This window comes from Oncorhynchus mykiss, chromosome 9 (genome assembly GCF_057628025.1).
Source record: "Oncorhynchus mykiss isolate SJ-2025 chromosome 9, ASM5762802v1, whole genome shotgun sequence".
Lineage (NCBI taxonomy): Eukaryota > Metazoa > Chordata > Actinopteri > Salmoniformes > Salmonidae > Oncorhynchus > Oncorhynchus mykiss.
In genome coordinates, this window is record NC_143030.1 from 64,277,767 (window position 1) to 64,566,124 (window position 288,358).

General features: G+C 41.9%; 15 protein-coding genes and 1 long non-coding RNA gene across 51 annotated transcripts in view; 5 read left to right on the forward strand and 11 right to left on the reverse strand.

Annotated features, from left to right (window-relative positions):
• Positions 1–14,918: 14,918 nt before the first annotated feature.
• Positions 14,919–18,822, reverse strand: LOC110532517 (uncharacterized). The gene is made up of 2 exons (XM_090185007.1): positions 18,553–18,822; positions 14,919–16,417 (listed from the first exon to the last, which is right to left on the reverse strand). The coding sequence occupies exons 1-2, from the start codon at positions 18,681–18,683 to the stop codon at positions 16,075–16,077; spliced, it is 474 nt and encodes a 157-aa protein (XP_090041133.1). The 5' UTR covers positions 18,684–18,822; the 3' UTR covers positions 14,919–16,074.
• Positions 18,823–21,027: 2,205 nt separating this feature from the next.
• On the reverse strand, positions 21,028–31,247 carry LOC110532518 (uncharacterized). Its single transcript, XM_021616491.3, has 9 exons — positions 30,288–31,247; positions 29,506–29,730; positions 28,264–28,422; positions 25,903–25,968; positions 24,603–25,808; positions 24,323–24,463; positions 24,030–24,116; positions 21,897–23,171; positions 21,028–21,624 (listed from the first exon to the last, which is right to left on the reverse strand). Exons 1-9 carry the CDS (start codon positions 31,026–31,028, stop codon positions 21,535–21,537), a joined length of 3,990 nt encoding a protein of 1,329 aa, XP_021472166.3. The 5' UTR covers positions 31,029–31,247; the 3' UTR covers positions 21,028–21,534.
• A 12,350-nt stretch (positions 31,248–43,597) lies between these two features.
• Positions 43,598–61,004, reverse strand: LOC110532520 (CDK5 and ABL1 enzyme substrate 2). 8 transcript variants are annotated; one of them, XR_016483381.1, is made up of 9 exons: positions 58,787–61,004; positions 56,480–56,575; positions 50,612–50,689; positions 50,243–50,348; positions 49,970–50,167; positions 49,798–49,895; positions 49,427–49,533; positions 49,060–49,264; positions 43,598–45,809 (listed from the first exon to the last, which is right to left on the reverse strand). XR_016483381.1 is itself a non-coding variant. In XM_021616492.3 (9 exons), exons 1-9 carry the CDS (start codon positions 59,425–59,427, stop codon positions 45,669–45,671), a joined length of 1,644 nt encoding a protein of 547 aa, XP_021472167.3. In that variant the 5' UTR covers positions 59,428–61,004; the 3' UTR covers positions 43,598–45,668. The 8 variants fall into 8 exon arrangements, 6 of the variants coding, with proteins under 6 accessions (XP_021472167.3, XP_036844426.2, XP_021472168.2 ...); XM_021616492.3 differs by having other exon boundaries at positions 49,996–50,167; XM_036988531.2 differs by lacking the exon at positions 58,787–61,004 and adding an exon at positions 57,786–57,907 and having other exon boundaries at positions 49,996–50,167.
• Positions 57,947–68,285, forward strand: LOC149981294 (uncharacterized). Of its 3 annotated transcripts, none has more exons than XR_016483383.1 (3): positions 57,947–58,072; positions 61,075–61,190; positions 65,033–68,285. It is a non-coding gene; the product is annotated as an uncharacterized LOC149981294 (long non-coding RNA). The 3 variants fall into 3 exon arrangements; XR_016483385.1 differs by lacking the exon at positions 57,947–58,072 and adding an exon at positions 59,020–59,259; XR_016483384.1 differs by lacking the exons at positions 57,947–58,072; positions 65,033–68,285 and adding an exon at positions 59,133–59,259 and having other exon boundaries at positions 61,075–61,287.
• LOC110532521 (XK-related protein 7) lies at positions 61,004–75,768 on the reverse strand. Of its 2 annotated transcripts, XM_090184995.1 has the most exons (4): positions 73,393–73,947; positions 66,660–66,780; positions 64,022–64,221; positions 61,004–63,439 (listed from the first exon to the last, which is right to left on the reverse strand). In XM_090184995.1, the coding sequence occupies exons 3-4, from the start codon at positions 64,143–64,145 to the stop codon at positions 62,481–62,483; spliced, it is 1,083 nt and encodes a 360-aa protein (XP_090041121.1). In that variant the 5' UTR covers positions 64,146–64,221; positions 66,660–66,780; positions 73,393–73,947; the 3' UTR covers positions 61,004–62,480. The 2 variants fall into 2 exon arrangements, with proteins under 2 accessions (XP_090041121.1, XP_021472169.3); XM_021616494.3 differs by lacking the exon at positions 66,660–66,780 and having other exon boundaries at positions 73,393–75,768.
• An 8,826-nt stretch (positions 75,769–84,594) lies between these two features.
• On the reverse strand, positions 84,595–102,906 carry LOC110532523 (ras-related protein Rap-1A). 4 transcript variants are annotated; one of them, XM_090185004.1, is made up of 10 exons: positions 102,429–102,906; positions 96,872–97,030; positions 93,169–93,277; positions 91,387–91,475; positions 91,197–91,265; positions 91,056–91,112; positions 90,669–90,809; positions 86,643–86,786; positions 86,337–86,455; positions 84,595–85,346 (listed from the first exon to the last, which is right to left on the reverse strand). In XM_090185004.1, exons 4-9 carry the CDS (start codon positions 91,441–91,443, stop codon positions 86,366–86,368), a joined length of 558 nt encoding a protein of 185 aa, XP_090041130.1. In that variant the 5' UTR covers positions 91,444–91,475; positions 93,169–93,277; positions 96,872–97,030; positions 102,429–102,906; the 3' UTR covers positions 84,595–85,346; positions 86,337–86,365. The 4 variants fall into 4 exon arrangements, with proteins under 4 accessions (XP_090041130.1, XP_090041129.1, XP_090041132.1 ...); XM_090185003.1 differs by lacking the exon at positions 96,872–97,030 and having other exon boundaries at positions 102,429–102,589; XM_090185006.1 differs by lacking the exon at positions 93,169–93,277 and having other exon boundaries at positions 102,429–102,566.
• Positions 102,907–106,015: 3,109 nt separating this feature from the next.
• lmod1a (leiomodin 1a (smooth muscle)) lies at positions 106,016–108,075 on the reverse strand. Of its 2 annotated transcripts, XM_090185001.1 has the most exons (7): positions 107,951–108,075; positions 107,367–107,699; positions 107,166–107,269; positions 106,972–107,050; positions 106,716–106,826; positions 106,564–106,604; positions 106,016–106,408 (listed from the first exon to the last, which is right to left on the reverse strand). In XM_090185001.1, exons 1-7 carry the CDS (start codon positions 107,985–107,987, stop codon positions 106,253–106,255), a joined length of 861 nt encoding a protein of 286 aa, XP_090041127.1. In that variant the 5' UTR covers positions 107,988–108,075; the 3' UTR covers positions 106,016–106,252. The 2 variants fall into 2 exon arrangements, with proteins under 2 accessions (XP_090041127.1, XP_090041128.1); XM_090185002.1 differs by lacking the exon at positions 106,716–106,826.
• On the reverse strand, positions 107,785–114,579 carry LOC149981295 (leiomodin-1-like). Of its 2 annotated transcripts, XM_090184994.1 has the most exons (4): positions 114,058–114,579; positions 109,719–111,620; positions 109,442–109,470; positions 107,785–108,130 (listed from the first exon to the last, which is right to left on the reverse strand). In XM_090184994.1, exons 1-3 carry the CDS (start codon positions 114,325–114,327, stop codon positions 109,444–109,446), a joined length of 2,199 nt encoding a protein of 732 aa, XP_090041120.1. In that variant the 5' UTR covers positions 114,328–114,579; the 3' UTR covers positions 107,785–108,130; positions 109,442–109,443. The 2 variants fall into 2 exon arrangements, with proteins under 2 accessions (XP_090041120.1, XP_021472183.3); XM_021616508.3 differs by having other exon boundaries at positions 107,785–109,470.
• Positions 114,580–114,891: 312 nt separating this feature from the next.
• Positions 114,892–143,977, reverse strand: LOC110532524 (lysine-specific demethylase 5B-B). Of its 12 annotated transcripts, none has more exons than XR_016483374.1 (29): positions 143,610–143,977; positions 141,422–141,499; positions 140,893–141,015; positions 140,616–140,786; positions 140,260–140,316; positions 139,814–139,954; positions 139,437–139,533; positions 139,068–139,189; positions 138,611–138,769; positions 138,297–138,416; positions 137,789–137,947; positions 137,423–137,604; positions 137,053–137,215; positions 136,844–136,963; positions 136,510–136,704; positions 134,530–134,711; positions 125,574–125,698; positions 125,234–125,384; positions 124,916–125,030; positions 124,404–124,759; positions 123,196–123,242; positions 120,466–120,604; positions 120,142–120,321; positions 119,862–120,020; positions 119,231–119,680; positions 119,026–119,110; positions 118,609–118,814; positions 116,412–116,666; positions 114,892–116,156 (listed from the first exon to the last, which is right to left on the reverse strand). XR_016483374.1 is itself a non-coding variant. In XM_090184992.1 (29 exons), exons 1-29 carry the CDS (start codon positions 143,760–143,762, stop codon positions 116,028–116,030), a joined length of 4,746 nt encoding a protein of 1,581 aa, XP_090041118.1. In that variant the 5' UTR covers positions 143,763–143,977; the 3' UTR covers positions 114,892–116,027. The 12 variants fall into 12 exon arrangements, 7 of the variants coding, with proteins under 7 accessions (XP_090041118.1, XP_021472180.3, XP_021472178.3 ...); XR_016483372.1 differs by having other exon boundaries at positions 139,077–139,189; positions 139,754–139,954; XR_016483371.1 differs by having other exon boundaries at positions 139,754–139,954.
• A 4,379-nt stretch (positions 143,978–148,356) lies between these two features.
• Positions 148,357–153,749, reverse strand: LOC110532526 (tubulin alpha chain). The gene is made up of 5 exons (XM_021616509.3): positions 153,389–153,749; positions 151,667–151,892; positions 149,858–150,006; positions 149,030–149,710; positions 148,357–148,917 (listed from the first exon to the last, which is right to left on the reverse strand). The coding sequence occupies exons 1-5, from the start codon at positions 153,389–153,391 to the stop codon at positions 148,618–148,620; spliced, it is 1,359 nt and encodes a 452-aa protein (XP_021472184.1). The 5' UTR covers positions 153,392–153,749; the 3' UTR covers positions 148,357–148,617.
• Positions 153,750–155,189: 1,440 nt separating this feature from the next.
• Positions 155,190–168,095, reverse strand: LOC110532527 (kelch-like protein 12). Of its 8 annotated transcripts, none has more exons than XR_002474846.3 (14): positions 167,598–167,882; positions 166,786–167,021; positions 166,243–166,260; positions 165,896–166,049; positions 165,350–165,567; positions 161,556–161,705; positions 159,068–159,182; positions 158,835–158,941; positions 158,564–158,759; positions 158,224–158,382; positions 157,218–157,316; positions 156,738–156,924; positions 156,440–156,629; positions 155,190–156,266 (listed from the first exon to the last, which is right to left on the reverse strand). XR_002474846.3 is itself a non-coding variant. In XM_021616510.3 (13 exons), the coding sequence occupies exons 2-13, from the start codon at positions 166,966–166,968 to the stop codon at positions 156,140–156,142; spliced, it is 1,713 nt and encodes a 570-aa protein (XP_021472185.1). In that variant the 5' UTR covers positions 166,969–167,021; positions 167,598–168,073; the 3' UTR covers positions 155,190–156,139. The 8 variants fall into 8 exon arrangements, 2 of the variants coding, with proteins under 2 accessions (XP_021472185.1, XP_021472186.1); XR_016483378.1 differs by having other exon boundaries at positions 158,498–158,759; XR_016483376.1 differs by lacking the exon at positions 166,243–166,260 and having other exon boundaries at positions 167,598–168,073.
• Positions 168,096–175,489: 7,394 nt separating this feature from the next.
• LOC110532529 (tyrosine-protein phosphatase non-receptor type 1) lies at positions 175,490–188,300 on the forward strand. 2 transcript variants are annotated; one of them, XM_021616512.3, is made up of 9 exons: positions 175,490–175,782; positions 176,712–176,802; positions 179,644–179,744; positions 181,594–181,692; positions 182,217–182,354; positions 184,854–185,063; positions 185,251–185,412; positions 185,716–185,876; positions 185,984–188,300. In XM_021616512.3, exons 1-9 carry the CDS (start codon positions 175,726–175,728, stop codon positions 186,303–186,305), a joined length of 1,341 nt encoding a protein of 446 aa, XP_021472187.2. In that variant the 5' UTR covers positions 175,490–175,725; the 3' UTR covers positions 186,306–188,300. The 2 variants fall into 2 exon arrangements, with proteins under 2 accessions (XP_021472187.2, XP_090041126.1); XM_090185000.1 differs by lacking the exon at positions 176,712–176,802 and having other exon boundaries at positions 175,517–175,782.
• A 28,436-nt stretch (positions 188,301–216,736) lies between these two features.
• On the reverse strand, positions 216,737–217,636 carry LOC100379112 (CCAAT/enhancer binding protein beta2). Its single transcript, NM_001172498.1, has one exon. The coding sequence runs from the start codon at positions 217,634–217,636 to the stop codon at positions 216,752–216,754; it is 885 nt and encodes a 294-aa protein (NP_001165969.1). The 3' UTR covers positions 216,737–216,751.
• An 11,533-nt stretch (positions 217,637–229,169) lies between these two features.
• Positions 229,170–234,538, forward strand: LOC110532530 (ubiquitin-conjugating enzyme E2 variant 1). 2 transcript variants are annotated; one of them, XM_021616513.3, is made up of 4 exons: positions 229,171–229,278; positions 231,640–231,788; positions 232,256–232,381; positions 232,929–234,538. In XM_021616513.3, the coding sequence occupies exons 1-4, from the start codon at positions 229,206–229,208 to the stop codon at positions 233,073–233,075; spliced, it is 495 nt and encodes a 164-aa protein (XP_021472188.1). In that variant the 5' UTR covers positions 229,171–229,205; the 3' UTR covers positions 233,076–234,538. The 2 variants fall into 2 exon arrangements, with proteins under 2 accessions (XP_021472191.1, XP_021472188.1); XM_021616516.3 differs by lacking the exon at positions 232,256–232,381 and having other exon boundaries at positions 229,170–229,278.
• Positions 234,539–239,401: 4,863 nt separating this feature from the next.
• On the forward strand, positions 239,402–246,396 carry LOC110532531 (solute carrier family 52, riboflavin transporter, member 3-A). Its single transcript, XM_021616517.3, has 4 exons — positions 239,402–239,755; positions 242,950–244,092; positions 244,410–244,533; positions 244,805–246,396. Exons 2-4 carry the CDS (start codon positions 243,074–243,076, stop codon positions 245,015–245,017), a joined length of 1,356 nt encoding a protein of 451 aa, XP_021472192.1. The 5' UTR covers positions 239,402–239,755; positions 242,950–243,073; the 3' UTR covers positions 245,018–246,396.
• A 34,214-nt stretch (positions 246,397–280,610) lies between these two features.
• LOC110532532 (transcriptional repressor scratch 2-like) overlaps positions 280,611–288,358 on the forward strand; it is an 8,614-nt gene continuing 866 nt past the window's right edge. The window contains exons 1-2 of the mRNA XM_021616518.3: positions 280,611–281,287; positions 284,762–288,358. The exon at positions 284,762–288,358 is cut by the window's right edge and continues 866 nt beyond it. Coding sequence (XP_021472193.1) covers positions 281,146–281,287; positions 284,762–285,579 — 960 coding nt within the window. The 5' untranslated portion in view covers positions 280,611–281,145 and the 3' untranslated portion in view covers positions 285,580–288,358. The remainder of the gene's footprint in view (positions 281,288–284,761) is intronic.

Sequence of the window (288,358 nt, forward strand, 5' to 3'; positions counted from 1 at the left end):
ATTGACCAAATACTTATTTTCCACCATAATTTGCAAATAAATTCATTAAAAATCCTACAATGTGATTTTCTGGATTTTTTCCCCTCATTTTGTCTGTCATAAGTGTACCTATGATGAAAATTACAGGCCTCTCTCATCTTTTTAAGTGGGAGAACTTGCACAATTGGTGGCTGACTAAATACTTTTTTGCCCCACTGTATACAGTGCCTTGCGAAAGTATTCGGCCCCCTTGAACTTTGCGACCTTTTGCCACATTTCAGGCTTCAAACATAAAGATCTAAAACTATATTTTTTAAACATCCCAAGGAGCACTGTGCAAGCGATAATATTGAAATGGAAGGAGTATCAGACCACTGCAAATGTACCAAGACCTGGCCGTCCCTCTAAACTTTCAGCTCATACAAGGAGAAGACTGATCAGAGATGCAGCCAAGAGGCCCATGATCACTCTGGATGAACTGCAGAGATCTACAGCTGAGGTGGGAGACTCTGTCCATAGGACAACAATCAGTCGTATATTGCACAAATCTGGCCTTTATGGAAGAGTGGCAAGAAGAAAGCCATTTCTTAAAGATATCCATAAAAAGTGTCATCCACAAACATGTGGAAGAAGGTGCTCTGGTCAGATGAAACCAAAATGGAACTTTTTGGCAACAATGCGAAACGTTATGTTTGGCGTAAAAGCAACACAGCTGAACACACCATCCCCACTGTCAAACATGGTGGTGGCAGCATCATGGTTTGGGCCTGCTTTTCTTCAGCAGGGACAGGGAAGATGGTTAAAATTGATGGGAAGATGGATGGAGCCAAATACAGGACCATTCTGGAAGAAAACCTGATGGAGTCTGCAAAAGACCTGAGACTGGGACGGAGATTTGTCTTCCAACAAGACAATGATCCAAAACATAAAGCAAAATCTACAATGGAATGGTTCAAAAATAAACATATCCAGGTGTTAGAATGGCCAAGTCAAAGTCCAGACCTGAATCCAATCGAGAATCTGTGGAAAGAACTGAAAACTGCTGTTCACAAATGCTTTCCATCCAACCTCACTGAGCTCGAGCTGTTTTGCAAGGAGGAATGGGAAAAAATTTCAGTCTCTCGATGTGCAAAACTGATAGAGACATACCCCAAGCGACTTACAGCTGTAATCGCAGCAAAAGGTGGCGCTACAAAGTATTAACTTAAGGGGGCTGAATAATTTTGAACGCCCAATTTTTCAGTTTTTGATTTGTTAAAAAAGTTTGAAATATCCAATAAATGTCGTTCCACTTCATGATTGTGTCCCACTTGTTGTTGATTCTTCACGAAAAAATACAGTTTTATATCTTTATGTTTGAAGCCTGAAATGTGGCAAAAGGTCGCAAAGTTCAAGGGGGCCGAATACTTTCGCAAGGCACTGTATATATCCTTAAAAATAAAGAAAAAAACGATTATCTATATATCTCTACACACACCCTCTCACGTCCTCACCCCATTCTCTCCTACCCACAATCATATCTACACCTGGTTTCGGAAAGGGAGGAATGTTCTCCAATGCAATTGAAGGCCCCATCTTTCTCTCCCCCAGTCCATATTCTACCACTTTCTGCCTGATTGTCCACCCTGCTTACCCACTCCTCCCTCCCAGCATTCCCCAGTTGCTGTGACCGCAGGATGTCCTTCTGAACTCCCTTTCAACCTTGCCCAGTACGCTAATGCAAGTTTGGCCCGCTTTATCCTCAGTGGCAGTTCCCCACTATCCACCTACAATGCCTCAACAGGTGTTGTTCTGAAGGCACCCACACACAATCTCAGGGCCTTGACTGTATCGTATCCATGCACTGGAGTACCGTTTTGGCCACCAATCCATATACAAAGCACCCATAATCCACAGATGACCTGATCAATGCCTGATACATATATAACAGTGTTTGTCTATCCGATCCCCAATCATATCCTGCCACTGCTCTTATGAGGTTCAGCACCTTCATATCTGTTATGGGTGTAAGATGGCACAGTGATGCCATCTGTTGGTAAATGTTCATTACTGCAACTCATGTGTTTTACCGGTGTGTTTGAGATACCCGGATGTATTGTGATGTACTGAACAAGACTGGTTACTCGCATCAATGCCTCTGTCTCATCATTTAACATTCAAACAATATCCTTAATTTCAATATACTCAATATGTCGCTTCCATGTAAGCTTTTCATCAAACCACCTTCCTAAATACTTCAACTCACACACCCTACCTTATATTTGCAGCCTAACATCTTTAACCTTCCTCCTAGAAAACACCATAAAGCAGGACTTGGCCACAGACATCCTAAACCCCCATGTTAGAAACCAATCTTCCACAACTCCCACAGCTTCTTGTGTCTTCCTCATCACATATTTCACATTCCCACCTCTCTTCCATACTCTTCCACACCAGACTAACCACTTCCCAGAGGAGTACCATTGTCCACTTCAAACCACATGGACAATTCTGACCCCACCCTCACCCGTATGACTCGATCGAACAGGAAGTCCATAATCCAGTTATACAGACGTCCCCCAATGCACTCAACATGCTCAACAACCCTTCCATCCACATGGTATCGTAAGCTTTCTCAATGTCAAAATACACAACACTCATCACCTCTTTTATTGGCTATCTTGGCTATCTCTTTACTAACTGTCACCAGGACATCTATGGTAGACCTCCCTCTTCTGAACCCACTCTGTGCTACGCTCATCAAACCCATAACTTCCAAGAAATACATCATCCTACTCACTATCATCTTTTCCATCAACTTACACGTGTTGGATGTCAGCGTGATAGGCCTATGACTGCCTGCCCTAGAGGGATATTTACCTGATTTTACACTTGGCAACAGCACATTTCCACCCAGCAGGTATCACCCCAGTCCTCCACTACTTATTATACAACCCTAACACTGCTTCCAACACACTGTTTGGTGCATGATTAACATCACATAACACACCCTATCTTCTCCAGGAGCAGTCCTCACGCAGCCCTCCAACGCCCTTGTCATCTCAAACATAGAAAACTCTGCATCCATAGCTCATCCTGACTACGCTTTGTTCTTTAAGACATCTATGTCCATGCTCCTTTAACTTTTCCCTTTGTCTCATCTTAGTCTCATCATACAGGTGATCACATCTGTGAACCGCTGCAAACGCACCACCTAGGACATTTACATTCTTTACTTGATGCTGGACACTGGAATTCCAGCATTTTACCCTTCGCCATCATATTTTCCAAACCTCACCAATTTCGGTCCCTTTACCAATAGTGGAGCACAATTCCCACCATGCCTCCCTTTTCACTGTCTTAATCGTTCTTCTCGCAATCGCTCTCTTCCTTTGATACTCCTTGAGATTCCTTTCTGTCAAGACATTCTTAAGTACCTGTAGAGCTATATCCGTTTCCTGAGCACTCATCTGTCCAACATGACAACACCCGCCATCTTCCTCACCCCGAACACACTGGAACGGTCACATCTGCAGCTGATATAACTAAATACTTTACTGCCTCAGCGCGCTCATCCACAGACCCCTCCATTGATAACTTTTGTCCCACAGGTACTTGAACATCTTCCAGTTAGCTTTCTCAAAGCACCACCTCATATTATTGCCTTTACTCTGCATACACACACCCATATTGACCTTCCATTGAACCGGTTTCTATCATCACTTCCCATTCATATCTCCCTGTCATCGCCGCCCATACCAATGTCAAGTCCAAGCATGACTGTACCCCTCGCCACATTGATTCTCATCCCCCTCCCATCGTTAACACACACTAATCCTCTGTTATCCATAAATTCTTCAACTGTTCGGTGCATCCATAAATACTCCCATTGTTGTTTTTAATGCATACTTACTCAGATGTAATGGGCATTAAAATCACCACACCATATTACCTTCCTACCCTTACACGTCTTATCAATCTGTTCTAACTGTAAAGGAGTGTTGTTAGTGTCCGCCTCCCTTTAAAAAAACAATGCCTGCCTTAGGGGAGTGACGGGGCCAGAGCACGAAGCAACGCCCCACACGATTTGTAGTCTTTCAGAGACTGGAAAAAATGCCAGCTTGTATATTTAGCAAGCAATCCACTGGTAGGAACATTGTTGAACAATGTCCAATGGCTCTATCGAACAAGGACAACCATATCTACACACACAAAAACATATAGTGTGATGAGTATCACATAGAGCCTTCACAAAGCAGGACTACATTATTAAAGATCTATAGCAACAAATGGGACCTAAAAGACACACACCATTCTCATGACCGGTACTTTGGTATACCTAACGTTCTTGATCCTTTTTTGGGGGAAAATAAACACAAGATGTCAATGTAATTTCACAAATTTTACACACCGGTTTTTTATTAGCCCTTATTGTATGTGCAACAGAGAAGTAAAGCGTTTACTCTGCAACGCTGCCCACCCTCGAGCGTTTGCTTTACACAGAAAAGTTCAGATTGATCCGTCTTCCCTCATGCCCCTTCAGTCACCCTCCTCCAAACTTGAGCAATGATTCTACACAGTTTCCAGACAGATGTAAGTTATAAGCTATAAATGTTCATATCTGGTGCTAAATAAAATAATAATATATCTGTCAGTGAGAAGTTTGATTTTTCAGGTTTGGTTAGCAGTCCTACGTTTACTGATGCTTCTAACTTGAGTGTGGATGGCTGCTTGATTTAACAGTGGGCTGTATAAACCATTTAGCTTGACAAGACCTTGGTTGACAAGTTTCATTATTATTTTCATGAATAGACATTTACACAGCAAATAAAATGAAGAACTACAGATCTCTGTGGATGGGAGCAGGTGATTTACCGTGTAAAATCTGAAGCTTCTGACAGCACTAACCATCCTCGAGGGTTACTGACAAGCCTCACAACACCTGGCTGGCTGTTAAAAATGATGGGAAGATAAAAGCTGCTCACTGTGACAGCATGGCAGGGTAAGCAAAAAACAGTAACTATATACCTTTTAACGTGCACTTAAATTCAGAAAATATTAAAAGTTGACTTCATGTTGGGGGTCAATGCCATTTAAATTCCAAAAATGTACTTCCTGCATTGGAATCTGGATTGGTGGAAATGAAATGGAATTGGTAGCATAACTGACTGCCTTCATTTATTCTTTAGACTAGGTGAAAGCTGTTCAAAAGTTGCTGCTGTCCTGTTGCAAGTTGGAAGCCTCTGTCTGCCTGGGTTACACAAGCATGGCATGTACTAGCATCGCTTGTGCCTGGTATCCACCTAAACAGTAGAAGAAAAAAAATAACTAAGAAGTATGGTGGAAAATTTCAAGACTATGTTATAATACTTTTATTGCATCAAATGGTTGTTTTATTTAACAGAATAGAGTATTCTCTTAACTATTGTGTGTGTGTTCAACTGAGGATGGGCCTCTGGGAGATAACACTGACAGATGAGATTTACAATGTCTTTTGGGTGATAAAACCTAAAGAGCATTCCAGAGCATGAGTTAATGTTTCTGTTCTATACTATACCAGGAAGAGATGTTTCCAGTTTGGAGTCGGAGGGCCAGACACTGGTCTCTACACAATGAAACTATTCACACAGCAGATACTGTCTGCTATGTATTATAGGTATCTTTCATACAAATCTTAACCTTGTGACCCATTCTATATATCTGTTGTTTGTCATGTAGGTTGAAAGGGGTGTATCTTGGCTATAAAAGACCTTTGTACTTTTGTCTCAGGGATCTCAACAAATCATCTGAGCGTGAATTGTCGACCAGCTATGACCAGCCATCAAAATCGTAGAGCACTAAATCGATTCACTTTATATGTTTGCGTTGTATTGACCGGCTCCCTTATTAATAAGTGATTAAAGATTTAGTTCAAGTATAACTCTGACTTGTGTGATAAGTTTGTCTCTCCTCATTTGATAGTAAAGAAATTAACCAACACAGAAGAAGTAGGGAAAGGAGACCCATCCCCAAAGCTTTAACTTCACAGGAAAAGCAGCTGCTCCAGATGCTCTCATTGATAAGGGACCATTCAAGGACCATGCTGATGTTTTCACAACCAAACCCTGGTTCAATACTGTCATGTCTTTACTATGGATTAAATGATATGACATGCTATTTTATAAAATCAATTCTCTGTAATTAATATTACCTGATTAAACTAATCATGTAAATATAATTAACTAGGAAGTCAGGGCACCACGGAATAATGTTTATAGAGCTGTTGTCTTCCGAATAAACCCTTAAAGACCTGGTAATATTTTATATCAATAGCAGTCAATTTATTCATCGTCACCTTATTCAGTCTCATCTAAATGTCGTAAAATTCTTCACGAACCCTGGCTAACAAGTTGAATCAGCAATACATTTGGTTTAAATATTTATTTACTAAATACCTAAATAGTCATACAGAATTACATATACACAGGATGGATCATACATTGATTATTAATTATGTCATGAAATAAAACGTCTCTAGTGGACGAAAATCGATATGACGGCTGGTTACACAAAGAAAGGGGGTTGGGTTTGAATGAAAGGGGGAAGACTGAGGAACAAAAGCATTGGGTCTCTATCGGACCTTATGAAGCTATGCTTTCGTAAATACAGATTTTTATGCATTCTACATAACCTGCCATTTGGAAAAGTAAAATGCAAGAAATACATTTACTCTGAGCTGCGCTTCGATAGATTAGTCGAAGATGGAAGGCTGGGTTGCCCAGCAGAGATCTCCCTTGTCTTTTGAAGAATATTTCTGGGTGGATACGTTGTGGTCTGTCGTCATGTGGTAGAACGGATACTTTGTAGTAAGTACCCTGTCGTTCTGAAGAGATTGTCCGTCCTTTCCTAGGCCACGCACATTTACAGCTGCTCCTGATAACTCGATATCTAGGATGTATCACTTCTTTAGTGAATAAGAGTTCAATGTTCATACCAAGTTGCCATACTATAATCTCATGGTATATTCTGGCTAGTATAGTCCAAATTCATCCTTCCAGCGTGGCGATTGTCAACTCCACGTTGAAATTCACCCTTTAAAATGTATGGACATCAGTCCTCACATCATCGAGAACACAATGTTAATTTCGTTAGGTTATAGTCGTTCAACCATTCGCAACCAGAGCTCACGCTGAGGTTGGCTTAGTCAGGCATGAATTGGGTCACGGGGGCTCTTATAGAAATGTAGAAAATAAGTTGGTTGACTTTCCAAGATACAATTTATGTCGTCCTATCATCAGTAATAATGTCTCAGACGACAACTGATCTGACATCATATTCTTCAACCTCTTAGAGCTACCCCCCTACTTTTTTCAATCTCCGCCTGAAGACATACCCAAATCTAACTGCCTGTAGCTCAGGCACAGAACCAAGGATATGCATATTATTGGTACCATTTGAAAGAAAACACTCTGAAGTTTGTGTAAATGTGAATTGAATGTAGGATAATATAACACAATAGATCTGGTTTAGATAATACAATGAATAAAAACATATGTTTTTTTATTTTTATTGTTGTATCATAATCTTTAAAATGAACAAGATAAAAACAAACATTCAGATAGGATGATGGGGACAATTTCAGTGAAAAACATAAGAGGGCAACAGTACTTGTCAAAGTTTCAGAATGATAACTTCCAAAATGATTGTTCTACATGACATTTATCATGTAGTCACCCAGGTGTCCCACACAAGTAGCCCAAATGTATCCAAGTGGCCAAATTGGTGAAGTTATACATTTTGAATGGAATCAAAAATCAAATCAAATTTATTTATATAGCCCTTCGTACATCAGCTGATATCTCAAAGTGCAGTACAGAAACCCAGCCTAAAACCCCAAACAGCAAGCAATGCAGGTGTAGAAGCACGGTGGCTAGGAAAAACTCCCTAGAAAGGCCAAAACCTAGGAAGAAACCTAGAGAGGAACCAGGCTATGTGGGGTGGCCAGTCCTCTTCTGGCTGTGCCGGGTGGAGATTATAACAGAACATGGCCAAGATGTTTAAATGTTCATAAATGACCAGCATGGTCGAATAATAATAAGGCAGAACAGTTGAAACTGGAGCAGCAGCACGGCAAGGTGGACTGGGGACAGCAAGGAGTCATCATGTCAGGTAGTCGTGAGGCATGGTCCTAGGGCTCAGGTCCTCAGCAAGAGAGAGAGAAAGAAAGAGAGAATTAGAGAGAGCACACTTAAATTAACACAGGACACCGAATAGGACAGGAGAAGTACTCCAGATATAACAAACTGACCTTAGCCCCCCGACACATAAACTACTGCAGCATAAATACTGGAGGCTGAGACAGGAGGGGTCAGGAGACACATGCTTTGCTCCTTCCGGTATGAATCATCAATGGCGAATGAACCTCTTTACGCCGGAGTTTACTACATGGGTTGGTCTTCCAACACATAAACATTACATATTGCCATTTACCTCAGCTCATTGGATATCTACCCAGCTAGATTTCAAGACGATCAGTGGTCATTGGGTTAAAATACAGTCAATCAACGAAACAGCGGGCAAATCATTGGTGCACAATGATGTCATTACTTGTTGTCTTCAAATCGGTTTCTTTCAGTCAATACGTCCAGCGAAATTACCCATCAGGTTTGGTTGTGTTACAAACAAACCAGTTGATTGCAATGAAACCAAACATGACTGGAAAAGTCACGTTTTGTGTGTGTATTTACCTCAAATGTGTCGTCGAAAATGGAATGAGACAGAATTCACGACACAAGCGGTTCACAAAATGTTTCGTGTTAGGCTATAAAAATTGATTTTGTCAAACAAAAGACCATTCATTGTGTAACAATGATCATTGGGATTGCAAACAGAGGAAGATCGTCAAAGGTAAACTATTTATTTTATTGCAGTTTGTGATTTTGTTACGCCTGTGCTGGTTGAAATAGTTGTTTTTTTATGGCGCTCTATCCTCAGATAATCGCATCGTATTCTTTCGCATTAAATCATTTTTTAAATCTGACAACGCAGTTGGATTAGCAAGATTCTAGGCTTTCTAAACATGTGAGACACTTGTATTTTCATGAATGTTTAATATGACTATTTATGTAGCGATCACCGTATGTTGTCGAATTTCATCCCGCTACCGGGTTCCGTGCGCAGAGGTTAAGTACCAACGGATACCTTAAACTGGTTGGATTATCGAAATATTATTCCGTTCCCAACCTTTTGATGTTACCATACTCTCTCTATGTTAACAAAGGGCTTTCCAAGAGTTTATTCTGTAGAGTAGAGAGAGAAAAGGGGGAAAGGTATTTATGTGGGTCATAAACCCCTTTATGTGGGTCATAAACCTCACAGACAGGGCAACGTCATGACAATAGTCTACAAGGTTTTACAGATGAGCAAGTTTCTCAGGTGGAGGAAGAAACAAAAGATCAGGCTGCCTGTAAGGCTTGGCACCAACATAGAGCAGGACGGATCACAGGCTCCTCTGCACACATGGTTATTCACACATCACCGGAAGAACCATTCCAAGAACTTATTAAAGACCTCTGCAAAAGTCAATCAGTTGACAACCAACTCAAAACACCATGCATTCTATGGGGCAAGGACCATGAGGTGGACATACAAATAAGGTCTGAGCACTGCAATATAACAAACCTCTACAAAGATAGTATCAGAGCAGGTATACAAGATGCATTTTAACTTGAAAGCGGAAAAGGCAGGCTGTAGAATTTTAAAGACATTTTAAAATTAAATTTTAAAGACATGCCATATATAGACTTTTCTTGTGATGGATACATATCATGTGTGTGCTGTGGCGAAGGAGTACTTGAGTCAAAGTATCCCTTTAAATGGGCAAATGACCACTCAACTGACCACTGGACAGAAGACAACAGGGGACATCTCAATACTTTATTTTCCTCCTTCTACACTCAGGTATGGTCACTGTGCAATTTTAATCTTATTACCATTATACGTCAGTGTGAAAGCATCATATAAAATTAAGTGGAATTACACCAGCATGAAGGTCAGCCCCATGATAGAGCCTATACTGTTAGACTGTCATGGGGCTGAGGTGCATGATACTTTTCCCCATTTGTTTTCACAGGTGCAGCTGCAGATGTTTGTCTGTCAAGCTGATTTTATCACCTGGACTCCCCAGCAAAGTTTCATTTTCCATGTCCCACGATATGAGGATTTTATCATTAAGGCAGTGGACACCATCAGCAGATTCTGTGCAAGGCACATTTACCCGTGGCTGGTTGGAACTTCAGCACAAGAGATGGACAAGGAGGTTCAGGTAAAACACATTGTGGTTCATTAAAAGACTATTCTGTATAAATAGAAAAAGTATAACTAAGGTAAAACGTGATCAGGTTTTAATTGAAAATCATTGTTTTGTCTGAATCACATGACAAATAACATAATAAATGATGTCACAATTCATGTTTTGCATTCTCAGGAGATAGAAGCAGAGTCTACAAAAATCTATTCAAATGTTATTATCACATGCGCCTAATACAACAGGTTCACCTTACCGTGAAATGCTTACTTACAAGCCCTTAACAATGCAGTTCAAGAAATAGAGTTAAGAAAATATTTACAAAATAAACTTAAGTAATAAATCAAATAAAAAGTAAACCAATAAAATAACAATAACGAGGTTATATACAGTTGAAGTCAGAAGTTTACATACACCTTAGCCAAATACATTTAAACTCAGTTTTACACCATTCACAAACATGTAATCCTAGTAAAAAATCCCTGTCTTAGGTCAGTTAGGATCACCACTTTATTTTAAGAATGTGAAATGTCAGAATAATAGTAGAGAGAAGGATTTATTTAAGCTTTTTCTTTCATCACATTCCCAGTGGGTCAGAAGTTTACATACACTCAATTAGTATTTGGTAGCATTGCCTTCAAATTGTTTAACTTGGGTCAAACGTTTTGGGTAGCCTTCCACAAGCTTCCCACAATCATTTGGGTGAATTTTGGCCCATATCTCCTGACAGAGCTGCTGTAACTGAGTCAGGTTTGTAGGCCTTCTTGCTCGCATACGCTTTTTCATTTCCGCCCACAAATGTTCTATAGGATTGAGGTCAGGGCTTTGTGATGGCCACTCCAATACTTTAACTTTGTTGTCCTTAAGCCATTTTGCCAAAACTTTGGAAGTATGCTTGGGGTCATTGTCCATTTGGAAGACCCATTTGCGACCAAGCTTGAACTTCCTGACGGATGTCTTGAGATGTTGCTTCAATATATCCACGTAATTTTCCTACCTCATGATGTCATCTATTTTGTGAAGTGCACCAATCCCTCCTGCTGCAAAGCATCCCCACAACATGATACTGCCACCCCCGTGGTTCACAGTTGGGATGGTGTTCTTCGGCTTGCAAGCCTCCCCCTTTTTCCTCCAAACATAACGATGGTCATTATGGCCAAACAGTTCTATTTTTGTTTCATCAGACCAGAGGACATTTCTCCAAAAAGTACCATCTTTGTCCCCATGTGCAGTTGAAAACCGTAGTCTGGCTTTTTTATGGCGGTTTTTGAGCAGTTGCTTCTTCCTTGCTGAGTGGCCATTCCTCCTTGTGGAGGTCTACAATTTTTTTCTGAGGTCTTGGCTGATTTCTTTTGATTTTCCCATGATGTCAAGCAAAGAGCCACTGAGTTTGAAGGTAGGCCTTGAAATACATTTACAGGTACACGTCCAATTGACTCAAATGATGACAATTAGCCTATCAGAAGCTTCTTAAGCTTAATCATTTTCTGGAATTGTCCAAGCTGTTTAAAGGCACAGTCAACTTAGTGTATTTAAACTTCTGACCCACTGGAATTGTGATACAGTGAGTTATAAGTGAAATAATCTGTCTGTAAACAATTGTTGGCAAAATTACTTGTGTCATGCACAAAGTAAATGTCCTAAATGACTTGCCAAACCTATGCTTGTTAACAAGAAGTGTGTGGAGTACTCCAAGCTAAGTGTATGTAAACTTCCGACTACACCTGTACACGGTACCGAGTCAATGTGCGGGGGTACAGATTAGGCGAGGTAATTTGTACATGTACAGTAGGTAGGTGTGAAGGGGGGGGGGGGGGGGGGGTAAATGTAAATAGTCCAGGTGGCTATTTGATTAATTGTTCAGCAGTCTTATGGCTTGGGGGAAGAAGCTGTTAAGGGGCCTTTTGGACCTAGACTTGGCGCTCCAGTACCGCTTGCCGGGCGGTGGCAGAGAGAACAGTCTATAACTTGGGTGACTGGAGTCTTTGACAATTTTTTGGGCCTTCCTCTGACACCGCCTACTATATAGGTCCTGGATGGTAGGAAGCTTGGCTCCAGTGAAGTACTGGGCCGTATGCACTACCCTCTGTAGCGCTTTACGGTTGGATGCCGAGCAGTTGCCATACCAGGTGGTGATGCAACTGGTCAGGATGCTCTCGATGGTGCAGCTGTTGATTTTTTTGAGGATCTGGGGACCCATGCCAAATATTTTCGGTCTGAGGGGGAAAAGGCTTTGTTGTGCCCTCTTCACGACTTTCTTGGTGTGTTTGGACAATTACAGTTTGTTGGTGATGTGGACACCAAGGAACTTTAAACTCTTGACCCGCTCCACTACAGCCCCGCCAACTTGAATGGGGCCGTGTTTGGCCCTCCTTTTCCTGTAGACAACGATCATCTCCTTTGTCTTGCTCACGTTGAGGGAGAGCATTGTTGCATTGCCTTTTCACACACAGTGCAGGGTGGAGAGCAGTTCAGTAAGGTAGATGCTGGGACATGTATTAAGTCAATCATATCAACACTAAGGAATGTGTCTAATGAGCTAACAATAACAGATGATTTGGCTTAATTGACTAAGTTGACCAGGTATACTGCTTTGATTTTCATGTTAATATTTTTCTTTAATTTGAGCTCTTGAATTAGGAGTCTGGACACTACCCACCCCCCAGCATGTTATTGTTGAATACCACACTTCCTGACATATTTATCAAAGTTGAAAAAAACTCCCTATTTTCACAAACTGAAAAGGAAGTAGCCCATCAAGAATATGGAACCTCCCCTTCAAGATGCTTATCACCCGCGCTATAACAAAATGCACATTAATATTGTTTTGGTTCATGAAATATGTCTTATATCCTTTCAACATAGTTTTGTATTTCGGAACCCCGACAGCCAATGTTTCATCCCTGTTCATCCTATAACATCCTGACTATTCTCCTCCACGCTGCCGTTCTCAGGCGCGTTCAGCAGGAGACAACGTTTTAAAACATTTGGTGTGGCTATGGTCAGTCATTATGGTCTGGGCCTTTGGAACCAACCTGGTCTCAGAGCATTTCGTACTATTCTGTACATACTGTAAATCTGAGACACTTAGTATGATACACTATATCAGGGTTCCCCGGTTTTGGCCTTCAGCTGGTTTTATTTAGCTGATTTAATATATATATATTGCTTTTTCATTGTTGGACATAAAAAAAACATGTGAAAACACCAGGAAATCAGCTCCAAGTGTTTTTCATTTGGGAAATCTGTTCCTAAGTATTTCCACGCAAAACAGAAAGACACCTGATCAAATACAAATGTAAGCAAGGTTTGAAATTATTATGCTTTAGTCAAATATTGTATCTGTTTGGGTTTCTTGTGGGAAATTTGCTGTCTACAAATCATTTGTAATTATGTTCCAGTCCCCCAACCATCCACTCAAGAAAAAAATGGCACGCATGAATCTAGTTGATGATCCCTGCACTATATATATGAAAGTATGTCGACACCCCTTCAAATTTGTGGATTCGGCTACTTCAGCCACACCGTTGCTGACAGGTGTAAAGCTCGCCACCATTGGACTCTGCAGCAGTGGAAAAGCGTTCTCTGGAGTGATGAATCACGCTTCACCATCTGGCAGTCCAACGGACAACTCTGGGTTTTGCAGATTCTAGGAGAATGCTACCTGCCCCAATGCATAGTGCCAACTGCAAAGTTTGGTGGAGAAGGAAGAATGGTCTTTGGGCTGTTCTTCATTGTTCGGATTAGGCCCCTTAGTTCCAGTGAAGGGAATCTTAACACTACAGCATACAATGTGGCAACAGTTTGGGGAAGGCCCTTTCCTGTTTCAGAAATAGTTTGTTGAGATCGGTGTGGAAGAACCTGACTGGCTTGCACAGAGCCCTGACCCCAACCCCATCGACCACCTTTGGGATGAATTGGAACGCTGACTGCGAGCCAGGCCTAATCACCCAACATCAGTGCCTGACCTCACTAAATGTTTTTTTTCTTCTATTTAACCAGGCAAGTCAGTTAAGATCAAATTCATATTTACAATGACAGCCTTTTGTGACTGAATGGAAGCAAGTCCCCGCAGCAACGTGCCAACATCTAGTGGAAAGCCTTCCCAGAAGAGTGGAGGCTGTTATAGCAGCAAAGGTGGAACCAACTCCATATTAATGCCCATGATTTTGGTATGAGATGTTGACTAGCAGGTGTCCGCATACTTTTGGTCATATAGTGTATGTTCCGTTTTGTATGATATGACTCTCCTACCTTGGCCTACTGTAACAATATATGTGAATGAGTGAGATGTTAATAAAATTCCTGAACTAAGTGTTTTCATCATTCTAGATTACAGCCGGTAGCAACAAGAAGAAGAGCTACAATGTGCGTGGACCCAAGAAAGACAGGAAGACACAGTACACATGCATCAAGTGCAAGAAATACATTTGCAACACACACGCAGTAAAACTCTGTTCCTCGTGTGGTGTGTAGACAGGCCTTAATTTGTTTTCAATGGGTCTCATTTATAATTTCCATAAAATACTGTATGTAAAATTTGTCCAATTTGTTCAGTTCAAAGCAATAAACATCAATAGTGATAAAAACCTTGTTTAATTTGTATGTGTTCAAGATAAACATGATTATTCCACCCATTTCTTGATTATAAATTATTTTTAACAAAAACATCTAATTTTATAAAACGAATAGCGCTTTTATTGACAAATGTGATCTAGCAGAGGTAAATGGCAAATATTAACCATGTATGCTGTCTATACTGCCTGTAATTGATATAAGTCAACATCTAAGTATTCATTAAGTATTTTTATGTCAATTGAAATGGCTGTATTTTTTTTTAAACAATAATGTTGTGGGTCCATCAGACCCGCAAACATTGGGTGAATAACAAAAACATGAACACCACACAAGGGTTAAGTATATTTTAACAATTACATTTCCTTCCGATACTAAAGTATATTTAAAACCAAATACTTTTACTCAAGTAGTATTTTACTGGGTGACTCACTTTTACTACACACATCACATTAAAGTACTGACTGCAACTCACATTTTCTTGTGTGGTTACTTTGCCTAACGATTGAATGTTGCCTTAACTCTCCTTCCCTCAGACCAGCAGCATTTCAGGACAGGCATACAAACAGAAAGTGAGACGTCACCTTCCGTTCCTTGCCTCTGACCTCCAACCTTCAGCAGTCAAGAGCAGGTAAGAAGACATATAGTAAAGACCCTACATCTGACTCTATGGGACCGTTTCCTGGCCTCAGATGTGTAGTGCTCTGTCATTTTTTTAGAGAGTATTAGTCACTATCTCTGTTGTTCAAAATCAAAAGGGATAAGGATGTGCCTGTTTATTTATTTTGTGTCTTTGTCTCTCTGTAGTTGACAGTTTACAAGGCCATGTCCTACAGCATTCTGCTCCCCATCACCCAGCCCCCCCATCCCAGAGCTTCTGAAGGACCATCAGCACTGGTCACAAGGGCAGACACTACCACCAAGCAGAAGATGAACAATAAGCGCTGGCCCCACTCACACTACATGGCTGCTCCTTCACAACCAGCAACTACAAGGTGCTAATATCACCCTCGCTGAATACACTATCCTCAGAAATAAAAGGAGTCAAACTGGAACTATTTAACATGTTTGGTGTAGTTGTTTTAGACAGATCAGATTGAGAAAGTTCTACAGGAACAATGCAATGACGATTTTTATCTTATTTGATCAAATGGTGAAAAGCAAAAAAGAAAATGTTTTTATTGCAAGTTTAGAGGATATTAAAAATGAACTTTTCTTCAAAGGTGGACAGTAGGGGAAAAAGTCATGTGTACAAGTCACATGTGTGTCTTAGAGTTCTCCCAGGGTTTTGGCCTCCTCTCCATCTGCGAGGGAGTTGGAGTTTGGTTATTAGGTTTTATGTCCAGCTTTGAAAGGCCTGGGACCTCCTCTCCTGCTTGGACTAGCCGGAACACTTCCTCGAATGAAAGGGCTGCATCTGTCTTCGCTGAGGTCCCACCAGTGGTACTTTCACAAATATCAGAATTTGAATCTGCAATAGTCAAGTGGTCGAACTTCTCCAACTGTTCAATGTTGTCACCCATGGAGGATGTCGAGGACAGGGCAGTAGAACTTACACGCCATTGTTTGTACCCATCCAAGTCAATGGGCTCGACAAATCTAGCAAGGATAAATACAATGAAGAATGTGAAAAACAAACAAATAGTCACAATCTTTAAGATGTGTTCATTTCAATACCTCATGGTTTTCGAAGAAAATGGCTTACAGAGGAGAGTACAACTGTTTTACTTTTGTCAACAGAAAAACTTAGGACCTACTATTGGGAGACTTGTAAACAAATGATCCTCTTGAAAATAAAAAGTACATTTGCTCTAATGAAATATCCCATTACAGGGTTCAAACAGACAGTGGCAAGTCAAATTCAAGGACTTTCAAGTACTTTTTCAAGCACTAATATTTATTTTAAAGGACCATCGCTTTGTAATAGTTCCTATATGCAATTGTTTAGTCACCACAAGATGTCAGTATATCGCAAAAACCTCATGAAAAAAAGTGTTATTGATCGCTAGCTTACATTCTGACGACACTGCTCACGTCACGTGCATGAGCATTACAAAATACATTTACACATACACGTTATTCAATCATTGCACCCACACTGCTCACGCGCACCAATGAGTGTCTGCCTTGCCAAGCGCTAAAATATTAGTCAGTTCTATTTGTGATGCTGAACGCGGTGCAAGTCCTGCCTCTCCATCTCCTCTTTGGATTATAGAAGCAGATACCCGTGCCATCTCCTCCTTGGTTATACCCACGTGGGTATTTTGAAAGATGAACTGAGGTCGGACGGTTGTCGTGGTAAAACTATGAAAGTTAGATGCCAATCCCCATATAAAGTCCAAAGGAAAAGTCGAAGGAGGAGAATTGACTAGAAACGATTCGGTTGACCGTTTTATGTATGGATTCATTGTCGTAGTAGAGGACCTTGTGCATTTCAAATAACAACTCAACATTTAGAGCCCAGGACAAATTAGCTAACAACAGCAAGCTAGCTAAATAGGACAAATTAGCTAGCGTGCTAAATTGTTATCAATGTTTAATGCTTTTCGACCTGTTCCCAAATTAATATAATTGGTTCAGTTTGTTTTGATATTTCAACCTGCGTGTCGTGATCGCGTTTTGTGTGGAGGGACAAAATCAATTTGCACACAATGGCGCACGTTCGGTCTGGGAATGGTGTTAGATGTTCTACTCAATAATACATTACACTACTTATTTACTACATATATGAGTGGTAAGTCAACACTGAAAATTGTTGCTTTTATATTTTTGTTTCCGAGTACATAATAGAGTCTTTATATTTCACTAACTTTTAGCTCACACAGGCTGTCCCAACACATCATGACATGAAAGGAAGTTCTGACAGTGTGAAAGGCCCTTAGTTCATTCTAAAATGTTGTATTCCTTACCCATTTGAAGAGAAACAAATTATTAATGTGTTTTATTAAGATTAAAGATTCTCTCAGGGGACACTATTTACATTTTAGGGGACCTCACATGGGTCCTGGAGCCCAAATTTGAGAAGCACTGTACTACTAACCTCTCTCCCTACTATGCTACCTCTTGCTGTGTATCTCCTTTGCCTCCTTCATTGCAGCCTGACCACTGTCTGTCTCACCACTATTTTGTTATGAGAATTTATAGTAGTCCATCTTTACAGCCAAAGAGCCCTTGAGCTACATAGCTAGCTAGACATCTGACTGAAATATCAACGACTTGTTGTACACTCATTCTCCGAGTCAGGAAGAATGGCGATGTCTATAGACACCCCAGGAGTCGATGGATGTTGAAAAAAAATCCCACTGTCAGCGACCTCTCACCCACTTGTCACACGATAGGTCTGGCCCAAGGTAGTTCGCTTGACAGAGAGATGAGTGACGCTATAATACGCGGTTAAAATTTAATCAACTAAATAAAAAGGCGAGTAAAAGCTATTTCACAAATAAAAAAAGGTGCGTAAGCGGCGTTTATCCTCTACTACATCCCTGGACGGGTCTGGCAAAACCATTAATAAACATAAATATTCTGCAGGTGGGCTTTTATTTACTGTTGCCGGCATTTTAGCTATCGATGTGACATTTGGCGGCGCCGAATCAGTCAGTTTTATGCCCCACGAACAAAAATGTAAACAATTGAGTTGAGCGTACTCTTTGATAATAAACAAATAAAGTACTATGTATTCAGAATTTAGTGTTCATGTATATGATTGGTAAAATGATGTCAGCAGCACGTACCGATTGTAAAATAATAATTTAATCGCCAAAACAGTTTCCTCGCTGGAAGCCTGAAGATTTTTCAAACCACTCTGGAAATTCAAATCCACCTCGAAGTCATATGAATCGAACCGAGTGTAAGCAGACTCCATTTCACGCGTAGAATGTTATTGTCGCTCATGAAGTTGATACATGTATTGAAATGTGCAAATATACACTTTAATCTACTACACCGTATGTGTCTGTACGATGTTTTCTTGTCCAACTGAAAGAAAATACGTCTTCTTCTGTGGGGTTCATCGGCAGTTGGCCGTCAACGTTATGGTGCATTACCGCCACCTACTATACTGGAGTGTGGGCCAGCGACAGGGAGAAACGTGCTTGTTTAGCCAGTACATCAGTTGCCTCATTCCCCTCCACCCCACATGGGCTGGGACTCAAGTAAATCTTGTCTGTATACCACAGGAGGTTGGTGGCACCTTAATTGGGGAGGACGGGCTTGTGGTAATGGCTGGAGCGGATTCAGTGGAATGGTATCAAATACATCGTTTTAAATAGTCCTACACTCAGCATACGGGGGATGATCTTTCTATGATGACACTCTTGTTTACTGCACTATGCAATTGGATAAGATCTGGGAAAACTGTTGTTGACATCAGGAGGGGTGAAAGTCAGAGAGGAATGTAGAGCGGGAGGGAGGAACCGTAAGTCTTCCATGACTACACAGTGACAGGACATCTGATCTCATTAACTGCTTAGTGTGATTTCCGCTTTGTTTGAGTGCATGTGACACACAATGAACAGCTGGCCATATACCCTGTCCTTCTCACCCCTTCTAAGACCCACATTTCTGTGGCTGAGGTAGGTCTCAAAGTGAGCTGTCAACTTTGCTCTTATATCCTGCTCAGGCCACTGATCAGAACCAGGGCCAGCAGGTTATGACTTTGTAACACTGGTCAGACATGCTCAACCAACACAGAGTACTAACAGACAGCCACATGGCTATGGTACATATACAGTACCTTCGGAAACTATTCAGACCCCTTGACTTTTTCCACATTTTGTTAGGTTACAGCCTTATTCTAAAATGTATTAAATAGTTTTTTCTTCCCCCTCATCAATTTACACACAATACCCCATAATGACAAAGCAAAAACAGTTTTTCAGAATATTTTTGCTATTTTATTAAAAATAAAAAACGGATATCACATTTACATGAGTATTCAGACCCTTTACTCAGTACTTTGTTGAAGCACATTTGGCAGCGATTACAGCCTCAAGTCTTTTTTGGGTATGATGCGACAAGCTTGACACCTGTATTTGGGGAGTTCCTCCCATTTTTCACTGCAGATCTTCTCAAGCTCTGTCAGGTTGGATGGGGAGCTATTTTCAGGTCTCTCCAGAGATGTTCGATTGGGTTCAAGTCAAGGTTCTGGATCGGCCACTCAATGACATTCAGAGACTTTTCCTGAAACCACTCCTGCGTTGTCTTGGCAGTGTGTTTAGGGTAGTTGTCCTGTTGGAAGGTGAACCTTCACCTGAGGTCCTGAGCGCTCTGGAGCAGGTTTTCATCAAGGATCTCTCTGTACTTTGCTCCATTCATTGTTGTCTCGATCCCGACTAGTCTCCCAGTCCCTGCCACTGAAAAACATCCCCAGAGCAGGATGCTGCCACCAATATGCTTCACCATAGGGATGGTGTCAGGTTTCCTCCAGACATGACACTTGGCATTTAGGCCAAAGAGTTCAATCTTGTTTTTATCAGACCAGAGAATCTTGTTTCTGATGGTCTGAGAGTCTTTAGTTGCCTTTTGGCAAACTCCAAGCAGGCTGTCATGTGCCTTTTACTAAGGAGTGGCTTCCATCTGGCCGATCTCTACCATCAAGGCCTAATTGGTAGAGTGCTGCAGAGATGGTTGTCCTTCTGGAAGGTTCTCCCATCTCCACAGAGAAACTCTGTCAGAGTGACCATCGGGTTTTTGGTCACCTCCACCTCCCACCTCCCTCCCGGGTGGCCAGCTCTAGGAAGAGTGGTTCCCAACTTCTTCCATTTAAGAATGATGGAGGCCACTGTGTTCTTGGGGACCTTCAATGCTGCAGACATTTTTTGGTACCCTTCCCCAGATCTGTGCCTTGACACAATCCTGTCTCGGAGCTGTACGGACAATTCCTTCGACCTCATGGCTTGGCTTTTGCTCTGACATGCACAGTCAGCTGTGGGACCTTATATAGACAGGTGTGTGCCTTTCCAAATCATGCCCAATCAATTAAATTTACCACAGGTGGACTCCAATCAAGTTGTAGAAACATCTCAAGGATGCTCAATGGAAACAGGATGCACCTGAGCTCAATTTCAAATCTCATATCAAAGGGTCTGAATACTTATATAAATAAGATATTTATTTCTGGTTTTTGACTTTAATATAATACATTTGTAAAAAAAAAAAAAAGAAGTACAAGAAGTACAAGTATGGACAGAATTAATTACAGTACAGAATTGCATAGTATTGTAGTTTATTCATTCCGACAATATTCTTACAGATGTAGAAAATATTATTTAGTTCTATAAGATAATACAAAATCAATGAGTACTGATAATTGTAAGTGACTTGGTGTGTCCAAAAAGGTTGTTGCATATTGTAAAAAGGTGAAGTGCCATGGGCTGAACTGAAAGAAGAAAAAAAAGATTTTCTAGCACAGAATTTCTTACATAACTCCTTCTCTTTCAAAAAGGACATGCTACAGGCAGATAATAGGCATGTATGTATCTCAAATAACTATACCCCCTATCATAATGGGTTCTAAAGTACTAAATTTACTAAAGTAATCCATTCATCCTGATGACTGAAAACAGAATTCCAGAACACAGGCCTTGGATTCTCCATGTCCCTTGTAATCTTTATCAGCTGTCCAGTGGTGTCAATGTGACACTGCTCCACCCCCTTACTCACAGTTGGAGTTGGGCTCTCCTGACCCACAACCGTTTACAGCGGAGGAATATCTATTATGCTGTAGCTTGGTCAGGGCCAAGGCGAGATGATCGGGCAAAGCAGAAGGACAAGGACTTGGAACTGATACAGTCATAGTTCCCATCCTGAGAGAGAGATGGATGGAGGGAGAGAGAGAGAGAGAGGGGGGAGGGAGAGACAGAGGAATAACATACATTAGCCAGTAAGTTGAATATGAGAGTGAGGCTCAGTACAGTGAGTACAGTATTTGTTAAGTTTTTGGATCCTTCTCAAAACCAAGCAAGTGAACTAGTATGTGTGGACAGACATGAGCCACTAGCCAGTAAGTTGAATATACGTGAGGTACAGTATGTGTTCAGTGTGTGGATCCTGTGTTGGGTAGGCTTACAGTACTCACCTCCAGTGTCAATTTACTCTCCAGGCTCAGGTCTCTTTTGAGAGCGTGGTTCTGACTGTGGGCCTGATTATCCTTATCCTCCTTCTGGCCGCGGCACGCTTCCTCTCTCTGCTTCATGAAACTCTGGTTCCCAATCCTGGCGACACTGTCGTTCCTGTGTACTGGTGCAGCAGGGCGGCGAGTGGGCACAACCACCAGGGTTTTATGAGTTGGACTGCATTTCCCCTTCTGCCCCCCGCCCGGTGCTGTTGCTTGTGCTGGCTTGTCTGCTCGACCACTCATTTTGCGCAAGAACTCTGTGACTAGGCCATACCGGTTGGCACCACCAGGTTTTCTGGTGGGTTTAGTGTTGTTCAAACCACTGCTCAATTCACTGTTTATTGTGCTATGGTGAATAAGCCTTGGACCAGCTCTGGGATTGATGGGGCGGGCCCAGGTTGGCCCAGCAGGACCCCGATGGGAAAGGCTCCACAAAACACCCTCCCTGCCAGGAGTGGCAGAGGAGGAGGTGGATGAGTTGGAGGTGGTGGTGAAACCAGTTGGGGAGGAAGGGGAGATGGACGATGAAGATGAAGCAGAGGCAGAGTATCTGCGGTACATTTTTGGGGAGGTGGAGCCTGACTTGGACCTCTCGGTCCTCCCTGGGAGCCTCTCAAGGGAAGTCGAGATCTGTTGAGTGCGGGCAGAGAGGCATAAAGGGTTGCCTCTCACTGCACTTACACTGTAGGGCCCATCCGTCTGTAGACCCACACTCACCATCTGTGGGTGCATCTGAGTCTGAGTCCCTGTGGTGGCCACGTCCACTGTCCATCCCCCACTCACAATCACCCTCCCCTTCCTCCTCTCCGGCGAACTGGAGTGAACTGCCTGTTGTAAGCTAGCTGTCATCTCTTTCATGTCGTCGCTCAAGTTAGCGGAGACCCTCAGACATAAGGGAGTGAGAGAGCTTTGGGACGTACTAAGCCTGGCAGAGATTACACTAGTAGTAGAATTTATATCAGTGTTGGTAATGTGCCTCAGATGAGCTAGATGGACTCTCCGTGCAGACAGGGGACTGTAGTAGATGCGGAGGACAGTCTTCTCTGGGGCAGTGCAGCTACTGTCCAGGATCAACTGGTCCAAGTTTAGATTAGGGAAGCTAGGGGGCATGATGGGGTGGTCCCAGGTCTTAAAGGGGTCTTCTCGGTCTAGCTGGGCAGCCTCTTGGCTGAGGTAACACCAGTTCTTCTTCTTGGAACCTAATGTAGAGCGGTCTGGTTTGGTCTTATTTCTTGTCTGTGGGGAAATAAGAGTATCTTCATATTATGGTGAAAAGAGCACAGAAACCCAGGGGAAGCAGCCATGTAAAGAAATAAATCTGCTCTTCCCAATTCAAAGGCTCACTGGGCCTTGCAACACCACGGGCTAGTAGCTAGCTAGTCGTCTCGTATATCTGTCTGTCTCCTATCGACAGCTGAAATATTTGCAATTGATCTTTTTGATTTAAATTGCTATTCTGTTTGCCAGAAAAATGATCTTATTTACATTAAAATGTAATCATGGTAACCACAAACCTGTTTTAAGTTATTGTTCAACATGTGGAGGAAAACCACTTCCCTGTTTTGAAACAACGGGATGTGATGAAGAGACGTAGATGGACTATAAAAAAAAGTGAATGTTTTACTCATTGTTTTTGGACAATGACACACCGACCACGAGCGAGTGAGTCATGAGTTCAGTGCGCTTTCTTTTCTATCCACACACACCCAGACTTCATTCCACCTTTCTCTCTCCCCTTTCTCTCTCTCTGGCTCTTTCTTTTTCTCTTTTTCTCTTCCTTGCTCACTTTCTCCCTCTCACATATTCCCTCTCTGGGTCTGTCTGGGTGTTGTAATGCAGTGGATGCACATGTTAGTTCTGCTTTTGGCAGTAGCCCCCACAAGAGCTTAGCCTAAATACCATGGCACCGTTGATCTCATGATGTCTGTACTGTATGCAGGCAGGCCAGGGATAAACCCTGCCAGATAGAAGACATCAGCTGGGCTTACTGCTGAATCACATCCAATCACATGCTCCCAAACACAACACAACACAGGACATATAAACATGGGAGCCTGGTGGCTGGAGGAAACAGAAAATAAAATACTTCCTTACCTCAGTTATCTCACTCTGTATGCCTCTAGGATGGCCTGGCTGGTCTGGATACTCCTGTGCCTCAGTCTTACCAGTGCTGCACTCCATCTGAGTTATTCAAAGAAAGAGTGAGGTATTACATTACAGTCTGTGATGATTTCTCAGAATCAGGATATCTGTCTGATCCACTTGCCTTAGAACATAATAGTGGTGTATCCGTCATTGTAAGGGATAATGATCTTAAGTATCAACCTATGTAATTGGACAATGACTTCATAGGCTGAGCCCACAGCGGGACAGTGGCATTAGCTCACCTTGGAGACTAAGCCTTTCCAGTCTGATGCCCATGTGGCCTTCGCATCCTGTCCTGCCATGCTGTCCTCTGAGTCCTGCAGCTCTGTGCCCAAGTACTGCAACAACCCGTGTAGTATAGACATAGTCGTAAGATCTCTGCTCTGTAAAAAAAAAAAATACAAGTTTAACATACTTGAAATCTTGGCTTTCATTGTTACTTACTAAAATAAAGTGATTTATGAACATTTCAGTTACAGTATGTTGCAATTCATGTTCCCCTACATTCCCTTTCCCTCATACCTCTTTGCCCTCCAGGCCAGATCTCTTCCCCACACCGCGCTGGTGGAGGACCCAGAGCACCTTCAAAGTGAGCTTCATCATGGGGTCCCTGCAGCTGTCGAGGTGGTCTGACTGAGTTGCTCGTCTTACTCTCTCCTTCACCACTACTGTGTGCAGGCCTTCACCTGTTTCCTTCTTGGCTGAGACCTCTGTGTTGTTTTGTGTGTCCTGATCAGCCAGGGATGGGATTGCGGTGGGATCCCAATTTCCTTCAACCCTCAACTCTCCTCCTTGTGTCACCAATAACTCCACCCTCCCCATTAAGGCTAACAGCATTGCCTGCAGAAGCTCCAGAGCCTCATGAAGGTGTCCTTGCATGAGTGGGTCCAGAGCCAGAGGCTGGGCTTTACCCTGAGGGTAAGACTTTGCCCGAGAGATGTGGGGAGATAAGGGAGGGGAGCTGTGGCCATTCTTGGCCGGTGAGACAAAAAGCTGGATAGCTGAGGTCACAAGGCAGGCATGATCTCGCAAGGCAAGGAGGGCCTCATGGTCTTTCACATTCAAGGCATGGGCAACACTGCCTCTGCGTGTATAACTCTGCTGGTTGTCCAGGGGCTCCCATTCCCCACCTACAGACCCCTTTCGAGGGATCTGACTGAGGGGACTCAACCTCTCCGTCTGAGGTAGGTCTCTACTCTGTATTTCCATCACCTCCTCCTGAAAACACTCAATCACACTCCTTCTCTGCTCTTCCCTCTTCTCCTGCTCAAACTGCATACACTCCCTCCTCAAGCTCTGTTCACAATCCTCTACATCCCTCACATAAAGCGGTGGTAGATCCCCATTGTCCCTGGCCCCCTTCTGTGGCTGCTCCTCTTTCTCTTCTCCTCCTCCTCCTAATACGCTCTCCCTCATGTCGCTCATCTCTGCCCGGAGGCCATGGTTCTCCACCTCCAGCTCTACAATACGGCGGCTCAGCAGCGTCGCTTCCTCCTCCACCAGCCGCAGGTGAACCTTGACCTCTGCCTCCCTGGTGTGGGGGGACTTGGCAGTACCACCCTCAGAGGAGTGGGCAGCAGCATCTACGTCTCCATAGGCCGAGCGGTACTTTGACAGAACCTCACGCATGCACTCACTTTCCGACACCATCTTGCTCAGCTTCTTGCACATGAGAGCTGATTCCTCCTTGGCAAAGTGAAGCTGGCACTTCAGATCAGCACTGTCATCCTGAGGAGTCAAATGGCACAACAATGTGATTAAAGATGACATAAATGTACTCTAATGAAGTCACTCATATGAAAATATAATATTAGATCTTTACCTGGGGAGACAGCATCTTCTCAGTCTTGCTGTTTGGTGATCTGACATTTTTCCTCTTCAGAGAACTCTGAGAAGTAAAGTAAAACAAATATCAAAGAATTCTGATGATTCAACAGTATCATAAACGGTATAGTTACCACCCTATGAAAACATGACAGAGGAGGAGAGGATATAGATGTCATCCTAATAAACCAACTTTCTTTCAGCTTTCCTCACCTGTCTCCTTCCTGTCTGTCACTCCTGTCTGTATCTTAGAATATTCTTAGAGATTCTTACAGGATATCAATGTTTACACACAGCATTTAATGTCCAAGAGAAACAAACCAAGAGAGTCAAAGTACATGTGTACACAAATTCATTTGTTCCATTACAAACACAGTGTTTGTCTATGTCTTATAACGTCCCAACATTAACATCCTGTATGAGTTGTGAATGTTTGCATTGCAGAGTATGAGAGGAATGTAGGTTGGTGTCACCGTGTCAGTCTCTGTCTTTCTCATGTCTCAAGCAGGGATCACTGGGGTTAAAGTACTCAAAAGAATCATCTTGCTGAGGTATTGCAGTGGGAATAGCCCATCAAAACTAATAATAACTAGTAATAAATAGACCCCGAGGCAGTGAACAGTGGATGATTCTGGTGTAAAAGACCAACAATAAACGGCACTGTGACAACCAATATGATATTACTATCACCACCCTTAAGGTCTCAGTCTCAACGCAAGGCAGCAACCAAGACAGGCAAACTGCAGTAACGGTGGTGGTCGTTAAAATGTTCATCTTCCTTTACACTGATCATGACTAGGTTCCCTGGTAATAGTCTACCCAGATTAGGTCATCTAAGTGGATTTCCTAGTCAGAATCAAAAGGAGTACCAGCTGTCTCAGATGAGCAGACTAGGCTGAGCTGACGACAAAGCACCGAATCCTGGATTAAACTTAAACACGGGTAGCTGGACTGCACTGCACTGTCATTAAGAAAGACCTGCATGGGTGACTCCATGGCCACCAGTTGATGACATGGAATTCAGTGATAGTATGGCACTAAGCCAGTACCTAAGCCACAGCCTTTTTGATGCTGTAATTCATCCTCCTGACCCAGATTTACCCATGCTTAATAGGACCAGAGGGGAGAGAGAGAGATAACTATTTACCTATTTTGGTCCCTCTTTCTCTCTCTCTGTAGTCCCTAGTGAGAAAAATGTAAACTGTGTCCCCCAAGTTCAGCCTCTACATCTAATCAAATGGCTACCCAGACTATTTGCATTGCCCCCCCCCCCCTTATTTTACGCTGCTTCTACACTCTGTTATTATTATCTGCATAGTCACTTTAATAACTCTACCTACATGTACATATTACCTCAATTACCTCGACTAACCGGTGCCCCCGCACATTGACTCTGTACCGGTACCCCCTGTATATAGCCTCGCTATTGTTATTTTACTGCTGCTCTTTAATTATTTCTTACCTTTATTTTGTACTTTTCTTTTCTTCTTTAAACTGGGTTTTTGGTTAAGGGCTTGTATGTAAGCATTTCAATGTAAGGTCTACCTACACCTGTTGTATTCAGCGCATGTGACAAATAAAATGTTATTTGATTTACATGCAGTACCACTCTACCTCCCTCAGTGCCCACCGCCCAGCAGTCAGATACTAGCCATGCCCTGAGCCTTAGGCCCAGCAAAGTCCTAGGATCCAGTCAGGGTCATGTGTCACCTCACTTCCGAGTGACAGTAGGATGCATGAGGAGTAACTGGTTGACATGGGATAACTGAAGTGTATAGAGTACTACATGAAGGAATAGGACTCTTATACATGAAAAAATTATGTAGTATGCTATAGTATAGATATTATAGTATTCACTGTAATGTTTTTGTGGACTTTACTGTAGTATTCACTGTAGTGAATAATGTAGTATTTACTGTACTATACTATAACATTTTACAGGTAACTATAGTATAAATACTGTAGTAAAAGAAAACTGTAGGATATACTAAAGTAATTAATGCATGTCGTTATGGACTGTAGTGTTTTTGCAGACATTACTGTAGTATTTACTATAGTTTTTTTGTTTTATTATCTTTGACATAGAGTGCAGGTTTTCTCCTTGAGGAAACCCATTGGAGTAATACTAAAATAACACATTTTCAATAACCTGTAGGTGGGACTGGGACCTGTAGGTGGGAATGGATAGTTCAGAGCTTCTCCTCTTTCCTATCATCTGTAGGGAACACAATATATGGTCTATACTTGGCGTGTAGGTTTCTCAATTATGGGTGGCACAAATTGGTATTTGGGGAGGGAAATGGGCAGGGTATATGCTAATTAAACTAATACAGTTGGTGGTGGTGTGTAAAAGCAGTACTTCTCTGGCTTTCTCCATCTCGCCCTGTTGAACTTGCTTTGCCACCTCCAGCTCCTGTTGCCTCTCCCGAAGCGCATCGTTCTCCCACTCCAGCCGGGAGTTCCTCTGTTGCACAGACTCCAACTCATTGTGCAGGCGGAGGGATACACTCTTTGCTACCTGTGAACAGAAGTCAACCACAACAAACTTTAAATACTATAAAACACTAACAGACAACTGTCTTTGTTGGAGGGAATTAGAGGTTGTTTTTGATGTAATAGTGCATTAGATAACAATCATTTTGTGCCTTTGTCATAGAAAATTACAAGACAATTTTCCAGATATCAGCCTTCAAAACAACAACCCTGTGTTTTCTGCATTGTAATACGGTGAATGAAACATCCCTTGAGGAGCAACCTAGGGCAGGTCCAGAAGATGCATGCGATTGTAAGTTGGTGTTCAGCACATTATTATATTGTGCTATTTACTCTCCAAGAGAAACTATACTGTATCAGTATTTGTAAATTTTTGGGCAGTAATACAAAAAGACAGATCTCCGTGTTAGAATGTGAAGAGGGGGTGAGGGGGAAGCCAAAAGTGCCAGATTCTCTGCCATGCTACTGGTGGGCATTCTATCACCACATACAGCTGAGCAAAGAAACTGAGCATTGCAGCCTCTAACAGAGGAATCAGCCAACATGCCAGTAAACTTTCCACAGTGATCTACCCACTCACCCCTTGAGGCTGGTCGGTCGGAGTAATTGTATTTGTCATAATGTCTCGTTAATGTCTTTAATTGGGCAGTTCACAGCAAGTGGCAACCACAAAAATGCCACTCCACCACAACAAAACCCAAACAAAAGCACACACACTCACAGATACATTAAACGGACATACTTCACATTTCTTGAAGCACATCTGACAGGATGTAACAGTAACCTGAGCCATAAAACATTGTTAAATACTGTAAAGTTAAGTGTGCACTTAAAAAGCTGAGTCATATGATGTGAGCAGTGCAGTTTATGTAAAACACCCTGAACTCATGAAACAGTAGAGTGGAATGTACAGCCATTCAAAGGGATTTTTTCGGGGTTTGGTACATTGACTGGAATCATAATGAATCACTCAACCCTGTTGATAACACTATGCAACAGAGCAAGAGGAGGAAGGATTACAGTACAGTCCCTACAGGACAAAGATGCCTGAAAATGAAAAGTTGCTTTGAGTGAGCACTCCACACACATAAACACGCAGACCCCTCACCTTGACGTCATGCTCCAGGGAGCGGACCAGTTCCCCTTCCACCTGGCCAGTCTGGGCCACCCTGAGGCTACGGCGCTCGGCCTTGCGGAGGCGGTACTGCAGGATGCAACACAACTTGTTGGCCTGCTCCAGCTGCAGCCGCAGCTCCTGAAGCTGACACACCTCATCCTCCAGGAACAGATCCCGCATCTCCAGCATCTCACAGCGCATCTCCTCCATCTCATCCTGGACAGGACAACCAACAATCATCATCAACAGCATCATCGTGTGTGTGTGTGTGTGTGTGTGTGTGTGTGTGTGTGTGTGTGTGTGTGTGTGTGTGTGTGTGTGCGTGTGCGTGTACTATGTAAGGGAGGAATGGGACCAAAAATCGACTCTGGCATTTCTAACACATGGACCATTTTTTTTTGAGGGCCCAATTAATTAGCCAGATAATGATCATTTTGCCCACTGTGAGTGAAGACTTTTGATGGTCCTTGTGCATGCTGCGGCTCCTGCAGTCGCATGCTAGTAATTCAGGTTGACAAGACCAATTACAGAAAGTATCTAAGCTGCTCTGCTAAGGAATGTCTGTCTGTCTAACCTTGACAACAACTGATGTCATGTGCGTGCCTGCGTTCTGGTTTCAATCCTTCAGTATTCATCTATATTCAAATCAGTCGATATTCAACGTATTTTCTTTATGATAAGAGGGACCAAGCCCCTAGAGGCAATGTGTGAAATAATAAAAATAAAAAAACATTTTACGCGTAATGACATGTACATTTAATGAATTATCTTACTTTCAAATACTGATTTTCCGATCTTAAATCGTCGTTTTCTCTGACAAGATCCTCGTGCGTCTCGTCCACGAGCTCCCGGGTCAGTTCTGAATTAACCATGGACGCTCCGCTGACATTCAGCGAGGGAAGGAAAGCAAGAACAGTAGAATGGTTTCCATCCCAGACAGAATGCATAACATAATTTTCCTGTGATAGGCCTCTGAATGCGCTGCCTCCAGTGCTCATATCGCGTTCACTGATTTGTGCATTCCCACTCAACCTGTCTATATTTGCCTTTCTTTCTCCGCCACTTGGTCCTGCCTCGCAGCTTGGAGACGGAGTGTCCGCAAAAAGTTGGTTTCCCTCCGATGCAGTCAGAAATCCCTCCGTCCAGTCAGAAATGTCAGAACTTCTGTCCGAGTAGGATAGCTTCCCCGACACACAACCTGAATCATTGCTCAAATCCTCCGAAGCATTGCTAGCTTCATATCGTTTTCTCGGTGTGCTTAGATTTTTTTGGCACTCCGTAACGGATGGTGCGCCCCTTCCTGTGCGCTTCCCTTTCTCCAGTTTAATCTCTTTCCCTTTGCCCATGATGCGCCGGACAGTCCCTGTTGACCTGGATGAGACTGGGGCATGTTTTGGCGGAGGATTCGATGGGGTTCGCTTTTTCTTCATGCTGACACCCTGTTGTGCCTCGGGCTGTCTTTCTCCCCTGTGCGCCTGTCTTGGCACCGGACTGTCAACATCTCTGCTGTTCATTTATTTTCCGTTTTTCTTAATATATAGCCTAGTGCATAAAATGAAGAATTGCCCTTAATTAATTCATACAGTCTATTATTCTTTGTTGAGTCCAACAAAATAAACGGAATGAGTTATAATAGAACTTCCACGGCTATTTTCTGTAGAAGCGAATGACAGAAGAAAGGAGAGACCAGCGCACTTCAGTTCATCCTTCGGCCAGTCGGTCAAGTGTGTGCTGTCACATTGCTTGATTTAAACCTGACCAGAAATGTAAGCATACCCCGCCCATCTTTTACGCGCGCACTGTGGCAAATTACGGGGTTCGCCAATGAAATTGCCAGCTTTGCACATCATGCATTCTGCACTGAGCATAACACAACATCATAGGCTATGTTAATTGGTCATATGTTAATACCATGGGCTCAACTTTGGTTTTAGAAGTGGGGGGACATTTTTTAATTTTTTTATGTATCAAGTCGTTGCCTCGTTTTGTATCACATTCCAATGATAAAACTGGGGGGATAAAAAGTACATTTCAGAATGTGAAGGGGACATGTCCCCCCCGCCCACAGTGAAAGTTACACCCCGGTTCATACTGTTTATTTTATTTAACCTTTTTTTTAAAAGGCAAGTCAGTTAAGAACAAATTCTTATTTACAATTACGGCCTACCAAAAGGAAAAAATGCCTCCTGCGGGGACAGGGGTAAAAATAAATTAAAATATAGGACAAAACACACATCACGACAAGAAAGTCATGGAGTAATAGCCTAATGTCTGGAGTAATAGCCTAATTAACTGTGAGGCTACCCACTGGACACACACTTGTTGAATCAACGTTTGTTGATGTTGAACCAACATGGAATAGACGTTGAATTGCTATAAAGGCGGTTCCAGTTATTCCTCAATTTCATTCCAAAATAGAATATAATGGAATGTTATATTGAAATCCCAATTTTCATTTATTCTATTGCTGTGATGGGCTACATTTTGTCATGCTAACATCTTATTTTTTCTAGACAAATGTATGGAAAAATGAAACCCAATTCAGTTCTGGGCGGCTGAGGTTCCGGGTGTCCCCAGTGAGTCCGGTGCGCCCATGTTCTTTTTTGATAAATTACTCCCTCAAGTGGCCAGAAAATAGAAATTACAACTCTTGCAACGCTGCCACTGAGACTATCAGATGAGGTGATGTATCATAGCACCCGTTATTCTGGTCGTCACTAGTTACCACGTCCACAAAGTCGTAATTATGTACAATTTCTCTTCTTAAACTCTGATTTTAAACCTAACCTTAGCCACACTGCTAACGTTATTCCAAACCCTAACCTTAAATTAAAACCAAAAAGCACATTTTTTATGTCATTAAAGTTTACGATATAGACCATGTTGACTTTGTGGCTGTGGTAACTAGTGACAACTAGTTTCCTGGCCTTTATTAGTGCTGTGTCCTCGGAGCGACACCGTAGTCCATCATTTTTACAATTCTGAATAAAACAAATTCAAAACAGAAATATACAAACAAGAGTACATAAACACAACAGACAGCGGTATTACATATCGAGAATATTACATTTGTCAAAAAGTTTTATGGTACGTATTGCTTTTTTGTTTTTACACTTACTGATCATTACAAAATAATATTTCACCCCTATCTTAAACAATGTGAAAAGGGGTTTGTTCTCCGCCCACTGATAAATAAAATGTATTACATTCCTTAAAATATTTAAATTGTATTTAGGCACTTTCAGTCGTTAGCTGACGTATGCTATCCGTTTGAATCTGTGATTCAGCACCCGTTTAGCATCCGGCTGTCGAAAAATATTTTTTTAAACATTGGAGTGTAGTAACACAGAACAATGAGACAGATATTTCGCCGGGTGTATAAATGTGAAACATCCGTTTTGCGTTTCCTCTCACTGCCTAGTGAGAGGCCGGGTCACCCACAATACCACCCCCAAACAAGATGATCCAATTCCTGCTTATTAAGTCTCCTCAGGTTCCCGTGGTATCTGGATTCTCTTGGCTCCAGCGACACAACCCCCTTATTGACTAGTCTGCTGGAGAACGTTCTGCCACACTCATTGCCTGACGTCAGCGCAGCCTGCCCCGGGACGTGTTCCTGGGGGTTCGGAAGTTTCCCCGGACCTCTCCGCCATTCCCACAGAGTACCAGGACCTCCGGGAGGTGTTCAGTAAGGCCTAGGCCACTTAACTTCCGCCGCACCGACCCTTCTCCTGGCGACCAAGGCTATGGAGACCTACATTGAGGACTCCCTAGCTGCAGGGTTTATCTGTCCTTCTGCCTCCCTCGCCGCCGGCGCAGGGTTTTGTCCTTCTCCACAAAGAAGAACCCTGCGCCAGCGGGGGAGGCAGGACGTGCATCGACTACCGTGGTCTCAACGACATCACGGTGAAGAACCGCTACCACTCCTCCAAACTTGTCCCCAACCCGTGCTCGTGGACCCTAGCCTTTGTGCAACAACGCTTTTGGTGGGCTACCATGGTTACAAGCTGGACGAAGGGCACCCAATCAGGATGGTACAAAAACTGACGGACAAACACATTCATCTGCCACCCTTCACAAACATGCGAGTGAAGCTGGCAACACAACACTACATTCAAGACTCTACACTAACCTGTTATTGCTTGAAAGTACTGTACTACCACATAACTATACCAATATTAATACATGTTGGCATGAAAAGATGGAACATCATAAAACATGATGTAGTAATAATAAGGAATGCTTCATTTATTTGAGGAATGCAAACTATGTGGCAGCTAGGAAACTGCCTAAGGAGGTGGAATGCACAGCCCTGTTCCTGGAAAAAATGAACAAGTTGTTTAATGTTCTGAACTCAAGGTATGTTCAATCAAATGTAAATGCAATCAGTAGGGCTCCCGAGTGGCACAGCGGTTTAAGGCACTGCATATCAGAGGTGTCACTACAGACTGGTTCGATTCCAGGCTGTATCACAACAGGCCGTGATTGGGAGTCCCATAGGGCGGCGCACAATTGGCCCAGTGTTGTTAGGGTTTGGCCGGGGTAGGCCGTCATTGTAAATAAGAATCTGTTCTTAACTGACTTGCCTAGTTAAATGAAGGTTAAATACATAAAAGGTTTATTACACAGTTGAAAACCTTTGCACATAGAAATCACTATCAAACTAACGCAAACATTTTTCTTCTAGATCTTGCTGGGATAGAAATCCATGGAAGAGGGCTCTCAGACAAGAGAACAGCTTCAAGCTGGATTTCCGTCGGAAGCAATTTACATAAGTTGATTTAAAACGAATACATTAAATATGCCCAAGCTTCTTCCAACTCAAACTAGACTAGGACCCACTCACTGTCATGCTTTGCAGAAACCAAGATTGTATTACTCCTGTGATGCAGGACTATTTGGACTCCCATTCTGACCACTAGAAACACTATTTCATCGGTGGAGGACGGCTCATAATAACGTCTGGAACGGTGCAAATGGCATTGAACATATAGAAACCACGTGTTTAATGTATCTGATACCATTTCACTTATTTCACTCCAACCATTATCACGAGTCCGTCCTCCCCAACTAAGGTACCGCCAACCTCCTGTGTATTTGACAAAGTATAATACATCCAAAACAGGATCATAAAAAATATTCACCAATTTCTTTTTAGGTCAGGAACTACTCCACCATGCCAGCGAGGCTTTAAACTAACCCTACGGAGTGTCCTAAAAATAATGAAATAACAAACTTAATCAGGACAGCTTAGAGGTAAGTTGTTAGTTGTAATGTAATATCATGTCTGTTTATGTAGGGTAATCATGAGTCTTACATTGAATTAGAGGTCCCAAACTCAGCCGCGGTCCAATATATGTAAGCCTAGGCTAACGCATACAAAGCAGAAAGATGATTGTTTCCAAATAATCTATGGGACAATTAAAAAAATGTAAACCCAAGGTAGTCTGTCTGACCGCTCGCTCCCACCCGCAGCATGAAAGATGCTGACCACGCTGCAATGATTTCTGTCGGGACCCGCAGCCCTCTACATTGAATCACTCGCCCATTGTGCTAGTTGTTGTAGGTGCTCATTCTCCAATGTTCCCTGCCATGTTTTCTTGGGCCTTCCTCTTCTGCCTTCATCTCCTGCATTCACCTTCAGATGACATCATAAAAGGAAATAAGGAGATGAAAAATCAGAGGGTATTTCAAACATTTATTCTAATGTTTCAGTTGTATTTTTTTTCTAAAATCTGTTCTCAGTTATTATGGAGAAAGGTGGGCACAGATTCAACCCCACTGCCTGTACTAGTAACACAAACTGCCAGATAGATCCAGATGACAACCTACTGGGCTCCCGAGTGGTGCAGCAGTCTAAGACACTGCATCTCAGTGCTAGAGGTGTCACTACAGACACCCTGGTTTGTATCCAGGCAGTATCACAACTGGCTTTGATTGGGAGTCCCATAGGGCGGTTCCCAATTGGCCCAGCGTCATCCAGGTTTGGCAGGTGTAGGCCGTCATTGTAAATAAGAATTTGTTCTTAACCGACTTGCTTGGTTAAATAAATAAAAAACTACTCCACGGCAAAGACACCACTTTTCCTACCCCTCTTGCTTCCGGCTCTAGTCCCGACGAAGCAGGCCAACTCAGATAATCTTCCCACTGCTTCAGACAGCGACCTTACAGCAATTACAATGGTAAACAATTTCAATAAGACACAAACAACATTAAAAATAGGTGTTTGTATTACTCACAAATATGATTTCCCCAATACACAGATCAACACAAGGGGGATTTAGATGGTGATTGTTTGATGGATGAGATCCTGAGCTATATAAGCGGATGGCGTGCACCTGAGGTGCAGAAAGAGCAAATCCTCCATGACTGCAAGGCATGTGAGAGGCTGCTGGTCCACACGGGTTCTGAGCATAACTATGCTAAAGGATCTTCTGATGCAACATCCTTTATCAACAGGAAGTGCTACACTGAGAACACTAGACTGGTGGAGCCATCTCATCTGCTGAGGGTGATGGTAACAAAAATGGAGGACATAATTGACAAAAACTTTGCCCGTTTTTGCCTAGAGACTTCTATTGTGTCAGGACTAAGAGTCCTCTTACTTAGATCTAGTCTAGTGCCTTTGATTGCATCCTGGAAGGCCGTGTCGATGCATGCCTACCCCCTCCATAGGAAAAAATATAAAGAAATACACCATGTGTAGAATGTGAGCACAGCTTAGAAAAATAAATTGTGAAGTTAACGAACCAAAAACCACAGCACAGCGTAAACTGAATCATTTCACTGAATAATACGTTTTTGGGGGTGTTTTATAATATCAGACATCAGTAACTGTATGGCGCCGTGTGCTGTATGGGAAGTGGACAGAGTGTATATACAGTGTGGAGCCTAAAGTGTATGAAGCCAACAAGAAGTCAGAGAAGGGGGATACTAAGAAAAATAAACAGGCGAGCACACAGACCTGTGATTTGTCCAACTGTTTTTAAACAATGGCAAAAAAAAATCTTAAACAGTGTTTCTTCCTTTTACATAAACATGCAGTGGTTTTAGGTGAAGGTAAGGTATAAGTGTATTTGTAAGTACTGTTGGCTTAGTGTGCTACAGCAGTCCTAGTTATTATGGCTATATAGGTTGCTTTAAAGTTTGTGTGAATGCAACTGTCTGTAGATTGTAGTAGGCTAATGTGTATAGTATTGTATGTAGGAGCAAGTGCTGGAGAAAAGGAGACTGAGGATATGCCTGAGGTTTAAGAGACCGTCTCTGTGATACCAGGAAGTGTCTAACTGTGGAGAATAAATCCATGACCTGCACATTCAGAAGAGGAAACACACACACACACATTAGGGATATGATTTATATCTGTGTTTCTAATTAACCCTGACTCTGATCCTTGCTAACGCTCTCTGTGGTATAGATGTATCATTTCACCATGACTCTGAATGAACTGGAGCCTGGTATGGTGAGGCTATTGGCAGCGTAAGAATGCCATCTAAGACCTGACATCAGAGCCATGGAGAATGGAGACCTGGGTATTAACTCACATTGGAACACAGATACTTACACACGATTCCATAACAACATTCAAGATTCATCGATAAACACACAAAATGGAGCACATGGGTTTGTTTTATAAGGTGGTTTTATATATTGCAGATGCAGCAAGTGTAGAAAAGGACAGACTAGAGGAAAAACAGAGAGCTGCATGCAAATAACCTTCTAAGGATGGAGAAGAGTGGTCAACCAGGTGTGTTCGCTATGCAACAATAATAAGTATGCCCAGAAATGTAAATGTATTGTCGTGTTAATATATTCCAATTTGAATTCAATTCTTTCTCTAAGACATATTTCTGTACCATTTTATTTTTTACTTTACAGGTGGTTTCGGGTTGGGAACAAACCCCCAGGAATGACTGTACACGGGGGATACTTTGATAGGAATTACACTGTCCCAACATTTACTGATTGGTTAGGAGGGACTAGAAGGGTTTCCATTACTACCCATAGTGGATGTAGGCCTGATTATCCTGTTCATTCTCAGTATTACAATGTGAGGCAGCTGAGGACACAATTATGACAGTTTTCCAAACTTAGCCAAACCTCTCCCCCAACAGAATCTCTGAAATCAAGAAATTATGTATGTGACTAAAATGATTTATTTTAATTTTGCAAGTGAAAAATGGAACATTTGAGCAATCTGAATGTGAAAGACAGAAAATTGAGGATAAGACAGTTAGTTACATGAGGGAAGCAGAATGTTCTGATTTCTATGTTAGTTTTCACAGGTGTCAGTCATCCTAAATGGACTGGCTAATTTAACTGAAAGAATCCCACTCATCTCTGATCGTGTTATTTATTGTACCCATGGTTTTAAAAAACTAGGGATTAGTAAGAACAGTGGTTAAAAACAAATGGCAAGAGTTGTGGAACAGGGAGGGAAAGGGAAGACACCTGTATAAGATCCAGGAAGAGGTGGAGGCAGGGAGGTCCCCTGGTCAAGAGAAGGGAGGAAAGTTTAATCACAAGGCTGAGACTGGGACACACAGGGTGTTACGGATACAAGTATCCTGTGTGTGTATCCTCTGTGTGTGTTTTCTTTTCTCTCCTTCCCTCACAGGTGAAAATCATCACTCCCCAATCAGTCACCAATCATCAATCAGAAGACACACCTCCTCCTGTTTCCTACCCAATCACTGTTCCTTTGCCTTTGTTTAAAAACCCTGTCAGTTGTTTGCTGTGGAGATCAATCTCTCTGTAAATGCCATGTCTGTAGGTCGCTCTGTTTCACGCGCTCTTTATGTATTGACCTCTCTTTTGTTTGAGCACCTCCATATCACTTTGTCCTCACCTGGGAGTATTGTTTTTGGTTATGGTGTTTGTTTGCTGGTGGGAAAAGGGGGAACCAAGACAAGTCGCCCATGGGCATACACTACCCGTAGGTGAACTTTGTTAAATACATTAGTTAGAACTGAGCGGACCACCCACTGTATTTTTGGTTAGTTAGCTGTTGTTGAAATAGGCTAGTCTAGTTTAGGGGTGTTTTTGAATACTTATTATTTCTTTCCTTGGGTCCAGCTCAGCCCCTTTTCCTGCTCCCCCCATTACCATGTGTTTTCCAATAAACCCTGAGTTTGACGGTAGATTTCAGTTGTCGTGGTTATTTCGTTCTCACTTTTACTTTTTCACTATTATAATTTGCATGAGTTATGTTACGGGTCTCGTTACCATCTCCCCTAGACTGTCGGGCCAAAAGGGATTCGTAACACAGGGCTCAGCAGTTCATTGAAATTGGTAGGAAAACATCTCACTGGGAGGTGTAATCACTGTCAGGAGGAGATTGAGAGAGTGGAACGTATGCTAGTTCTTCAAGATGAGAATAACAGGTAGGATTTAGATTTTTCCCCTCTCTGGTACACACTCCAGTCCGGTTGGTGGACCTTAAAGGTGGTTGCCCACTGTCACATAAAATCCACAGAAGAAGAACAACACCAACAGTCATACCAACAGTACAGACACAGAACAATGAGCCAGATGTTTCACCGAATGTATAAATCTGAAGCGTCGATTTGGCATTTCCACTCACCACCAAATGCAGTGCATTCGGGAAAGTTTTCAGACCCCTTGACTTTTTCCACATTTTGTTACATTACAACCTTATTCTAAAATAGATTATTTACATAAGTATTCAGACCCTTTGCTACGAGACTCGAAATTGAGCTCAGGTGCATCCTGTTTCCGTTGATCATCTTTGAGATGTTTCTACAGCTTGATTGGTGTCCACCTGTGCTAAATTAATTGGACGTGATTGGAATTGATTGGACGTGATTTGGAAAGGCACACACCTGTCTATATAAGGTCCCACAGTTGACAGTGCATGTCAGAGCAAAAACCAAGACATGAGGTCGAAGGAATTACAAGACAGGATTGTGTCGAAGCACGGTCTGTGGAAAGGTTACCAAACATTTCTGCAGCATTGAAGGTCCCCAAGAACACAGTGGCCTCCATCATTCTTAAATGGAAGAAGTTTGGAACCACAAAGACTCTTCCTAGAGCTGGCCGCCCCACCAAACTGACCAATCGGGGGAGAAGGGCCTTGGTCAGGGAGGTGACCAAGAACTCCATGGAGGACACTGTGAGAATCTTCCAGAAGGACAACAATCTCTGCAGAACGGCCAGACGGAAGCCACTCCTCAGTAAAAGGCACATGACAGCCCACTTGGAGTTTGCCAAAAGGTACCTAAAGGACTCGGACTAGAAGAAAAAGAAACGCACACCTATTTAGGCAAGGTGCTGGCTAGCGGAGTAGAAAACTTGAAAATAAAGGAGAGCCGCACACTCTAGGAGCTCAGATGCAAAAATGTAATATCCAACGTTTCAACAGCCAAGCTGTCTTCATCAGGGTATATGAAGGACTCAGACCATGAAAAACAAAATTCTCTGGTCTGGTGAAACCAAGATTGAACTCTTTGGCCTGAATGCCAAGTGTCACGTCTGGAGGGAACCTGACACCATCCCTACTGTGAAGCATGGTGGTGGCAGCGTTATGCTGTGGTCATGTTTTTCAGCAGCAGGGACTGGGAGACTAGTCAGGATCGAGGGAAAGATGAACAGAGCAAAGTACAGAGATCCTTGATGAAAACCTGCTCCAGAGCACTCAGGACCTCAGACTGGGGCGAAGGTTCACCTTCCAACAGGACAAGGATCTGCAGAATAGAATGAGAGAAACTCACCAAATGCAGGTGTGCCATGCTTGTAGCATCATACCCAAAAAGAATCAAGGCTGTAATCACTGTCTAAGGTGCTTCAACAAAGTACTGAGTAAAGGATCTGAATACTTATGTAAATGTGATTTTTTTTTTTTATTATTATTTTTTTTTTTAAATATATACATTTGCAAAAATGTCAAACTGGGATAAAAAAAAAAATCAAATTTAGAATAAGGCTGTAACATAACAAAATGTGGAAAGTCAAGGGGTCCGAATACTTTCTGAATGCACTGTATGGTGATGAGGAATTCCAATGGACGGCAGTGGGAGAAGATGGAGCGAGATGGATTTTGGCCGACATTCTTCAAATTTCCTCATCGATGAAACATTTGATCTCAATACAGTTTTCTGTTCCCAAAACTACAATCTGTTACGAATAGAATTGACAAAGTTTTGTAGACTTTACCCTTTGCCAAAGTTTCAAAAAATGACATTGTTTAGAAGGAATGCAAGAGCAAATTTAGTTATTGCACTCACACATCCCAGAGTATGTGTTCCTAACGGAAATATGGAAATATATGCTAGCTCGTGCTTGGCTCTACTCCTTGATTGTTCTGCCCACTATGATTAATATGCTCCCATTGGGCGACAGGCTGTGGTCTGTTTTAGGTTAGCTATAAAAAAATATATATATATATGGTACCTATTAGTGATGGGCATTCCGAGTCTTTTCGGTGAGCCGGATCATCTGGCTAGTAAACGGCTCTTCGTTCAAAATGCTTAACATTTTACTAAGAAACAAGAATCGTCGAACTGGTAGGGTGTTTGTGCTGAAGTTCAAGGCTGGCTCCAAGAGACTGTTCTTCTGGATGCTGGTGTGTATGGCATGATGATCCTATGGCTGTGTTTACACAGGCAGCCCAATTCTGATATTTTTACCCACAAATTGGTCAAATTGGTCTGGAGAGGAAGGTAATGTTATCAGCTGCCAATTGTATGAGAAAAATAAGTTTCTGGTGTAATAAAGTGTTATTGTTATTTCTATTTCCCTGTTATAGGAGTCCAAGACTGATAAGGATGAGGAGTACTGCCGTAAAGAGAATGAGTATCTTAACAACCCTAATATGCCTGGATTAAAGAAGGGTACAGTGCACACACTCATAAACAGAGTGCAAAGGTACTGTGGCATGTTGACACAGGAAGCAATGCATTCTCGGAGACGATAGTTCCTTCCCCACTCAGCCTCTCCTTTGTGCATGATGTGTTGATCCATTCGGGAACATTTAGCATTCTTCTGTCCTAGGCGAGGGTGGACTGCAGAGTCTCCTCAGTAACATGAGTCACAACCAGCTCATGCAGCTCATTGGACCTACTGGACTGGGAGGTCTTGATAAGTAGCTATTGTTTAGTATAGTCTTTTTTTTTTACCACTCGTAGCAATGTGCTTTAAACAGCCGATAGCTGGATTGACGTGCCTGACTATTGAGTTATTAATTGCAACAATGTCTATCATAACAGGATTCTTTGGGAGACCAATGAATAATCCGCTCCCTATTTCTGTCATGTGTCTGTCTGTAGGTGGTTTTGGGGCTCTGGCTGGACCGGGCCTGGCCAGCCTGCTAAGTAGTGGAGGTCCTGCAGCCGGCAACTCTTCTTCAAGGTACCACAAGCCAACAGACTCACTTCACTACTAAATGAATTAATTTAGTACATTTATACACTTGTCTCTCTTCAGCTTAGACTACACACTCAATACTTAGCCAACTTTTACAGATAGCTTATTCTACATTTATTACAACCCCTGTGAATTTAGTTAGTCTCTCGGTCTCTCTCCCGCTCAGTCTGTCTCCTGCGGTCACCCCCACCTCTGCTGCCACCTAGCTAGGCTCCTCCCAGGTGCCAACCACACCTATCACCCCATCTGCCACCAGTGCAGTGTCACCCATGGCCTCACCCGCCACCCCTGTTTCCCCCTCCCTCACAGCCGGAGCAGCCAGCCCCACCCAGTCAATCCAGCTGAGTGACCTGCAGAGTATCCTAGCAACCATGAATGTACCTGCAGCCGGGCAGGGAGGTGAGGGACTAAACTAAATTATAGAGCAGCTCAACAGTTTAGAACAGTTGACAGAGCAATAAGGAGTCTCTTGAAGACATTTACAATGAAATAAGGGACTGTAATCATGCTGTTACCAGGGAAATAAAGCCTTGCAGCAGTAGATACATGACTGAAGTTGAGAATGGCCCTCTGTATTTATCACCTGTCTGATGTCTGTATGAAATATGACTGTTCTCTCTACAGTGAACCTGGCCAGTGTTGTGACCCCTGAGATCATGGCTCCTATCCTGGCCAATGCGGAGGTTCAGGAGAGGCTTCTGCCTTTCCTGCCGTCAGGAGAGGCCCTGCCTCAGAGCACCAACAACTCCACCACATACTCACCTCCCCACAGTTTCAGCAGGTATACCACACACAAAAACTGCTGTTGAGCACACTTGAGTATCAGTGTTTTCTCAGAACTATATCATACTATATTACTATAGTATGATAAAGTGATCCTGGTCTTTCTTTTAGTTACCACTTGAGTGCTAAATTTCATATAGCAGTGATTATTCTCTTTGTAGGCCATGTTAGTAGTTTAGTAGTGCCCTGGCTTCAGGGCAGTTGGAGCCTCTAATGAACCAGTTTGGGCTGCCAACAGAAGCTGTGGATGCAGCTAACAAAGGAGGTCAGTGTCCTGTATCGGCCCACAAAACATGAACCCAGGGACCTTGTTTGTATGTCATTTCATTGTTTAGGGAACACATAACATGCAGGTCTGCCTGTGCAGATATTCCTACATAACATTAGTGTCTACCGTTTTGAATAAGATTTCCATAAGAGGTTATGACCTGCTGTTTTCATGAGTGTAATTCTAAGTGAGCTTTCCTCCATTCCAGACATTGAGGCTTTTGCTAAAGCCATGGAGACAGACAGCAAGTCTGACCATGAGGACGATGATTCCAAAGACAAGGATGATGAAAGATGAGTTTGGATTAGTACCGGTTAGTCCAGTTTCATTAAATATTTTAACTATTTACTAGCTGATTTGTTATTTAGAGCACTGAAGCAGTCTACCATTTCCTATCAGAATATATATTTAATGGAATGCAAGACACCTACCCTCAATTGGGTGTTAAAATTATAACAAATTGATGCACACATGCTCAAATCAGAGCTTGAATCAACATAACATTAAAATGTGTTCCCTGATATATTGCAAACCAGAATATTGTGACTGTTTAGGATTTGGGCCTTGATAGACTAGTGACAGCTACATGTGCCAATGTGACCTGTAGCTTCCTGGCCTAAAAAAAAGAGACTCCAGTCATGTGGTCTTAAATGGTTAGAAAATGTTTAAATATATTTTCTGATTTAAGAATAAAAATATACTTTTACAAAATTGACACCATCCATGATCACAACATTGTCAAAAGTTCTACCATTTCACATTCTAAACCAATTAGGTGATTTAAGCATACATTTGCAAAACAAAGACATCCAGTCACACCACAGCAGGAATCTGCACATTACCGTACCAAACGTTTTTTCCAAGATCACTCAAAGAACAATGAGCTTCACATTATGCAGTCCAATTTTCCATGATATTCACAGGTACGGTGAAACACCAACAGCAATAAGAGTGAAATACAAGAGGGAATAATATCTGGATAGGACTAATACGTCATTCAACTCATGGTGGTTTTAGGCACTTCTTACTGTTTTGTCAAGTGGCATAATACAATGCAAATGAAGAGAAATACACAAATACTGTAAATAAATACACTTTTTAGGACACAACTGGTTTCTACCTGCTGTCATTCCAGAGTTTGATAAATCCCATGATCTCAGAATGATCAGTGGAAAATAAAGCATTCAAAGATATTTCCTGAGCTAAAAAATGACAACTGGCTTGTGGATGATCCAGTACTTTGAACAATATGGTAAGAATACTTATTGCAAATCCTATACCTGGGTGTTGATATACAATACCAACCAAGTACTGATATGAAGTTTGATTGAACATTAACCATGCAACTTAACAAAACCATTCACAGCAGAAAAGTAATTTGTGTAATAGAACAGAGGCAGTTGATTGCACAGTGGTGATTTAAAGTCTACACAATTAGACTGATTGCTAGCTACAGAACTGACATGATCAAAACTGTTGATTCCAACCCAAGAAAAGGGTAATAAATACCATCCAAGCCAAGTTCTAAACAAATGATACAACTGAGGATGAAAGTTCTGGGCTGGCCAGAGTGTCATTTCAATCACATTTGAGGCCTTTTAAGTCCAATGACTGATGTGTCATTTTCAAAATGAGTGAATAAATAGTAAGATCAACACAAGCTACAATGAGCAAAGATACAATACCAGGCACCATTTACACACACAAAAAAAAAAACATTTCTCTACCTTTGGACAGGGAATTACTTCAGGGCATCTAAATTATTTCAAACTGATATGGCAACCATCAACATCACATAATGCGGACCTTAGACACATACTTTAAATAGAGTTTAAGTTAAGACTTCTTCCCACAGTTAGAAATGAAAGTACAGAGGATTAGAAGGAACAATCACCACCTTTAACGTGATCTGTGACATCATCTATAACAAAGCACTGTCATGCGTTTTGAATGCACTGCATGTCTTAATCTGGTTTGATTTTATTTTTATTTTTAAAACTTTGAACAAGTAAACCCTCGGGAGATCTGTGCTCTCACCTTCAGTCATTAGCCCTCTTCTCACAAGCAACCAAACCAGTACTATGGACAAACAGATGCGTGTGCTGACAACTAAAACCATCTACATCTGTCATCTGATCACGTAACCCATCATTGCCACTCATCCGAGCACCAATGCCTTTAAGACCGAAAGAGCTAAACTAGAGAATAGTAAAAGTACTCTGTGTTCTTACAGACACCCCCATCGGGTTGCCATCCTACACTCAGTTGAGCTAATTTTTAGCAAATATTTAAGGTGTACTGTTTGTACAAAATAAACATGGTTTTGAACCCTTCTATGAAAAAAAATCTTCACATCAGAATGCCATATACCACCCAGAAAGAAGTTCAGAACAAGCTGACCAAACAAGAATCAAAACATAGAAAGAAAAAAAAAGTCCAACAGCTTTGCAGAAAATATTTTTAAAAATCCTTCTTTCTTTCCAAGATATTATCATATCAAGTTATCAAGATATTGGATGGCATTCAATCAAATAAATAGAGTACCTAAACTTTATTTTTATAAGGAGCATTGTAGGCTGGGCTGGCCTGCTACACCTGAACAGATTCTAGGGCAGAAGGTGCATCTCTCAAGGTGCTGATTCAGGATCAGCATTTCCAATCAATATCATCAGGACTTAAATATCAAAACTGTCACAGGCCAGTTCTCCGGGCCACCTCCAGTCTAGCCCTGCTGCACCAGCCTGCGGTAGTGCGGCATAACCTTGCTGTCAGGGAGGTAGAGCCCCATTTCCAAGGCAACCAGGACAGGGAACTCCAATGGAATCAACTCCCGGCGGTTTATACGAAAACGCTCCTCCAGCTTCTGCTCAACCATGGAGAAAGAGAAGGGGGGCTAAGAACGAGAAGACAACCTCCTACGATACTGCCCAATGCTTTGATTACCGTAATAATTCAATTATTTCAAGTGATCCTGACGTGAGCAAAATTATCCATACATTTTAAAACACACAAGGTACTGTATTTCCAATTCTTAAATTTATACAATGCTCAAATGGGTAGGTTGAATAATACAATTGCATGTTAGGAGTGCTACTTGATTGTAAGTTGCTCTGGAGAAGAGCGTCTGCTAAATGACCAATATGTACAGTTGAAGTCGGAAGTTTACATACACCTTAGCCAAATACATTTAAACTCAGTTTTTCACAATTCCTGACATTTAATCCTAGTCAAAATTCCCTGTCTTAGGTCACTTCAGATCACCACTTTATTTTAAGAATGTGAAATGTCAGAATAGTAGAGATAATTATTATTTTTTTCCTCCTGACAGAGCTGGTGTAACAGAGTTAGGTTTGTAGGCCTCTTTGCGCGCAAATGCTTTTTCAGTTCTGCCCACAAATATTCTATAGGATTGAGGTCAGGGATTGGTGATGGCCACTCCAATATCTTGACTTTGTTGTCCTTAAGCCATTCTGCCACAACTTTGGAAATATGCTTGTGGTCATTGTCCTTTTGGAAGACCCATTTGCGACCAAGCTTTAACTTATGTCTTGAGATGTTGCTTCAATATATCCACAGTTTCCTCCCTCGAAGCCATCTATTTTGTGAAGTGCACCAGTCCCACCTGCAGCAAAGCACCCCCACAACATGATGCTGGCACCCCCGTGCTTCACAGTTGGGATGCTGTTCTTCGGCATGCAAGCCTCCCCCTTTTTCATCCAAACATAACAATGGTCATTATGGCCAAACAGTTCTATTTTTGTTTCATCAGACCAGAGGACATTTATCCAAAAAGTACAATCTTTGTCCCCATGTGCAGTTGCAAACCGTAGTCTGGCTTTTTTATGGCGGTTTTGGAGCAGTGGCTTCTTCCTTGCTGAGCGGCCTTTCAGGTTATGTCGATATAGGACTCGTTTTACTGTGGATATAGATATTTTTGTACCCGTTTCCTCCAGAATCTTCACAAGGTCTTTTGCTGTTGTTCTGGGATTGATTTGCACTTTTAGCACCAAAGTACGTTCTGAGTGGTGCATTTTGAGTGGTATGACGACTGCGTGGTCCCATGGTGTTTATACAGATGAACGTGGTACCTTCAGGAGTTTGGAAATTGCTCCCAAGGATGAACCAGACAATTTTTTTCTGAGGTCTTGGCTGATTTCTTTTGATTTTCCCATGATGTCAAGCAAAGAGGTACTGAGTTTGAAGGTAGGCCTTGAAATACATCCACAGGTACACCTCCAATTGACTCAAATGATGTCAATTAACCTATAAGAAGCTTCTAAAGCCATGACGTCAATTTCTGGAATTTTCAAAGTTGTTTAAACTTAGTCAACTTAGTGTACAGTGTACAGCCACCAATTGTGCAAGTTCTCCCACTTAAAAAGATGAGGCCTGTAATTTTCATCATAGGTACACTTCAACTATGACAGACAAAATGAGAAAATAAAAATCCAGAAAATCACATTGTAGGATTTTTAATTTATTTATTTGCAAATTATGGTAGAAAATAAGTATTTGGTCAATAACAAAAGTTTATCTCAATACTTTGTTATATACCCTTTGTTGGCAATGACAGAGGTCAAACGTTTTCTGTAAGTCTTCACAAGGTTTTCACACACTGTTGCTGGTATTTTGGCCCATTCCTCCTTGCAGATCTCCTCTAGAGCAGTGATGTTTTGGGGCTGTTGCTGGGCAACACGGACTTTCAACTCCCTCCAAAGATTTTCTATGGGGTTGAGATCTGGAGACTGGCTAGGCCACTCCAGGACCTTGAAATGCTTCTTACGAAGCCACTCCTTCGTTGCCCGGGCGGTGTGTTTGGGATCATTGTCTAATTGTCATTGTCTATTGTTTAATCTTCAATGCCCTTGCTGATGGAAGGAGGTTTTCACTCAAAATCTCACAATACATGGCCCCATTCATTCTTTCCTTCACACGGATCAGTCGTCCTGGTCCCTTTGCAGAATAACAGCCCCAAAGCATGTTGTTTCCACCCCCATGCTTCACAGTAGGTATGGTGTTCTTTGGATGCAACTCAGCATTCTTTGTCCTCCAAACACAACGAGTTCAGTTTTTAACCAAAAAGTTATATTTTGGTTTCATCTGACCATATGACATTCTCCCAATCCTCTTCTGGGTCCTCCAAATGCTCTCTAGCAAACTTCAGACGGGCCTGGACATGTACTGGCTTAAGCAGGGGGACAGTCTGGCACTGCAGGATTTGAGTCCCTGGTGTAAGTGTGTTACTGATGGTAGGCTTTGTTACTTTGGTCCCAGCTCTCTGCAGGTCATTCACTAGGTCCCCCCGTGTGGTTATGGGATTTTTGCTCACCGTTCTTGTGATAATTTTGACCCCACGGGGTGAGATCTTGCGTGGAGCCCCAGATCGAGGGAGATTATCAGTGGTCTTGTATGTCTTCCATTTCCTAATAATTGCTCCCACAGTTGATTTCTTCAAACCAAGCTGCTTACCTATTGCAGATTCAGTCTCCCCAGCCTGGTGCAGGTCTACAAAAAAATGCTGGTGTCCTTTGAGAGCTCTTTAATCTTGGCCATAGTGGAGTTTGGAGTGTGACTGTTTGAGGTTGTGGACAGGTGTCTTTTATACTGATAACAAGTTCAAACAGGTGCCATTAATACAGGTAACGAGTAGAGGACAGAGGAGCCTCTTAAAGAAGAAGTTACAGGTATGTGAGAGCCAGACATCTTGCTTGTTTGTTGGTGACCAAATACTTATTTTCCAAATACATTTTCTAATTTTGTCTGTCATAGTTGAAGTGTACCTATAATGAAAATTACAGGCCTCTCATCTTTTTAAGTGGGAGAACTTGCACAATTGGTGGCTGACTAAATACTTTTTTGCCCCCACTGTATGTAAACTTCTGACCTACTGGAATTGTGATACAGTGAATTATGTGAAATAATCTGTCTGTAAACAATTGTTGGAAAAATGACTTGTGTCATGCACAAAGTAGATGTCCTAACCGACTTGCCAAAACTATAGTTTGTTAACAAGACATTTGTAGAGTGGTTGAAAAACGAGTTAATGACTCCAACCTAAGTGTATGTAAACTTCCGACTTCAACTGTACGTGTAAAAAAAACGACTTCACTCACGTCAATCAGCTGTCGGACCTCCTGCTTCTTCAGGTCACTGCTGATCTTGGCTGCCAGTAGGACGCAGGCTGCAGACACCAACTTCCTATTCTGCTTGTTCAGGCGGCCCTGCAGCACCAGTTTCTCAAAGTACACAAATGCCATGGCCACTGTGACCGGCTGCAAACTGCACTCCTCTCCCACCGCACGCATCTCCCACTTCAGGCTGTCAAACAGGAGGGAGGTTACACATGGGTGTGTATGGTAGGCAGATATGCAGGATTTGCATATGTAAATGCATGGTTTGAAGACAAAGATACAAATGTGATTTTCAGAGATTGAAACAGACAGTAGACAAAAATGCACAACATGTTCATGCACCGTGCACCTTCTTATCTTGCTGAGGGTCAGTTTAATATAGGGGAACTTCTCCTTAAACGTCTCATTCATGTCTTTCTTCAGGTCCGACGGCTTTACATACTCAATAACAGTCGTCTGGAAGACAGGGAACAAGATAAATATGAGAACTTTGCTTTCATCCTATTCATAGAGATTGCATTATGATGGTGTTTACTATGTGCAGTAAAGTTTACTTGTCAATAAAATCCCTTACGATATGGATTGTTTTAAGTTGATAATGGTGCTACTGAACAAAATCAGAGCATTCTGGGTTGTCAGTGTGTCATGTGATGTATTGTCTAGTCACAAAGTAATGTGGTGAGGTGTATGTAACATGTATAATGTTATAGGAACGCTTACCACATATGATGAGAATATAAGAACTCTCTTGTGTCTCCCGCAAGGCCACTGAGGGTCACTGAGTAGGTAGGGATCATAGTCTGCCAGGTCTTCTATATCTGTAAAAATGATATTAAATGAGAAGACAGTAATAATTGCAAAAACTATTTGCCAAAGAGAGAGTGCATGTAACCTGTATTCTAGTGAAGTGGAGCGTACTCAGGTCCTGTCCTATGGTGCTGTTGAGGCGAGACGGGGTGGTGTAGTTCTTCTGGCCGTTGCATTGGTAACGTGACAGGGGGGTCTGTGTTGTGCTGGGCTCTAGTGCTCCACTGCTCTTCGGTCTCACCAGGGCATTAGTGGGGAAAAGGAACTGGGCGTACGATACCGTCTGATGAGGAAAGAGACGTTTACGAACACAAAGCACAAACAGACAGTGTGCAATTACTCTCCAGTTCAACCTTACCTTTCCATATGCACCTAGCTCCACCCCCAGGCCCTCCAGGCCAGGGAACAGGTCAGATGCCACCCCAGAGGACAGCTGTAGTTTGTGCGCCTCCAACTTTGGGTCACTGGGTGTGCAGAAAGAGAATCTACTCATGTCACCATCATGCCTCGTAAAATGTATGAATGCATGACTAAGTCACTTGGATAAAAGTCTGCTAAATGGTATACATTATATAATTATTATGCAGCTCCACATTAAAACCTGTGATCATCATGACACAATTCCTTTCCTGATGGCGATTCAGGACACACGAGAGGATGGCTGGGTCATATAGTGAGACAGAGGGATAGAGGTGGGCTGTAGTTGGTTAGGGCTATGTGTCTGTACCTGAGGTGAACATGCTCTCCATAGGGCAGCACTGAGAAAGCAGCACATAGAGACCGCTTGGCACAAATCATCATGATCCTGCAAGATACAGATAGCAAGTACAAGCACACAGAACATCCACAGTGTCAGTCTACACAAACAACAGCTAGTCACATACTACTAAACGGGTCGGGTCGCCTACAAAGGTACATACTGTATTGCAGCCCTAACCATATCACTGAAATACATTTTTAAAGGGTTAATGACCTTGGATTTGAGTATCTGGGCTACAGTTTTTTTAAATCCTGAATAACCAAAAATGTCTCATTGGTGTTACTACTCCTACTGGTGGCATGTTATCCTAATGTAAAAATAAAAAGCATATTAGTTGATTTAGAATGGAAAGCCTTTTTAAATGTAAATGTATGTAGTGCCCAAATGCCACCGCAATTCAAAAATGCCCCAAACTACAGTTAACTACAGCATTAGTAATGCACTTATTAGTACAATATGTATGGTGCCTTCAGAAAGCATTCAGACCCCTACTTTTCAAAACATTGTTACATTACAGCCTTATTATTAAATGGGTTAAATAAAACAATTTCCTCAGCAATCTACACACAATACCCCATAATGACAAAGTGAAAACAGGTTAAGACATTTTTGCAAATGTATTAAAACCAAAAAACAGAAATACCTTACATAAGTATTCAGACCCTACATAAGTATTCAGACCCTACATAAGTATTCAGACCCTGCTATGAGACTCGAAAATAAGCTCAGGTGCCTCCCGTTTCCATTGAACATCGTTGAGATGTTTCTCATGGTCTGAGAGTCCTTTAGGTGCCTTTTGGCAAACTCCAAGTGAACGGTCATGTGTTTTTTACTGAGGAGTGGCTTTTGTCTGGTAACTCTACCATAAAGACCTGATTGGTGGAGTGCTGCTGAGATGATTGCCCTTCTGGAAGATTCGCCCTTCTCCACAGAGGAACTCTGGAGCTCTGTCAGAGTGACCATGGGGTTCTTGGTCACCTCCCTGACCAAGGCCCTTCTCCCCCGATTGCTTAGTTTGGCCAGGCGGTCAGGTCTAGGAAGAGTCTTGGTGGTTCTAAACTTCTTCCATTTAAGAATGATGGAGGCCACGGTTCTTGGGGCCATTCAATGCTGTAAAAAAAAAAAAAAATGGTACCCTTCCCCAGATCTGTTCCCTGACAAAATCCTGTCTCTGAGTTCTACGGACAATTCCTTTGATCTCATGGCATGTTTTTTTGCTCTGACATGCACTGTCAACTGTGGGACCTTATATTGACAGCTTTTCCAAATCATGTCCATCAATTGAATTTACCACAGGTGGACTCCAATCAAGTTGTAGAAACATCTCAAGGATGATCAATGGAGACAATGCACCTGATCTCAATATCAAGTCTCATGGTAAAAATAATTTATAGCGACCCCAGGTGTAAAATAGTAAATAACGGCTACTTCTCAGAGAGTTTTGAATTGTCAAGAGGAGTTAAACAAGGGTGTCCGCTGTCACCATATCTATTCATTATGGCCATCGAAATGCTAGCTATTAAAATCAGATCCAACAACAACATTAGAGGATTATAAATCCAAGGCTTAAAAACAAAGGTGTCCATGTATGCCGATGACTCAAGTTTTATGTTAAGTCCGCAAGCTAGATCCCTGCAACGTCTCATTAAAAGATAACTTTTCTGTACTCTCTGGACTAAAACCTAATCATGATAAGTGTACAATATTACGTATTGGATCCTTAAAAAAATACTACTTTTACATTACCTTGCAGTTTACCTATAAAATGGGCTGATGGTGAATTAGACATACTCGGTATTCATGTCACAAAATATATAAATAAGCTCTCCACTATGAATTTCAATAGAAAACTTGTAAAAATAGACAAGATCCTGCAACCTGTGGTGGATGAATCAGAATTAGTTGGGTAACATAAGTAATTAAGATGTCATATCTGCATAATATTCTTATGTGATATACTTTTTATTAGAATGTATTTCTAATAGACTCTAGTATTGGCAGTTGCATTTCTTCCCTCAGCTGTGGCTCAGTCACTTGGGGCCCAGAGAGGGGAGAGGTCAGGCTTGTCTTTTACATGTCTCTGGTGCTATGCAGAATATCAGAAAGGGAAGAGGACAGGATGGAACATTGTCTTCATATGTGAATGTATCTGTTAAACCATGTGAAGGGATGGTGTGATTAAGGGGGAACCAATTACTTGTCTCCACAATGTCTGTGCAAGTCACTCCCTCCTTTTGCATTGGAGGGGGGGCAGTGTCTGGAACTATTTTATGTCCTCTCTGAAGTTGTACTTATTCTGGGATAGTGTATGACCTAGAGGCTCACTCTCCTCAGTGAGCTTGTCCAGGAGTGGGGTCAAGAGGGGGTTTACTTGAGATGAGAGTATCTAGAGTTGACAATTGATTTATGCCATTGGATGAGATGGTGTTTTTGTGCTATGAAGTACCAGGAACAAGATTAGAACCTCGTCTTATGGACCAAACTGAACGATAATTCATAGTGAATGTTATCTGGCTAAGGAATACTCCTTTCTCAATTATAAAGTCCCTTTGTAACTGTTCCTAAGATATGTGGTTCATCATGTAGGTTGAGAGGGGTGTATCTTGTCTGTAAAAGATCTTAGGATCTGTACTTTTCTGTTGGTACTTTCAAATGGTTCATTAGAGATGGCGCATCATTGAAAGTCAAAATGTTATTGCAAAGCTCTTATTATTAAATATGTAGTTTAAATAGAACTCTGACTGGTGTGTGAAGTTTGTAACTCTCCTCATTTGGTAAAGCAGAAATAAGCCACCACAAACCATGGCGAGGTAAATACCTGTCTATTTATGGAAAATTGCCCTGATTAACTCCTTAGTCATATTTCAGTTTACTCACTTAATTATGGCGCTGCCTACTCCTGATGATTCATTTTTCAAATCATATGACCCAAAAATATTTTGCTTTATCTGGGACGCTAAACCAGACAAAATAAAACGAGCCTATCTATATAATGAATAGGGTGGGTTGAGATTATTAAATATAAAAGCACTAAACCTCTCTAAAAGCTTCACTCATTCAAAAGTTTAACCCTAAATGGTTCTCAGATTAATAAGAAAAGCTCATCCATTGTTAAAAAATTGCCTTTTTGCCTTTGTGCAGATTGCCATGTCTCTTTTTAGATTAATTGAAAGTTAGATACTTTTTTTAAAGTATGTCTTTTTCAAACAAGCATTGCAGAGCTGGCTACAATTTCATCCCCCTGGAAAGATAGAACAAATATTATGGCTGAACTCAAATGTGCTGGTTGATAAAATACCTGTATTTATGGGAAATGTTTAAAAAGGGTATTTTGTTCTTAATGATATTGTAATGGTATGTCCTTCATGGAGTTATCAGAATTGTACGGGAAGGTCTGCTCAATCCAAGAGTACAACCAATTTATTACTGCATTGCCCCAAAAATGGATGAGGCGGGTGGCAGCGGGAGGAGGTAGGGAACTGGTCTGTCTGCCCAATATAAAGGATCAAAACTGGCGGAGGAATAAAAATAGCATAAATAGGAATGTATACCAGTTTCATTTGAGGACCAGGATGTTGACAACTGTGCCATACAGATTGCAAAATAGTTGGGAAGAGATTTTTGATGTACCGATTCCATGGTACAGGGTGTATGAGTTGATATATAAAACGCAAGATTCAAGACTTCGTTTTGAATGCCGGTTTGCCTGAGGCTGATGCCGTGCAGGTGTTTGTACACATGCATATACACACACTTATTCAAATAAACACATACAAGAACACACACATACATGTAATAGTGCCAGACATTGCACACAAACATATAAAGTAGGCATTGATGTTATGATTTCAGTTGTCCTTGATGTCCTTTGTTTTAAATGTATTATTATTATTTTTTTGCATTGTTGTTTGCTGTTTTCTTCGGTCTTTCCCTTCATTCATTGTTAATTCTCTTGGTTGTTGATGCATTGGGGGGTTCTTGGGGGTGGGGAATGAAATTAATTGTATTTTTTTTTATTCCGGGGGGGGGGGGGGTTGGCGGACGGACTGTGAGAGGGGTCTCGAATGGTTGAGGGGCAGCTATTGGGGAACTGTGGGGGGGGGGGGGGGGGGGGGATCTTGGAGGGTTCGGGTTTCACAAGATTGTGATCATGAAAAAGGAAACTGACATTTCATATCACTATCATGCACACGCACCCTCACGCATAAGGATGGCTCTGTTGCGGAAAGACTGATACATGTTTGATAGTGTCTTGATGCTGTATTGTTTGTCCTTCATGTTCTAATACTTTAAATGTTACCCCTTGTGTTTTTTGTAATCAATTATTATAAAAAAATGTAAGTCTCATAGCAAAGGGTCTGAAAACTTATGTAAATAGGGTATCTGTTTTTTTTTTAATACATTTGCTAAAACCTGTTTTTTCTTTGTCATTATGGGGTATTGTGTGTAGATTGCTGAGGGAAAATTATTTAATCAATTTTAGAATAAGGCTGTAACGTATCAAAATGTAGAAAAATTCAAGGGGTCTGAATACTTTCTGAATGCACTGTATATTAAGAGAGTTGGGCCAACTTTTAGCATTTTGAATATTGTTCTAATTCTAGACATTCAGTACATCACATTATTAATATAACACACGTAACGTTAAAGCTGGAATCCTTAATAGTGAAAGTGACACGTCCGTTTGCAATATTACAACTGCAAACAAAGGACACATTTGTTTCCACCTCGGACATCATTGCACACGCAATAGAACAACAGCATATGCAATTCACTTTTTAACTTCTTTTTTTTTACCAAATCCGCGCCGCTCCCAGTTCTGCTTCGTTAACAAAACAGAAACAATAACTACGGCTGTTGGGTGGTCAGTGGCGCAGTTTCCCCTACTGCGGATACCATCTTTACTGGAGGTCTAACAGGACTGCCATTTCATATTTAAGTGTCATGTAAATGCACCATAATGCTCTTTCTAGGCATTATATTCCGCATGTAATGTCAATTGTGCGCCAACATGGCTGCAGTGCCACGTAAATGCATTATGATACAGAAACCGCAATGTCCCATTTCTCTAAATACATGGCTCTGGTTATTGCAAAACATCTTATAACATGCCAGCAATGTGCGATACTGTATTTGCATTTTGCACTAAGTTCAGGAAAACATGCAAAAACGACTATTGATGTGATATTGTCTATGATTAAGTAATTTTCAGGTAGGGAGAAATGAGAGGGCTTCTAAAATGGTTTGCCTTGTTGAAACAGATAAGTTTAGAAAAATGTGTGTCTTATCTTTGTGTCTCCAGGGAAACCTTTCTTTCGAAGACAACCTGACTAGGCTATAGCCCTATAAGCCTCACCCAGGTTCCTCATTCATAAAAAACACATTGAATAAGAGACTCATTTATACAGAGTGAGAATAGGTTGAGTGCAGCTTGAGTGTGATAGTTCAGTCCCATCTTACATAAGGGATATTTTACTGTTAATGCCAGGGAGCGTTATATTTCCACAGGACACCTTTTTGGTGTTTTGATTTGATTAAATGCACTGTTGCAATCCACACAGTCGTTCTGTTACTCATTTAAGAGCGTTATCCAAGTTCCAGCAGGTCTCTTTGCAATCTTCTTCCCTCTTCTCTATAAAGCCTATGCTTATGAATGCAATTCATTTCCTGTATGTCATGGGTGACTACAATGCCATTTAGAATTACTTTTTTGATACCACTTGTTGAGCCTATAGAAGAATGCTTTATACATTTTGTTTTGGTTGTTCACTTCATTAGAATACACAGTTTACGCCACACATCTCCTGCACCCCCTGATCTACTACTTAAACTCACCTGCTGCCTCTTGTGTCGTACTGCCTCATATTCTTGATAAAGTGGACCTTCTTGGCCACCCTTGCAGGTTTTGGAGAGCCTGAATGATTCCGTGATCTAAGACAAAATGGAGAACACAAACATAATTGTCAATTAAACGTCAACATTAGTAACGTCTAATATCTGGACCAACAGGTAGCAACAGTACCATATAATTTGTCAGTGAGTTTTAGAATATGGAGGTAGACAAATATGGACGAAGAATTAACCATTTTCTTGAAATAATAAACTAAGGAAGACCTTAAAGATTAATTTACATGACATGTCTGAATAATAATGCCAAAATCACAATGTTGTGTGAGAGGGAGTTGAAGTAATATGTTTGTTTTTCTAAACATGTTCAGAGAGAATGATGGAGAGGTAAGATGCAGAGCAAGACAGATGCGGTGGCAGGAGAAGGTGAGATGATAACACAAGCCTGACAGCAATTAATGTAATGTTTACACAAAGCACAGCATTACAGAGAATGTTAAAATAAACAAACCAATACCAACTAAATATGTTTAATTTAGTGATGAGTTGTGCAGCACTTGTAGCTGAGGAAGGCTTAGCTGTTTTTAGAAACATCTGCTAAATGTGTGTGTGACCAATACAATTTGATTGCTAGTATCTTACACATTAGCATTGCTAGGAATTAGCTTGTAAAAAATTAATAGTCCTCAGAAGCGAGAAGTTAAATAAAATTCAATTTCAACTTACTCCGAGTCTGTCCTGCCGATTGCCCATAGGGTTGGTCCTTATGCAGGGGAGAAATTGAGAAGAAAAAAAATCTAATAGAACATAAATTAAACAGATTTCTCAAACATGGGTATTTTTTAGACCTACTTCCTCTCTGATAACCTCATGTCAAAATAAAAGTCCAGCACGTGCGCCAAACTTGCACAAAAAATTGTAGGGGACTTTTACTTTGACACGAGTAAGGAGAGGAACTTCATAGGTCTACAACAGACCCACGTGTGGAAATTCTGTTTCATTTGAAGTTCCATTGTGTGTTATCTCAAATGTCCCTCTGCACAAGGACCAACTATACAGACAATGGACAGAATATTTTAACTTTGTCGGACGATTCCGTTTTTTTGCAAGCCAATTTCCAGCAACCCTAGTGTGTAAATACTAGCGTTGCTATAAGCAGCTAAGCGATCGTCCAACTGTTCTCTTATATCAAGGCATGGTTGAATGTTGATAACTGGGCGCCGATTTGCTCGTAACAACATTGAGTTAACCAGCAGTCAGTACTTGAAAAGGGTTCAATTCTGAAAACGCTTACCTGTAGGCCTACAGTACGTATGTTTGTCCTGTACAGTCGCGGTCCTTCCGCGCTGTGCTAAAATTCCTATTTATTTTATAAAAACCTAAACACCTACTTTTTCTCACATTTGTGTTGCTCACGTAGCGTCCTCGATGTAAGCGGAGATACAATTGGCACATGAGCATTCGCGCTGAGTTGAGCAACCCAAATTAGGAAAAGGTCGGTGGTTGTATTCGATAAGGGTTTATTAAACGTGTGAATTTCGGGTCCCGCGGAAGGAACGCGGTTGTATATAACGGGTACAGGTAAGCGTTTTCAGAATTGATATTTGTACATGTATCGACTGATGATAAAGGTTGTTGCTAGTAAATCGCGCGACCAATTTCCCCCTGCATAAGGACCAATCCTATGGACAATCTGCAGGGCAGACTCGCAGTAAATTGAAATGGAATTGTATTTAACCTCTCGCCTTTGACGGGCTATTTCGTTTTTTATACACGCTAATTCCTAGCAATACTAGTGCGTAAGATACTAGCTTTGCTAAAAGGAGCTAAGCATTCCTCAGCTACAAGTGCTGCACAACTTATTGAATCAAAACTCAACTCCGCCTTTATACTAGAACAGAGTTGAGCGTTCCTCAGCTACATTTGTCGCTGCAGTTTTTTTTAAAGGACTTTGACAGGGAAATATTTTTTTTCCAATGTGGCAGCTGGCAATTAAGACGTTCTAATGATTGCTTTGAGAAATAGATTTAAATAACTAAAATTGACGTAAGGTCTAGTCTGTGGCCATTTGCGTTGCCGTAGATTTCCATATTGAAATGAAATATGCGGAAGTAAATAGACCACATTTATAAATCAGGCCTATTCTGTCAAACTTTGAAACAGCCAATGTTGGTTGGTACAACAGCAGAGTGAGTAACACCTAACGTTAGTCGTGATTGATGGTTATGACAGATTAATCCATTATTTTTTTACCACCCTATAATATAAACGTAGTATCTAGATACTATTTCCCACCTTTGTGTATCCCCCGGAACGGAATTCTGAGTCTGGGGCACAAATGATGATTTGGCACTTGGATTGAATGTCTGAGGTCCAGAGGTGGGGGACAGAGGGGTATCTGGTGGGACCATGGGGTCAACTCCCTCAAAAAACACCTCACTACACCGCACAGCAGTACTTGAGCCCGTGTCTGTAGACATGACCAAATTAGGAGGGACTGGGCTCAGTCCACTGATCCCCGCCACAGTAGGAGCAGCGCCACCGGCCAAGGAGGGTGCCACAAGGGAGACGGTTCCGTAGATACTCGATGAGAAAAGAGGGTGTCCAGTCGCCTGTGCCCCGGTGGCGTCTCGACTTCGGAGCTCGGCGGACTCCCTTTGACCGTGGTTTCCATTGCTGAGATGATACAAAGGCCTTCCGTCTAAAGATATGTTGTTGAGGAACAAAAGAGCCGCCTGTCTCCGTCGTGAATCCTTACCTTTTCGCAGGTGTTCTTTGTGTGATTTTGCAGTATTACTGCCTGTTGTACATTGACGACCGAAAACAGCAGTCGCCATTCTAGTATAATAGAACGATTGTGCTCGTTGAGGAATTAATTTAGCCGGCGAGAGGACCTCTCCACGCCCACCATAAGCTGATTGGTTCAAACGTATCATTATTGAAATAAGTACGGTTTGGTTTTAGGGGATTGGCTGTGAGTTGATGGCGATGCATTGTAACAACTGATTGAGACATTATTCGGTTCGTTTTGCGTGGCCTGGTGCCCCGGGTTAGCGGAGTTGTTAATTTAGGACCATTCCATTGGTCCTTAAGTGAAATAGCCATCCACCCTGGGCACCGGGCCATGCAAAACGAACTCCACCAATGTAACAACAGATAATAATAGATTGTAACGGATAGATGCATAATAGTCAAGGTATTGTAATACATTCGACCCTATGTATTTAATCAGCAAAACATTGGACATATTTTAATAGATTTTTCTATTAACTATGGTCCTACTCATTTAATCCTAATCACCAATTTATTGTAGGGATCTGTTACTTAATAGCCTGCTTTACCCAGAAGGTTGGTGATGATTTATATTGAATAACATTGTGCTGCAGAGAAGCAAAAATGTGTACATTTGGCCCTATTCTCCAGAATTTTGGATATGAGATTAAATGTTTCATATATCTGTTTTACTGTTTAGATATCACTTTGTGTATCTAGTCCCCCCATTTTGAATACGTTTTATTTGGAACAATGAAATTATAGTATCTTAAAGTAGTCAAGAGTATTTGGTCCCATATTCCTAGCACGCAATGACTATGTCAAGCTTGTGACTCTACACACTGTTGTTGGAAGCATTTGCAGTTTGTTTTGGTTGTGTTTCGGATAATGTCTTGCCCAGTAGGAACTGAATGGTAAATAATGTATTTAGTCATTTTGGAGTCACTTTTATTTGAAATAAGAATAGAAGATGTTTCTGAACACTTCTACATTAATGTGGATGCTCCCATGATTATGGATAATCATGAATGAATCCTGAATAATGATGAGTGAGAAATGCTAACCTCCCCCGTTATTGGTAATGGTGAGAGGTTAGCATTTTTTGAGGGGGACTAGAGACATAAAGTGCTTTAATTTCTAAACAGTAAAACCGGTGTGTATGAAAATACCCTCACATAAAAGGTGACATTCCGTACTGTCACTTCATATGAAACATTTTATTTATTTCAAATACAAAATGCTGGAGTATAGAGCCAAATGTACACATTTTTGCTTCACTGTCCAAATTAATACAGATGGGAGTGAATATGATATGGGAATGGCTGTTAAGTGAACCACTTTCAGTTGAAAATTATGATGATAAAAAATGTCATAATTTTGTGTAGACAGCCTCACCTGACCCAATGACCTCTGCCTGGGCTCAGGTGCCAGCAGCCAGCAGGGTATTGTTTCATAATCCACTGATCTACTTCTATATGAGACATGATTTAGCTTTTTACCACTGGACAGTCTAATCAGAATAATCTGTCACTTTAGCAGAATGATTAGATGGATCTGTCTGTTTCTCCCTATCTGTTTGATTGTCTGCTTCACATTTTAAACTATTCTATTGTATTTGGATAACTGCATTTACCTGACCTGAAATCTGGATTTATGTTTAGGATAATTGGCCATATTTTGGATAACTGGTTGCATTTGGTTTCTAAAAACCACACATTGAAAGAATGAATTGGTCATGGAGAAGGTAAACACATTGCTCTTTATTTTCCCAACAACAACATAATGAAAGTCTCTGTTCTTTTTTTCTGCAGTCACCAGCAACAGTCTGGCTTGACCAGTTTAAGGCTTTCATTCTGGTATGTGTATTTGAGGTACAGCCCACCCAAACCAGTATGGTTTGATGGATGAATCCAGACCACTGTATAAGGTAAGTTGTGGTGTTTATAAACAGACTCAACAGTTAGCACCAACGTGGAGCCGTGGCTTCATAGTTCTGTGGCTGTGTTGATGGTTCTGTGTGGAGATATTGTATTCATCTTAGTACTAGCGGGATAATTGAGTTACCTGGACAGCATTTAAGAACTAAAGCTTCATCTTTCTACAACACAATATCATATGAACCCCAATGTACAACATACAAATGTGCACGAACACGCGCACGCATACACCTCATATACAAATGCTCCCAGTTTCAACCTTGTTTCCACTTCTCAGCCACATAAGGTTTCTGTCTTGTTCTGGATTTAAAGTTGATACAATGCACTCCATTTTTAGTGTTAGACAGATAGAACATTTCTTTATAGAGCAATGACCACCTAGATACACACGAAGCACACACTGTATCATCATCATGAAGATTGAAAGATATCTAAACTATTTTCTACAGGGCAACCAGAGTCCAGACAAGTTAGACATAATACAGCAATCCTGCACATTCAGTATCCAGCCTCATGTTTGTTATACTACACGGATCTTGTCATAATACCAAACTAACTGTATGACAACAAAGTGTATTGAACATTCATCCCAATACATCTTCTCAATTTCTCTCTCTTTAGAAATTGTCCTATGGATTTTAGACCACTTATTAAGGCTTTGAGATTACTTAAACATGCATAAATAGCTATGACAAATCACACACAGCAGTCAAAATGTCCTGTTCCAGTAGCTCAATTAGACGGGTATGTATTAACCATGTGACTTATCTACTGTTATGGTGTATAATCATAATAAATTAACAGAGGTATTGTCATAGGTATTCATAAATGTTTAGGTATTGTCTCTGATGGTTTTTGCCTTGGCTTGAGAGGACATTATTTTGGAGCAAGTTCATTGAGGATGGTTTCCCTCTGATTGACAGCTATCCAGCTCCTCTTTCTGTGTCCCTCTGCACTTTCACTGATCTCTGACCCCTGGCCCATAACTCTCCCTGTACCGTCCCCCTAACCGGAGAAATTATACTGACACGGCACCAAAATACAAACCTCACGTAGTCACCTACTTAGGCCACATCAGACATCGTCTTTCTATCCCAGACATTTGATGTGAAACCCTTTCCACGCACTCCCCCTCTCCCAGCCAGTGTATTCTTGATGCTTTACAGCACAGAGCGGGACTAGAGCAGAACTGATCCTCAGAGCGAGTTAGTCAGCTGTGTGCCACTGTGGGGCTATGCCGGCTGGATGATAGCCAGTTGAGTAACTGTACTCTAAGCGGTTCACACTGTGGTCTCATACTCCATCACCTCTGTGGCTGAGCCCAGACAGCGGTACTGGATCCTTGGTGTGACCGGAGCAGCAGCCTCGAGCACCATAATGGTTTTGCGCAGACGGCGGTCGATGAAGTGGGCATCCCAGGCAGGGTACTTCTTCCTTGGCAAGTCTATACGGATGACTGGCCCTTCTGTCCTAGGGATGAGGGGTGGGAGATTTGGCTTGGCTCCTCTTTTAAGTGTTCGCACCAGAAACACGTCTGCATTAGCCCCTCCCATCTGCTCACGGTCTCCCCCTTTAGTCCTCTGCAGAGTCCTGGGGGGGCTGGCCACTACATCTGGAGGGAGAGAGGAAGCTGGGGAAAGGCAGGACTCCACTGATACCTCCTCTGGTACCCCCCATAACCACCCTGAGATATGACCGTCAGGGTGCAGCAGGCAGTAGTAGACTAACATAAAGAAGGTGCCCAGAGCGTAGCTACTGGCCACCATACACACTATGATCAGGGCACTGAAGTCAGAGGTATGTGGGCCACGGTACACATACCAGAATGTGGTGAGTGCCACATTCTCAATTAATACAACCACACTGTAGATGAACATACGGCAGCGTGTGCGCCCCTCCCTCACGCTGAACCAACAGAAAACATACACTATGCCGACCATCATGTTATAGATGACCTCCTCCCATTTGGACATGCAGAAGTCTGTTTCGCCTTGAATGATCCAGAATGTCATGATGCACCAATGGGCCACGATGAAAATACCGAAGTAGAGCTGGAATACGGAGGCGAACAGGGCGAAGGCCATCGTACGGGCTCCGATGGTAAACAGGTGCCACAGGATTTGCACACTGACGGCCTTGTAGGACATGGGCAGCTTATCGTCCCGGGAGTCCCTTAGAACCTTCTGGTAGGAGGCGATCATCCAGGACAGGGACACCAGCGAGGCAGAGGCTGAGAGGCCTGGAGAAAGAGGGAGAGACAGGGAGAAAGAATAATTAAGATTGAGCAGGGTAAAATGTGCTGACTATCATGAGAACGCTGCTGAGTCTGTGTGAATCAGAAGGCTCTATTGTAGATTAAGGAATTCTTTAGAGCAGGTATGGGCAACTTTGATGGGGGTGGGGGCAACAAAAAATATGAACTCATCCTTAGTGGCTCTGTGTGAAGGGATTTTTTTGTTGTTGTAAAATTAAGAATGGTGACTAACTGCATGGATTGAAAAACTGGCAGTTGTGACTATGTGAGGTCATTATATATGGGGGAGTTTGAGAGGGTGATTATCATTAGTAGGTGATAAGGTAAATGACTTACAGGAGCAATTAGAGTTAAGTGCCTTGCTCAATGGCACATCAGATTTTTCACCTAGTCAGCTCAGGGATTCAAACCTTCAACCTTTTGGTTAATGGCCCAATGCTCTTAACCGCTAGGATGCCGGCCATCAATGTGAAGGTCACAGTGGATTGTATGGGGTAGTTTGAGATGGTGATGTCACTGGTAATTATTAAGGTTCAGGTCAGTATTTGTGTTCAGACCGTGACTCACCCTGCAACGGGAGGACCTGGCTGGCCTGGACCATGATGCTTAGCTGCAGGACCAGCTGGGGGGCGCTCTTCAGGAACGACTCCAACAGACGCAGCATGCTGATGTCAGCACTCTCAAACATCATGCGCCAGTAGAAGTGACGTCTCTCATGGTCCCCACGCCAGCGACTCTGCACCCCCAAGTACAGGGCATGGACATACCTGTGGAACATCAGAGAGGAGGTGGGGGGATAGGGACAGAGAGGGAAAGGCATGAGTATGATATTAGAATTATGTCATAATTTGTGCGAGAGAAGAATCTCCAGCTATCGAGAGACGCTCCATATCAATCTGTTTCATCCACATGCCAGCACCATCCCAAGACAGATGGCTCATTGCAGCCTCAGTCCAGCCTCATTCTAGTAACTGAACATCAAACTCTCCAGACAGCCTGGGAACTGTCACTCCATCCAGACAGAATAACTGGTATGTCATCTCTTGGTGCCACTGAGCGGGTCTGGTCACTTCATCCTTTCCTCTCCAGGCTACAGAAGTGATTGCTTTGACAATATAAAATTATACTTTCTCATTTGACCTCTCTAAATGTAGTGAAATGCAGGGACTGTTTTTGTTACTTTATTAACTCCGTCTGATTTTGTGAAAGAGAGGTGTTTCTCTGTGATGGCTAGAGGGATGATGGGATCATGGGACACTACAGTATCTCAATGAGCCCAGTGAACAAGGAGTTAGTATAACAGTTTTTGTTCTGGTTTCCTCTGTCATATACACATGTCATATACACATAGTACACACATAATTGTATGCTATAGTTGCCCACTAATGATTATGCTCATTCAAAGTAATCCAAAAACATCCTGTTCTTGGATTCCTAACCAACTGTGCTATTTATTTATTTATTTTGACTTATTTTGTACATAATGTTGCTGCTACCATCTCTTATGACCAAAAATAGCTTATTTTCCATTTAAAAAATATATATATTTAACTTTTACCCCTTTTTCTCCCCAATCAGGGTATCCAATTGGTAGTTACAGTCTTGTCTCATCGCTGCAACTCCCGTACGAACTCAGGAGAGGTGAAGGTCGAGAGCTGTGCGTTCTTCCAGCCAAGCTGCACTGCTTCTTGACACAACGCCCGCTTAACCGGGAAGCCAGCCGCACCAATGTATCGGAGGAAACACTGTACACCTGGCGACCGTGTCAGCGTGCATTGTGCCCAGCCCGCCACAGGAGTCGCTAATGGGAAAAAAGCATAACCTGCCGGCCAAACCCTCCACTAACCCAGAAGACCCTGGGCCAATTGTGCGCCGCCCCATGGGTCTCCCGGTCGTGGCCGGCTGTGACAGAGCCTGGACTCAAACCAGGAGCTCTAGTGGCACAGCTAGCACTGTGATGCAGTGCCTTAGACCACTGCACCACTCGGGAGGCCACCCAAACAGAGCTTCTGGACATCAGAACAGCGATTACTCACCTCGAACTGGATGAAGATTATTTGTTTAATGAGTCTGACGCGAAGGTTATACTGCTTTCCCGAGACCAGGCCCAAATCCCTGTCATTTGCGTGAAGAAAAGACTGAGATACCGGGGGCGGAGGTCGGGGTGCCTTTTGAGAATTAATTGGCAAGTGGGTAAACCACCACTACCTTTCGTCCTATTGGCCAACGTTTTCACTGGAAAATAAACTGGATGATATATGATCAAGACTATCCTACCAACGGGACATTAAAAACTATAATATCTTATGTTTTACGAGTCGTGGCTGAGCGACGACATGGATAAAATAGAACTGGCTGGGTTTTCCGTGCATTGGCAGGACAGAGCAGCTACGTCTGGTAAGACGAGGGGCGGGGGTGTACAAGACTAAGACTAAGATTGAATCCTATTACACCGGCTCTGACATACGTCGGATGTGGCAGGGCTTGCAAACTATTACGGACTACAAAGGGAAACCCAGCCGCGAGCTGCCCAGTGACGCGAGCCTACCAGACGAGCTAAATGCCTTGCTTCGAGGCAAGCAACACTGAAGCATGCATGAGAGCACCAGCTGTTCGGGAGGACTGTGTGGTCCCACTCTCCATTGCCATTGTGAGCAAGACCTTTAAACATCACAGGGCCAGATACATTTCCAGGATGTGTACTCGGAGCATGCTTAGACCAACTGGCAAGTGTCTTCACTGACATTTTCAATAATAATTCCACCACATTTACAGTTGAAGTCGGAAGTAGGAAGCTCTCCACAAAAGGTTTGTGAACATATATGCTATCAAGTACATTTAATTCAATTATACAGATGAAGAAGGAAGTTTAAATAAAATTAGGTTGGAGTCATTAAAACTCATTTTTCAACCACTCCACAAATTTCTTGTTAACAAACTATAGTTTTGGCAAGTCGGTTAGGACATCTACTTTGTGTATGACACAAGTAATTTTTCCAACAATTGTTTACAGACAGATTATTTCACTTCTAATTCACTGTATCACAATTCCAGTGGGTCAGAAGTGTACAAATACTAAGTTGACAGTGCCTTTAAAAAGCTTGGAAAATTCCAGAAAATTATGTAATGACTTTAGAAGCTTCAGATAGGTTAATTGACATCATTTGAGTTGGAGGTGTACCCGTGGATGTATTTCAAGTCCTACCTTCAAACTCCGTGCCTCTTTGCTTGATATCAGCCAAGACCTCAGAAAAAAATTGTAGACCTCCACAAGTCTGGTTCATCCTTCGAAGCAATTTCCAAACGCCTGAAGGTACCACGTTCATCTGTATAAACAATAGTACGCAAGTATAAACACCATGGGACCGTCATACTCCCCAGGAAGGAGACGCATTCTGTCTCCTAGAGATGAAGGTACTTTGGTGCGTAAAGTGCAAATCAATCCCAGAACAGCAGCAAAGGACCTTGTGAAGATGCTGGAGGAAACATGTACAAAAGTATCTATATCCACAGTAAAACAAGTCCTATATCGACATAACCTAAAAGGCCGCTCAGCAAGGAAGAAGCCATTGCTCCAAAACCGCCATAAAAAGCTAGACTGCGGTTTGCAACTGCACATGGAGAGAAAGATCGTACTTTTTGGAGAAATGTCCTCTGGTCTGATGAAACAAAAATAGAACTGCTTGGCCATAATGACCACCTTTATGTTTGGAGGAAAAAGGGGGAGCAAGCCAAAGAACACCATCCCATCCGTGAAGCACGGGGGTGGAAGCATCATGTTGTGGGGGTGCTTTGCTGCAGGAGGGACTGGTGCACTTCACAAAATAGATGGCATCATGAGGGAGGAAATTATGTGGATATATTGAAGCAACATTTCAAGATGTCAGTCAGGAAGTTAAAGCTTGGTCGCAAATGGGTCTTCCAAATGGACAATGACCCCAAGCATACTTCCAAAGTTGTGGCAAAATGGCTTAAGGACAACAAAGTCCAGGTATTAAATGTCAGGAATTGTGAAAAACTGAATTTAAATGTATTTGGCTAAGGTGTATGTAAACTTCCGACTTCAACTGTATCAACCATGAATAAGGTCTAGAGCCGTGCCATTATTCCGAATTTTAATTGTGTGCCCTCTTAAAACCTCTTAGATTTAGGGTCCCTTTTTAGCGGACCTGTGTGGTTCTGGTACCGGTTCTGTCTGACATTTTTGCTTATAAATTGATATGTGGATACCATAGTGGATATCGAAATGGCTTGCATTGAGCGATAGCCCTGGTTCCCACATACACAGTAATATTTTTTCTGACCCCGTGTGACGTATGATGTGAAATCTGAAACCACTTGAACTGGGATGTCCCTCCTACCATTTCATTCGCTCTTCCGACTGTCCATCAACTCCTGGCTGAACCCTACATCACAGCCACTGACAAAGCACATGCCTGCAAGCATTAGGTCGTAGCGCAGCAGGAGGGAGTGGTTTCAGCATGATAGCACATTCAGAGATCGATTTATATCCATTAATCAAAAATAAATAATCGATTTGAAACAAACATTTTCTGTTTGCCACAGACGGACAATATTAACATGAGATGAAAGGTGAGTTCCTAGAGCTCTGTGATATGTTCACAAAGATGGGGGCAGAAGTTTTGATCAAGAGAGACCTTTAGAAAATATGCACATTTTGTCTAACACTAAACATACAAATATGTATTTACAGTTATAAGGCAGGTGCAATCTTATAGTTAGTTGTTTTATCATTTCATTATGCTATATTTAGAAAGTATATGTAATTTCAAGCCTTTTGTTGAATAGGAAATACATCATATCAAATATTTCATATTTTTCTAATATTTGTACTGTGTACTTGAGCTTCTGTCCTCAATAGTGACTAAACCTTAGCAATTTATAACTATTTTTACCAGAAAGGTGAGATTTTAACCTTTTCTTTGAGTGTACAGCATTACTAGTTATTGTTTATGATAAATAATTACTTTTGGGGATTACATAGATGACATTTTCGATTACATTTAACTGGATAATATGCATGGATGAAATTTTGACATCCAAGCTAAGTAATACCCATATATATACAGTGCCTTGCGAAAGTATTCGGCCCCCTTGAACTTTGCGACCTTTTGCCACATTTCAGGCTTCAAACATAAAGATATAAAACTGTATTTTTTTGTGAAGAATCAACAACAAGTTGGACACAATCATGAAGTGGAACAACATTTATTAGATATTTCAAACTTTTTTAACAAATCAAAAACTGAAAAATTGGGCGTGCAAAATTATTCAGCCCCTTTACTTTCAGTGCAGCAAGCTCTCTCCAGAAGTTCAGTGAGGATCTCTGAATGATCCAATGTTGACCTAAATGACTAGTGATGATAAATACAATCCACCTGTGTGTAATCAAGTCTCCGTATAAATGCACCTGCACTGTGATAGTCTCAGAGGTCCGTTAAAAGGGCAAAGAGCATCATGAAGAACAAGGAACACACCAGGCAGGTCCGAGATACTGTTGTGAAGAAGTTTAAAGCTGGATTTGGATACAAAAAGATTTCCCAAGCTTTAAACATCCCAAGGAGCACTGTGCAAGCGATAATATTGAAATGGAAGGAGTATCAGACCACTGCAAATCTACCAAGACCTGGCCGTCCCTCTAAACTTTCAGCTCATACAAGGAGAAGACTGATCAGAGATGCAGCCAAGAGGCCCGTGATCACTCTGGATGAACTGCAGAGATCTACAGCTGAGGTGGGAGACTCTGTCCATAGGACAACAATCAGTCGTATATTGCACAAATCTGGCCTTTATGGAAGAGTGGCAAGAAGAAAGCCATTTCTTAAAGATTTCCATAAAAAGTGTTGTTTAAAGTTTGCCACAAGCCACCTGGGAGACACACCAAACATGTGGAAGAAGGTGCTCTGGTCAGATGAAAGCAAAATTGAACTTTTTGGCAACAATGCAAAACGTTATGTTTGGCGTAAAAGCAACACAGCGCATCACCCTGAACACACCATCCCCACTGTCAAACATGGTGGTGGCAGCATCATGGTTTGGGCCTGCTTTTCTTCAGCAGGGACAGGGAAGATGGTTAAAATTGATGGGAAGATGGATGGAGCCAAATACAGGACCATTCTGGAAGAAAACCTGATGGAGTCTGCAAAAGACCTGAGACTGGGACGGAGATTTGTCTTCCAACAAGACAATGATCCAAAACATAAAGCAAAATCTACAATGGAATGGTTCAAAAATAAACATATCCAGGTGTAAGAATGGCCAAGTCAAAGTCCAGACCTGAATCCAATCGAGAATCTGTGGAAAGAACTGAAAACTGCTGTTCACAAATGCTCTCCATCCAACCTCACTGAGCTCGAGCTGTTTTGCAAGGAGGAATGGGAAAAAATGTCAGTCTCTCGATGTGCAAAACTGATAGAGACATACCCCAAGCGACTTACAGCTGTAATCGCAGCAAAAGGTGGCGCTACAAAGTATTAACTTAAGGGGGCTGAATAATTTTGCACGCCCAATTTTTCCGTTTTTTATTTGTTAAAAAAGTTTGAAATATCCAATAAATGTCGTTCCACTTCATGATTGTGTCCCACTTGTTGTTGATTCTTCACAAAAAAATACAGTTTTATATCTTTGTTTGAAGCCTGAAATGTGGCAAAAGGTCTCAAAGTTCAAGGGGGCCGAATACTTTCGCAAGGCACTTTATTTATTACTGCCACTTTGGTGTTAGTTTTCTTCAATGAGTTGCTTACATTTTGCATCCTTCTATTCCATTTACATGTATTTCCTCTGCCAAGACCGTTTAAACAGTTCCTGAGGGTCTGAGTATTAGTGGATCATATTAGGCTAACGTTGTGCTATAATTTGGGACATGCAGTGGTGTATATTCATGGATGCCAAGGGAAGCCAGGCTTCCCTCTGTATGTGTACAGAGACACGACTTTGGTCCTGCGGTTTTACGTCCCTCACCCATGCTTGCATCGTCCAATGGTCCCCCGCCCACTTCGCTTCCTTCATAAAAAATGTATGGGCTTCCAATGACCACGTTCACATGCGCACAGTATTCTGGATAGTGGCTCATATCCCACTTAAGGTCTTATTCGGGATAAGCTGTTTCAAATCAAAGTTTATTTGTCACGTGCTCCAAATACAACAGGTGTAGGTAGACCTTACAGTGAAATGCTTGCTCTAACCAATAGTGCAAACAATAATATTAGGTGAACAATAGGTAAGTAAAGAAATAAAACAACAGTAAAAAAACAGGCTATATACAGTAGCGAGGCTACATACAGACACCGGTTAGGCTGATTGAGATAGTATGTACATGTAGATATGGTTAAAGTGACTATGCATATATGATGAACAGAGAATAGCAGTAGCATAAAAGAGGGGTTGGCGGGACACAATGCAGATAGCCTGGTAAACCAATGTGCGGGAGCACTTGTTGGTCGGCCCAATTGAGGTAGTATGTACATGAATGTATCGTTAAAGTGACTATGCATATATGATAAACAGAGTAGCAGCAGCGTAAAAAGAGGGGTAGGGGGGCACACAATGCAAATAGTCCGGGTAGCCATTTGATTACCTGTTCAGGAGTCTTGGGGGTAAAAACTGTTGAACCTGTGAAGGAGTCTTATGGCTTGGGGGTAAAAACTGTTGAGAAGCCTTTTTGTCCTAGACTTGGCTCTGGTACCGCTTGCCATGCGGTAGCAGAGAGAACAGTCTATGACTGGGGTCTTTGACAATTTTTAGGGGCTTACTCTGACACCACCTAGTGTAGAGGTCCTGGATGGCAGGCAGCTTAGCCCCAGTGATGTACCCTCTGTAGTGTAGTGCCTTGCGTTCAGAGGCTGAGCAATTGCTGTACCAGGCAGTGATGCAACCAGTGCGCTCAATGTTGCAGCTTTACAACCTTTTGAGGATCTCAGGACCCATTTATTTTTTTATTTTACCTTTATTTAACTAGGCTAGTCAGTTAAGAACACATTCTTATTTTCAATGACGGCCTAGGAACAGTGGGTTAACTGCCTTGTTCAGGGGCAGAACGACAGATTTTTACCTAGTCAGCTCGGGGATTCGATATTGCAACCTATTGGTTACTAGTCAAATGCTCTAACCACTAGGCTACCTGCCGCCCCTGTATCAATGAATGAACTGAATATTCCTCAATTAAATTCATATGGGTTAAATGGAATAGTAACTGAAATGTGGATTCACTGTAGGCCTATAACCTCACATGTAGCATAATATCATATTAACTCCTGCAGAATGATGCATTTTTTGCAGTGAAATGATACAATAAATGTTAATTTTTTCTTGGGAACAGGAGTGGAGAAATATTTATTTATTTCAGCATCTCTTGAGAAAATGCAAGTGTAATGTGTTATCTTTGACACTGTTATGCAAGCAGACACTATTTCAACCCCAAATATGCACCTAAAACAAACTGATGTCTTACCAGAAACATGTTTAATAGTTTTCTCAGATTTTCATTTCCCTAAAACCATTCAAACTGATGACATTTTGCACAGGACCAATCTTTCCACTGTTTTGGAGTTAGTGAGTTTTCTTCCCGGTCCCTAAAAGAAATATACAACTTTACTGGTGTTAATTTTATTACTAATGTATTAATTATATCAATGTAAAACATTATTCAGGTGAGAACTACTTTATTTAGTCGTCTGGTGCAAGAAGTTAGGACAAAAGAGAAGCTGCATGTAACTATAGTTAACAAACAAATGGTCTACCAGATGTCGGAAATTATAATTTGGTCTACCAAATGTCGGAAATTATAATTTGGTCTACCAAATGTCGGAAATTATAATTTGCCCTACCAAATGTCGGAAATTATAATTTGGTCTACCAAATGTCGGAAATTATAATTTGGTCTACCAAATGTCGGAAATTATAATTTCGCCTACCAAATGTCGGAAATTATAATTTGGCCTACCAAATGTCGGAAATTGTAATTTGGCCTACCAAATGTCGGAAATTGTAATTTGGCCTACCAAATGTCGGAAAAAATAATAATTTGGCCTACCAAATGTTGGAAATTATAATTTGGCCTACCAAATGTCGGAAATTATCATTTGGTCTACCAAATGTCGGAAATTATCATTTGGCCTACCAAATGTCGGAAATTATAATTTGGTCTACCAAATGTCGGAAATTATAATTTGGCCTACCAAATGTTGGAAATTATAAGCAGAAAGTTGTCTAAATTAAGGGTGAAAGTAGCAAGTAGGCTATACTGTCCAGTACGGAGTATCAGCAAAATACATTATTATGGTGGATCCAACTGTGCAGGTAGCCTACTTTTTGAAGTGATTTGTTTGACAATCAGATTAAAATATAATCACACAACACCAATGATATGCGAAACAGAGCTTGTGCAGACCCAGAAAAAAAACAGTAAAGGAGATAAGATTTTTACATGCCAGTTTCCCGTCTAAAATCAGCATATCCCAGGCATTTTATACGGGTTTCTCAAAACTGAGATACGAGCCTTTTTCGGGTTATTGTAAACGGGATATGATGTTTATGTGTGAACTCCAAAACAGAATACTTGAGTATCCCTAATAATAACGGGATATTGGTGTGCATGTGAACGTTGTCATTGTTTCATCGACCCCAATGTGCTATGTGGACCTCTTGTGTAAATCTGAATACGAATTACTGAGAAGTGTGTAGGATAGGCGTAAATTCCTAAATCGGAATCGGCCCTATTGTGAATGAGGATGTGGATGAGTTTATATTAGTTTAACAATTAGGTCAAGATTGAGCTGTTAAGACGAACCCAGACATCGTAGTCTAGTAGGGCTACTAGGGCTTTTAGAATGCTTTGATCACCATCTTCGCAGAACCCTGTCACACACACGCTCAAGCCAGTACAGTATCCGTATATGAGAGAACATGGGTGATCTTACCTCCAGACCTGTGCTAGCTGAAATATATGGATGAAGCATTGAAAGAGCCACATACAGGCTCTGCAGCAACCCCGGGCTCCTCCCATAGTGCCCGTCGTAGGCAATTTCCCGAACTCAGCATCGCGGCCAGCGCCCGTTTGATCGCTGTCCTTGGTGGTGAAATGGCTCTCGGCGCCCGATGCTGCGACCGCTGCTGCGGCTGTGCTACTGTCGTTGCTATCCGAATAATCATAGGCGAACCACCTAAAACTCAGCACCTGAACCACCACAGATGGGACGATCACGAAGACCAGTGTCAATGCAAACCACCAGTAGTTCCGGCTGAGGTAGTAATCCGCTGCCAGCCACAGGTCTGAGGCCCCGTCCGAAAAGAACACCAAAAGAGCACATAGCGTCCAACTGCAATCGTGGAGTGAGTAGCGCTTCCTATCAGGGTGGCACTGAGGCGAACGTTGATCTGAACCGGGCAGACCCTCGGGCAGGATGTCATTTCGCAACGAGACGGGTGCACCATCAGATTTAGCGGCCATGTTTGTTGTAGAGAAGAGAGTGGGTAAGGGAGATGGGGAAATTATGGAAGGGAGGAGGGGGTCGCGTATGTGTGTGAATGCATGCATGTGTGGGGGAGAAAGGAAGGGAGGAATAAAAGGCGAAGGGAGGTGAGAAAGCGAAAACGATATTTCATTTTAAAAAATCTTGACAAAAATTTGATTGATTTAGCTCTACCATATAACGGAAATTAAGTGTGAAATTTTAGCAAGCTAGATCATAAGATTAATGATTGGGCGGTTTTATTAAATACTGCATTTGCACTGGCAGGGGGGCCATGACGAAACAGTTGGACGTTCCATCAGTGCCGAACCTAACAATACTGAGATGGCCGTTATGAGAACACATAACAGATGTTAAAATGTCAATTTACTATTATTTATTATGAAATGAATTATATGGAGGCTGTGTTGTTGCTGTGTGTATATATGTAGTACGTGTATGTGTGGGTTTTTATTTTTTTGTTTGAACATTTCCCGTGGGAAAAATAAATACAAATATGACTGGGATATGTATATGAAATGTAATATCTTTCCTGCTAAAATATATTATATTAAGTACATTTACAAGTATATTCAGTCCTTTGTTTCCTACGAGTAATTTGCTATAAAGAAGCTGGTTCCTCCTCGGTGTAATTTAGGCCTACATGATCCATGTGCCACAAAGATACTGTACTTTTAAAATGTCTTCATATGATGATGTGACAGACATAGGGCTATCAAAAAGCAGGCGCCTATGGATCCTGGTACAGTCTCTTATTATACTGACACCTACTGGTGAAAATGTGAAGCAGAGTTGTAAAAAATCTACAAAGTTAATCAGTAGGGCTAAGATTGTTGTATAAAAAAAATGCAGAGAGGATGTATGAGACAAAGCAAGACAGAACAATAAAGTTGATTAGCTTGGACAGGCTCAGTGTGGGTATTTTTTATTAAGAGAGCATGTTCATCTCCGATTGTCATCCCATCACCACCTTCTTTCCAGAGTTCCCCAGCTCTTATCCAGTAGCTGCTCAACCCTCTTCCTCTAAAAATATACAGAAAGAACTGAATGAATAGGTGAGTGTTTTATTTGTTGCCATTTCCACGATTCACATACTCGTTATATTTTTACTCTGACAGTCATATCCACAGTATCTTGCCTGGTTCTTGCAGAAGAGTCGTGTTAGTATGAGGTCAGGCTTTAGCTCAGTATGCTAACGTTGTCTTTAGATATGGCTTTGCTAACCTGGAGTTTGTCAAAAGGATCCTGAGCATTGAGTCCTGTCTCTTCTTGTGGCAGTAAAAGCTCCAACCGTACAGCCCTCTGAGCAGTGGGCTGACAGGCGATCATCAGACTTATATCTTGGGTCTTGAGAGCAATAATGAAACAAGCAGGTAGAGGTAAAGAGAAGACTGAAAGATACTGTATAGGCCTATATTTTCACATTCAATGTAAACAGTGGAACATACACTGTAGCAAAGAAAACAAAAAGTTATATGGATGCTATGGAGATATATGTTGGTGGCTTGTTGTAAGTTGAAAAAACGTCTATACAACTGTTATGGTCTTACCCTGATGTTCTGGTGACGCAGCCTCATAAGGCGAACCCTGTTGCGCGCCTCTGCAGCCTTCAGTTGGCCGATTATTGTGTCTCTCCTAGCTCTTTCTGACTGTTGCGCAGCATTCACAGTGGCCTGTCTGCCTTTCCACTCTGTCAGCCTGGCACACACCCTCTGCCGCGCTACAGCCATCACACCCTGCGCCTCCTTAGGTGGTTCCTCATAAGCCAAATAACGGGCCTTTTGCTGTGGGCACATCTCACGAAGTTCCGCTGCTGTCGCATTTCTCCAATTCCTGCAGACGACGGTATGGGGCTTGGCTGGTGCGTCGGTCATTTCCTAAGATAATCTTTTGGCTTTTAAGCCATTTGAAGTTTAATTAAAAGGAACGTCTAATCATCATGAATAATAGGCCTGAATTAGATGGAGGGTGAACTGGGGACAGCAGTTAGCGCATTACTAACGTTACACACGTTGTATTTCAGACACGCGGGAAGTTGATAAATGTTAGGCTGAGGGCCGATTCCATGGAAGTAGAACGAATTGTCTCATTCTAATTCTATGAGATTCGTTCTGTTTTCTCTCGTCACCACAGAGACGTTACCGTGACATATTGCATTTGCAACGGGTAAAGATGAGGACAGATAGCCTGTCCGTTAGAGCATTAGTCCAGTAACCCAAAGGTTGTTAGTTCGAATCCCCGAGCCGACTAGGTGAAACTTCTGCATTGAGCAAGGCACTTAACCCTAAACGTTCCAGAGGCTGGGGGAGTGGGATAGGGGGGAAAAACACCCGTGTTGTGATCGAGACCTGGACGGGGCAGTTAAGTTAAGAGTGGAACAATGCGAGTCCAATTTAATTTTTCCGATCGGCGCCGTAATAAGAGCTCAAAATAGTAATTCTTTGTCAATATTTCAGAAGAAATCTTTAGTCATCCAGAATGGGGAAAAAAAGAATATTCTGAGGACAAATAGAGAGCCACTCTGTAAATTATCACTAACCATGGTCTCTCTAAATACAAAATAGGTTATAATTTCCCACGGTCTCCCCTAAGCGAGTGCACGACTCAAACAATTTGAGGTTTGAGGATATGTTTCAACAAAAATATAGGACAGTAATGTTATGACTAAAGTAGAGAGCCCAGGTTTTAGTAGGCTATAAGATGTGGATCTCACACTCAAAAGTATTTCAGCAGATTTGTGCGTTTTTATGTGTTACTTAATTCGTAGGAAAAGACACATTTTTGTGCAACCTCATTCATAGGAATTCTGAAGTTTGCACTAACTTCAGAACAATCTTTTGAAAGTCATTAGAGAAATGCATTTTGAGCAAACAATCCAATATTGTTAATCAACCAGGTTGTCACCAAAATATTTCTAATATAATAGTAGCCATATGTTTTTATTAATGCCAATGCTGTTTTCTATGCAGCCGGGTTCGCGGCAGGCTGCGACAGAGCCTGGACTCGAACCAGGATCTCTAATGGCACAGCTAGCTTTGTGATGCAGTGCCTTAGTGCCTGCGCTTCCCGGGAGGCCCTGCTATGTTGGATTTTATGAGGGTTGCCAGATTGGAGTAAAAAGCTGTATTTTTATGTTTTATTTGTGGTATCGATGAAGGTATTTGATTGGGGAATGGGGATACATTTTCATGATGGGAATAATGAATCAGTTAATGTGGGGAAACAGAAGACCTGAAAGAAAATCTGTTTGGTTTAGATTCCCAAGGTGCAACTGCATGGTATTTGCAACTATAATGAGTCTGGTCTATGATTAATTAAGCCATATCAATGCAGTTAAACAGGTTAATGTAAAATCATTTATTTTGTTGGGTTACACTTAGCCATTTCATGATGATTATTACAGTTGTGTCAAACATGTTATATACTTAGGCTATTGTAACAAGGCCTACTGCCTCTGCCCAGAGGACTACTAGGCTTTCATGGCAATGGCCGCTCACTTTGCCACGCATGAGCTCTGGTTAGAGTCCCTGTTGCAGCTTTCACTTTCTTCTGCTACATTGGTGGCAGTGTTGGGATCACATCCAGCTCACGTCTAGTTATTTGATCTAGTGGTGGGAAGCGTTCTGTTTTTCAACATTGTATTGGGCTTAATAACCCTTGAATGAGTAGGTGTGTCCAAACTTTTGACTGGTACTGTATATATGTTTTGTGTGGCCTGTTTTGCATTTTATTTAGGCATTAATACGTGTCACATATCAGTTTGCAAACAATGTAAAAAAAAATTAAAAAATATCAGTTAATAAAGTTGCATACAAACATGGTTTCTTCTTTGCTTTCTTGAGTAAAGCAACTCCAAAATGCAGGTGTTTCAGCCTAGCTCAGTGCTTTCTGTTGTGGTGGGGTAGCCAGCGGAAAATACACAGAGTGGGGGTTGGTAATGTTCTCTAGTTGCGCCGTGATTGGCTCAGTGTTCTGTCACTCTTTGGGGCTCTACGTCACTGCAAAATCTACGGGGAGAGCTCGAAAATTCAAGCCCCTTGGGTGCTGCCATAGATGTACATTAGAAGTGCCCATCCCATTTCCTCCCAAATATGTTCTCACTCGCCTATAGTATGCAACCCAGACTTGCCAAAAGCCCTGAGTGATGCCAACTTAAATCTTTGGCATACTCTAGGAATCAGGACCTTTTCAGGCAAATTTCATTAGAAACCCACTACACTGAAATCCTTTCAAGAGCTCTGCAGTGAATTCAATGTGCCAAGATCCCCATTTTTTTTATTTTTATATATCTTCAAATTAGACATGTCATTTCCTAATTTACTTCCAAGAGGAGGTTTAGAGCTCAGCTGAATGAAGTTGAACCCCTTCTTGCTACAGCACAATCCATTAAAGGCAAAATCTCGTATATCTCCTATAGACTCCTTTCTGAGAAAGGAGGCTCCTCCTTTACTCCTTTGAAAATAAAATGGGGAAAGGACCTTTGACTGACTATCAGTGATGAGTTATGGGCGGAGGTTTGCGACAGGGTACACTGCTCCTCTACTTATGAAAAAATGAAAGAATTGAATTAAAAAATTTTGTACACATTTTAGTACACCCCACTGAGACTCCATAGAATGAAAACAGACATTTCTCCTAACTGTAAAAGATGTACCTCTGAAAGTGGAACCTATATGCATGTATTTTGGAGTTGTAGAGAGATTGCCAGATTTTGGCAATCTATACATACTGCTGCACAGAAAATACTAGATGTTCAGTTTAACATGACCCCGTGTCTCGATCTTCTTAATGCCCAGCAGGACTTTGTTCTTGATCCTGACAGAGAAAATGTGTTTATGACTATCACATACTTTGCTAAAAAATGTATTATTCTATTGTGGGCTTCTAATACTTCTCCTACATTTATAATGTGGATTGACCAGATTGTTGACTTTCTTCCTCTTGAAAATCTCACTTATGACCTCTGCAAGAGACAGCCCAAGTTTGATAGACTCTGGTCTCCACTACTCAACTATATTTGAAATTGGACAGAGTGAAGGGGGTGATTAGGGAAATGAGCAGATACATGTTGTGTAAGGTGCTGTAAAAACTAATTATTTGCTTGTCATCTCAGCTAAGGCTGTAAATAGCTAATAAGAACCTTGATAGTGCTGTTGCAAGGTTTTTTTGTTTATTATTATAATTATTTTTTATTATTGTTAGTTATTATTCTTTTTTAAAGTCTGTCACATCTGTGAATGTGTTTTGTTGGTTGATTGAAAAATAAGAAAACTTAATAAAACTTTAAATAAAGAAGTGCCCATCCAAGAAGACTCAAGGTCATTGGTCCCAGATAAAATGACGTCAAATCACGTTTTCCCTACGTTAGCTTTGATTGGACTGATCATGTCAACATCATACTCTCAAAAATATTAACTAGCAAGCTAGACAAGCATTCATCATCATGAATCAAGTTGACAATCTACTTGGGCAAATCGTTTTCAATGATTTTCATATGAAGAGAAATTCTAGATAAAATGTATCGGTGCTCATCCGCCATTGGACATAAACATTACACAACAAGTTGGAAATCGCAAATTCAACAATGAGTGGTTTGGAAGGAATCAGTGGCTAACTGCAAGCGTTGCAAAGCAATCACTAGCCTGCTATTCAGTGGAGAGGATGTGTGGTCCAAGTCTGGGTTTAAGGGTTTATTTTCCAAGTTTAAAAGCATAAATATTCACATGCAACACCATGGGCCAGAAAAGGTCAAATACATTGGCCATGCTGTCAATCCAGCATGACTTCTGACGCATTCAAAACAACTCGGAACTGGGAAATCTCAGACTGGGAGGAAAAAAGAGCTCAGACTGGGAGGAAAAAAGAGCTCAGACTGGGAAAATACATTTTAAACGGTCATCCAACTCAGAATTCCAAGTCGGGAACTCAGTGCTCTTTCTAGAGCTCCGACATGAAGATCACTGATGTCTTGATTCAGCCTTGTTTTTTCTGAGTTTCCAGTTGTCTTAAAAGCACCATAAATCCAGAGAACGCCAGACTTTGATGACAAAATTTGCCCACTAGAAGGACAGCACAACAAGGCGAGTCCAAAAATGTATTGTATGCTGCTGCATGAATTATGTAATATGCCAGGGAGACATGTATACTGTAGCTGAGAAAGTAATACTAAGTGTATGTTGTGTAGTAAACTGCTAGAAGCCCATGTGCCTCACCCTAATAATTTGGTCAATTTCCCCCACATAACATAGTCTACTGTTCTGAGTCGGTGGTGGTGCACATGTAACCTATAGTCTGTTTTAGAGAAATGTCATAATCAAATATTGTAAGAGCTTTCATTGTCTGCTTATATGCCCCCTTTATTTATCCTACGGTTCTGACTTGGTGTACAGGGAGAATATGGTAAGAATGGTCCATGTTCTGAATTCTATTACTGTACATTTTAAAAGTTCTGAACAAATAGTTATATTGACTACGTTCATCTTAGCTTGCTCATTGCATCTTATCTGCTCATCGTTCCCTTATGCCATAGTTTGTACATCTCGGTAGTCAGTAGAAGCCACATTTGTTTAAGCAAGTCAGCCATATCAGCTATGTTTTTAGAAAAGGCAGTAAATGAGGCATAATAACTGTTTAGCTGCCAGACAAGGCTCTCCTGATAGCCAGGTGTAGCGGTGTGGTAAGGATTCACGCAATGGTGCTGAAAAGAAAGCTCTGCTAATGGAACAGCGTTATGTACAGTCATGGCCAAAAGTTGAGGATGACACAAATATTAATTTTCACAAAGTCTGCTGCCTCAGTTTGTATGATGGCAATTTGCATATACTCCAGGATATTATGAAGAGTGATCAGATGAATTGCAATTAATTGCAAAGTCCCTCTTTGCCATGCAAATGAACTGAATCCCCCAAAATAATTTCCACTGCATTTCAGCCCTGCCACAAAAGGACTAGCTGACATCATGTCAATGATTCTCTCGTTAACACAGGTATGAGTGTTGACGAGGACAAGGCTGGAGATCACTCTGTCATGCTGATTGAGTTCGAATAACAGACTGGAAGCTTCAAATGAGGGTGGTGCTTGGAATCATTGATTTTCCTCTGTCAACCATGGTTACCTGCAAGGAAACACGTGCCGTCATCATTGCTTTGCACAAAAAGGGCTTCACAGGCAAGGATATTGCTGCCAGTAAGATTGCATCCAAATCAACCATTTATCGGATCATCAAAAACTTCAAGGAGAGCGGTTCAATTGTTATGAAGAAGACTTCAGGGCGCCCAAGATAGTCCAGCAAGCGCCAGGACCATCTCCTAAAGTTGATTCAGCTGCGGGATCGGGGCACCACCAGTACAGAGTTTGCTCAGGAATGGCAGCAGGTAGGTGTGAGTGCATCTGCATGCACAGTGAGGCGAAGACTTTTGGAGTATGGCCTGGTGTCAAGAACGGCAGCAAAGAAGCCACTTCTCTCCAGGAAAAAGATCAGGGACAGACTGATATTCTGCAAAAGTTACAGGGATTGGACTGCTGAGGACTGGGGTAAAGTCATTTTCTCTGATGAATCCCCTTTACGATTGTTTGGGGCATCCGGAAAAAATATTGTCTGGAGAAGACAAGGTGAGCGCTACCATCAGTCCTGTGTCATGCCAACAGTAAAGCATCCTGAGGCAATTCATGTGTGGAGTTGTTTCTCAGCTAAGGGAGTGGGCTCACTCACAATTTTGCCTAAGAACACAGCCATGAATAAAGAATGGTACCAACACATCAGCCGAGAGCAACTTCTCCCAACCATCCAGGAACAGTTTGGTGATGATGAACAATGCCTTTTCCAGCATGATGGAGCACCTTGCCATAAGGCAAAAGTGATAATTAAGTGGCTCGGGGAACAAAACATCGATATTTTGAGTCCATGGCCAAGAAACTCCCCAGACCTTAATCCCATTGAGAACTTGTGGTCAATCCTCAAGAGGCGGGTGGACAAACAAAAACCCACAAATTCTGACAAACTCCAAGCATTGATTATGCAAGAATGGGCTGCCATCAGTCAGGATGTGGCCCAGAAGTTAATTGACAGCATGCCAGGGCGGATTGCAGAGGTCTTGAATCCAAAGGGTCAACACTGCAAATATTGACTCTTTGCATCAACTTCATGTAATTGTCAATAAAAGCCTTTGACACTTGTAATTATGGCTTGTAATTATACTTCAGTATTCCATAGTAACATCTGACAAAAATAACTAAAGACACTGAAGCAGCAAACTTTGTGGAAATTAATATTTGTGTCATTCTCAAAACTTTTGGCCAATACTGTAGGCACGTGACATTTTGTGGGCACCGTTTGTCACCGTTATAGTGCAATTATTGTATTGTTTAGTGCTGTGTTGTCGTGGCATTGCTGGCTTGGATAACATTTTTTTTTTGCCCCACCAAGATTTACTGTTATTCATAACAAAAAAACAGGTAGCTAAATATAATAATATGCAAACATTTCCTGTTGATGAGAAGAGCAAAATTCTAGGCCTATTTATTTTATCTTTGGACTCTAAAATAATTAGAAATAGGCAAAATAGTTTCAATGCCTCGCAAAATAGTTTCAATGCCTATAAAACAAGTTAGGATAGGCGACCATTCCTCCTATCTCTCATTTAATAGATAAGCTATTTCAAGTATTTTGCTCAATGCGATCTGATGTGCAGTTTAACGATTGAAAAAAGTGAACCGTCTGTTCTTTGTAGGCCTCTTGAATACTGTCATGTCACATTTCTCGAGTACACAGTATTTCATTTATAAACAAAATACATAATAAATATACATAACCATTGCAGAATAAATTCCTCACCTTTTCTGGCTATGATGAGTTCACATTCACGAAGTAGCATACAACAAATTACTATCCGCATCTCATTTAATTGGACCTATTATATAAACTATTATAATTTGTTTTTGCTCTATGCAGCCGATAATTTGACAGGTGAACAGACAGTTGATCTTTCACAACGAAGTGTGTAGGCTGCCACTGCAAGTAGTAGTTTACATTTTTCCCAGTAGAAAATGTTTTAGAATTCGCGGGCAGTGCAGTATATTTAGGTTTGGGAAAAAGTAAATGCAAAACATTTTTGAATGCAAACGATCTGTTTACAGGTCCAAAACTGTGTGTGTTTTTCAGAGATAGATACAGCAAATGTATCTGCAACGCAAACATTCTGCAACCTCCAAAGACATTTGATCAAGTTTGCCATTACTATTTCCTTTAAGATGTCTCAGCCTAATTCCAATACTTCCAAAGTATACAGCAAAGAAGGGCGTTATAGAGTACCACAGTATGAGTCAAAATACCTGTAAAACCTAGCGGTCAAACAGGGAAATGGTTCCAATCGTTTTTCCACAACTCATTTTTCCCATAGGGGATTTTAGAAACACTTCAAATAAGGGCTGTGTTTCATGTAGTTTTGATAGCCGTGTAAATATCTCTAGGACAAGGTGCCTTTTTATCAATATATAATGGCCTGGATTTACCCCCACCCAAAAAGAAATGCTAATTAGCTGCGTATGTGGCCATCATAAAGAACCACAAACGCCATGAATATCTGGAAGAGACTGCCAGACAAAAGGTAAGAATCTCCGGATTAACTGTTAGCTAAATTTATTAATTAATACATTGGCAACATTTCTTTCAATTGACAATTCTGTGGACTGTTTTGTGCACGTTTTAAATTGACAATAGCTGTTAGCAAAGGTGTCAGTTAGAGATGAGGTGCAGGAGCTTGTAGTTTTGCATGTCTATGTTGAAGCTAATTAGCATTTTCTAATCAGAGTAAATAGAGCAGAATATATGGATAAAAGTCACCTTGTTTGAGAGAGATTTACATGGTTATCAAAACATCACGCCAGGGTAAGATATCACATAACACAGCCCTTATTTCAAGTGTTTCTAAAATCCCCTATGGGAAAAATGTATGGTGGAAAAACGATTGCAACCATTTCGTTTTGACTGCTAGGTTATGGGTATTATGACACCTGCATTGTGGGGCTCCATAATCACCATAAAAAGGTGAATGATGGGTGTTTTTCAGGTGGTTATAATGCTCATTCACACAGTTTTAGAACAGGGCTGATCTTGCGCCAAGTTTATGAATCTCAATATTTGTGCGTGCGCAGGTCTTCCAGAAATGACCCATGCATACATTTATAACTTATAAATGAGGTCCCTGGTCTCGTCTGCTCTCAAAATAAATTACATGTCCTCATTGTCCAAGACCGTGTTTAAATGGATCCGAGACCAAGACACTGTAGTCCCGAGACCAGACTCTACAAACACTGAAAAACAATCCATTTCACACCACACACCTGTTTAAACCAGTGTTTCCCAAACTCAGTCCTGGGGACCCAAACATGTGCACGTTTAGTTTTTTGCCATAGCATTGCACAGCTAGCTGATTCAAATAATCAAAGCTTAATAATGAGTTGATTATTTGAATCAGCTGTATAGTGCTAGGGCAAAAAACAAAACATGCACACCTTGGGGTCCCCAGGACTGAGTTTGGGTAACACACTTGCACTTGTATTTTTTTATTGAGAGAGAGCATGTTCATTTCAGATTGACCTTTTGACTTAATTACTATTATGTAGAGGAATAAAAAAGGCATTGACAAATTATAATGAAAATGTACTAAAATTTAATCATTCATAAAAGCTGGAAAATCTTTTGTGACAGGGTAACAAGAAGCAATATTAGAGTTGGTTTTTAGTACAATATATTTTCAGCCTCAAGACAAATAAATCAAGTCTCTTCATTTCCCCCATTCTATAAAATATACATTTTCCACAGCTTCATTATGCAAAAAAGTAATCAGAATATATTATGGGAAATATGAAAGCCTTACAGCTTCCCATAAAACAAAGTCACTTAGGAAATATGTTATTTGATGAATAAAAGTACTTAAAAGTAGGAGAAAGAAAACATATGGACATTGATGCATTACTGTAGACACAATTAGTGCAGAAGGGTATGGTAATGAAAAAGGCCAACATTTCCCATGATGTATTTTGCAAAAGTTTTGTCATTTGAAATGTGCCGAATATCTGACAATATTTGCAATCAAAACAACCTAATTCCCCAAATCCGCATGGTGGTCTCTTCTTTTAAATTGTAATTTCCAAAACAGGGGAAAGGCAAAACTCTTCATCACAAGGCTGACTCATTGACAAAAAAAAAGACTAAAAAAAGAGAAAAAGGTCTGTAACCATTAAGAAGCAGAGAAGAGTATCCAAGAAGAATAATCCTCCATTATTAGAGTGGTGAGGAAGAGAATTACTTGTCTGCCTTTGTCAAACTTCTCCAAATGTTGTTGAAAGGTCTTGGAATGCTGGCACCTTCCAAATGGGCAACAGTTGTGTAATTCAGTTTCCTACAGGTAATAGAGACACAGAGGAATGGTAGTCCAGAGGTGCTTTGATTTACACACCCATTCGTATTTATTTGGACAGTGAAGCTAAAACTTAGAATTTCTGCTCCATACGCCAGTATTTTGGATTTGAGAGAATGTTTTATGTGGCGACAATACAGAATGCCACCTTTAATTTGCAGGTTAGCATTTTGTGTCATGAAATTCACTTATAGTGTATTAAATATAGTCAAAAGTTTAGTATTTGGTCCCATATTGCTAACAACGCAATGACTAAATCAAGCTTGTGACTTTACAAACGTGTTGGATGCATTTGCAGTTTGTTTTGGTTGTGTTTCAGATTATGTTGTGCCCAATAGAAATGAATGGTAAATAATGTATTGTCATCTTGAGTCAATGTAAATAAGAATGTTTCTGAACACTTCTACATTAATGTGGCTGCATTGCTAACGTGACTACAGATAATCATGAATGACGAGTGAGAAAATTAGAGACATAAATATCATACCCCCCAAAAAAATGAGTCACAAGCTTGATGTAGTCATTGCGTGCTAGAAATATGGGCCCAAATACTAAACTTTTTACTAAATGTAATACACTAAGTGACTTTGTCCAAATACTTATGACACTTTCAAATGGGGGGGGGGGGCACACTAGAAACAAAGTGCATTAATTTCATAACTGCAAAACAGATGAAAATACCCTCAAATAAACAGGTGACATTCTTTAATGTCGCCTAATAAAACATTTGACCTCAAATCCGAAATTCTGGAGTATAGAGCCATATTAAAAGGTTTTAGCTTCACTGTCCAAATGAATACGTAGGGGAGAGTACACTCCATGTGAGAGCAATTGCACATGGAATGCGTAACTATGAAGAACTTGGGTTATTCTGCTAGAAAGCAAAAATAATAATGCAAGTACATACGCATGGGATTATGATCAAATTAGACTCAGTAAAAAAACATAATACATACAGGTTCAGGATCTCACCTGGCTCAGAGCTGCTGCAAGTAAGAACTTTAGAGCAGTGTGCAATTTGACTTCTTCTTTGCTTTCTTCTTTTCTATCGGCGTTTTCCTATTGATCTGTCTGACCAGGTCATAGAAAATCTAAATAGGAGCAAAGGAGCTGGTAGTTAGAGATGCATTAACTAACTCTGTCATAGGCTCCAGATAATCACACTTGTTAACTTGACAATAATTACTTTTTTGTTGTTGTTGCAATTCCTTTCAACTAAGAGATATAAAACACTTTAATTCAGTCCAGGTGACTGGAAGTGAAAGCAGTGGGACTTACCTCATTAACGTTGATCTTTGATTTAGCGGAGGACTCTAGAAAGGCACAGTTGTTCCACTGTCTGGCCAGGTTCTGTCCCTGCTCTTTGCCCACCACACGCTCATCCTCCAGGTCACACTTGTTGCCTACCAGGATCATGGGGACCTGATACAAAATAGGGAGAAATAGAGGGAAGATGTTGACAGTTCTTTACTCATTATTTTCAAAACAAAAATATAAGCCATATCAGTCTCCATAATGTGACAATGAATCAAATCATGTACAAACTCTGCATGAGCCACCATCTTCTCTGACATGCTCCCCCAATATCTGTACAGGATTGCTTCTCACTGTCATTTAGGATAGCAACACTGAAACATGCATGAGAGCATCAGCTGTTCCGGACGAGTGTGTGATCACGCTCTCCGTAGCCGACGTGAGTAAGACCTTTAAACAGGTCAACATACACAAGGTGTCGGGGCCAGATGGATTACCAGGACGTGTGCTCCAGGCATGTGCTGACCAACTGGCAGATGTCTTTACTGACATTTTTAACATATCCCTGATTGAGTCTAATAACAACATGTTGTTTCAAGCAGACCACCATAGTCCCTGTGCCCAAGAACACAAAGGCAACCTGCCTAAATAACTACAGACCCGTAGCACTCATGTCCGTAGCCATGCAGTGCTTTGAAAGGCTGGTAATGGCTCACATCAACACCATTATCCCAGAAACACTAGACCCACTCCAATTTGCATACCGCCCAAACAGATCCACAGATGATGCAATCTCTGTTGCACTCCACACTGCCCTTTCCCACCTGGACAAAAGGAACACATATGTGAGAATGCTATTCATTGACTACAGCTCAGCATTCAACACCATAGTACCCTCAAAGCTCATCACTAAGCTAAGGATCCTGGGACTAAACACCTCCCTCTGCAAGGGTAGGTAGCAACACATCAGCCACGCTGATCCTCAACACTGGAGCCCCCCAGTGGTGCGTGCTCAGTCCCCTCCTGTACTCCTTGTTCACCCACGACTGCACGGCCAGGCACGACTCCAACACCATCATTAAGTTTGCAGATCACACAACAGTGGTAGGCCTGATCACCGACAGCGATGAGACAGCCTATAGGGAGGTCAGAGACCTGGCCAGGTGGTGCCAAAATAACAACCTATCCCTCAACATAAGCAAGACTAAGGAGGTGATTGTGGACTACAGGAAAAGGAGAACCGAGCACTCCCCCATTCTCATCGACGGGGCTGTAGTGGAGCAGGTTGAGAACTTCAAGGTCCTTGGTGTCCACTCAAACAGCAAACTAGAATGGTCCAAGCACACAAAGCCAAGCACGACAAAGCCTATTCCCCCTCAGGAAACTAAAAAGATTTAGTTTCTACAGCTGCAACATTGAGAGAATCTTGACTGGTTGCATCACTGCCTGGTATGGCAATTGCTCGGCCTCCGACCGCAAGGCACAACAGAGGGTAGGTTTTATTTATTTATTTAACCTTTATTTAACCAGGTAGGCAAGTTGAGAACAAGTTCTCATTTACAATTGCGACCTGGCCAAGATAAAGCAAAGCAGTTCGACACATACAACGACACAGAGTTACACATGGATTAAAACAAACATACCATCAATAATTCAGTATAAATAAGTCTATATACGATGTGAGCAAATGAGGTGAGATAAGGGAGGTAAAGGCAAAAAAAGGCCATGGTGGCAAAGTAAATACAATATAGCAAGTACAACATTGGAATGGTAGATTTGCAGTGGAGGTGTCAGAGGAAGGCCCTAAAAATTGTCAAAGACCCCAGCCACCCCAGTCATAGACTGTTCGCTCTACTCCCGCATGACAAGCTGTACCAGAGTGCCAAGTCTAGGACAAAAAGGCTTCTCAACAGTTTTTACCCCCAAGCCATGAGACTCCTGAACAGGTAATCAAATGGCTACCCGGACTATTTGCACTGTGTGCCCCCCCCCGAACCCATCTTTTATGCTGCTACTCTCTGTTTATCATATATGCATAGTCCCTTTAACTATACATTCATGTACATACTACCTCAATTGGGCCGACCAACCATTGCTCCCGCACATTGGCTAACCGGGTTGAATTGTGTCCTGCCACCCCCTCTTTTACGCTACTGCTACTCTCTGTTCATCATATATGCATAGTCACTTTAACCATATCTACATGTAAATACTGCCTCAAATCAGCCTGACTAACCGGTGTCTGTATGTAGCCTCGCTACTGTATATAGGCTCGCTACTGTTATTTTTCACTGTCTTTTTACGGTTGTTTTTATTTCTTTACTTACCCATTGTTCACCTAATACCTTTTTTGCACTATTGGTTAGAGCCTGTAAGTAAGCATTTCACTGTAAGATCTACACCTATTGTATTCCGCGCACGTGACAAATAAACTTTGATTTGATTGTGGGGTAACTACAATGTTGATCCATCCTCAGTTCTCTCCTATCTCAGCAATTAAACTCTAACTGTTTTAAAGTCCCCATTGACCTCAGTGAAATCCCTAAGCAGTTTCCTTCCTCTCCGGCAACTGAGTGAGGAAGGTCGCCTGTAACTTTATAGTGACTTGGTGAATTGATACACCATCCAAAGTGTAATTAATAACGTCAACACGCTCAAAGGGATATTCAATGTCTGCTTTCTTTACTTGTACCCATCTACCAATAGGCGCCCTTCTTTGCGAGGCATTGGAAAACATCCCATGTCTTTGTGGTTGAATCTGTCATTTGAAATGCACTGCTCGAATGAGGGACCTTACACATAATTATGTGTGGGATACAGAGATGAGATAGTCATTCAAAAATCATGTTAAACACTTATTGCACACATAATCCATGCAAATTTATTTTAATGTTTAGGCTTGCCATAACAAAGAGCTTGAATACTTATTGACTTAAGACATTTCAGATTTTACATTAATTTGTAAACATTTCTAAAAACATAATTCCACTTTGACATTATGGGGTATTGTGTGTAGGCCAGTGACACAAACTAAATTTTTTTCATTTTAAATTCAGGCTGTAACAACAAAATGTGTGGAAAAAGTAAATGTGTGAATAATTTATGAAGGCACTTTAGAACATAACTGCATACAAATCATAGTGATCGTAACAGCTGTAATAAATGCATTGACAACAAGGCCTAAGTGTTGGAAGCACATCAACGACAGTGACGGAGCCCTGAATAGCTACAATACTCACATCCTCCCAGGCTGACTACACCAAGGAGGAGAAGGGAGAGGCAGGACTTGCAGTGCTATCTGCGTCACAAATAGAACTGACTTCTATTACGTGGTTATACCCACATTGCAAAATAAATGTAGAAGTCTATATTATTAAATTATTGCACCCACACTGCTTGCGCGCGCCAACGAGCATCTGCGTTGCCAAGGGCTAAAATCGAAATCAGTTCTATTTGTGACACAGATCGCGCTGCAAGTCCTGCCCCTCCCATCTCCTCATTGGTTTATAGAAGCAGGTACCCACATGCCATCTCCTCATTGGTTATACCCACGTGGGTGACTGAAAGACGAACGAGGTCAGTGGCGGTAATGCAGCTAATTTATGAAAGTTGCCAATCACAATATAAAGTCAAGAGAAGAAAAAGGCTGGAAGGAGGAGAGATGACTAGAAACAATTCAGTTGACTGTTTTATGTGTGGATTAATTGTCGGAGTAGAGGACCTTGTGCATTTCAGGTAAAATAACAACTCAATGTTTATATCCCAGGACAAATTAGCTAGCAACAGCAAGCTCACTAAATAGGACAAATTAGCTAGCAAGTGCAAGCCAGCTAGCTAAATTGCCATAAATGTTTAATGCTTTTCGACCTGTCGCCAAATTAATGTAATTGGTTCAGAGCTTGTTTTGATATTTTAACCTGCGTGTCGTGATCGCGTTTAGTGTGGGGGGACAATATAAATTTATGCACAATGGAGCACGCGTGCAGCCGGTTTGGGTCACGTGTCAGTGTCAACGACAGTGACTGAGCCCTGAATAGTTACAATACTCACATCCTCAGTGTCCTTTACTCTCAGGATCTGTTCCCTCAGGTCCTGTAGGTCGTTAAACGTGGACTGTGCAGTGATGGAGTATACAAGAGCGAAGCCTTGACCGTTCTTCATATACAGGTCCCTCATTGCTGTGAACTGCTCCTGTAAAACAGCAGACGAAAGACTCCATGACATACTGGTCATATTTACTGCCGTCATACAATCTGTTACCACGGCTAACGTTTACTGCCGTCATACAATCTGTTACCACGGCTAACGTTTACTGCCGTCATACAATCTGTTACCACGGCTAACGTTTACTGCCGTCATACAATCTGTTACCACGGCTAACGTTTACTGCCGTCATACAATCTGTTACCACGGCTAACGTGGACATGTTCTACTTACTGTTCCAGCTGTGTCAAGGATTTCAAGCATGCATTGCTGCCCGTCCACTTCAACTTGCTGTGGGAGAGGGAGTAAAGTTTAGTACCATTTTGACACTTGAGTGGTGGCAATGGAGCTCTTAGTAACTTTAGGGCAGCATACCTTTCTGTAGGAGTCTTCTATTGTGGGGTCATATTTTTCCACAAAAATACCTTGTACAAATTGGACTGTCTGGAAGAGAATAAGCAAGGAAAGAAGAACATAAGTGATATCAATTCTCAAAAGCAAATGCCCACTCAAATCACTTACGCCCAGAATGCCTTAATTGAAACTTAGGCAAGGCACTACTCACCAGTGCAGATTTGCCGACACCTCCGGAGCCTAACACCACTAGCTTGTATTCACGCATGGTGGGGTTACTTTACTAGACAGCAGAAAGGTCTGCAAGAGGAGAGACAAGAGAGAGAGCATTGGTTAGGCCTACTTACGTCACTATTTATATAAATTAAACACATTGCCAGCCACAGATGAGAACCCAATAATGTCTTTCAGCTTTCATCAGATCTAGAAGTAACATTTGGCAGTTGTTCATTCCCCTCAGCTTGCCCATTATCTAACTACTCATACATAGCTCAGCCGGAACATAACGCTCTGCTTGTGGTATCCCTTTGACAACACATATTCAGGAACTGAAACTCCTCTCCCTCTGCCAAAAAAAGAATCCCTCCATCCTACCCACTACCCAAGGACATCAGCTGACATGACGAGGCCATGTTCCCTTTTCAAAAGAAGGAAACAAATAGACAAGAGCAAAAATAACCCAGAGATTTGTTCCACCCTCGGGATTATGCACTACATCTTTAACACTTGAGTAAGTGACAGTGAGCTGATGCTAATTGTCACACAGCTCAGTCTCTATGGAGTTGGTGGGTAATAGCCGCAGTACCACAAATAGCTTAATCTCATTAGCATGCTTAGGAGCAGGCTGTGTGGGGCGAGGAGTCGCCACCATCAGCTTGGCACAGTGATAAGTAGCGCTTGTAAAATTAGCACAACATTATAAAACTCTTAAAACAGTCAGGCATTTATGACTTGATATTCTTGGAGCCAGCCATGTAAATGTGAGGCACCTGCCAAGAGAGACACACTCCCCCCCCCCCCCCCCCCCCAGAATATTATCGCCACGAAACCTATTTTGGTTTTGTCTGCATCGTGCTTATTCCATTGGGGACCATATTGGAAACAACGTGTTTAACGTGCATCTTTTCCACCAATAAATCAACATGTCTTATGTCAAATAGGGATAACCACCAAGCAAAGGCAAAAGCTACTCCATGAGAAAATGTTGATTTTATGTGCAGAGAAACAATCCTAACCCACTACGCAAATCTAACAAATTGCAAAGGACAGCAGCACCACAAGCCTACAATGGACAGATGGGCAGTATGAGGGATGTTAAAGGTCCATTCAATCCTCAGGCCATTGCAATACACCCCACTCTGTGAAAATGTTGTGCATATAGAAAACAGGACAGAGATTAGAGTAAGAGAATGACCACTGATGTAAAATAATGACCAGATCAAGAAAGGCAGTGTGTGTTTGATTCCGATATCAGCTCCAATCTAGAAGCACACTTAGAACCCACAGACGCAGTAAGAATGCTAAACAAAGTGCCAGCAAAAAAACGCTTCAAAATGTCATTTCATTTATATCTGACGTGGCCACAGCCTTTAGTAGCCTCTTTCAGATTAGAGATAACACATCTGGAGTAGCACTTAAGCAAATAAATGCTTGTAGAACTTCACATGGTCAATCCCAATCTTAGAATTCCTGCAAAGCACAGCTGATATGGAGAGTGTTTCCATGTTGACAGGATGTTGGCACATCCACCATGCCCACTGGCAGTGAGAACACTAGCCTCTTGAAATATTGCAAGTCATTGAGGGTTCAGATCCAGTTAACACAGTAGACAGCAGTTAACTGGACTGAAAACCTGTAGCTAGACAACTTTTTTTTGTTCTTTTTACTAACGCTATGCGAGTTGATCATTCCCAAGCAGCATATAGCCTAATAGCATAGTATCTGCACAAACTCATTTTCCAGCAAAAACACCCACTTTCAGGACATAACCTACCGTGTACAAGGCTGGAAACGACAACTCCCCACTACATCTGGTGAGGGAAGGCTAGCAGTTCCCAGGACACACAGGTGTGGAGGCTGTGGTGGGAGCCAAAGGATTTAGGCTATGCCAGAGAATCCCCACAAAGATAGGAAAAAGACAGAAGAAATATATAAGTTGCAGTTCACTTTTTGAAAATAATCTTAGGCCTGCACTTTGAGGGAGTGGAAAACATTGTCAAACGGTAGGCGTACATTACTCATCACCATCAATATGGTCTCAAAATCCTCACTTAACTTGAAAAAGGCCTAAATGATAAGAAAACCAGACCATTGTTAGGACTACAAAAGAAACCCATGCAGAATGTGCCAATGAAAGGGCAACATAAGGTTATCTGTGTTTACTCAGATTTCTGTTCAAAATTGAGCTGCAATTTACTGCATAAAAGCTGACTTTGCTTATCAGTCAGAGAGCCAAATCATTCCTGTCTTCTTTCAGACTTCTGAGTGAGAGAGTTTCTGGCAGATTATAAAACATTTGCCACTTTAAACATGTTAGAGTTCTCTAAATTGAGAGACAATTATTTTTTTATCTATGGATAACATCTTTTCGACAATCTTAACTGCATACAAAGGGGCACCTGATGGGAATGTGGTTAATTATTTGCTTTTATTGCACATGGGTGTTCTCCTGAATGGCATGTCATGCATCAAATCATAATTCTCAAAAGACAACACTAGCCACCCTTGCTATTTACATACACTACTTTGCCAGAAAGTATGTGGACAAATGCTCGTCGAACATCTCATTCCAAAATCATGGGCATTAACATGGTGTTTATCCCTCCCTTTGCTGCTCTAACAGCTTCCACTCTTCTGGGAAGGCTTTCCACTAGATGTTGGAACATTGCTGCAGGGACTTTCTTCCATTCAGCCAAGAGCATTAGGGAGGTCGGGCACTGATGTTGGGCCTGGCTCACAGTCAGCATTTCAATTCACCCCAAAGGTGTTCAATGGGGTTGAGGTCAGCGCTCGGTGCAGGCCAGTCAAGTTCTTCCAGAACAATCTCTTCAAACCATTTCTGTTGGACCTCACTTTGTGCACAGGGGCATGGTCATGCTGAAACAGGAAAGGGCCTTCCCCAAACTGTTGCAATAAAGTTGGAAGCACAGAATCATCTATAATGCCATTGTATGCTGTAGCATTGAGATTCCCCTTCACTGGAACTAAGAGGCCTAGCCCAAACCATGAAAAACAGCCCCAGGCCATTATTCCTCCTCCACCAAACTTTACAGTTGGCACTAGGCATTGTGGCAGCGAGCGTTCTCCCAGATTTGTCCGTTGGACAACCAGAGGGTGAATCATCACTCCAGAGAACACGTTTCCACTGCTCCAGAGTCAAATGGCGGCGAGGTTCACACCATTCCAGCCGACGGTTGGCATTGCGCATGGTGATCTTTCCACTTGACAATAAACAGCACATACAGTTAACCAGGGCAGCTCTAGCAGGCAGAAATTTGACGAACTGACTTGTTGGAAAGGTGGCATCCTATGACGGTGCCACGTTGAAAGTCACTGAGCTTAAGTTGTCCTTATGTTAGGCTATGATCTGGATATACAATAAGGCTGTGGTCTACACTAGTTAATTTAGCAGACAAGATTTGCTTCGAATTCCATGGCATTATTTTATAGTATGAAGAATAGAATTGAACAACTGAATAAAATAAAAATGATATTTTCTTCAAACGATTTGCGGGAGTGCGCACATGTGGCTATACTGTGTTGAGCGGTTAACAAAGAAACAGGTATTCCTATATGCTTAATTTAGAGTTATGTAACTTTAGTTGTGATACAAATGATGGGTTATATGTTTTGATTTTCAATACATTCTATCGCTGCATGATGCGACTATTGATTTGAATAAAGTCGCATGAAAAGGCAGGAGCTCAGCTTTGTTTTTTGCACAGGCTGTACACATTTCATCAGTCTCTCATTCACAATTTGACAAGCACATGATAAAGCCTCGAATTTCCCGGCTGCACCCCCTTTGTGTGGCCATAATGCCCCCTAAGAGAATCCATGCCTTTTGCGGCCAGTGTGCCCTTGGGCTAAATATAATAAATTATAATTCCCTTCTTCGGGCTGCGTGGCGAAGCACCTCTCACTCACATGGCTCTTCTTCACGTGATCAGATCTTTATCTAAGGCTATAAGTGAAGACAGACATCGGGGACGCAACCGCGTGCGTCCTTATCCAAAATCAAATCAAACTTTGTCACAAGCGCCGAATACAACAAGTGTATACCTTATCATGAAATGCTTACTTACAAGCCCTTAACCAACAGTGCAGTTCAAGAAAGAGTTAAGAAAATATTTACCAAATAAACTAAAGTAAAAAATGATAAAATAACAATAATGAGGCTATATACAGGGGGAACTGGTACCGAGTCAATGTGCGGGGGTACAGGTTAGTCGATGTAATAACGGTCCATATTTACTTGGTCAGCCAACAATATGAGTAGGCCTAAAATACAGCAAAAGCCTAAGTCAATCTACTACCCCCCATAGTTCAAAAGTTGACCTATTCGAGAAAGAAATATTCCAAACAGACCACTAGCATCAAAAAAACTGTTTTAATGCAATGAGCCTGACGCAACTAATCAGAACGTCTAGCTTAAAATGTTGATAAACTATTAGGCTATTTCTTCACATTAAGAGGGCAGCAATGCGCACATAGCAGTAGGCTATAAGCGCAAATGTACCATTAGCATGAACACACCATTAGCAAAAGTGACCGCAATTGCAATTATGCATGTAGTGCTTTTATTATAAAGGTACATTTATATGGTGAAAAGGATCTTCTCCAAACTTGAAACTCAGGCACTGCGCATGTATGCCAGTTAGGGTCTACACCCGTTGTAAAGCAGATTATGTGCTACATTTTAAGAAGTTATTTGGCAACTTTAGTTGTGATACAAACCTTAACAAAACATATAAGCCTATGGGCTAGGCTACATGAGGTGTGCGACTATGATTATTTTTAAAGTCACAAAAACACCAAAAAAAGGCATGTGCTATTTCTTGCCTTAAACTAGCCATCATTCACAAGTGAAAGGCTAATATTGTCACCCATCAGACTATTCTTGACTTAATCTCATCTTTACATATATTAATAATATGTGTGAAATTTGTTTGGATTTAGAATGGACCATTATCATGCAATTGTCTAAACAGGGACAATAGAGTGCTGAGTACCAGGCAGTTAGCAGGTTTGGTAGGCTACTAATGACCATCAGCAGCATCAGAGTTGGAGAAGCCTAATTACCTTGACTAAACGGACACGTGGAATTTGATTGTCATCATTACCCGTGACCACCGGTGTGGCGGTAATACGGTCACCGTAACAGCCCTATCCATTAGTGGGAGTTACAGGTTAGGTACTGTTTGGTGTAGCCCAACATTTTTACCAACCTTTACTTGGCAATACTAGCTTTGTTCTCGATTCTGCCAAAGATGCATCTTCTAAAATGTCAGTGTCCAGTTGCAGGTGGTGCATTTGAATTTAAAAAAGGCTTTGTTACTAAAACAAAGAAATGTTTTGCTCCATTAAGTAATCAAACAATGTGTACGTCGCCATCTTCTCCATTGAAATTTTTCCCCGCTCATTGATTGAGACAGGTGGTTCCACCCCAAAGTGCACCATGTCATGATGACACTCACCTGTCTCGATCAATGCACTCTCCACGGAATCGGAAGAAAGCGGATGTTTCTGGTTTTCAGGGATACAGTATTTTCAACCCAACTTCAGTTTCCCATAAAAAAACAGAAGTAGGGACTCCGCTCAGGGATCCTTCTATGCCTGCTACGTTTGATCATAACCTATGAGAGAAGATTCGAAATAGACAAGATGGCGGCATACACATTGTTGGATTACTTTCATGTTGCAAAACAATTATTGTATACTGAACAAAAATATAAACAAGTCATGTTTCATGAGTTGAAATAAAATATCACAGAAATGTTCCATATGTAAAAAATGTATTTCTCAACTTTTTCACATCCCTGTTAGCGAGTATTTCTCCTTTGCCAAGATAATCCATCCACCTGACAGATGTGCCATATCAAGAAGCTGATTAAACAACATAATCATTGTACAGCTGCACATTGTGCTGGGGACAATAAAAGGCCACTCAAATGTGCAGTTGTCATAAAAAAAAAGTGAAACTTCTCAAGTTGAGGGAGTGCACAATTGGCATGCTGTCTGCAGGAATGTCCACCAGAGCAGTTGCAAAATAATTGAATGTTAATTTCTCTACCATAACCCACCTCTGTCATTTTAGAGAATCTGGCAGTACGTTGAACCGGCCTCACAACCGCAGACCACATTTAACCATGCCAGCCCAGGACCTCAACATCCGGCTTCTTCACCTGCGGAATGGTCTGACACCAGCCACCCAGACAGCTGATAAAACGGTGGGTTTGCACAACCAAAGAATTTCTGCACAAACTGCCAGTCTCAGGGAAGCTCATCTGCGTGCTTGTCATCCTCACCAGGGTCTTGACCTGACTGCAGTTCAGCATCATAACAGACTTCAGTGGGCAAATGCTAACCGTCGATGGCCACTGGCATGCTGGAGAAATGTGCTCGTCACAGATTAATCCCAGTTTCAACTGTGGTGGGCAGAAGACAGTATGTGTTGGCGAGCGGTTTGCTGATGTCAATGTTGTGAACAGAGTACCCCACGGTGGCGTTGGGGTTATGGTATGGGCAGGCATAAGCTATGGGCGACGAACACAATTGCATTTTATCAGTGTCAGTTTGAATGCACAGAGATACCGTGACTAGATCCTGAGGCTCATTATCATACACATTAATCCGCCACAATCACATCATGTTTCAGCACGACAATGCACAGCCCCATGATCTGAACAATTCCTGGGAGCTGAAAATGTCCCAGTTCTAACCAGACAGGTCACCCATTGAGCAGGTTTGGGATGCTCTGGATCGACATGTACGACTGCGTGTTCCAGTTCCCGCCAATATCCAGCAACTTCGCACAGCCATTGAAGAGGAGTGGGACAACATTCCACAGGCCAAAATCAGCCTGATCAACTCTATGCGAAGGAGATGTGTCGTGCTGCATGAGGAATATGGTGGTCACACCAGATACTGACTGGTTTTCTGATCCACACCCCTATCTTTTTTTCTACAGGTCTCTGTGACTAACAGATGCATATCTGTATTCCCAGCCATGTGAAAGCCATAGATTAGAGCCTAATGAATTCATTTCAATTGACTGATTTACTAATGATGCACAGATATGACATTTTTGGCCGATACTGATATCCAATATTTTCCTTGCAAAAAACCCTGATACCGATATAAAAAAATGTTGCAGCCTTAAGCATTCTAGTACAGTTAAATAGTTACACGGGAGCAGCGGTCTAAGCCACTGCATCTCAGTGCAAGAGGTGTCACTACAGTCACTGGTTCAAATCCAGGCTGTATCATATCCGGCAGTGATTGGGACTCCCATAGGGCGGCGCACAATACGCCCAGCGTTGTCCTTGTTTGGCCGGGGTAGGCCGTCATTGTAAATAAGTATTTGTTCTTAACTGACTTGCCTAGTTAAATAAACGGTTATACACACACACAGACCATAAAGTTATTTTGTTCGCATTTACGTATGTCCCCATTACCAGTAAAACATCATCAAAACCTATTTCTTTCACTTACTTGCTGTGCTGTTTTGTTGTTCATTTGTTCAGTGGTTTCATTCTCAACCAGGATTTCTATGGAACACCGCCTGGGTCTTTGCGTGTCAATTAAGCTTGTTGACCAATCAGGACCTGAATATGACTGCACGTTGCATAATAATTTAACGCGTTCATACATTTCTTTACGTAGTTATTACACATTGATTACGCTATCACTCGTATTTCATACGTCACAACGATTCGCCAATACGTATGCTATGATGCTCGTAAAGTGCTACAGCGCTTGTGCTACAGTGCTGGTCATAAAAAAAAGCTAGCTAGCTCATGGATTTAAACAATGTCGTTTTGCTATGTTTTTGGGGAAGAACAATCTGTTTCAGTAGCTATATATTTAGCTAGCTAACTATATAGCTAGGTGTCATCTAAAATAACCCTAATTTATAAAATACTATTCTTATTTTATTAATGGTGGTTGGATCATCTATGTGAAGCTAGCTACAATAAGGATTAGCCACAATAGTGGATTTGCGGTTAGTCTTCAAAATAAAAGTCTGGCATAATTCTATTCGTATTCATTTGCATCACTGTCAATGACATACTTTTATTTTGAAGGCAAACCGCAAATTCCACTATTGTGCCTAATCCTTATTGTGGCTAGCTTCACAACACATAACCCGGTCCGGTCGAGCCTCACTAGCCAGATGAAGCTAGCTGGCTGCTTATAACATTAGCTTTGGCCAACAGGGTTAGCTGGCTAGCTATTTATTTTTATGAACTGAAGTTCAAGTTCAATAGGCGAACAACAAGTGGCAAACAAGCTAATACTTTCTCACAAGGATTCCTAAATCATTGCTAAGAATAATGAAAATGACTGCATTTTTGTATTGGTCATTGTTTTCAGGCTGGTTGTATTGGTACTAGGTACCAAGCTAAAACTAGATAACCCAGAAGTTACGGTCGAACAAATTATGCGTTATTACCAACGCGGTATTGTAAACATCATTCGTGGCTGGTGTTTGCTAACTTTTTTGTTCAGCTTTGACATGGCTACTGTATAATTTTTGAGACACGCAAAGACCCAAACGGAGTTCCATAGTATGTGTCGTGAAGCTAATAGCAGTGACGCTATTACTGTGTAACTCCGTTAGGGCAACATCGGAAAAATAGCGCACTTGGTAGTGTTAACCGGTGCTCGAATTGTCGGCGAAAGCCAACATCACCCACGACAGAGAACGGTTGATTGCCAAGGGCAATAAATTCCATTATCTTGGTTTTAATGGATTTCGCATTTGAGTTGTCTCGGTGAAATTGTGTTAACTCTTTCAAATGACTGCTTGACGGCTCGATCCACACAGCGGACACTGTGAGCTAATTTAGGAATGCTGTGTTGCACGTATAGCGCAAAATTTTACGTATTTTTTGTGAACAAATGTTAAGTTTAGTAGCAGCATGTGAAAATTGTGGAAATCTGTTGCAGCTCAAGTCAACTACTAAATCCACAATGCAATGCTCTCTCTGGGCTGGCTGGCTAGCTAAGTAGCAAACTTAACTACACACAATAATACCAGTTAATATCCGCATATGAAGTAGCTGGCTAGCTGTAAAATCGCCTAAACAAACTGCACTATCAATTTAGGAGTCTCTCTCACCCAGAGTGCAAGAGTACGTTGTTATGGCAACAACGGTCCGTTCCCACAGATACACACTGTTTAGATTGAGCACATCTAAGCGAAATATATACATTGTCATGACGATAGAGGTGGATGGATGTGTTCTAGACAAGTATGCCAATACCATTTATTAGCTGATTTGGTGTTCTGAAAAGCAGGTAATTGTTTAAAAAGCGTTATTAAAATGTGATAGTGTGTTATCCCCTATCTCCAGTGACGAGAACTAGCCTAAAGGCCGGCAGATAGTAATATTGATGGTTCGTACCTAAAATAATTCTCCATTCAGGCTGCTAAGGCGTCAATTTCGTCCTTAAGTAGATTTAATGGCGAGAAGGAGAGGAAATAGGAAAATATGCATACTTTCTTTTTGAAACAATTTTCCATTGCCATGCTAGTGGCTAATGTTAGGGGTAAACAGACTGCTGCAACCTGATTGGCTGAACGCAATATCCAGGACTAGCATTCCTAGGTATTAGCCACTTTTGCATGGTGGTGGAAAGTGGTGTTTCATAAAGAGCACAAATTGTTCCTGTTTTTTTTCACCTTCTCACCATTAACTACAGTTAAGGAGGAAATTGAGAACCATGTATTCTGAATAAAATATAAAACAACAATTTTACTGAGTTAGTTTATAGAAGGAAATCAGTTAATTTAAATAATTCATTAGGTCCTATTCTATGGATTTCACATGATTGGGCAGGGGCGCAGCCATGGGTGGGCCTGGGAGGGCAGGGGCCCACCCACTGGAGAGCCAGGCCCTGCCAATCAGAATTAGTTTACACTGGGTCTGCAGTTGTGAGGCCGGTTGGTCGTACTGCCAAATTATCTAAAATGACGTTGGAGGCGGCTTATGGCAAGAGCTCTGGTGGACATTCCTGCAATCAGCATTCCAATTGCACGTTCCCTCAAAACTTGAGACATCATTGGAATTGTGTTGTGTGACAAAACTGCACATTTTAGAGTGGCCTTTTATTGTCCCCAGCACAAGGTGCAACTGTGTAAAGATCATGCTGTTTGATATGCCACACCTGTCAGATGGATGGATTATCTTGGAAAAGGAGAAATCCTCACTAATAAATTTGGGCACAACATTTGAGAGAAAGCTTTTTGTGCATATGAAACATCTCTGGGATATTTTATTTCAGCTCAAAAAACATGGATCAAACACTTTACATGTTGTGTTTATATTTTTGTTAAGAATATATATGACAAGTTCCTACAAGATTTCAAACAGACCACTTACAAGTTAAATCATGGAGATCATTTTTTTACCCACTGAACATAGGCTTTCATCAAATTGATTGTATTTCTAGGGTGGATTATTCCTTTACTTGGTAGGAAATTCTATGTATCACACCAAACAGTACCTAACCTGTAACTCCCAGTATTGGATACCAAAAATCGTTGGTTAAATCGCATTATCTGGTGTAACAATCTGTATCTAACTTAGCCAGCCAAGTTACTATTTAGTTAGCTTTCGAAGTTGCCTTCTTAGCTATTTAGCTAAGCTAACCCCTACGTTTGCCACCCTGGACCGATTTAAAGTTACAGCTAGCTAACAGTCCACGATCTGGGTGAGCCAACCATGTAGTGGCTAACTTGTTAAATGGTATGTCCATCAATTGCCAAATAGCTAGTAAACTAAGACGAATTAGCTACAGCCAACTCCCTTCGGCTTGTTATGCTAGCTGTTGTAACTAGCTGCTTTAGCTCGCTAACGTTAGCCTCCCTTCCATCCGGCCTAGACTTTTGCTGTAACTAGCGAGCAACTACCATAGTTAGCTGTCCTGCTTTGCCATCTGACATCTGATCTAACATTTTCACCGATCTATATTGGCGTATTGATTAGCCCAAAACGTTTGTTATGGCCAGATATAATCGTTACTCACCGTGTTTTGGTCTCCCCGCCGCCTCACTGGAGTTGCTGACTTCAATGAATCTAGGTCGAAAATATACTTCAACCAAGACTTCAATGAACCTCGTTCGGCACTGTGAACGTCACTCCCTAACAAACGTCACTCCCTAGCTAACCTCTCAAACCATAAATGGCAACGGACGGTGCACACTACTGTAGTTTCAAGGCGACCTGGGTATTCACAATGTTGTAGTCCAGGCATAAAACCAAATGGATCATCTGAGTATTTTGGCGACCATGCACACACTGAGTGCAAATACTATTAAATAAGAGATTACAAGTTTGTTGCCATGGTCTCCACATTATAAACTGAGGACTGTGACAAAAACTATACAACAAAGTAATAAATAGCCTATAGTTATCAAGTAGGCCTACTGCCATACGAAATGTGTTTGGATAATGTGGGCAAGCAGAATGCTGTAGCGTGCAATTAGATAGCATACTTTCCCACTGGAGTTCTCAGAAATAAACCATCTCTACTTGTTCAAACAGACATTCAGTCCCAAGTACACAGCCCTTTCACAGCACCCCTCATTTCCTTTGTTTGCTGAAGCGCAAAGGCCCACCTGAACTCTCACGGGCTTCACATTTTTCTACCTTAAAATTAAATCTCAAAAGGGAATACATTGTATTCTTTTCCTACCTACAGTTGAAGTCGGAAGTTTACATACACCTTAGCAAATTACATTTAAACTCAGTATTTTACAATTCCTGACATTTATTCCTAATCAAAATTCATTGCCTTAGGACAGTTAGGATCACCACTTCATTTTAAGAATGTGAAATGTCCGAATAATTGTAGAGAGAAATATTTATTTCCACTTTCATCACATCCCAGTGGGTCAGAAGTTTACATACACTCAATTAGCATTTGGTAGCATTGCCTTTAAATGGTTCAACTTGGTAGCCTTCCACAAGCTTCCCACAATAAGCTGGGTGAATTTTGTTCTCATTCCTCCTGACAGAGCTGGTGTAACTGAGTCAGGTTTGTAGGCCTCCTTGCTCGCACACACTTTTTCAGTTCTGCCCACAGATTTTCTATAGGATTGAGGTCAGGGCTTTGTGATGGCCCCTCCAATACCTTGACTTTGTTGTCCTTAAGCCATTTTGCCACAACGTTGGAAGTATGCTTTGGGGTCACTGTCCATTTGGAAAACCCATTTGCAACCAAGCTTTAACTTCCTGGCTGATGTCTTGAGATGTTGCTTCAATATATCCACATAATTTAGCTTCCTTGTGATGCCATATATTTTGTAAAGTGCACCAGTCCCCCCTGCAGCAAAGCACCCCACAACATGATGCTGCCACCCCCGTGCTTCACGGATGGGATGGTGTTCTTCAGCTTGCAAGCATCCCCCTTTTTCCTTCTAACATAACGATAGTCATTATGGCAAAACAATTCTATTTTTGTTTCATCAGACCAGAGGACATTTCTCCAAAAAGTACAATCTTTGTCCCCATGTGCAGTTGCAAACCATAATCTGGCTTTTTTATGGCGGGTTTGGAGCAGTGGCTTCTTCCTTGCTGATATAGGACTTGTTTTACTGTGGATATAGATACTTTTGTACATGTTTCCTCCAGCATCTTCACAAGGTCCTTTGCTGTTGTTCTGGTATTGATTTGCACTTTTCACACCAAAGTACATTCATCTCTAGGAGACAGAACGTGTCTCCTTCTTGAGTGGTATGACGGCTGCGTGATCCCATGGTGTTTATACTTGCATACTATTGTTTGTACAGATGATCAGGCGTTTGGAAATTGCTTGCAAGGATGAACCAGACTTGTGGAGGTCTACACATTTTTTTTCTGAGGTCTTGGCTGATTTCATATTTCTTTTGATTTTCCCATGATGTCAAGCAAAGAGGCACTGAGTTTGAAGGTAGGCCTTGAAATACATCCACAGGTACACCTCCAATTGACTCAAATGATGTCAATAAGCCTATCAGAAGCATCCATGACATCATTTTCTGGACTTTTCCTGTTTAAAGGCACAGTCAACTTAGTGTACCTCTGACCCACTGGAATTGTGATACAGTGAATTATAAGTGAAATAATCTGTCTGTAAACAATTCTTGGAATAATTACTTGTGTCACACACAAAGTAGATGTCCTAACCGACATTCCAAAACTATAGTTTGTTAGCAAGAAATTTGTGGAGTGGTTGAAAAACTCCAGACTTCAACTGTATCTTCACAAACTACTCCACATTTTAAAAGTTAAAGAAAAATTATAGAAAATATTCAGATGTCTTTATAAAATATAAATATATATAAAATACATATAAATATATAAAATTGCTCAAGCTCAGTAGATTACGTTGGGAGTCATTGATGGAGAGCAATATTCAAACCTTGTCTCTGATTTTCAACTAATTTAAGTCAGGACTAAGGCTCGACCACTCAGGAACATTCAACCTCTTGGAAAGCCATTCGGTGTGTCTTTGACATAAAAAATTGTGTAATTGTCCCTCTGAAAATTAAAACTCTAGGAGCAAGGAGCAAAGCTCAGATAAAAAGTTAGACGAAACCCTGCATCAGTCTTCTGAATACCTAAACCTGGGATAGAGTTTTATTTTTCAGCGGGGACATAATAAAAAATGTAATGCCAAAGACACATCAGAATGGCTTTCCAATAGGTGGAGTCTTCCTGAATGGTCCAGTCTCAGTCCTGACTTAAATCAGCTTGAAAATCAGAGACAAGGTTTGAATATTGCTGTCCATCAATGACTCCCAAACAAATTTACTGAGCTTGAGCAATTTTGACAAAAACAAAGGAAAGTATTCAGACCCCTTGACTTTTTACAGAATTTGTTACGTTACAGCCTTATTCTAAAATGTATTAAATAGTTTCCCCCCCTCATCAATCTACACACAATGCCCCATAATGACAATGCAAAAACAGGTTTGTAGAAATGTTTGCTAATTTATATTTGATTTATTTTTTCTCTGCAGATCCTCTCAAGCTCTGTCAGGTTGGATGGGGAGCATCGCTGCACAGCTATTTTCAGGTCTTTTCAGAGATGTTCGATTGGGTTCAAGTCCGGGCTCTGGCTGGGCCACTCAAGGACATTCAGAGACTTGTCCCGAAGCCACTCTTGCATTGCCTTGGCTGTGTGCTTAGGGTCCTGTTGGAAGGTGAACCTTCACACCAGTCTGAGGTCCTGAGTGCTCTGGAGCAGGTTTTCATCAAAGATCTCTCTGTACTTTGCTCCGTTAATCTTTTCCTCGATCCTGACTAGTCTCCCAGTCCCTGCATCTGAAAAACATGCATCACCGTAGAGATGGTGCCAGGTTTCCTCCAGACGTGATGCTTGGCATTCAGGCCAAAGAGTTCAATCTTGGTTTCATCAGAACAGATAATCTTGTTTCTCATGTTCTAAGAGACCTTTAGGTGTGGAAAAAGTCAAGGGGTCTGAATACTTTCCGAATGCACTGTACTGAATGTTGCTCTAAGAGTTGTGCAAAGTTGGTAGAATCTCATTCAAAATGTTTCACAGCTGTAATGGTGTGAAGACATATGCAATCAAGACATCTTCGTTTAAAAAATATAATACAATATTTTGGAAAATATTCCATATTTTTTATTTTCACTAGGCACTGTATCAGAGGAAACAGATGCAGGGTATCAGTGCAAACATCTGACAATTTTCAATTTCCCCCCCCCCCCCCCCCCACACACACACACACACACACACACACACACACACACACATAATATCAATAATGATACTGCACATCCACCATCAATGTGTTGGCAGTGTTGTGCGAATGCCCTCTGTTGATTAGAGACTTGTGACCCTCACTGAGGTCTTTGTTCATTTAGTGTCAGGAGGGAGTAGAGAGCATTTTCTTCTATTTCCGGTGGTGTTTCACAAAACCTTATGGTGCAGTACAAGTCACTGTTGGAGCTGTTCATAATTATCTCATCATACACATGACAAGTGTCCTCTTCATCCTGAGAGAGAGAGGGAGGGAGGGGGGGGCATTGGGTAGAGTTTATTTGTTGAGTGAGTTGGTGCATATAGCCTAATGTCTGCTGTCTGATGAGGGCATGCAACATTTTATTTAAAATATGATAAAGCTTCAACTTAAAACAAATATCCAATTCACCTGTGCAATATCTACAGGATCGGATTCAGATGATGGAAATGCTAAGGGACACAAATTATAGGCTTCAACATATCATAAACAAAATAACAGTATTTTCATAAGTACAATATGATATGTAGGTAGGCTATCAAAGAGAGAATACTTGGTCTTACTCAGTGAGCGTGACATTGATTGTTTTCTGAGGAGTAGACCAAGTGCAACCACAGTGCAACACATCAATAGTCCAAGGACAGCTCCCACAACAACGTGGACACATACAAAGCCTAAATTACAGTGAGAATAATTCAACAAAATCTCAATCAAACCCATGTTTTCCATTGTGTATTTGGAACAAAACAGAGTAGCCTAAAGTTCAGGAAGAGGGGTCCAGAGAAGTCGGATCCACAGACATTCCGAATGTTCAATTACCTGGGCTACCAATCCGAATAGTTGAGGTTGTTGGAGGTGTGACATCCCAATCTGCAACAGGTAACTTTTTGTATTGCACCTTTAAAACGAGCAAAAACAAAAGTATACAGAAAATATATAGAAGATATGTTAGAATATAACAAAAATGTACAATAGGAGCTTCTTTTTTTTAAGCTATTCAAAGTTATATCAACCTGTGTAAAGGTGGGGATCTCTGAGGAAACATATTTGTTAGTTTCAGTGGTGCCCTTCCTGTCAATCACAGGGGCAGGTGTAGACAGTGAAGTGACCAATGGAGCTGTGGGTACACATAGTAAGTAGAGGGTAGACCAGGTAAAATGTTTGTGCATTCAAAGATAATCAAAAGGGAGATCAAAGCAAAATAATATGCATACCTTTACTCACAGAGATCTCTACTTTTGTTAAAACATCTCTTCCCCACTTATCAAGTCCACAATAATAATGTCCAGAGTCCTGTAATTCCAGGTTTTGGATGCTGACAATGAAAGTACATCCATGGACATTGTCATACACTGAAAATCTTCCTACTGGGACAAATGCTTCACCCTTCACACTTCTGATGAGAATGTCACTGTTGGAACAGGGATGGCGACACAAGTATTTGGGTTTATATTGATATCCATCTGGATATGAACACTCAATGTCTAAAGCTCCACCTTCATATCCGTGCGCTCCAAATTTGCTCAATTTTGCATCACAGCATAGAACTTGAAAAAATAGAAAAACAATGTTATTTTTTATCGGTAGAAAAACAAATAGTTGAAACATGAAATAAATAATAAAAACATAAAATTGTTTGGTAGAGTTTTATTCTATAAAATTTGCAGTATGCAGTGGTCTCTTTCACAAATAAAATAATCAACAACAACAAAAGATTTCTGCAATTGTAATCAACAACAACAGAACATCTACAATAACAAAAAGTGTCTGCAATTGTATCTGAGTGTTAAAATCTCACCTGGCAAGTAAAGGAGAAACTTCAGATACATTTTCATGTTTTCAGTTGTAAAATAATTTCACCACAGATACTCTACATGTGAGGACAGACCCACTTTTCTCCCGAATGCCCTTACTGTCACCGTATCAGTCTCCATTGACCAGCATCATTTGCAGTGGCTCAGGGCTGTTTTTGTCTTACCTAAGGAAGTGAAAAATATAAACGGATTGCAACATTTCAGGAAGGAAGTGCTACAGACAGGATCTACTTTTGTTGAATCAAAAGCCTCTCTCTATAAGGCGGATGTAGACATCTAAAACAGACGGAATATTCCACAATTGTTCATCTGGAGGAATTTAATGACCTGGCTATTAGCTATCGGATGCATTCTCGAAACCAGACATATTAATATGTTTTGTTTGGTTCTGTAAATACATTTCAGAATGGTCTTGGTATATTGTCATGACTTAAAACATCTGTATGGTACACCCCATGAGTGAATTCAAAACACAACATTCTCAAAACCTTCTCAAAAGGTCCTTGCTATCTGGGAGTTTTGCTATTTCAACTACCACATTGAAGATGAAATGTAAAATGCTTAAAGTAAGAGTTAAGGTTGGGGTTAGGATTTAGGGTAGGGACTGGATGTCCCACGGATCCCAGATAGCACTAACTATTCCCAAAATATATTCCCTTCCCTCTCAGGACACAATCCATCATAGTTAAATGCTTGCAAAGTTCAAGAGGTCTCCTGCCAGCTCTAGGGAAGTGCCTCATACATGCAAGTTGTAAGCAGTTGGTATCCCTATGGACAACTAACAGAGAGATTGGCTGCTGTTATATTACACATTGACCAGATTATGAACCCACACGCACTTCATATACAAGTTGTGAGTTCAATACTAGCTACAGTATGTGTTTGGTTAAATGTTTAATTACATCTTTTGACAGTGACAGTGGAAAATGGTCTTTAAACATCAAACAAATGCCCTCGTTCATTGCGCTTATGGCCACATAACTGTTGAAAATAGGAAAATACGGTGACTTGCAATGTGTAAGCATTTCCTTCCAGTTGCTCGTCCCCTTTGAACTATTCCCTTTCCACCGTGCACCTCCCCCATTCTCCCCACCTCTTCACCAGACAGACTCACATGAAAGAGCAGGACATCCAACTGGCCATCATCCAGTAATTAAAAAGAACAGAGGAGTTATTCTTACGTCATACTGTATCTTCAATGCAATGACCAAATATGGTTATCTCGGGAGAACAGGAGGGAGAGATTCAACTGAGGGAGACTGAAGTCAGCAGGCAATGTAGCCTAAGATGTTTTCACTTTGTATGATTACAAACCACCATAACCACCTTCTGGCTCGAAGTACCAACTGGATCAGATATCTCTCCATATCTCAGCAGCACCAACAGAGGCAGGGCTTCACCCCGGTCTACTACTGTAAAACAAATGCTGTTCTGTTTTTGTACCAAGTCCAACCTCTTCTTGCTGTCATCCCCACCTTTATTGAAGCAGCTTTGGAACATCAACCTGCCAGAGAGTAAAATATTTACATGTAATTTATTTACCAATACACTACATTCTTCCTGACTGTAATTTCAAGGGAAATGCTGGATTCATATAGATGTTACAGTAATTTACAGTCTACAGATGTAATCAAAATTCCTGTCATTCCTCATACTGTTGGCTGCTCACCACATTAATAACATTGTATTATTACATTGATATTATTAGGATGCTGCTTTCAAAAACAACTTCCACTCCACTCCTGTTCCAACCTTTTTTAGAGCTTTCATTGTGCTGTTGCGAATGGAGTCCAGCAACTGGTCCCTAGTGTTCCTCTCTCCGTGGCGTGAAGTCTGCCCGTTGAGTTTTCTCTGTGAGGCAGGCATGAGGGCTTTCCTTAGGCCCTCCAACACTGGGGCAGGGGGAGGAGGTGGAGCTGGTCCAGATCGGCCAGCCTTAAGAGCCTGAGGTGGAGGTGGTGTAGACCCAGGACCAGATACACCATCCCCAGCCTGAGGTGGAGGGGTTGTAGACCCTGGTCCAGACCTACTACCCCAAGCCTTAGGGTTTAGCTTACCCACAGCTTTGGAGCTCCCCTTGTGGAAGGGTTCAGGTGAGGGGTTATGGGGGGACAAAAAGGGAGATGTTTTCAGGAGGTTTCCTGTCCTCTTAGTCTCACCAACAGACTTGGATTGGGGTTGAGTTGAAGGTTCGCAAGAAAACTTCCCCAAAGGCAATATGTTCTTTTTTGTGTTGGTCTGTGGTTGTGGTGTCTGACGCGTTGGCTGGTATGGCTGTGGCTGCTGGGATGGCTGGGCTTGTGCTTGTTTCTTCTCCTCCAGTCGACGTTGCCTCTGCAGGTCCATGTTCCGACTCAGGATGTTGGTCATGGTCATCCTTGGGCCGGCCAGTTCAAAGCCGTAGCCCAGCTTCAGCAACCTGGTGTTGTTTCTCAATACATTGGCCATCTCCATCTCTGTCTTGCCTCCACAGATGTGTCGCTGGTTGTGGAAGCGCAGTTCAGTGATGGTTACATTTTTCTCTAAGGCGTGTACCACGGCCAAAATTCCCTTGCCAGTGAGGTGGTTGGAGTCAAGGATGACGTTGGTCAGAGACGTGTTGTTCCGCAGAGTGCCAGCAATGGCATAAGCCACATGGTCGTCAGCTCGGGTGTTGGCTAAAGCAAACGTCTTGACATGTGTGTTGTGTTGTAGTGCCTCTGCAAACTGGATGAGGGTGTGGGTCTTGATGACGTCTGAGTTGTTGACATTGAGCTCGGTCATTAAAGGGTCGTCTTTTCTGACATGCTCAAGGAGCTCATCAAACATGCTGGCCTCCTCGTCCTCCTCGCCTCCCTCCATGACTTCACCAGCTGAGCGTTCTTCCCTACTACTGTTCTCTAGGTTTACATTGCTGGCTTTACTGTTTTTATTAGGAGTCCTTTCTGTCTTCTTTTCACTGTCTATCTGTGTCTCATCCTGGACTCTACTTGGTTTCCTGTGTGATTTGGTGTTTTCGCTATCTTTGTCCTTCTCATTATTCCTCTTTTCATTCACCTCAGTACCCCTGAGTTCTTTCTGCTTTTCCTCTACTTTAGAGAAAATTCCTCTTGCGATCTTGCTGTCCTTCATTTTTTTAGGTTTTTCTTTCTTCTCTTTCTCCTTAGTATCGTCTTTATCAGCATGCCCTTGAAGCTTTGAAATCAGATCCTTGGTTTTAGAGACGGTCTTTTTTCTGATATCTTTTTGCTCCCTTTCTTTTGTATCTTCTTTTTTTGTTTGTAATTTTGAGATAAGATCAAGTGTTTTGTTACTACCCTTCTCCTTTTTTATGCACTCCTCCTTTTTCTCATTTTCTTCAACCTGTACTTCATTGCTTTTTTCAACAATCTTATCTTCCTTTTTTTCATGGTCTTTGTCCTCATTTCCCCCTAACCTACTATGTGGCCTTTCCTCATTTCCCTCTCCACTCCCTCCCTCACCCTTCAAGTTCTTGCTCTGGGGTTTTTCCTCTTCGTCCTTGGATATGTCCTCCTTAGGGGTCTCCACAGCAGAGAAGTTTAGGTCCATGACATCCTGATCATCCTGGTCATCTGACTTGAAGTAGAAGAAACTATCACAGCTCTTCCCCATCTTCTTCAGGCGTTCCCGTTTCACTCTGTCAGTCGTTGGCTCCTTCAGTATCAGGAACATAAGAAAGATAGTTGCATTTATCATACAAGCCCACATGAAAAAATACTATAGTATACTATGGTATAAATAGTATAGTATTCACTGTAGTGTTTTTTTAAGTCTGCAAAAACACTACTTTAAATACTGTAGTGTTTACAGTTCACTTTAGTGTAAATACTGTTGTAAAATAACTGTAGTATATGTAGTATATAATATAGTAATGAATGTAGTATTTACTGTAGTGTTTTGCAGACTGTACTATACCGTAGTATTTACTGTAGTGTTTTTGTTTTATTATCTTCGACATAGAAATGGAATCTTTGTCCTTCAGGAGATCTACTGGAGAAATAGTTAGAGCTTCTGCTCTTTTCTATAACCTGTAGGGATACAATTTATGGTCTATACTTGGCATGTAGATTTTCCACTTAAGGGTGTAACAAATTGCAGTATGAGGGAGGGGAATAGATATATGCTAATTAAATAATGAAGTATTTACTACAGTTAAAAAAGTGTTTTTGCAGACTGAAGTGTTTTTGTGGACATTACTGTAGTATTGACTATAGTGTTTTGTGTGGATAATACTGTAGTATTTACAACATTCTAATAAGCACTACACATGATCAAGGGATACTACAGTGTGTAATATAGTATTCTACAGTATACTACACATTTTCTAGTAAGCAATTCACGATGTAGGGAAGGAAAGGGAAAGGGGGAAACCTAGTCAGTTGTACAACTGAATGCATACAATGTGTCTTCCGCATTTAACCCAGCCCCTCTGAATTGCTAGTGTGTAGTCTAGTATTCATTATTTAATAAAGAATGTAACATCTATGTATGTTTTTGTCAGTTTGGAAATATTTTCAGAATGCATCTGGAATGTTTATGTCCTTAACAGCCTACGTAAAACCGATGGAACATTGCCTCTACGAGCACCATCTGTTTGTTTTGTAAAATTGTATATCTTGCATATAGGCATCAGGGTTTTTGCATCCCTTACAGGCTGAAACGTCTGTAGGGATCTGTAAGCCACTGTGTAAGTAACTCTGGCAGATGTTTCCTTAAAAGGCAGTATGGGTCAGAGCGAGAGGAACGTTCGCTCTGGAATTTAATTTGTCTTAGAACTGGAACCAGCATGCCAGCATTAGCAAGACTCATTATTCTATGAGCCCTTACCCTTTTCACCAAAACCAGATTTCAAGGGGCTTTATGAAAACACCATACAGAAGGTCTACACCACAGAGGCCCATGTACAGCTTTGTAGGGTGGATCATTTAGTATTTAGAACTAATTATGTAGCAGTCTAGTTAACATTTGATTAGCTAGAATCACATATCCTGCTATTTATACATGGCATGGTATAGTGGTCAATATACTTGTCAATGAAATACATTTAGATCCTGAGATAGCACATGTAAAATCAATTACATACACTCAACAGAATTGTATTCCCTCAAATACACACTCGGACTCAAAATCCCAGTAATCACATAACACCTTCATCACATTACTTGTTGCAAAGTAATGAAAACACTTCTCCTAGTCTTGTTTGTGTGCTGAAAAGAAAATTATAAGAAATGAAGAAAGATTATGTAGTGTATTTTTCTTCAGGGCTCCAGGGGCTCATTTGTTTATAATAAAAATTGCACTGCCTAGCAACTGTTCAGAGGGAGGATTTTGCCTGTTCAAACTGGGTCCTCTGTACCCCTGCTCTGGATCCTTTTCAAACAACAAGACATCTCATTAGTCTCTACACACATGACTGTTTCAACAGGGCTTATGTTTCCTTACCGGCCAGCTGTTGGAGCCTATATCCAACAGCTGGGTGCCAACATACATGAACAGATAAGCTCAGTGTCTAAGCTTCTTAATTATTGTTAGGATATCACTGTGGCATTTTAAAACAAATTAACTATATGAAATAGTGGTATTGTCATAGTCAAGATCTGAGACCTGTGTGGTATCTCATATTTACTTTCATGAAAAAACAACCTATATAGGATTACACCCTGATCATTACAGCATGTACTACATAATCATACATCTGTCTGTATCCCCACTTTCTGTCGAACTCCATTCAATTATTATTTATTTATTTCCAGAAGAGACAGAAGTTATATTTTAAGTTTGTGAAACATTGCCCACAATAGTATCTTCATCTGCCTGATAACCCCCATCATCCCTGATGTTGAATCCTGAAATCACTGCACCATGTCTGGAAGCCAGGGTCCTGATATACTTGGGCACTTTAATAAACTGTCAAATTGGTACTTGAAGTATTCGATTGACAGCTACATCTAGACTACACTATTCCTACTGTAATAACACCTCTTCAGGTTTCAAACAGCAAAAAACTCCAACTATTGCATTTGTTTTCTCGGTAGAAACGGCCCTTTACGCACAGTTAACAATGACATTGGCGGAAACAGTGTCATCATACCTCAAAGGACAGCTCCCTTTGAATGAGTTTCTTGGTTTCGCGCTCACAGTAGTCAAGCATTGCACCCCTATTGTATTTTATTGACGGCTGCTTGTCTGTCTGGTTCTTCTGCCGGAGTCCGACTGGCACAGTTGGATCCGGGTCAATAACGGTCAGTTCGCTCTGCAGCTCTTCCACCTCCGCGAGCGTCAGAGCGGCTAACAGGTTGTCAATATCGGAGTCCTCCTCGCTCTCGGCGGGGCGTTGATTCCGCACTTTCCTCCTCGACATTATTTCCCACAAAAATGTCCTGTTGCGCAACTCGATGAGTAATTTGCACTGCTGGTCTCAAAAATACCTTTGACAATAATAGTTGTATTATATTGGTACACTAAGTTCAGGTTCATTGACCTCACCAGTATCTATTTGAAATGGGATTTCAATGCGATTGAAATAGTTTGGACAAAGAGAGGGTACTGGCCTATCAGACTGCCTGGACCGCCTCTCAGAAGAACTGTTTAGCTCAATGCCCAATTTGAGATCAGAGCACTGGAGCTGGACTGAAGCCATATGACAACACAAGCGAAAAATGCAAAATGACAGTTATTAATCGTCTCTATGCTGTATGGCCCCATTATAAGAATGATTGTACATGTCATCAAAAGAGAATTATACTTTTGTAGCCTATTATGTCAATGCAAATGTATTTCAGATTCTTTAAATCAGAGTTTGACCAAACACTAAGTACCCTCATGCATTAATCATGTAATAAGTCTGCTTTTATGAGTTTTTACTACATGCTAGTGTTGATATGAGGTCATCCAGTGGACCAAATGAAAATATGAAAACCTTCCCTTTGCTATTAGAACAAAAATGTTTTTATTCCACAATATAAACTGCAATGTCAAACGACCCCTCTCCCTTCCTTCCCAAAGTAACCCACCCAAGCACATATGTGGCAGTTGATAGGGTTCCTTCTGTCTGCTACATTGCTAGTCCACAACTGTAACTTACCCTACAGCATATACACTTTGTTTCTGTACATCAAACCATTGCTAAAAGCACCAACACATAGTTCAGAGGAGACCAACCCATTAAAATCAATTGAGACAAACATTATTCCTCAGATAAATAAAACAGTCTACCAAAATTGTCTGAATAATTATATTATTCAGATGCATGTACTAAGCACTAGGTTTCCTGAAAAATACAGTTCTTTCTATTACATTATTTATATTTTTTTTTAAGGGGGAGGGGGAAGAAGGGGACCTTAACCCACATCCTCTGAGTCTCTGGTTTTGTATGCAAGGAAGTTCCATGTACAATATACTGTATTATAAACTGGGTAGTTTGGGTCCTGAATGCTGATTGGCTGAGAGCAGTGGTATATCAGACATAAAAACTGTGTGGTTCAAGCCCTGAATGCTGATTGGCTGAAAGCCGTGATATATCATACAATATACCACTGGTATGACACAAAATTACTTGTTTACTGTTCTAGCTAATTACATTGGTAACCAGTTTATAATACCAATAAGACACCTCAGGGGTTTGTGGTATATGGCCAATATACCACGGCTAAGAGCTGTATACAGGCACTCCACATTGCGTCATGCATAAGAACAGCCCTTAGCCATTGTATATTGGCCATATACCACACCCCCTTTGATCTTTACAGGGTAACTTATTGTTTGACTCCTTTGTGCCACCCAATGCAATGGAAACCCATGCATCACACTGATCCACATTCTGTCACAACAACCAACAGATCAGAGGAGGAAAGAAAAATAGGTAAAATACAAAAAAAGTAACCAAGCAGTATAGTTCTGGACAACAACCCAATAAAGAGCAGATAGCACCGTTGTTACAAAGGGGATGGGGACATGAAGGGCTGGGTTGGGGGGTATGAGGGCAGGGTCTGTGACACATCCTGACTTGTGTGACTGAGTTGCTAACGGAGTAAACTCCCCATCCAGTCCCTCCTCATTTCCTCAGCGACCATCGCTAATTGTGCAGTTGTCACACACATAGTCTTCTTTCTCAGCCAGCTCGGCTGTCACACCCACACAGACCTGGTGGAACCACTGGTTACAGCTGCCATCACACTGGACCCAGTCGACCTGAAATAAATCAAAAGGCAAATAAATAAATCTCAAATAAAATCTAACCCAAGTGACATAAGTCAGACAAGGAACTGAACATTCAGTACATTTTACAATCTCTTCTACAAACAAACTGCTAGGCATTCTGTCCCTCTCTCCTTTATTTAAACACCAACACTCTACTAGTCAGTCAATAAGGTGGTCAATTAAAGTATTGCTTATCTTTTATTGTTATCTTGTCAGTGAGTGATTTATCAAAAAAGTTAAACTGACCTCATCTCCTTCAGGTTGCTGGCATCCCTCTGCTGGACACATCTCCTCTTCAGAGTCATCTGACTGGGAGAAGTCGGAGTGAGACGAGGAGGTCGACGCCGCCTTGCGTTCCAGGTTCTTGTCTTTGTTCATTTTCTGCCTCTTGTTCTGGAGCTTCTTAGCCTTGTCCCTGCGCTCTGGCTCTACAGCCTCCCTCTCCAGGCGTCGCTTAGCCTTCTTCTCTGCTCCGTTCACTCCTTCCTTTCTCAACCCATCCTGAAGAGATTAAAAACACCTCTTAAACTAAGTAAAATGTATTTCTTCTTTTCAACAGTCGTGATACCGTCGTAACAGTAATAAACCAATACTTTTCAATCATACAAATATATACAGTTGAAGTCTGAAGTGTACTTATACCTTAGCCAAATACATTTAAACTCAGTTTCACAATTCCTGACATTTAATCCTAGTTAAACTTCCCTGTTTTAGGTCAGTTAGGATCACCACTTTATTTTAAGAATGTGAAATGTCAGAATAATAGAGAGAGAATGATTGATTTATTTCCGCTTTTATTTCTTTCATCACATTCCCAGTGGTTCAGAAGTTTATATACACTCAATTAGTATTTGGTAGCATTGCCTTTAAATTGTTTAACTTGGGTCAAATGTTTTGGGTAGCCTTCCACAAGCTTCCCACAATAAGTTGGGTGAATTTTGGCACATTCCTCCTGACAGAGCTGGTGTAACTGAGTCAAGTTTGTTGGCCTCCTTGCACGCACACACCTTTTCAGTTCTGCCCACAAATTTTCTATAGGATTAAGGTCACGGCTTTGTGATGGCCACTCCAATACCTTGACTTTGTTGTCCTTAAGCCATTTTGCCACAATTTTGGAAGTATGCTTGGGGTCATTGTCCATTTGGAAGACCCATTTGCGACTAAGCTTTAACTTCCTGACTGACATCTTGAGATGTTGCTTCAATATACCCACACAGTTTCTCCCTCATGATGCCATCTATTTTGTGAAGGGCACCAGTCCCCCTTGCAGCAAAGCACCCCACAACATGATGCTACCACCTCCGTGCTTCACGGATGGGATGGTGTTCTTCGGCTGGCAAGCCTCCTCTTTTTCCTCCAAGCATAACGATGGTCATTGACTTGTTTATTGTGTTATTGGCATGTTTATTGTTTAATCCATGTTATTGCATGTGTAACTCTGTGTTGTTGTCTGTGTCACACTGCTTTGCTTTAGAACTTGTTCTCAACTACCCTACCTGGTTAAATAAAGGTGAAATATTTGTACTTATTAAAAAAAGGTCATTATGGCCAAACAGTTCTATTTTTGTTTCATCAGACCAGAGGACATTTCTCCAAAAAGTACGATCTTCGTCCCCACGTGCAGTTGCAAACCGTAGTCTGGCTTTTTTATAGCGGTTTTGGAGCAGTGGCTTCTTCCTTGCTGAGCGGCCTTTCAGGTTATGTCAATATAGGACTCGTTTTACTGTGGATATAGATACTTTTGTACCGGTTTCCTTCAGCATCTTCACAAGGTCCTTTGCTGTTGTTCTGGGATTGATTTGCACTTTTGTCACCAAAGTAAGTTCCTCTCTAGAAGACAGAACACGTCTCCTTCCTGAGTGGTATATGACAGCTGCGTGGTCCCATGGTGTTTATACTTGCGTACTATTGTTTGTACAGATGAACGTGGTACTTTCAGGCATTGAACCAGACTTGTGGAGGTCTACAATTTTCTTTCTGAGGTCTTGGCTGATTTCTTTTGATTTTCCCATGATGTCAAGCAAAGAGGTACTGAGTTTGAAGGTATGCCTTGAAATACATCCACAGGTACACCTCCAATTGACTCAAATGATGTAAATTAGCCTATCAGAAGCTTCTAAAGCCATGACCTCATTTTCTGCAATTTTCCGTTCTGTTTAAAAAGGTAGTCAAACTTAGCGTATGTAAACTTCTGACCCACTGGAATTGTGATAGAGTATTTCACTTATAATTCACTGTGTCTGTAAACAATTGTTGGAAAAATGACTTGTGTCATGCACAAAGTAGATGTCCTAACCGACTTGCCAAAACTAGTTTGTTAACAAGAAATTTGTGGAGTGGTTGAAAAACGAGTATTAATGACTCCTACCTAAGTGTATGTAAACTTCCTACTTCAACAGTATAATTGAATTAAATGTATTTGATAGCAGGCATGCTCACAAACCTTTTGTGGAAAGCTTTTTCCCTGAGAGTTGCACTGCTTGAGTTTGTCACAGTCTGAGGGGTCGTCATCTTGCAGTGACGTGCGTTCGTTGGTATGATGCGTTTTCAGCCCGTTCAGTAACACATGGTAGAGCTGTGTGATCTCTGGAAGAGACACCTGCAGCAGGAGCCCTTCCACCATCAACTCCTCCAGCTCCACACTAAGATCTGCAGCAGCACAGCACACGCCAGGTTGTTCATGTAAAAGGTAATGTCTACAACCTACTGTAGATGCTTAAATAAATCAGTAGTCATCAGTAGAGTGCATTTCAAATACTAAATTAATTAACTAATCAATAAAATAATGTTATCAAGAAGTCCAGTTGGTGATATGATTTAAAAATGATTATACAACACTGCTTTATACCACAGAACTGACCTTGCAGAGGAATGCATCTTTGCTCAGTGTAGAAGACCATCTGATCATGAGTTGTCCTGTTCCACTCTGGAGTTAAACATGTTGGCTGTATAAACATTTTTTAAAAATCTGGTCATTTAGCATTATAATGGTTTCTTATTCAGAATTATCACTTTAAAATGGATAGATAACTCTACAATTCAGAAGAGGGGTATGACTGACTGACCTTTCCATCCGTAGATGGTGGAGTTGCAAAGCTCTCCTCCAGGTCGGGTAGTCCACAGGAGGAAGAGACCTGTCGTGCACGCTGTTGCCAGCTGACTGTTCTCTCAACCAAATAGTGAAGTGCATCCCCTTCCGGCAGACGCACCTGGATACGCTGCAGCGATGCCAGCAAGGGCAGGACCTTGTCTAGGGAGGGCTTCTCAGAGCGTCTGCAGTGCGGGCACAGCCAGGCCTGGGCTGAACGGGAGTCTGAGGAAGCCCTCACACACACGCTGTGGAAGGCATCCCGGCAGAGCTCACACTGTAACATGGCTCCCATGGGGGGATTCTGACACACACACACCTTCAGGTCCATGCAGTCTGCCGTGGGAAGGAGCTTGGACTCGTTAGCTGCCCGGAGGGAGGAGAGGACCCCCATCTCCTGTAACCGCAGCTCCCCGAGAGTTGCCAGCTGGTAAAGAAATGTAAAAACATTTTAATTCATATAATTTCATGTCCAACATGAATTGAGGTAGAGCACATATCCAGTACTAGTGTACAAAAAGTAGAGAAAGAGAAGGTCCGCACTCTTTAAATTGAGTAAAAAATATATATATATTAAGTTGAGAAATGGCCAGTGTAGGTGTACTTACAGCAGAAGCAGAGTCCTTGGTATCTGAGAGGGCTTTTTCCACATCACTGAGACAGTCAAGCTTAACCATCTTCTTCTTGCTGTGCTGAGTGATGTCTTTAGCTTTTTTGGACTTCCTTTTCGGAGAACCTGCTTCAACTTCACATCTTGGACACAGAACCTGTGGACAAGAACAAACTATGAATTCTAATGACTGCATTTCTGGGAAATAAACTGCTATATACTGTACATCACTCATGGAACTTTCAGAGAGTGGTGCATTACAGCCATTAGAACATTACCTCAAGTAGAGTGAAGTGAGAGTTTTTCATGAGGAAAGTTTTAGCTGCAGACTCTTTCCAGGCCTGCACCTCTGCCATCAGAGACTCCAGCTGCTTTAGAGGGCCAAGCTGGACTGGGATGTCTTGTCCTCGAATAACCATATCAGAGAGGTTGTAAAACAATGGAATGGAATCTTCATCCTGAAAGAGTCCACAGAATTCAAGTTTTCTATACATAAAGTTGACACATTGTAACATGTCAACCTGGAAGCATTGTTTCTATGAAAGTCATGTATAAAAAAATATTATTCAATCTGTATGAAAACCTGTTGTATTATTCTGTACCTGAAGTGCCTCAGCTTCCTGAAGCCACTCTCTGGCCCTACTGATGGAGTCCTTCAGCATCAGACAATTGGGGAGGTAAGCAGGGATCCCAGCCACCTTCTCAGCTGTTTCAGAGAGGGTTTCTATAGAGAGGGGGGGCCTGGTGGAGTAGAAAACACAACAGTTAGGTCAGAAGACTGGTCAGTCACCAGCATAAGGGGGCCCAGTTATCCAGCTGCCAGGAAGCCTAAAAATCATATTCATCAATCTGTATGGACTATGGAGACATTTTCTCAGGTGTCGTATTAATAATAAATATATGCATGTACTATCATGATCATTTTTGGGGGCAATTCCTAAGACACTTCACTTCACTTGTTGGACAATATGTTTCTACTCACTCCATATTTTACATAAGGTAAATTAAAGCTTTAACCCTTGACAATTCTGATGTAAGCAGACATAACTGCTGTGATGGTTGTGAACCATGCAACGTTTTCCTCTGACTACTGATGGATCATTTGGTCGAAGTAGCTTCACATACAGGCAACTGACAAAATAAAGGAAACATTTGAGTAAATGAGAGACAAGGTATATTGAAAGCAGGTGCTTCCACACAGGAGTGGTTCCTGAGTTAATTAAGCAATTAACATCCCAGCATGCTTAGGGTCTTGTACAAAAATGCCCAGTTGTCCATTATTTTGGCTACCATGGCTATAAGATACATCAGTGACTTTGAAAGAGGGGTCTCAAAGAAGCATAGGGGATTTAAAGGGTGTGTGTGTGTGTCTCTCAGTCACCCAATTGAACACTTATGGGAGATTCTGAAGTGGTGTTTGAGACAACGTTTCCACCACCATCAACAACAAAACACCAAATGATGGAATTTCTCATGGAAGAATAGCGTCTCATCCCTCCAATACAGTTCCAGACACTTGTAGAATCTTTGGCAAGGAGCATTGAAGCTGTTCTGGCGGCTGTGGTGGCCCAACGCCCTATTAAGACAGTTTATGTTGGTGTTTCCTTTATTTTGGCAGTTAACTACAGGTAGGCTATCTATACTGTCCCCTTGCAACCATGGTACACTTTGAAACCATTGCATAGGCTACATATACAGTTACCGTGATATGGGCTTTGTACAATTCTATAATAAAGGAAATGTTGAACATACTGATAATAAAATCATACAGAAACAAAACTATCCAGCCATCCTTGATGAGATAGAGAGAACAGTACTTCTCACCATATTAAGCTCTAAAATGACAAAAAAAATTTTTTATGAACTCTAGCTTTAGAAAGATGCAGACAATTAAAGGGATAGCTCACCCAAATTACAAAATGACACTGATTTCCTTAACCTGTAAGCAGTCTATGGATAAGGTATGACAACAACAGTTATAATTTAATCAACAAATCACAAAACATACTTGACAATCACCAATTTTTTCTGACAATTACTTGATGAGATGTCATGGAAAAAAAACAATTACAAATTCCTTTTCATTTTTGTTTATGAAAATGTGACGACGAGAAAAAAATTCTGCATAAGACTAATGGACATTTAATTTGACAAAGCTCCTCTTCATCCATTCTGTCCAATCCTAAACATGCATGGAGTATATTTCACGCAATCCTCTCATTGGCAGAATTGACATCCTTTAGTTGTGCAGTCTGAGCTGATCTGCCTGGATCTCCCACACAGCTCCCAGGTCACTTCAGTCACTCGTCAATCTTTTGAACTGATGCGAAGGCAGGACACTTCACTTGTAACTAACCTCAACTGGAATCAATGTTTACTCTCTCTTACATTCATGTAGGCTATTATTTTGATCACATCAGAAGCTATATTTTCCCATGTGCGCTGTTATTCATCCGCGTTGCCGTTCTTGTGCCGCGGTCTGCTAATGCAAGTTGCGGTTGCTTTTTTCCTATGGGAAAAACTAATGCCATTTGTTGAATATTAGGAGTACAGTAATAGTCCTGTCATTTTTGAAAAGCTCGAATTCTCCCCTTTTCAAGGAAACACTGTTATTTACCCCCCTTGAAAGTTATGGGGTTAAAAATCTGAGCTGTAAATTGTTAACCGTAGCCAAGGTTTTATGGTTGATTATGGTTGGCATTGGTTATAATCTGACATAATATCAACGTTGCCGGCCAAGGTATACGAGGAGAAAACCTTGTCCAACTAGGCCTACTATCTGAATGTGCACAAGATGGAAGTTAGAGGTAGCCTAAATATTCATCATTAATATTTTTAAGAACAGTGTGTGACAAAAATGGCTGACTAAAACTAGACTAAAATTGTCCAGAGTTTTAAACAACATATAAAAAAACTAACAAAGAATGAAATGACTAAAATGTGACTTAGACTAAAAGGTATTTTAAGACTACAACTAAGACTAAATCTCTGGGCCTCCCCCCCGGCCGTACAGAGCAGCACCATCTTGTTAAAAATCCTGGGGATAACGCTGGAAACTAAACCAAAGCATGGATTGCTGTCATACCTTGTCCATAGACTGCTTACAGAGTAAGGAAACCAATGTCTTTTTGTAATTTGGGTGAACTATCCCTTTAAAACTGGACTGAAAAAGACTCAAAGGTAAACCGTGGATATGTGGAGCGCACAGAATAGATGCACATTCCTTGGAGAGCCATGCCATTAAAAAAGCTGTTTGAAAACGCTGGTGACAGTGGTTATTAAAATGCACTGGATACCAATGGGATGAAGCAGAACTAGATATGCATGCTCACTTTTTGTAGATCTTGTTGAATATTCTAGCAGCAGCATTTTGCACTAGCTGGAATTAAAATGAAGCAAAATCAGGGACACTGACATAGTTCTGCTAATGTACAAATCAGTAATCTAGTCACCAATGCTAATGTTTGTACATTAGTTAAAGCAAAACCTCACTAGCTTTAATACAAGTGATATTAACCACATGGCTCATTTTGTAGAGAAAGTTCAGTAAAATTCAAGACCCAGAGTTGAATCACTGTGTGAGGATCATTTTTGTAAATTCACGGTCTAAATGATCCAGAATAACAAAAACCAGAAGATGACCTTAAACCATTTATATTTGTTTACCTTATAAGGTGCTACACATAGGATTTCTGTAGAATTTTTGCATTGTAATTTCAGAAAATGTCTATAGCACATCTGGCGCTATTAGTGGAATCATAGTGTTTCACAGTATTACTAATCCGCCAGTGTTTTGATTGGCTGTGATATTCACCAATGTATTTCTCCCGCCGGAGCGTCATCTGTTATCAAACTGGGAAAGCTATTCTGACTATGTGGTTGAGTTATCTAGTGGAAATCACTGTAATTTCCTGGTTGCTAAAATTCTACACTGTTCGCTCAATTTAAGTACATGTGAGAAAACAAGCACTGAATGGTGTAGGGAATTATTGTGATCACTGTGACATTTATTTTCAATAACAAAAAATATAGTTTTACAGATGTTTAAAGCTGGACCACCAGCTTAAAAAACAATCATTTTTGTTATTGAAAAGATATTTCACAGTGATCAGAATAAATCCCTACACCATTCAGTACTTGTTTTCTCACATGTACTTAAATTGAGGGAACAGTATAGAATTTTTGCAACCAGGAAAATAGCTATTTCCAATAGATAACACAGCCAAGAAGTCAGAACAGCTTTCCCAGTTTGACAACAGATGGCACTCCGGCTGGAGAAATCAATAGGCGGATATCACAGCCTATCACAACACTACCATAATACTGTGAAACACTACCATTACACGATTAGCGCAAGATATATTATGGAGATTTTCTGAAATTACAATGCAAACATTTAAAAATAAATCCTGTGTCGTACCTTTAACTACATTTAGGTCTCTTCTTTCAAATCAGATACACAACCCACCAAAAACAACTGGAATCCCTGGTTTACAGATTACAGATGTAAAAGAGAAACCCTCAGTGTACAGGCCCTCACCTGGCCTTGAGGAGGCTGCTGGTCTTGTCCTCCCAGTGTTCAGACACAGTTAGCAGCTCCTGCAGGCGAGCCATGGCCTTCTCCACAGAGGGGTGAGGGGTCAGACCCACGCCCTGGTCTATCAGCCTCCGCATGGTCTCCAGGGTCAGAGTGGAGCGCTGGGTGCTGGCCTGCTGCACCCCCTCTAGCCAGCGGGCTTGTGCCAGCCTCTCCCGTAGTAATGGAAGTTCAGGCAGCTCCACGTCAAAGTCAAAGCTAACATCTAAAAGACTCTGGATCTCTGCTGTGCCGGTGGTCTCATCTGCCAGGAGCTTCTCACTGTGTTGCTGGAAGTCTTCGATGCAATTCAAGAGCTCCTAAGAAAAATATAACATCATTCAGATTCAGTTATGATCAAAAAAACTATTGAGATTTGTTTTATTCCAATATCCTCTGATCAATTTATTTAAACAGAGGCCTGTTTTCTAATGGCTTCAATATCATGATGGCATTGAGACACTGGCTTACAATACCTTTAATTTGGGGGCTTGGGGAAGGCTGCAAGGGAGGTTGTACAGTTGCCTGACAAATGACCTCAGCTCCTCCACAGTCAGCTGGCTCTGTGTCTTCCCTCCACCACAGCGATACCTGGGAGAAGCAATTATGACAAACCTTGAATCATATTGATTCATACTCCAATATGCACATGTTTATACATTATTGGTGAGAAAATTAGAATAACACTGTTTATTGAGGAATACAATAAAGACACAGGCATAGTGGATCATGTTTGCGGCGAGGGAGGAAAATTAACCAGTGGTACTCCTCTTCCACTGGACTGTGTAAGTTACCTGGTCTGCCTTTTGCCGTTGAGTAGCTGCTGGGCAACTGAGGAGCATTTCTCTGCATCCTGTGTGACTAAACGGAGCTGACGCAGGAGGTCGTTGTCAGGGAACATCTTCAACTCTGATTTATTGATGAGGGAGCGGAAGACTGACAAGCCTGAGGAGAGACGGTTACAATAATTAATTACACAGCCACAGTGCTTTACAACAAGAAGGGTGTGAGGCCTAATTCACTACTAATTGCAGTCTCTGGGCCAGTTTCCAGGACCCATATTAAGCCTAATACGTCACTAAAAAGCACTACTAATGGAGACAAGTACATAGACAAGGTGAATTCATCTCTCACTTTTTTTCTTGTCCAGTTTAGCCTCCAGAGTCTCTGTCACGTGGGAGGCCCACTCGTCATAGTTCTCAGCTCGCTGCTTCACCGCGTTCATCATGGGGTACAGATCATCCAGTGTAAATCTATAACTGCAAGCAGAGAAACTAAAATAAATATCTGTGGAGATTGAAGCCATATCAGTGTGGACAAGAGAACACTGCATATTTGAGGCATCTGACAAAACCAGAACCACATAAATGTCCTGCATAGAGTGGACATGATTCCTTTTCTACATGTTTACATAATATATCATGTATGCATTCATATAATGTTCCCCCTGCTGAATGTGCTCCCTGTACTTATGTTGTTCACACCAACTGCACACTGAACAGGACACAGATGTCAGATCTTAATATGAGCCATTTCGTCACAGGACAAAAATAATCATGCAGCAAGAGGATTTGAAAGGATATTTAATATTTAGAATCACCGCCAGGGGGCAGCTGGAAGCCGTGTTTGTAGGCTATACAATAACTTATACTGCAGGTCCACTGTGCATCAGTTCAATAAGCTTTCTAAGCAGGCTACTGTGCGTCTCGTGTGAATTCTTATATGGAATATAATAAATAGGCAATATTTTTTGGGGGGATTGATGCATTTTTTTTACAAAATAATTGTTTTATATGTTTAAGGCAAGAATTAGACAAAATAGCTTAATGTTTATTTTAGCACCTGTGTGATCCAGTGGGTACAGCTGCTGACAAAAGCACACGTCAGAGTAGGCATGAGTTTGAATCTGGCCCACTACTGACCTTTGAGTTTTTTGAGAAACTAGTACTTCTCTAGTTACTCTCTGTGGGCAGTACCTGTACTCTTACTCAAGTAATTTCTGAAGGAAGTAACTTACTTTTTACTCCTTTACATTTGACTAAATCACTAAAGTTACATAGATTTATATTATTATATTGTCGGTGTCGGGTGAGCAACCTAACCAAAATTGTATTTTTATTACCCCCCCTTCACATGAATCAATACTATGGTTCCCCTTTACGTCTGTATGAATGTTTCACAACCCCTTGATTTAGGACTGTGGCGGTCATGAAATTTTGTCAGACAGTTATTGTCATGCAAAACAATGCCGGTCTCATGGTAATTGACCGTTAATTAACACACATACATCTCCAGGCCTCCAAGCATATTAGCTATGCTGCATTCAAGCCGCTGATACCAGCCTTTGGAACATCTACATTTTTAAAAGTCTAATAAATCCATGTAATACAGCCCACACAGTCAAAATAAATCCATGTAATACAGCCCACACGTCACAATAAATCCATTCATACATTTTAGGAAGGTCTAAAGAAACATTATGATATGAAGAAAATGTATTTCAGAAGAACAGAATACGAGTTGGCCTACTGTATATCTACAGCCACAGGCTTGTTCATTTAGCTGACAAGATATGCTTATTAGTCCCCATGCCCTTATTTTATATGATTTTATAGTAAGAAAAATGTTTCAGCTAAAGGTAATGTCAGCCTATTAATTATGGAAGAAAACACTATCACAAGCCATCGTGCACAATCAATGAACCAACAGCATCGCCTAGGCTTATAGGTACTCTCCCAGACTCATGGAGTGGCATTTTTGAGTATAGGCTAGACCAATTATGTACCAAAGACATAAAATCATTTTTTTGTAATTTTGTTTCTTCCGTCTGTAATATGGGGTAGGCTATGTATTGTATAACGAATGGCACAACCATACATTCTTCATCGCGCAGTCTTCTAAACTCCCGTCTCCATTTAATGCCAAGATGTTTTATTTATTTTTGATTTTACTTTTGTAATGCTTTTTGTGACGTGGATCATTAGACAGTTACAGTCTATCAGGTTGCGTGATCCTCGTAATGTTACATGGAAAATACAACTAATGGGATGCTAAATTAAATGTATATCACACTCGCACAAATGCGACCAGTTATTTTTCATATTTGCATTTCAACAACTGCCACTTTAGAGCCCACTGAATGTCCATCTTATGTTCGCTAAAGTTAGCTTGAAATAATTAGTATTTACTTTTCACAACACAAGGAGTCGAAAAGGGATTTGTCCATGTGTTTACGTACAGCTGACAGTCGGCAAACTCAGCATCACAACAAACACGAGGGGTAGACACCGGGTAGCTACGGCGAATAATGGCGTATTAATCTCCATGTCCGTTGACACACACTCCGTACATGTCTGTGTGTTGCAACTTGAGAATCGGGATGTTAGATTTACTCAGTGGATTTATTTTTTTATTAAAATGTAAATATAAAAAAAAACATTGGTCCAGTGATGTAGTGGTAAAAAAATGTTTGGGGTAAACTATACTGAACAAAAATATTTAAAAAAAATAAAAAAAATATATAAAAAGGCAACATGTAAAGTGTTGGTGTTTCATGAGCTCAAATAAAATATCCCAGAAATGTTCCATATGCACAAAAGGCAGACTTGAATCTACATTTGCTCTGCATTTTAGCTATCGATGTGACGTTTGGCGACGCCTATTCAGTCAGTTCTGTACCTGCCTGGCTGAGTGGCAGTGTGGGTAGAATGAGCTCGCTCGCCTGGAAACCATAGCGCGAAACGTGAGGAAATTAAACTCAGCAGTCTGCCTGGAAATTAATAAGTAAGATCAATACATTTTTCTAACATTTTATCATTTTCTGTTCTCTCATTTTAATATAAATACTTGTCAAGTACCAACGAGAAAAGGTTTTAAGGTATTCCAGTACTTGAATTTCAGAGTGCCAAATTCAAGTACTATAAGCACCTCAAGCATCTTGTGCGAACCCTGCATATGGTGTTTTGAATTAATCGTCACCCTAGAAAGTGCTGTCCATTTAGTTGTTAGGATTTGAAACATCCGCAACTACAATGTTTTGCACTCGGATTCAAACGGTTGTTTGAACTTTTTCAAACTGATCAATCAAAGTGAGGTGAGTTTTAAAAGCAAGATACTGTTTTGATGTGAGTGCATTTTCATTGATGATGTCAGAGTGGTTAGAGGGACAATGAAGTTCTACCAGGCCAATAGCGAGCTGAGTCCTATGTAAATAGCTCACAAATTAGCAAGTCATGATAACTTGGTTGGTACAGGCTAGCACATCAGCGGTGGAGCTCGAATGATTGCTCTTCGTCTCATGGAAATAGTTGCCGTGTTTAGCTGTTAATATTGTCAGCTAACTAGTTGGTTGTTTTGTCTTATTTCTACCGATGTAATTCATATGGAAACGGCCCAAGCTGCTTGCTTTAGCTAGTTAGCTTTTCAGGCAAGAAAAGGTGTGTTTGTAGCGGTAAATTTGGGCTGCGCTCAGGAAGCGTCAACCTCAGCTGTCACTTAAACCTAGCTAGTCATACAGACAACCAGCTAACTAGCCACCGAAATGAAGGCTAAAGTAATTTGTGTTTATCGGTTGGACTTAAGTTATGGTTTGTCATGTTTTGCTAGGTGCAGATATTCATAGGCTATACATTGCCTCTTATCTGTCGTTAGGGTAGTAACGTAAACTCACCCCATTCCGTACAAATGTGTGCAACCGCAACATTCAAACGAGGCTACAAAGAAACCTAATGGAACTGTAGCGACTGTGTTGACGTCAAAATCGGGGGTGTGAACTAGGTTTATATTCAAGCGTTGATCGACATGGTAATGGTTCTATAGTATGAGAAAAGATTACAAAACGGACCCTCCGTTACATCTTGACGTGTCATGTCGTAACGTACAGCATGCATAAAGCAACTTTCTGTCTTACAATCTCTCTCCACCAGGTGTAGCACTTCTATCATCCTTTAAAAACAAGAAATGGACAGTGACGGGGTAAGGGGGGATACCTAGTCATTTGTGTCGTCATTGCATGCGATCATTCAAGGCCGCTGTTTACTTCCAAGATCACTTTAGCACCGCCCTAAAAACCCAATTCAAATTTGTAGTATGATCTAAAATAAAGACGCGCCACAACGAGGTTCTAGCTCCAGCCTGTTTATTAACCTAACCCTTGCATGTCCTACATAGGTACGGATACCCCCAAGGGACATCCTACTACTTCTTCCCCTCTCCCATGAACAAGAACTCAACATGCATAACCACTGAAGCATAACTGAAATGCAATTTGGAAACCAGTATTATTCTCTAACATGCTACTTCCCATTCTGAAACAGTATGAAAGCATTAAATCACACAGTAGGAACATTTAACTTAGGTACAGTCTCTTTTTGCTGGGTATGGTCCCCAACAGTGTTTTCTCTTCACGTAACAGTCTTTCAGCAACTCTGGTGGCTTCACATCCCTTTTTGGGCGTGCTCTCCTTCACCCTCTTTTTGTGCATTTTCTGTGGCCTCCGTCTGTGTGGCTGGTAGATCTGGAAGAGCTCCGAGGTGTGTTTTGGTCCTTCGTACCTCTTCTGAGCCTGTGTCCACCACATAGAGCATCCGCTTTCCTCAGCACTATTGCTGGTGTCTTTGAGTTTGTAATCCACACACGTTGACCTTCGGTCAGCTCTGGCCTCTCCTTAGCACGGTGACTCCGATTAAAGTCTCCAGTTTGCGTTTGTTTCAGACGTTTGTCCCTCTTAGCGAAGGCCTTCCTGTTAGGCCATCAGGGTTTAAGCTGAGCTGGCGAGACAGGCAATGGGGAACGCAGCCTCCTGCCCATCAGGAGCTCGGCAGGCGACGGTCCATGATGCAGTGATGTAACTCTGTAAGCTAACAGAGCCCTGTATGGAGCAGTCCCTTGACTGTTTTCACAGCTTTCTCTGCCTCACCATTACTTTGTAAATGGTAGGGGCTACTGGTCACATGTATGAAGTCATATTCTGCGGCAAAAGCAGAAAAGGAGCTCGCAGAGAACTGGGGAGCGTTATCTGTAACCAGAACCTCAGCGACCCCTTGCCTGGAAAATTTTTACTTTAATCCATTGATAACACCAGCTGATGTGGTTATGGGTGTCTTTGCTATTTCAATGTATCTTGAGTAGTAATCTACCACTAGCAGATAAGTGTCATTTTTCCAATAGAACATATCCGCCCCTACCTTTTGCCATGGCCGTTTTGGCAGCTCCGTTGCCATCATTGGCTCCGGATGACAAGGTTGACATTTTGTACAGACCTGACACTGGGCCACTAGCTTGGCAATCTGAGTACTCAGACCAAGCCACCACACTGACTGTTGAGCCCTCAGTCTGCATTTGGTTATCCCCATGTGTCCATCATGCACTCTGTCTAGCATTTCTGGTTGTAGAGTCTCTGGGATAACTATCCGTTGTCCTTTCATGAGAAGGTCTCCATTACAGTGGAAGTCACTTTGGTGTACCCAATAGGGCTTCAGCAGTTGAGGCAGCTCCTCCTGCCTGGGCCATCCCTTTTTGCACTATCTGTTGGCAGATGTGGTCTTGTTGTTGCTCCTCTGCAATCTGCTGCAGTTTGGTCTGAGATGCAGGTAGACTGTCCCTTATTGCATTAATGGACACCTGTACCTCACCCTCTAGACATTGCTCCTCTTCTGATAATGGATGTTTAATTGGGGCCCTGGAGAGTGCATCTGCTGTGATCAGTGCCTTCCCTGGCACATACACCATCTTGTAGGTGAACCTCTAATCTGAGGCGGAAGCGCAGAACTCTGGGAGGCAAGTCGTCCAGTGCTTTTGTCCCTAACAGAGCCAACAGTGGTTTGTGATCAGTCTCTGCTGTAAATTGCAGGCCAATAAGGTATTGGCTGAGCCTTTCACATGCCTGTGTGATAGCCAACACCGCCTCCTCTTCTTGAGCATATCTTTGCTCTGTGTCGGATAAGCTTCGGGAGATGTATGCTATTGGACGCCACTCCATGTTGTCCTGCATCTGTGTGAGGACCGCCCCTAGCCCAAAGGATGATGAATCTGCTGATACTTTTGGCTTAGCGTGGGGATGGTACTGGGCCATCACTCTCTGTGAGGCCAGATCTCCTTTGATTTGGTCAAATGCTACCTGTTGCATGTGACCCCATGACCAGCCATTCTCTTTGGCTAGTAAGTCTCTCAAAGGTTTGGTTGTATCAGAACTGTGGGAGGAACTTACCCACATATACAGTGGGGCAAAAAAGTATTTAGTCAGCCACCAATTGTGCAAGTTCTCCCACTTAAAAAGATGAGGCCTGTAATTTATCATAGGTACACTTCAACTATGACAGACAAAATGAGAAAAAAAAATCCAGAAAATCACATTGTAGGATTTTTAATGAATTTATTTGCAAATTATGGTGGAAAATAAGTATTTGGTCACCTACAAACAAACAAGATTTCTGGCTCTCACAGACCTGTAACTTCTTCTTTAAGAGGCTCCTCTGTCCTCCACTCGTTACCTGTATTAATGGCACCTATTTGAACTTGTTATCAGTACAAAAGACACCTGTCCACAACCTCAAACAGTCACACTCCAAACTCCACTATGGCCAAGATCAAAGAGCTGTCAAAGGACACCAGAAACAAAATTGTAGACCTGCACCAGGTTGGGAAGACTGAATCTGCAATAGGTAAGCAGCTTGGTTTGAAGAAATCAACTGTGGGAGCAATTATTAGGAAATGGAAGACATACAAGACCACTGATAATCTCCCTCGATCTGGGGCTCCACGCAAGATCTCACCCCGTGGGGTCAAAATGATCACAAGAATGGTGAGCAAAAATCCCAGAACCACACAGGGGGACCTAGTGAATGACCTGCAGAGAGCTGGGACCAAAGTAACAAAGCCTACCATCAGTAACACACTACGCCGCCAGGGACTCAAATCCTGCAGTGCCAGACTTGTCCCCCTGCTTAAGCCAGTACATGTCCAGGCCTGTCTGAAGTTTGCTAGAGAGCATTTGGATGATCCAGAAGAAGATTGGGAGAATGTCATATGGTCAGATGAAACCAAAATATAACTTTTTGGTAAAAACTCAACTCGTCGTGTTTGGAGGACAAAGAATGCTGAGTTGCATCCAAAGAACACCATACCTACTGTGAGGCATGGGGGTGGAAACATCATGCTTTGGGGCTGTTTTTCTGCAAAGGGACCAGGACGACTGATCCGTGTAAAGGAAAGAATGAATGGGGTCATGTATCGTGAGATGTTGAGTGAAAACCTCCTTCCATCAGCAAGGGCATTGAAGATGAAACGTGGCTGGGTCTTTCAGCATGACAATGATCCCAAACACACCGCCCGGGCAACGAAGGAGTGGCTTCGTAAGAAGCATTTCAAGGTCCTGGAGTGGCCTAGCCAGTCTCCAGATCTCAACCCCATACAAAATCTTTGGAGGGAGTTGAAAGTCCGTGTTGCCCAGCAACAGCCCCAAAACATCACTGCTCTAGAGGAGATCTGCATGGAGGAATGGGCCAAAATACCAGCAACAGTGTGTGGAAAAACTTGAAGACGTTTGACCTTTGTCATTGCCAACAAAGGGTATATAACAAAGTATTGAAATAAACTTTTGTTATTGACCAAACAAATACTTATTTTCCACCATAATTTGCAAATAAATTCATAAAAAATCCTACAATGTGATTTTCTGGATTTTTTTCCCCCTCATTTTGTCTGTCATAGTTGAAGTGTACCTATGATAAATTACAGGCCTCATCTTTTTAAGTAGGAGAACTTGCACAATTGGTGGCTGACTAAATACTTTTTGCCCCACTGTACCTGTGCTGGGTGGACTTCTGCAAGATGGTGCTGGCAGGCTTTAATAATAAATTAATGTCAAATCAAATTGCACCAAGTTGTTGTCCTTTTTTTTTGCAGTCACAATTTACCATAAGCTGTACATTTCTTTTTTAACAAACTCAATTTGTAACTAGTACTAAAGTAGCACTGACCGGATACTTTTTTTTACTCTTGCTTGAGTAGTTTAAGGTGGCTAAATTTACTTGAGTAAATTACAATCCAAGTAACAGTACTTTACTTAAGCACAGATTTTCAGTACTCTACCCACCTCTGAAAATTATACATAGCCTAACTATAAAACATGGGCGAGCATCAACACTGGAGGAAAGTCTATCATTTTACAGTAGGCCTACATCTGTCAACTGATGGCCCAAATCAGCACATCAATTTAGCCAGGGAAACAAACAGTAGATTATCAGTTCTCTCACCTTTCATTATGTGACTTAATGGTAGGCTAAATGTTGCCTACAAAATGTAACCTATTGAAATATCAAATAACAAGGGGCCTAGTGCAACCAACTGATGTCACTAAATTATCGCCAACTGATGGTTTAACAAGACATCTGTGCTAAATTCACCCACACAGCTGATCTCAATTGCAACCATTATTGATCACATCATTCATTACCTCTCCCTAAGATGCCAGTGTTACCTTAGTCAGATCTGTAAATAATGACGAGATGCTCATGTCTCCACCGCCCTAACAATGCTAGTCGTCCCAAAGGCTGGAAGGCAGGCAACATGCTTTAGAACAGACTACAGGTGATCTATTTGACAATAGAAATAAAATATTTCCCCGTTTATCATTGCTAATTTGTGGCAATTTCTGATACTTTGTATGAATGGGCCGGAATTTAACTCAATTTCATTCGTAATCTTAAAATACAAGTGTCTAGTGTATGTAATAGTAATAGTGGAGACCAATATCTATCTTATGTTATGAAGCTATATAAAATTACAGTTGTTGATGTGTATGGCTGCATTTCAGATAAATGTTTGCAGATTTCAATGTTGCAGTAATAGGACTTAGGCCTATAGCATTTAAGGGAGCAAGAAAGGACATTTTAAGACGGCGAGCCCTGATCCCAATGACTTGACTGCCCCCGCATGGAGAGAACAAGAACTGCTATTTTTTTTTTGCCAAACACGAGGCTCATTTGAATTTCCCAATGCAGCAGGAAAATAATCACTAACAAAAGAGTGATCAAGTAAAGATCTGACATCTGTAGATGGCATTGACAGTATATCGGTGGACATGACTCACTTCAGTGTGTAGTTGGTGAGGGGGCAGGAGCAGAGGTCCTGGATGTGGTGGAGACAGACCAGCCGGCCAGGGCTGCAGGGGCAGGTGATGGCAGACAGGTAACACGTGGTCCTGCACTTGGCACACTGCCGCTCGTCATCCTGCAGGAGATTGTATTCCGCTTGCTCGCAATGCTTCACCCCCTTGGGGAACAATACAAAAACACAACCATGTTATAAGTGGAGACCCCAGAGAGACCGTATTGATGTATGCATTTACAGACAGTTCTCCTTATTTGGAGTGAACAATGTCCCATTAGTGTTTGATATTCCTGTAAATTCATACATCAAAACAGTGTTCTACTGTTTAGGTCTGATTCCTCTGCCTATTAATATCGATATATTGTGTTCTGGAAAATACGAATATAAAGCAATGACATTTTCCTCTAAGAATGTATTTTTGAGACTGACTTAAAAAGAGAAGTCATGTGTTTTGATATACATTTGAAGTCGGAAGTTTACACACCTTAGCCAAATACATTTAAACTCAGTTTCACAATTCCTGACATTTAATCCTAGTCAAAATTCCCTGTCTTAGGTCAGTTAGGATGACCACTTTATTTTTAAGAATGTGAAATGTCAGAATAATAGTAGAGAGAATGATTCATTTAAACTTTTATTTCTTTCATCACATTCCCAGTGGGTCAGAAGTTTACATACACTCAATTAGTATTTGGTAGCATTGCCTTTCAATTGTTTAACTTGGGTCAAACATTTCAGGTAGCCTTCCACAAGCTTCCCACAATAAGTTGGGTGAATTTTGGCCCATTCCTCCTGACAGAGCTGGTGTAACTGAGTCAGGTTTGTAGGCCTCCTTGCTCACACATGCTTTTTCAGTTCTGCCCACAAACTCTCTATTGGATTGAGGTCAGGGCTTGGTGATGGCCACTCCAATACCTTGACTTTGTTGTCCTTAAGCCATTTTGCCAACTTTGGAAGTATGCTTGGGGGTAATTGTCCATTTGGAAGAACCATTTGCGACCAAGCTTTAACTTCCTGACGGATGTCTTGATGTTGCTTCAGTATTTCCACATTTTCCTCCCTCATGGTGCTATATATTATGTGAAGTGCACCAGTCCCTCCTACAGCAAAGCATCCCCACAACATGATGCTGCCACAGTTCTATTTCTGTTTCATCAGACCAGAGAACATTTCTCCAAAAAGTACGATCTTTGTCCCCATGTGCAGTTGTAAACCGTAGTCTGGCTTTTTTATGGCGATTTTGGAGCAGTGGCTTCTTCCTTGCTGAGCGGCCTTTCAGGTTATGTCAATATAGGACTCATTTTACTGTGGATATAGATACTTTTGTACCGGTTTTGTTCAACATCTTCACAAGTTCCTTTGCTGTTGTTCTGGGATTGATTTGCACTTTTGTCACCAAAGAACGTTCATCTCTAGGAGAAAGAACACGTCTCCTTCCTGAGCGGTATATGACGGCTGCGTGGTCCCATGGTGTTTATACTTGCGTACTATTGTTTGTACAGATGAACGTGGTACCTTCAGGCGTTTAGAAATTGCCCCCAAGGATGAACCAGACTTGTGGAGGTCTACATTTTTTTTCTCTGAGGTCTTGGCTGATTTCTTTTGATTTTCCCATGATGTCAAGCAAAGAGGCACTGAGTTTGAAGGTAGGCCTTGAAATACATCCACAGGTACACCTCCAATTGACTCAAATTATTCAAATTAGCCTATCAGCCATGACATAATTTTCTACAATTTTCAGAGCTGTTTAAAGGTACTTACTGTATGTAAACTTCTGAATTGTGATAGTGAATTATAAGTGAAATAATCTGTCATGCACAAAGTAGATGTCCTAACCGACTTGCCAAAACTATCGTTTGTTAACAAGAAACTTGTGGAGTGGTTGAAAAATTTGTTTTAATGACTCCAACCTAAGTGTATGTAAACTTTACTGTATAATTCTGTTGTGCGGGCGCCTTACCATCTTGCGGACATTATCTCGTAGGTCCTGCTCCTCTCTGATCATATCCTTCATATCTTTCTGGACAGCCGACGCCAGGACCACATCCAGACTGTTGGCCTTGGAGGCCATCTGGCAGATCATCTCGTCGTGCGAGAAAACACAGTACCGATGCAGTAGTCTGTAGTGGTCAACGCACTGGCGGCCTAATGCCATCTGAGATTAACCAAAGAGACTATTAGTAAACAGTCCACTTCACATAAACTACCCCTTCCAAAATAATGGCAATGAGAAGCTCAGGTAAATGAAGAGAAAATTCTCAGGTCTATCCTCTTGAAGCCAATGAGTATCTTACCCAGTCCACAGTGCAGAAGTTTACAGCCTCAGCGAAGTTGAAACCCTGGTTGAAACCACTGTGATAAGCTCTGGGGAAGGTGATGACAAACTCACCAGCACACTGGTTTGTTCTGTAAATCTGAGGACACAGAAAATATGTATGTTAGTGGAATGATATACTATTCTATGGAAATACATGTTTGTAAGTCTAGTTACACAGAAACTTACAGGGACCCCGTGAGACATGAGGGTGTTGGGGTTCATGATGGTGACCAGCTGGTGGAGGAGGTCAGGCTGAATCTGAAACAGCTCTGGAGCCAGTTTCTTCATCACAGCCTCAAGCTGTTCTGCAGCAAAGCCAGGTGCTCCATACCACGTCTTCGGCTCCCCCCTTTCAAAAACAAAGACAGAGCTTGATTTAGGAATATCATGCAAACAAAGCATTTAAAGTCAAATTCTAAACTTGAAAATATTGTCTTGACTCCATACAGGAAATGTGGAAAACAAAATAACAGTGATCATAAGCAAAATGGCACTTTATGATTGTATGTAACTACTTTATTTTTTAATTTCAACATCCCGAAACAAAAATCAGTACCAGTGCAGGTAGTTGATGGAGTAGCTCCAGTGGTCCTCGATGTGCCAGCAGAAGGAGGAAAAGCACATGCCTACATAGAGCCAAGGTAGAGTCATCCCACAGATGTCTGCTGTGACATGAGTCAACACTGACGGGTCCATCATCGCCATGTTGTTCAGGTTCCAGCCACACTTCAGGTACATCTACAAGACATCATGGGAAAGAAAGATATTCAGCATTTCAAAAAAAGATCTATATATATTCTGATACAATGGTACATTGACAAGCCATGAGATTGAACGAAAGGATTAGCCATTTTATCCTGAGTCTACTGTGTGATATACTATATTGGTTGGGTTAGTCCTTCATTTGAATACAGGTGCCTACCTCATCCTTTTCTGAAACCTTAAATCTTCCATTCCTGATGGGGAATCCGCTCCCAAACTCCTTGGAGGCTATATCTGCTCCATACTCCACTGTGACGTCCTCCTCGATGGTGCTCACCAAGCGCCAGAACTCTTTTTCCACCAACTCTGTGGGAACCATCTGAAACAAATCCACAATTAAATGCAGGGGCGGACTAGGACTAGAAATCGGCCCTGGTATTTCTAAGACAGGCACATTCCCCCCCACGCGGGATTTTTTTTGGGGGGGGTGGGGGCATTATTAGCCAAGTAATGATAATTTTGTCAAGAAAGAAAAACTGAAGCTAGACAGGCCCACTGGGCTAACAAATGGACCAGCCCATCTGGCATTTGCCCAAAATACCAGATGGCCAATCCACCTCTGATGAAATGTTAAAAATGATATTTCATATTCCATTTATGACAGTTGTGAATAAATTACAACAGGTCAAAAATCTTAGAACTTCCTTGATTAGACATTTTCTACTTACATGAACTGGCATGTTGAAGTAATCAGATTTGAAGGAGTCTGCCATTTCACCAAAAGCCCGCAAAGAGTAGTCCCTGTATGCCTGCTCAAAACCAAATGCCTCCTGAGGTTTGCTGCACTCCTATTCAAAATAAACAACAATGAGTAGAAAGCACACCTTAATAACAGTTTTCTTTTCACAGATAAACAAAGGTATTCTGTATACATAAGAGCTGAACACATTCATATCATACATTCACAGAAGCCAGTACAGATTGACTGTGAAGTGAAAATGTGGTTATTGGTGTGATGAGGTGAATAGACATCACTACTCACTTGAGCCAGGCACTTGGGGCACCTCCAGTCTCCTTTGGGGATGTCGTTTAGAGGGGGTATGAGACAGAAGGTGTGGTAACTGTCGTCACAGCCATCACACAGCAGAAGACGATCCTCGTCACTCCCGCTGCCACACACCAGACAAATATACAGGTCCACCTACAGAACAGAGGAGGGAAGAAGGGCTTTGTTCCAGTCATTCCTGAGAGAAGCATTCTCTTCACTCCAGTTAATACATAACTAATGAACTATATAATAACAACAGAACCATCTATTAAAGACATGACACATTCTTGAAGTGGAATAACCAAAGGATCTACAATTCAACTTTTTTTAAACCTATATGCTGCACAAAAATGTATAAAATATGTTCTGGTGTAAAGATGCAATAATGTTGATAATCCATTTAGAGTATTCTCTCTCATCCAAAGAATGGATCAAATAAATCCACACTTACTACACTCACTGCAGGAGGTGGGACATCAAGACTGGGTTTTTTCTTATATCGAGACTTGTTTTCATCTGCCTCGCTCACCGGCTCGATGGGTTCTTGTTTCACTAGAATGGGAATTTCTTTTTCTGACAAAAAAAAATACTTATGATGAGCATAATGAGGAACACCAGATGATTTAACTCATGAATTACCCATGGTGCATCTTACTCCCTAGCCTGAATATCACACACTACGTTCCAAAATGCCCACTAACGTACATATTAATATACATTGCTTGATTCTAAATGGTATACAAGTATATGGATATTGGCACCGATCACAAATATTGTTTTAACTCTTCTGTGGTTAAAGTAAAGCCTTGTTGGTACTGACCTAGCTCGGGCTTGGCAACAAAGGAGCCCATCCTCCTCCTCAGATTTGGTCTGTTCTCACAGGGTTCAGCTCCTGGTTCGGTCTTCACACAACTGGACTGTGAATGGAAATAGAGTTCTAGTTAACTATTGTAACTACCACTAATGATGTTACAAAGTTGATATGCAATAGAGAGCAGTGATGTGCCAATGCTTTCATGAATAATTAAGATAACACACAAGGCTTTAAGCTAATTACACTCCATTTTGTGACATATGGATTTGTAGGAGATAGAGTAAGGTAGTTGGTTACAGGGTAGTTTCTGCAATCTGAATTACTGGGTTTATGAGGAGTTCTTCTGACAAGTGTGTGAGGCTCTGTTCGACAAGAGCATCCACCTCAGCTCTCATCCGCTTTGCTCTGCGGGCGCTGTTGCAGCAGGACTCGGCTGGCTGGACAAACTGCTGCCTCTCGGCCAGGTCATGGGGTTTGTACTCCTTGTCACTTGTGTCAAGTGGCAGGGTTGGCTTCTGGACAAACTGCAGGCATAGGCACCATAGAATAGGAACATTAGTGATATCATTACAATGTAATGTTATGCAGTTAATCTATTACAAATGTAGACAAAACATACAAACAATAATAGACATGGCACACATGCCTATGGCAGCAAGGACACCCAGACTATATCAGCGGTACACGGACAAAGCACAATGAGACTATTTGAAGCAAAGAATGGTCTGTAACATTTCTGTGTAACCAAAAACTCTAGACTATGCCATAACCACCATAACCACATGTGCCATTTTTTTATTCTTAGATAATAACCATGAGGCAGCCATACCGTGTCAAGTTCAGGGTCAGACACTAAACGCATCAGCTTGGAAGCAAGCTCTGGTGCCTAAAGCAAGAGAGAGCTTGCAAAGTTAACAACAAAGACCAAATCTATATTGACTCAATACGCTTTCTATGCAGTTTTCAATCCATTTATTCAATATTGAAAATGATCCTCACATTAGACAAACATACAGTACTTCCACAATAACAGCACTAGAACTATGGTTGAACAGTGCTTAACTTGCCTACAGATGAGCCAGCCAAGCGCTTAACACAGCATTAGCTAGTGCATAAAGCCCCGAGTACAATGTGAACAGACGCAGACAGATTAACCATGAGTGTTAGGGCATTTGTCCAACTTACCAGGAGGTTAGCTCCACTCTGGAAGAGGTTGTAGGGGTAGAGGATTCTCTCATAGTGTGACCGTAGGTGAGAGCCCACAGCCTTGCCTGGAGCAAAGCCCATCTTAAGTGCAATTGCCGTCCATCGTCTGTCGCGACACACAATATCAAATCCACCCTCATCTGCAACATTCTGAAATAAAATGTGTAAAAGTTTATTATAGTCAGTGGATGCTGTTAAATACCATTTAAGATGGAATAAATGCATAGTAGTTTGAAACAATACTAAAACACCCAACCTTGTTGAGTTGATAAAGGTCCAATATCTTCCTTTCCACATGAGGAATCTTCAGAGAACACCCCTGCAACTCCCAGAACTTTGCAATCTTGTCCAAGAAGTTAAGCTTGACTCTGGTCTGTGCCTAGGAAAGGGGAACATACACTAGGTGATATCTAACAGCCACTGTAGGAATTGAAATGTAGAAAATCACAGAGGTGATAATCAGTCTCCTGACTCAGCAATGTGATGCAACAAACAAATATTTGCGAACTGAAAAGACAAGATTTCTGCTGACCGACTCCTGCACAAGCAACCTTTGACCTTCCTTTCACTAAAGCTTCTGAAAGGGGTGATTAATAATGGTAGGCACAACAGCAACCTTCAGTGCTTCGTCAACTAGACAATTGCATTGACCGAGACCCTGACCAATCAGTTCTATTCCCCTCTATGGGCCTGGGTTTCAAAGGGATGCATACTGCATATCATTAAGGGTATTGTATATGGAAACTAAGACCTAGGTTACACATAATGCAAAGTGACCTCCTTACCTCCAGTTCATTGAGCCTCTGTATCCGAGGAGTGAAGTGCAGTCTGTCAACATTACATGCAAATGGGGGCTGCCAGCCCTGTGAGCATACAACAACAACAACATTATTAGAATTTGCATTCCATAGGACACATAATATCATATAAAATGGCCTATTGTCAGTGTTGGGGAAGCTCCTCTGAAAATATAGTTTACCAAGCTTCCAATTACTTCACACTGGAAGAAATTAAGCTACACTAAATATACTCTTAAGAAAAATAGTTTACTTAACTGAAGTTACTTTGAAAAAGTAGCTCACTACATTAAACTACTTAGTGATAAATGATCATATCTCAATTTGAAATGTCATAGACATTCACTCTGGGGTCAGATGTTAACAGAACGTGTAATTTATCAAATTAAAAAATATATATCTTCAAGTGAGAACTGGGCAGGTCTGTAGCTGAAAAAGAAAGTTAATTATTGCCTACTTCACCCATAATTTATTTTAGCAAAAAAAGTAGTGTGTAGTTCCAGTAGTTGGTTACATCACTACATTGCAAAACGTTTACTACCAAAAACCGTACCAAGATTTAAATTTAGTTCAACTACCACTAAGCTACTGCAAAATGTAGTTAAATTACTAGCTGAAATACACGTAGTTCACTAAATTATACAAACTGTACCACATCTACCCAGCAGTATGGGGATATCTTACAATAAACCAGTCATTGTCCCGTATGGAACACCTGTCAGTAACAGATGTTTAGCCTACAAGTCTGAGTCTGTCTATGGGTCTACTGTTGTCACTGAGTTACATCAAAATAAAAATAAAACGCTTTACATTGGCAGGACCTAAGTAATTTGGCTTTATGTAGGGTAGATGGAGTCTCTTTGAAAGGAAGTATTGCAGACATGTAGGATTATTTTAATTTCACATATAAATAGGTCACGGTACTTTTCCCCCTTCAATATAATTAGTTATTAAGGGTTACAATATAAGCATTGTAGAGCATACACCATGATTGATTTATTATCTTAAAAACACACTAGCCTAACTAACATCACCAACAAAATGGCCAGATGGAACTCAACAGCTCCGGTTTACCACAAAGCCAACATGGAGGACAACACCCAAAAACTGTCGGGCCTACTGAGTGAACATCCTATTTCACCAGGATATCTCCAGACATCTATCCAATTACTTAGCTATTAACACTCATTTTTGACGCCATTCGATATTGATTGATAGTTATAACCAATAATGTATGCGTAATGAGTTATGTCTATTATTAATTTATGGATTACTTCTTTCTTTGGTTATTAATGGTTTTTATTTCAGTTTCCAAAAAGGTCAACACAGGTAAAAAAAAATATTTTCCGATAAATCATTTAAGTTTAGGCTAAACCAAACAAGACTAATGAATACAGGTGATCCTTAGTTATGGGGAAGATAGAAGTTTGTCTGAATGACGTCATCAAAAACAACATTCAACAATAAACATCCCCCGTCTCCGTAACACTAACCGTACGACTGTTTGGCTTTGGCATTACCAGTGATACATAGTCAAGCAATTTAAAACGTTTTCCTGTTATTAACAATGTCTATTGTTTTCTCCCCTGACGACACAACTAGCCAATTTAGCAAGCTAGCTAGACATTAATTCCCACCTGCCAGTCCAGTTAGCTACTGTAACGTTAATGGACCATGTCAGTCTGTAGCTAGCTAATGTTATGTAAATGTACATTTTATTTATTGAAACGCTGTTTTAGGTAGTACTAACGATGGCTCGTTTGTCGTTTTTACACTAAACTGTGTAATTGTGCCAGATACTACTAGTTTGATCAGTCGTTAGCGAAAGATAAATCTCACGACTCGTTCAAATCAGTTAGCTAGCTAGCTTGCCGGTGTTGTACCGTTTCGTTTTCAGTTAAGCACCAAGATACATTTTTACCAACGTTTCCTGTTGCTACACAAATACACTCCGCTGGTCAGGTAGCTAGCTAATGTTATTAAAAACTAGCTAGATTATGTAGCTAGCTAAATAAACATTTGAATGATACACAAAAGAATCAGCAAAAAAAACCTTAATCCGCCATGTTGAAAATGTCCCTTTAAACCCCCCAGTGTATGGTAGATGTCAGTCTTCTTGTTGTTAAAATGGTTTTAAAGATTCAGTTGAACCATTCAGCAACTCGACCACACTTACCGGAGGCGGGCGGACCTTACAAATGCCCGTTTTTTCCGCAATTGGACGGATCTTATTTATAAAAGCAAAAGGATCGGCAAATTCCTCCCAGCTTGGTTCGAAGACTGGGCACTCCGGAGGTGGCTTGAACTCGTCCGGCCGAGGCTGGGTCATCTTCGTGGTCCAATCTTAGAGCTCAAACACAGGTAGGCTGATCACAACAATGTCACCTTGCTATGATCTGTCGGGAGGTCTATCCTTCTAATTTTCCAATGTCAGGTTCTCCAGAAGGCAATCGGGATCAACATACGAGGCAGTTCAGTCAAACACATACACACGCACAGCGAAACGAATGTTCTAAGGCAGTGACTACGTCCGCCTAAAAAAGTAGATACCATTTAGTTTTTCTAAAACCTCTTTATGTTTCAACTCATTTCTATGACCTTAGAAATCAACCCTACTTCATGTTAGACATTTTAAATCAATATAAATTACAGGATTTTATTACATGGATTGTGATTACTCTAAGATATAGTTCTAAAATTATTCAAATTTGTCATGCACACATGAATATATAAATATGCAAATACACGTTTGTTTTGACACACCATTGTGTTGAATTTAGTATATAATTTACACAGAATTATGTAATGTTGAGATGGAAAGATGGAGGACATACATTATATATACAAAAGTATGTGGACACCCGTTCAAACTAGTGGATTTGGCCATTTTAGCCACACCTGTTGCTGACAGGTGTATAAAATCAAGCACAGAGCCATGCAATCTCCATAGACAAATATTGGCAGTATAATGGCCTTACTGAAGAGCTCAGTGAATCAAATTTATTTATAACTCCCTTTTTACATCAGCTGATGTCACAAAGTGGTCTACAGAAACTCAGCCTAAAACCCCAAACAGCAAGCAATGCAGATGTAGAAGCACGGTGGCTTGGAAAAACTCCCTAGAAAGGCAGGAACCTAGGAAGAAACCTAGAGAGGAACCAGGCTCTGAGGGGTGGCCAGTCCTCTTCTGGCTGTGCCAGGTGGAGATTATAACAGTACATGGCAAAAATTTTGAAACATTCATAGATGACCAGCAGGGTCAAATAATAATAATCACAGTGGTTGTAGAGGGTGCACCAGGGCAGCACCTCAGGAGTAAATGTCAGTTGGCTTTTCATAGCCGATCATTCAGAGTTAGAGACAGCAGGTGCGGTAGAGAGAGAGTCGAAAACAGCAGGTCCAGGACAAGGTTGCACATCCGGTGAACAAGTCAGGGTTCCATAGCTGCAGACAGAACAGTTGAAACAGGAGGAGCAGTAGCACGACCAGGTGGACTGGGGACAGTGACTTTCAATGTAGCACCTTCATAGTATGCCACCTTTACAACAAGTCAGTTCGTCAAATGTCTGCCCTGCTAGAGCTTCCCCGATCAACTGTAAGTGCTGTTATTGTGAAGTGGAAACATTAAGGAGCAACAACGGCTCAGCCGTGAAGTGGTAGGCCACACAAGCTCACAGAATTGGACTGGTGAGTGCTGAAGCACGCAGCACGTAAAAATCATCTGTCCTCAGATAAAACACTCACTACCGAGTTCCAAACTGCCTCTGGAAGCAACGTCAGCACAATAACTATTTGTTTGGAGCTTCTTGAAATGGGTTTCCAAAGCCAAGCAGCCGCACACAAGCCTAACATCACCATGCAAAATGCCAAGCGTTAGCTGGAGCGGTGTTAAGCTTGCTGCCATTGGACTCTGGAGCAGTGGAAACGCGTTCTCTTGTGTGATGAATCACACTTCACCATCTGGCAGTCTGACGGACGAATCTGGGTTTGGCGGATCCCAGGAGAACGCTACCTTCCCCAATGCATAGTGCCAACTTTAAAGATTGGTGGAGGAGGAATAATGGTCTGGGGCTGTTTTTTATGGTTTGGGCTAGGCCCCTTAGTGAAGGGAAATCTTAACGCTACAGAATACAATTACATTCTAGAGGATTCTGTGCTTCCAACTTTGTGGCAACAGTTTTTTATTTTTCAATTGAACCTTTATTTAACTAGGCAAGTCAGTTTGGGTAAGGCCTTTTTCTATTTCAGTATGACAATGCCCCCGTGCACAAAGCAATGTCCATACAGAAATGGTTTGTCGAGATCGGTGTGGAAGAACTTGACTGACCTGCACAGAGCCATGAACTCAACCCCATCGAACACCTTTGGGATGAATTGGAACCCGACTGCAAGCCAGGTCTAATCACCCAACATCAGTGCCCGACCTCACAAATGCTCTTGTGGCTGAATGGAAGCAAGTCTAAATATACTAAAGTATATCAAAAGTAAAAGTATGAATCAATTTAAATTCCTTATATTAAGCAAAGCAGACGTCACCATTTTCTTATTTTTTTAATTTACGGATAGCCAGGGGCCCACTCCAACACTCAGACATAATTTATAAAAGATGAATGTGTTTAGTAAATCCGCCAGATTAGAGGTAGTAGGGATGACCAGGGATGTTCTCTTGATAAGTGCGAGAATTGGACCATTTTCCTGTCCTGTTAAGCATTCAAAATGTAACGAGTACTTCTGGGTGTTATGGAAAATGTAGGGAATAAAAAGCACATTATTTTCTTTAGGAATGTAGTAAAGTAAAAGTTGCCCATGGGGCACTCGGTTCACAACGTTGACATCACCATGGGGCACTCGGTTCACAACGTTGACATCAGCAAACTGCTCACCCACACAAAGGACGTACATGTTGGTCTCATGTTTCTTAGGCTGAAATAAAAGATCCCAGAAATGTTCCATATGCACAAAAGGCTTATTTCTCCTATATTTTGTGCACACATTTGTTTACATCCCTGTTAGTGGGCATTTCACCTTTGCCAAGATAATCCATCTAACTGACAGGTGTGGCATATCATAAACTGATTAAACAGCATGATAATTACACAGGTGAACCTTGTGCTGGGGGCAATAAAAGGTCACTGCAGGAATGTCCACCACTGTTGCCAGAGAATTTAATGTTCCTTTCGCTACCATAAGCTGCCTCCAACTTTGTTTTAGAGAATTTGGCAGTATGTCCAACTGGCCTCACAAGCACAGACCATGTGTACCCATGCCAGGCCAGGACCTCCACATCCGGCTTCACCTGCGGGATGGTTTGAGACCAGCCACCTGGACATCTGATGAATCTGTGGGTTTGCACAACCAAAGAATTTCTGCACAAGCTGTCAGAAACCGTCTCAGGGAAGTTCATCTGTGTGCTCGTCGTCCACACCAGGGACTTGACCTGATTGCCGTTCGGCGTCGTAACCGACTTCAGTTTGCAAATTCTCACCTTCGATGGCCACTGGCACACTGGAGAAGTTTGCTCTTCATGGATGAATCCTGGTTTCAACTGTATGGGGCAGATGGCAGACAGCGTGTATGGTGTCATGTGGGCGAGCGGTTTACTGATGTCAACGTTGTGAACAGAGAGCCCCTGGTGGAGGTGAGGTTATGGTATGGGCAGACATAGGCTACGGACAAAGAACACACTTGCATTTTATTGATGACAATTTGAGATACCGTGATGAGAACCTGAGGCCCATTGTCGTGCCGTTTTTCTGCCGCCATCACTTCATGTTTCAGCATGATAATGCACGGCCCGTGTTGCAAGGATCTGTTCACAATTCCTGGAAGCTGAAAATGTCCCTGTTCTTCCATGGCCTGCATACTCACCAGATAAAGTATGTAACCCATTGAGCATGTTTGGGATGCTCTGGATCAATGTGTACAACAGTGTGTTCCAGTTCCCGCCAATATCCAGCAACTTTGCAAAGCCATTGCAAAGGAGTGGGACAACATTCCACAATCAACAGCCTGGTCAACTCTATGCGAAGGAGATGTGTTGTGCTGCATGAGGCAAATTGTGGTCACACCACATACTGACTGGTTTTCTGATCCATGCCCCTATCTTTTTTTTAAGGTATCTGTGACCAACAGATGCCTCTCTGCATTCCCAGTCATGTGAAATCCATAGATAGGGCCTAATACATTTATTTCAATTGACTGATTTGCTTATATGAACTGTGACAAAATAACATCTTTGAAATTGTTGCGTTTAGATTTTTGTTCGGTGTATCTGAAACGAGCCACTTACGATTTCCCACATGGCCGTTCTGGACCTCTGCCACATCAAAGCGTGCACACGGTTTTCGTGACGTTGTCAGCAAACCCATCTATAGTATTCTCTCAAATGATACTCCTCGCTTCCTCCTCGTCTTCTTCTCCAATGGGTTTTGAGAAGGAGACGAGGGAGGACGGCAGGAATATGCATTGAGATCGTCCCATTGTTTACTACCGCGGAAGGATATTTTCAGGTGACTCCACCACTACCGGAACTTGTTCTTTAAATAGCCCCGATGGAGTATTTTGATTGGATGTGGCCACTAAGTGGGCGAGCACTGAGGGGTTTGTAATCATGCATGATACATTGTAACAGTTTTGAGGCTAGTCACAAATTATAACGTTAGCGATCTTCGGTAGGCTATGCGCTCCACAGACCAGTAGCAACAGTCATTAGCTCACTGAATGCAACCAGCAATGGGTTACTGTTTATTATAAACTCATAATATACTGTTAGTAAACTAAATATAATCCTTTAATAAATTATTACTGAAACAGAACATGTCACCAGAATGTGGGTCAGGTTATACAGTCTACTCCGGGTAAGGCTTGGCCCAGCTGTAACATGTTCTTCATCATGAATTTCAATGAAATATGCAGAGAAATTGTTTTATTGCGCAATATTGTACACAGACGGACTTTATTCAGAAGCTGAAAGCCATTGCGATTGCAAAACATGGCACTTTGGAATTGACACATTAACAGGGCATTATTAAACAAGTGTATTTGGCTGTCCATACGTTTTTTACAACTTGTTTTGGTTCAGGGCAGGGAGATACAACAATGAATTGTTACAAATAGAAAGAATACAAAGAAGACGGAATAATACATTTTTAATGGACAGGTAGGACATCATGGTTCTTCGGTTCTCAATATTCCTCGCCTGCTTCATCATCATCAGATTCTGTGCTTGTTCTGCCCAGCTCTTCATAATCCTTCTCCAGACAAGCCAGGTCTTCTCTGGCCTCGGAGAACTCTCCCTCCTCCATGCCCTCACCTACATACCAGTGCACAAAGGCACGTTTGGCATACATGAGGTCAAACTTGTGGTCCAAACGGGCCCAGGCTTCAGCAATGGCAGTGGTGTTGCTCAGCATGCACACAGCCCTCTGGACTTTGGCTAGATCACCTCCAGGTACAGCAGTTGGGGGCTGATAGTTGATCCCAACCTGATTAGATAGAATAAGAAAAATAAATCAATTACTCTTTAGACCGAGAACGAAATATAGTACTTATCTATTGCAATATAAATCATATGCGGGAGACAATTATGTTCCTTACCTTGAAACCGGTGGGGCACCATTCCACAAACTGGATGGAACGTTTGGTCTTGATATTTTGAATGGCAGCATTCACATCTTTGGGCACCACATCTCCACGGTACAGCATACAGCAGGCCATGTACATGCCATGGCGAGGGTCACACTTGACCATCTGATTGGATGGCTCGAAACAGGCAGTGGTGATCTCAGAGACGGTCAGCTGCTCATGGTAAGCCTTCTCAGCGGAAATGATGGGCGCGTAGGTGACCAGGGGGAAATGGATGCGGGGGAATGGGACTAAATTGGTCTGGAACTCTGTGAGGTCAACATTCAACGCACCATCAAATCGTAGGGATGCAGTGATGGAGGAAACAATCTGACCGATCAATCTGTTGAGATTGGTGTAGGATGGACGCTCAACGTCCAGGTTGCGGCGACAGATGTCATAGATGGCCTCATTGTCCACCATGAAGGCACAGTCGGAGTGATCCAGGGTGGTGTGGGTGGTCAGAATGGAATTATATGGCTCCACCACAGCTGTGGACACTTGGGGAGCTGGGTAGATCGCAAACTCCAGCTTTGACTTCTTGCCGTAGTCAACAGACAGGCGCTCCATCAGCAGAGAGGTGAAACCAGAGCCGGTGCCTCCTCCGAAGCTGTGGAAGATGAGGAATCCTTGCAGTCCTGTGCACTGGTCAGTCTAGGGAGAAAAACTATTGATCAACACTAGGGATGCACAATATATTGGCCTTAGCCAATATATTTTATATTAGCCTATATTATTAATATATTATGACTCAAATCCTTCCTTTGACTGTATGACAAAGATCAGGTCTTAATGTGATACCATTTTACGGATACGCTCCAGGACCCCGTCAATGATCTCCTTCCCCACGGTGTAGTGTCCACGGGCGTAGTTATTGGCTGCATCCTCCTTTCCAGAGATGAGCTGCTCAGGATGGTAGAGCTGCCTGTACATCCCAGTCCTGACCTCATCTGGGGGGAAAACAATTACTCTTCAACAAATATAGGACATCAACAGGAAATGTCACCTGAATTACCACAATTGTTGATTTGCTCTTGGTTCCCAGTCCTGTGCTCAGATTATTTTGTAGTCTGTAAAGCTGTACTTTGCGTCTTCCAGCAGTGTAATGTAGATGCACAATTTTCAGTGGCGTAAAGTAACCAAGTAAAAATACTTTGAAGTACTACTTAAGTAGTTTTTTGGGTATCTGTACTTAACCTTGCTATTTCTATTTTTGACTACTTTTACTTTCACTCCTCTACATCCTAAAATAAAGATATACTTTTTTACTCCTGATAAATTTTCCTTGACACCTAAAAGTACTAATTTCATTTCGAATGCCCAGGCAACAATATAGTCCAATTCACGCACCTATCAATATAACAGGTCATCCCTTCTGCCTCTGATCTAACGGACTCACTCAATCAATATAGCATGTCCTCATCCCTTCTGCCTCTGATCTAAAGGACTCACTAAATCAATATAATATGCTTGTAAATTACGTCTGAGTGTTGGAGTATGCCTCTGGCTGTCCGTTATTTAAACGAAACAAGAAAAGTATGACAATTGTGTACTTTTTCCACCACTGACAATTTTAACAATCAGGATTTCTAGCATTTATTAATGTTCCATAGAACACTTGTAGATGTGTTACAGTGGAGTTAGTGTTTTGATTAATGCACACTACTTACCATATACTGGAGCTTATCAGCAGCCCCACCATATTATGTAACATGAATTTAACTATTTATTACTTGGCAAGGGCTACTGCAGCCAACTTGTCTGTACTTTGGAGCAGCATATACTGTGTGTGGGCTTTCTTTATTAGTTAATTTTATTTGTTGTTGGCCCAGTTGTTATTGTTGTGAAAGTTTGGAGTGTGTATCATTAACAAACATTTAATTTATTCAACATTTTAAGATGTACTATGCAGAAATCATTCTGCCATTTCCTGTTTGCAAAAATTCTAATAGTTTCAGTTTATGTGACAAAACAAGCAAGTATAGCATAGAGAATCATTGTACCATCAAAATCGCTGTGAAATATATTTTCCATAACCAAAAATATTGCATTTTCAGCTGTTTGATGCTGGGGTACAAAACCAAAAGTAAATGACGCAAAAACTAAACTTAAAAATGGGAAGCATAGAAACGCCGCACATGCAACAGATCTACCGCTTCTTAGACTTGCGTTCAATGAGAATGACAGATCTATAACTCCCATTTCTATGTTAATTTTGTTGGGTCGCCCAAAAAGTTACATATTTCAGCTTTAACTTAAACTTTCTTTTCATCTTTGTATCAATATTATACACCACCACTTACCAATTACAGCTGGCTAGGTCCACAAACACAGCACTTTCTACAAGCTTTCCTGAGTCACGCTCACTGAAGAAAGTGTAAAAAGGGGTCATCACCGCCACCACCAATGGTCTTGTCATTTGAATACCATGCTCCATCCAGCACAGGTCCCCGCCCACATGAATTCATTCCCAATTAGCACTCCTGACTGGCCCATGAGTATGGATATGCATTTACACTACACATGTGTAATCACACACACACGAAACATGGATGATGGATGGCGAGAAAGAGGAGAATAAAACAAAAGGTTACAATTGACTTTGCTTACCAACCACCGTTGGCTCCAGGTCCACAAATATGGCCCTGGGAACATGGCGGCCAGAACTTCCGGTGTGGAAAAAAGTGTTGAAGGGGTCAGTCCGGGAATTAGGCCCCTGATCCTCTTCATTGAACACTCCATCAGGCCCCACACCGTGTTCCAAGCAGAAGAGTTCCCAGCATGCATTGCCCGTCTGAACGCCTGCCTGGCCCACGTGGATGGAGATACACTCTCTCTGTTGGCCAAAAACAACAGCACGACTACTTTCTGTTCTTCAAACAGTCTATCTGAAGTGGAAAATACACAAACAGCAAAGCCCATTTTACCCAGATACTGTAAATCTGACTATATCAACACACAACAGTACAAGGAATTAAAGTATGCTGACATGTAGGATTTATTATTAACAACATTCCTGTATGTTATTTTTTCTAATTTTGCTGGTTGTTACAGCTCAGTAAGCACAGTCATAACTGAAGAGGGCTGAATTAAATGTTGATCGAAAAGGGAAAACCAGAAATAAATCTATCCAGGGAAAAATCTACATGTATCCATTACCACATGGTTCAAGTCATTAAAGGTGATTCCAAAAGTAGAGAGCAATACAGTGGCTCCAAATTTAAAGTAACCGTGGCACTCTAAATAATGATCCTAAAGGTCCTGAACTCAAATAAGGTCAAAGGATTTATTCCTTTGATGATCGGTTTCCCACACACAAATTGACTCTAGCATTGGACTATACTCAGGTTTTTTTTTAGTCCAGGACTAGGCTTAATCTCTCTGGAAAACTGTACCAAAGTGTTTATAAGAAATCTGACAGACACATGTCTCAGCATGTCCAGATTTGTTGTCTTGGCTCTGGATCCCAGGGGGAGGGGATTCTAGGTTCTCAACAAGGTGGTAATCAACTGACATTTGAAAAGCAAGTGGCATCTGTAAAATGTAACACTAAAATGCTGTGTAATAACACATTGTCACAAAGAAAAATAGAACTCCTAAATCGTGAATAGAAAGTAAATTATTGTATGAGGATGACACGAAAGGGGCTTTGCATGCTTGTTATACTTTGAATGGCTGATTCTTGAGAAAGCAAATGGCCTCTCTCTGGTAATCATGCATTGGCCCATAGACTGTACACTAGCCTACATTTTCCTTTATGTACACAATTGGTATAGGAAAATAGTGTATCACGACATTGCTTTCCTAGACTCTTGCCTAAATATAGGTAAAGTAGGCTGTTTTAACAAAATCATTTGCCATTTGAAGGTTAAAAACTTAATGAAAGTTTGTCAAGCATGTGACCCAACCAACTGCGTCTGCCCCATACCACCCACCTATCTGCTTCTTCACCAAGGCTCAACAGATTCCTCGGATTCCTCTCTTGCAGCCACAGTATGCATTCCCGCACATACTGTATTGCATTGTTATAATAACGTAGTAACAAACGATAAACTTTATAAACGGATACATTCAAACGGAATGGATAGATGGTAGGACCAGGTTGAGGTTATGGACATAAGGCAATAAAAAACTGAATGTTTTTAATTTTTCAAAGGAAACCTCTCAAATCGTCGAGTAAAGGTTGGTCTAAAGACTGCGTGAACATTACATTTGCCAATGAGGATGGCAAATATGAATAATAACACCGAAATGGGGAAAATGTACTTCCCGTATTTAGAATTTCAATGCAAAAAGTAAAAAATTAAGAAGTTATGTAAATTGCGCACATACCATTTCCCCCTGTCAAGATTCAGATGATTGAAGACGCGTAAAAACGGTTGAAATGTTTTATTCTCAACACACAGTAAAGGCGCAAAAACTTTTGCTCCAGCTCCGTCGACAAAGACGAGTTACGTGTCTCCGCCAACACAGCAATGTCATGCACCAGTTGAATGCGAGGAGTGAGTTTATAGCCTGGGTCTGCGATGCACACCGCCCACACACTACTGAAATACCTGAGAACTCTAGTCGAATTGTCATTGGATCCCAGTGGTGATGTGACATCAAAAAAAATGTGATGTTACTGAACTCAACATTATTTTAATATATGTGATTTGGTTCATACTCCATCTACAGTACCAAAAGTTTGGACACACCTGCTCATTCAATGGTTTTTCTTTAAGAACAGCTCAAATAAGCAAAGAGAAATGACAGTTCCATTACTTTAAGACATGAAGGTCAGTCAATGTGGAACATTTCAAGAACTTTTAATGTTTCTTCAAGTGCATTTGCAAAAACCATCAAGCGCTATGATGAAACTGGCTCTCAAGAGGATCGTCAATGGAAAAGAAGAGCCAGAGGTAACTCGGCTGCAGAGGATAAGTTCATTAGTTACCAGCCTCAGAAATTGCAGCCCAAATAAATGCTTCACAGAGTTCAAATAACAGACACATCTCAAAATCAACTGTTCAGAAGAGACTGCGTGAATCAGGCCTTCATGGTCAAATTGCTGCAAAGAAACCACACCTGCTTAAGTGGTGACAAGGTCTGCAATTTATTTAGAATTCAAGGCACACTTAACCAGCATGGCTACCAAAGTGATACGACATCCCATCTGGTTTGGGCTTAATGGGACTATCATTTGTTTTTCATCAGGACAATGACCCAACACACCTCCAGGCTGTGTAAGGGCTATTTGACCAAGAAGGAGAGTGATGGAGTGCTACATCAGATGACCTGGCCTCCACAATCACCTGACCTCAACCCAATTGAGATGGTTTGGGATGAGTGAAGGAAAAGCAGCCAACAAGTGCTCAGCATATTTGGGAACTCCTTCAACACTGTTGGGCTTCCGAGTGGTGCAGCAGTCTAAGGCACATCTCAGTGCTAGAGGCGTCACTACAGACCCTGGTTCAATTCCAGGCTGTATCACAACCGGACGTGATTGGGAGTCCCATAGGGTGGCGCTCAATTGGCCCAGCATTGTCCGGGTTAGTGTTTGGCCGGGGTAGGATGTCATTGTAAATAAGAATTTGTTCTTAACTGACTTGCCTAGTTTTTTTTTTAACAGTTTTTTGGTTAATACAGGATTCCAAATGTGTTACTTCATAGATGGTCTTCACTACTATTCTACAATGTAGAAAATAGTCAAAATAAAGCAAAACCTTTGAATGAGTAGGCGTGTCCAAACTTTTGACTGGCACTGCACATGTAGATATTGTTGGAAATTTGTGGGGGGGGGTAGCCTGGTTTGAACTGAACCAGGGCCTTGGGGCAGTCCGTTACTAAGCACTTATCAAGGATCACAAGACTACACCCTCTTTTGGGAAACACATCCCTGCCCCCCCCCCGAACATCCTCCCACACCCGATAGTCCCACAGACATCAATGCAGCTAGCTTGGTGATTAGCCCAACCAGGACTCAAACCCGGGTCCCTGCGAGTGTGACAGTCAGTCCAACAACTTAGCCATTAAACCAAGAGGTCCGAAACCCTTGACAAATTCACTGGGCTTTTACTAGAGGTCACAACAGTTCACTTCAACATTGAATTCCACATTGCATTACAGGAATAACTGAAAACAAATAAAGTCATACATTATCACAATGTTTATTCACTTTTTCAAGTAACAACAAAAGACTCCTCAGGATTTTGTACTTGCCCTGGATAATAGAAGTCAAGTCATTTTGCTTGTCCAAACAAATCCACTATGGGCAAATGCATGCACCATACGCACATCTTCAGTGGAGTCAATTGCAGGGGACAGAGATTTTGACAAGATGACAGAAACAGCAAAAGAGCAAGGAACCATCTGCAGTCCACAATACAATTATGGTGCTTTCCCTAAAATGTCATTCATTTGAATATCTTTGATACATTGAAAATAATGACCGTCAGGTAAATGACAATTCTTCAATAAGTGATTTGTTTCTAAAAGCGCTTTATACAGAATTACAAAATCTACAAAGGGTTTACTGTCTGACTGAAAACCTGGCAAATGCTAAATAATCATCATACTTGATGGCATGACAACAATCACAGTCCTAATGAGGCATCATGGATGTTCAGTTCAATGTGGGCCACAAGGGCATAAGGCATATAGCAGCAGAAAACTGGAGTCTCTTGTTTCTTCTGCTCCAACGGTTCATAACATAAGTAGAGAAATATATTGCACTTTAAAAGATGAGTCAAAAATCTCATGGGTAACCATGGCAACAGCTACCACAGTGTGTCATGCGACCGAGTGGGTTGGGAAGGATGTCTTCTTGGAAGCAACAACTGTTGATGAAGAGACTGAAACAACTAATCACTGTTGTACACCCCCTGTCCCTTATCACACAGAAGTAACTAAGCTCAGATGAGAAAGTCTGATGAATAGAATCAAGAGACTTCCGGGAGGACATATAACAACACACTGGCCTCCAAGTGAATAATCCCTCTGTTGTGCCATAGTAGTGGCAAGTAAATATCAGATTCAGGTTCAGGACTAGATGACTGCCCTCCTCTGCTTCACCCAACCTTTGAGGTTGTTCTGAGGTAAATCTCACTTCTCTCGGAGGACACACACTCCTGCATCACAGCGCTGTGTGGCCATGGAGGTGACCACCTCCCAGCTGTCAATAACAGGGTCATAACACTCGATACTGCTCAGAAGGGAGTTTCCATCATACCTAGAGAGGGCAAAAGAGTACAGGGGAGGATGAACAATACATCATATGGCTGTGTTCAATGACATAAGTCGCATGCTTATCGAGAACTGGACCATAAAGAGATTGCATTCATGATTCAGATTTATTACAATTTTATCTAAGCAAGAATAATATAAATCAATTAAGAGTCATACATAATGTATATTAATGATCCCTTCAGTATCTCTTAATACTGAAGTCGGTTGCAGAGCCGTGGTCGAGTGATAACACTCCCGGGTCTATGCACATGTACAACGCTTAGCCGGAGACAGGGGTTCAATCCCTGTGTCCTCCCTTCACTCTGAATCTCCTCTTCACCTGTCTCCCTCATTGTTTCTCATCTGTCTGTCATTAAAAGCAATAAACATATGAAAGGAAAGTGAATTTACACTTTCCTAAAAATAAATGTAAAAAAGATAAAATTCTGAGCAGGGTTGGGATGTTTAGGCTTACCCAGCTATGGCGTAGAGTCGTCCCCGGAGGACGGTAGCTCCTACGTAGCAGCGGGGAGTGGTCATACTCGCTACCGTGGTCCAATAGTCTGTCCTAATGTTGTAAACCTCCACCGAGTCGAGGTGCGCTGTTCCATCGAAGCCTCCCACCACATATATGTGATCATTGAGCAAGGCTACACCGGCCCCTGTAACAAAGGGCGGCAGGGTAGCTTAGTGGTTAGAGTGTTGGAGAAGGTACAAATCTGTCGTTCTGCCCCTGAACAGGCAGTTAACCCACTGTTCCTAGGTCGTCATTGAAAATAAGAATTTGTTATTAACTGACTTGCCTAGTTAAATAAAGGTAAAATTTAAAAAAATATATAAAATAAAAATTGTTTAAAAAAAAGAGTATAGGCCCTTCAGACATACTAACCATAGCCATATGTAAATAACCATACTGTATATAATCTATACAGCCCTCATACTTAGGAGTACTCACCTGAGCGTTTGGTGGCCATGGGGGTAACATTCGTCCAATGACCTGTGTGAGGGTCATACCGCTCCACTGAATTGAGGATATTCAATCCGTCGTACCCACCTGCAATAAATTACATACACTACATGACCAAAAGTGTGTGGACACCTGCTCGTCAAACATATAATTCCAAAATCATGGGCATTAATATGGTGTTGGTCCCCCTTTGCTGTTTTAACAGCCTCCATTATTCTGGGAAGGCTTTCCACTTGATGTAGGAGGAATAATGGTCTGGGGCTGTTTTTCATGGTTCGGGCTAAATATATCCCACATTGGTGCGGGGACTTGCTTCTATTCAGCCACAAGAGCATTAGTGAGGTCGGACACTGATTTTGGGCGATTAGGCCTGGCTCACAGTCAGCGTTCCAATTCATCCCAAAGGTGTTCGATGGGGTTGAGGTCAGCCCAGTCAATTTCTTCCACACCGATCTCAACAAACCATTTCTGTATGGACCTCGCTTTGGGGCATTGTCATGCTGAAACAGGAAAGGGCCTTCCCCAAACTGTTGCCACAAAGTTGGAAGCACAGAATTGTTTAGAATATCATTGTATGCTGTAGCTTTAAGATTTCACTTCACTGTAAGGGGCCTAGCCCAAACCATGAAAAACAGCCCCAGACCATTATTCCTCCTACATCAAACTTTAACAGTTGGCACTATGCATTTGAGCAGGTAGCGTTCTCCTGGCATCCGCAAAACCCAGAATTGTCCGTCGGATTTCCTGAAGAGTGATTCATCACTTCAGAGAACGCATTTCCACTAAGCTTGTCCAATGTCTATGGAGATTACATGACTGTGTGCTTGATGTTATACACCTGTCAGCAACGGGTGTAGCAGAAATAGCTGAATCCACCAATTTGATGGGGTGTCCACATAGTGTAGATCCTTACTAAGGTCAGTGGGGGAAGTGGGAGATATTTTAAATATTTATACACCAACACAAACTTAAACCAAACATCTTTAATACCCACCAAGACAGTATATAAGTCCACTAGCAACCACCAGGCCAGCCCCTTCCCTGGCTGTCTGCATGTCCCCAAGCATGCTCCACTGGTCAATATTGGGGTCATATCGTTCCATGCTGGTGTGACGGCGGCTACCGTCAAAGCCTCCAGCAACATAGATCATATCTGTGGGCAGAAAAGTGAGAAAAGAAATGTAAGGAAATGTTCCAACAACTTTTTGAAAGTCTGCATTAGAAAACACTTGCAGGGTTTTGTTACACCTGAGGTCAGTCAAACTCACTTCAGTGCTATTTGTTTTTGTAAACCCCATGACAATGAGGGCTGTCAATCAGAGAAGATCCTCTACCTCCGAGTGTTGTCGCCCCGGCAAGGCCACGCCGTACATTCATAGTGGCGACGGTGTACCAGACACCATCCTCGTCTGCCGTGTAGTCCAAGCACTCCACCGAACTAAGCCGTGATCGACCATCGTAGCCGCCAATCACATACACACGGTCATTGAGGGACACGGTAGCTACATAACGCCTTTTCCGAGCAATGTTCTGTAAAAACATGCTTGGGATAAGTTAACCATGATCAGAGAGCCAAAATATTTAATTTTAAAAAATGATACTTACAGGTAAAAAGCTCCACTCCTGAGTTTTAGGATCATACTTCTCAACGATATCTATAGGGGATTGTTGACTGCCAAATCCTCCAATAACCAACAGGACCTCCTTGGCACCTTGAAAGAGCAACACGGTAATCATCTTTTCAACATGAATAAGGTAGTAACTTCCACTAAGCTTGTCTTGTATCCCTATTATTAGGACAAGAAAATCAATCCAAAAAATGGAGATCAGTACTGTACCTAATCTGGCTTGGGTGCGTGGCCCCTGCATCTCACTCCTCAGCTCTGGTCTAAGGTGGAATTTCTTGGCCTCATCCACAAGGTCTCGGCAGGGAAGACTGCATCGAATAAGGGGCTGGAACACATCACAACATATACAGTACTTTATCAAGACAGTAATAACACCTCTGCTCAACACTTGAGGCCTGTTTCCCAGACGCACACCATAAATCATTCTCAATGAAGAGTTTCCATTGAAAGAGGATTTCAAATCAAATGTTATTTGTCACATGCCAAATACAACAGGTAGACCTTACAGCGAAATGCTTACTTACAAAGCCCTTAACCAACAATGCAGTTAAGAAAATACCTTTAAAAAAAGTAATAGATAAGAAAAACAAATAATTAAAGAGCAGCAGTAAATAACAATAGCGGGGCTATATACAGGGGGTACCGGTACAGAGTCAATGTGTGGGGTCACAAGTGTCGAGGTAATAACGTACATGCAGGTAGGGTTATTAAAATGACTATGCATAGATAATAACAGAGAGCAGTGTGGGGGGGGGGGGGGGGGGGGTGCACAAATAACCTGGGTAGCCATTTGACTAGCTGTTGAGGAGTCTTATGGCTTGGGGGTAGAAGCTGTTTAGAAGCCTCTTGGACCTAGACTTAGCGCTCCGGTACCACTTGCCGTGCGGAGCAGAGAGAACAGTCAGTCTATGACTAGGGTGGCTGGAGTCTGACAATTTTTAGGGTCTTTCTCTGACACCAACTGGTATTGAGGTCCTGGATGGCAGGAAGCTTGACCCCGGTGATGAACTGCACTAACCTCTGTAGTGCCTTGCGGTCAGAGGCCGAGCAGTTGTCCTACCAGGCAGTGAGGCAACCCGTCAGGATGCTCTCGATGGTGAAGCTGTAAAACCTTTTGAGGATCTGAGGATCTATACCAAATACTTTCAGTCTCCTGAGGGGGAATAGATTTTGTCGTGCCCACATCACGACTGTCTTGGTGTGCTTGGACCATGTTAGTTTGTTGGTGATGTGGACGCCAGAAACTTGAAGCTCTCAACCTGCTTCACTACAGCCCCGTTGATGAGAATGGAGGCGTGCTCAGTCCTCCTTTTCCTGTAGTCCACAATCATCACCTTTGTCTTGATCACTTTGAGGGAGAGATTGTTGACCTTGCACCACACGGTCATGTCTCTAACCTCCTCCCTATAGGCTGTCTCATCGTTAACGGTGATCAGGCCTGCCACTGTTGTGTCATCAGAAAACTTAATGATGGTGTTGGAGTTGTGCCTAGCCATGCAGTCATGAGTGAACAGGGAGTACAGGAGGGGAACTGAGCACCCACCCCAGAGGGGCCCCCGTATTGAGGATCAGCGTGGCGGATGTGCTGTTACCTACCCTTACCACCTGAGGGTGGACCGTCAGGAAGTCCAGGATCCAGTTGCAGCGTGAGGTGTTTAGTCCCAAGGTCCTTAGCTTAGTGATGAGCTTTAAGGGCACTATGGTGTTGAATGCTGAGATGTAGTCAATGAATAGCATTCTCCCATAGGTGTTCCTTTTGTCCAGGTGGGAAAGGGCAGTGTGGAGTGCAATAGAGATTGCATCATCTGTGGATCTGTTGGTGCGGTATGCAAATTGGAGTCGGTCTAGGGTTTCTGGGATAATGGTGTTGATGTGAGCCATGAACAGCCTTTCAAAGCATTTCATGGCTACAGACGCCAGTAGTCATTTAGGCAGGTTACCTTAGTGTTCTTGGGCACAGGGACTATGGTAGTCTACTTGAAACATGTTAGTATTGCAGACTCAGACAAGTAGAGGTTGAAAATGTCAGTGAAGACACTTTTCAGTTGGTCAGTGCATGCTCGGAGTACACGTCCTGGTAATCCGTCTGGCCCTGCGGCCTTGTGAATGTTGACCTGTTTGAAGGTCTTACTCACATCGGCTGCGGAGAGCGTGATCACACAGTCATCCGGAACAGCTGATGCTCTCATGCATGTTTCAGTGTTACTTGCCTCGACGTGAGCATAGAAGTTATTTAGCTCGTCTGGTAGGCCCGTGTCACTGGGCAGCTCTCGGCTGTGATTCCCTTTGTAATCTGTAATAGTTTGCAAGCCCTGCCACATCCGACTAGTGTAGGAGCAGGTGTAGTACAATTCGATCATAATCCTGTATTGACGCTTTGCCTATTTCAGGGTTCGTCAGAGGGCATAGAGGGATTTCTTATAAGCTTCCGGGTTAGAGTCCCGCTCCTTGAAAGCGGCAGCTCTACCCTTTAGCTCAGTGCGAATTGTTGCCTGTAATCCATGGCTTCTGGTTGAGGTATGTCACTGGTGCTTCCTGCTTTAATTTTTGCTTGTAAGCAGGAACCAGGAGGATAGAGTTATTGTCAGATTTGCCAAATGGAGGGCAAGGGAGCGCTTTGTACACGTCTGTGTGTGGAGTAAAGGTGGTCTAGGCCTATGCTTACATCATGTGACCGTGTGTGGTCTAGCTGCCTCACCTCTGAGTCAATGACGTCTGTGATATAGCGCGGAGTGAGCAAAGGCATCCGCACATGCTCCAGCATCTCCGATAAATAAATCTCCCTCTCTTTCCTATTGTGTTTAACCCAATTCAACACTGCCTCGAATACAGGCTCCTCTGAGTCCACCTGCAAACAGAGACAACATGTATTCACAACCACACACCTTGACAACAACATGCTTGTTGTAATAACGGAAATCCCAAAGTATAACTACTCAAGGCCAAAAATGCATTCACTCAATCACTGATTTCTCCAAATCACTGAGATCAACTTCACTTCAAGAAGAACAAGTCAAAGTGACAGTTTTAATTAATGATGATGTAGATAGTTGACTAAGACAAATGGTTACAAAAAGAACAGAAAATTGTGCCTCTGACTTAACTACAGTTAAGTATTCACCCCATTGGCGTTTTCCTATTTTGTTGCATTACAACCTGTAATTTAAATTGATTTTTATTTGGATTTCATGTAATGGACATACACAAAATAGTCCAAATTGGTGAAGTGAAAAAAATAACTTGCCTAAAAAATAATAATAATTTAAAAAATGAAAAATGGTGCACGCATGTTTTCACCCCCTTTGCTATGAAGCCCCTAAATAAGATATCGTGCAACCAATTACCTTTAGAAGTCACGTAATTAGTTAAATAATGTCCACCTATGTGCAATTTAAGTGTCACATGATCTCAATATACATACATACATACATACATACATACATATATATATATATATATATATACACACACACTGCTCAAAAAAATAAAGGGAACACTAAAATAACACATCCTAGATCTGAATGAATGGAACATTCTTATTAAATACTTTTTTCTTTACATAGTTGAATGTGCTGACAACAAAATCACACAAATTATCAATGGAAATCAAATTTATCAACCCATGGAGGTCTGGATTTGGAGTCACACTCAAAATTAAAGTGGAAAACCACACTACAGGCTGATCCAACTTTGATGTAATGTCCTTAAAACAAGTCAAAATGAGGCTCAGTAGAGTGTGTGGCCTCCACGTGCCTGTATGACCTCCCTACAACACCTGGGCATGCTCCTGATGAGGTGGCGGATGGTCTCCTGAGGGATCTCCTCCCAGACCTGGACTAAAGCATCCGGCAACTCCTGGACAGTCTGTAGTGCGATGGATGGAGCGAGACATGATGTCCCAGATGTGCTTAATTGGATTCAGATCTGGGGAACGGACGGGCCATAGCATCAATGCCTTCCTCTTGCAGGAACTGCTGACACACTCCAGTCACATGAGGTCTAGTATTGTCTTGCATTAGGAGGAACCCAGGGCCAACCGCACCAGCATATGGTCTCACAAGGGGTCTGAGGATCTCATCTCGGTGCCTAATGGTAGTCAGGCTACCTCTGGCAGGCACATAGAGGGCTGTGCGGCCCCCCAAAGAAATGCCACCCCACACCATGACTGAACCACCGCCAAACCGGTCATGCTGGAGGATGTTGCAGGCAGCAGAACGTTCTCCACGGCGTCTCCAGACTGTCACGTCTGTCACATGTGCTCAGTGTGAACCTGCTTTCATCTGGGACGAGCACAGGGTGCCAGTGGCGAATTTGCCAATCTTGGTGTTCTCTGGCAAATGCCAAACGTCCTGCACGGTGTTGGGCTGTAAGCACAACCCCCACCTGTGGACGTCGGGCCCTCATACCACCCTCATGGAGTCTGTTTCTGACCATTTGAGCAGACACATGCACATTTGTGGTCTGCTGGAGGTCATTTTGCAGGGCCCTGGCAGTGCTCCTCCTTGCACAAAGGCGGAGGTAGCGGTCCTGCTGCTGGGTTGTTGCCCTCCTACGGCCTCCTCCACGTCTCCTGATGTACTGGCCTGTCTCCTGGTAGCGCCTCCACGCTCTGGATACTACGCTGACAGACACAGCAAACCTTCTTGCCACAGCTCGCATTGATGTGCCATCCTGGATGAGCTGCACTACCTGAGCCACTTGTGTGGGTTGTAGACTACGTCTCATGCTACCACTAGAGTGAAAGCACCGCCAGCATTCAAAAGTGACAAAAACATCAGCCAGGAAGCATAGGAACTGAGAAGTGGTCTGGTCACCACCTGCAGAACCACTCCTTTATTGGGGGTGTCTTGCTAATTGCCTATAATTTCCACCTGTTGTCTATTCCATTTGCACAACAGCATGTGGAATTTATTGTCAGTCAGTGTTGCTTCCTAAGTGGACAGTTTGATTTCACAGAAGTGTGATTAACTTGGAGTTACATTGTGTTGTTTAAGTGTTCCCAGCACTATGAAGACCAATGAGCTCTCCAAACGGGTCAGGGACAAAGTGGGGGAGAAGTACAGCTCAGGGTTGGGTTATAAAAAAATATCAAAAACTTTGAACATCCCACAGAGCACCATTAAATCCATAATTAAAAATGCAACAAACCTGCTAAGACCAAAACTCACAGACCACGCAAGAATGGCATTAATCAGAGAGGCAACTAAGAGACCAAACCTGAAGGAGCTGCGAAGCTCCACAGCGGAGATTGGAGTATCTGTCCATAGGATTGGAGATTGGAGTATCTGTCCATAGGACCACTTTAAACCGTACACTCCACAGAGCTGGGCTTTTTTTTTTCTTACCTTTATTTAATTAGGCAAGTCAGTTAAGAACAAATTCTTATTTTCAATGACGCCCTAGGAACAGTGGGTTAACTGCCTGTTCAGTGGCAGAACGGCAGATTTGTACCTTGTCAGCTCGGGGGTTTGAACTTGCAACCTTCCGGTTACTAGTCCAACGCTCTAACCACTAGGCTACCCTGCCACCCCTTTACGGAAGAGTGGCCAGAAAAAAGCCATTGCTTAAAGAAAAAAATAAGCAAAACATGTTTTTATTGACTTTGGGGGTGTGAATAGTTATGCACGCTCAAGTTTAGTTTTTTTTGTCTTATTTCTTGTTTGTTTCACAATAAAACATATTTGCATCTTCAAAGTGGTAGGCATGTTGTGTAAATCAAATTATACAAAACCCCCAAAAATCCATTTTAATTCCAGGTTGTATGTAAGGCAACAAAATATGAAAAATGCCACGGGGGATGAATACTTTCGCAAGCCACTTTAAGTGTATATTACACACATTTTGATCACAAAAACCGTGACAAGCAAAAGTCCTTTGAATTAATTGGTAAACTACAAATCAAGTCCCATGGTTACAATTATGTTTTTATACAGCAAGATATGCGCTGTGCGGTTAAACACAGGAATTTCCAGAGCACAAAGGTATACTTAAATCAGATTATTTTCTCCATAATTTCAGAGCCAGGTAAATCTGCAAAGGGGGCCCCATTAATAGAGATTACTGCAGGTCTACACTTGCACCTTTTCTTTCAGCTTCAGGTTTTTGAAGGACAATTTGAGACTTGTGAAAAGTATCCCCCTGAGCATTCAAAGATAACCGCGAATAGAGAAAATATGCACCTGAGGCAACATGACTGTGTGCTCTCTGAATTCAAAAATAAATTCAGTACACTATTCGACTTTGGTAACACTTTACATCGATCTGCTCTTATCTGTAGTAACACCATAATTACACTAGTAACATTGTATTAACATATTGTTACTTAGTACTTAAGTAATTATAGTTTAATTGCATTGAAATTGTTGTAATTACAAAAACGCAACTCCATTAATATGCAATTACAAGGCTACCTAATGAAACAACGATTATTACTATCGTAATTACAGCGTTACGACAAGTATAATAATACCTCACCAAATCCACTTTACTTACCTGGATTTCATCACATTTAACTAGTTTTTCAACCTCGTTCTGGCTGAGCAGCATAAACTCCTCATGTTGAACCACCTCAGGGAAGTGCTTCTGGGAGAAGAGTTCAGCGGCCTGCATCAGGTCAAGGCAATTGTGGGTCTCCGCAAAGTCACGAATGCCCAGGCAGTTTGTGGGATCAAGCTGACTATCCAGAAAGTCACAACAAGCTCTTTTTACTCCTGAGGAATACAAAGAAACATATAGACACATTAAGTGAGTGCAGTACATTCATTTTGTAAAATAATGTTGAAGTATTTAATTTGCTAGTTTGTTGACTTCTTGACAAATTAACAATGTTTCCACTATATTAGCAATACAATATAGCCAGTCATATTGCACAAACCTAATAAGGGAAGACGATGGGTGTGCATTTCCTTTTACAAAAGAGCAGATTTAGATTTAACTGACATACCGGTAGTTTATTCCACAGAGTAAATACAGTGGATGAACAGTAAAGTGCAATGGTGTCCAATGGTTCTCATATTATTTTTACATTTCTCAACTTACCTTTGAGCTGCAGCAGACAGGCAGCAGGAAGCAGTTCCTGGACATTCTCCACTGTGACCAAAACAGTCTCCGTGTAAACAAAGTCCAGCAGGATCTCCATGGTGGACGCAGTCAACCCCTGGATGTCTACAAAGGATTTCCCTTTCTCTGACAACTGCAAAAGCACAACGGCAAAGACAGACATCAGTTTAAATTACTGGTTAGTAGTCGCTCTTGCCAGACACAGGGCACTACACACTCATTGCAAAAAACATAGGCCTACTGATTCCTTGTGTTTACTATTTGTCATACTTGTGTAGGCAGCTGTGGATTATAGTCAGCTTTGTTAGTAAAAGAGCAATGCTCACCTGGGGATTCTTAGAGAGCTAAAAATGTTAAAGGAAAGAGAAACTAGGTCAACCGAGCTACAGAGAAAATTAGCATTGGACTATTTCTGCTATGCACTTTCATTGCTGTTTTGTGTTTGGGAATAGCCTAATATTTGAGGTAGGCCTATATAATCCACTCGCGTTTTTATTAAGCTATAAATAACCAGATGGCAGTCACACTGAAAGACATATTGCTCAAGGAAATTAATATCAGTATAATTTTAGCCTACAAAAATCTTAGCTGGGTTCTAAGCACAAGGGATACGTAGAAACTCTTTTGGGCATTGTCAACCTCTGAACCAGTCAAACAACTATTACCTGTCTCTTTTTGCATACAGAGAGAACCACCAGCAAACGTATTTATAAAGTTATTATCGCTGATGACACTGATGATCAGTCATCATTGGTCTTTTGTGGAAGTGCTCTCTCATATGTGTCTATCTAGGCCTAAATTAACTCCAGTCTTGTGCTTACTTTTTATTTGTATTTATTTAACCATTATTTAAATAGGCTTACAGTTACCTCGCTGGTGAACATGGCACAGAAGTAGTCACTGCAGGCTGCCAGGACAATACGGTGAACAGGAAAGTCGGTATTCTCCACTCTCAAAGTGATATCACAGAGTGTGTTGCTCTTACGAAGTGCGTTCATGGCATTGAGGATGGATTTGGCATGGGAGTTGGTCATGATGTCTTTGGGAGCCATTGTACTGTACTTAGAGTTCCTCAAGTTTCAAGAATCTCAACGTGCTGCAATATCTGGCAAAAAAGACAAAAGCGTCAACATAGTTTGGAGGCGAAGTGCAAAGATGTCAAAGTGATGACAAATTATATGGGACCTCAACCACTGATGTTCGCAGCTGCTCGCTGTGCAGGCAAAATACATTAATGTACATTTATTACAGTGAACAACATCGATATAACTAGATCTATTAGAAATCACTGCCCTGTCCCACACAGATGACCCGGGTTCAAATCCAGGTTATCGCATTGGTGCCTTGACCTGGATTCACGCAGCTAGTAAACTTTCCATTGTTTTGGCTAAACTGGCATATATCCAACTTGAGTTGAATTAGCTTTACTTTAGCCAACGACTTTAAACAAGATGTCACATTATAACTCAATATGTAACCATCGGCTGGTTATGAAAAGGCCAAATAGCCGCGGCTAACCGTAGCTAATTAACTAGCTAGCTACGAGTTATGCTAGCTGGCTAACTACATTTCAAATATTCACAAACTATGGGTAAAAGGTTTGAACGAATGTGACAGGTAAACTATCAAACAATCAACACGAATGGCACACCCAGTATCAATCAATAAAAACACTACCCACCACCTAGCTAGATAGCATTAGCAAGCAGACCAACTAGCGAGCTTGTTTGCTAGCTAACTCCAATGGCACAAGACTAGTCCAGACGTCCTAGTCACATTGGAGGATGCCAAATGTGATCCATAGTAGAGTGTGACTTCCTGCAATAGTGTGGGCTATTGCTCATTCGTTTTTCTAATTACTAACGTAAGCTAGCGGAAACAAAATATTAATTTCAAGAATGCCGCAACAACTGTATCTAACTAGCCAGCTATCCGCAGTCAATGTAGCTTTAGACAAAAACACTATACGTCACATACGTGCGCACACCTCGAATGTGCATTTTTAACTATTTAAAGTAAACTCTGAACCACTGCAAAAAAAACCTCAAACACTGAGAATTAAAAAATAGGAAAACGTTTTTCCTTAATCACAAATTAAGCTAAGGGTTTTTTGATTTACTGTTGTGACAGCCTGCTTGAAATAGTTGCGCTCGATTTAGACTACCGGGGGCACCGACTCATTATATGTGGGGTTTCGACCTTTATGAATAGTGCCAAAAGTGCAACATCGTGCACCACATTTGATTTATATTTTTTTTATTATTATTACGTTTCAAGAGAATATTTTGTCCCAGGGATAGTTTGATTGTGATACAAATATTTGTAAATTAACTTGTGGATCTACATTTCTGACATATTGGCAGATTGAGCCATGCACGTTTGCTCATCAATTTGACACAGTAAACTACCATTTACAAAATATAATATGCGTTTGTGAATCCTGTTATATATTTGATTCAGAAACCAAGGTGTATGATTGTCAATCTTGGTCCGATAGGCCCATACATAGACGTTTTAGGCACCACCCCTGTTATTGGACTGGATTTGTTAGCCTCATTCCTGACAGTTCAGTAATCTATTTTACTAGATAGGTAGGCCAATGTCAAGAAATGCCATACAACACTCCTTCCGTGGCCTCCAACTGCTCTTAAACGCTAGCAAAACCAAATGCATGCTTTTCAACCGTTCGCTGCCTACACCCGCACGCCCGACTAGCATCACCACCCTGGATGGTTCCGACCTAGAATATGTGGACATCTATAAGTACCTAGGTGTCTGGCTAGACTGTAAACTCTCCTTCCAGACTCATATCAAACATCTCCAATCTAAAATCAAATCTAGAGTCGGCTTTCTATTCCGCAACAAAGCCTCCTTCACTCACGCCGCCAAACTTACCCTAGTAAAACTGAATATCCTACCGATCCTCGACTTTGGCGATGTCATCTACAAAATAGCTTCCAATACTCTACTCAGCAAACTGGATGCAGTTTATCACAGTGCCATCCGTTTTGTTACTAAAGCACCTTATACCACCCACCACTGCGACCTGTATGCTCTAGTCGGCTGGCCCTTGCTACATATTCGTCGCCAGACCCACTGGCTCCAGGTCATCTACAAGTCCATGCTAGGTAAAGCTCCGCCTTATCTCAGTTCACTGGTCACGATGGCAACACCCACCCGTAGCACGCGCTCCAGCAGGTGTATCTCACTGATCATCCCTAAAGCCAACACCTAATTTGGCCACCTTTCGTTCCAGTTCTCTGCTGCCTGTGACTGGAACGAATTGCAAAAATCGCTGAAGTTGAAGACTTTTATCTCCCTCACCCACTTCAAACATCTGCTATCTGAGCAGCTGTAGCTGTACATCGCTGTAGCTGTACATAGTCTATCGGTAAATAGCCCACCCAATTTTACCTACCACATCCCCATACTGTTTAATATTTATTTACTTTTCTGCTCTTTTGCACACCAGTATCTTTACTTGTACATGACCATCTGATCATTTATCACTCCAGTGTTAATCTGCAAAATTGTAATTATTCGCCTACCTCCTCATGCCTTTTGCACACAATGTATATAGACTCTCTTTTTTTTCTACTGTGTTATTGACTTGTTAATTGTTTACTCCATGTGTAACTCTGTGTTGTCTGTTCACACTGCTATGCTTTATCTTAGCCAGGTCGCAGTTGTAAATGAGAACTTGTTCTCAACTAGCCTACCTGGTTAAATAAAGGTGAAATAAAAAAAACGAGGGCGGGGATTAGAGCCTCCCCCCCAAGGAGGAAATTCTGTTAACCTGAGTCGCGGTACACCAGCTCCCCACTGACACGAAATTATAATCCCCGACTATTTCTACAATGCATCTTCTTAAAATATTATTTTAAACCTAACCTTAATACGAACCTCAACCACACTGCTAACCCTATGCCTAACCCTAAATTAAGACCAGAAAGATATTTTTTGTTTTCGTGCATTTTTACAATATAGCCAACTTTGATTTTGTGGCTGCGTTATCTAGTGGAAACCCAGTACACCGGTCTATGGCCCGTGACGTACCCAGGAAAAACGTGACGTGACTAGGAAAAAGAGGTGAAGGAGCAGCGCCCTCTCAAATCGAACAGTAATCTGCGCTTTCGGTCATGTTGTATCGTCCAGAAATATACATATATTTTCCATAAAATACACTACATGACCAAAGGTATGTGGACACCAGCTCGTCTAACATCTCATTCCAAAATCATTGGCATTAATATGGAGTCGGTCCCCTCCTTTGCTGCTATAACAGCCTCTACTCTTCCGGGAAGGCTTTCCACTAGATGTTGGAACATTACTGCGGGCAGTGGCGGTTTTAGCTTGTATGGGCGAACCCCTCCTTCAGCGCCACCAAAAACAAAAACAGCACCATTTTACACTAACTGTATTTTTATTCAGACATTTGGAACAACACAAATAAATTATCAGAACATATAAATATATACAAACATAAGACTCATACATCAAAAAGAAGTAACAAAGACAAATGGAAACAAATTGTAGTATATAAATACAAATAAAAAGGGAATTGAATTATTACACTATTACCCTATTGCTAACAAAAAACAAATAACACAAATAAACCTAAATTGCACAAATCCTATATAACACAAATAGAATAATACACTCATAAAGAAGAGAACCTGATTATTACACTATTGCACTTCAAACAAGAAACACAAACTAAATTGCACAACTAATTGCATTAGTACTGTACAAAGTTAGAGGTGCGCTATTTGATAGAGGGAGCGGGGGAGTCTCTCCAGTGGGGAGACCTGAGGTCAACCTACCCCCGCCCCCTCCCCATCTCGTACCTCTGAGTGGGAGACCTTCCCAGGCAGCAGCCTGCCTAGCTCACAAACTAGAATCAGGACGCCCACTCCAACCAGGTTAATTGACCCACAGTCCAACATGGTGACATGATATCATTGACGTGACGTGCAAATGAGCGATGGAAAACCGATCGCGCAAATGTCACCATTTTGATTTGTTTTTTGTTTTTGTGCGGGCGCCCCATGCCACTGGCTGCGGGGACTTGCTTCTATTCAGCCACAAGAGCATTATTGAGGTCGGGCACTGATGTTGGGCGATTAGGACTGGCTCGCAGTTGCCGTTCCAATTCATCCCAAAGGTGTTCGATGGGGTTGAGGTCAAGGCTCGGTGCAGGCCAGTCAAGTTCTTCCAGACCGATCTCAACAAACCATTTCTGTATAGACCTCGCTTTGTGCACGGGGGCATTGTCATACTGAAACAGGAAAGGACCATCTCCAAACTGTTGCCACAAAGTTGGAAGTGCAGAATCATCTAGATTCTAGAATGTAATTTTATGCTGTAGCGTTAGGATTTCCTACACTGAAAATAAGGGGCCTGCCCGAACCATGAAAAACAGCCCCAGACCATTATTCCTCCTCCACCAAACTTTACAGTTGGCACTATGCAATGGCGGCAAGCTTTACACCACTACAGCCAACGCTTGGCATTGCGTATGGTGATCTTAGGCTTGTGTGCGGCTGCTCCGCCATGGAAACCCATTTCATGAAGTACCCAACAAACTGCTGACATTGTCACACCCTGATCTGTTTCACTTGTCCTTGTGATTGTCTCCACCCCCCTCCAGGTGTTGCCCATCTTCCCCTGTGTATTTATACCTGTGTTCTCTGTTTGTCCGTTTCCAGTTTGTCAAGTCAATCAGTGATTTTGGTCTCAGCTCATGCTTGTCCCAGTCTCTCTTTTTCTTGCCCTCCTGGTTTTGAGCCTTGCCTTGCCTTGCCTTGCCTTGCCTTGCCTCGCCTCGCCTTGCCTCGCCTCGCCTCTGGATTACTGACCCCTGCCTTGCCTTGCCTTGCCTCTGGATTACTGACCCCTGCCTTGCCTTGCCTTGCCTTGCCTCTGGATTACTGACCCCTGCCTTGCCTTGCTTTGCCTTGCCTCTGGATTACTGACCCCTGCCTTGCCTTGCCTTGCCTTGCCTTGCCTCTGGATTACTGACCCCTGCCTTGTCCTGCCTTGCCTTGCCTTGCCTCTGGATTACTGACCCTTGCCTTGCCTTGCCTTGCCTTGCCTTGCCTCTGGATTACTGACCCCTGCCTTGCCTTGCCTTGCCTTAACTTGCCTTGCCTTGCCTTGCCGTGCCTCTAGATTACTGACCCCTGCCTTGCCGTGCCTTGCCTCTGGATTACTGACCCCTGCCTTGCCTTGCCTTGCCTCGCCTTGCCTTGCCTTGCCTCTGGATTACTGACCCTTGCCTTGCCTTGCCTTGCCTTGCCTTGCCTTGCCTTGCCTTGCCGTGCCTCTGGATTACTGACCCCTGCCTTGCCTTGCCTTGCCTTGCCTTGCCTCTGGATTACTGAATCTGCCTTGCCTTGCCTTGCCTCTGGATTACTGACCCCTGCCTTGCCTTGCCTTGCCTTGCCTTGCCTCTGGATTACTGACCCTTGCCTTGCCTTGCCTTGCCTTGCCTCTGGATTACTGACCCTTGCCTTGCCTTGCCTCTGGATTACTGACCCCTGCCTTGCCTTGCCTTGCCTTGCCTTGCCGTGCCGTGCCTCTGGATTACTGACCCCTGCCTTGCCTTGCCTTGCCTTGCCTCTGGATTACTGACCCCTGCCTTGCCTTGCCTTGCCTCTGGATTACTGACCCTTGCCTTGCCTTGCCTTGCCTTGCCTTGCCTTGCCTCTGGATTACTGACCCCTGCCTTGCCTTGCCTTGCCTCTGGATTACTGACCCCTGCCTTGCCTTGCCTTGCCTTGCCTCTGGATTACTGACCCCTGCCTTGCCTTGCCTTGCCTTGCCTTGCTTGCCTTGCTTGCCTTGCTTGCCTTGCCTTGCCTTGCCTTGCCTCTGGATTACTGACCCCTGCCTTGCCTTGCCTTGCCTCTGGATTACTGACCCCTGCCTTGCCTTGCCTTGCCTCTGGATTACTGACCCCTGCCTTGCCTTGCCTTGCCTCTGGATTACTGACCCCTGCCTTGCCTTGCCTTGCCTTGCCTCTGGATTACTGACCCCTGCCTTGCCTTGCCTCTGGATTACTGACCCCTGCCTTGCCTTGCCTTGCCTCTGGATTACTGACCCCTGCCTTGCCTTGCCTCTGGATTACTGACCCCTGCCTTGCCTTGCCTTGCCTTGCCTCTGGATTACTGACCCCTGCCTTGCCTTGCCTCTGGATTAATGACCCCTGCCTTGCCTTGCCTTGCCTCTGGATTACTGACCCCTGCCTTGCCTTTCCTTGCCTCTGGATTACTGACCCCTGCCTGCCTTGACCTGTCTATTGCCTGCCCCTGTTGAAATATTAAACCATTGTCAATTTGACACATCTGGGTCTTACCTTGATTCCTGATAGACATTGCTTTGAGAGGTAGTGTGGAACTCGGTAGTGAGTGTTGCAACCAAGGACAGATTATTTTTACCTACTCCAAGCTTCAGGACTCAGCAGTCCCATTCTGTGAGCTTGTGTGGCGTACCACTTTGCAGCTGAGCTATTGTTGTTCCTAGACGGTTCCACCTCGCAATAACAACACTTACAGTTGACCCAAGAAGCTCTAGCAGTGCAGACATTTGACAAACTGACTTGTTGGAATGGTGGCATCCTATGACGGTGCCATGTTGAAAGTCACTGAGCTCTTCATTAAGGCCATTCTACTGCCAATGTTTGTTAATGGAGATTGCATGGCTGTGTGCTCGATTTTAATACACCTGTCAGCAATGAGTGTGCCTGAAATAGCCAAATCCACTAATTTGACGGGGTGTCCACATACTTTTGTGTATGTATATGGGTGAATTTTCAAACTAGTTTTCATTGGGAAGGCAGATATAACGGCCTTCCCAATGATATATGATATATACATTTGTCAAACTCCAGAAGGCGAGGTCAGTACAGGTGCATCAAAGCTGGGACCGAGAGACTGAAAAACAGCTTCTATCTCAAGGCCATCAGACTGTTAAACAGCCACCACTAACATTGAGTGGCTGCACTCACAAACTTCTACAGATGCACAATCGAGAGCATCCTGGCGGGCTGTATCACCGCCTGGTATGGCAACTGCACCGCCCTCAACCGTAAGGCTCTCCAGAGGGTAGTGAGGTCTGCACAACGCATCACCGGGGGCAAACTACCTGCCCTCCAGGACACCTACACCACCTGATGTCACAGGAAGGCCATAAAGATCATCAAGGACATCAACCACCCGAGCCACTGCCTGTTCACCCCGCTATCATCCAGAAGGCGAGGTCAGTACAGGTGCATCAAAGCTGGGACCGAGAGACTGAAAAACAGCTTCTATCTCAAGGCCATCAGACTGTTAAACAGCCACCACTAACACTGAGTGGCTGCTGCCAACACACTGACACTGACTCAACTCCAGCCACTTTAATAATGGGAATTGATGGGAAATGATGTAAATATATCACTAGCCACTTTAAACAATGCTACCTTATATAATGTTACTTACCCTACATTATTCATCTCATATGCATACGTATATACTGTACTCTATATCATCGACTGTATTCTTATGTAATACATGTATCACTAGCCACTTTAACTATGCCACTTTGTTGACATACTCATCTCATATGTATATACTGTACTCGATACCATCTACTGTATCTTGCCTATGCTGCTCTGTACCATCACTCATTCATATATCCTTATGTACATATTCTTTATCCCCTTACACTGTGTACAAGACAGTAGTTTTGGAATTGTTAGTTAGATTACTTGTTATTACTGCATTGTCAGAACTAGAAGCACAAGCATTTCGCTACACTCGCATTAACATCTGCTAACCATGTGTATGTGACAAATAAAATTAGATTTGAGATTTGAGATTTGCTGCCAACACACTGACACTGACTCAACTCCAGCCACTTTAATAATGGGAATTGATGGGAAATGATGTAAATATATCACTAGCCACTTTAAACAATGCTACCTTATATAATGTTACTTACCCTACATTATTCATCTCATATGCATACGTATATACTGTACTCTATATCATCGACTGTATTCTTATGTAATACATGTATCACTAGCCACTTTAACTATGCCACTTTGTTGACATACTCATCTCATATGTATATACTGTACTCGATACCATCTACTGTATCTTGCCTATGCTGCTCTGTACCATCACTCATTCATATATCCTTATGTACATATTCTTTATCCCCTTACACTGTGTACAAGACAGTAGTTTTGGAATTGTTAGTTAGATTACTTGTTATTACTGCATTGTCGGAACTAGAAGCACAAGCATTTCGCTACACTCGCATTAACATCTGCTAACCATGTGTATGTGACAAATAAGATTTGATTTGATTTATAACGTTATCAAAATCAATCACTTTTGCATGTGAAAACACAGAATCGTACTGATTACTACATGTGCTTAATCTAGTTTAGGCTACCCCACTTTTGTTTTGAGACGATTTTACCCTGGGCTTTGAACGGGGCACCTGGTTCACGCCCAGATACTAAAACGAATGTAATCACCTTTCACCCGGGGCAAACTCCTCCGTGGTAACCCGGTCCAGATAATCGAATTCCCTCAAGGACAGTCTCGATGAGGAGGAGCGTAACTGGGGTTGTCACAGCGTGTTTCCGGTAAAACCAGGCCGAGAGAGACGACAATAATCTATGTAGCTAGCTAGCTACTGAAAATAAAGAACCGTATATAAAGAGTTGTCGACTTTGTTCGACAACGTCTCACATTTGCTAAACCTTTACAAATAGATATCGACTGGTCGTCGGGAAAAGAGGCGGCTGTAGCACGGCAATGGAAGCTGAGTTTCGGGGAATCGATGAACCCGGGAGTTGGAACGCCATTTACCAGGTAATGTTAGGTTCGTCTTGGAAAATCAAGGTGGATTTGAAGTTGCGAGTTCTGTTTGAGTAGGCTAGATTTGAACATTGTGCCTACAACTACTTATTACACGTCTCGTGGTTATAAAGTATTGTTTCTGATTTATTGGGCACCAATTTTGATATAGCTAGCTAGGCTACCCTGTTCCGATTTTGTTGTAGTTAACGTACCAACTTCCACGGCGCTGTCGGATGTGTGAAGTCTTCTAGAAAACCTCACTGTTTCGAATGATACATTTGTAACATCGAGTAGGCTATAGCGACGGTTGTTACATTTGTAACGTTTACCTGCACGTGTTAGATGCATTGTAGCAGATTAGTGTTGTCACATTGACACTGTCATTGATAGCTAAATGCGGACAGATTCCACACTACTTGTTCCATGCCACAATTCAGACCTAATCATGCATGTTACTAGAAAAAGGGGCAAACCACAATTGCATTCACATTTTATTAACGATCTATTTAACACACACAATTAGACTACTCTGGATTACAGACAAGGCCTGAAGGTGGCTGTGACCAGGTGTGTCATATCTGCGTTTGAGGTGATGGTGGACAATTATTTAGTGTCAGCATAATTTGTCAAACTGCGGACAAATGTGGTTCAGGAAAATATCCTTGACTGCATATTTACTGTAGATATCCCAAGTATCCTGTTACTGTGTTGTAAAGAAATACCCTAGTTTTAGGACATGGAAACAATGGATAAGCACAACATAAGTCTGCACCATAGTTCATTCTCCTTAAGACTCTGTTAGGGTTGAAACTGGTTGTAATAGACTGAGCACCATTGGGAGAATACCAGTGAGCAAACAACCATAGGAACAACCATTTGCCTCCCAAAACAAATAAAACTCAAGTTAAGAAATGTAAGTAAATGTATTGTTTTGCTCACAGGAAATCCGTCAGCAATCAAGTGAGCTGCCCTGCAAACTTGCTAAATTACCTGAAAACAAAACTCGGAATCGCTACAGAGATGTCAGCCCATGTAAGTTTTGTGATTTTGATGCCATCTAGTTCAGGGATGGGCAACTTTGATGGGGTGAGGTCCACAAAAAGAGACAATTTAGCATTTTAAAAAGATTATTTCCTGCAATTCTATACATTTTGCCATAGGCTGGAGAGAAATGCTTTCTGAAAGTATTGACACCCCTTTTTTGATTACTACTTCAATTTTAAATTGATACAATTTTTATTGTCACTGGCCTACATACACAATACCCCATGTCAAAGTGGAATTATGTTCATAATGAAAAGCTGAAATGTCAACAAGTATTCATCCCTTTGTTATGGCAAGCCTAAATAAGTAGAGGAGTACAAATGTGCTTAATAAGTTGCATGGACGCACTCTGTGTGCAATAAGTGTTTAACATGATTTTTGAATGACTACCTAATCTCTGTATCCCACACATAATTATCTGTAAGGTCCCTCAGTTGAGCAGTGAATTTCTAAAACCGATTCAGCCACAAATTCCAGGGAGCTTTTCCAATGCCTCGCAAAAAAGGACGCCTTTTGGTAGATGGGTAAAAAGAAGAAATTGAATATCCATTTGAGCATGGTGAAGTTATAAATTGCACTTTGGATGATGTATCAATACACCCAGTCACTACAAAGATGGACGTCCTTCCTTACTCAGTTACCAGGCCAATGGTGATTTTAAAAAGTTTAGTTTATTGGCTGTCCTAGGATGGATTAATTGCTCCACAATACTAACCTAAAATATTCAAAATCATGCATCCTGTTTGCAATAAGGCACTAAAGTAATACTGCAAAAAAATGACTTTATCCTTAACACAAAACATTGATGGGGGCAAATCACATCACTGAGTACCTCTTCATATCTTCAAGAATGGGGGTGGCTGCATCAATTTGTGTATGCTTGTCTTCAGCAAGGACTGGGGAGGCAAAATCCTAGAGGAAAACCTGGTTTTCTGCTTTCCGACAGCCACTTAAAGACATTCACCTTTTTAGCAGGACAATAACCTAAAACAAGGCCAAATATACTTTGAGTATCCCAAACATTAGGAACACCTTCCTAATATTGAGTAGCAGAACAGCCTTAATTTGTCATGGCATGGACTCTACAAGGTGTCAAGCACAGGGATGTTGACTCCAATGCTTCCCACAATTGGCAAGTTGGCTGGATGTCCTAGTGGACCATTTTTGATACACAAAGGAAATGGTTAGGCATTATACAAAACACAGAGGTGCAGTTCTTGACACAAACTGGTATGCCTGGCACATACTATCATACTCCATTCGAAGGTACTTACATTTTTTTGTCTTGCTCATTCACCCTCTGAGACCCACAATCCATGTCTCAAGGCTTAAAAATCCTTTAACCTGTCTCCTCCCCATCATCCACACTGATTTGAAGTGGATTTAAAAATGACATCAATAAGGGATCATAGCTTTCACCAGATCTGTCTGTCATGGAAAGAGCAGGTGTTCTTATGTATTGTATACTCGGTGTACACTATAGTTGCTTACCAAGATGACGTTGAATGTGGCCTAGTTAGATTTTCAAGCCAATATAAGTCAAAACTATGACAGGACTTGAAAATGTTTGTCTAGCAATAATCAACAACCACCTTGACAGAGTCTGAATAATTTTTAAATAATTAAGAAAGTATTGTACACTCCAGGTGTGCAAAGCTCTGACTTACCCAGAAAGACTCTGTAAGACGCTGTAATCGCTGCCAAAGGTGTGTTGACTCACGGGGTTGAAAACTTATGTAATCAAAATATATTAGTGTTTTATTTTAAACAAATGTTAGTATCTTTCTTCCACTTTGACAGAGTATTTTGTGTGGATCGATGACAAAAAAATACATTTTAATCCCACTTTGTAACAACTAAATGTGGGAAAAATAAAGGTATGAATATGATGTCTGAGTGACAAATCTATAGGGACCCCTACTACAAGTTTAGATAGCTGGCCGCTCGCTGAATTTACCATTATTTTATTTTTATATATATATAATGCTAGCTTCTGATGCACAACCAAATGTCAAAACATCCCTTCGTTTTTTCTACTATTCTAACTCACAACAATAAGTTGAGAGTTTCCCCAATTTTTGGGGGGAGGGAAATTAGTCCGTGGGCCTACAAAAGGGGCTCTAGTTAGACTGAGCTGCTGCAATTCCTCGGTCTAGGTATACAGAAGCATAAGATAAGATGACAAATTTACAATAACAAGCTCAAACATTGGCTATAGTTGAAGCACTATGCAGGATAGCCTTTCTTGTATTTGGGTGCTACATACTGTGACTGAACCCGTGTTAAGCTGTAGTCTAAAACATCTCATGTATGGCAACGGATGGATCTTTCAAGGCCCGATGCCTCACAAGTAGTTAAACAGTTCAAGCTTTTACAGTTGTCATGTCTTTTTTTAGTCTTCCGTCATGTTAACTAGACACAGCAAAGCTGTTGTGGTTTCCTCTTTACACAGAGATGCAAAAAGTTCACCTAACCCCTATGGGACAGATTGGTCACATGTCAACCAGTGTGTCAATATGTTTTTGTTTCCTGATTTGATGTGAAGTGAACATCAGACATTCAAAATACTTGAAGTATTTACTCTAGTACCATTCCAGCTCTCTTGATTTAGATGAGGAGAAATGGCCTAGATAGTATTTCCTGTTTAGTTGAGTGGATTAGAATAGAAGAGAAGAAATAAACACTGCTGTGTTTGTCAGATTGACCCTGTTGGATGCACTGTACAGCTGCACCAAAGTTCTTGTGTTTAGAGATGAAATCCTAAGTCCCTTGGGATATTGCAAAGTTGAAAGTGTTTTCTTTTCATCAGCCTTCTTTCATTCTCTGCAGTTGATCACAGCAGAATCCGCCTGCAACTGGGTACGAACGACTACATTAACGCAAGCCTAATTTCTGTAGAAGAGGCACGGAGAAGCTACATTCTTACTCAGGTTTGTACTTTGGTTTTTGTACTCTGGCTAAGAAGGGAGTATTGGGAATAAGTTGTCTAGATGTCAAGTGATTACAGCAATTTTACTACGTTCAGAATGTCAGTTGCACAAGGGCATCTCCGATATAAAAATGTTTTAAATCATCCTTTCCTGGAAGAAATGTTTTATTACATTTATTATTATTATCACATTGATTATTTTAAAAACGTTTTAGGGATAGGGGACAGTATTTGGAAGTTTGATGAATGAGGTGCCCAAAGTAAACTGCCTGTTACTCAGGCCCAGAAGCTAGGATATGCATATAATTGGTAGTATTGGATAGAAAACACTCTAAAGTTTCCAAAACGGTTAAAATAATGTCTGTGTATAACAGAACTGATGTAGCAGGTGAAAACCCAAGGAGAAACCGTCAAGGTTTTTTTTTTTTTTGTTGTTGTGTGTGTGTGTGGAGGTGACACCATTTAAAATGCATGGTGTGCTTTCGCCATAAAGCTTTTTTTAAATCTGACGATTTTAAACAATCTAAGATACTTGTATTTTCATGAATGTTTAATATTACAAATGTTGTATTTTGAATTTCGCGCTCTGCAATTTCACCGGGTATTGGCCAGGTGGTACGCTAGCGTCCCACCTAGCCCAAAGCGGTTTAAAGATGCACACCCACTGAGGTTTCATTTAAGTTTTCAGAACCCTGACTTTTTCCACATTTTGTTACAGCTCTATTCTAAAATGGATAAAATATTTTTTTCTTTATCTGTCTACACCCAATACCCAATAATGACAAAGTGAAAACAGGTTTTTAGACATTTTTGCAAATGTATAAAACATAAACAGATGCCATATTTACATAAGTATTCAGACCCTTTGCTATGAGTCTTGAAATTGAGCTCAGGTGCATCCGGTTTCCATTGATCATCCTTGAAATGTTTCTACAACTTGGAGTCCACCTGTGGTAAATTCAATTGATTGGATATGATTTGGAAAGACCCACACATCTGTCTATATAAGGTCCCACAGTTGACAGTGCATGTCAGAGCAAAAGCCAAGCCATGAGGTCGAGGGGAATTGTCCGTAGAGCTCAGAGACAAGATTGTGTTGAGGCACAGATCTGGGGAAGGGTACCAAAAAATGTCTGCAGCATTGAAGGTCCCCAAGAACACAGTGGTCTCCATCATTCTTAAATGGAAGAAGTTTGAAACCACCAAGACTCTTCCTAGAGCTGGCAGCCTGGCCAAATTGAGCAATTGGGGGAGAAGGGCCTTGGTCAGGGAGGTGACCAAGAACCCAATGTTCACTCTGAAGAGCTCCAGAGTTCCCAGCTGACCTGACAGAGCTTGAGTGGATCTGCAAGGAGGAATGGGAGAAACTCCCCAAATACAGGTGTGCCAAGCTTGTAGCGTCATACCCAAGAAGACTCGAGGCTGTAGTCACTGCCAACGGGGCTTCAACATAGTACTGAGTAAAGAGTCTGAATATTTGTGATATTTCAGGTGGTGTTATTTATTTTTGTAAAAATGATTTGAATAAATTTGCAAACATTTTATAAAAAAATGTTTTTGCTTTGTCATTATGGGTTATTGTGTGTGGATTGAGGGGAATAAATAATATATACATTTTAGAATGAGGCTGTAACTCAACAAAATGTGGAACAAGTCAAGGGGTCTGAATACTTTCCGACTGCACTGTATATCAAAAGTTTCTAACACTTAATTTTATTTGAAACTGACATGTTCCTAGGACTAGTGTAGCCTGCCTGTCACATGCATTTACAGTGGGTGTGTTTTTAACTGCCTGATAGACGTAAAACAAAAAATGGATAAGATGCTTAACATTACCTCTTCCTCCAAAGGGGCCCCTTCCAAACACATGTGGTCACTTCTGGGAGATGGTGTGGGAGCAGAGGACCATGGGAGTGGTGATGTTGAACCGTGTCATAGAGAAAGGATCTGTGAGTATTACCATAATTAGTAGTATTAAAATATATATATATATATATATATATATATATATATATATATATATATATATATATATATATATATATATATATATATATATAAATATATATAATATATGAATATATATATATATATATATAATATATATTCATATAATATATATAATATATGAATATATATATATATATATAAATATATATAATATATGAATATATATATATATATATATAATATATATTCATATAATATATATAATATATGAATATATATATATATAATATATATAATATATGAATATATATATATATATATATATATATAATATATATAATATATGAATATGAATAATTATACGAGCTCCCTTTAACCACTATGGACCTCCAGTTGCAGAGTACTGCTCTGTTTTCGGTATAACAGGGGCTTGTTCACCCAAAATATCAATATTTTATTGTACTTATTCAATGTAAACATCCCAGTAAAATGTATGCAGTTATGACATTTCTGACTTTTTCAGGTGAAGTGTGCCCAGTACTGGCCGCCTAGAGAGGTGAGGGAGGCGGTTTTTGAAGACACAAATTTCAAGCTAACGCTTGTTTCAGAAGACATCAAATCCTACTACACTGTCCGTCAGCTGGAGCTAGAAAATCTGTCGGTAAGATTCCTCTTCCTTCGTTGTGTAATCTTCTGTTCTTCTCTTACCATCCTATTATAATCTTAAATTAGGTACTAAGGCATAAAATGTACACTTCCTGGTACAGTGCCCTATTTACTGATCTACACTATATACAGAAGTATGTGAACACACTATCAAATTAGTGGATTCAGCTATTTCATCCTCACCTGTTGCTGACAGGTGTATAAAATCTAGCACACAGCCATGCAATCTACGTAGATAAACATTGGCAGTAGAATGGCTTTACTGAAGTGCTGTGTCTTTCAACATGGCACCGTCATAGTATGTCAGCTTTCCAAGTCAGTTTGTCAAATTCCTGCCCTGCTAGAGCTGCCCTGTCAACTAAGTGCTGTTATTTTGAGGTGTAAACGTTTAGGAGCAACAACTGCTCAGCCGCAAAGTGGTCGGACACAAGCTCACAGAATGGGACCGCCGAGTGCTGAAGCCCGTAAAATCGTCTGTCCTCAGTTAAAATGCTCACTACAGAGTTCCAAACTGCCTCTAGAAGCAACGTCAGCGCAAGAACTGTTCGTCTGGAGCTTCATGAAATGGGTTTCCATGGCCGAGCAGTCGCAAACAAGCATAAGATAACCATGCGCAATGCCAAGCGTCAGCTGGAGTGGTGTAAATCTGGCTGCCATTGGACTCTGGAACAGTGGAAATGTGTTCTCTGTAGTGATGAATCACTCACAATCTGGCAGTCCGACGGACAAATCTGGGTTTGGCGGATGCCAGGAGAACGCTACCTGCCCAGTGCCAACTGAAGTTTGGTAGAGGAATAATGGTCTTGGGCTGTTTTACATGGTTTGGACTAGGCCCCTTAGTTCCAGTGAAGGGAAATCTTAAAGCTACAGCATACAATGACATTCTAGATGGTTCTGTGCTTCCAACTTAGTGGCAACAGTTTGGGGGAAGGCCCTTTCCTGTTTCAGCATGACCATGCACAAAGCGAGGTCCATACAGAAATGTTTTGTTGATCGGACCTCAACCCCCTCGAACACCTTTGGGATGAATTGGAATGCCAACTGTGAGCCAGGCCTAATCGCCCAACATCGGTGCCCGACCTCACTAATGCTCCTGTGGCTGAATGGAAGCAAGTCCCTGCAGCAATGTTCCAACATCTAGTGGAAAGCCTTCCCAGAAGTGGAGGCTGCTGTCTCCAACTCTATATGACTGCCCATGATTTTGAAATGAGACGTTAGACGCACAGGTGTCCACATACTTTTGGTAATGTAGTTTATATTTAAGTGATAATTCCTGAGAAGCCGGTGTTTGGGGGATATATTGGCATGGGTGTTTGTCTCGGGCCAGCAAACCATGCCAATATATCCTACAAACACCGGCTACGGGTTACCACCATATTCACATAATTTGACATTGTCATTACATTTTATTTTATCCTTCCACAAGATATAGTCCTGAAACAAATCGTTTAGGTTGCCAGAGACGCGACGCAGCCGTTTAATCTTTCGTTCGTTCTAAATGTTCCGCTGCCTTGCTGGCCGGCAGCGTTCTTATTCTTGGCCATGTTCTGTTATTAATCTCCACCTGGCACAGCCAGAAGAGGACTGGCCACCCCTCTTAGCCTGGTTCCTCTCTAGGTTTCTTCCTAGGTTTTGGCCTTTCTAGGGAGTTTTTCCTAGCCACCGTGCTTCTATACCTGCATTGCTTGCTGTTTGGGGTTTTAGGCTGGGTTTCAAATCTTTGCATTTGGTTTTCAACGGCAAAGATTTCTACAAACCTGGCTGTCTCTTCAATGTTTCAAATGTCAATTTAATCTCCAGCTGTCCCTTAGTAATGAACGTGTCGGGAGTTGAGATGACAGACAGGCAGCTTTTCTCAGCCAGTCAAAATCATGAATCTGCAGTTTTATGGATATACAAAGAAATGTCAATAGAACAAAACCAGTCAAACAAAACCAAATGCAGCTAGTTGGCAGTCTTTCCAGCTTCAGTTTGAGATTGCGTGAATCTGCATTTTTATGGATATACAAAGAAATGGGAGTTAATGTTTAGATGCTTTTTTACAGTAGATCGAGTTTATAAATTGCCTGTCAGGGTTGTTGAGACAGTGGATTGAACAGTGAATAGGCATTTCAATGTCATAAGCTTTGCCGGTGGTAACCAGTAAGCATCCAGGATTAGACCCACCTGTTGTATAAATACCCACATTCATTGTAAGAGGACTGTACTTGTTTATCATCATTACTATCAGCAGAGATCCAGGCTATTCCTAGAAATCCTCCACACTGCTTTGAAGCAGCTTCGGTGGGTGTTTGATATCCTTCTACAAGCAACTGAACTCAGGACTATCATGTTCCAAAGTAATTTATAACATGATTATTTGACTCTTGTCTGAGATTCCTATAAAGTTTTTCTTGACTTATGTTCATACTAGTGGTGGTGGTGGTGGCAATACAGTAATTGATATCTCTGCTCTATTTTATACTTAGTGGGTTAATTTGTCCCCCTTCTACAGACTCGGGAAACTAGAGAGATCCTACATTTTCACTACACCACCTGGCCTGACTTTGGTGTGCCCGAATCTCCAGCCTCCTTCCTTAACTTCCTGTTCAAGGTGCGGGAGTCTGGGTGCCTCAACTCTGACCAGGGGCCTGTGGTGGTGCACTGCAGCGCAGGCATCGGACGCTCGGGAACCTTCTGTCTTGTCGACACTTGCCTGTTACTGGTCAGTACTGCACTGGGAATCTCATTCAAAATGTAAAACTTTATTCCTCCCACAAGCCGAAATTATGCAAATGTGGTATTGAGTTGTGCAGACACTCATTTCCAATGGCTTTATGAAGAATCATGACTTCATGTCAAGTAATTGTCAGTTTACCCAATGAAACTTGCTGTGAAATATCTGTTTGCAGATGTCCATGCGCAAGGACCCGTCATCTGTGCACATTCGTGACGTACTGCTGGAGATGCGACGATATCGGATGGGCCTGATTCAAACACCTGACCAACTCAGATTTTCCTACCTCGCTGTTATTGAAGGTGCCAGGTGCATCATGGGAGATGCATCATTGCAGGTAAGTTGAATCCATCTTTTAGCTGCTGCCATGAACCAAAGTGCTATAGTAGGTCATGCACGCACATACAAATTGGGTCTCGGGTGTCTGTAAAATGTGTGTTCCTTTTTGTATATATTTTCAGGAACTAGTTAGCCACAATGTTCTTATACTTGTCCTCTAATGAATAATTTAAAGTAGGCCAATTGGGTGTTTTATTTGGGAAGCTCAAACTAGATACAGATGTATGGAGAAAGGTCATATCTTCTCTGTAAAGCCTATTAATGTTTAAATAATACCCACATCAATCCATAAATGTTTAAGGAGTCGTGGAAAGAGCTCTCCAACGAAGAGGACGTTCCTGCAGAGTTCACACCTCCCCTGCCCCACCCCCGTCCTCCAGGTCTATCTGTCAACGGCACGGTTGAACCCATCTCATTTTTTCCTGAGATTGTTGTTGCGCAGAACGATTCCCACACTCGCAGGTAAATAAGACCCGCTCAATTAGATTTTTAGCAGTCTAGACTTCATACACGCAATATTCAGTGTCACACTTCATCCTTCTACCCCTGGAATATCTCTCCCATTGCAGTGCCCCACCAGAGACTGAACTGCGATGGAGGGGCAGTGGTGAAGGTGCTACCGCCCAGTCGCAGTCTTCCACTGTATCCAGTGATCAACCTGATGGCCAGGCGGGAAGCAAAGAACCAGCTCCCAAAGCTCCTACGAAACCCCACCGGCTGCATGAGCCAGAAAAACAGCAGGGGCTGAACCAGGACCAGGCAGCTGAGCAGGCAGCAGGAGATGATAGCCCTGAGGCTCTAGGGGCCTGGAACCCCCTGCTGGCCAATGTTTGCCTCTGCACTGCCCTGGCCCTGGGTGCTTATGTCTGTTACCGGGCCTGTTTCCACTGATCTCCTCTACCCTCCTCCCTCTCTTGCTCCTCCCTTTCTCTTGTCTGTTTTTTTTGCAGGGTGAATTAGGCTGGCCAGCCGGCCCTCTCTGCCTATGGTTTTACTCTGCTGGCTGGGCAAGTGGATTGTTTGGACTTCAGAGAATCGATTGATTCAGACTCACTCGTTTTCTTTACAAATGCGGAGCAGGGGTGTGGGGGGGAAGGGACTGCCTCTTTTTCCTCGTCACCCACCGTAGCTCTCATATGAACTGTCAGTTTGGACGCTCAGGGTCTCAATTTTCAGGTATCACATCCCAAATACACGTGTTGATTTTCAAAACAAATGAGTAAACAAATGTTTCTTTCTAACCGTCAGTAAATTAAGGTGTTTGTTCCTGTGTTCTGTGAGCTGAATGGTCTACTAGTAGTCTACCCTACCGGGACACACGCACCTTCTATTCAGTTACCAAATAACACGCAAATGTGTTATTCTGTTTCAGCCTTTGCAAAAAAATGTCAGTTGGCTATTCACCTTTCTCTCCCAAATAGTCCTTTCCTTTGCAGTTCTTTACAATTGTTCTGGAGGAGTTACAGTGCTTGGTTTGTGGCAACCCTGCAGTGCCAACGTAATGAATTGCTGCAGAGATGTTAGTGAAAAGAAAAGACAATCTTGAGATGATGGGGCAGTAATATACCCAGGAGTAAGCTGAGGCTAAGTGGTGGCCACCATCTGAGGGAGACACTGCACTCCTCTCCTTCTACTGGATGAGGGGTGCATTCAGTGGGTTATTTACAGGCCATAGGAGAGCTCCCTACCACTTCCCTGTTTAGGGTCTTTTGGCTAAAGCTACAGGAGGCACACTGTATGTGTGTGTGTGCAAGTGTTAAGTGTTATCTGGGCTTTCTACTGATGCATGATTTCTATCTGCTGTCTTAGTGGGAAACATCACAAGCTAATAATAAGTTATATTTTAAATATATTCTAGATTGTTTCCTGGTTCTTGACCCTGACCCCCACCACGTATTAATTTCAAACTTTACATTTAAACAGGAGTGTCTAGTTGATGATGTGCTTTGAATGGAAGTGCTGCACGCATGTATTGAGCTGTTCTTTTTTTGCATAGTTTGAGGTGTTGCGTTCACATTTTAGCCCGTTTTCAAAAAATGTACAAATGTCATATTTTTATGTATTTTGGCTGAAGTCTGCTATAAAGGAGTCTCCAATGATTTCGCAACATTTGTTTAACCCATTAGATATACAGTTTTATTCAGGGATGGTGACTTCTAGCAGTCCCCACTTTGGATGAACAATGCAGAGGCTTTTTCATACTAAAGAAACAAACTGGGTGAAATGCATCAGGTGAGCATTGCATCTGAACACAGGAGGTTGCATTAAAATGCCAGCTCAGCATACTGTATGGAGATAAAGGCAGCAGTTAACCCTCCTCTCCCTTAGCTAGCAATACAAATACCATCAGCCTTTATTTTCCCAGCCTCTGAAACATAAAACCCATTCTACCTGTCTGGACAGGGAGCCTGCGATCTCAAACCAACTTACAAACACCAGCACAGGGATTAAAACACTGTAATGATCAGTTATGGCCTGGGCCGTCAGTTTTAGTTAACTTTTTTCCACAAAGATGTCCTGCCCTTGTGAATGAACACGTTTTTCATGAGATTAGTTCAGCTACTAGCATTCAGTTTACCTTTGACTCAAAAAGAACTACGTATATCCTGAGTCCAATGGCTGTACCTTTTCTCTGGAATGTATGATGTCCTACCCATGGACATGCCCTCTTGATACTTTAAAAAAGTTATTTGGATCAGATTTTAGTCTGCTGACTTTTTTTTAAAATGCATTTACAAGTAATGATGAACTCACAGTACCTACCTGGGCAGCTTTGTGTTTGCCCAGATGTTCCTGTTTTTCTGTACTTATGCTCACCAACCTTTTTGTTTTTTATTATTTACATCCATTGTATTCCTTTTTTTAAATAAAAAAATCTACTGCTGATTTTTGTTCTGCTTTTTGGATCTGAGTCATGTTTTAAGATTTTATTTTCATACAGAATTATAAACAAAGGCTGTGGTAATAGTCATGTCAGTTTTTGTTTTTGACCTGAGGATCCATGACGTCATGATTTGACCTCATATTTTTCCGAGTTCCCAGTTTTCTTGAACGCACCATCAATCTTTTGTATGAGACTGAATGATCATATTTGTCACTAATGAAAAGAGCATTACAATAGTTGGTTTCAAGACAACTGAACTCGGAAAAATAAAAGGTCAAATTATGACGTCAGTGATCTTCAGGTCGCTAAATCGTAGCTGAAATTCAGGTTTGGATGACCGTTACAAATTATTTTCCCCATTCAGAGCTGTTTTTTCCGCGTTCCCAGTTGTTTTGAACGTGGCAAATGTCCCACCTCAAAATGGTAATTGAAGCTAGGCTCAGCCATGCAGATTGAGTGTAACATCTTCTGTGCATATCAGACATCGCTGAGCTGCTGCTTCTCCCATGAAGACCCCGATGGAACCCTCTGTACCCTAGACGTTAATTAAGCAGCTGAATCCGTAGCATATGAAGTGTCCAGCGAATGACCTGTTGCATGACATTTGTGAACTAATTCTGACTTAAACTGCTCATGTATTTGTCTCATGCTTCGTAAAGAACTGATGTAGATATAAAATAGGGTACATAGCCAATCTGTCTGCAGTGGCCGTACATCATGTACTGAGGTGCCGGTGCGGCCTCTACAGAAGTCAGAGCAAACATACTTTTTGCGCTTCGTGGAGCAGAGCTGTTGTCAAGAAATGTACTTTTTTTTTTTTTATATACATGACCTCCCGCCCTCACCTACTGTCAACCAACCATGTCAATGCGGAGCTATATGGAGATTTCGGCATTGTTACGAAATTTGAGAGGCGCACGGCAATGCAGTATGGAGTTTGAGTTGGCCTCTGCAGACTCCGCGATTGCGTCACATCCGCAATACGAAGCCTCTGATTACATTTTCAGATCAAGCGTAAATTGGCTTTAACAGTGAAACGCTTACTTGTGGGTCATTTTCTAGCAATGCAGAATTAAAGAACTTGACAATTGACATGTAAAGCTGACCTGACAAAATAGATTCCATTTTCATTGACAAAGAAATGTTCTAATGTTATGTGTTTTATTTCACCGTGATGAACTTGGTAGGCGGTGTCTGTATTGCATACTGTGCAAGACCAGTGTTTTTAAGTTGCCACAAGGGGGCTCTTCAGAACACACAAACAGTAATAGCATGTAATAACTACACAGTGAGTAACGATAACTTGGCTATATACATGGGGTATCAGTTCCGAGTCGATGTGCTGGGGTACGAAGTAATTGAGGTAGATATGTACTGTACATATAACTAGGAATAAAGTGACTAGGCAACAGGATAGATAAACAGTAGCAGCTGTGTATGTGATTTCACAAAAAGGTTTGTGCAAAAAATAATCACTGCAGATATTCTGGGTAGCTATTTGGTTAACTATTTAACTGACTATTTAGCAGTCTTATGGCTCCGGGGTAGAAGCTGTTTAGCGTCCTGTTGGTTCCAGACTTGGTGCATCAGTACCGCTTGCCATGCGGTTGCAGAGAAAACAGTCTATGACTTGGGTGGCTGGAGTTTTAGAACATTTTTAGGTACTTCTTCTGACACCTCCTGGCATAGAGGTCCTCAATGGCAGGGAGCTCGGCCCCAGTGATGTACTGAGCCATACACACTACCCTCTGTAGCGCCTTGCGGTCGGATGCTAAGCAATTGCCAAACCAAGTGGTGATGCAACCAGTCAAGATGCTCTCAATGGTGTAGCTGTAAAACTTTTTGAGGATCTAAGGGCCCATGACAAATCTTTTCAGCCTCCTGAGGTGAATACTTTTAAAGTATTCACAGAAATAAATATAATGGTCATCCCTGCTTCAATATTGTATTAGGTCCAGAGTACCCTTACTTAGAAAACAAATGGTACTACGTACGCATGTAAAGTAACATTATACGCATTATCATGACAGCAGTAACATTGCCACACTGTACCACTACCTTATGCCATATCACAGGAATACAACTAAGCAGTGAGTAATAGCAGCACTCCCAAACCACACGGCTCTGCTGACGTCAAGGAACAGGATGGAACAGGCTGCACCGATCGGCATTGGGAAAAGTACTACCAAGGTGTGGCCAGAGACAGGAAGTGGTCTTAAAGGCATAGCTGCTCTATTCAGAAGAAACTGTACTCTGAAAAAAGTTTACGTGCATGTGAACTGGACCTGTTTTTTTGCATATCAAAACCCCCCCTGAGGCGCCCTCAGAGAGTGGGGTTTATGGTGGTACAGATGATGCTGTTCAGAATGATGATGATTATGATAAAAGAAGCACAGTTTATGCGATAGTGTATCGTTCTGATCCTATGATTGACCACCTAATAGTTAATAAATAAAGCCGCAGAATACAGTTTTATAGTTTTTGCAAATATTCATGGTCTGTGTCTGCTGTGAACAAATGTTGCTGAATATTGATTAGTATTTATTTGCCTTTTACTAGGTCACTTCATTGGTCAATGTAGGCATAATCTTCATAATACATACTTACTGTGATGAAAGGGATAACCTAGCTATTGGTTCTTTGCTTAGCCTCTTCTGCTGAACCTGTGACTCCATTATCAGTACTTATCGGAAAGGGAGTCAACCCTGCCCTACAGGCTTTTCCAATGTGTGTCCTGGGTTTAGTCATTAACCTGGAACTTCCCAATAGCCAGCCAGCCCTGAGAGACTAAAAAAGGAGGATATTTCTTATACTGTGGCTTACTTTCTCGAAGCCAAGTGGGGTTCTGAAAATTCCAGAAACCAAACCCATCCGAGAAATGTTTAATGACTTGTGAGAGCTTGAGTCATCAGAACAGACACATTTGTCTAGTCAAGGTAGTATCTGGTAGTCATGCATGCAGGTCAGGCAGCATGTCTCATAATACCTCCATCAAATGTTCTTCACTGAATAAATTATCAATTCACTTTCATTATCTATCCATCTGAGAACATTATGTCCTTGTCATTTTTTATTAATAAACGTGGAAGTGTGACTGATCTTCAGAAAGTGGATGTTTCACTATAATAGTGTTATTGGCTTATTGCTATCCCGACCACCACAACATCATTTCTGAGTTTGGTCTCCTTGATGACGGTTGTTATGACACTAACCCATGAGCATTAGTACTAGTTCCTGTCCCTGGGTGTTGATGGCGTGGACACACCGTCACTCTCAGGCCTGCTAAGGCTGAGATGTCACATGCGGTCTGGCTTGGTGTAAAGAGGCTCAGTTCAGTCATGTAGGTCACAGCAGTTTGCTCTGCGTATAAACACACGTCCTCCTGAGTCGTTGGAGCTTGTGTTTCCCCCAACACGCTCTGCCTCTCCCGCTTCCTTCCTGTGGCCCAGCGCTCATCGAACATGGCAACAACTGATGACGTTGACAACAGGGTAATAATGTAAACAAACCTCACTGAGCTGACTTCCCTGGGCATCCTCCACCACAACATTAGACACTACTGCATTGTTTTTCATATTGGTACATGTAATCATTATATGCAAAGTTGTACATACTTTGGTAGGGGCAGAAGAAATTGTCAATTTGTCAGTGGTTGTGCAATGTTTTTTTGAAGATATCCCCAGTTATTTGCCCAATACATGACATACTGTATTTACTGATCCAAATGTACTGTTTTTTTTTTTAGCTATGATACCTTTTTACATATATCATCTTTAGCTACACCCAGAGACATATACACTGTGTGTAAAAAACATTAAGAACACCTGCTCTTTCCATGAGCCTTGAGACAGTAGGTGATACAGTGCCTTGCGACGGTGATACAGTGCCCCCTTGAACTTTGCGACCTTTTGCCACATTTCAGGCTTCAAACATAAAGATATAAAACTATATTTTTTTGTGAAGAATCAACAACAAGTGGGACACAATCATGAAGTGGAACGACATTTATTGGATATTTCAAACTTTTTTAACAAATCAAAAACTGAAAAATTGGGCGTGCAAAATTATTCAGCCCCCTTAAGTTAAAACTTTGTAGCGCCACCTTTTGCTGCGATTACAGCTGTAAGTCGCTTGGGGTATGTCTCTATCAGTTTTGCACATCGAGAGACTGAAATTCTTTCCCATTCCTCCTTGCAAAACAGCTCAAGCTCAGTGAGGTTGGATGGAGAGCATTTGTGAACAGCAGTTTTCAGTTCTTTCCACAGATTCTTGATTGGATTCAGGTCTGGACTTTGACTTGGCCATTCTAACACCTGGATATGTTTATTTTTGAACCATTCCATTGTAGATTTTGCTTTATGTTTTGGATCATTGTCTTGTTGGAAGACAAATCTCCGTCCCAGTCTCAGGTCTTTTGCAGACTCCATCAGGTTTTCTTCCAGAATGGTCCTGTATTTGGCTCCATCCATCTTCCCATCAATTTTAACCATATTCCCTGTCCCTGCTGAAGAAAAGCAGGCCCAAACCATGATGCTGCCACCACCATGTTTGACAGTGGGGATGGTGTGTTCAGCTGTGTTGCTTTTACGCCAAACATAACGTCTTGCATTGTTGCCAAAAAGTTCAATTTTGGTTTCATCTGACCAGAGCACCTTCTTCCACATGTTTGGTATGTCTCCCAGGTGGCTTGTGGCAAACTTTAAACAACACTTTTTATGGATATCTTTAAGAAATGGCTTTCTTCTTGCCACTCTTCCATAAAGGCCAGATTTGTGCAATATTCGACTGATTGTTGTCCTATGGACAGAGTCTCCCACCTCAGCTGTAGATCTCTGCAGTTCATCCAGAGTGATCATGGGCCTCTTGGCTGCATCTCTGATCAGTCTTCTCCTTGTATGAGCTGAAAGTTTAGAGGGACGGCCAGGTCTTGGTAGATTTGCAGTGGTCTGATACTCCTTACATTTCAATATTATCGCTTGCACAGTGCTCCTTGGGATGTTTAAAGCTTGGGAAATCTTTTTGTATCTAAATCCGGCTTTAAACTTCTTCACAACAGTATCTCGGACCTGCCTGGTGTGTTCCTTGTTCTTCATGATGCTCTCTTCGCTTAGGTCATCGCTTAGTCATTTAGGTCAACATTGGATCATTCAGAGATCCTCACTGAACTTCTGGAGAGAGTTTGCTGCACTGAAAGTAAAGGGGCTGAATAATTTTGCACGCCCAATTTTTCAGTTTTTGATTTGTTAAAAAAGTTTGAAATATCCAATAAATGTCGTTCCACTTCATGATTGAGTCCCACTTGTTGTTGATTCTTCACAAAAAATACAGTTTTATATCTTTATGTTTGAAGCCTGAAATGTGGCAAAAGGTCGCAAAGTTCAAGGGGGCCGAATACTTTCGCAAGGCACTGTATTGGCACGGTTTGCCGGCCCTCAACTTCGTCTCGGGCCTAACATCACCGTCCCAGTATCTCCTCTAAACACCGGCTCCTCTAGCATTATCACTTTAGTAAATACATGGCTGTGGATACACCTAATCAAAGAAATCATTTGAAAGGTTAAAACAAACGTGAGGTTTGTCACATTTTGGTTGATGTGGGTGGAGTGTTCATCCATTCAAACAATGTGTCAACACACCCCATTTCCTGTTGGGTAGCCTGTCTGTGCCAGCTCACCTGTACGTGGATGAGCGTCAGACATTGTGTAGGTGACAATGAAAGGCTCTTATTGCGTAACTATCCACAACTCATCTGGAACAGTAGGCAACAATGATGGAAAATAGTTAGAAACCTGTTGATCATTGCCAATTGCTAAAAATACAAACCTCCTAATCTTGAACACTTGTTTTTTTCCAGTATGCAAAGCAAAGTGACAAAAAGACTGTGACAAGAAGACTGTGACGATAAGACTGTGACAATAAGACATTTATTAGATATTTTGCTTCTGTTATACAGTGGGTTCCTGAAATGATTGACACCCTTGAAAAAGATAATCAAAAATGTGTGTATAAAATAAATAATTCAAATACTAAGCTATATATTATGCTCAAACAATGGCAAAATTATATTATTCTATACTAATACCATTTCTCAGAGAAACATATGACATATGATACCATGATTACAGATAATCCTAAATGAATCGTGAATATTGATGAGTGAGAAATTTACAGAGGTTCAAAGATCATACCACCAAGACATGCTAACCTCTCACCATTACAAATAACAAGGTAGGTTAGCATGTCTTAGGGGTATGATCTTTCTCACTCATCATTATTCACGATTCATTCAGGATTATCTGTAATCATGGTAGCATCCACATTATCAATGCAGAAGTTTATTGAAACAAAATATTTTCTTATTTACAATAAAAGTGACTCCAAAATATTATTTATTAAACAATATCGTATTAATTGTACTAGTATAAATAATATAATTTCCCAATTACTTTGAACATACAATATAGCTCAGTATCTGAATGATTTATTGTATACAGTCATTATTGCTCATCTTGATCAAAAGGGTATCAACAATTTCAGACTGGATTTAAAGAACTTGAAGATCCTGTCAAAAGGAAACTGGACCTTCCCTTTCAGTACCTGGTAATCTAGGAAGTTTTCAAGGAGTACATTGAGGAACAGAGCAATGACTTGATAAATACTTAAACTTTATAGTTCACCAACATAATTAAGGATTTAACGTAAAAAAAATATGGTCAATATTTTCACTAATGAGTTACAGACAGGTGTTCAAGACCCTAAGCTTTTCTTTGTCTGATAAAATGTGATTTGTGTTATAGAAACTCAATTCACAGATCAAATATAATTTTCTGTATATTTAAGGCACACATTCATTCACCTATAACAATATAAGTACTGATAAGAGGCACAGTCTTTTTAACGTGTTCTCTATCTGTTCAGGAAGGAAAAGATGCCATATCTCGTTGCATGTGGGCTCATTGTGAGTCTGACGCCACAATAGTGGTTAATTTCCATCACGTGAGGTGGTGGCAGTTTTTTCTGCCCCTGCCTGCCTGCATATTGCCAATGTCAGGTTCACTTGCAACACCAATCTCATTGTTCAGTTGTTTCTATTTGTTTGCACACAGACCTATGAACTGTAATACTGTATGCGTAACATCACTGTTTGAGAAAGTGATACATTTAATTTAATTGTACTTGTAATTGTATTCTGGGTGGTATAGGGACATGGCTTGCCAAGCATCTCTGATCTCTACATACAAATTACAGTAGGACACTGTAATCATGTCAACTAATTGACACTTACATATGGTTGCTTTGTCACCGACCAGTGTTTCCTTGTGCAAGAGCAGGATGGCCTACTGTTTCACAAGACCTTCACACTTCACCCTTAACATTTGCTCTGCAGTGACCACCAATCCTTGCTACTGCACGTCAGTGGTGCCTCTATAGTCGTCCACAGTAAAATAGGAGAAGTAAAGATGTTGAAATCTGGGTTCACTCCAAGCCAGATCATCCTCCGGCCTCTTACGGTATCTCAGCAGGTCTGAATTCCCCTACTAAGCCCCATGCTCCGGATATCCAGGGATCACGTCTCTCACATTACTGTCATTTTTATTTAGGTTAAGGCCTAACTAGGTTTGTAACTGATTGGCATGTGTAAAATACAAATTACTTATTTGGTCTGTAGTTGTCAACAGTTTGTTATCAAAAATGATCTTATCAGATACCGTGACAATCTGCCTCTCAATCTAACTGAATATCCTGCATGACTTTGCACTGTGTAGAGATGTTTGAACCTTTCACCTCTGAATTAGTAGTTAAACATTGACATACTCTACATACTCTACATACACCCTCGATGTACACTCACTGGACTCTAACCACACACACACACACACACACACACACACACACACACACACACACACACACACACACACACACACACACAGAGAGATAAATACTAAAGGCTGATCCAGGAGGACCATAAATAATGGGCACTAGTAGAGAGCTATAGGTGCCAGTGGATACGGACTTCTCAAACTCCAAACTCTGGCCTGATCGGTTTGGTCTGTTTCTCAAGTGTTCCCGGAAGTTTTGCGATGTTGCGCCTCTGGGTTAAGAAACTCTGTGGAGAGGCTATACGGACAAGCCTTGCCCAAATTGATGACGTATGTGGTCAGTTGTCCTGATGAACCCTTCACAGCTAGCTAATTTATGCTCGTGGATCAAAACTTGTCTACTGAAGTTGGGAGTTGGGATTTGGAGTGGTCAGAATCTTTCAGTTTTTATCAGAGTAATTGTTCATACATTAAATTATTTTCTGCAAATATGTAAATTCAGTAGAGAATTGAGTCAGAAAAACAATAGTTCAGCCCCATGTCTCTACTATATATGCTTCAAAAGTTACCAATGATTTACTCTGAGAATTTAGCATGTTTAAAGTCAATGGAATGTCATTATGGGCATGATCAAAAAGTGGTCACTGCTCAATAGAACTCTGTGGGGCAGAACGGTGATAACTTCAAACGTCAACTGACAAGCTAGTGGCTGCAGGTTCATGAGTGAAAACATAGTCTTTTTCTAAATGAATACTAAACAAAATAGGGACTAAGTATATATTTATTGACAAAGCTAAGTTCAATATCCTCCTCTGCAATGTTTTTGTGTCTTTCCCTTTAAATCACCATAGAAACAGCCCCTCTCATGTAGATTGATCAGCAATATAGCCAATGAAAGCCAAGGATCTAGGGTATCACATTGATTGCGATTGTTCCAATTCACGGAAACTCCCAACGCCAAATATGGAAATGGTACAATGGTCACAGCAAATTAACGTTCTTATTTTATCAACACTGTCAAATACAAGTATATTAAGATTATAATATTGTAGAGAACAATCTAATGATTCATTATATGAATGGATGAATGAATTAAATTAAATTTGTGTCAAATCGCCAATTAGCAACCCATCCCTTGGCACATAAACAAACATTACAATAATTCACTGTGGTAATTAAATGAGAATTATTCTTCCAGTGTTCTCTGCATTTTGCATCGCATAAAGAGTGAAAAAAATGTAAGGTAAAAATCTACACATAATAGTAAATAAGGTTATCCAAACAATAATTATATTCCTAGAGCAGTAAAACAATATACATACATACATACAGTTGAAGTCGGAGGTTTACATACACCTTAGCCAAATACATTTAAACACAGTTTTTCACAATTCCTGACATTTAATCCTAGTCAAAATTCCCTGTCTTAGGTCAGTTAGGATCACCACTTTATTTTAAGTATGTGCAATGTCAGAATAATAGTAGAAAGAATGATTAATTTCAGTTTCTATTTCTTCCATCACATTCTCAGTGGTTCAGAAGTTTACATACACTCAATTAGTATTTGGTAGCATTGCCTTCAAATTGTTAAACTTGGGTCAAACGTTTCGGGTAGCCTTCCACAAGCTTCCCACAATAAGTTGGGTGAATTTTGGCCCATTCCTCCCGACAGAGCTGGTGTAACTGAGTCAGGTTTGTAGGCCTCTTTGCGCGCACACACTTTTTCAGTTCTGCCCACACATTTTCTATAGAATTGAGGTCAGGACTTTGTGATGGCCACTCAAATAGCGTGACTTTGTTGTCCTTAAGCCATTTTGCCACAACTTTTGAAGTATGCTTGGGGTCATTGTCCATTTGGAAGACCCCTTGGCGACCAAGCTTGAACTTCCTGACTGATGTCTTGAGATGTTGCTTCAATATATCCACATAATTTTCCATCCTCATGAAGCCATCTATTTTATGAAGTGCACCAGTCCCTCCTGCAGCGAAACACCCTCACATCATGATGCTACCACCCCGTGCTTGTTGGGATGGTGTTATTCGGCTTGCAACCCCCCTTTTCCTCCAAACATAACTATGTTCATGGTTTTGGAGTGGTTTTGTCAATATAGGACTACTTTTACTGTGGATATAGATACTTTTGTACCTGTTTCCTCCAGCATCTTCACAAGGTCCTTTGCTGTTGTTCTGGGATTGATTTGCATTTTTCGCACCAAAGTACGTTCATCTCTAGGAGACAGAACGTGTCTCCTTCCTGAGTGGTATGGCGGTTGTGGTCCCATGGTGTTTATACTTGCGTACTATTGTTTGTACAGATGAACGTGGTACCTTCAGGAGTATGGGAATTTCTCCCAAGGATGAACCAGACTTGTGGAGGTCTGCTATTTTCTTTCTGAGGTCTTGGTTGATTTATTTTGATTTTCCCATGATGTCAAGCAAAGAGGACCTGAGTTTGAAGGTAGGCCTTGAAATACATCCACAGGTGCACCAATGATTGACTCAAATGATATCAATTAGCCTATCAGAAGCTTCTAAAGCCATGACATAATTTTCTGGAATTTTCCAAGCTGTTTAAAGGTACAGTCAATTTAGTGACCCACTGGAATTGTCATACAGTGAATTATAAGTTAAATAATCTGTCTGTAAACAATTGTTGGAAAAATGTATTGCGTCATGCACAAAGTAGATGTCCTAACCAACTTGCCAAAATTAAATTTTTTAACAAGAAATTTGTGGAGTGTTTGAAACATTAGTTTTAATGACTCCAACCTAAGTGTATGTAAACTTCCGATTTCAACTGTAGATTGTGTATAGGCTTGTCTCCCATATGAATCTTCTTTTTGTGTCAGACTGGGTTCAAATGCCTTCTGTTTCTTTTTTAATGTATTTTTTAAATCTTTATATGTTACGTGTGTACAGTGGGGAGAACAAGTATTTGATACACTGCCGATTATGCAGGTTTTCCTACTTACAAAGCATGTAGAGGTCTGTCATTTTTATCATAGGGACACTTCAACTGTGAGAGATGGAATCTAAAACAAAAATCCAGAAAATCACATTGTATGATTTTAAAGTAATTAATTAGCATTTAATTGCATGACATAAGTATTTGTTCACCTACCAACCAGTAAGAATTCCGGCTCTCACAGACCTGTTAGTTTTTCTTTAAGAAGCCCTCCTGTTCTCCACTCATTACCTGTATTAACTGCACCTGTTTGAACTCGTTACCTGTACAAAAGACACCTGTCCACACACTCAATCAAACAGACTCCAACAACTCCACAATGGTCAAGACCAGAGAGCTGTGTAAGGACATCAGGGTTAAAATTGTAGACCTGCACAAGGCTGGGATGGGCTACAGGACAATAGGCAAGCAGCTTGGTGAGAAGGCAACAACTGTTGGCGCAATTATTAGAAAATGGAAGAAGATGACGGTCAAGATGGCGGTCAATCACCCTCGGTCTTGGGCTCCATGCAAGATCTCACCTCGTGGGGCATCAATGATCATGAGGAAGGTGAGGGATCAGCCCAGAACTACATGGCAGGACCTGGTCAATGACCTGAAGAGAGCTGGGACCACAATCTCAAAGAAAACCTTTAGTAACACACTACGCCATCATGGATTAAAATCCTGCAGCGCACACAAGGTCCCCCTGCTCAAGCCAGCGCATGTCCAGGCCCGTCTGAAGTTTGCCAATGACCATCTGGATGATCCAGAGGAGGAATGGGAGAAGGTCATGTGGTCTAATGAGACAAAAATAGAGCTTTTTGGTCTAAACTCCACTCGCCGTGTTTGGAGGAAGAAGAAGGATGACTACAACCCCAAGAATGCCATCCCAACCGTGAAGCATGGAGGTGGAAACATCATTCTTTGGGGATGATTTTCTGCAAAGGGGACAGGACGGCTGCACCGTATTGAGGGGAGGATGGATGGGGCCATGTATCGCGAGATCTTGGCCAACAACCTCCTTCCCTCAGTAAGAGCATTGAAGATGTGTCGTGGCCATTAAAATAACATCAAATTGATCAGAAATACAGAATGGACATTGTTAATGTTGTAAATGACTATTGTAGCTGGAAACGGCAGATTTTTTTATGGAATATAGGCGTACAGAGGCCCATTATCAGCAACCATCACTCCTGTGTTCCAGTGGCACGTTATGTTAGCTAATTCAAGTTTATCATTTTAAAAGGATAATTGGTCATTAGAAAACCCTTTTGCAATTATGTTAGCAAAGCCGAAAACTGTTGTTCTGATTAAAGAAGCAATAAAACTGGCCTTCTTTAGACTAGTTGAGTATCTGGAGCATTAGCATTTGTTGGTTCGATTACAGGCTCAAAACGGACAGAAACAGAAGACTTTCTTCTGAAACTCATCAGTCTATACTTGTTCTGAGAAATGAAGGCTATTCCATGCCAGAAATTGCCAAGAAACTGAAGATCTCGTACAACGCTGTGTACTACAGAACAGCGCAAACTACTATTATCCTGACATTTCACATTCTTAAAATAAAGGATTAAATGTTAAATTAAAAACTGAGTTTAAATGTATTTGGCTATGGTGTACAGTATGTAAACTTCCGACTTCAACTGTATATACACACGTGCCATTTACCACATAGAAACTAAATATTTGTACAAGTTAATTATAGGTAGCCCTTTTTCTTTTATTCCAGGCTTGACCTCAATATTCTGCAAACGGAAATACACAATGGACCATTTAAAAAAAAGTATATGTGATTTATAATGACATAGGGCAAAGAAAAGGATGTTTTTACATTAATTTCATAGCACCCTCTTGAATTTCCAATGGTGGACATCTTGACAACAGACTGGGATATGAAAAGATTGTACACACCTTTTCTATTCATATACTGCCCATACTGTTTTTGCACACCATTATAAGTATACTGTATACACTTTTTGCAGTCAGGGAAAATGTATGTGAGTAAAAAGTGCGTATTTTCTTTAGGAATGTACTGGAGTAAAATCAAAGTAATAAAAAATATCAGTAGTAAAATAAAGTACAATTCCAAAAAAACGACTTAAGTACTTTACAGCACTGTTACGGTAACATCCAGATGGTTACTGCTACCAGTATTACAAGTTATTTCTTGTGTAGGCTGCTATCCTACAAATTGGCCATGTTAACTACAATTACACTGTAAGTCTTCCGCTCTTATCCCGGAAGACTTACAGTTAGTACATTAATCTTAAAATAGCTAGGAGAGACAACCACATATCACAGTCATAGTAAGTACATTTTTCCTCAATAAAGAAATTGTTAGCAAAGTCAGTGCTAGTAGGAAAAGTCAGGTGCAAGTTTTTTGGGGGTTGGGTAAGATATCTTATTTATGTTACTCTTTGAAGACGTAGGGTTTCAGACATTTTCGGGAAAATGCGCAGGGACGCTGTTGTCCTAGCATCAGGTGGAAGCTGATTCCACCATTGAGGTGCCAGGACAGAGAACAGTTTTGACTGGGCTGAGCGGGAGCTGACCTCCAGTAGGGGTCAGAACAGGTGGCAGAAAATCGGGTTGGGATATAGGGTTTGTAGGGAGGGGCAGTTCCCCTTGCTGCTTCGTAGGCAAGCACCATGGTCTTGTAGTGGATGCGAGCTTCGACTGGAATCCAGTGGAGTGTACAGAGGAGCGGGGTGACATGGGAGAACTTGGGAAGGAAGGTTGAACACTAGACGGGCTGCAGCATTCTGGATAAGTTGTAACGGTTTGATAGCACAAGCAGGGAATAGCTGCTAGCCAACAGAGAATTGCAGTAATCTAGACGGGATATGACTATTGCCTGGATTAGGACCTGCACTGCTTCCTGTGTGAGGAAAGGTCGTACTCTACAGACGTTGTAGAGCAGGGGTGTCAAAGTCAAATGGACGGAGGGCCAAATAAAAAAATCAGCTACAAGACGAGGGCCGGACTGTTCGAATGTTCATTGAAAAATTTTTAAATGACGCATATAGTCTAGTGAACCTAATTGAACCTACTGAAAACCTAACAAATATATTACAATATGATCAGATAAATAAAGCAATATTTTCTTATGGCTCTGTCAGTAATCTTTAATTTTCAACAGACACAAAAGACAAATTTCCTTTATATAAATATCCCCATAACATGAACATTAAATGAAAGAAACCGGTATTCAAGGCACCATCAGTAGACTATATTTTCTATTTTAGCAAAAGTGGGCTAAATTTACTTCAAAGAAAAAACAATAATAGCAATTTTCTATCATCCACTCAACTGAAATATTTTTAAAATATAATTGGATTGAAATACAAAAAAATAAAGTGCAAAAATCTATTAATCAAAAACAACACTTTGTTTAAGGAGAAGTAACATGCAGTGAAAACAAATATTAAATTTTAACTTTTAAACTTGAACTGAGTAAAAACTCTAAATATGTGATTGCACAGTAATGTTCACTTGTTTGAGGTTGAGGGTGATACTTGGTGGTGTCCCATCTTTTCCACAAGTTCATCAATGTTCGGGGTAAGGCTCTGAGCTGAAGAAATCCTCAGAATTGAGTGGAGGTGTTCAGCAGTAAGTCGACTTCTGTGTGATGTTTTGTTCAGGTTCATCAAAGAAAACAGTTGTTCACACAGGTATGTGCTGCCAAACATAGACAACGTTTGAGCAGCCTGGATGCGCAGCTGGGGCATTGTGCCGGGGAGGAAACGGGCGAACTCCGCAGCACCCACTGCCGCATATTTTGCCCTCAGTGCATCATTGCATTGGAGGTCAATCAACTCCATTTGGAGGTTTGGTGGTGAGCTTTCCACGTCAACAGCAAATGGGTTACCGAGCAGTTCCAACCTGCTTTTTTGTGCTTCAAAGTCAGCAAATCGGCGTCGAAAGTCAGCGGCAAGCATACCTATTTTATCAGCCAACTGTGTGCTCGGGAACGCACTGGTAGAGAGCTTCTCTTTCATGGTCTGGCAGCTGGGAAAGTGGCTCAAATTTTCTTTCCGCATCTGCGTCTCCCACAGAGTCAGTTTGGTTTTAAATGCCTTCACTGTACTGTACATATCAGAGATGACACGATCCCGACCCTGCAGCTGCAAGTTTATTGCATTCAGATGACTCGTAATGTCACACAGAAAAGCCATTTCACACAGAAACATTTCGTCTCGGAGTTGTGTTGTGTCTTTCCCTTTGCTGTCCAAGAACAGACAAATCTCCTCACGAAGCTCGAAACATCTTTGAAGCACCTTTCCCTGGCTTAGCCATCGCACCTCTGTGTGATAAGGCAAATCACCATGCTCCGTTTCTAACTCCGTCAGAAATGCCTTGAACTGGCGGTGATTCAAACCTTTGGCTCTGATAAAGTTAACTGTGCGCGTGATGATGCTCATTACATGCTCCATTTTCAAGGCTTTACCGCACAACGCTTCCTGGTGTATGATACAATGATAAGCTGTCAGCTCACCTGTCGCGTTTTCCTCTTGCATCTTTTCCCGTATCTTCGCCACCAGTCCGCTCCTGTGTCCACACATCGCAGGTGCTCCGTCGGTTGTCAAACCCACAAGTTTTTCCCAAGGCAGCTCCATCTCATTTACACATCTTGACACCTCTTCATACAAATCATGCCCCGTAGTTGTGCCATGCATAGGACGTAAAGCCAAAAACTCCTCTGTCACGCTTAGGTTGGAGTCCACTCCGCGGATGAAAATTGACAACTGGGCAATGTCAGAAATGTCGGTGCTCTCATCCACAGCCAAGGAATATGCAATAAAATCTTTTCCCTTTTTCACAAGCTGCTCTTTTAGATTGATGGACAACTGGTCTACTCTCTCGGCAATGGTGTTTCTGCTCACTCACATTTAAAAAGAGTTGCCTTTTTTCTGGGCAAACTTCGTCACAAACTTTAATCATGCAGTTTTTGATGAAATCCCCCTCCGTAAATGGCCGGGCTGATTTAGCGATCTCTTCTGCCAAAATAAAACTGGCCTTGACAGCAGCCTGGCCTTGTGATTTGGCTTTTTTGAACAGAGCCTGTCGAGATTTGAGGCCTCGTTTTAATTCCTCTGCCTTTTGTAGCCTTTGTTCCATGTCCATATTCTTGTTTTTGTCCGCGTGTTTCGTTTCATAATGTCGTCTCAGATTATACTCTTTCAGTACCGCCACACTTTCTCCACACAGAAGACACACAGGTTTTCCAGCTACCTTCGTGAACATATACTCCGACTCCCACCTTGTTTGAAACCCCCGGTTCTCAGTATCCACCTTCCGTTTTGCCATTTTTGATGGGTATCTGAAAGTTAATTTTACTGTGATGCTGACGACTGCTGTGCCAATAAATATTGAAATGAAGCAGCCTACTGCTCGGTGCGTCACCTTTGCATTGTGGGAAATGTAGTATTGGTGCGTGTAAAAGATCTGCGGGCTGCCGGCTTGCTGCGGGCCGGTTCTAATAATAAATCAAGATCATCCCAGGGGCCGTAAAAAACCTTCTTGCGGGCCGGATGTGGCCCGCGGGCCTTGACTCTGACATATGTGTTGTAGAGCATGAAACTGCAGGAGTGAGTCACTGCTTTGATGTTTGCAGAGAACGACAGGGTGTTATCCAGGGTCATGCCAAGGTATGTTTGCACTTTGGGAGGGGGAGTTGTCGACCGTGATGGCGAGGTCTTGGAGCCAGCAGGCCTTCCCCGGGAGGAAAAGCAGTTTCCTCTTGTCAAGGTAGAGCTTGAGGTGGTGGGCCGACATCCAACCTGAAATATCTGACAGGAACACAGAAATGTGTCCACCTGGGTGTCAGAAGAGGGGAATGAGAAAGATAGATGAGTGTCATCCGCATAGCAATTATAGGAGAGACCATATTTGGATGTGATGGAGAAAAGTGACTTGGTGTATAGAGAAAAGAGTAAAGGGCCTAAAACCGAGCCCTGGGGGACACCAGTAGTAAGTGCACGTGGTGCAGACACAGATTCTCTCCACGCCACCTGGTAGAGGCGACCTGCCAACTATGATGCAATCCATGAGTGTACAGAGCCTGAGATTCCTAGCCCTGAGAGGGCGGAGGAGCTGATGGTTCACGGTTTCGAAGGCAACAGCTAGATCTAGGAGGATGAGAACAGTGGAAAAAAGAGTCAGCTTTGGCAGAGCGGAAAGCCTCCGTGACACAGAGGAGATCAGTCTCAGTTGAATGACCCGTCTTGAAGTGGACTGGTTAGGGTCAAGAAGATCGTACTAAGCAAGGTAACGAGAGAGTTGGTCAGAGACAGCACGCTCAAGTGTTTGGAAAGAAAAGAAAGAAGGGATACAGGTCTGAAGGTTTTGACATCAGTGGGGGTCAAGTGTTGGTTTCTTGAGGAGGGGATCCTTAAGTCAGAGAGGACGCAACCAGAGGTCAGGGATTAGTTGATGAGGGAAGTAGGAGGAAGGTAGCCTTGTAGTTAGCAGTTAAGAACGTAACTGAAAGGTTGCTGGTTCAAATTCCTGAGCCTACTAGGTGAAGAATCTGTCGATGTGCCCTTGAGCAAGGCACTTCACCCTAATTGCTCCTGTAAGTTACTCTTGATATAATTATTTGCAAGATGACTAAATAGTTTACATGTAAGTGAGGAATGGGAGAAGGTCCCCGGAGAAGATATGGAGAAGGGAAGAGGGGATCTGGTCCAGTGGGCAGGTTGTCAGGCAGCTGGACATCACTAGTCGCAGGATTTCATCTGGGGAGAGAGGGGAGAAAGTGGTCAGAGGTGCGAATGGGACCAGTAGGCTGAGTGAATAAGGACGAATGTCGTTAACCTTTTTTCAGCCATGCTGCTGTCATGACGTTGGCCTGGGGGTAGGTTTATGACAGTCATAAATACCTCTTTCCCCCTTTTTCCTCTCTCTACCCTACTGAGGTTAAATTTGCAAAACCCTTGGTTAACATAGAGATTCTGGGAACATCAGAAGGTGGGGGGAAATTAACTATATTCTGGTAATGCAACCAATTGAACATATGCGGTGGTACTTAATGAATATCATGTCAGTTCGGTTGTCATCTGAGACATTCTCATCAATGATAAGATGACAAACTCTACAGTGGAAAGTCTATACATCAGAGTTATCGGATTCACATTGAATTGTTGTTCAATTTAAATGTTTGAATATGAAATTATTCGTGATGGGATGAAATGTGATTTTAGCTTCTAAAATGTGAGATTTGGGTTTTCATAAGACAGGACTCTGCTCAACCAGTGGCCCGCCCCTGTGAAGGGACATGGGCTATACAACTTTTCAAACACGCCCTCCTCTCCCTTCCTATATAAGCCCTTGAAGACAATATAAACTCCTGTTCCGAGGACTTGAGGACGACGGTCCTATGTCAGAATGGTTCAGATGATAACTACAGAACGAAGCCAACATCAGTGTGAGCTTTGGTTGCGAATGGTATGAACTTTGAACTCTTATTCACTACAGAAGTGATACCTCCTAGCCGTTGAGTTAGCAACAGCAGATGCAAACGAGGGTTAGGAAGGAACAGACAAGAGTATCCCGTCTATCACCCAACGATGTTACTACAACGTATCCAATTGACAACCAGAGACATTCTTCAAAGGACTAAGTTGGGCAACACAGCCTTCCATCTACCACCAACCTACCGAAGCGCAGCTCAGAGTAAATATTTATTGCATTTTCCTTTTCCAAATGGCCGGTAATTTAGAATGCATAAGATACTGTATTTACGATAGCACAGCTTCTTCCCTTTGTTCCCCAGTCTTCCCGCTCTTTCACTCAAACCCAGCCCCTTTTCTTTTGTGTAACAAGCTGTCATATCTGTTCCGCCCGCTAGGGACGTTTCCATTATGATGTAATTAGTAATCAAGTTATGATTTAATTACGTGTATGTGTAATTCTGTGTGATTAGTTAGGTATTTAATAAATAAATAAATAAACCCAATTTTGTATTGCTGATTCAAATTGTTAGTCAGGGTTTGTGCAGATAACCAAGAATTCACAACTTTCAGATGACACTGAGTTAAGATGATGATTAATATTGACTGCTATTGATGTAAAATATTACTAGGTCTTTAAGAGTTTTTTCGGAAGATAACAGCTCTATAAATATTATTTTGTGGTGCCCGACTTTCTAATTAATTACATTTACATGATTATCTCAATCAGGTGATATTAATTACGGATAAATTATTTTATAGAATAGCATGTCATATCACTTAATCTGGCATAGCCAAAGACACAACACTGCTGTTGTTGCCAGAGAGCCAGCATAAATTAGCTAGCTGGGAAAGGCTCATCAGGACGACTAACTCAACCGAATCCATTCGTTGTAGTTCCCTTCAGTAACCACGAGCACAACCGTTCCTTGATTTTAACTGCCGACTTTATTCTGTAGTTTTAGTCAGAATTATCACCTTCCGTGAGAACTATAAAGTAAATGAAAAATACAGTTAAGCACATTCTTACAACCTCCTTATCTTACGAGTGACTTGTTAGCTTGGTATAACTCTGAAGTGCTTACATACATAACAGTTTAACCGGCGTTATAACAGTAACAGATTAAACACATGAATAAAGGAAAAATACCCCATTGGCTGCTTATTACAGAAGGGAGGAAATCAAACTTCACACTTATTATTCCTGGCATGAATTCACACTTCATCCCAACATAAACGCTTCAACCTTTATGAACTACACCCGATGACATGAAAACTTAGCTAACACACCCCGGGATTGCCTTCCCTCCAAAAGTGTGTTGCTACAATAAGGATCCCCGTTACAACAGTATTAGCTACGTAGTTCCGCTTGTCTTAACATTTCCCCCGCACAGCGGACATGTAAACAATTCAAACAAAAGAGGTCAGATAAAGATAAACAGTCCAACGAGACCATTCTCTTCTGACCGCGATCACTCTCTGAAGGCAGGAATGGAGTTCAGTGAGTTACAAGGGGAATGGTGAACAATGATTGGCTGATGCAAGTGGGGTGACTTGTAGGTACAACTAATGAGTAAATAAGGGGTGCTAGGAAACTCGCACCTTGGCACCCCCACCATTGTAAAAAATATTTTGGAAGCTATAGAAATGCATTTACTAATGTCTACATTTGTTTTTGCCACGTTTATTATATTACAGACACCTTAATGCATACCTTTAATGTAACGGCTGTCGTCGGAATGAGACCAAAGCGCAGCGTGGGAAGTGTTCATGATTTAATGTTCAAAAAACACTCAAACATAATGACAAAAGGTGCAAACGAAAGTGCACAGTTCTGTCAGGAAAAAACACTAAACAGAAAACAACATCCCACAAAACCCAAACGGAAAATGACAACTTATATATGATCCCCAATCAGAGACAACGAAAGACAGCTGCCTCTGATTGGGAACCACACTAACATAGAAATAAAGAAACTAGAATGCCCACCCTAGTCACACCCTGGCCTAACCAAAATAGGGAATTAAAACCTCTCTATGGCCAGGGCGTGACAGTACCCCCCCCCCCAAAAGTGTGGACTCCGGCCACAAAACCTGGCTCTAAAGGGGAGGGTCCGGGTGGGCATCCAATCACGGCGGCGGCTCCGGTGCGGGACAGACCCCCCTCCGCCCGCAGATCCCTCCGCTTTGGTAGCGGCCCTGGTGCATGAACCTTCACTGGAGGAACCGGGCCGCAGATCATCACCGGAGGAACCAGACCACCGATCACCGCCGGAGGCTCCGGACCGGGGACCGTCGCTGGAGGCGTCGCGCCATGGATCATCACTGAAGGCGCCGGGCCATGGATCATCACTGGAGGCGTCGGGCCATGGATCATCACTGGAGGCGTCGGGCCATGGATCATCACTGGAGGCGTCGGGCCATGGATCATCACTGGAGGCTTCGGGCCATGGATCATCACTGGAGGCTTCGGGCCATGGATCATCACTGGAGGCTTCGGGCCATGGATCATCACTGGAGGCTTCGTACGTGGAGCCGGAACAGGTCTCAGGTCTCTGAGGAGACGTACTGGAAGCCTGGTACGTGGAGCTGCCACAACGCAGGATATCCTGGATACCCACTTTAGCTCGGTGAGTGTGGAGAGCTGGCACAGGATGCACTGGGGTATGAAGGCGCACTGGAAGCATAGTGCGTAGAGCCGGCGCAGGATATACTGGGCCGTGGATGCGCACTGGAGGTCTGGAGCGTAGAGCTGGCACAACTCGTCCTGGCTGAATACCCCCTGTAGCCCGGCGAGTGCGGGGAGCTGGAACAGGCCGCACTAGGTTGTGCTGGTGAACTGGGGATACCATGCATAGAGCTGGCGCAGGATATTCTGGGCCGAAGAGACGCACAGGAGACCAGGAGCGCTGAGCCGGCACAATCCGTCCTGGCTGAATGCCCACTCTAGCAAGGCAACTGCGGGAAGCTGGAACAGAGCGGCACCAGGCTGTGAATGCGCACTGGAGACACCGTGCGCATCACCGCATAACAAGGTGCCTGACGGTCACACGCTCCCCATGGTAAGCACAGGGAGTTGGCTCAGGTCTAAACCCTGACTCGCCAATCTCCCCATGTGCCTCCCCCAAAAAATTTGGGGGCAGCTGCCCCTCGGGCTTCCGTTGTTGTCTCAACTCCTCGTAGCGTCGCAGTTCCTCTCTCGCTACCTCCTCCTGCTTCCATGGCAGGGTCTTGTCCCCTGCCATTACTTCCTCCCAGGTCCAGGATGTCCTCCCCTCCCTTTTCTCCCGGGCCCAGGATCCCTGCTCCTCGTGGCCACTGCTTGGTCCTTTGGTGGTGGGATGTTCTGTAACGGCTGTCATCGGAATGAGACCAAAGCGCAGCGTGGGAAGTGTTCATGATTTAATGTTCAAAAAACACTCAAACAAAATGACAAAAGGTGAAAACGAAAGCGCACAGTTCTGTCAGGAAAAAACACTAAACAGAAAACAACATTCCACAAAACCCAAACGGAAAATGACAATTTATATATGATCCCCAATCAGAGACAATGATAGTGTAGTTCCCAATCAGAGGCAGCTGTCTAACATAGAAATAAGGAAACTAGAATCCCTACCCTAGTCACACCCTGACCTAACCAAAATAGAGAATAAACACCTCTCTATGGCCATGACGTGACATTTAAATTACATTATGTGAGCTAAACATAAAAATAAAAACATTTATTAAAACATTTTCCTTAAAGTATACATTTCTTTTTAAAGTTCTATGTTATTGTCCCCACTACAACAATAAAAATACTTAAATACATTTCCTTTGGTCCTTGAAATATTTAATTGATATACTGTAGAATTACATTAATTCCTATGGAGGACTGCTTCTTCTGGGGAGAGTCAATATGACTGACCGTTGACCTCAAAGTCTCTAATTGGCCAATACATAGCATCAGCAATCCAGGGTTTATATACATCATTGCAAGTACCACTAACTAATAGATTAGGAGTGATGAAACTGCTAAATAAGACCCGACCCTTTTAACACATACTCTATTGTACATACTGGAAGCATGTATATAAAGAACAGTAACACCAAATGTATATAAATGTGTTATTACATTTGTATAATGCAACTGTGTTGACAGAGCAATTTAATTTCCCTGACCCAAAAAGTGCACACCGGTACACACAATTTTGAAATTATTCAAGCGATGTGAGCTTGGTAAATATCCTGGTCATGGTTCAATTTCCTCCCCAAACTACTTTGTTCTATATTGATATTATGTTGAAATGCTACAGTGTACAAGAAATCACAGATATGTTATCACTGTTTCAAGAGTCTTCAGGGAAGAGTATTTTGAGGGATGTCTCATGTTGACCACAATTAGAAAGTACAATAATGACTATAATTTCTCAAATTACAGGTGTAGATCTTCATTTGTCCAGTAGCAAAATAACAGGATTTTAATGTTTAATTCATAATGTTGCTTGATCGGTGGTTAGATTATTAGCTGGACAAAAGTAGGCTACATGAAAAGTACCGTAATGTTAGTGCAGGGTTTTAGTGAATTTATGTAAATCAGCAAGCTCATCTGCATTTCCTACGGCACAGGGAAATTCTAAGTTACAAAAGAGTGATACAATTAAGATCCTACACCTGTAGATCTCCCTCAAAATGAACAGCACAAGTGATTCATAGATCTGAGGAGATATCTTACCATTTCGAACACAGTGGACATATGTCATGTTTAAACTCAAGCAAACCATGGGAGTGCATTATTTGTATTGCTCAACCAGAGGAGTTTTTAGGAGGGCTATTGGTCTGCAGGAGGTATGATGCAATGTGGAGTTTACGGACAGCTACTGCTCATTGACGGTAAAATGGGATAAAGGGGGCTGGGCTCTGCTTTCGAGAACAAAATGTGATCCTGTGTGGGAAATTCCCTCTCCTCTGTCAGAGCCAGACACTAGGATGGATCAGGGGAGGCTCCAGTAGCTGCAAGGGGCGGAACTACAAGGTCACACCAAGTATAACAAGTATAAAGTTTGACCACTATGTGTGTGTGTGTGTGTGTGTGTGTGTGTGTGTGTGTGTGTGTGTGTGTGTGTGTGTGTGTGTGTGTGTGTGTGTGTGTGTGTGTGTGTGTTCGTGTGTGTGTGTGTGTGTGTGTGTGTGTGTGTGTGTGTGTGTGTGTGTGTGTGTATAAAGCTAAAGGCACTCTTTCCAAACTCAGTTCTTGTGTTGGGAACATTATAGAAAATACAGTTATTTGATCTCAGACGGTAATGTCCATGACTCATAGGGTGAGTAAAGTACTTAAATATATTGGCAGCTGCCCTAACTTGGCCTTATACACTGAGTATACCAAACATTAGGAATACCTAATGTTCGGTATTTTGCCCTCAGAACAACATAAATTAATCAGGGCATGGACTCTACAAGGTGTCGAAAGCATTCCAAATGCGTCCTAGGGTTGTGTCAAGTTGGCAAGATATCTTTTGGGTGGTGGACCATTCTTGATATAGATGGAAACTGTTGAACGTGAAAAACCCAGCAGCGTTGCTGTTCTTGACAGTAGCTGCTCCTGGCACCTACTACCATACCCCTTTCAAAGGCACTTAAATCTTTTGTCTTGTCCATTCACCCTCTGAATGCACACATACACAATCAATGTCTCAATTGTCTCAAGGCTTAAAAATTCTTCTTTATTAACCTGTCTACTCCCCTTCATCTGCACGGATTAAAGTGGATTTAACAAGTGACATCAATAAGGGATCATAGCATTCACCTGGATTCACCTGGTCAGTCGATGTCATGGAAAGAGTAGGTATTCTCAGTTGTTCACTAAGTGTAGACAAACATCAAATCCTTTTACTCACATGCGTCAAATACAACCTTACCATGAAATTCTTTATTACAAGCCCTTAACAAACAATGCAGAGTTTTAAGTAAGAAAAGTGTGCTAAATAAGCAAAATAATGAGGCAATATACAAGGGGTACTGGTACCGAGTCAATGTGCAGGGGTGCGGATTAGTCAAGGTAATTGAGGTAATATGTACATGTAGGTAGGGGTAAAGGTAGATAATAAATAGATATATAATAGATAATAGATAATAGATAGATAATACACACAGAGTAGGAGCAGCATATGTGTGGAGTGTGAAGGAATATGAATGTGTGTGTGTGTGTGTGTGTGTGTGTGTGTGTGTGTGTGTGTGTGTGTGTGTGTGTGTGTGTGTGTGTGTGTGTGTGTGTGTGTGTGTGTGTGTGTGTGTGTGTGTGTGTGTGTGTGTGTGTGTGTTGGAGTGCCAGTGTAGTATGTGTGAGTGTGTGGTTAGAGTCCAGTGAGTGTACATCGAGCCTGTGCAAAATAGTCAGTGCAAAACATTATAGTAAATAAGAATTAACATAAGGAGCTCAGAGAGAACAGTCTATGACTTGTGTGGTTGGAGTCATTGACAATTTTAGACATGTACCAGAGAGTCTGTCGCCTTATAGTTAAGGATGGCTAACTGATAGAAGTTACAGTGACGTCTTGTGTTGGTTACAAATCTTAGAGCAGCATGGTAAATTGTGTCTAGTGCAGTGCTTCCCAAACTTTTTCACTCATACTCACTATTTCTTCTAAGGGCACAAGCACTGTCCATGTCAAAAACGGTTCACACTCCTCTTGTTGGAGGATAATGTTTTTTGCAGGTTTAAAGCTTATTTCCTGCGATTCTACACATTTTGCCATGGGGCGGATTTTCTTTTACTGTTTTAAAGCTTGTTTCCTGCAATTCTACACATTTTGCCACGGGTGGAGAGAACATTTTGACGTTTGGAAGCTCATTTCCTGCAATTCTACACATTTTGCCACGGGTGGAGAGAACATTTTGACGTTTGGAAGCTCATTTCCTGCAATTCTACACATGTTGCCATTTCTTATGTGTGCATGTGATATCTGACTGACTCAAACATTAAAACAAAATCATTGGGCTAAGAAACGTTAGCTGACATGGCTAGTTGATCAACTGGACATAAATAGCTCTCTAAGGTATATAATGACTGACATGACAAGAGGAAAACTGCTGATGGACTACCAATTTCGAAATTGCACCTTGTGCATTCTACTATTACAACTTTCAAGAATAAGTTGAAAGCCCAACTGAGTTCTCCTCCTACCTCTCCGCGCCCTACCTGCCGACCCCTTATGTCACAGTTTGGGGACAACTGGTCTAGTGTGCAGGTAAGACCCCGGGAAATTAAATGTAACCTTTATTTAACTAGGCAAGTAGGTTAAGAACAAATTGTTATTTACAATGATGGCCTACACCGGCCAAACCCGGACAACGCTGGGCCAATTGTGCGCCACCCTATAGGACTCCAAATCACGACCAGTTGGGATACAGGCTGGAATCAAACCAGGGTGTCTGTAGTGACGCCTCTAGCACTGAGATGTAGTGTCTTAGACCACACGGGAGCCCATGTACAGAATATCACCATAGTCCAATAAAGGCAAAAAAGTGGCTTCAGCAAGGTATTTTCTAGTCTGAAATTTAAAAAGTATTGTTCCTAAAGAAAAAGATCAGCTGAAGTTTAAGGTTTTTACTGAGCTGTTGAATGTGAAGCCTAAAGAGCGGAGGGTAAAACTCTCACCATTTCCAGCAGTAATGTAAAAAAACAACAAGAAACATCAATAACAACAAAAACACCACCCCAGTGTATGATGGGAAGTGTATCATGCTGCTACACAGCTTGATTTGAAATGGCTTGGTTGTGATTTTGGCCTGTTATACAGAGCATGCTAACAGAGTTCCAGCACTGCTCTCGTTATTTTGGACTCAATGATACTAATACTATGCAGCAGCCTAACAAACACAACCAAGATAGTACAGTATACACTACTTTTTAGGAAACAATAAAATCAAGTGAATGTACAATATAATTTGGGTGAACTATCCCTATTTCAACCTATTGCTAGATTTGTCTTGTAAGTGCGTAGAGCTTTGTTTTAATTTGGTGTGACATTTGAATTCACTGATGGAACAGGAAGATGTTGTTGAGCAATATACTCTGTTTCCATTATGGGAAGTTGTGTTGTGAAATTCACGATGTTCAAAACATTGTATTTTCTCTTTTATGTGATACAAGAAAGGATGACATTGTTAAAATGTACTTGGAGTAATTGGGTTCAGTAGCAAAGCCTAATCAAGAAATACATAAAGCACTAGCACACATACACAATTTGCTCTCTCTCTCTCGAAACTCCCTCCTTTACAAACCTCTGCCCTGCATTGTCACGGGTTTACTGTAGTTCTCTAGGGATTGTCTCCTGTCCTATTACCAGGGTAACTCTTGATGGGCAAGTTTGATAGTATTTTCAGTCATTTCCACTGCCTTGCATTCATGTGTAGAAATGGTAGTGTATTTGACCAGTTCCACTTAGACCAGTTATTTGATTAAACTAAAACTAAACATACTGTATATAATCTTACTGAACAAACTGGACCTTTGGTGGATGATAGATTATCAAAGAGAATCTGTTCCACATCCAAAATCACTCTTCTCTTTGGCACATTTCATAGGCTAAATATTAAAGTATACCATTTGATATTTGAGGCTGGCAGGTTATACACGTTTTAAAAAAAACTATTTGCAGGACGGTGGTGGTGTGTTTGGGTAAAAGGTTAGTTGTTGATTAATCTTGGCCTGTGAGGCCTTGAACCCCTCTGTGGGTCAGTGGACCCACCAGACTATTGACCGAGGTGTGTGCTTAAGATAATGGTGACATTTGCTAGTTTGGTGAAAAAGGCTCAGTTAGTATGTCTTCTTTCACCAATACACTGCTGTTGAAATATTAATTGTTTTACTGAATCACACTGAAGTAATACTGGTATTTTAGGTTCTCAATATTATAACTTATCATTTTGAATAACTATCATTAGATGAAAATGTGTCATCACATTCCAAATCAATCATCAAATTTAAAATCATATTCCAAATCACACAATATCATAACTTAGAATTTGTAATAACTATCATTAGATGCAAATGAGTCATCATATTCCAAATCAGTTGTTCATGGGTCTAAAATAAGAGATAGGCCTAAATGTTACCTTAAAGGCCCAGTGCAGTCAAAAACATGATTTTCCTCTGTTTTATATATATTTCCACACTATGAGGTTAAAATAATACTGTGAAAATGATGATACTGCCCCTTTAGTGTAAGAGCTGTTTGAAAAGACTGCCTGCCTGCAATTGCAGCCTGTTTTGGTGGGATTGAGTTTTGGCCTGCCTGGTGATGTCACCAGGCAGGCCAAAATAATAATAATAAGGAATAATAATAAGAATTCCAAAACCCTCTGCCAATAACAGCTAGTTTTCCATTTCCCCCTGCCCACTTTGACCACTCCGAGACAGTCCTAGTAAAATTATTGCTTGAGAAATTGCTATTTGCTATTTTTGTTTCTTTTTGACCATTTTAATTGAAAACAATCACAGCAAGGTATTTAATTGTTACCCAGAAATGATTTGATATTGAGATAAAAACGGCTCATTAAGTTTGAGCTTATGTACACCTATAATCTTTTTATTCTCCGAATTACTTATACCTTGAATTCTTACACATGTGAGCGAAGAGATACATAAATGGTCTATTTAATTCTGTGTATGTATGTATGTGTGAAAGAGAGGAATAAATCAGTCAAGTGATCTACCACCTTTTTACCATCTCACAAATAAACACCATACAAATTAATAATATCAAAGTATAAATTGTTTAATTCAATAAAATATCAAGTACCATTTGTACATTTTCATCATATTAAGAGATTACTTCATTCATTGCCAATACTGTTACAAAGAGTTGCATCATACCTCTGCAGTGGGCTACAACTCTTCCCTTGACAACCATTGCTCCAGATAAGGACATTTATTTTTAAATAACAGAATATTTACCAATATTCAATATAAAATGCAAAACCCGTACAGAAATACTGCATACACAAAATTGTAAAGACAGAATGAAGGTGACATGTCAAGAATCATGAATAGTTGTACATTCCTTGCACCTTCTTTACCCAATCACATCTTGTAAACTGTTGGTGGCTTTTTCATGTATAGATACTGTACACAAACGTAACATCCTGGAATAACTTTTTCACATGTATGGCACCGCGATAAATGTTTGTTTTTTCAAGTCAGTGCCTGATCAAGCACCGGTTTCCAGTGAGAGGTGTGTTGGCATTCTGTAGCTAACACTGACCGGTGGCAGAGAGCAAGTTACGCAGAGTGGCAAGCTCTCTTGACAGCTGCTCCACGCGTTTTTGTAAACGGTCATTCTCTGCGGCCAGTTCCAGCACTTTGTGTTGCGTCTCCATATTGCGTATTTTGGCTTTATCCCTGCTCTTTCTAACGGCAAGGTTGTTTCTCTCCCGCCTCTGCTTATATTCCTCACTGTCCTTTTCCAGTCGCTTCTTCCCCTTGCCACCAGATGACATTTTCCCGCCCTGCAAAGGCGACCTGCCTTTACCTGGCGTGGCAGGTGTGCCGGGTGGACTTGAGGAAGACGAGGACGCAGTGGAAATGTTACCAAGGCTGCCACTTGGAGTCGACTGGTAATGAAGATACCTCATGTCGTAGCCAGACGAACCGTTGTTGTCCATTCTTTGGTCCTCTTGAAGATCGTCTCTTTCACCGGTTTTAAAGTGGTTCCCAAGAAACTCGGGGCTGAACACGGTGTCCACACGGGTCTCCTGCAGTTCAGGATAGCCCAGGACGTATGGCTCCCTAGGGTTGGCGTGCGCACTTGTCTCCCGCTCGTTGAGAGAGATGTAGTTTCTGTAGTTTTGTTCTAATGATGAAAGTCTCTTTATCCTGCTTTCCTCGGCAAGGAAACTAGCGAATACGCCTCCCCCTCTCTGCTGTGTTTCGTTGTGTGTTACTAGTTGACAGTGCGCAGCAGCTGGATCCAAGTAGTCGCTGAAATCAATTGCTTTCTCGTGCTCGGCTATGCCAAGCTCCGTCATCGAGCCGTCAACGCGCTGCTTGCAAGTGCTGTTGTCGCTAATGGGACTGATAATGCTGTTTCTACTCTGGAAAGCAAAGCAATCCCCGTCGTAGAAGCCGGCCACTTCCATGGATCTTAACACCCGCCGAATTGCGGGAACATTGAAATCTGGGGCACCTCGAGGTATTGGCTACAAGCGTAATTCTGGCTGAAAACACTCAAGTAACTTGGCACACGACGACAAAATGTCACTGTGATAATATTCAGTTATTGAAGAAAAGAAACTTGAAGAATAGATGAGTAATACAGCAGTGAGAGTCTAGGAACGGTTTATATATAGGCTAGTGTGAAACTGAATGGGCGGAGCAAGCGTGATAAATCCCCTAACTACCGGTAACCTGTTCCCACTTGATTTCGTAGACTGGTTAGTTGTTTAGCAGCAAAATTGATGTGTGCAGAACTATGAGGCTAAACACAGGGGGTTGGCTTAGACTGTTGACAACATGTAGACTATATTCGTCTCCAAATTTGCATTGAAAATATAAATACATTTACACAATGAGCACTTGTTTCTCAAATACATAGTTACAGTTGTTGGTTAGCTAGCTAACGAATTTTAGCCATATTAGCATTGCCATGAACATAGCTGTGGGAAGTAGAAGTGCTGAGGGTGCTGCAACACCCCCCCTTGAAAAATCTGGATAAAAGATTTTCACAGAAGTAGTGCATATTAGTGGACCGAAATAGCCATTTCCAGCACGGGCAAACTTTTTTTCCCTGAATTGTAATTTTAAGAGGTGGACCTTAGAAAGGCAGAAATTCACAACTAGTCTATTAGTATAAGCCTAAAGTAATAGTTTACGGAGCTTGGTTCAAAAACATGTATATTTGAGTATATGTATTTGAAATATTTATTTGCTGCGTATTTTAGTATTTTTCAAATAATGTGGAAATCTACTTATTTGAAGTATTTTCAAATAATTTCCTATAAAAAGCCTACTATTTGAAACTTTTCTAAATTTCTTAATTACCGCTAGGACCAAACAGACCTGGGTTTAAATGCATGTAGTATCTAAATATTTTTATTTGAAAATACACTAAGCATTTTCAAATACATGCCAATACTTTCCAAGTGCATTTTTGAAAGACATTCCAATATTCAACTACTTGTATTTTCCAATTAAAAATATCCAAATACTGAACGAAAATATAAACACAACATATAAAGTGTTGGTCCAATGTTTCATGGGCTGAAATAAAAGATCCCAGAAATAGTCCATACACACAAAAAGCTTATTTCTCTCAAATTTAGTACACAAATTTGTTTACATCCCTGTTAGAGAGCATTTATCCTTTGCCAGATAATCCATCCACCTGACAGGTGTGGCATATCAAGAAGCTGATTAAACAGCATGATCATTACACAAGTGCACCTTGTGCTGGGAACAATAAAAGGCCAATCTAAAATGTTCAGTTTTGCTACACAACACAATGCCACAGATGTCTCTAGTTTTGAAGGAGTGTGGCACCAGTACTGTTGCCATATAATGTAATGTTAATTTCTCTACCATAAACCGCCTTCAATGTCATTTTAGAGAATTTGGCGGTACATCCAACCGGTCTCACAACCGCATACCCCATGTAACCACGCCTTCCCAGGACCTCCACATCTGGCTTCTTCATCTGCTGAATTGTCTGAGTAACAGGATCAGAGGAGGGATGTGAGGATCTTTTATAGAAAGTTTGAATTACATTTAATTCCACAATGCTCTCCATGACAAGGAAGCTGTAGTACATTACCAATATATTTTAAAAGAGAGACCCTGGCCAAAATAGCAGCACACAAAGTTGCAGACACATTTACAACATCAGACACAAAGCATTAGGAAAGTGTGGTGCAACTAGGGGTCAAAACCTTGACAGCCCCCCAGATCATAGTGTTTAACTTAGTTTTAAACTTATTTAAAGGGACAAGCTCCTGTAATGTGCATCTAATGTCTATGGCTGTCTGCATTTAAGCATAGGCCACAAATGACCTTACTCACAGATAACGTTTTTGCCACTGTAGATTTCAAACTATTTGTAGAGATGATTGAATGATTTTATGAAATTCCACATTTAGGGCAGAGTGTAAATCCATTACCTGGCATATTGTAACCCACAGAGTCAAAGCTTTCCATTGAGAAGACTGGGAAAAGCAACAACACTTTGACTTGTTGGGTCAGATTCTGTAAAATGATAATTTGTCTATTGTGTTGTACATAGTTGCACACTGCCATCTATGGGTAGTGTAAACAACAATTCACTCATGACTAAACTTCCCTAGATCTCTGCCTACTAGGCTTTGTAAAGCTTACTTTCGGTCACTCACCCCAGTAGCTCCCCCCAAATGATCTATTGTAATAATGGTTTCATTTATGATCTCAAATTGGCCTAACACAGTTCGGTGAGAATTAAATGAAATTATGAAATTGCAAAAAGTGTACAACCATAGTGTTTTTACCTAACCAAAATCCTAATTTCAACATGTGACATGCCTTTATATTAAAGGCCTATCTCTCCTAATTGACCGTACTATTTGGCTACCATGACCTGGTACATAGAACATGGAACAACGGTCCTTAACAGTCAAACCCAATAGCTCTCACGGATGGGGTCAGGAAATTAGTTTGTTCACCTCACTACCTAATTGGTTATTCGCGTGATTATGGAACTATGTACAACTCAACAATTGGCTGCTTTAGATTGCAAGCGTAGTGTGATAGGGTTAGAAAAGCAATGTAGTTTTATAGCAGAATAAAAGGCCTGCATGATTTGCACCACGGAATAGTACGATTCTTACCAGAGCGGGCTGAGCTTGATCTCAAATTCATGAGCACCGCGGCGTACACCTTCGCCAGAAGCAAGCGGCTTGCAAAACGAGCGCGCCTTATGTTTTGTAATGGCGTGTTTCTTGTGCTGAGTAGTTTCCACATCTGTTGGTTTCCTGACTGTGGAAATGGGTTGAACCAGGAGTGGAACATGGCGAAAATGGTCAACGGGTGTGGGAAAGATTTACGGAGCACAAATGGACCGGCACGGAGTACGGCGCGGTGGGGTCCACAACACGCAGGTGCTCGCGAATTTGTATTCGCCAGGTGAGGTAACCGCTATCTCTATTGTCAACGCCACTCAGGAATGTCGTAACCGACTACATACATTTGAGAATGAATGTGTTGATATTAGAAAATTTAAGACTGAAAAAAAATAGGTTGAAAACAAATCACAGAAGCGTTACAAAATAGGTTTGGCAAATTGAGAAGTGAAATGAAAGGCAAGAGATTACTGCATCTGTGATTGTTAAGGCCATTTAAAAAAAAACTGTACATGAATGCTATGTCCATCCAGACAACTGGATATAGACAATATGAGCCAGCACTTAAGGTAAAGCAAAACTTAAGGCAAATTAGGGTAGGCAGTTCTTGACATGTGAAGGACAACATACTGGGTCCATGCCCAGTGAGAGATGCATTTTATAGTCACATTGTTTTTGAGTATTTCGAGTTTCTCAGTCTTTGTAAAGTGGATGTCAATTAAATGATTGACGGTCCCTTATGGTGACAATGGCTTCAGTGTTACACCTCAAGAAAGGAGATCAGAAATATAGAGTAAGATGAGGATTTGAGAAAGTACTGCAATGTAGTAGTGATTTCAAATAGCACTTCTCGCTCAGATTTTTAGTGGGTTAAGAAAACACTCCACCATTATATCAACTCCAAGATCGCATAGCAGTTCAGACGTCTTTTGTCCTCGTCTTGTCGTGTCCTGTGTGTGTGTGTGTGTGTGTATATGTATGTATATATATATATATATATATATATATATATATATATATATATATATATATTGACAACTTTTTTCACATACATTTTATTTTCATTTTCCATCAACTCATCTTCAAAACACTCTCCTGCAACCCGCCTCACCAATTTATATTTATAAAAAAGTATTATTTACCTCAGATCTGTAATCCTCCAAGAAGCTAGCCAGAAACTCCAAGAAGCTAGCCAGAAACTAGCCAGAAGCTAGCCAGGAGCTAGCCCAGAAGCTAATCCAGAAGCTAATCAGAAGCTAGTTAGCTTCTTTACTGGCAAATCGTTAGTATTCAGCTAACCACGGTTTGTGGTCATCAGCTATCCTTTAGCTCAAATCTATCGCCAGTTTTGTACGGCGCAGCGCGGCTCGGAACGGAACATACCGGACCAATTTTTCTCTCCATGTCCCTGGATTTCAACTGCTCTCTGGACATTCATACCCGGATCTCACAGCTAGCTAGCTGCTATCCGTGTGACAATCGGCTTTCGTCGATTCCGGAGCAAACATCAATTATTCCGGTGCTAGCCAGCTCCGTCAATCACTCCTGAGTTCCATCATTCACTCCTGGGCTGCAGTCACCTATCCGGACCCGTTTTACTGCCTACGCGGAGCCCCACCGGGCCTTCACAACTGGACTGCCGACGTTATCTACCTGAAGGAGATCCGGCTGGCTCCTCCGTCGCGACGTTACCTGAACGCCCATCTGCGGCCCGCTAACCATTAGCTGTCTTACCGGCTGCTATCTGAATAGACAATCAGACAATTTATTTATTTTTATTGTTATGTTTTCTTCTCGGGCCTCTATAATCTATATCTATTGTTCTTATTTTTGTTGTTGTTGTGTGATTTGGATTAATCCCCTCTACCACACGGAACCCCACTAATCTACTGACCGAACGCAAGAAGTGGCTAACAACATACCTCCATCCTATGCTAGCTTGCTACCGATGGCCTGGCTAGCTGTCTAAATCGCCGTGACCCTCAACCAACCTCTCCACTCACTGGACCCTTTGATCACTCGACTAAGCATGCCTCTCCTTAATGTCAATACGTCTTGTCCATTGCTGTTCTGGTTAGTGTTTATTGGCTTATTTCACTGTAGAGCCTCTAGTCCTGCTCACTATACCTTATCCAACCTATTAGTTCCACCACCCACACATGCAATGACATCTCCTGGTTTCAATATGTTTCTAGAGACGATATCTCTCTCTTCATCACTCAATACTTAGGTTTACCTCCACTGTATTCACATCCTACCTTACCTTTGTCTGTACATTATACCTTGATGCTATTTTATCGCCCCCAGAAACCTCCTTTTACTCTCTGTTCCAGACGTTCTAGACGACCAATTCTTATTGCTTTTAGCCGCACCTGTATTCTACTCCTCCTATGTTCCTCTGGCGATGTAGAGGTGAATCCAGGCCCTGCAGTGCCTAGCTCCACTCCTATTCCCCAGGCGCTCTCTTTTGACGACTTCTGTAACCGTAATAGCCTTGGTTTCATGCATGTTAACATTAGAAGCCTCCTCCCTAAGTTTGTTCTATTCACTGCTTTAGCACACTCTGCCAACCCGGATGTTCTAGCTGTGTCTGAATCCTGGCTTAGGAAGACCACCAAAAATTCAGACATTTTAATTCCAAACTACAACATTTTCAGACAAGATAGAACTGCCAAAGGGGGCGGTGTTGCAATCTACTGCAAAGATAGCCTGCAGAGTTCTGTCCTACTATCCAGGTCTGTACCCAAACAATTTGAACTTCTACTTTTAAAAATCCACCTCTCTAAAAACAAGTCTCTCACTGTTGCCACCTGCTATAGACCACCCTCTGCCCCCAGCTGTGCTCTGGACACCATATGTGAACTGATTGCCCCCCATCTATCTTCAGAGCTCGTGCTGCTAGGCGACCTAAACTGGAACATGCTTAACACCCCAGCCATCCTACAATCTAAACTTGATGCCCTCAATCTCACACAAATTATCAATGAACCTACCAGGGACCTCCCCAAAGCCTTAAACACGGGCACCCTCATAGATATCATCCTAACCAACTTCCCCTCTAAATACACCTCTGCTGTCTTCAACCAAGATCTCAGCGATCACTGCCTCATTGCCTGCATCCGTAATGGGTCAGTGGTCAAACGACCTCCTCTCATCACTGTAAAACGCTCCCTGAAACACTTCAGCGAGCAGGCCTTTCTAATCGACCTGGCCGGGGTATCCTGGAAGGATATTGACCTCATCCCGTCAGTAGAGGATGCCTGGATATTTTTTAAAAATGCCTTCCTAACCATCTTAAATAAACATGCCCCATTCAAGAAATGTAGAACCAGGAACAGATATAGCCCTTGGTTCTCCCCAGACCTGACTGCCCTTAACCAACACAAAAACATCCTATGGCGTTCTGCATTAGCATCGAACAGCCCCCGTGATATGCAGCTGTTCAGGGAAGCTAGAAACCATTATACACAGGCAGTTAGAAAAGCCAAGGCTAGCTTTTTCAAGCAGAAATTTGCTTCTTGCAACACTAACTCAAAGTTCTGGGACACTGTATGGAGAATAAAAACACCTCCTCCCAGCTGCCCACTGCACTGAAGATAAGAAACACTGTCACCACTGATAAATCCACCATAATTGAAAATTTCAATAAGCATTTTTCTACTGCTGGCCATGCTTTCCACCTGGCTACTCCTACCCCTGTCAACCCCTGTCAACAGCACTGCACCCCTAACAGCAACTCGCCCAAGCCTTCCCCATTTCTCCTTCTCCCAAATCCATTCAGCTGATGTTCTGAAAGAGCTGCAAAATCTGGACCCCTACAAATCAGCCGGGCTAGACAATCTGGACCCTTTCTTTCTAAAATTATCTGCCGAAATTGTTGCCACCCCTATTACTAGCCTGTTCAACCTCTCTTTCGTGTCGTCTGAGATTCCCAAAGATTGGAAAGCAGCTGCGGTCATCCCCCTCTTCAAAGGGGGGGACACTCTTGACCCAAACTGCTACAGACCTATATCTATCCTACCATGCCTTTCTAAGGTCTTCGAAAGCCAAGTCAACAAACAGATTACCAACCATTTCGAATCTCACCATACCTTCTCTGCTATGCAATCTGGTTTCAGAGCTGGTCATGGGTGCACCTCAGCCACGCTCAAGGTCCTAAACGATATCTTAACCGCCATCGATAAGAAACATTACTGTGCAGCCGTATTCATTGATCTGGCCAAGGCTTTCGACTCTGTCAATCACCACATCCTCATCGGCAGACTCAACAGCCTTGGTTTCTCAAATGATTGCCTCGCCTGGTTCACCAACTACTTCTCTGATAGAGTTCAGGGTGTCAAATCGGAGGGTCTGTTGTCCGGACCTCTGGCAGTCTCTATGGGGGTGCCACAGGGTTCAATTCTTGGACCGACTCTCTTCTCTGTATACATCAATGATGTCGCTCTTGCTGCTGGTGAGTCTCTGATCCACCTCTACGCAGACGACACCATTCTGTATACTTCCTGCCCTTCTTTGGACACTGTGTTAACAACCCTCCAGGCAAGCTTCAATGCCATACAACTCTCCTTCCGTGGCCTCCAATTGCTCTTAAATACAAGTAAAACTAAATGCATGCTCTTCAACCGATCGCTACCTGCACCTACCCACCTGTCCAACATCACTACTCTTGATGGCTCTGACTTAGAATACGTGGACAACTACAAATACTTAGGTGTCTGGTTAGACTGTAAACTCTCCTTCTAGACCCATATCAAACATCTCGAATCCAAAGTTAAATCTAGAATTGGCTTCCTATTTCGCAACAAAGCATCCTTGTAAAACTGACCATCCTACCAATCCTCGACTTTGGCGATGTCATTTACAAAATAGCCTCCAATACCCTACTCAACAAATTGTATGCAGTCTATCACAGTGCAATCCGTTTTGTCACCAAAGCCCCATATACTACCCACCATTGCGACCTGTACGCTCTCGTTGGCTGGCCCTCGCTTCATACTCGTCGCCAAACCCACTGGCTCCATGTCATCTACAAGACCCTGCTAGGTAAAGTCCCCCCTTATCTCAGCTCGCTGGTAACCATAGCATCTCCCACCTGTAGCACACGCTCCAGCAGGTATATCTCTCTAGTCACCCCCAAAACCTATTCTTTCTTTGGCCGCCTCTCTTTCCAGTTCTCTGCTGCCAATGACTGGAACGAACTACAAAAATCTCTGAAACTGGAAACACTTATCTCCCTCACTAGCTTTAAGCACCAACTGTCAGAGCAGCTCACAGATTACTGCACCTGTACATAGCCCACCTATAATTTAGCCCAAACAACTACCTCTTTCCCAACTGTATTTCATTTATTTATTTATTTTGCTCCTTTGCACCCCATTATTTTTATTTCTACTTTGCACATTCTTCCATTGCAAAACTACCATTCCAGTGTTTTACTTGCTATATTGTATTTACCTTGCCACCATGGCCTTTTTTGCCTTTACCTCCCTTCTCACCTCATTTGCTCACATTGTATTATTGACTGTATGTTTGTTTTACTCCATGTGTAACTCTGTGTCGTCGTATCTGTCGAACTGCTTTGCTTTATCTTGGCCAGGTCGCAATTGTAAATGAGAACTTGTTCTCAACTTGCCTACCTGGTTAAATAAAGGTAAAATAAATAAATAAAATGTCCTCTCTGATGTTGTACTTATTCTGGGATAGTGTATGACCTAGAGGCTCACTCCCCTCAGTGAGCTTGTCCAGGAATGGGGTCATGAGGGGGCTTACTTGAGATGGGAGTATCTAGAGTTAACATTTGTTATGCCATTGGATGAGGTAATGGTTCTGTGCTATGAAGTACCTGGAATGAGATTAGAACCTCGTCTTAGGGACCAAACTGAATGATAATTTATAGCGAATGTTATCTGGCTAAGGGATACTCCTTTCTCAATTATAAAGTCCCTTTGTGAAGTGTTCCTAAAATCTGTGGTTCGTCATGTAGGTTGAGAGGGGTGTATATTGGCTATAAAGGATATTTGTACTTTTCTGTTGTGACTTTCAATGGTTCATTAGAGATAGCTCATCATTGAAAGTCGAAGGCTATTGCAAAGCTCTTATTATTATTAAAAATGTAGTTTAAGTATAACTCTGACTGATGTGTGAAGTTTGTTTCTCCTCATTTGGTAAATATAGAAATAAGCCACCACACCCTGCACATTGACTCTGTACCCTTACCCCCTGTATATAGCCTTGTTATACTTATTTTATTGTGATTTATATTTTAGTGTATTTTGTAAATCTTTTCTTAACTCTTTCTTGAACTGCATTGTTGGTTTAGGGATTGTAAGTAAGCATTTCATTGTAAGGTCAAATTTAAAATTGGATTTGATTTCTAATACTGACGAATTATCCAATGGATTGTGGTCATTTTCTGAAAAGATGAAAAAGTGGAGGTGCAAAAATGCAAGTTTTCACCCTGTATTTACATTTTCTGCATGACTCAGATGGCCAAGTGGACACAAGACTGTTTGGGTCCTATCAGTCCCAAAGAGGAATAACTTTGCAGCTGTTTCTGATTTAATAAACGATGCCATCCTGGTGGGTGGTAACATTCAAATAAAACCCAGCCCTGAAAATAATTTGTATGCCGTATCATAGGAAAAGACGCTGCATTCTTACGGATTTGCACAAAGTGGGCATTTCGGATTTGTCACTTGAAGCCCAAATATATCATACTTTGACTAAAATTAAGACTTGACTTAAATCGTTGTGCAACATCATGGGTAATCTCTAGCCATCGTCTTTCAGCTCAAAGGGGGACTGGTGTGGGCGTTTTAAGTCTTTCAGATCATGTTGCTATTGACCAATACCAAACTTGCTTTATTTTTTTTCCCATGATAAATTTGTGGTATATGCAAGATTTAATTTGTTATGCCATTGCAGATTTGAAGTTACAGGGTTTAACTGATGGGTTGTAATATGATACAGTACATTAAGACGTGTTAGTTTGTACTAAGCGATCACCTAATGTAATGTACAGTGAGCACTCAAAGTATTGGGACTGTGACAATTTAGTTGTTTTGACTCTGTACTCTAACACTTTGGATTTGAAATGATACTATGACAGGTTAAAGTGCAGACTGTCTATTTGGCTTTAATTTGAGAGTTTCTTCATCTATATCGAGTGAACCGTTTAGAAATTACAGCACTTTTTGTACATAGTCCCCCCAAATTCACTTGTGTATTGAATTAGTCCAAAGTTTAGTATTTTGTCCCATATTACTAGCATACAATGATTACATCAAGCTTGTGATTCTACAAACTTTTGGATGCATTTGCTGTTCGTTTTGGTTGTGTTATATATATATAATATTGTGCCCAATAGGAATACATTGTGTCCTTTTTTTGTTCCTAAACACTTCTACATTAATGTGGATGCTTGGTGGATGGGGGGGGGGGGGGTATGATATTTGTGTGTCTAACTTTCTCACGCATCATTATTTACAATTCATTCAGGATCATCTGTAAACATGGTAGCATCCACATTAATTTAGAATGTTTAGGAACATATTTACAATAAAAGTGACTCCAAAAATAAAATATTATTTGCAATGAATTTCTATTGGCCACAAAATTATCTGAAACACAACCCAAACAGCAAATGCATCCAACAAATTTGACTTCTGACTACTTTAATACACATAAGTGAATTGGCCCTAAGACTTTTGGTCCTCTAAAATGGAGACTGTACAAAAGTGACGTAAAATCTATATGGTTCACCCGCTATGGATACAAATACCCTCATATTACAGCTGACAGTCTGTACTTTAACCTCAGTCATTGTATCATGTGCTGGAGTACAGAGCCAAAACATGCCACTGTCTCAATACTTTTGTTGCTCACTGTAAATGTGTGATTTAGTAGTTATTTTAATGACCTAATTGCTTTAATACAATGCTTTTTCATGAATGGATTTAGCTAAAGGTCTTGTTGAAAGTGTACAATTGGGATTTGTCTAAATGTTAAAAGAGAAGATGTTGCCTAATGCCCTTATTTTTTTTTGTTGTCAAGAATGAGATCAATCATGTTATAAATGGTTGTTGATTTGTTCAGGTGTTTCTGACATGTTTGTCTGAATGAAATTTGTAGTGCTCCTTGGACATTTTAAAAAGCTGGCCTTGTCTTCTCTGCTTAGCTAAGTTTATGTAAATTTAGTTTAATCGGCACAAAATGGTTGGCTTACTTATGGCTTACAATTTAGATTATATTTATAAAGAAACTAAATTTAAAAAACAAGGTAGTACTTAGTTGTGTTCATTATTGCTATTAGAAGCATATCTAACAAAGACCATCCATGAGAACGCAGGGGTGTCAAACTAATTTTGCCCCGGGGAGTGCATTCCTTCAACGAGGTCCGGCGGGCCGCACTAAATTGGTTATATTTCCTCAGTCAAAATGTGGTCTTTTTGAGGGGAATTTAGGGCTTTCATTAGTGAGCTGGACACAGTCAATAAACTGAAGGTCCAGTATCATTTGTACACAGTTTCAATTTGTTTTTTGTCATTTTAAGTGTATTATGCTATTATATTTCTTCGAAATATAGCTATGCCATTGTCAAAATAACTACCATGATAAATCTATGAATTAAACTTTTCACAAGGTGGTCTCTAGGTAAATCAAAAATATCTCACCCCCCATTGAGTGTTGGGAACAAGTTGCCCCTAACCACTGGTCCGGGGTTAGAAATGTTTAATCGCCCTTTTGGTTAGGATTTGGGGTGGGTAAATCTGATCTGTGGATCCATTTATACTAGGTATGTGGATCAATTTACCCCGAGCAAGCGCGTTCCCATCTCTCCGCTCCCATGCTGCAACCAACCATGCTTACGTGCGCGCTCCCGCTACTAAGCGACAAGATGGCGGTCGCCGCCGGATCAGGTAAACGGTTTAGCTAAATAAATGACTAGCTACCACATTACTAATTTCGCGTAACATTCAAATAAACGTTTGCTGATAGTGTATATACGTTCCAAGATACTTTCCAGAAATGCTCAAGTAGTGCTTATTTTACTAAAATATGGCTTTGCATAGCTGCTAGCTAGCGGCTAACTCTAGCTACCGAAGTTAGCCCTCACCTGCTATCTGACAAGGCTTTTGGTCTCGCAAGTTCTAGTGTATTGAACATGACATGGCAAATTCCGTTGGAAAACTTCTCCTTGCATAGTTACCCATATATTTAATGCTAAATTTAACTCCGTTGACATGGCAAAAGAGCTCGTCAACCTGTGTCGACTGATCAAATGCCGCGTCATTCATCAAGCGTTGTTTTTAGCCCGTTAGCTAGCTTCTACGTCCACTACATCACTGGCAAGAGAATGACCAGCTAGCTAACGTTAGTTCATTATTAGCTAGTCGCAGGAACAGCTCCAACTGGCTGGTTTGTGTGTTGCATGTTGTCAGCACACGTTATAGCAGCTACCTAACGAGTTAGCTGGTTTGCTAGCGTAGTCAACTAGTCAGATAACGACTCGATTTGTTACTGGAGTGATTTCGTGATCTAACTTCAGCTAAATTGTCAGTCACATTGATTTGACTTGTATTAGTTAGCTAACTACCCAGTGTACGTGGGAAAGATGACCCTATCGACTTTCTAATGCGCTCAATTATTTAGCTAACGTTAGCTCACTCATCTGAATTTAGGCCAGACCCGTTTGGGCCTACAATGAACTGAAATGGCAAACGTTAACTAGCGAGAATTGGCTAACTAGCTACCCACACATTTATGCGGATTATGTTTACCGTCCACATTACGTCAATCCACACCTCCAATTTGCTCTCTAATACAGGCCAGTAACGTTCGTTTGAATTAGCTAGCTACAGTAGTTATACACTTAATAATAATTGAAAAACTCTTCAAAATAGTCAGGGGCTTTATTGTAATTACATTGGGCAGTGATAGTGGGGTAATTGATGCAGAGTGGTCTCTATAAATACAGACAAATAAATGATGTGTTACACAGCTGTAATAAGCCTAATTATACAGTAACAATCCGTTTTATTGCTAAACTCAAAACAAGCTGTATGTTGTAAAGGTAAAATGGCAGGTAAATCCCACACACATACCCAATCAGACTACCAGATAATCTAGACTGGGAATATAGCAGATTATTTCCAGAAGCTCAGTGTGAATGGGTCGACTCACTAAATCTGCCCTGGGTTATTGCTGATCTTGTCTCTTGCAAAACTCTCACCACCTAGCTAACTTCTGTAGACCTATCTACAGGTTTATGGACAGATGTTGGGTGCAGTTCAGATGTTTATGAACAACAGCTGTTTTCTGGAGCTGCTTGAAGGAACTGACTGGTAGGAAGTGGAATCTGGCTTTATAGCAGTCTCTTATTGGCTACTGCTAGCCTGTTGGTCAATGGAACAGGTACAGGTGTGATTGGCAGATGATGTGACCAATGGCTGGTTAGTGGCACTTTCAAACTGTTTTGGCACAGACAGGTGGTCTGACCCGCTCGACTGGTTTTACTGTCAAAGCTAGCCCATCCTTCATATTGCATGGCTTGCAAGCAGCAAAAACCAGTCAATCCCTGGCAAGTGCGGCTATAATAGATGCTCTGTTTCCACCACTAAATTGTATTCAAAGGGCACTATAGAAGAATCGAAGTTTGCCATGGTGTGTAACTTCTGACATATACACAGAGTGTAAAAAACATTAGGAACATCTTCCTAATATTGAGTTGCAACCCCTTTTGCCCCCAGAACAGCCTCAATTTGTCAGAGCATGGACTACAATGTTTCAAAAGTGTTCCAGAGGGATGCTGGCCCATGTTGATTCCAAAGCTTCCCACAGTTGTGTCAAGTTGGTTGGATGTCCTTTGGGTGGTGGACCATTATTGATAATCACGGGAAACTGTTGTGTGAAAAAAACAGCAGCATTGTAGTTCTTGGCACACTCAAACCTGGCACCTACTGCAATACCCCATTCAAAAGCACTTAAATATTTTGTCTTGCCCATTCACACTCTGAATGGCATACATACACAATCCATGTCTCAAGGCTTAAAAATCCTTTAACCTGTCTCCTCCCCTTCATCAACACTGATTTTTAAGTGGATTTAACAAGTGACATGATTCCTTATTGATATCTTTCACCTGGTCAGTCCATGGAAAGAGCCGAACATGGTTTTGTACACTGTGTATATTGAAACCCAATGGGATGTACTGTTTGCTTTGTCTTGTGTGGTATTTCAATCATTTCTGTTTTGTGCTTGTTTGTATCACACACTGATAGGCGTTAAGGTTCCTCGTAACTTCCGGCTGCTTGAAGAGCTGGAAGAAGGCCAGAAAGGTGTGGGGGATGGGACAGTGAGCTGGGGCTTGGAAGATGATGAGGACATGACCTTAACAAGATGGAGAGGGATGATCATTGGCCCTCCTAGGGTGAGTTGGCTACTCTGATTCACAGGAATCCACCAAGTTTGGCTCACTGGCCTTGTCCAGAAACAACCCCTTAGGTCCTACCCCGCTAGGCAACTGTGGACGTCTGAGAGGATTGGACAGGTGTAATCAATATGTCAAAAATTCCGCCTACCCCAGGGGTGTCAAACATACGGCGCTCAGGTTTTATAAAACAAAGAATGCATTATTTTTTTTGTCAATAAATGTACATTTGCGGGGGACAATCTTAATCGATATTGAAATAGCTAAAACCAAATCAAAACTACTCTGTCCAGCTTGCTAACAGTTGGACTGTTGGGGAGCATTTAAAATTCCAAATGCGTGGAAATAAAATGAATTATATATGCGGCCTGGGTTTGACAACCCTGAGCTAGCCTATCAAAGGGGCAAGGTGGAGCTATTAACGTAATGCTAAACCCATTCTTACTGATGTCTTTGTCATTTTTCAGACAATCTATGAAAATAGGATGTACAGTCTGAAGGTTGAATGTGGGCCCAGATATCCAGAGGCACCACCATTTGTCAGATTTGTAACTAAGATAAACTTGAATGGTGTGCACAACTCCAATGGTGTGGTATGTAAATCTGTTTGTCCTTCAAAATGTTTCCATTGTATAAGTTAATATTGGCTGTCTCATTTGTGTTGTAGATATTTTTTTTATGTATGTTTAAGGATTTGATTGTTTATTGAAGTGAATGACTGATTCAATTGCTCCTGGCTCCTATAATAAGATATGGATTTCAGTGCAGGGCTAATGCCTACTGTGTTTAGGTTACAGTACAGACAAATGTCACATGCAATAAGAGGCAATACTTTGCTTGAACATACTAAATGTAGTTATGCATGATCGTATAAGATGTACGTTCCGTTGGATAGGCTATTCCACAAGTTGCATTTATGTAGACTTTTTATATTTACATTTTATATCCATACAAAAATGAACTATTTTTACCAGATTATGTAGAGAATCATTTTTGGGATATGTTCACAACTAACCAGTACTTCAGCAAACCATGATATTACTACAAAATATATAGAGAGATTTGAGTCATGTTTTGTGAGTGTGCGTGATTGAGGTGTAATGGAATGTTTCTCTCCTTCCATTGTTCCCTGTCCTGCAGGTTGACACACGAGCAGTGTCTGCACTGGCCAAGTGGCAGAACTCCTACAGCATCCGTGTGGTCCTGCAGGAGCTCAGGCGGCTCATGATGTGCAAGGAGAACATGAAGCTCCCCCAGCCACCAGAGGGCCAGATCTACACCAACTGAGCCCATGCTACTACTCTCCTTCTCCTTTTCCCTCTTTTGTTTGCGTTCATCCTTTCATCCCATCCACCACCTCCCTTCTTATTTTAATTAATTTGCCAGCCAACACTCAAGCGCACACACAGGGACGTACGTGTGGCCGAACACACGAATGCAGACACCCACAAACATGCAATCACTTCTACATGCGCCATTCTCAGGCCCTGGCCCCTCCCCTTTCCATCACTGGAGCTCTGGTTGGACTAGAGAAGACTAGGTAGGCAGTCATCGGTCCAGCCCTGATCATTTGAATACTGTACATCATACTAATCTTTTTTTATTATTTGTTATAAATGCAGATTGTACAATAACATAAATAATCTTATTGAGTGTACATGTTGTGTGCTGCCTTTTTGTAATAGAGAGGACCCTCCAGCGATTATGCAAGTATTTGTGGATTTTGTTCAGTGCAAGATATAAATTAGATAAGAAAAACGTATCAGGTTCTAAACATAAAGTTCAACCAGTCAATTTACCTCCCCATTGATTTAGAGAGCTTGACCCAAGAAATATGTTAAGATATTGCTTGGGTGTTTTTTGGGGGGGCTTTATGCATGTGTAACTTGTATAGCAATTTATTTACGGGCTCCACTGGAAATGCATGTGACTGCAGCAGCTTATAGCAAGATCCCTGAAGTAGTATGCCCTTCAAGCTGTCACTTTAGTCAACACACACCTGGCCATGACAGAGACAACCACTGATATTTAGCGTCCTATATAATTATTTATATATTTTTTTAAGATACCGGAAATGTTTAGTTCATAAGTGTCATTGGGTGTAAAACATAATACAATAATAACATATGTCATCTGAAAGGATTCACACGCCAGAACCTGCAACCATTTAAGCTAACAACCCTTGAATGGAGAATTTGAATTGGCTACCTCTTTTGGTCCTTAGTTGGAGAGTAGAATTGACCAATAGTCATGTCTTTTTATGGGTTTTTTTCTTCCCCCTTTCCTATCATAATTATTGCATCATGCATTCACACTTATGTATAGTGTCTATATTCCAATGGTTCTCACCCCCTGCAGGCATTACCCATGTTTGTTTCAGAATGCAATGTCATAGAGTTTGCCATTCATACACTGTCAGTATGGGTAATGGAACTACATTGATTGTACTTTTACACTATCTTGGTCTGTACAGGATCTTTTGTATAGTGTTTGTCTGTTCCCCTTTAGTGATCTTACCAAACATGCAGTAAATATCATAGGGTGACCAGTCTTCTGACTATTTGTTTATCACAAGCCAGGTTTCCATCAAATTGGCGAGAGATTTTCATGCTAATATTCTACAATCCACGAAGACAATGTTCACAGCAAAGGGACTTGTTGCTGATAAAAGTCAGTGGGTGATGATGTAGTGCACACAAAATGTACTTTTTCGCTTAAGTTTTCATGTACCGAATAAAAATCTAAAGTTCCATGTGTTTCCATCGCATTTTCAACCCTACCCATAGTTTTCTCACAAATTGTTGCGTTAAAAAGCAAATGTGCCTACTCGTCTTGGCATTTGCGCTCTTGTCAACAGCTGGCAGATACTGTGCGGGTAGTCTAGACTGCATAATGAGATTAGTATGGATAAGAGCTAAAAAATATTTGTGTTAAACGTCAGTCAAGCATCGATCATCATATAATCGCGTGACTCAATGTAGTTTGATATGATAGTTACTATATCAATATGAGGTTGCAGCCAGCATTTACATAAAGGTGTTTCCACCACCATTTCTCACGTAATACGGTTCATTGATACAAAAAGATCCCAGCTTTTCAAACGAACAAATTATGTCTGCATTTATCGAATTGCACCGAAACTTCCTGTTTCCATAGATGTGATTTTTTTTTTTTTTAAATACCGTATGACTACTCAAACAGGACTGGATGGATACGTGGTTAGTAATACAGGTAGGTAGTTTATTGATCTTATCAGGTACAATATTACAATTATTATGCTCTTCATGAAGTAACATCAGAGAATAGTATCCATCAAAAGGGGGCAATCCTATAATTAAAGTTCAGCATTTATAAAGTTATTGAGACCCTCGTGGACATAATACAATGGGCTTAAATATTAATTAAAGGGACAGTAGACACACAACACCAGTGATGATTGTTTGCTTTTATTTAGCTAGGCAAGTCCGTTATAAACATTCTTATTTGCAATGACTGCATACACTGACAAAACCCAGACGACGCTGGGCCAATTGTGCACCGCCCTACTGGACTCCCAAGCACAGCTGCTTGTGGTCAAATTAAATTGTATTTGTCACATGCACCGAATACAACAGGTGTAGTAGACCAAATAGTCTGGGTACCCATTTGATTAGCTGATCAGGAGTCTTACAGCGTGGGGTAGAAGCTATTTAGGAGCCTCTTGGACCTAGACTTGGCGCTCCGGTACTGCTTGCCGTGTGGAGCAGAGAGAACAGTTTATGACTAGGGTGGCTGGAGTCTTTGACAATTTCTAGGGCCTTCCTCTGTCACCGCCTGGTATTGAGGTCCTGGATGGCAGGAAGCTTGGCTCCGGTGATGTACTGGGCCTTACGTACTACCCTCTGTAGTGCCCTGCGGTCCGGGGCTGAGTAGTGGTGCAACCCATTAGGATGTTCTCGATGGTGCAGCTGTAAAACCTTTTGATGAGCCAAATATTTTCAGTCTCCTGAGGGGGAATAGGTTTTGTCGTGCCCTCTTCACGACTGTCTTGGTGTGCTTGGACCATGTTAGTTTGTTGGTGATGTGGACACCAGAAACTTGAAGCTCTCAACCTGCTCCACTACAGCCCCTCGATGAGAATGGGGGCATGCTTGGTCCTCCTTTTTCTGTAGTCCACAATAATCTCCTTGTTAATTGTTGTCCTTGCACCACACGGTCAGGTCTCTAACCTCCTCCCTATAGGCTGTCTCATCATTATCGGTGATTAGGCCTGCCACTGTTGTGTCATCAGCAAATCTTAATGATGGTGTTGGAGTCGTGTCTGGCCGTGCAGTCAGGAGTGAATAGGAAGTACAAGAGGGGGCTGAGCACGCACCCCAGAGGGGCCCCCATGTTGAGGATCAGCGTTGCGTATGTGTTGTTACCTACCCTTACCACCTGGGGCCGGCCCGTCAGGAAGTTCAGGATCCAGTTGCAGAGGGAGGTGTTTAGTCCCAGGTTCCTTAGCTTAGTGATGAGCTTTGAGGGCACTATGGTGTTCAACGCTGAGCTGTAGTCAATGAATAGCATTCTCTCATAGGTGTTCCTTTTGTCCAAGTGTGAAAGGGCAGTGTGGTAGAGGTTGACCGATTTATGATTTTATGATACCGATTATTGGAGGACCAAAAAAAGCCGATACTGATTAATCGGCCATTTTAAAAATGTATTTGTAATAATGACAATTACAACAATACTGAATGAACACTTATTTTAACTTAATATAATACATCAATAAAAATCAATTTAGCCTCAAATAAATAATGAAACATGTTCAATTTGGTTTAAATAATGCAAAAACAAAGTGTTGGAGAAGAAAGTGAAAGTGCAATATGTGCCATGTAAGAAAGCTAACGTTTAAGTTCCTTGCTCAGAACAAGAGAACATATAAAAGCTGGTGGTTCCTTTTAACATGAGTCTTCAATATTCCCAGGTAAGAAGTTTTAGGTTGTAGTTATTATAGAAATTATAGGACTATTTCTCTCTATACCATTTGTATTTCATTAACCTTTGACTATTGGATGTTCTTATAGGCACTTTAGTATTGCCAGTGTAACAGTATAGCTTCCGTCCATCTCCTCGCTCCTACCTGGGCTCGAACCAGGAACACATTGACAACTGCCACCCTCGAAGCAGCGTTACCCATGCAGAGCAAGGGAAATAACTACTCCAAGTCTCAGAGCGAGTGACGTTTAACGCGCACCCCGCTAACTAGCTAGCCATTTCACATCGATTGCACCAGCCTAATCTTGGGAGTTGATAGGCTTGAAGTTATAAACAGCGCTGTGCTTGCGAAGAGCTGCTGGCAAAACACACGAAAGTGCTGTTTGAATGAATGCTTACGAGCCTGCTGCTGCCTACCACCGCTCAGTCAGACTGCTCTATCAAATCATAGACTTAGTTATAACATAATAACACACAGAAATACAAGCCTTAGGTCATTAATATGGTCGAATCTGGAAACTATCATCTCGAAAACAAGACGTTTATTCTTTCAGTGAATTACGGAACCGTTCCTGGATTTCATCTAATGGGTGGCATCCATAAGTCTAAATATTCCTATTACATTGCACAACCTTCAATGTTATGTCATAATTACATAAAATTCTGGCAAATTAGGCAGCCCAAACTGTTGCATTTACACTGACTCTGCGTGCAATGAACGCAAGAGAAGTGACACAATTTCACCTGGTTAATATTGCCTGCTAACCTGGATTTCTTTTAGCTAAATATGCAGGTTTAAAAATATATACTTCTGTGTATTGATTTTAAGAAAGGTACTGATGTTTATGGTTAGGTACACATTTGAGCAACGATACGCACCGCATCGATTATATGCAACGCAGGACACGCAAGATAAACTAGTGATATCATCAACCATGTGTAGTTAACTAGTGATTATGATTGATTGATTGTTTTTTATAAGATAAGTTTAATGCTAGCTAGCAACTTACCTTGGCTTCTACTGCATTCGTGTAACAGGCAGGCTCCTCGTGGAGTGCAATGTAATCAGGTGGATAGAGCGTTGGATTAGTTAACTGTAAGGTTGCAAGATTGAATCCCCCAAGCTGACAAGTTAAAAGTCTGTCGTTCTGCCCCTAAACGAGGCAGTTAACCCACCGTTCCTAGGCCGTCATTGAAAATAAGAATGTGTTCATAACTGACTTGCCAAGTTAAATAAAGATGAAATAAAGGTGTAAAAAAAAAAAGTAGGCCAAATCGGTGTCCAAAAATACAGATTTCCGATTGTTATGAAAACTTGAAATCGGCCCTAATTAATCGGCCATTTCGATTAATCGGTCAACCTTTACAGTGTGGAGTGCAATAGAGATTGCATGATCTGTGGATATGTTGGTGCAGTATGCAAATTGGAGTTGGTCTAAGTTTTCTGGGATGATGGTGTTGATGTGAGCCATGACGAGCCGTTCAAAGCATTTCATGGCTACAGATGTGAGTGCTACGTGTCGGTAGTCATTTAGGCATGTTACCTTAGTGTTCTTGTGCACAAGGACTATGGTGGTCTGCTTGAAACATGTTAGTGTTACAGGCTCAGACAGGGAGAGGTTGAAAATGTCAGTGGAGACACTTGCCAATTGGTCAGCGCATGCTCGGAGTACACGTCCTGGTAATCCGTCTGGCCCTGCGGCCTTGTGAATGTTGACCTGTTTGAAGGTCTTACTCACATCGGCTGCGGAGAGTGTGATCACACAGTTGTCCGGAATAACTGATGCTCTCATGCATGTTTCAGTGTTACTTGTCTCAAAGCAAGCATAGAAGTTATTTAGCTCGTCTGGTAGGCTCGTGTCACTGGGGAGCTCTCGGCTGTGCTTCCCTTTGTAGTCTGTAATAGTTTGCAAGCCCTGCCACATCCGACGATTGTCGGAGCCGGTGTAGTACGATCCGATCTTAGTCTTGTAATGACACTTTGCCTGTTGGATGGTTCATCGGAGGGCATAGCGGTATTTCTTATAGGCTTCCGGGTTAGAGTTCCGCTCCTTGAAAGCGGCAGCTCTACCCTTTAGCTTGATGCAAATGTTGCCTGTAATCCATGGCTTCTGGTTGGGGTATGCACGTACAGTCACTGTGGGGACGACGTCCTTGATGCACTTATTGATAATGCCAGTGACTGATGTGGTGTACTCCTCAATGCCATTGGAAGAATCCCGGAACATATTCCAATCTATGCTACAGCCTGGATTCAAATCAGGGTGTCTGTAGTGACACCTCAAGCACTGAGATACAGTGTCTTAGACCGCTGCGTCACTCGGGAGGGATCCCTGATATTGTTATTGTTCCCATGGACTATTGTTGTTGGTTAAAGGATAAAGCGGTGTAGGCCTATAAAAGTTCATGTGAATCTCAGTTAGTGTTCACCAGAGTCATTATTGGTCAAAGATGTTGAGTAGATGCCCTCTCATGTCTTAATCAATGTATATTCTGACGGTCAATAAACAGATAGATTTTTGTTGGATATTATTGTTATGATTAAAATGACCATACCACATCCCAATCATTTACACACACACAAACACACACACCCTGGGTTGTATTACCTGACTACCTCTGATATAAGCAACCTCGCTTTCTTCCTGAATTTCCCATTCACATAATTGTTGAATGAGATGAGGGACCATAGGTCTCCCATTAGTCTCTCGGGGCTGGGCAAGCAGAGGAAAGGGGACGTCCCATCTCTACTATGTATCTAACTTTATGGCTGTTGTACAGATTTAAAAAGGACACAGCTGCACAGCTGCTCAGTTTACTCTTACACGGTGGAGCTGACTGCTGGACTGGACTCTGAACTACCCACAAGGCACTAGTTCCCTAGTTCTCCTCCAGCCTGTGTGTGAAGGAGAAGCCAGTGGCATTGTCCCAAAGGTCTGTATATAAGATGAGAGAGGGAGGGTGTTGGATTCCTCAATAAGGCATCCATTCAGTGGCTCAAGAAACCTGTGAGTATACTTATTTATCTTCTTGGTTCCTATGAGATGTATTTGAAATGTAATATTGCCTTATGGTCATGCAATGGAACAATCATGGAAGTTAAAGTGTGTCAATTTCAAATCAATATTGTAAAGAAGGTATTTTTCAGGCAGATTCTGATTATCCGTTCCCCTGACAAAAGATAATAGTGATCAATATGAATTGAAAGTTCTTGCAGTTCACACTGACCCTCTACATTACTGTAACACATGGTGCTTTGTAAGCCAGATACACAGTATGTAATGGTATTGGCTCTGACATTGTCTCATTTGTTAGGCCGAACATCATAAAATCCTGTGTGGAAGCTAAATGCCTGTCTGATTTTCACTAGCAGAGATAGGAAATGAGCAGGGCCATGTAAACTAAATTGTGCTAAGTGGTATCCTTGGGATGTCCCTGCCCTAAACCTTAACCATAACTGTAACTCCTAACCTCAACCCCTAACCTTAACCCTTCCTTTAACCCTTCTTTTAACTGTTTTAAATTTAAATGAACCATTTTAAATTTCAAGTGATGTTGGTTCCCACTTAGACTTCCCAAGGATCCCTCTTAGACTTTTCCATTGTGCAGTAACAATGTTAACTTTTTAAAGTAAAAGAGGAGACTTGAGTTCCAGAAGTAAAAGTTTTAATACAGAGCTTTGAGGTGCAGGTGGTCATGCGAAAATACACATGCTAATAGCACCAGTTCCTTAAAAGCCACAGCTAGTAAATATAAAGCAAAGGATGTCTCAAGACTAATATAGTCAATATTAATTGTGTATACATGGCATCGTTACAGACAATGGTTGATATGAAACTGATAAAATGTTTAGCTGAACAATGAGAAGAGTGAAACATTTGCTACTTTGGGTACAGAGAGTGAAGTTCAGCAGCTTGAGTTCAAGGTTTGGATTGTCACGAGTTGAGACCTCTGAGAAGTGTGTGTCCTGTATGATCTGGGTCGTAGTTAGGCATCCGGCTGGCCCCCACAGCCATATGGTACGTTGTGTTTCTAGAGGGAAGTGAAAATTACTTCAGCTGCTTGACATGTAAGAAGAATGCGTTGAGTAGACTGAATACTTCTCTGTTACAATTGCTAGTATTGTCTCAAGGTTTCATGGTCTCATCTCTGTATAAATGAAAAATACAATACATCTGATTCTCATTACTCCATCTACACAGTTAGTTAGATAGTTGTCTTTGACTTACATTTATTTTTTACATTTAACATACAGTATAACATTTAGGTAATCAAAGTGTAACTAATTAACTAAACCAGTCATTTCAAAGTTGGACGTGTGACATTTGCACCCTTGAGCAACAACACCCTGTGCATAAATTACAGGGCCCACAGAGAGCATCAGAGTTGAAACAGTTGACCTAGATCTGCTTATGCCAGGTTGCTTCACCCTGTGTGACTCACAGCTAAAGTGTAAAACAGTAGGGTTAAAAGCTGTTTGGCAAAAAGTTAAAGATCAAATTCCAATGACAAAATGAATGCACATTCAATAACAGGGCACGTATCCACAAAGAGTCTCAGAGTATGAGTGCTGATCTAGAATCTTTCTATTTAATCTGATTCATTATGATCTAAAAGGCAAAACTGATCCTTTGATTTGTAAACCCACAATAACAATGTGATATTTAGTCTTGGTTATACAGTAACGATGGTCATGGTCTAGGCCAGTAGTTCCCAAAAATGAAAAAGGAACTCAGTCTGGCTTTCAACTTACTCCTGAAAGTTGCAATAATGCACAAGGTGCAATTTTGAAATTGATAGTGCATCAGCGGTTTCCAGTGTTCCCTAATGCTGGAAGGGGAGCCTGAGTGAAAATGTTTGGGAACCCCTGGTCTAGGCTAGGGTTAGGCCTACTTGATGATAGATCCTTGCAGAGAGATTTGGTACTATAATACTACGTCTAATATTATTATTGTCTTACTCATTTCATCCTCGATCTAGCTTGATAGTTTTAGCAGCAGTGTCTTTAAGCAGTGGTGTGTATTCATGGATGCCAAGGGAAGCCAGGTTTTCCCCCAAAATGTGTTTCATAATTTTCATTCAATTCGCAAGAGGCTGAATGTACAGTATCTCACCGAAAAAGCATCAGAGCGAGTGAAACAGCTTCCCTCTGTCTCTGAATGTGTAGCCCATCTATCTGATGCTGTTTGGTCAAAAAGAGTATGACATTGTTGAAACCCGCTACGGGTTGAATGAATGCAAGGGAAACCTGCATTTCACCTCCCTCGATAAAAAAGTATACAATAATAGCCAACTAGCATTGAGCTAAACTGAGTGAGCTCAACTGTGAATGGTCCTGGTGCACCAAGGGAAGCCAGTTTGGATTTGGCTTCACACCAATCACATCACATCAAAAGCTAAATATAATTGACAGAAAACACTTGAATTGTTGTATCTCCTTGTGTCGTTGTCCTCCAGTGGCTAGCTAGCTACCTAGAATCGTCTCTTTCCTAAATTAGCCATGAATGGAGATAGGGATTTAGACTAGTGGTTTTACTTAATTCTCCGTACTGGTCATTGATTATAACGGCGATTCTGATCCAACCATAAATGTATACATTGTGCCCCTGGCCCTTAGAGGATGGAAGTTCAGTATGTAGCTAGATGTTGTAGGCTAATTTTAACTAGCTGGCTCATCATTGCCCAATAAAGGAAGTTGGGCTAGCGAGCAAGCATTCAAGACAGGTAGCATAGGACAACAAAAACTAAAAGCGTGTACTGTATTACACAGTCATAGACCGTTTCGTCAACATGAAAGAGAGGACGATGGCAGAACCATGGACAGCCACAGCATATTTAGCTTACATTGATTGGATTAAGGTGTTTTTTTTATATATTTTAGTTGTCACTGTATTAGACTAAGCATACAGTAGGTTATTTGATGATGTTGAAATGTTGAAGATTAAATGGTTCTGGAATAGTGGAGGTAGCTCCTGTTTTCTTTGAAAGTCTCAGTAACTCTCATTGGTTCTAACTCAATAGTTGTTTAGTAGTCTGAAAATATCAGAAACATTAATTTGCTTGACCATGCTGTAGGTCATGTAACTGTTTGCTACATGCAATATGCTTTGTGGACTTCACCGGACAGAGGTTGCTCACGCACCGTTACTGACTTTCAGTATTTGTTAAGATAATCTCTAGTTCTAGTTTTCTCTTTTTCTAGGCTCTGAAGGCTGGCCAGGTTGAAACTGTTCAATCAGATATATCCTCACTTCAGATAAGAAGTTCCTCCTCCAAAAGACTACCTCACATCACCTGACCTGACGGTGACCAGCTACAATACAGCCATGTCTCTGCTGGTCCATGTTCTGGCCTGCTGCTTCGGACTGGGCTCCTGGGTGGCTGTCAACGGCCTGTGGGTGGAGCTCCCCCTCATTGTCAACACCCTCCCTGAGGGCTGGGAGCTACCATCCTACCTGACAGTCATCATCCAGCTGGCCAACCTGGGGCCTCTGCTGGTCACTGTCATGCACAAGCTGTGTCCGGGCCGGCTGAGGGAGAGCGCTGTCATCTACAGTGTGTTGTCCATCGGCATCCTGGCCTGTGTACTGTTGGCGTTCTTCTGGGATGAGACCACGGTTGTGGCAACGGCACCACGGAGCACAGTCTTCTTTATTCTAACCCTTTTCCTGGCCTTGGTGGATTGTACTTCCTCTGTTACCTTCCTGCCCTTCATGATGCAGCTGCCAGCCCACTACATCACCACCTACTTCATTGGAGAGGGCCTGAGTGGCTTTATCCCTGGTCTAGTTGCTCTTGGCCAGGGCGTCGGCATGGCCAAGTGTGTAAATGGCACTCAGTCCTCTGGTAACCTCACTGAAAAGGACATGTACATTGTCCAGACCCAGTATCTACAGCCCAACTTTTCCCCTGAGGTGTTTTTCTTCTTCTTGGCGGCGATGATGTGCATCAGCCTGCTGGCGTTCTCTGCCCTCAACAGGTTCCCACGCAGCTTTGAACTGTCCACAGAGAACCTAGTTTCAGACACTGACACAGTGGCGTCGGTCTGCTTCGGTCTCGACAACCCTGGAGTGGTAACCGACGAGCAGAACTCTAACCCAAAACCCCACAGTGAGGAATCAGGTCAGGCTAGGCCACAGCTGGCTAAACCACTCCACTCTGTTTATCAGTTAGCTTTTATCTATTTCATGGTGGTCTGTGTGAACGGGGCAACCAATGGCCTGCTGCCCTCGGTGCAGACGTACTCCTGCATGCCCTACGGTAACCTGGCTTATCACCTGTCGGCGGCTCTGGCATCCTGTGCCAACCCAGTGGCCTGTATAGTCGCCCTGTTCTTTCCTAAAAGGTAAAACCCCAAACAGCCTCAAGCTTTCCTCTTTTATTGACGATAAAGCAACAACAAGCATTTATGGACAAACGCTCAAATCAATATGTATTATTATCTCAGCTTTGACAGCATTATGTGCAGAAATTGCTTCCTGCTGTTCAATAAGTAACCATTTTTTACAGCGTTCTCAGGTGAACATAGATATTGTTTGTACACTGACATAGACATTCAGCTACCCATCACTGCAGCCATCTCAGTGGTTATCTTTATGTTGAATGACATTCTTCAGATATACAGTTAGCAAACTGTTTTCTGGTTTCCTGTTTTGCACTCAGGTCACTAGTGTTGCTGGGTGTACTGTGTCTCCTGGGCTCAATCTTTGGAGGATACAACATGGCCATGGCCGCCATGAGTCCATGTCCACTACTACAAGGCTCTGCGCTGGGAGAAACCATCATAGTGAGTGACAACTCCACCTGTAGAAATAGGCCTCAGTCTAGAGACACTTTCTCAGAAACATGTACCCGGGGGGCCCCAGGACCGAGTTTGGGAAACCCTGGGAGTGCACTTTTTAGTTTTTCCCCTGGCACTACACATCTGATTCCACTAATCAACTGATCATCAAACCTTTGATTAGTATAGAATCAGGTATGTCATGTTAGGGCACTTGACTTCTTACACTTGAATAGTACGTGTTACCTAACTAATAAAGTCACAATGTAATCCTCAGGTTCTGTCGTGGGTCTTCTTTACGGGGACCCTGTCCTATGTGAAGGTAATGGTGGGTGTCATCCTGAGGGACGAGAGCCACAGCGCCCTGGTGTGGTGTGGAGCAGCGGCACAGACAGGCTCTCTGCTTGGCTCTGCCATTATGTTCCCTTTAGTCAATGTCTGCAACCTGTTCAAGTCAGGAGACTTCTGCAACACTAGGTGCCCTTTATGATAATGACTTATACCCGAGACACTAACATACCCACTGGTAAGTAGCCTTATCCGAGCCAGAACGGCCCATACGGCAGGAGCTTATCTCTTGTTTCTGTAGTGAGAGGCAGCTTGATATACAAGTACACCCCCTGGACAGGAGTACCTGCTGGTACCTATACCCACTGGGGTGATGTGTGAATAATGTGGGGGTCAAGGAAAAGACAATGACAGGACAATGACGTATCTGGCCTCAGATTAGAGATTGGACTCTAAGGATGTCTTCAAGGGCACCCGGTGGTGAGAAAAAAATCTGCCTGGATCAATGGAGTAAAGTATAAGATTTCAAACTGTTGTTCAGTTAATAATTGTATGTATTTCTATGCAGTATGATTCACAACCCACACTCAAAGGGTGTTGGAGCAATTGTTGTAAATATCTGCATTATTAACCTCATCTTATTTCAAATATATGGTTTGAAACCATTACTTGTTGAATAATTGGGAATTTAAGGAAACAAGCAGAATCCAGATTCATGTTTGGTTTGTAATTACTAGTTATAGTGCCATGAAAATGTTTATTATTGAATTAACCTTAGATTTACACTGAGTGTACAAAACATTAAGAACACCTGCTCTTTCCATGAGATAGACTGACCAGGTGAATCAAGGGGAAAACTTATTGATGTCACTTTTAAATCTAATTCAATCAGTCTAGGTGAAGGGGATGAGACAGGTTAAAGAAGGAATTTTAAGACAATTGAGACATAGATTGTGTATGTGTGCCATTCAGAAGGTCAATGGCAAGATAAAAGTGTCTTTGAACAGGGGTATGGTAGTAAGTACCAGTTACACTGCTGGGTTTTTCATGCTCAACAGTTTCCTGTGTGTATCAAGAATAGTCCACCACCCAAAGGACATCCAGCCAAGTATTGGCGTCAACATGGCCAGCTTCCCCGTGGAACACTTTTGACATCCATGTCCCGACAAGTTGAGGCTTTTCTGAGGACAAAGGGGGGGGGGGGGGGGGGGGGGGTGCAACTCAATATTAGGAATATGTTCTTAATGTTCTGTATGTACACTTAGTGTATGTCACGGTCACTCTGCTGAACCCACTGGTGTTTGCTCTAATTAGAATGTTTCAGATTGTAACACTAGATGGCGGTAGTAGACCATCCTAGAAAAAACTATTCTTTGCACTCCTCAGGTATCCCAGCAGATTCTCTTGTCAACACAAAATACATTTAATTACACTTTGTCTATTCAACACTTATTGTATAAAGGCTTTTATATCTCTATGCTTGTGTGTGTGTCAGTATGAAAGAACATTCCATGTAAGATCATCATATGATATGCACTGTTGATTGTTTTTGTAAATACATTATAGATCATCATGTGCTAATGTGTTGAAGTTAATGTGTTTAACCTCATGTGTCCACTCACATACAATGTGGCTTCGAGAGATTCTATGGCTTTCATGGATGTGTGAGAATCAGATTACTGTAGGTTACAGCAATTTCTCTTAGGAGGATGCTGCTCTTCCATAGGAACCAGATAGTGATGTCCCCATCACCAGCTGTTGTTCTACCAGTATCTATCTCTGTCTATCCCCTTCCCCTCAGATGAGTTGAGGACCACAAAGAGGTCCCCCCAGCCCCAGGTTTAGGGGAAGCCCAGGGAGGTGGTCTCTAATTAAGGTTAGTCAGAGTGGAGGAGGCAGTTAGTCGGCTGTTGGCCCCATTGCTGGTCACTTGGGAGCTCCACTGACCCCGGCTCTGAGTAAAAAAATAATAAAGAAAGAGGACGAGGGCCACCCTGCCTCCGGGTCAGCTGACGATCAGATGAGGGCCACCCTGCCTCCGGGAGTCCGGGTCAGCTGATGATCAGATGAGGGCCACCCTGCCTCCGGGAGTCCGGGTCAGCTGAGGATCAGATGAGGGCCACCCTGCCTCCGGGAGTCCGGGTCAGCTGAGGATCAGATGAGGGCCACCCTGCCTCCGGGAGTTTGGGTCAGCTGACGATCAGATGAGGGCCACCATGCCTCCGGGAGTCCGGGTCAGCTGACGATCAGATGAGGGCCACCCTGCCTCCGGGAGTCCGAGTCAGCTGAGGATCAGATGAGGGCCACCCTGCCTCCGGGAGTCCTGGTCAGCTGAGGATCAGATGAGGGCCACCCTACCTCCGGAAGTCCGGGTCAGCTGAGGATCAGATGAGGGCCACCCTGCCTCCGGGAGTCCGGGTCAGCTGAGGATCAGATGAGGGCCACCCTGCCTCCGGGAGTCCGGGTCAGCTGAGGATCAGATGAGGGCCACCCTGCCTCCGGGAGTCCGGGTCAGCTGACGATCAGATGAGGGCCACCCTGCCTCCGGGAGTCCGGGTCAGCTGAGGATGAGATGAGGATCAGGCGAAGAGCAGATGCGACTTTCTCAGTTGGATTTGAGGAAAGGAAAACCCCTTTTCCTGAAATCACTGCGGTGAATTATTCACACCATTGACAATAAATAAGCCCAAATTATTTAATCATTATTGGATGTTATTATGTAAAAGGGAAATTGTCAAAGGATAGTTCTGGATAAAGTGTTACATTTAGTTGAAGGTGAATCAGATTATTTTTCTCTATGTCATTTTTATTTTATATAAAAGTTGGTTGCTTTTTCGTTTTGGGCACTTCACAGCTCCTTACTCACTATAGCCTTCATCGTGCATTCAAATGTTGTTTCGCTTTGCTTCACAACGTCCCTGAATATCTGAGTGCAACTAAGATTTTCTGCTAGCTTCTTGGATAAATTCCTTGATTGGCCCGGGCTTTTGTGTTGAGGAGAGGCATTGACAACACACAGCATCAGCAGCAAAAGAAAAGTGTATAATTTTGTGTCAGATGGCCCGTCGCTTCTCCAGCTGGTCAGGAGGGACTGTGGCCACCTGGATTCCCTGTCTTGGTTCTGTGAGATCCTGCAGTCTCTTCTGCCATGTGAGGACTCTTACTATGCCACTGAGAGGCCCATCTGGTCAGGACGACACCTCCCAGAGTGGACCCCCACCCTCACACCCCACCGAATCCCCACCCCACCCAGCCGCTTCCCATCCCAGTTCTCTGATAAATGAGCAGCACGTCAAATTGAATGGGGGGATTTAGCCTCTTTAACAGAATCAGGGAATTAATTCAGGGAATTATAATGCAATGAACTCTAAACCTCAACTCTAGATAGATATCCTATCTACCTTGTTGCTGAATCCACAGATACGTCACCTGTGCCTGACACAGTAACTGATCGTAGGATCCCCTTGGTAAAGTTGGTAAAACAACAGTCATTCAAGGATGAATGATTAGCATTATTACAACAATTTACTATACCACCAGCAATAAAATAGCATAATCACACTCGAAAAATGATAAAGCAGTTTTGTCAAAACATCAACAAAATCCAGAACGTGGGGGAAATTTGTGTGGGGAACATTTTGCTTGAACAATCCCAGAGGGAGACAAATGCTGGCAGCTGATATTCGGGTGAACAGCTTGTGGAAACCAATTGCAGACAATCTAGTGACAGACACACAAGGCAATATTCAGACACTAATACTCCAGTACAAATGAAATTCTATTTAAATAATACTCTCCCATAAAATGAGATTGAATGTTACAGCCCTCTGTCATTTCACTATGGTGTCTCCCAGTGTTTTGGCCTGCTCCTTTTTTTTTTCATCAGTAGATATTGATGTTGGTTTAATGAAGTGCCAAACGCTCCACCCTTGGAAGGGACGAGTCTGTCAGCATATGTAAATGCCCCCTGCTTGTCAATGTGGCGTGGGTTCTGCAGGGTTTTGAATGACCCACCCCCCCACCCACCCCCACCCCCTTCTCGGGGAACCCTTTGTTCTAGGGCTGACTGTGCCACGTAATGGGACCAATTATAGAGACGCACAGTAGGGAGGATGGAAAAACTTGTAACGCTGATAATTATTACACTTACCCAGCTGATAGAAGAGCGTTCATGAGTGACTAACTAAATAGACTCATTTTTTAAGCTATTCTTCATGGATATCTGTCTAAAAGCCTGTTTACTAAAATGTCAGTGATTTGTACTGTATTTAAATTCTTACGGTAGGATGATAATCACTGTTTGGGAAAAGGTTGTTCTTATTTTGTAACCATAAAGGTAGAAAAGGTAGATAACAAGTATATAAAGTGAAATCCTCACAGTGCTTCTTCACATTGTCTGTGCAATTCAAAGGAAATTGACTGTACAGTATCTAAGATAGTATGTGGACATCACTTCTATTTAGTGGATTTGGCTATTTCAGCTACACCCGTTGTTGACAGGTTTATACAATCGACCACAAAGCCATGCAATGTCCATAGACCAACATTGGCAGTAGAATGGCCTTACTGAAGAGCTCATGAGTGGTGCAGCAGTCTAAGGCACTGCATCTCAGTGCAAGAGGCATCACTATAGTACCTGGTTTCGAATCCAGACTGTATCACATCTGTTCGTGACTGCGAGTCCCATAGAGTGGCACACAATTGGCCCAGCGTTGTCTGGGTTTGGCTGGAGTAGGCAGTCATTGTAAATAAGAATTTGTTTTAACTGACGTGCCTGGTTAAATGAAGGTTAAATAAATTGTAGCAGCAAAGGGGAGGACCAACTCCCTATTAATGTCCATGATTTTGGAATGAGATGTTCAATGAGCAGGTGTCCACATTATTTTGGTCATGCACTGCTAGCCCTGTAACCTTAAGATGACACCTTGAAATGATTTATGAAAATGTTGATTCCTGTCTTAGTGTCGGGATGGACCGCACCTGATTGGGCCAGATGTTAATGTTGACACAAAGCCCAAGTGGCTGGCCAACCAGATATTTTCATTCATTATCATTCATTCATTATCATTCATTCATTATCATTATACTGTATATCCCTGTGGTGTGTTGTCTCTGTCTGTGTCCCAAATGACACCCTATGGGCCCTGGTCAAAAGTAGTGCACTATATAGGGAATAGGGTGCCATTTGGGACACATTCTTTGTTCCGGATGCTCTGAGTTATGTGAGGATGCTTTGGCAGTCTGTACTACATAAATGGGTACAGGATGGGTTGCCAGGTTAACATTGATACAGTGACACTGCTGACATGCCAGGCTGTGCTCAATACAGTAGCAGACTCCAGAGATCATTGACAGTACCAAGCAAGCAGCAAACGATACTGCAAGCAGTAACATGGTGAAAGATCCCGTAAGGGTAAGAGGACCTGTGGATGGTGTTTATGATGACCGTTTTCCATTATCCAGGACCATTTTATCTTTCTGTGGGATACCTGCCGAATTGCTAACCATTCCCCATGCAGTGCTATGATGATCATAGGCCAAGATTTAGCTGCAGTAGCATTATGACCCTTTCCACTGTAAAACAACCTTTAAATCTATGGTAATCAACAATAAAAGCATTGAATTTAATGATGCCTACTCTGAGGGGTCCAGCAAGGTATTGTTTGTTGCAACAATATTGGATGCCACTTTAGGGAGATGATTATGTTAATGTCGACCCTCCCTTTAACACTGAGAGCCCTCTCTACTCCAGTATCCCTCCCCTTTCCCTAGAGCACCAACTGCTGGAGGTTGCCAAGCCCGGGAGAGGCTGAGCTAGCCCATTTGTGTGTGGGGCTAGTCATGTGGAAAATGGCCGCTCCAGAAAGAGGCAACTTCAGAGAGCTGCCATTCTTTAAAGGGGCTTGATGGCCTTTGACAGCCACAGTGCTAACATGGAGCACACATGGACACAGCAAGGCTATTATTGTGTTCACCAGCGCAGGGGGAGAAAAGAGAAGATAAAGGGGAGACCACCTTGGTTGATATTTGAAGCCACAGTGGCAGGGGGCTTGTCTGATGAGTCTGACCCTCATGCCAGAGTGGCATCACAGAGAGAAGACATGATTACAGTCAGGTGTAGCTGTATATCGTATTTGCATAATATCTGCTGCTCTATTGGTGCTGTAAACAAACAAATTCTCTGCTAAAGGTCAGTGCAAAATAATATGTCCTCAACCAGGCCATCATAGTAATATTAGCTATATAGGTTATAGTGAAATGCCTCAGCTGGTGAGTTTACAGTTGGGTAATGATTGACTACATTTCAAAGGAGAGATACTGGTAGCTGTTCTTAGAATACATATGGGCTAGGCTACATTCTTGTTTATATTGTACTTACTGATTGATGATAATATGTGTAAACTAATTTTCAATTGACCTTCAGTCATATGAAAACATATTTATGGATCTAGGACTGGATTGGCATCAGAGATATATGACTGGCAGCTCTCAAACGGTTTAATGAATGACAAATGTATGCAATTTAACATGAACTATTCCCAACTGCCCCACTTTCCTAGAAAATATATGTTTATTGCTAAGGGGCAACAAGTGTCCCTGTGTGCAGCAGCTGAATGTGCAACAGTGATTCTATCTGCAACAAATGGTCTCTCTACAGTATGTAATTATCCAGATTTTCAGTAGTTGGGTCATTTTCTGCCACAGATGCCACTGTCATTTGCGTCTCACAGGAGTTTGTCTGGGGGCTAACATGTATACTAGAAAAGAGCAGGAGGCATCTTTGTGTTGAAGCACACCTGATCTCATTCATCATATGGCAGTACCACCTTCTCACAGGTCCCTCTCCTCATGGCCTTGCCTCAGGGTGGTCCATCTGCTGCAGAGAGACAGAGAGGGCGGGGGAGGGAGGGAGAGACAGAGAAAGAGAGAAGAGATAGAGAAAAGAGGGGGTGGGTGGGTGCGTGAGAAGGGGGTTGGATAGGCTTTGATGGTCCTCCCTTAGGGTTAAGATCTCTCCCACTCCTAGTTATTAAACTGATGTCTGAAGTGGGTGAAGGCAGTAAATAAAGGTGGTAACATATGCAGAGACTGTAATTAGCACAAACAGAGGTGGTCAGGGGAAAAACATCGACATCCACATAGACATCCATTCCAATGCTGCCAACAAAGTCCCACTTTATTAATGTAAAATGTAACCTTAAAAAAAATAGTGAGACATCTGAAAAATGGCAAAACAGTAGCATACCTTGCATAACTGATTTATTTTATGCTGATGCAGCGTTTACCTATTTGTCCTTGAGCACCTGCTGGTGTTATTATCTCCGCCTACGTTAGCGTTCATTGGTACAGGTTTTTGATGGGGCTGTGTTGTAAGGTTTGCTCTGAATGTGAAGTGCTGTGTTTGTGTCACCTCCAAGGAAATGTATAGGTCTTTGAATGTTACAATATTTCACCAAGGATCCAAAAGGGCTTGGCTGTTGTTTTGGACAGTTGCATGTATGACGCTTCTAAAAGGGTAAGAGGACAAGACCACAGGTGATGATTTATCCGCCAGACCACTGTAGAGGATGGGGGTGCTTTGCATTAATGTCCAGAACAATGACGAAAGCTTTTATTTGGACTCAGTTCAAGGGTGGTCTTCAGCTTTCTGATTGAAATGATGAACTTTGATACCTGGTATCCAACAGAGGACAACAGAGGACGTTGAGCAGTCAATAAGAAGTGGTGGTCTTTTCAAGGTTTTATTATTTATGTTCTTCATTTATTCATAGATCAATCTCCTTAATTCCTGCATCATTATTTCTCTAAGCAGAATGATTCATGATAAGAAACAAAGTACACTACATGACCAAAAGTATGTGGATACCTGCTCGTCGAACGTCTCATTCCAAAATCATGTGCATTAATATGGAATTGTTCCCCCCTTTGCTGCTATAACAGCCTCCATTCTTCTGGGAAGGCTTTCCACTAGATGTTAAAACATTGCCGCGGGGACTTGCTTCCACCTAGCCACAAGAGCATTTTTGAGACCCAAACTGTTGCCACAAAGTTGGAAGCACAGAATCGTCTAGAATGCCATTGTATGATGTAGCGTTAAGATTTCCCCTCACTGGAACTAAGGGGCCTAGCCCCAACCATGAAAAACAACCCCAGACCATTATTCCTCCTCCACTAAACTTTACAGTTGGCACTATGCATTGGGGCAGGTAATGTTCTCCTTGCATCCGCCAAATCCAGATTCGTCTGTCGGATTGTCAGATGGTGAAGTGTGATTCATCACTCCAGAGAGTGCATTTCCACTGCTCCAGAATCCAATGGCGGCGAGCTTAACACCACTCCAACCGACGCTTGGCATTGCGCATGGTGATCTTAGGCTTGTGTGCGGCTGCGCGGCCATGGAAACCCATTTTATGAAGCTTCCGAAGAACAGTTCTTGTGCTGATGTTGCTTCCAGAGGCAGTTTGGAACTCGGTAGTGAGTGTTGCAACCGAGGACAGACGATTTTTACACGTTATGTGCTTCAGCTTTCGGCAGTCCCGTTCTGTGAGCTTGTGTGGCTTACCACTTTGAGGCTGAGCTGTTGTTGCTCCTAGACATTTCCACTTCACAATAACAGCACTTACAGTTGACCGGGGCAGCACTAGCAGGGAAGAAATGTGACGAACTGACTTGTTGGAAAGGTGGCATCCTATGACTGTGCCACGTTAAGTCAGTGAGCTCTTCAGTAAGGCCATTCTATTGCCAATGTTTGTCTATGGATATTGCATGGCTGTTGCCCTCACTTTACTATGATTTACTTAATTATTTTGATAGATGTAGGGTGCAGGAAAGAATGTCATATGCTAAGTTGACCTCTGCATACCCCTAAGGCTTGGTACCAGCAATGAAAGGACAACAGCACAAGCACACTCTCTTTGTTGACGACAATTGGCAAAGTCCCCAACCCTTAAAGTGACCTGTGCTGCTGTTGCTGGATGAATCCAGTGAAGAGAGAGTGCACTCAGTATATCTACAGTACAGGGCCTAGATACACACCATCCAGCAGATCAGGCACAATGTCCTTGAGAGTAGTATACTGTAAATGTAAGAGTTAATGCTCTATCAGTTTATGTAACAGTTTAACTTGATCCTGTTTTCTTCCACAGCATGTATAGACCACATTTTGAACTCTGTGTATGATGATGGATAGATAATAAAAAGCATTGGGGGAGATCTTGACAAGTCATTTGAATCCGAGCCTCCCAAATATGCATTCTGGCAAATACCGTGAGGACAGCCAACAACCCCATTGAGAAATTAGCAGCCAGACCCCTAACAATGTCTTTCTGGCCTTTATGAATAATTCAGTTGTCAGAGAGAGGTGAAGGCAGGGAGGGCTGGAAGACCTTGTCACTGGCATCTGACTCAGCACACTGTGGCCTGAGAGGGACACTCTAAACCTGAGAGATGGGTTCTACTTAGTTTCTCACAGGTTTTAACTCATACTGTGTTGATGTGACTGACTGGACTGTGTTCAAACCTGGGTCTCTGGTGTGCCACAAGACAGTGTTTGCCGGCTGAGCTAAAGCCTAGACGTTAGCTCCGGTCTTCAGGCCTAAAACAAGATTACTCTTGTGTGGATTAAAATCAAAATCAAATTACACTTGATTTGTCACATTCGCCGAATACAACAGGTGTAGTTGACCTTACAGTGAAATGCTTAGCCACCAAAGTCTTGTTGAATGCCTTTAAAACTGTGTGAAACTGGTGGAAAAGTCAGTTGATTATTATCACAACAATGATGCTAAGGAACTTTATCCATACATCTGTAAGATCATGACCTGGACAAGGGTAAGTCATTTTAACACTAAATCGATGATTACAGTTGCGTTTGTGTGGCCCTGTCAAATTACTGTAAGTGCTGTGTGTTAGCCTGACCTGATTAATCATATTAAACCTGTTGTCACTATGACCTTTAGGTCAGACAGAGAACACTCTTCTTTTCACACTCTCTCCCTCTCTTTCTCACTGCCTCTCACCTCCCTCTCCCTCTCTCCTTCACCTTCTTCCTGCCTCTCCCCCTCCCTATCCCTCTCTCCCCTCCTTCTCCCTGCCTCTCCCCTCCCTCTCTTCCTCTCCTTCTCCCTGCCTCTCCCCCTCCCTCTCTCCCTTTTCTTCTCCCTGCCTCTCCCCTCACTCACCCGCTCTCCCTCTCCTTCTCCCTGCCTCTCCCCCTCTCTCCCTCTTCTCCCTGCCTCTTCCCCTTCTTCTCCCTCTCCCCCTCTCCTTCTCCCTGCCTCTCCCCCTCCCTCTCCCTCTCTCCCTCTTCTCCCTGCCTCTTCCCCTTCTTCTCCCTCTCCCCCTCTCCTTCTCCCTGCCTCTCCCCCTCCCTCTCCCTCTCTCCCTCTCCTTCTCCCTTCCTCTCCCCCTTCTTCTCCCTCTCTCCCTCTCTTCCTCTCCTTCTCCCTGCCTCTCTCCCCCTCTCCCCTTCCTCTCCCTCTTTCTCTCCCTCTTCCTCTCCCTCCATCTCTCCCTCTCCCTTTATTCCTCCTTCTCCCTCTTAACAACTAATCCCTCTGATCCACGATATACCCCCATTCCCTTGTTACTGTCTTTCTACTCTCTTTCTTTCATTGTGGCTACCTGCCACTCTTATCTTATAGCCTTTGGAGTGGGAAGGCATTTCAGAACACTTACAAAAGAGCATTCCACATCCAGGCCATGCTGCTATATGGCATCTTCTCCTATAGGCCACAGACTCAAGCCTAAACAAAACATATGTTTGGCTCTGGAAGGATCCTTTGAAGTGGAAGGATCACAGTGCAGGATAAGAATGAAGGAAAATCCAAACCAAAATAAAAAGTCAGGGTTGAGGACCCACTCAATAAACTCAACAGATTAATATTTTTGATATAATTATTGTGGTTAATTGGCTTAACAAGCCAGTCCTATGGGTGCACTGCAAAACAGATAAATACTACTTTACAAGACAGCATTACTGTATTAGAAAATCTACTCCAACTATCCGACTTCATAAATCTGTGTAAGAGGAGATAAGTCCTTTGATTGAGAATTCAAACAGGTGTCATCCTGTCTCCTTGGAGGTGTCATAAGTGACAGACTACTGGGCTGTAAATAGCAGAGCAGATGATGGGAAACTGGCCATATGTCTACTGTTTATCTGTCAGTGCCAGGCACAGGCAGTCACACCGGTGGTTTCTGATGGGAGGGATTCTTTTGGGAACATCTCAGTGAACACTCCTCTGGGACAGAGAGATGTTTCTCCATCACCGTGGCTGTGTTTACACAGGCAGCCCAATACTAATATTTTGTCACATTTTTGGCAAAGGATCTGATCTGATTGGTCAAAAGACCAGTTATTGGTGGAAAAAGGTCTGAATTGGGCCGCCTGTGTAAACGCACACCATTTGCTTATTTTGTGATAAAAATTTATTTTTGCTGTTTGGACACCTTAGAGAAGGGTAGAAACAAGACAGGAATATTGACTTTTCCTCGCTCTGACTCAACTTCTCAGTAATTACAATTAATGTGAAATGATTTATGTAATGTGTTTATTTGTTAGCAAGCCTTACGATGTACATGACAATGAATCTTGAAAATATATTTTGATCGAGTTCAATAATGAACGGCACAATGTCATATCTGTCAAAATATGTAAGGATATCATTTAACAACAACACATAATTTCACATTGTCTCATTAGCCTGCCACTTGTCCCCTCAATACAGATCTAGGATCTTAATTTGATCACCCTGCTGCAGGAGAACTTTCCTGCAATGCAGGACATTTAACATTTTGAGTGTATTTGAGGTTTAAAAAGGTTTCTGAAGTTTGTAATTTCTTGATTTTTCTTTCTAAAAATGTATCAACCCCTACAAAAATTATGATTCATTATTATCCACATAATAATTCACATTTCCTGTTGCTGTAGGATTATTTTCCTGCTGTAGCAAACTGTCTCAAATTAAGATCCTACATCTGTACCTATTCACTGCTGAGAGAATAGAATATGCTGTGAGAAGGATTGCTGGGAGGTGCACACACAGGCACATGATAGGTGTTACACAAGGAGAGGCCATTCTTCTAGGAGCACCTAACTCCATGTGGGCCCAAGTAATTGAACTGCTATTCATATTTCAGCAATGTATTGGCCAAGGGCTATGCATACAGTACCAGTCAAAAGTTTGGACACACGTACTCATTCAAGGGTTTTTCTTTAGTTTTGCTATTTTCTACAGTGTATAATAATAGTGAATACATCAAAACTATGAAATAACACATATGGAATTATGCAGTAACCAAAAAAGTGTAAAACAAATACAAATATATTTTTCTTCAAAGTAGCCACCCTTTGCCTTGATGACAGTTTTGCAAACTCTTGGAATTCTCTCAACCAGCTTCATGAGGTGGAATGCATTTCAATTAACAGGTGTGCCTTGTTAAAGGTTAAATTGTGGAATTTCTTTACTTCTTAATGCATTTGAGCCAATCAGTTGTGTTGTGACAAGGTAGGGGTTGTATACAGAAGATAGCCCTATTCGTTAAAAGACCATGTCCATATTATGGCAAGAACAGATCAAATAAGTAAATAGAAATGACAGTCCATCATTATTTTAAGACATTTTAAGAACTTTTAGAGTCTCCTCAAGTGCAGTTGCAAAAACCATCAAGTGCTATGATGACACTGTCTCTCATGAGGACTGCCACATAAGTAAAGTTCATTAGGATAAGTTCATTAGAGTCACCAGCCTCAGAATTTGCAGCCCAAATAAATGCTTCACGGAGTTCAAGTAACAGACACATCACAACATGAAACTGTTCAGAGGAGACTGTGTGAATGAGGCCTTCATAGTCGATTTGCTGCAAAGAAACCACTACTAAAGGACACCAATAATAAGAAGAGACTTGCTTGGCCAAGAGACACGAGCAATGGACATTAGACTGGTGGAAATCTGTCCTTTGGTCTGATGAGTCCAAATTTGAGATTTTTAGTTCCAACCGCCGTGTCTTTGTGAGACACAGAGTAGGTGAACGGATGATCTCCATATGTGTAGTTCCCACCGTGAAGCATGGAGGAGGAGGTGTGATGGTGTGGGGGTGTTTTGCTGGTGACACTGTCGGTGATTCATTTAGAATTCAAGGTACACTTAACCAGCATGGCTACCACAGCATTCTGCAGTGATACGCCATCCCATCTGGTTTGCGCTTAGTGGGACAATCATTTGTTTTTCAACAGGACAATGACCCAACCCACCTCCAGGCTGTGTAAGGGCTATTTGACCAAGAAGGAAAGTGATGGAGTGCAACATCAGATGACCTGGCCTCCACAATCACTCAACCCAATTGAGATGGTTTGGGATGAGTTGGACTGCAGAGTGAAGGAAAAGCAGCCAACAAGTGTTCAACATATGTGGGAACTCCTTCAAGGCTGTTGGAAAATCATTCCAGGTGAAGCTGGTTGAGAGAATGCCAAGAGTATGCAAAGCTGCCGTCAAGGCAAAGGGTGGCTACTTTGAAGAATCTAAAATATATATATTTTTAAAATAAAATATATTTGTTTAACACTTTTTTGCTTACTAAATGATTCCATATGTGTTATTTCGTAGTTTGATGTCTTCACTATTATTCTACAATGTAGAAAATAGTAAAAATAAAGAAAAACCCTTGAATTAGTAGGTGTGTACAAACTTTTGACTGGTACTGTACATTCACACAGTTACACTGAGGACAATCAAAAGATGTGTTGACCTTAATGTCAGAACTTTTTCAAAAATGTTGTGTGGGACAAGCATCCTGTGTTTTGAGGGTTTGAATAGCCAATAGTCTCTATTGATAGTATTAATGCTGGAAATTGAGGTTCCCTTGTAGAGATAACTACCCTTTAATGTTCCAAAATACACATTTCTCCTTAAATTTGGGAAACACACTTTACTAAAAATACAGTTATGTAAAATGAGACAATGGGAATTGATTTGAATTATATATTTTAATAATGTAAGATTATATTATTTTAATAACAATAAGATTAGACTGCAACAGCAATATAACCTTTTATCAGAGATCACACTTTTCATAAGGACGATGTCGTTATCCTCAGCAGTAGAACATCTCTGCTCTTTTCAATCAAAGACTCAATCATGCACAGTCTTACTGACAGTTGTGGCTGCTTTGCGTAATGACTCCATTGTTGTCTTTACCTTTTTGCCCTTTGTGTTGTTGTAGGTGCCCAATAATGTTTGTACTAGGTTTTGTGCTGCTACCATGTTGTGCTGCTGCCATGTTGTGTTGCTACCATGTTGTTGTCATGTTATGTTGCTACCATGCTGTGTTGTCGTGTGTTGCTGCCTTGCTATGTTGTTGTCTTAGGTCTCTCTTCATGTAGTATTGTGTTGTCTCTCTTGTCGTGATGTGTGTTTAGTCCCATATTATTATTATTATTATTTGTTTTTAATCCCAGCCCCCGCCCCGTAAGAGGCCTTTTGCCTTTTGGTAGGTTGTCATTGTAAATAAGAATTTGTTCTTAACTGACTTGCCTAGTTAAATAAAGGTTAAATAAATAAATAAAAATACAAATATATTCAGTGAGTCATGAAGTAAAGTACGGTGGCAGCTCATGATGAGTTATCATCTCCTTAAAATGATTACATTAAAGTTCCAAAGGGTTGTAAGAGCAAAAAACAATCTCAACACAAAGGCATTAATACCTATACACACATAAACATGCACATTCCTCTTGGCAACCATCCAGCCATAGACCACAGCAGTAATACATTTCCATATTTCATAACTAATGAACTTCGTCATGATATATTACCAAATTCATATTCCATCCCATTGTCAATGCAACGTGACAACTATAAACTCCCTTCCTAACATTAATGCTTTCCGCTTTAAACCTGTCTGCTATTCTACAAGTGGAACATAATCAAAGGACAAAACCCTTTTGTTGTGTACATAGGTATAGTCTGTCTGGACAACATTTCACAGGACACAACACCTTTATCATCTGATCATTACTCAACAAGATGAATACGGCGGTCAACACAATCACAGACAAATGCTGTCCTCATGGTCGCAAAGGTTTTGGAGTGGTTTATTTATCATGGTTTGAAGAGGCGTCTGAGTCTATCCAAAGCACTGATTATACAGAGTGAAGAGGAGCTGCCGGCCCATTACTGGCCCGGAAAAAGACAATGTAAACACCCGCCTCCATCGCCTCTCCCAATGTAGTATGTCAGAGCTTGTCAGCTGCAGCACTATTCATTCAATCTCAACAAGCCGTGTGCTTGAGTCCTCATTCGTTCTCCCCTATCTCTTCCACCCCACCCCCCTCTGTCCCCTTCTACCCCTCCATTCCCCTGTCCCTATGAGCCATTGTGAGATCCAAGCAGATGGATGGGAACAAAGGGGGTGAGATGAGGCCCCCCTCTACTCTGCCTGTCCGCTCCCTCAGTATCACTGCCAGCCAGGCCCTGGGTAATCTTCTCAAGCTTTCACGGCAAGGCCATGAATAACCCCAGCCTCCCCTCTGTGACCCAGGCTCCCCCACAGCCCAGCCACCCCCTTCTTATCTCCCCTTGTGCAGGCTCGCCAGCCAGACCCCGTGCTCCCTGGATAGCATCTCTCACCCTCGCTTCCCACTCACTGTCTCTGACTCTCTGTCCTCCTACTCATATGGACCCAATGATTGTTTTGTTTTGTTTCTTCTAGGGGTGTGTTACAAGACGTGGAGATTAATTGGGGCTGTGGCTGGCTGACATCTGGTCCTGGATTCATAAAGACTGGGTCCTTGAGGTCTGCTGGGTTTATAATGAAGTGTACATAAGTTAATTTTCTCATCAACGGAACGTTCATCAAATACTCTACAATAGCAGTCTCCACACCCAATTGGGAATGATTTTGAAAACACAATTTTGACTGATTTGATTACTCAAATTGGTGTAGCAACTCACAATCTGTTTTTTGATATTTTCATTAAATCTGTGATTTGTATATTCTGATGTTACCATTTCTAATACACTATTTGAGAAGTTGTGTCAAGATGAAAATAATCCAAGTATAAAAACACATAACTTCAACCCAAGAACAATCAACAAAAGAAAGTGAAACAGGTGTGAACCTATCAATTCAAGCCTTAATTATGCATATGAAAATAGAGTTGATAAAACAAATGAAGAGAAAAATACTTTTCAAACAACATGTCACATGGATATATAATTTCTTTCTCCAAAAGAGGCGTTTACAAGGTCAGAATGACCCATGTTTTTGTGGTACAATTTCACAATATTTTTTTTTCATCATTAGTCATTGTGTCAAACTTAAGTAACTGTACCTGGTGTGAGCATGGAGTTTAAACCATAGTGCCTGGACAGAGATGCGTGTTGTTGAGTGATAGGTCAGCCCAGAGACTCTAAATGACATGAATGGTGCTCTACTCTACAGTTGCTGTGGATTAACAAAGACACAATCCACCAGCCATGCCATTCCATTCTCAAGCCTTCTTTCATGGCCAGCCTGTTAAAATATTGAGCAGGTACTTAAGTGTTATTTGGCCAAGTGTCATTTAGGCTGAAGGACCCTCCATCCACAAAAGAAGCCTTGAAGTGACTCAATCAGAACTGGTAGTGAACCACAGACGAACACAAAGGTACTGAATTATTTACTGCCCATCAAACATTCATGTTATTATCCCGTAAACTAATAACCAGAACTGGGGAATCATACAATAACTTTAGTTCACATTAAAGATGAGGGGAAAAAATACATTATCATATTGACGTGGTTTAAGATCCAATGAGGATTAAATGTGGTTGGTTTCTGCAATGCTTTGTTGTTGTGTGGGAGTATACCTACGTAGGCTATAAAGGTATTATGTTTATCCTTTATTTTCTATTTTTGTTCAGACGCTGACCTGCTGACCTACTGTAGCCTCTGGCTGCTGCTGTCAGTATGCATTCCTGACAATTGTTAGAAACAAAACCAGTATATTTTCTATACAGGGAATCTTACACACTTGTAGCCAAGCTAAACAGTTTTTTAATTGTTTTATTGCTTTATTATGTGATTCATATTTCATAAATCTGCTAATTCCTAAAATCATAGCTGTCTGAGAGATTTTATACAAACAAAAGTGTCCTAAATGCCCTGTTGTGCTTGTTGTAAACGAGCTCGTCTGAGACACTGAGCACGTTGCACATGTATACAGACTTTTGCATTTTAATTTCTGTAGCATCTGTGACCAGTCCGTCATGCCCCAGTCCCTAACCCCCTCAGGGGACCCCCAGCCTATCCACAGTAGGCCCTCAAACCCAGGGGAGGAGGAGCAGGGACACATTTGATTGATGATAGTGTGAATTAAACAGAAAGAGATGGAGAGAATCCTTTTATCAGGCCTGAAACATGAGTGGATTAAAATGTAGTTGTACAACCCCTCTGTATAATTCAGCAGGCCACCCCATGGTATCGCAGTGTGCCAGAAGTCCTGATGAGATCTGCCTTCCTCCATCACTGATCCCTCCCATTATGTTGGTGAACCAAGACAACACTCTGTTGAGAAACCTGTGAGAAATCTGTTTTCAACAGATCCCACATCATGATCACCATATTTTTTAAGATGTAGCATGTACACGTTCCATTCTCTAACATGTTCCATAATCTAACCTCTGGTGCTCTCAGTGCAACTGCACACATTACAGTATGTTTTCGGTATCCTAATAGATAGATTAACATTTTTTTGTACATATAAAGGTGCCAGTATGCATGTAACAGAGCGAAGGGAATTATATTTTATTATGAAAATGTAATTAGTGTGAAAGAAGGATGAATAATGTGTTGGAAGTAATGCCTACGCCACCCACAGATCTCATGTGAGAGACGCTAGAGATCCTATATTCTATTTAATTCTGTGTGAGAGACCTTAAAACACAATTTGTCACAATATATTAATGGGTTACATCTATACTGTAGAGTTCAGTATACATCCAATCATGGATGGGGGGGGGACATGCAGTAGCTTCTGGCTGTCCTTAATCTGTGTCACCAAGACAATCTCTCCATGCCCATTTCAGAGGCCTTAATGGGTCTGCTGCATGTGTCTGTCTGTCTGGCAGGATACACTGGGCACTCTGCGCCTCTGACTCCATGGCTGCACTGCTGATGTTTTGTGCCACTGTGCAATTTATTAGCCTCCTCTACTACAGGCCTCTCTCTGCACATCTTCCACTCCCCTACTCAGGGGGCAGGTGAGAGTTCAGCTGTTTGGTTTAACACATCACTGACAACCAAGGCCCAGAGACCAGGCTGGCTCACTGCACCGCAGACCTCACATGTGACAACTGCAATTAGTGGGAATTCTGGGAAATATGCAATTACTGAGAATCCCTGTTTTCTCATAGGACAGACGAGAGTAATTTATCAACGGGCCCCCAATGGCATCTCCTCAGTCTTTTAGGCCTGTGGGAAATGGTGTTGTCTTTGTCTTGAGCTCTTCCCTCCGGGCCTGGTCTGGTCTGTGAACTCAAGGATCCCTGAGAGGGCAGGATGTATTGACGAAGAGGGATGCAGCCAGGGTTCACTGATTAAAAACACCCCCCTTACTTACTCCCTGTAGCCTGTTGTTTCGGCTGAACACTGTAGTAGAGTGTGATTGTTGCTGCAGGCTACTGCAGGAGCAGTGCTATAGTAGGACAATATGGGAAAATGTGCTAAATAAATATCCACCCCTATACAGTGAAAGTATGGGTTAGCATTGCAAGATATTCTCGCCTATATGAGACTATAACAATCATCTCTCCAGTGTCGAATCCTGACCAAGATGTGACTGAGGTACCAACCTGCTGCAGGCCTTTGTTCCTCTGCAGTCTGAATGGTGTGTATAGAGAGGATCAGAGTGATGAGGGCAAAGAGCATGACGATTTGAGCACTGACCTGGTTTTTCACTGTAGTCATCATGAAGGAGAGAGACAAGCTCTTGGCCCTCCAGGGGACGTAATAACATCAGGCCCTTGGTCTAATTCAGAACCTCAGCGTGCAGTCAGTTACTATAGTAAAAACCATTACCATTTGCCTTTACAATACCCTCCTTTGTCCCTGGTCCCAGGTAGTCTGGATTCAGATGACTGTAGTCCCCTCTAATGGAGATCCAGTGATAAGGACGGGTCTGTTTATTATGTACAGTTGAAGTCGGAAGTTTATATACACGTAGGTTGGCGTCATTAAAACTAGATTTTCAAACACTTCACGCATTTCTTGTTAACAAACTATAGTTTTGGCAAGTCGGTTAGGACATCTACTTTGTGCATGATAAAAGTATTTTTTCCAACAATTGTTTACAGACAGAGTATTTCACTTATGATTCACTGTATCACAATTCCAATGGGTCAGAAGTTAACAAACACTAAGTTGACTGTGCCTTTAAACAGCTTGGAAAATTCCAGAAAATTATGTAATGTCTTTAAAAGTTTCTGATAGGCTAATTGACATCATTTGAGTCAATTGGAGGTGTACCTGTGGATGTATTTCAAGGCCTACCTTCAAACTCGGTGCCTCTTTGCTTGACATCATGGGAAAATCAAAAGAAATCAGCCAAGACCTCAGAAAAGGAAATGTAGACCTTCACAAGTCTGGTTTATCCTTGGGAGCAATTGCCAAACACTTTAAGGTACCACGTTCATCTGTACAAACAATAGTACGCAAGAATGAACACCATGGGACCACGCAGCCGTCATACCTCTCAGGAAGGAGACGCGTTTTGCCTCCTAGAGATGAACGTACTTTGATGCGAAAAGTGCAAATCAATCCCAGAACAACAGCAATGGACCTTGCGAAGATGCTGGAGGAAACAAGTACAATAGTATCTACAGTGCCTTGCGAAAGTATTCGGCCCCCTTGAACTTTGCGACCTTTTGCCACATTTCAGGCTTCAAACATAAAGATATAAAACTGTATTTTTTTGTGAAGAATCAACAACAAGTGGGACACAATCATGAAGTGGAACGACATTTATTGGATATTTCAAACTTTTTTAACAAATCAAAAACGGAAAAATTGGGCGTGCAAAATTATTCAGCCCCCTTAAGTTAATACTTTGTAGCGCCACCTTTTGCTGCGATTACAGCTGTAAGTCGCTTGGGGTATGTCTCTATCAGTTTTGCACATCGAGAGACTGAAATTTTTTCCCATTCCTCCTTGCAAAACAGCTCGAGCTCAGTGAGGTTGGATGGAGAGCATTTGTGAACAGCAGTTTTCAGTTCTTTCCACAGATTCTCGATTGGATTCAGGTCTGGACTTTGACTTGGCCATTCTAACACCTGGATATGTTTATTTTTGAACCATTCCATTGTAGATTTTGCTTTATGTTTTGGATCATTGTCTTGTTGGAAGACAAATCTCCGTCCCAGTCTCAGGTCTTTTGCAGACTCCATCAGGTTTTCTTCCAGAATGGTCCTGTATTTGGCTCCATCCATCTTCCCATTCATTTTTAACCATCTTCCCTGTCCCTGCTGAAGAAAAGCAGGCCCAAACCATGATGCTGCCACCACCATGTTTGACAGTGGGGATGGTGTGTTCAGCTGTGTTACTTTTACGCCAAACATAAAGTTTTGCATTGTTGCCAAAAAGTTCAATTTTGGTTTCATCTGACCAGAGCACCTTCTTCCACATGTTTGGTGTGTCTCCCAGGTGGCTTGTGGCAAACTTTAAACTACACTTTTTATGGATATCTTTAAGAAATGGCTTTCTTCTTGCCACTCTTCCATAAAGGCCAGATTTGTGCAACATTCGACTGATTGTTGTCCTATGGACAGAGTCTCCCACCTCAGCTGTAGATCTCTGCAGTTCATCCAGAGTGATCATGGGCCTCTTAGCTGCATCTCTGATCAGTCTTCTCCTTGTATGAGCTGAAAGTTTAGAGGGACGGCCAGGTCTTGGTAGATTTGCAGTGGTCTGATACTCCTTCCATTTCAATATTATCGCCTGCACAGTGCTCCTTGGGATGTTTAAAGCTTGGAAAATATTTTTGTATCCAAATCCGGCTTTAAACTTCTTCACAACAGTATCTCGGACCTGCCTGGTGTGTTCCTTGTTCTTCATGATGCTCTCTGCGCTTTTAACGGACCTCTGAGACTATCACAGTGCAGGTGCATTTATACGGAGACTTGATTACACACAGGTGGATTGTATTTATCATCATTAGTCATTTAGGTCAACATTGGATCATTCAGAGATCCTCACTGAACTTCTGGAGAGAGTTTGCTGCACTGAAAGTAAAGGGGCTGAATAATTTTGCACACCCAATTTTTCAGTTTTTGATTTGTTAAAAAAGTTTGAAATATCCAATAAATGTCGTTCCACTTCATGATTGTGTCCCACTTGTTGTTGATTCTTCACAAAAAAATACAATTTTATATCTTTATGTTTGAAGCCTGAAATGTGGCAAAAGGTCGCGAAGTTCAAGGGGGCCGAATACTTTCGCAAGGCACTGTATATCCACCGTAAGACGAGTCCTATATCGACATAACCTGAAAGGCCGCTCAGCAAGGAAGAAGCCACTGCTCCAAAACCGCCATAAAAAAGCCAGACTACGGTTTGCAACTGCACATGGGGACAAAGATCGTACTTTTTGGAGAAATGTCCTCTGGTCAGATGAAACAAAAATTGAACTGTTTGGCCATAATGACCATTGTTATGTTTGGAGGAAAAAGGGGGAGGCTTGCAAGCCAAAGAACACCATCCCAACCATGAAACACGGGGGTGGCAGCATCATGTTGTGGGGGTGCTTTGCTGCAGGAGGGACTGGTACACTTCACAAAATAGATGGCATCATGAGGTAGGAAAATTATGTGGAAGTATTGAAGCAACATCTCAAGACATCATTCAGGAAGTGAAAGCTTGTTCGCAAATGGGTCTTCCAAATGGACAATGACCCCAGGCATACTTCCAAATTTGTGGCAAAATGGCTTAAGGACAACAAAGTCAAGGTATTGGAGTGGCCATCACAATGTCCTGACCTCAATCCTATAGAGAATTTGTGGGCAGAACTGAAAAAGCGTGTGCGAGCAAGGAGGCCTACAAACCTGACTCAGTTACACCAGCTCTGTCGGGAGGAATGGGGCAAAATTCATCCAACTTATTGTGGGAAGCTTGTGGAAGGCTACCCAAAATGTTTGACCAAAGTTAAACTATTTAAAGGCAATGCTACCAAATTCAAATGGTGTGTATGTAAAGTTCTTACCCACTGGGAATGTGATGAAAGAAATAAAAGCTGAAATAAATCATTCTCTCTACTATGATTCTGACATTTCACATTCTTAAAATAAAGTGGTGATCCTAATTGATCTAAGACAGGGAATTTTTACTAGGATTAAATGGCAGGAATTGTGATAATCTGAGTTTAAATGTATTTTTACTAAGGTGTATGTAAACTGTGTTCAGCTGTACATGCGGTGGACTGTGGCGGTAGCAGCTGAACATGGGCAGGTGTTGAGCCCAGCGTGCACCAAGGCACCGCTGGCAGGCATGTGTGTTCATTTCACACACGTTAACGTCACCCAAGCTGTTGGTAACAGCGGTCTCCGGGTGCACCGTACCCTATAACAGCTGAGACATGAGGTCTTGTTATAGTCAGGGAGGGAGATTCCATTATTCTGTATAATTGGTTTCTTTGTGAAATATCAATGAATCATCATTGTTTGTTTTTGGTGAGAATATCTGGTTTAACTAAGGGCCCAATTCAATCAGAGTCACTTTACCCGAAATCCGCATCAGAGGTGGAACTGCATTAGAGCTGTCAAATACACAAGCAGCTCCCGGCAGTATACCTAAAGCGGACATTGCAATTGGCTGCAAAGAGTCACATTAAGAGAAATCCCATGCAGCCTTAAATTTGAGTGTCATTAATTCTATATAGCATACATTTTCTAATTTCAGAACTTCTAATGTGAGTGTGGCTTCGAGACAAAGATCACAAGAGCAGCTGCTCAACGATTTGACAGCTCCAACGCAGTTTCACCACTGACACAGACAATGCATCAGCTATGTGGGTGTCGACTATCGCCAGTTAAAGCTTGATCTGATTGAACCCAGACCTAAATTTATGGCCACTTCTGTGCAATCATACAGATGTAGAATCTTAATTTGAGCCAGTTTTCTACAGCAGGAAATTCCTGCAGCAACAGGAAATGTGTATAATTATGTGGATTATAATTTATCAAATTTTTGTCTGGGTTTATACATTTTTCATTAGGGTAAATCAAGTCTGACATTTTAAAGTGGAAATTACGTGCAGTTTGGATTTCCTGCCTTCCAGGAAAATTCTCAGCAACAAAAGTGTGATCAAATTAAAATCCTACATCTGTACATAAGATAGAAATTCTAAAACAACTTGGCTATAGCCTTACAAAAACTCTTATGTCCAAAGAGGTTGTGATCTAGTGGTTTCGTGTCCTAATTATTGAGGAGGTTACCATTGAACAACAAATTCCCGCCGTTCACCCATGAGTCCAAATGGAGAGAACCATTATTGGCTGTAGTATTTAAATTAAGTTTTAAAGCGTCTATCTAAAAGGCATAAACAATGCCTGAGTGAAATGATGTACGTCAGAATGAACCAAAAATATAATACCGATGGCCATTCAATGTTGCAAATGATAGGTTAGCTGTTTCATCTCTCACAGACATTTACAAACCCTTGAGGAGAAAATGAACTTCAAATTAAAATGTCTGTTTGATGCATTATCTTAATAGGGATGGATTGGAGAAGAGGACTAGATGTATGGGATATCTCTCTCATCCCTAACCCAGAGGGGACAGACTTACGACTTACGGAGTTGTCATTACCAATAGCAACTCAGTCCTTCAGAACAGGCCCATTGGGAGGGAGGTGGTTCCACAGAGAATGTTGCCTGTTTTGACAGGTGCCTTATCTGATTAATGTATCAGGCAATTATACAGGACTGTTGTCATTCCTCATTTGGGCAGCCATTGGTGTTGGTTGGTCAGATTCTAGAATAACATATCCAACAGTGGAGTGGAGTGTGTTGAGGGAATATGAAAATGCATCACAAATATTTTTGGAAGGAAGGAAGAATTCAAGGAAATCTTAGACACCACTTTCCCACTACAAGAGGAAAGTTATAAAATGTATATATCTGACATAACTGTGAAAGTGATTAATGGAGACTGAACACCTACATATTGTTTCTTGTGTTGTTCAGTCTGTGCTCTACAGCCATTCTGGATGGAGTAGACAGCAGACGGGAGGGAGGCAGCTTTTATGCCCCGTATATAAAGGGTGACCCAGAATCCACTGCCTTCTGTAAGATTTCCAACTTGGACATAATTCCAGGTAGCAACACAGTGAACACAGCCATCCCTCGACTCTGACTGCCAGCTGCATCATCGGTGTGTGTCTGCAGAAAAGCTGCATGCCCTTTGAAATGGGCTCAAACTGTCACGCCGACCTTAGAGATCCTTATTATTCTCTATGTTTGGTTAGGTCAGGGTGTGACTCGGGTGGGAAAATCTATGTTTTCTATTTCTTTGTGTTTTTGGCTGAGTATGGTTCCCAATCAGAGGCAGCTGTCTATCGTTGTCTCATATATAGGTTGTCATTTTCCTTTTGGATCTTGTTTTCTGTAGTTTATTTTGCCTTACAGAACTGTGTGCTTTCGTTTTTGTCGTTGTTATTTTTCTTTTGGTGTCATCAACAAAAAGAACGATGTACGCCTACCAGGCTGCACCTTGGTCCGGTCATTCCACAAACGAGAGCCTTAACACAAACACACAAATGTAGGCCTATGAATGCCCACACACACTTACACACGCACCGATGTGCACTGCAAAACACGTATGGTTGCCCAAATCTCAAAGTAAAGAACTTAATTTTATTTGTAATGTATAATGTTATGTACAGTAGTCTACAGGTACAGAAATAAACCATGAATATACATCATACAATGTTATGACTTTTAATGCAATGTGGTTTCATGAATATAACTATAAATATATTTTCTGGCCAAATCTACCCTTTCAGGGATAGGGGAGAGTGGTGTAAGTTGTTTTATATTCAGCATCACTCCGTCAAGGGAAATATCATATTCTTCCTAACAAAGATATCTACATATACCTGTATTTCAGGATGTTCTGTATCCCTGTAAATAATCTGAATTCACATGAACATTACAGTTTTGAAAACAAAGCTTGACATAAAAAAGTGGTCTCTTGACACAACTTACACTGGGTATGGGGTAAGTTCAGCCATGGGACAGGGTAGGTTCAGCCATGGGACAGGGTAAGTTCAGCCATGGGACAGGGTAAGTTCAGCCATGGGACAGGGTAAGTTCAGCCATGGGACAGGGTAAGTTCAGCCATGGGACAGGGTAAGTTAAGCCTACACATTTCTGTACTGAATGAAATACAGTATTGCCACTACCTTTTTAAAACCATGTTTATCTCTATTTCCCAAACACAATTCAACACAATCACAATCGCTTTTTGGTCTTTTAAAAATTCTAAGCATCTTTTAACACAGACGCAATACCTAAGAAACATTTCATACTTTTTAAAACACTTTTAACATAGGTGTTACGCTCGTCGATGGAAGGATCGGACCAAGGTGCAGCGTGGTAGGTGCATCTTACTTTATTCAAAGAACACTGAAAAAACAACAAATACAAACAAAACGTAAAGTATAGTAGGGCTAAACAGCACAGTACCAAAACAAAATCCCACAAATGTATGTTAAGCAGATCATTACTTTTTAAGCAAGTGAGGAGTTTTTTTATGGGCGAGAATGAGTGTCAAATTTAGTCAAGATGAAAATTAATTGCTATTTTGATACGTTAGGCTTATTTGATCTAATAGAAGTTTCATAATGCGTAGGTTGTTGCGAGTGTATTGATTGATATAAGTGTGATTCACGTGACATCCTGGCAAGTTGAGAAAAAACAATTTACATCGGAGTTGTCCCTGTTGAAATTTGAGACAAACTATGCATATTCATGAGGCTAGCATCTCACTCTCTCTCCATTGAATACAAGTCAAAAGCCCTCATTAAATATTAAAAAATATATTCAAATAACAACCGCGGTTCCGCTCTGTGGACAACGAATCCCACTGTTAAGGCGGAGACACAAACCACTAGGCACAGACGACAATTTAACATCGATTCCACGTTGGTTCAACGTAATTGAATGAAAACGCCGTGGAAACAACGTTGATTCAACCAATGTGTGCCTGTTGGGAAGCACCTCGTCATTATATACAGAGCTTTGCTTAGCCTATCTGTTGGGATTGAAGAGAGTGTGCAGCAAAAGAGCAACACCAGAGTGTGTCAGGATTTCCTAGCACCGTTATTATCGCCTGCCTATCTCGCAGTTTTGTTCGCGGACAAGCACACTAGGCAAAAACTGGTTGAATCAACATTGTTTCCGTGTTATTTCATCAAAACAATTATATGTGATGATGTTGAATCAACATGGAAAACTGATTGGATATATAAAAAAATAAAAAATCATCAACATAAGGGAATTTCGTATTTTTTTCACACAGATTTGAACCTAAATCCAATGACATGGTGACATAAAAATGTAAAAATTCACATTGAATTCACGTTAGTTGACAACTCAACCAAATGTAAATCAAAACTAGACATCGAAATGACTTCTGTGCCCAGTGGGGGGCCTCATAACAGAATGCCTGCCACCCGCCCCCACCTTCCACCCCTACCCCAGAATGGTGACTATTATAAACCAAAAACGTATGCTCTCAATATATATGCAAATTACGACTGGTCCCAAGGTGAAGTTCGCAAAGGCATCAATGCTGCTCGTCTGTGTTTTGCTCATTTGAGAAAATGTTGAGAGTAACAAAGACCACAGGAAATATAATGTTTTTTGCTAAGTATTAGAAAAAGCAATCATTTTCCACAGGCCGCCTAATCCTTGGGAAATTGATCCTCACCTTTCTGACAAGCAGGTGGGAAGGGAAACACATAAGAGGAGAAAAAAGATGCCTGCTTCAATGTTGCCTGATGATTTATTTTTGCTTGGTTGCAGATTCCTTCATTTTATTCATGAAAGGGCTCCGTTTTTGGCAACAAGGGCCACGTGTCTTTGTTTATCTCCTAAAGCAAACAGGTGTTGCTCACACAGACAAATGAGCAACTGGAATGAACACTTTTTGGGGACGACACAATAAACATTTAGGGGTCTGTGTTTAGTCTATTGGGCCAATCCACTTCATCCATGCTGGTTATATGCAAATATTCTCATTTGTTGTCCAATTTCAATCAGACTGATAGCATCACATTAATGCAGTTGCTCCTATTTTGGGGTTGGGGTACAAATTGAAAGCGACAGTCTATTATCCAGTGGTATGACCGTTTCCATGGAACATAATATGAAAAAACCTGCAATGCCTTTTTGGGGATGGAGGAGGGGAAGTGTGGGAGGGACTGTTCATGATTAATTAACCCAATTAATTTAGAGTAAGATTACTGGAACAATCATTTAGAGATAACTTAGAGCAAGGTGCAATGATGACTATTATAATTCATATTTAATTATCACTATAGAAAGGGAAGCAGAATACAAATTTAGATCTTTAGATGTTTTTAATGGCACCAGGGTGCTTCTGCATCATTCCTTTGGAAAGTTCTGGGTTAATTAGGTTTGCCTTTAAGGAAATGTTTATGAATAATAATGACTTATTTGGGATGGAGACGAACAATCAGATCTATTATATTAAGTCCAATCCAAGCATCTCTCCATTCACAATTACAGCTCTTTGAAAAGATGACATTAAGAAAATTAGTTTTTCATCACGCTTTCCATTCTTTCCCTCAGTACTCTTTAAGACAATAAAGTTACCTTGTCCTTGGAAGTTAATAGCACATTTGTCTCAGTGGATGACAATAACAGAGTTCCTTACTGTACGTGGTTGTGGGCAGCAAGCTACCTCCCACATGTTGGAGATTGCATATTCTTTATTGCTCCTACTGTCACCAGTGTTATTTATTGATCTGCCATCATGGAAGAACCCTTCTCTGCACGGCCAGTTATTCCCTCCTCATCCACAATACGATAAAGGAATTTATCCCACTAGAACTGTGTACTGAGCTTCAGCTTGAATGGTATTAAGAAACGTCAGTCTTTCATCGTATTTAATATTCTCATATGTTCCTGGGTTGTGTTCTCTCTGATAGAGGCTGTTGAGGTAAAAGAACAGACTGTGAGTGTGGGGTGAGAGACAGGAGGAGAGGGGGAGGGAGAGAGAGGGGGGGATGGGGGGATAGAGAGGGGAGGAGGGAGAGGGAGGGGGGGTAGAGCGGGAGGGAGAGAGTGAGAGAGGGAGAGGGGGGGAGAGAGAGAGGGAGGGAGAGAGAAAGAGCGAGAGAGGGGAGGGAGAGAGAGAGAGCAGAAGAAAGAGAGGAAGAGGGAGAAAGAGGCTGTAAGCATGCAGCTAGGTTGTAAGCATGCAGCTAGTTTGTAAGCATGCAGCTAGTTTGTAAGCATGCAGCTAGGTTGTAAGCGTGCAGCTAGGTTGTAAGCATGCAGCTATGTTGTAAGCATGCAGCTAGGTTGTAAGCATGCAGCTATGTTGTAAGCATGCAGCTATGTTGTAAGCATGCAGCTAGGTTGTAAGCATGCAGCTATGTTGTAAGCATGCAGCTAGGTTGTAAGCATGCAGCTATGTTGTAAGCATGCAGCTAGTTTGTAAGCATGCAGCTAGTTTGTAAGCATGCAGCTAGGCTGTAAGCATGCAGCTAGGTTGTAAGCATGCAGCTAGGTTGTAAGCATGCAGCTAGGCTGTAAGCATGCAGCTAGGTTGTAAGCATGCAGCTAGGCTGTAAGCATGCAGCTAGGTTGTAAGCATGCAGCTAGGTTGTAAGCATGCAGCTAGTTTGTAAGCATGCAGCTAGGTTGTAAGCGCGCAGCTAGGTTGTAAGCATGCAGCTATGTTGTAAGCATGCAGCTAGGTTGTAAGCATGCAGCTAGTTTGTAAGCATGCAGCTAGGCTGTAAGCATGCAGCTAGGCTGTAAGCATGCATCAGGCTATATTATTTGATTTGATTTGATGAGGATTTCTCAGAGACAATAGGATGGAGGTGGAGATTTTTTTCCACTGCAAAACAATTGCTTTCCATCTAAGTTTGATCCCACCTTGGGCTATGTAGAATTGTCTTTGTTGTAGAATTTATTTCCAAAATGTTTCTAATCTTCAAAATATCACTGGGTATGTGTTGTTATTCATGTTTATACATCCATTAAGTACTCCTTCCTTTCCAAACTACAAAAGGGGCTCACAGTATGAGTGAGTGTAAGTAAGAGTTACCATTATATATTGATAGGTGAGGAACAGACAATTCTGTCTGTGCTCTGTCTGAGAGACATTCATTCATTTCCATGCAGCTGTCTTCTTGCAATTTGTTGAGAAACAGTATGAAAAGGATTTTTCAGAGGGAGAACGATGGGTCTGCTATCATCTTTAGGCAGACTGGAGCTGGTGGAGATGTTATTAGCATAAATTATCTAATCCGTCAAAGAGAGATACGAACATATTAGCTTCTTTCTGCCTTTCTCACTTAATTGCCCCACTTATTGTACAGTTAGTTGCCTGTGGACAACAAAATCGAGCACACGCACCGAGACACACACACAACAGGCTGTCACGTTCTGACCTTTATTTCTGTTGTTTTGTATTTATTTAGTATGGTCAGGGCGTGAGTTGGGTGGGCAGTCTATGTTTGTTTTTCTATGTTTTGGGGCAGTTCTATGTTTTCGGCCTAGTATGGTTCTCAATCAGAGGCAGGTGTCATTAGTTGTCTCTGATTGAGAATCATACTTAGGTAGCCTGGGTTGCACTGTTTGTTTGTGGGTGATTGTCTATGTTAGTGGCTTGTGTCAGCACAGGTCTCATTTTGTAGCTTCACGGTCGTATTTGGTTTATTGTTTTTGTTACTCGTTTGTATAGTGTTCAGTCTTTCTTTATTAAAGATTTTACCATGGACACTTACCACGCCGCATATTGGTCCTCTGATCCTTCTCGCCTCTCCTCTTCAGACGAAGAGGAGGACGACCGTGACAGAATCACCCACCGACCAAGGACCAAGCGGCGTGGTAGAAAACAGCGACGACAGCAGCAGCAGCAGCGGCAGCAACAACAACAGCGGCCGGCTTCACAGGACTACACAACTTGGGAGGAGATAGACAGATGGGCCATCGACCCAGGGAGAGTGCCGGAGCCCGCCTGGGATTCGATGGAGCAGTGCAAGGAAGGTTACAGGAGAATGAGGTTGGCAAAGGCAGCAGGGCAGTGCGACAGGTACGAGAGGCAGCCCCAAACATTTTTTGGGGGGGGGCACACGAGGGGTGAGGCTAAGCCAGGTAGCAGACCTGCGCTCACTCCTCGTGCTTATTATAAGCAGCGCGTTACTGGTCAGGCACCGTGTTATGCGGTTAAGCGCACGGTGTCGCCAGTACGTGTCCATAGCCCGGTGCGCTATAGGACAGCCCCCCGAGAGTGTCATGCGAGCGCGGGCATCGAGCCAGGACGTATGGTGCCTGCTCAGCGGGTCTGGTCGCCGGTACGCAGTTTTGGTCCAGGGTATCCTGCGCCGGCTCTGCGTGCTGTGTCTCCGGGGCGCTGGGAGGGTGCAGTGCGTCCTCTGCCTGCGCTCCGCTCGTACCGGGCGACTGTGGGAATGGAGCCTAAGGGAGAGGTGCGTGTAGTAAGCACTAGATCTCCCGTGCTTACCCACAGCCCGGTTCAACCTGTGCCTGCACTCTGGAGGGTCCGGGCTAGAGTGGTTATCCAGCCTGGGGAAGTGGTGCCAAGGTTGCGCACCAGAGCTCCAGTGCTCCCCCACAGCCCAGTCCTTCAGGTGCCTCCTCCTAACCCCAAGCCTCCTGAAGGTCTCCCCAGCCTGGTGGTTCCTGTGGCAGCCCCACGCACCAGGCTGTCTCTCTGTCTCCTCCCTGCAGGTGGTCCTGTCTGTCCGGCGCCGCTGCCGGAGTCTCCCGCCTGTCCGGCGCCGCTGCCGGAGTCTCCCGCCTGTCCGGCGCCGCTGCCGGAGTCTCCCGCCTGTCCGGCGCCGCTGCCGGAGTCTCCCGCCTGTCCGGCGCCTCTGCCGGAGTCTCCCGCCTGTCCGGCGCCTCTGCCGGAGCCTCCCGCCTGTCCGGCGCCTCTGCCGGAGCCTCCCGCCTGTCCGGCGCCTCTGCCGGAGCCTCCCGCCTGTCCGGCGCCTCTGCCGGAGCCTCCCGCCTGCCCGGCGCCTCTGCCGGAGCCTCCCGCCTGCCCGGCGCCTCTGCCGGAGCCTCCCGCCTGCCCGGCGCCTCTGCCGGAGCCTCCCGCCTGCCCGGCGCCTCTGCCGGAGCCTCCCGCCTGCCCGGCGCCTCTGCCGGAGCCTCCCGCCTGCCCGGCGCCTCTGCCGGAGCCTCCCGCCTGCCCGGCGCCTCTGCCGGAGCCTCCCGCCTGCCCGGCGCCTCTGCCGGAGCCTCCCGCCTGCCCGGCGCCTCTGCCGGAGCCTCCCGCCTGCCCGGCGCCGCTGCCGGAGCCCCCCGCCTGCCCGGCGCCGCTGCCGGAGCCCCTCTGCCCAGAGCAGCTGCCCCTCTGTCCCGAGCAGCTGCCCCTCTGTCCCGAGCAGCTGCCCCTCTGTCCCGAGCAGCTGCCCCTCTGTCCCGAGCAGCTGTCCCTCTGTCCCGAGCTGCCCCTCTGTCCAGTGGGGTCATTGAGAGGGGTGGTCATGCTGAGAAAGCCACGGAGGCGGACAATAAGGCGGACTAAGACAATGATGAGGTGGGGTCCGCGTCCCGCGCCAGAGCCGCCACCGCGGACAGGCGCCCACCCAGACCCTCCCCTATAGGTCAAGGTTTTGCGGCCGGAGTCCGCACCTTTGGCGGGGGGGGGTACTGTCACGTTCTGACCTTTATTTCTGTTGTTTTGTATTTATTTAGTATGGTCAGGGCGTGAGTTGGGTGGGCAGTCTATGTTTGTTTTTCTATGTTTTGGGGCAGTTCTATGTTTTCGGCCTAGTATGGTTCTCAATCAGAGGCAGGTGTCATTAGTTGTCTCTGATTGAGAATCATACTTAGGTAGCCTGGGTTGCACTGTTTGTTTGTGGGTGATTGTCTATGTTAGTGGCTTGTGTCAGCACAGGTCTCATTTTGTAGCTTCACGGTCGTATTTGGTTTGTTTTTGTTACTCGTTTGTATAGTGTTCAGTCTTTCTTTATTAAAGATTTTACCATGGACACTTACCACGCCGCATATTGGTCCTCTGATCCTTCTCGCCTCGCCTCTCCTCTTCAGACGAAGAAGAGGACGACCGTGACACAGGCAGACACAAGCCAAATAGGGCATGAGTGATATAGTGAACTAGTGAACTATCTGCCAACTTGCATTTGATATATAGTGGCAGTGGAAGCTGTTAAAGCCCATTCACTCCTTTAATGTTGAGCCGGGAGTCCTCAATAAAGTAAGAAATATTGTCTCCTCAACCTTCATATCTGTGCTAGGGCTGATAAGTTTCTGTTTACAGCAGATGAAAGGGTTTGTATGGCATTGGAGAGCGTTATATATAACAAATATTTATTTATTTGTTTTCACACCACCCGAGACAACATCATTCATTATTCTCTCTGTGTGTGATATTGTTGGATAAACTGTCATTCTGATCCAACTTGTCCCATACACTGGTGAGTCACTTATCAACTATTTATTAAGTCACTTATTTTTGTGCCCATATACAGATGTAGGATCTTTTGTTGCTGAGAAGTTTCCTGCACTGCAGGAAATGCAAACTTGTAGTGTATTATAAGTTTAAAAAGGCTTCTAAAGTTTGTAAATTCCACTTTAAAATGTCAGCCTTGATTTGCCCTAATGAAAAATGTTGCAACCCCTACAAAAAATGTCCATAAATTATAATTATCCACATAATTCACATTTCCTATTTGGCAGGATTATTTTCCTGCTGTAACAAACTGTCTGAAATTAAGATCCTACATCTGTAGTGACTGTACTGTAGAGTATAGAATGTTTATTATAAAACAATGTGATACAGTACATGACAGAGCCAATATAATAAAACAGTATGAGGGGATGATGGCTTGTTGCACCACTAACCCAATAAGGAAAATAGAGGTGAATTATAAATGGCTGTGGCTAATGGACTCACTACCTTGCTCCAAACACTCATGGTAGCATCATAAGTGGCGCTATGGGCTGTGTCCTGGACTCATTAGGCACCACTACCTTTACAAATGAATAGCTGTTTCAGATAAATTAAGAGATATATTTTCTCTCCATTCAACAGAAATTTCTACAGAAATTACCAAGATGAATTAGCTTGAAGGTAAATTAAGTGATTTAATTGCATAACATGTTTGTAAATTGAGGCAGTAGAAATAGATGTGTTGGAACCTGCGGAACGGCCTTACATCCTCCTTTTGTAGTTTGCACAGCATCCCTAGCGGAGGAATTGCCTCAAAGAATAAGAAACCCAAAACATTTACCTCCATTCAGCTGGCCAACTTTCCACAGCCCTCTGAGGCCGTACAGTATGTTAATGACCAGACGGTGGATACAGCCCAAGCCCCTGCCCCTACTACCAGGGAGGGTAGAGCCATCCTACTCCCGCTAGCCCAGAGGGGATGTCACCATGGCAACACCCGTCCCAAGGCAGTGACCAGATGTCAGAGTGAGTCTGAGGGGGCTGGAGCTCAGGGCAGGGGAGAGGGGTGAGGGAGGGGCAACCTGTAACTTGTCACCTGTAACTATCACTTGTTGGTCTCAAATCAGGATAATTAATTAATCAAGTATGTGGATTCATCAACTCTGTGGAATAGTGAATTGTTGAATCATATAATTAAATGGAACACAGTAAATTGTAGAATTACTATGGGTTGAATACTGTGTATTTTGTCAAAATATTTAGTCAATTACGCAAATGCTAAGACAAAAAAAGTTACCCCACAACCATATGAATAAAACAAATATAACACTGTAAAAACACTTAAATGTAGGGCAATAGCACTGGGAGTGACACAGTAGGTGCTGAGGATGCTTATTTCTCAATTATTTTTTCCTTCCTCCACCAAGTTGAGTTTCTATCTGTGCCTCCATGTTTCTTCTGAGTGTCATCTTTATATTTTTGAAATATTAATGTCTGCGTGCCATGTCTGAAGCAGAGAGGTGTGACCTGGTTGTGCTCCACTGCACTGTACAGAAAGCAGAAGGATGAGGAGGTCCTCTGCCCAAGGTTGAGCTCAGTTCAGACAGCAGACTCAAACTAGGGGACGGGTATACAAAACAAAACAAAGTTCACTTTAAAAAACCTTTAGGAAATCATTAATAGCATGATGCACAGTGTTTTCTCCATCTTTCTCCATTTCTGATCCTTTCTAGACTAGATAACCGAACTTGGCTGTAACAAGTTTCTTAGAGCATGTCCAAATTGTTGAAGCACACAGCAGCACCCTTGTAAAATTGTCACTTCCAATTTATGACTGTCAATTTAGCATGAAATTCATCCGTAGCCTTGCTACTGTATCACCGCAGCATGACACATTTTTTGCTGTATAATCCAGCAATACCACAGCATTGTTGTCCATGGTTTTCCTGATTGATGATTGAGAATGACGAGAGCTCATAGGCCTGACTGACATACAGTAAACGACGTCTCAGTGTCCTACAAGTGAGCAATCAAGTCTTGTTATGTAAGATTCCTACAGTCTCCGATGTGTATTTGTCAGATACATTGACACCTTCTGGCAGAATTCTGGCATGTACATCTGTTCAATATTTCTAAATAACAAATATTACAGAATATGTAGACATTGGAGCATTTGCAGCCTGCTATGCTTTAATGTTATCAACCCAAATCAATCTAGAAATGACTTGACTAATTAGAAAATGTGAGTCTAATTTTACATTTAATTCTAATCAAAAATATGTAATTAATTTAACAGGCAATTAATTTTCATGCATAGCAGGACACATCTGTGCCACACCGTCAGGGAGATGCTAGAGAGTTTGCCAAAACGCTCCTATTGCGTCCATGGATAAGCAGATAAACAGTGCTGAAATCCCTGTTATGAAACTCTACAGTGTGTATGTGTCAGGGTTGGGGTCAATTCCATTTAATTTCTGACAATTCAGGAAGTAAACTCAAATTCCATTTTCAATTCAATCATTTTCTCATAGAGAATCATATAAAAATATTTTAATTTTGGAATTGTACAGTATAGATGTAGGATCTTAATATTAATCATCCTGTTGCAAGAGGCCTTGTAGTGTATTTGTGGTTTAAAAAGGCTTCTGAGGTTTGTAATTTCCAGACTTGATTCACATAATAATTCACATTTCCTGTTGCTTCAGAATAATTTTCATGCTATAGCAAACTGGCTCAAATTAAGATCCTACAACTGTATGTGTGTGTGTGCAGTGTGTTTAGTATAGTAAGATATGTCTGCTTTTGTCCCAGCCAGGGAGAGTTTTGATTAGTGAGGGGTAGTCTGAGGTAACAGAGAGGACAGGATGATGAGGAGCAAGGCAGTTCCTGTAACAAGGAAAACATAAACTGTGCCACTTCATCTGAAAACAATAGGCGACAGGACACTAAATGTACTCTCCTCCACGTCTCCATTGTCTCAATCCACCTCTTGTACTCCTTCTTTGAGCATGGAGCATAAGTGGGAGTGAAAGAGTGGGGGAGGGAGGGAGGGGAGAGGGGCAGTGGTAGTAGTGGGGGCAGTGTGTATGTGTGTGTTGGGGGGGGAATGGGTGTGCTCTTTCTCCTCTGTCTGTGTGCGAACGAACGCACAGACGGTTCAGTGGTAATTTGATGTGTGTCCCCGGGGACATTTGATGGATTAAAGCTAAGCAGCTCCATTTCGCAGCACCACCTGATCTTCCACTGCCTGTGCCCCATATAAAGGCTGGAGAGAGAGCTGATCTCAGCTAGTCTGACAGTCTCTCTCTCTCTCTCTCGCTCTCACTCTCTCCTCCCTCCTCCATGCTCTCTCTCTGTCACTCTTTCTCTCTCTCTTCTCTTTCTCTCTGGTCCTTTAAGCCTGCTGCATCACAGGAGCTATCCAGTGCTGAACCAAATATTTTAAATATTTTATTTTTTGGAAAGCTGGGGATGCCATAGAGAAACACACAGCATTCTCATTCCTTCTCTTATGTCTTTTAGAGGTTGCATTTTCCTTTAACACAAGGATTACTTCTACTGACAGCCGGCTCCAGCTCTGCCTGTTTGCTGATTTCTTTGGGGGTATTACCTTTTCTCTTCATGTGTGATTCTCAGTTCTGTGTGTTTTTTATTCTTTGAAACATGCCCCGTTCGTTTTTGGTGAAGAAAATCAAGCTTGATGATTTCTCTAATCACCATCACCACCTGGACGACTCGTTCACTCCTTTCACACGCTCCATCACTGACTCTGTGACCAGCTTGGGCGTTCGTCTCAGTGAGAATGGTGAGTTTGCATGCCTCTGCACAGCACAGCACACAGCACACAGCACACAGCACACAGCACACATATGTTATGCCTGCCGTTGTCTAGGGTGTGCTACTGTAGCACCACTGCTCTCTTTGGTTTAGTTGTTGATTCCAGAATAAGAATGCCCCATGACATCTATATAGTAAACACAGTCGGAATTATCTTTTGATTCTGTATTTGTAAGTGGTTCTTCAGCCCTTGAGATGCCTGTTGTCTGCATGTTGTCTGGGAATTAATAACAGATGTTACATAAAGCCATCAGATTTTGCTCCCGTATCCCAAATAATTCTCTCCAGCACCACCAGCCCACCCCCATCGTGCTCCCAGACTTTTGTCTTTTGACTCTGATGAGAGGAAGACACAATTCAGGTCACAGCAGAGGATCAGCTTATGCAAATGGTGGAGCAAAACGTGCTTCTCGCCTGTAGATGTGTATCTCTGAATTTGTATTGCGTGCACAAATTACGGTGTGCCTGAAACATGCAGGCTGTCACTCTCCAGTCTTTGTGCGATCTGAGAAATATATGAAAATGAAAGATAACTGCTGGATGATACATTTGTCCTTAGCTGTTATTGTCCTTGAGTTTCCATCACAGTCCTCGCCCCCCTCTGCCCGCCTCCCTTCCCACCCAACCGGAGCATGCATGCACAGTCTCCCCACCCCCATCCCTCCGCTGCATCTTTCTCCTCCTTCCGGGCATTTGAAAACTAGCAGTGGTGGAGTTTCATCCATGCAGGCCTATCGCCGTCACAAGAGATATCAACGCAATGTACAGTACTGCCGGGTGAGGGGGGTTAGCTGGGGTAGAGGGGGAGCGAGAAGGAGAGAAAGAAGGAGAAAAAGGAGTAAAAAATGCTTCGGGCAGCATTGACGTGGGGCCACGTGACTAGGGGTATACAGTAAACATAGAGGAAATGGCCCATAGCGGCACAGTGGGCAACAGTAGGACTAGGCAGCATGCTAAGCCCCAGTCCAGTCAGAGCTAGAGAGAGACGTCCTTCACTTTCAGTCAGTCAGGTTTAAGCTCGCTCCCATTTTGTGGCCATATTTAGGATGCCAGATGTCTGTCTGTCTCTCTTTGTTATTTTGTCTTGGCAATAAGCAGATAGTTTTACAGTTCAGATCAACCTGTGAACATAAAATGCTCACTTGTTATTCAACCACATCACACAATACTATTATCCAGTGATTTTAGATTAGGAGCAGCAGCAACTGAGAAAAGATGAAGTTATGGAACCAGATTCATGGCAAAAAAAATATTACTTCTTTGAATAAATCATGTGGTTGAAATTTCAATCGTTAATAAAGCTGTTAGTCTCAGTCTCTACTGTTCTGTCATTGGTAAACACTACTCCACTTCTGTTGAGAAAGAAATATGCATTTTGATGGGAAAAAAATAAATATATATTATGGATTACTGCATTAGTACCAACGATTACCATTGTATGCAGACAAAATAACCCTTCTTGTCTTTTCAATGAAATCCCAAAGAAATCACAACATTGTTGAAATGCCTGGCGTCAGCGCTTTCCCCATTATGGAGACATTTGACTTGAAGTCTCTGTCGAACAACAAAGAAGGAGGGTGGGAGAGGGAGTCCATTAATAACATGCTCGCTTTGCATTAGAGGAATGAGTTAATACAGCATTAGTTCAGCCACAAATAATGAACTCTGTCTGACCTTAAGTAATTAAAACCTATTACACATGTGTAATTAATCAGGGGAATAAAAATCAAGATGTCCATATGTTTCAATAACAATCTGTTGCTGTATACAGTATGTTTGGCTATTTTCCTGTGCTCTCTTTATGGTACTGTATATTCAATGTTCTAAGAAAAAGAAACAAGGGGGTGCTATTAGACTTGAAATTATCTATGAAGTAAGAATTACCATTACCTTTAGAAGTTATATCAGGAGAGGAAGATATATCATGAGTTGTTAGCTATATAGGCTAGTCAACAAAGGGGTGGTGCTTTTGACCAAATAGCACCCTTGCCTTCCAATAAGATCCCAGTCTCCCAGTCCTATAGTATTATGGTAATGTCTTTGACAAGGAATGGTCTCTGAGTGGGAACCCTTGGGAATGGAGACAGCATTCTAAGAGAGCACTTAAAAATTGATTTTCTAATGACCTGATTCCTAAAGGCGAGCTTAACACTATAGCCACTTTGTTCTGCTGGTAATCCTGTGTATCACATTTCAGCTTAACCTTTCCATCACTGAACCATGTTCAGTAGGCTATCGTTGTATAGTCTTCTCCAGTCACTTTACTCCTTGCCCTGCATTATTTCTGTCTTATTTCCCCACACGCAGTGTGTTCCAACAGCTGTACTATTTTACAGATGAAGGCCTATTGATCAGCAAGAAACTTTGAATTTCATTAAAAACCAGTCAATAGTTAATTTCCACCACTTGCTGCACACAGTGCATAGGAATGTGTCTTTTCTTCTTCAGGATTCACAACACATATTAGAATCATATCTTTGTCCTATATGTTAGTAAGCTGTTAAAGTGGAACATGTTTAGATAAATGCATACAAGTGCGTAGATGTACTGGGCTAATGTTGGTAAATATTCAGTGTTGTTTAGCTCTTTACAGCTGCATGCCAGGAAAACGTTTAGCCCCACTTGGCTGCCTCACAACATTAAAGATTGCCTAGACAATAAAATGACCTGTCTGTAATATAACATCAGTCAATAATCCAGTGAGACAAATTGGAAATGTCCTGGAAGTGCTACTCTTTTGAGATAAATTAATATTTAGGGTGGTATCCAAGCTACTAGAAAGAATAAATAACTCCAAAAACAATTCAAGTGCTTTCTAGAATAAAAAAAAAAGTGTTTTTCAGTTTTAATGGCTTCTCCTGATGATTTATCATCCCCAAATACTGTAGTCCCCTGGACAGTCACCCCAGACCATAGACAGTGTGTTCTGCCTGTTGGGCCCAGCATGTTCAGGCTTAATTGGGCAAACAAAACAAAGATATAGACCTTCAGTCACAGATGATTGACAAACAGTACCTTGGAGTGAGCAAGTCACTGGGAGAAAGAAACGGTGACTAATCAATGAGACCACTTCAAGTAATAAGAGGGGCCTTCTTTCATAGGTGTCTTTAATGAGTAGTTATCTGCGTTTAGCAGCCACCACTCGTCTGTGCTGTAACTGTGTAATAAAGGTGAATGCTGTGGATAGTGTTCTGCAGCATCACAGTCCTGTGGTAAATGCTGTGTGATTTCGGGAGCAATTTGTTTTCTATGTGTGTATTCTATTGTTGAATAATTTACAAAAGGCAACCATCCATGATAATCATATAATCACACAGTCACAATGCACTTATCCACCACCACAACACTCAGCCTACTGTAGACTAACTGTCACTATCACTGTCTGTGTGTGTGTGTGTGTGTGTTTTGCCTTAATGTAACTATTAATGTGTGTTTTCTCCAGGCTACATCCAGGATTACATCACACCATCTGTATATCAGGGGGAGACGAAGATGGAGCTCAAAATGGCGTTGCCCGTCTCTGACCCTCTGTACACCCAGGTGAGCAGCAGGGGTGAGGAGTACTGTGACCCTGACCTGGAGCACCCTGACAGCCCCCAGTCCGGCATGACGGCCAGTGGATTCTACAGTGGTGAGGCGGAGGCCCTGACCGAGGGCTACACCATGGATGCCTTCTTCATCTCCGACGGGCGCTCACGGCGGAAGGGAGACGGTGATGGCCGTAAGGGAGGTCGTTCTGGTGCTTCCAATGCTGATGCCACAGAGGAGAGAGAAGCAGGGGCCACCGGGACAGCCCGTCACACTTGCAACGAGTGCGGCAAGACGTACGCCACCTCGTCCAACCTCAGCAGGCACAAACAGACACACCGTAGCCTGGATAGCAAGATGGCACGCCAGTGTCCCACCTGCGACAAAGTGTATGTGTCCATGCCAGCACTGGCCATGCACATCCTCACCCACAACCTAAAGCACAAGTGTGACGTGTGCAACAAGGCTTTCAGCCGGCCCTGGCTCCTGCAGGGCCACATGCGCTCGCACACCGGGGAGAAACCGTTCGCCTGCGCCCACTGCGGCAAAGCCTTTGCTGACCGCTCAAACCTCCGCGCCCACATGCAAACCCACTCTGCCTTCAAGCACTACCGATGCAAGCGCTGCAATAAGACCTTCGCCCTCAAGTCCTACCTGAACAAGCACTATGAATCAGCCTGCTTCAAGGGTTCCGGGGACGAAGATGATGACGAGTCCTGCTCTGAGAACTAGTTGCCGGAACCAGAAGGACGGAAGCAGAATTTGGAATCCTATACTGTAGGTTCTACAACCAATAACCCCCTTCACTCTGCCCTCCATGCCTTTTTCTTCCTTTTTTTAGAAAGCAATATTTTCACTGAGATTACGTGAAGAAAACTGTTATGATTATGGCAAAGACAATTTCAAAAGATGCTGGATCCCCCCCCCCCCCCCCCACCCCCCCCACCCCCCCCACCCCCCCACCCCACCCCGCACAGTAGCTAATCATCCACAGATACTTACAATCAAAACAACAATCCTCCAAATAAATACTCTAGTTTTTAGCTCACACACAAACACACACACGCATTTGCACACACGCTCACACAATTATATATGAGGCCTGGCATGTGATTTTTTTAATCAATGACTATAATGATATTGATATCAATAGTAATACTATTTAGATTCCTGATATTTTATAGAAAATATTACAGGGAAAATGAAGAGGAAGAAAAATACATAAAAAAGGACTGTAACAGTTTTCTTTTGTTTTTTAGAGACAAAAATGACCTCTTGTATTTTTATGCTGCTTTTTATTTGCTAAGAATTTAATTCTTTTGCAACTGCCAACATTCACTTTTTATGAAAATGAGTACTATGACAGTATTTGCATAAAAGGGAAATCATTTTAAAGTTTAAAAAGTACCCTTTTTGTCACACATATGTTTTTAATTCAATGGGTGTTATTTTTCTATTGTCCGACTGAATTTGTTATACATTTTGGTGCCAATTCCTCCTTGATTTTTGAAAGCAAAGCATCTTTGTAACTGTGGGTATTCAGAAAACTTCCAGCAAAACTCATTGAACAAACCTAAAGGCAAACTACATCAGCTGAGTACAATAGGATCATGAACCAGGGTCATTGTCAGTTCCATCAGAGAAGTTGTTTTGAGTTCTTATGGAGACCTGTTGAACAGGTTGTGGAATCACAAGATACCGGAGGCACTCAAAGTACACTCTCTTCATCATACTGGTAACTACAGTTTAACAATAACAACACTGGGAGACAAACCAAATGTACCGATTGGTTGTTATAGGTGCCATGTGCATTGTGCAGTAACCTGTCTATAGCAATGGAAACCATCCCTGTTCTTCCTCCACCACGGTGGCTTGCATGAACTTTGCCACTCTGTGGTGTTTCCCTCAGTCGTAATAAGCAATGTTCATTACACTCTCTGAGGTGCTCTCCCTCTTCTTTTACTGGTATTACCTCAAAAAGGAAAATATATGAGCTCATGACATGCACCCTCAGTTACAAAGGAATGTTTTATTTTATTTTATATATGTTGCTGAAAGCTCTTTCTACCATTAGATGTATAGCATCCTACTACCTTGTAAATGGTGTATTTATTGATCTATTTATGTAAGTATTTATTTGTCAATGTATTAATGTATTTGTTATTCATATGTTTCTAAATGTATTCATCTATTAATTTATTCATTTATGCCATGACGGTACTTGTCTATTCACGTGTTGAAATATGACTTTCCATTGACCTTGTAAGATGCTGCTGATCTTCAAAGAAAATGTGTATATGCATGAAACTGTAGAGAGTCCATGGGACTTAGTTTTTTAAAGAGGAACAATGACTAGTATCAGCCATAACTTCAAACACATGATGAATGCAGATTAGATTTGTTTCACAGCAATAATAACTTCACTGGTACAGCAATAATAACTTCACTGGTACAGCAATAATAACTTCACTGGTACAGCAATAATAACTTCACTGGTACAGCAATAATAACTTCACTGGTACGGCAATTGACATGTATAATAATAATCCAAACTGTCCTGTTTGCAGTCGATTTAGGGCAATAAAATGAAACAGATGAAGAAGAAATGTTAATAAATCCTCCATCTTGTTGTTTCCCAAAGGTAGAGTCCACCCAACTGCCTCCCTTCACATATTAGCTGAAGATTGACCCTTGAAGGGTTGATGATCATGTCATGCAATGCTGTCCAAAGATAGCAAACCTTACTATTATGCTTTATTAGAAAACCAATGAAATCTAACATTTTCCACATAGAACATCAAACACTTCCTTATTCAACCCTCTGAATAAGATAGGGGGAATCAGTTATTTTCAGACAGATACACATTCTATTCTACCAGCTGGCTTGTCTTCCACAACTCACATATCTGTATTCCAGAATCCTGACAGGTTGAGTTAGTTGGAAGGAGGACTGAGGGGCCCCAATCATCATGCCAGAGGAGATAATGGCATTGGGAAGGCTTTTTTCCCAGGTGGATTAGCCAGGCTATAATAATAGCAATGCAGTAATTATAAAACAGTGTCGACAGCAATTGCTCTCCCGATTACCCTGCCAGAGCTTTGCTGCAAGCCATTAAAGCCCTGTAAAAGGGAAAAGTTGGGAATCAAGAGATTGGCAGATTTCTCTGTAAGACAGTGTTTTCCTTATAATGTACACTAAGAGAGCTTTGGAAAGGTTTATGTAGCCTGGTTTAACAGTGAAAGGGGAATATGCACTGAAAAGACCTTAGAAGTTAAAGGAAAATGGGAATGTTTTCCAAAACCTCCCACAATATATAGGAAACAGTCATTGCACAAGAAATTTAAAACAACACTTCCCATAACAGAAAATTGCCACTTGGTTGGAAGGCTGAAAACAACCGGTGTTAGTCAGTGTGATACAGACTGCTTTCCATTTAGGACATCTGTCATGATAGGGATTTTGTGTTACAGTCACAGTTGCTTCCAAAATGAATCTGTTTGGCAGATTGCT

Bases quoted from the DNA above. Each gene is read 5' to 3' on its own strand.
- LOC110532517 (XM_090185007.1), bottom strand. From the start codon at position 18,683: ATGGAGTCTGCTTACACTCGGTTCGATTCATATGACTTCGAGGTGGAT. The intron at 16,418-18,552 runs GTACGTGCTGCT...TATCCTTGCTAG, and splicing joins AAATTATTATTTTACAATCG to ATTTGTCGAGCCCATTGACT.
- LOC110532518 (XM_021616491.3), bottom strand. From the start codon at position 31,028: ATGAACAGCAGAGATGTTGACAGTCCGGTGCCAAGACAGGCGCACAGG. The intron at 25,809-25,902 runs GTAAAGATCTAA...TTGACTCCTCAG, and splicing joins AGAAGATGCTGTCTCCCCAG to GATGACAGTGCTGATCTGAA. The intron at 21,625-21,896 runs GTGAGTACTGTA...TCTCTCTCTCAG, and splicing joins AGAGTAAATTGACACTGGAG to GATGGGAACTATGACTGTAT.
- LOC110532520 (XM_021616492.3), bottom strand. From the start codon at position 59,427: ATGATACGTTTGAACCAATCAGCTTATGGTGGGCGTGGAGAGGTCCTC. The intron at 50,690-56,479 runs GTGAGTTTAAGT...TGTATCTTGCAG, and splicing joins TACGACACAAGAGGCAGCAG to GATCATGATGATTTGTGCCA. The intron at 49,534-49,797 runs GTAAGCGTTCCT...CCTGTCTTCCAG, and splicing joins TTATATTCTCATCATATGTG to ACGACTGTTATTGAGTATGT.
- LOC110532521 (XM_021616494.3), bottom strand. From the start codon at position 74,009: ATGCATGCATTCACACACATACGCGACCCCCTCCTCCCTTCCATAATT. The intron at 64,222-73,392 runs GTAAGATCACCC...GATGTTCCACAG, and splicing joins CAGCTAGCACAGGTCTGGAG to GTATGTCCATGCCCTGTACT. The intron at 63,440-64,021 runs GTGAGTCACGGT...CTCTTTCTCCAG, and splicing joins CCAGGTCCTCCCGTTGCAGG to GCCTCTCAGCCTCTGCCTCG.
- LOC110532523 (XM_090185004.1), bottom strand. From the start codon at position 91,443: ATGCGTGAATACAAGCTAGTGGTGTTAGGCTCCGGAGGTGTCGGCAAA. The intron at 90,810-91,055 runs GTAAGTAGAACA...GCTGTTTTACAG, and splicing joins TCCTTGACACAGCTGGAACA to GAGCAGTTCACAGCAATGAG. The intron at 86,787-90,668 runs GTGAGTATTGTA...ATTTTGTATCAG, and splicing joins GAGTAAAGGACACTGAGGAT to GTCCCCATGATCCTGGTAGG.
- lmod1a (XM_090185001.1), bottom strand. From the start codon at position 107,987: ATGAAAATGTATCTGAAGTTTCTCCTTTACTTGCCAG. The intron at 107,270-107,366 runs GTATGCATATTA...GTGTACCCACAG, and splicing joins AGAGATCTCTGTGAGTAAAG to CTCCATTGGTCACTTCACTG. The intron at 106,409-106,563 runs GTGAATTGGATA...TCTCTCTCTCAG, and splicing joins ATCCTGTAGATATTGCACAG to GATGAAGAGGACACTTGTCA.
- LOC149981295 (XM_090184994.1), bottom strand. From the start codon at position 114,327: ATGTCGAGGAGGAAAGTGCGGAATCAACGCCCCGCCGAGAGCGAGGAG. The intron at 111,621-114,057 runs GTATGATGACAC...CTGATACTGAAG, and splicing joins AAAGGGAGCTGTCCTTTGAG to GAGCCAACGACTGACAGAGT. The intron at 109,471-109,718 runs GTTGGAACAGGA...ACTCTCTGGCAG, and splicing joins CAATGAAAGCTCTAAAAAAG to GTTGATGTTCCAAAGCTGCT.
- LOC110532524 (XM_090184992.1), bottom strand. From the start codon at position 143,762: ATGACCCAGCCTCGGCCGGACGAGTTCAAGCCACCTCCGGAGTGCCCA. The intron at 138,770-139,067 runs GTAAGTGTGGAT...TCTGTTCTGTAG, and splicing joins CACCTCCTGCAGTGAGTGTA to GTGGACCTGTATATTTGTCT. The intron at 116,667-118,608 runs GTTTGTGAGCAT...TAATCTCTTCAG, and splicing joins GAAAAAGCTTTCCACAAAAG to GATGGGTTGAGAAAGGAAGG.
- LOC110532526 (XM_021616509.3), bottom strand. The intron at 150,007-151,666 runs GTAAGCAAAGTC...TTTTCCCCCCAG, and splicing joins CCTGGAGCCAACGGTGGTTG to ATGAGGTCAGGACTGGGATG. The intron at 149,711-149,857 runs GTATCACATTAA...TTTTCTCCCTAG, and splicing joins TGGAGCGTATCCGTAAAATG to ACTGACCAGTGCACAGGACT.
- LOC110532527 (XM_021616510.3), bottom strand. From the start codon at position 166,968: ATGGCTCCCAAAGACATCATGACCAACTCCCATGCCAAATCCATCCTC. The intron at 158,383-158,563 runs GTAGAGGATCTT...TTCTGCCCACAG, and splicing joins CGGGGCGACAACACTCGGAG to ATATGATCTATGTTGCTGGA. The intron at 157,317-158,223 runs GTGGGTATTAAA...AATTTATTGCAG, and splicing joins TGGACTTATATACTGTCTTG to GTGGGTACGACGGATTGAAT.
- LOC110532529 (XM_021616512.3), top strand. From the start codon at position 175,726: ATGGAAGCTGAGTTTCGGGGAATCGATGAACCCGGGAGTTGGAACGCC. The intron at 182,355-184,853 runs GTAAGATTCCTC...CCCCTTCTACAG, and splicing joins TGGAGCTAGAAAATCTGTCG to ACTCGGGAAACTAGAGAGAT. The intron at 185,413-185,715 runs GTAAGTTGAATC...TAAATGTTTAAG, and splicing joins TGGGAGATGCATCATTGCAG to GAGTCGTGGAAAGAGCTCTC.
- LOC100379112 (NM_001172498.1), bottom strand. From the start codon at position 217,636: ATGGAAGTGGCCGGCTTCTACGACGGGGATTGCTTTGCTTTCCAGAGT.
- LOC110532530 (XM_021616513.3), top strand. From the start codon at position 229,206: ATGCTGCAACCAACCATGCTTACGTGCGCGCTCCCGCTACTAAGCGAC. The intron at 231,789-232,255 runs GTGAGTTGGCTA...GTCATTTTTCAG, and splicing joins TGATCATTGGCCCTCCTAGG to ACAATCTATGAAAATAGGAT. The intron at 232,382-232,928 runs GTATGTAAATCT...CCTGTCCTGCAG, and splicing joins TGCACAACTCCAATGGTGTG to GTTGACACACGAGCAGTGTC.
- LOC110532531 (XM_021616517.3), top strand. From the start codon at position 243,074: ATGTCTCTGCTGGTCCATGTTCTGGCCTGCTGCTTCGGACTGGGCTCC. The intron at 244,093-244,409 runs GTAAAACCCCAA...TTTTGCACTCAG, and splicing joins GCCCTGTTCTTTCCTAAAAG to GTCACTAGTGTTGCTGGGTG. The intron at 244,534-244,804 runs GTGAGTGACAAC...TGTAATCCTCAG, and splicing joins CGCTGGGAGAAACCATCATA to GTTCTGTCGTGGGTCTTCTT.